This window comes from Perca fluviatilis, chromosome 15 (assembly GCF_010015445.1).
Source record: "Perca fluviatilis chromosome 15, GENO_Pfluv_1.0, whole genome shotgun sequence".
In the NCBI taxonomy this organism is placed as follows: domain Eukaryota; kingdom Metazoa; phylum Chordata; class Actinopteri; order Perciformes; family Percidae; genus Perca; species Perca fluviatilis.
The window spans coordinates 12,922,546-13,210,903 of NC_053126.1; the positions used below are offsets into that span (position 1 = coordinate 12,922,546).

Sequence of the window (288,358 nt, forward strand, 5' to 3'; positions counted from 1 at the left end):
GTTGCACAAACATTTCATCTCACATTTCACCTTCATTTGTACTTTGGACAGTGGTGGAAGAAGTACTCAGATCCTTTACTTAAATAAACTTAACAATACCACAATGTAAAAATACTCCATTACTGCATAAGTAACAGTCATGCATTTAAAGTCTTAAGCAACATGTACGGCTATATCGGTTTAAATGACATTATAAAAACTGATGCGTCAATGTGTAAGCAGCATTTTGCTGTTGTAGCTGGTTGAGGTGGAGCTAGTTTTACTACTTATATTATATATATATATATATATATATATATATATATATATATATATATATATATATATATATATATATATATATATATATATATATACTGTAAGGTAGTTTAGTCCTGTGGTTCTCAGCATGGGGGCCGGAACACTCCAAAGGACAATAATAAAATAAAATAAGACAAATCTGAGTGAGGGAGGAAAACGAGAGAGGAAAGAAATTTGAAATTTGTCAAATAAATATAGTGGAGTAAAAACGTAAAATGTTGCCCTATTTGTAGAAGTTTAAAGTAGCATAAAATGGAAATACTCAAGTAAAGTACCTCACAATTGTACTTAAGTACAGTGCATTAACAAGAGTTGTCTTGTCTAATCTGTTCCTTGTGAATTTTTTTTTTTGCTGTCTATGAGCTTGAGGTTTTTACCTATTATCTTTACTGTAATGCTCTTTAAACTCATCTTTATCCGTCCTGCAGGCTCACGTGGAGGAGTCACCCACAATGTGGGTCTGATCCTGCAGGGCAACGAACTGTACCGCACTGTGACAGTCTTACAGCGCCCTCTGGTGGCCCCTCTTTGTCATTACACTCACCACAAGCAGTAAGCAGCAGTGAGCAGCCTCGGATGTTGTCATCATCTGTTATTTTAGATCAATAGGCCCGATCCGTGCAGCAGGCTGTGGAGTGTTTCAGGACCAGCTGGCCAGGACCTTGATTCAGTCCGGAGCGGTAGGTACCGAGCTTCACTGTTGTTGTTGTTGTTGTTGTTGATGATTCGTACCGTTACTCAGACACATGTTGGACCCGCCCTGAAAACAGAGACGGATATGTAAATATTTAAATGTTTGTGTACGTGAAACATTCTAGCAGCTTGTAGGAAAACGGATCATTACTGCAGCACAGAAGATGCGTTACAATTGTTCTGGCTCCTCTTTGTTTCGTAACACCACATGAGCTAAATGCAGACTGGCTGGTGGATAAAACGCTACGCAGACAGAAAACGTAAGCTCTCTAACGTAAAAAATAAACACATTGTCCTCTGCAGAGCTGACTCTCAGTACTAAAAACGTAAATTATATTCTTTAAGAGGCCTTCAGTGTTTGTTTACAAGGTGTAAACAGATAGTCTATAAGGCCCATTTATATGACAGCAGTGCAGCGAAGACATGCAGGAAAACTGCACAATCACTGAAAACAGTATGAGGTCATAGGTACTCATACATTATTAAACAAATAAAAACACAATAACAATACATTTACAACATGGTATTACATTTCCTTGTGACTGGGAGGTTTGAATTGACTTGGAATTATTATTATTTTTCTATTTCACTGTGTTTTAATCCTCCTGTATCTGTATTTATGTCTTTTTTATGTTAGTTGCCTTATTTCTTTCTAAATTCTGCTCCTAAAAGGTGCTATATAAATACATTATTTACTTAAATTTTACTTACAAAAATAAGGCAAATTTGTTTTATTTATAGATTATCATATTATTATCTTCTATGATATAAATTATATTATTCATTACTTTGTTACTTTAACTCAATCATGAACCACAATACAGGCAAAAGCCATGTTAAGAAAACAAATACATTTGTAAGACACTGTGAGACAAAGCTCAGAATTTTAAGGTGCGTTTCAATCATGTCTGTAATCTGCTCGTCTTATTTGTAGGAGAACACATTTATCCCTGCTGTACCGACAACTCGACTCAGATCACACTTCAGTGTCACCATGCGCTCCTCCATCACATCTGCCTCTCTGCTGTGTCTGCTGGCGGGGGCTGTGGCAGCCATTCAGACCCCCCACACAGGTGAGTGGGCCAGCGTGGAGCCAGATGGGTCTGCAGAGCTCGACCATGGTGTAGTCTGAGCTCTAGAGAGAGGAAAGAGAAGTGAGGAATTAAAAGGAGGTCAAGATGGCAGCGGGCTGAGTATATGACATGTCAGACTCTCTCTGCTGTGTTTTTAAGACATTCGGGGTGGGGGCTTTATCAAATAACAGCTTTAGCCTCAGTGCAGATTTGGGTTAGTTTACTTCTATGTTATCAGATAAAAAAGTTAATGTTTTTTTAAATGTTCTTGATATTTTCATGATGATTACCGTCTTGACAGTTTAAGCGATTTATTGTTAGGTTTATAACATGTCACAACAGTCCAAAACCCAAAGATATTAAGAGAATTTTGGGCACTTTTACTTAAAAAATGACTTGTGATAAATCCTGTTTATCAGAATAGTTAGTGATTATTTTTCTGTCAGCTGCAAACCAAGACAATTCAATCTGAGACTCTGGGGGGAGAAGAACCATTACAAAGAGTTAATTTTCTAATGCTATAAAATAGAAATCTTAGTATTTTTCAATTGGCAAAATAGTAGGACAGTCTATTCAATCAACGGAAACATTTCAGTCAAACTAGTTGTTAATCACACAAAATATGTGCAGCTTCAAGCCTCTTTATGGGTAAACAGCTTCAAACTGTAGGTCAGTCTGTTGTGGAAGAACCAGCTGAGACATTACCTGTTCCTCCAGTGTTCTTGGATAAGCAGCAGGCGAGCTCTGTGATCTCTCGCCAGAAGAGGAATGTGGACGGCAGTAACCCGGCTCCGGCTTCCAGCTTGGAGCAGGTTTGCATGGAGAAGGTGTGCTCCTACGAGGAGGCCAGAAAGGTCTTTCAGGACTCGTATCGCACGGTGAGTTCTAGGACTTCACTGTTAACTCCCTCCTCATTTCCTTCTCTCTTCAAACCTCCTCAGTGCCTCCTCTTTTCTTTGCCTATATTTCAGTCTGCCCCTATTTCATGAGTGCACTGTGTAAATGCGATTGTGCCGCTTCAACTGTGCACTTACGCATATTTTCTCCTGCAGGATATCTTCTGGTCTGTCTACATTGGTAAGTGCTACCTTAAAATAATTTCCCATCACCACACGGTCATTCAATCAATCAATCAATCAATTTATTTATATATAGCACGCTTAAAAACAACCATGGTTGACCAAGGTGCTTCACAGGTTAAAACAACAACAACAAATTACTGCTCATACATTTTATACAACAATAAAACATGTGTAATATACAGTATACGAGGTATAGTGAAATTAAAATAAAATTAAAATTACCAGGAAATAACAAACCTAACTCGAAGGAAAAGCCAAAGAAAAGTAATGAGTTTTTAACAATGATTTAAAGCATTCCAGAGTTTGGCAGGTTCTGATATGGACTGGCAAGTTGTTCCACAAGTTAGGGGCAGCTACACTGAAGGCTCGATCACCTCTGGTTTTTAGTCTGCTTCTCGGTACATCCAAGAGGAGGAGATTAGCGGATCTTAGCACTCTAGCCGGGATATGAGCGTGCAGAAGCTCTGTTAAATATAATGGAGCCAGGCCATTTAAGCATTTAAAAGTCAGTAGTAAAATTTTAAAATCGATCCTATAATGAACAGGGAGCCAGTGGAGGTGACGCAACACAGGTGTGATATGGTCCCTCTTCCTCTTTCCTGTCAAGAGACGTGCAGCCGCATTTTGGACTAACTGCAAACGCTGAAGCGATGACTTATCTAAGCCCACGTACAACGAGTTACAGTAGTCAAGGCGAGAGGTTATAAGGGCATTTATCGCCCTTTCCAGATCTTTAGGATGGAGATATGCCTTTACCTTGGCTATAGTTCTCAACTGGAAAAAACATGATCTGACAGTGGCGGATATTTGTTTATCAAGCTTAAATGCACTATCTAACACAACACCAAGACTCCTCACAGTTGAACGACTGTTCGAAGCCAAGGGGCCAAGATAATTTAAATCAAGAGGTTTAGGGTTTCCAAATACTATGAGCTATGAGGTCATTATCAGTAGCCTACATTGCATCTTCTCATAGACTTCCTGTCTGTGTTTAGACGGAGACCAGTGTGCAGAGAACCCCTGCAAGAATGGAGCAATGTGTTCGGACAGTGTGGGAGGCTACGACTGCGTCTGCAAGTCGGGATTCTCAGGGGTCCACTGTGAACAAGGTGAGGAGGAGGTTTGGCAAGTTGTCTGTGAACATCACTGTTAATTCACTTCTCATTTTGTGTGTGTGTGCGTGCGTGCAACCTTTTCCTTCTGTTTCCACGATGCAGACCAGACTCTGTGCATCCTGGAAAAGAACAAAGGCTGCTCCCAGTTCTGTAAACCAGGTTACACGTCCTACGAGTGCTCCTGCGCCCGCGGATGGAAGCTCAGCAACACGGACAGGAATAAGTGTGAGCCTGCAGGTACGTCTGTTTACAGTGTTTATGTCAAACTGAAATTCATAATGTATTTTATGCTACAGCATACATATATGCTATACATAGACTGAGAGCTTTTTGCCATACAGCCAAGCCACATCTTTTTATAAAGCGGTAACGTTAGCGTTCCATCGTAGGCAGAGCAGACGGTCACACTGACTAACAGCCAGACAACAGCCTGCTACACAACATGAGAGCCACAGACTTTGGACAACAACCCACATTAGCTTTCCTGCTGAAGTCTCCTTCTTATCTGACTTACAAACATGAAATCTTGTCCTGCACCATTGCTTGTTGAACGAGCCTTGCCCCAGTTTGTGCTATCCAGGGGTCCATTCCAGAAAGCAGGTTTAGTGAAAACTCTGAGTTTGTTAACCCTGAGATGAGGGAAACTCTGGGTTTTCTGTTTCAGAAAGAGAGGTAACTTCACCTCAGAGTCAGTTACTATGGTAACTGAGTCTGTGAACCTAACCTGGTCGGGAACAGGTTTTTCTCTCAGTCTCAGTCAGAGGAGACTGAGAGAAACTCGAGGTTTCTTCTCTCTCATTTTCTCATTCATTCAGTCTGTATCAGGCGCATTTTAATGCAGTTTGTTATCTGCATGAATAAAAAAACATATTGTTAGGCAGATTATAAAAAATAATTCTCAAACATGTCATGTCCTTTTGTCGACGATCCCGTTGATGAAAAAGCTGTATTACTTCACAGAGAGTTTACGTCGGGGGATGATATTGAGTCCCGACTAAATGTATTTTCATTTCCACATTTTTTCACAGTCCATTAGATATGTAGATATACCTTATCCGTCCTCATATCACTAACATCCACCATCGTGTACAGGCTTTAACATCCCAGCAGATTCTTTGTGTCGCATTACGTTTTTTGCAAACGGCAGTTTTCTTTATAACAGTGTAGAGGATCACCGTGTTATAGTAAAGCCACTGCATGTAGAGCCGTCAGAAAAGTGTGACTCGGTCTGAAACATTTTTTTAAATGTTTTTGTAGTGTTCCCTGGACACAAACCAGTGAGAGCCATTAAAAAGAAATAAATGATTATACATTATAGTTCTGTTAATGATCATGGTGCTGCAGCCTCAGAATGGGATTAGTATAGCTTACTTTTTCGCCCACAGGATTGCACCTAAATGAAATTATAGGTGTAATACAATTCCAGTTCCAAGTTAACTGTGATTAAATATGAAATTAATACACTGTTAATGCGTACGCTTTGACTCGAGCAGCAATTTTCTCCCACACCAATTCTCTCTTTGCAGCAGCAACCGCTGTCTTGCTTTTTTAACAAAATACATGTTCAAACTCGCTGTATGTGCGCATGAGTATTTCCGCCGACCCGTTTGTTTGTGGTTGTTACCATGGTGAATCTTAGTATCAAGGCTCCATTCATGCTGCCTTTTTATAGTGGTGGTGCACGCGCGTAACCCTGAGTGAACCTACTCTGAGTTGATTGAAACAACTCAAATCAGCTGTTCTGGAACCAAAAACTCAGATTTTCCCATCTCAGGGTAAATCAACTCAGACATCAGGGTTACACTCAGAGTTTGTTAAACCTCCTACCTGGAACGGACCCCAGGTAGCCAGCGGGCTGACATCTTTGTTTTGATTGGTAAACAGAGGAAACAGGTTAAAAATAAAAATGATGGTGCAGTGGACAGGATATTTTTTCATCCAGATGGTTAGAAGAGTCTTTGAAGACTCTGATAATACCATCAGAACAGCAGTAAGTGTTTTTAAACAACTTTTGTGACCTAAATGTATGCTGATACATGAGAGGCACAAACTGGGGCTAGAACAAGCCACCAAATTAACATTCACTGGGAAAAAAGTGCTCTGCTAACATGAGTTTGCAGGCAATTTAGCTAATTAGCTGGTCAACTGCAGCACATTAAACAACATGTAAACTTAGCTACAAATGTTACTTGCCTATGACTTGTAAGATATAGTGTAAGTTGGTTTACGTTTTCTCTTGTGTCAAAATCTGTTCCTCTCGCCGTGGTTGGGGTTAGGGCTTAGGTTGGGTTATGGTTAGGCGTAACAGAGACAGCTGGTTAGGGTTAGGGATTAGTTCAGATTTAAGGGGAAACATATCGACAGGGAAACTGTGTCTCTGACAACACTGGAGCTCAGTCAGCGCGCTGCTGTCAATCAAACATAGACACGCCCTCCAGCCGGCTGAAACGAAAAGGATCATTTGTGATATTTCCTCTGAGAGCTTTTTTTCTTCCTTTTAATAATAAATAACCTAATAATAAACTCTATTAACAATACATTTAGAAAACATGTTGACATTATTTTTCAACTGCAAAAAGGGATGACTAAATGTGATTTCAGTCAGAGAAATATAACAATAAAATAAAGTAATTATATCATCTCACATTCTTCTCTCAGTCAAATTCCCCTGTGGTAAGGTGAACAGTCTGAGTCGGTGGGATGACAGACTGGCCAGCAATGTTCGCAGCAACTTTGAAGGACTTAGCTGTAGTTCTACAGAGTGTCCCTGGCAGGTAGGAGCCCACACATTCACACTGTGACACATTACACATCTCAACAAAGCAGGGTCTTATTGCTGCATGTCATTATGTTGTTTGCAGGCTCTTCTGAAAAGTTCAGAGTCTGCAGGTTTCTGTAGCGGCGTCATTCTGAAGGAGAACCTGGTATTGACTTCAGCTCAGTGTGCCAACAAATACAGCTCCTTCCAGGTGGCTGTCGGTGAGTAGACAAAACACATATTCATTACTTTACCACTGTAACTGCTACTACTAATGACAAAGACAAAACAAATAACAACAAAAGCTACAACAATGACATCCCCTGATACAAAATAACACCCATTACCCCCCAAAGAAAATCCACATAAGCTTAAGGACATTTTTTTAACTAAGAAGAACTGTGTACAATGTTGAGCTTTTACTTGATACAGAGTCTGCCTCCTCTACTGAGCTGCACGAAAATCCAATTACATTATACATTTTTATTATTATTAATTGGCTTATTTACAAATTATAATCATCAGTTCAAAATCCATACATATTCAATTTCCTAGCACATAGTCAGAGCTTTAAATCTTCACATTTGAGAAGCTGCAACCAGAAAATATTTGGCATTTTTGCTTAACACAAAATCGAAATCGTTGCTGACGATCAACTAACATGATTGATGGACTAATCTTTGCAGCTCTACCTGTCAGTATGTGTGCATGAGCTTGAGAAACACTATCATCCTGAATGTCTTGTCTTTCCTGCATGTCCTCAGGCAAGCGCAGCACCAACTTCGATGATAAAGAGCAGACGCTGTATGTAAAAATAGTTCACGTCCACCCGCGCTATGTGGAAGGTCGCCCGGAAAATGACCTGGCTGTGATTGAGCTCCGTGACCGCATCATCTTTAAAAAGGAAGTGACTGCTGCCTGTGTGCCAGAAAAAGACTTTGCCGACAGCGTCCTGATGATGGGAGAATTCCCGGCCATAGTCACTGGCTGGAAAGAACCCAGTCAGGTATCTGCTTTCCAGGGCCCGCTCGCCTTTAACCTACTGGCGTACAACCGCCTGCCTCAGTGTCTGGAGACTCACCCCAACCTGATGACCAATAAAATGGGCTGCACCACTCCCCGGACCAATGCTGACTGCACCATGAGCTCTGGCAGCCCCCTGCTCACCCTGTACAAGGAGGTGTTCTACCTCACTGGGGTGGTCAGCCAGCCGCCAGGGGCCGACTGCAACAAAGGCTACATCTTCCAGAAAGTGTCGCGCCACCTCGGCTGGCTGCGGCCTCTCATGGGTTCACGTTAGGTGGGGAAGTCAGGGAAAACATGGAGGGTATGGAAAATATATTATAATGCAGGTGAATAAATACTAAAGCAGGGAATCAGATCATTTAATTTCATTGAGCCCTTCTAGCTAAACCTTCGTTTTGTCTTTGAGTCTTAATACCCATCTCCTAATGGAAAAAACTATGACAACCATATAGTCTCAATATAGGTTATTGCTTCCCATCTATCTCTGTGGACTTCCTAATTTATCCACAAAGTGGCGCTCTGTTAACATAAACAGAGAAGCACTTTCTGTATGCATCTGCCAACCAGAGGCTCAGAAGCAGCAAGAAATGCATTGAATTATTCAGCATGTTTTGTGACGTGGACGTACCTTAATAACCTTTATGTGATGTTATTTTTAGCGACTACTGTACTGGTTGACCAGGTAATCACTGTTCTATGAATGTAATAAACTCTAACAACACACCTGATGTCAGTTCTGTCATTGTTTCAGGATGAAGTATACATATACATATTTTGGAATGATGTTGAGGAAAATTTTCAAGTAGATGTAAATTTTAAAGTTGCGGGTTATCCCCATGAGATGCACCATTGTCTTTTTGAGGTGGGTTATGGTAAAAAGAAACATAGATATTAGCAGACAACAAGAATAATATAATATATGGTAAATAAATAACAACAGAACAATCTAAATATATCAACCAAAACAACACCCACTACATCCCTATCCCCAACAAGCTTCCTCTGCATGAAACTAAAATATACAATGAGTGAACAACTGTCAGAATAAAATAATGGCGCTAGTGATGTGCAATGAAACCTATAAGCTTCACAAGGTAGAAAAAGCACATTTGAAACAAGCCATGAAGTCTTAAAGTCATGTAAAGATTGAGAAAGTTATTTAATTCTGATGGTGATTTAAATGTAAAGGCTCTTCTATTTCTGTTATCTGCCGTGTTAAAACATGGACATTTTCAAGCATGCGCAAAGCATCAAATCTGCAGTTCTCATAGTTTCAAATGTAGCTCTGACAATCTATCTCATCTAGTCTTATTTCCCCTTTTTGTCCCTTTATTTGCTTGCACTCACTGTCACATACCCCTGTGTTGTCTGGCAACATTTTCCCACAGACAGTTCCCTCTGCAGTCTTCTCACAGCCTTCCTGTATAAGAACAAGGCCAGGACCGTGTCATGCAGGAAGAGAAAAGGAGAAGCAGAATAATGGGCAAGAGAGAGAGAGAGAGAGAGAGAGAGAGAGAGAGAGAGAGAGTAAGAGACGCCACATAACAAAAAACCTGGCCTGCCACTTCTGATCGGAAGCTTGAAAAGGACAGCTCTGAGAGCTGGGGCCCACGTTGGCTGTTGCCATGGCACTCACCTAGGAGATGGCTCCTTGCTCCCAAAAATGGCTCTGCTCCTTTACTGGGCTGTCCAGTGGAGATTAATTTGAGTGGAGCTCCTTCCTTTCTGAGTCTGGTCCTGCTCTGTGGTCCTGCCAGCTCCATTTATATGCTCAATCTTACATATACACAGAGGCGCACAGTAAACACACTGAGCAAGGTAGAAGCTCAACTTCATGTGCTCTGAGCTGCTGATTCAGAATATCACTTAAATATCAAAGAGCAACTGCATCAGTTTGATTCTATTCCCTTAATCAAACCTAAACTCTGACCAAATGGGGAGACAAGGATGTGATGTGAATGCTAAAAGGGGAAAGAAAATAGCAGGAGAGGGGAAAAAGGGGCAGAGTGAGAGGTGTTTGACAGGCTGAGAAAGTAACGAGATGAAGAGATGGAAAATGGCTTGTAGATGAAGAGCAGGGACAGAGCAAGAGACCTGGGATTTTTTATGTTGACACAGAAAAGAAGTCAGTCATTGTATGGACAGATTGATGGACTTACAGTATATTAGACGTGAATGAAAAGGCCCTGGAGAAAAACATTAGCAAGGCCATTACTGATAGTGGGAAGTGAAAGCACTCATTGTAAAACCTTTCAGTCTACACAAATCAAATGATGCCATTGCTGGACAAGATTGCTGCAAATAGTTGAATTTTACTGCACTGTGTCAGGCATATGGGTACATCTGGCCAGTGTCCTAAATCAATAATCCTTTACTCTCCCCAAACCCAAAAAAGTAGTTGCATGCTGTGATCGCAAATCCTCCCCACCCTTTGTGTGTGAGTGTGCGTCAATGCTTGTATGTATGCATAACACATACATGCTAATGTGTCTTGTTCATCTGGGGGAGCAACATCAAATTGCAGACTTTAGGAGGGATTATCTGTCTGTGTGGTGTCTGAATCCACGCAGGGGGTTAGCAGTATGTCTGACCGTGGAAGGCAGATTGAAGGAGTCTCGTGCTATGTATAATGAGAGCTCTGCTATCAGTGGAGGCACGCCTATGATCCTGTAAATCCTGTAAAAATCCATGTCCCCAATCTTTTCTCTCTTCAGGACTTCACGGACACAGGGCTCTGCAGTCACCCCACCCGTCTCAAACTCTGCCCCACCCCAGAAAGCAGCTTCCACTTGGTTGGGTGATTGTGCATGAGGGTGGAGGTAACACAAGACCTCGAGAGGTTAGGGCCTGGAATGGGATGAAGTGGCTGCAAGAGAAAGAGAGAGACAGGCTGTGGACTTTTATATAACGCAGCTCTAGTAAAATCCCCCCCGCTTATTAGTTGTTTAACAAGACTAAGAGTCTACAGCCATGCTAGCTCCTCTGTGAGGTGTTGCTTAGCTTAGGCTATCAGCATGCTAATATTCTCACAATGACAATGCTAACATGCTGATGTTTAGCAGGTATAATGTTCACCACATGGATGTATCATAGTTTAGTGTGTTAGCAGGCTAACATTTGCTAATTAGCACTAATGCCTCGTTCTTGCTTACCATAAAACGACTTGTAACAATATCTCCCACTTTGTGGAAAAAAACTGCAGGTGTGTCAATAAACAAACAAGCAGTAACACTGCTGCAAAGCCATTGGCAATTATATTGAAATAAAATCCAAACTAACACTAATTGAATACATTCAGCTAAAAGAGATGTGTGTTCGTATAGTTCAAGTATCTGGTTTGACTGCAAGGTAGCGAGGGTAACCATATTGGAATGAATGCCGCCACGTTGGAAGATTTACCCGTTCTTTCCAATCTGACAGCAGAGGCTGATGGGAATGTCATTAGTTTTGCTGATGTTTGGTCATATACCAAAGTATTAGACAAATTACATTTTCACCAAAGTGATCACAAATTATCCTGAGAGGGACATGAATGTCTGTACCAAATGTCATGGCAATCCATCTCAATAGCTGTTGAGATATTTCACTCAAAACCACAAATTTTAACCTCATGGTGGCACTAAAAGGAAAGTCAGAGGATCACCAAAGTCAGTTAGATTCATCCTTTGGGGACCATGAATGAATAATAGTTGTTAATGTAAGATTTTTCACATTAGACTTAAGTGGTGAACCAACCGGTGGACCGCTTATCTTGCTTGACAGCTGGATTCTTGTTATATCACAAGATGAGGCGAGAATTGTGGGATCACATATCACACAAAAATCCATCTTGTCAGGCTTTAGGAATGCGTTTGTGTCTGAACTATCAGCTTACTGAACCAATGGCAGCTAAGGCTTGGTTTAGGTGTGTGTGTGTGTGTGTGTGTGTGTGTGTGTGTGTGTGTGTGTGTGTGTGTGTGTGTGTGTGTGTGAGAGAGAGACGGCCATGACCGTTCAATACAATGGAAGTGATAGATATATGGTCACCTGCCAGGTATTTTTTTAAAAGTGCTTGCCCTTTTCCAAACAGTTTCTTTCCAATGACAGCTTCTCAGATGGTTCTGTGTTAACAAACCATCTGGTATGTGACGCACGTCAGGTTACTGCACTGCTGCCATAGCTAAAAATCACCCAACCTCATGTTATAGTCTTATGATCACTAAGCTTTACTCTCTCTCCTCTCTCTCTCTATATATATATCTACTATAAAAGTATCATCATCATCTGATCTTTAATGACTTTCCATCTTCAATGACACTTACACTATTTTAAAAATAGAAAAATTTGACTTCTCTGACCGCTGATTAAAAATAAGAATATCCTCTATCCACCTCGGTCCTTGAGACAGGCTTTAAAAACAATATGTCACTTTCAGCATGCGGACACAAACTAGATGATAGAGGAGGAAGGTAAATCCTGGAGCTGCCTTTATTCCACTGACCCAACCCTGACCTTCCAAGGGTTAAATCCTGATTGGAGCCATTGAGAGAACCTGAGGAGCTGACAGAAAGCTCTGCAAGGCTCACTGAATGAAAACAATTGCACTATGGTCCATGTGGCGGTCTTTGAAGTGGTCATGTGTGTATGTGTGAGTGTTTCTGTCCTGTCCGCCGGATACAGAACATGCAAATCTGTATATAGGTTGTTTTAAATTGACCCGACAAGGTCACATTCAGATGACCTTTAATATCTACCCTCCCAGGTTTTCAGTATTCTGGGCAGCCAGTGACAGGCGGCCAGTTTAAGTCAGCGCGATGAACAAATGAGGTCAGGATTATCCCACTAAACACTCTACCTTCAATACCACAGTTACTAAGTCAGCGTATTTCACTAGTACTTGTCAGTATTTGTAGTATTTATACAAGAAATACTTGTTCAACTGACTTTTCTTTCTTCACTCTTCACATCCTCCGCCTCTGTAAGATGCGTTGCAGTTTAAAATGGGTGTCTGGAAACAAAATGCTCTTTAAAATTAGACTCTCTTTCCTGCTAATTTTGGACACCTGCATCCTGTCATAGTTAATACATCCTGTGAGGTCATAGGCTGTCATCCTGATGCATGTCACTGGAAACAGATGCAGCATGTCGGCCACCCTGCCGTCGTTTTTGTGGTTCATTGTGTTTGAGCCGAGCAGGGTCTTAATGAGGTGAGGCAACCTCCGGGCAGCACAGGGGGCACGTAACGAAGGGACGGATGAGAGAGCAGGTGGGGGAAGAGACAGTGACACAAAAAACTGAGTCTTTACATACAGCACAACATATATAGCTGCTTACACCAAAGGAAACATGGAAGACAGTGGTTGTGACACTGTTGTTCCTGTAGACACATGACACCTTAACAGCATGTGCTCTCCTCATTAAAGGACAATAACTCACCAGGCAGGGCCAAGGTTAGCCTGCTGCCTGTCAGGGAAGCTATATCAGTCAGCGACTGAGCCCTACACATGATCATCATACTGATAGAGAGGTAATTTGTCACCCTCTATAAATATTGAAGCAGGAGTTCTCCACTGGTGAAGAGTATCTACAAAAAAGGGGAACCAAAACACGTTTCAGCTCGCAGACTTTGTCAGAGAAGTCAAGACAGAGACCAAATTACACATACACAACATCACAACAGGACAATTCATTCAGTCATCAGACACAGTCAAATTAATTAAAAAATCAAAAATATTATTAAAGATATTAAAGTTACTCAGAGGAGCTAACAAAAAGGCTGTGTTCTGCAGTTCATTCCAGTATAATGGTGCAAATAACAGAGAAACCAATCTTCCCAGTTCAGAGATGGTATATACATGTTATATCTGGTTTGTTTAATTTTACAGAGTTCTACAGACGCTTATGTGCCAGACTATTTCTTGACTGGAGTCTCCACTGATTGCCTGGCAACCCCACAGTGACAACACGTTACTGTGCCTGGCCAATAAAGACTGTAGTTAGCTACATAAACCCGTTAAACAGCAAATTGTTGTTTTTACACTTCGGTTTTTGTATGGATGAACAACATGTTAATTAGTGAGGTTTAGAGGTGCTAGTAGGCAGATTTTGTTACCTTTGGACGGAGCCAGGCTAGCTGTGTCCATACTGTCTATGGCTGTGTCCCCCTGCTTCCAGTCTTTGTGCTAAATTAAGCTAACCAACTTCTGGCTCCAGCTACATACAAACATGAGATTGGTATCAATCTACTAATCTAACTCTCAGCAAGAAAGCGAGAAAAAAAAGCGTATTCCACAAAATCCCAAATTATTTCTTAAAATCACATTGTCAAATTTATATTCAAAGCTCCACATTCAGTCACTACATGTTAATACGCTTCTTAAATACACTATAATCCTACACTGGCGAGATGATGTTCTTCCAGATCCAAATATTGTGATTACTTATGTGTAATAGTGTTATGATCGCCTTTTCTGTACGCAATCTCTCCCTGCTGATAACACAGATGATGAGAATAAGGAAGGTATTGATGATGTACTGCCTGAGCCTGTCTGCTGATAAAGTGGGGGAGCCATTAATCTTATTAGTCGTCCTGTTTCAAGTAGTGGCCGCTCCTCCTCCTCGTCCTTTTACTCCACCCCCTCTTCCCATGCTGTCACTCTCTCAGCCTGCACCTGTCAGATTAGTCTCACATCCTCAGCTGCCATTCCATATGATACGCCTCCTTACGCATGTCATTTAACTTTGCATGTATTTATGTGTGTGAAAGGGAAAGAGGCAATAAGAGGGCAATTTCATGCAGAATGTGTGTGTGACTGGTTGTTGGTTCCCAGTGTCCCCCTCATATTGCAGCAGGATTTGTCTTTACCATTAACATGTAGATGATAAAGCGTAGATTAACCCCCCCAAACCACTGGATTATTGCAATCCCATAAAATAAGATCTAACTCTGTGAGTGGATGGAGAGGCGAGGTTTGCATCTCTCCTTGGCTGATAATATTTGAGACCAGCAGCAGCATTATGTGTACCTGGTCAGAGGTGTCATGGCTGCCAGGCTCTGCTTCTGCTTGTCCAAGACTGCAGTGGTAACAATTTTGGGACCCAGTGCACATTCTAACAACATTGCCACAGATAACTTCCACTGGTTCAAATCATGCACCAGCATAAAGGCAGGATGGTAGCCAGGGTGGGGGTTGGGGTAGTGGGGGCCTCTACCATTGAAAGCCTCCCTGGTAGATGGACGGGAGCAGCTGAGGCGACAACAAGCATGTGACTAGAGGGAGAAATAATAAGCACCACAGCAGTCTGTGGCTGTGTCAAGGAGCCAGAGATAACCAGAGTTAACCCGGAAAAGAGGCTGGGTTACTTTCAAAATAAGAGTCTCACCTCATACAATGAATTCGATTCCTTGCAGAAGAAGGGAGGTGGGGATTTGTGAGTTGACATTATTTAAACAAATAGTAGCCTAAGTAAGAACAACATAGCAACTGGTCAACTCACTCATTGGTTCTGTTGCTGCTGCTGTGGCTCAGCAGACCCTCCATTGATAGCAGGGTATGTGGTTCAATCCATGGCTTCTTCTGACTTCTGTCCACATGTTGAAGGGATCAAACATTGAACTTGCCCCTGTTGGTTAGACCAGTGCCTGTAAATGTGTGAATGAGAAGCAAATTGTAAAGTGTTTTGGATAAAAAGGTTATCCTACATGCAGTCCATTTACTATTCTTTTGTTATTTTGTGAAAAACAGATTTGTATTATTAACAATATAGTCACATTAAGATGGTGTGAATTTAGCCTAAGAACTCAATTTTGAAAGATACCACCGGAAATTGAGTTTTAATAGTTTAACTTGAGACCGAATAGAACATTTTCTTTGAGTTAGCGCAGTGAAAATGGGAAAATAGTACCGCAAACTGGAACTAGTAGGATCTGGAGAAGCACGAGTCCAAAATGTGCGTAGTCTCCAGCCTGTGACAGTGATATTAAGAAAATACCCTATATTTAGGAGGTGTGTGTGTGTGTGTGTGTGTGTGTGTGTGTGTGTGTGTGTGTGTGTGTGTGTGTGTGTGTGTGTGTGTGTGTGTGTGTGTGTGTGTGTGTGTGTGTGCATGCGCGCATGTGTGTGAGACCGCTGTGCGTCTAGAAAGGATGTATTAAGGTGGTCCCCCTGTCAGGCACCAATTCATTTATCGGAGAGTAAAACCAGTTAAAGGGAGGGAGGACAGAGAGCAGTCAGTGGCGGCTCTGAAGAGCTGTCACCTTCTCTGTTTGTATAGGCTATAGCCTATGTGAGCGTGTGTGCGTGTGCAGAGAGGGATTATCAGGCTACGCGCGTTATGCGGAGCGCAGTTTTGGTGATGCATTCAGTCGGGAGAAGTGCAGCGGGGAGCAGTGAGTGTCACCCCGGACATTCAGCGGCATATTCAGCGAACTAGCAGGAGAAGGGGATCCGGCAGGCTTTGGGGCACCGTGTCTGTGCATCACAGGATTTCGACTTATTGTGTGTTTTATTTATTTTTGATGAATGCTCGTTTCGTGGTGCAGTGAAAGTCAAAGATGAGCACCGCTGAACAAAGGATTTAAGGGGGAAACCATAAAAAATCTCTTCCACATTTGAATCCTGACACCCCCAGTGTGTTTCGTCCATGCCCATTCTGCCTCTGTGGACAACAGACACGGGCTGAATAATCGGGTGCCTCTGGTTTAAAAGCTGGAGCAGGAGGAATCATCTGGGCTGATCGCGTACGAGCCCATGTGGATGGAGAGAGAATACGCAAACACAGAGAGCGGAGCTCGTTCCGAAATGTGACATTTTTACTCCCCCAGTCTCGCATCAAACCTGAAACCGGTGCTTCTGCCTTCGTCCTCGATCGGATTTGTTTACATCAATTGAGGTACGTGCTGCTTACCACGTAGCCCATATGGTTATTGATTAATAAGAATGGGGGTAGGGGAGTGGGATATCCTTGTGGAGATGCTTGTGCGTGATATATATTCAGTGGGTAGGCGTATTTTATCTGTACCCACAGGGGATCTCGGTTTATTTGAATGCATCTCTCGGGTTGTGTTGTAATAAGGCTGTTTCGGGGCTTATTACCACTGAGGTGGAAGTTGAATCACTGACAGCCCGGGGAGAAATGCGATGTCGATGCACCAAATGCATAGGTGTGTGAAGCAGAAAGGGCATGCGGTATTGTAGACATACATGTAAATTTATACACAGGGCATGCTGCAGAAATGTACATTTACACACAGGGATTGGCACATATGGCCTTGACCTCAAAGGGCATTTGCTAAAACCATTGTAAGCTTAACTAAAGACATGAAGGGCTTTGACCTGTGTGATATTTAAGGACTGATTAGCTGTGGCACATTTTTTTCTCATAAGGATAAAAACGTTGGTTTCTTTAGCTGCATCTCCATTTTCACCCCACAATACATGGGGATATTTTAGGATCACTCCTCCATTCTTTAGTTAAAAGGTTAGATGTCATTTTGAACACGCATAAACACAAACACAAACACACACACCTCAGTAACAAAGGTCTTACTGCTGCTCCCTCAAACAAACACACTCTTCTGGAACCCCCAGGGACCCTCCCCATGTGACCGATATTGTTAAGAGATGGGGGGTGCTGAAAAAAGAAAGAAAAAAGAGCATTCTCCAAATGTGTGTTTGCATTAAGCTGCTCCTTAGGTCAGCTAAAACCAAGAGTGTCCCCTTTAGGAGACGTGTCACTCCCACCATGGGCGATTTTTGGCTCAAGCCCCCCTAAAAAGGGTTTAGTTAGTTAGGTTAAGGTAAAAATGTTAGCTGACGTTGTTGTTCCGTAGCTAGCTCAGAGATTATTGGCTAATGAAATTACTGATTTAGCATATTTAACACTTTTGCAAGGCACTGTACCTGTGTCACATTCTCATTAGGGGCTGAGCCCCCCTAAAGGTATGATCCTAGAATCTCCCCTGACTCCCACGCTGGCTTCATAAACAAAAGGCTTGTTGTCTAACTTTGGCAAGAAATTGCACTTAAATGGCCACTTGAGTCGCATTAGACTAAGGGAGTTATATGGAAATTGAAGTCAATGCATGTATTGACTTTCTGTTGGTCAATAGATGGATGATACATGAGCCTCGAGCCTCTGTCAGTGCAGTATTTGTGTTCTCAGAAAGCTCCGGGGCCTATTTTGAATTATTCTGTTTTCCATCATTAATCAATATTCAGCAGAGTGGAGCTGTTTATTCTCAGGCTGCGCTTCCATGAGTTAGTTAGCTTCCTCATGGGAAAAGAGGATGCTACAGTATCTCCTCGGGGCTGATGCCATATGTACCTTGTTTGGATGATTGTGTGTGTGTGTGTGTGTGTGTGTGTGTGTGTGTGTGTGTGTGTGTGTGTGTGTGTGTGTGTGTGTGTGTGTGTGTGTGGCCTCTTTATGTACACATGACACAGCTGAGTGTATGAGCTGGATTTCTGTTCACGCACCAACCCCTCCTCCCCTTACACACACACACACACACAAACACTCCAGGAACGAGGCTCGCTCCAATTCTTCCTTTGCACATCCGCCTGTTCCTGGTTTCTCCTGCTCCTCTGATCACTATCACACTCTCTAGCCAAATCTGACCTCTCTGGGCTCCTGTGATCAACCCCCCCATCCCCTCAACCACACACCCCATTCATCTATCTATATTTATTATATCACATAGAAGCAGAACATATGACACCGGAGGTCTGCAGCTCAGTTTCAGGTTTCATTTTTAGGTTTGGGATGCCTTCACATCATGACACCGCATCGGTTGTTGATGTAGGAAGAGGAGCAGGAAGAAGAAAAGGGAGCAGAGGGAGGGGTGTAAGGCGCTGGCGCTGTTAATTGTTAAGTCAATTAGCATATGGTCTCGCTGTGAGCACAGTCACATAGTAATGAGGGCTAATTAGGATGGCCTTGGAGGTCTGAAGAGGCTGGGGGAAAATACTTCCACTGTCAGTTTCCTCATGGTGACACCTAGGAGGCTGGTGCAGTGAATGGACTACCACTTTTTCAGTCTCACCATTCAATATGCCTTTCCTCTTAGCCCTGCTTCTCCTGTCATCTGCAAGTCTATTTTTTGTTCAAACTTGTCCTTGCTAACTCCTTTTTTAATATTTTAGCACACCAATACGTCATACCTTGATGTCTACCGCATCGCTCCCCCTCCTTCTTCTTCTGCGTCCCCCTTTTCATCCCATTTTTATCTGCCACACAAGGGATTGATGACGTCGCTCTGGAGGGTTACAGATGTGGAGAGATTGGAGACAAAGTCAGACGGATCAGATCGTGCAAAGTAATTCATGGTTATTGTGCATTTTATTTGAAGTAGGACATTGGATGAGTTTTCAGTGGGGAGCTAAATGCATTCGTCTCTATCTATGCACAGGAAACTTGAATTCAAGGTTCACAGTACGTGCTGCTGTGTAGCTGTGATGTCAGGTCTGTTTACTTCAGCAAACTTGCAACAGATATGTTTCTCAAAACGCCGACTTGGAAATCGCTTGTAATTTGGCCGTGCTTTTGCAATTTTCTGAGTAGGAGGCCTCTGACTGAGTGCACAATTGGTAAGGAAGGCCATCTCTGCAAAGTCAAAAGTTCAGGGATTACATCAACCATGCGTCCTGTCAAAGTATCCTTGAGTGAGAAAGAGAGAACTCCTATCTATTGTGGATGAGCATTCTAGCTAAGAGTATGTCCACATTAAGCGCTTTTTCAAATGGAGCTTCTCCAAAACTGCAGTGAGGATAAATATTAAAATGCCAGCTTGGTGACTTCAGAAATGCATGTATAGGAAGCAAGAAAGAGATTTGCCAGCTAACCAGCTGGTCAAAAGAAAAGACGAATCAAAGAAGAAGAAAGATATATATGTGTGTGTATAATATCTAGGACCTTCGGTATGACAGGTCCTTATTGGTACTCATTTCCTCCATTCTTTCTCCATTCTGGACAATGTTTCAGGCCAGACTCCAACTCTAGGAACAACTTCAAGTCAATTATTGTCACTCAAGACACAAGAGAAGGTCAAGAGATTTTAAGAGAGAAGCAACAACTGATAAAAGACCAGTATGAGATGCCTCCAATGACAAACCTATCTTACAGAGCATACAATCTTATTTTGAAGCGCAGATGTGTTTTTAATCCAAAGTAAATCTCATACAGTGAGACAGAACATCCAGACAGCCTGGGTTAATATAACATGACTGATATCTAAGGCCTTATGTAATCCCAGCCACTGATGTAAGATGTAAATGTATGCGCTGTCAGAAAAGGAAAGGTCTGTTAGTGCTAGAGAAGACGGTGGATAAGGCTGCGGCGTTACCAGAAAGCAGATGCCAGCACAATGACCTGCTCACCTCAACAGCTGGATCAGTGTGTTACCAGCCAATACACCTACACACTCATAAAGACTCGCATACATTTTCTCCGTCAGAAGGCTGAACAAAACAAAAGTAGTAGAAAAAAAAAAAGAGATTTGAAGCGAGTCGTCAAAATGCAATAATCATCCCAATTATCACCACGGTAATTAGACAGCATCTGCTTGTGTGCTATGTCTGATAATTATAGGAGGAGGTAATTGTACAGGACGGCTCGCTAGATTCCCCCATCTCTGCCTATCCAGCCTGGAGCAGATTTGAAGGACTGCAGTTCTGCACATTTGCACTCTCACGCCTGTATTCCTGTTGTGTGTATAAGGAATGCATGATGCATACTTGTCACATTCAGGTTTGTGTGAGAATGTGGTGCCTTCATACACAGATGCATAATACATGCCACCAAGCAGCAAGTTATATTTACATGCAAATAGAGCCAGCACACATGGGCATTATGTCAGCCTGTGTGTGTGTGTGTGTGTGTGTGTGTGTGTGTGTGTGTGTGTGTGTGTGTGTGTGTGTGTGTGTGTGTGTGTGTGTGTGTGTGTGTGTGAGTGAGACACGTGCAGCATTAATGCATGTGACCCCGCTGCAGAATAGAAAACTAAGATGGACTTCTGAGTACCAGCAGGCTGCTTGGCACTGAGGAAGATGATGCCTGAGAAACAGCAGCCATGCAGCAGAACTGGCAGGAGCTGGATCCTTTCCCAGTTACATAAGATACACAGCAAGAATAAAGGCATGGGGAAGGGAGGGGAGGAAGGAGGAGGAAGGGGCACAAGGAGGGAAGAAGGAGAAGCCAAAATGGTAGGAAGAGGGGTGTGTTTGGGATTAGATGGTGGGGTTTGAAAAGAAGGGGAAAATGTGGGGAGAGGATGTGTGTGAGGCAAATCTTTCACAGCACATCTTCAAATGTAGCAGAGAGATGAGAGCGGTCTGGCTGCTCTTGAGGAGAGGTGGCATTGAAATCTAACAGAATAGAGGATTTTAAATGGAGGGAAGGACAAAAATGGCTGCACGGAGCGGGAGTGACAGAGAGATACACGTCTAGAAAGATGGCAGGGAGGGGAGGACAGAGGAGGATAAGACAGCGGCAGCCTCTTCTGTGCTGCACAAAGCAGAAGGTCTCTCTTTCTCTCTCTGCACATGACTCATATTAGTGAGAAGCAGGGAAGAGGACTCAAGTGTGTGGCACGTGTGCAGTAGGTGTGTGTTATGTACTGTGTGTTGTGCATGTCTGCAGGAGCATTGGTTATTTTGCGTGTGTGTGTGTGTGTGTGTGTGTGTGTGTGTGTGTGTGTGTGTGTGTGTGTGTTTGTGCGTGTGTATGTGGCCCTCTGTGTGCATCCTTCAGCTCACTAGTCTGCCAAGTCCCATTAAAAAAGCAGCCAGGGCAACCATCTGTGCAAGAGGTAGTGACTGGGTGAGTGAATGAAAAAGTGGTCACTAACTAGTGTGCACAAGCTCCAGTCTCTGTGTCTCTTGTCTGGACTGTGTGGCTTCACAGGCTCTGTCATTAGGAAGTGTGACAAAGAAGACAGAGAAGAAAAGTACCACAAAAAAAAAGACAGAGGAGGAGCAGTCTGCTCGGCTGGTTGAGGTTGAGTGAGCCTCTCTCTTTGTCTTCTGTCCCTTTTGTTTTATTTAGAGTTGGGGGGCGTAACCATGGTTATCGCTACAAAAACAACATGATGTTGAAAAGAAAGCATAAGGAGTGTGTCTGTTTTTCTGCCACTTGTGCAGGAGGGTGTTTGTGTGTGTAAAAAGCTCCAGCACTGTGTTTGTGTCTGTCTGTGTGTTTTGGTGACTCATCCCTTTATAAGCACTGATTGATGTTAATGTAGACCAATAATAAACAGCGGCAGTGAGCTTCTGCAACAGGGCGGGAAGGAGACAACAGCCCGGAAACAACAGGCTGAAATAACGGCAGGAAACGGGGCAGGGAAGAATTTTGGTAATGAGGAGGTGCAAAGAGGAATTTGGAGGGTGTAAATCTCTGAAGGATACATGAAAAGGCTCTAAGCAAATGAATATGCACAAACACACATATGCACACATGCATCTTTCACTGTAATGCCCTCTGGGGTCTCAGAAATAAATAATGATATTTCACAAGTTGTAAACAATCACTGCCTTAAAAATATCCTTTTTTATATGGATATTAGGACAGACATCAAAAGCTTGTAAATAAATGGATGGAGCAGCGATGGAGGCAATATCTGTGTGTACATGTTTGTGTCTTGTGTGTATGTGGGAATTTGTGGAAGGATGGAAAAATTGTAAAAAATACTCCATTAGATATAAGTCCTGCATTCAAAATGTTACCTAAGTAACCTATGTAAGCATAATTAGGAACATGTCCTTAAAGTATTAAATGTACTCAATGCAGAAGAATGGCTGTGACAGTTATATCTTTAGATTATTACTCATACATGTGCACGCAGCATTTTGCTGTTGTAGTTGGTTGAGCTATTTTGAAAAAATTGTATATAGGGCAACAACTAATTATTATTTTCATTATGGATTAATACGCTGATTATTTTCTCAATTGATTGATTGTTTGGTTTGTAATAATTCACCATAAGAGCACCAAGTGACATCTTCAAAATGCTTGGTTTGTCTGTAATGACTAAACTTATTCAGTTTAATGTAACTTCAGACAGCGGTAAAATCTCAATTTTGTGAAGCTGGGATCATGAAATGTTAGGCTTTTTTGCTTGAACAATGACTTAATCTACAATGACTTATAAAAACAGTTTCAACTTTCTGTCTATTGACTAATACATTGATTAAACTAACCATTTCAGCTCTAAATTCTTACTCCTCAAGTAAAGTACAAGTACCTCAGATGTGTGCTCAAGTACAGTACTTAATACGCTACATGCTGGAAGGACTGTGTGTGACCTGTAACCCTGGCTGGTGTGTATTTAAATCCACCACTCTCCCCATGACGGCCCAACCATGTAACTCTCCCCGACTTACTGGCATGGAGAGAGAACATGAAGCTGGGGATATCCAGTGTCCTTTATGGGGTATGTAAATATTGTGGCACAGTCTATTTGTAGATCCCGGGAGATTTTTTGTTATGTCAAAACTACAGTTGAAATAAACAATCCAAAGTATAGCTTCAAGCATGGAGCGGCTAGAAAAGTGTGCGTGTTCTTTGTAAGAGCAGACTGTTTGACACATTAATGTATGAGCCAACTTGGAAAGAATTTCTGAAAGCTTAGCGTTGTAGTGGAGAGACGGTTGACAGTAACCTGGCAGATCGACGTGCTGTGTCTGTGTCTTCGTGGTGGCTTTTAAAATACAGATTCACCTCTCAAAAAACACACAGCTCGTCAGGTGAAACGACAGCACTCATCATCCCCGCAAAGACCTCAATGAAACGAAATAATGTGTGTGTTTGTGTGCGTGCGTGAGTGCATGTATGCGGCTGTTTGACAGTTGTGATGAATAAAAGAATAAGTAGACTGAGACAGCATTGATTTCGCTCACCGAGAGCTGTTTCTTTTTCACCGGGTAACTAAAGCACTTGAGTGTTTGTACTTGTGCTCGAGGCGCTGTGTGTTTGTGCGCAGTGTATTATGCATTGTCTCACGTCTTGCTAGATGCCCTCAGATGCCTGATAGTGAGTAGAACTGCTTGTGCGCTACTACTTCCCTTCTATGTATCTCGTTTTTTTTCTTCTTCATAAAAATATGCATGATGATGTCAGTGCTCCAGCAGTTGGTTCACTGGACAAGACTGGACAAATACACTAATACACCTAAAACTATGCTCAGAAGCACTGTAGATGCTGTGACTCTGACCTCACTTCCCTGTGAATAAACTGAAGGCAGCTTTTCTGGGATTTTCTGGGTATGCAGGTATTTTTCTGCAATGTTTACGGCAAAAATTAAACCTTAAAGCTTTTAAAAGAGGTATATAAAGAGGCTATATGCTACAATTGGTAAAACAGAATGTGTGTGTTTTTGTGCGTTTGGAAAGGCTTCAGTCATTCACCCTGCATTATCTACTGTCCTTTGTTTCCTCTCTAAAACACAGCAGTGGTTGATTGTTTGTATTGTCACTCACAGGCAGATGATTACTGTGGGAATGACTGAATGCTCAGCTCTGTTGCATTTATGATAAGAATGACTCACTCTCTTTCTCTCTCCAATCCTTTGACTATCTCTATTCTCTGTCTTTCCTCCTTCATCTCTCTCTATCTTCTGGTCTGTTGATCTCTCAGGGATGGCGTTCCTCCCGGTCCTCCTGCTGCTGCTGACTGTCGCTCATCGTGCCACCGGACTCTCTGAGGCCTCTGAGCCTCTCCCACGAGGCTGCGGCTGGGGCCTCGTCCGTCCCTACACCCTCCTCTGTGACCTGGACTCCATATGGGGTGTGGCTGTCGAGTCGGTGGCTGCCGGTGGGGTGCTGACTGCCATCTTGCTAGCCTTAGTCCTGCTGTGCCGCTTACACCACATCAGTGAAGCTGAGAAGCGCAGCGGCGTGGGACCCATCCTCCTGCTGCTCCTCGGCATCCTCGGCTTGTTCAGCCTGAGCTTTGCTTACCTGATCGAGCAGGATGAATCTTTATGTTTGCTCCGCAGGGCCCTGTGGGGTCTCCTGTTTGCCATCTGCTTCTCCTGTTTGCTAGTGCAGGGTGTGCGCCTGCGCAGGATTGGCCGTGAGCGCCGGAGCCCTGGTGGCTGTGCCCTTACAGGCCTCGCGCTGGGTTTGAGTGCCGTGCAGGGCATCATCGCCGCCGAGTGGCTACTTCTCACCGTGCTGAGGGAGGGACGTGCTGCCTGTCAGTACCTGCCACTGGACTTCTCACTAGCCTGCAGCTACGTGCTAGCCCTCCTACTAGCCGCGCTGACTGCCGCCTCTCTGGCCCTGTGCGGGAAGACACATCAGTGGCGCTGCAATGCCATCTGGCTGCTGGTGACCTGCCTGCTGTCGCTGCTGCTGTGGGTGGCCTGGGTGGGCTTCTATCTGTACGGCAACGCCTGGCTGGGGAGGTCCCCGGACTGGAATGACCCGGCACTGGCCATTGCTTTAGTGGCTCAGGGCTGGCTGCTACTGATCTTCCATGCCATTCCTGAATCCCACATCTGCCTGAGACCCCCTCCACAGCCCACTGCCCCAGATTACTTTGACACCTCCCAGAACTCGACACGGATGAGGGAGACCAGCTTCGACGAAGACATCCCTCTCTCACACAGGCAGTTTGTGGAGAACCAGGGCTACGGATACAACGATGAGAACACAGCAGGTGCAGTACAATCCAATATTCTTCAGCAGACAGGCGTAATATGTGCGGACAGGCTGTAGGTAGAATGTAGGCCAAAGTGAGTAATAGAACACAAGTATTTGCATGCGTGGCTAGAAATAAGCACAGGAGGAAATTTCTGTTTTCTCTGGGTCTCTTTCTTCATGAGAGACAGTGAAATGGTGAGTCACAGTAAGTTATCTCTGTTCGCCTCTCTGTCTATTTCATGCCAGGATTGAGGACCGGTGGTGGTGCTGGGCAACACAACACCAACACCGCCGCCAGACCCAGCGCTCCTTTCCGCAGCAACGTCTACCAACCCACCGAGATGACCATGATCCTGAACGGGGGAGCGGTGAGTACAGCCTCCCAGTCACAGGTACACGCCGCTTACACGCCGCTTTCTCATTCGACCACGCCGGCAAGACTGCATGCACATTTGTGCGTTCCAGACCGTACGTCATTGCACAGGAATGAGGGAGAGGTGTGAGTATGTGTGTGTGTGTGTGCATTATCAGTTTGTTGGATGCATGGTCATGTGACTGTGCGTGTTGTATTTTGTGGACACAAGCATGGATGGTTTTGTCACAAATGGTCACTCATCTGACATTGATTTGTGTGTGGGTGAGTGCGAGAGAGCTTCCATGTGCTCCTGTGTGTGTGAATAAGCCGCGATGCTATCTGCTCACTGAGTGATGCGACTGTGTCAGGCCTGTCACACCCTTCGTTATGCAGGATGAATGGGCACTCTGGCTGGCACAGGTGCACTTATTTCCGGCCACTGTGTTATAAATTAAGCCCGCCACGCAACAGCACAACACACCACTGGAGGCGAAAATGCTGAAACAACACTCTCTACTGACTAAATTTGTATCCACTATTCCTAGAGATTTTTGGCGTGCTAATTTAACCGACAATGGGAACACAGAGGCTTCTCCTTGAGAAGCTGCTCTGCATGAAATATAATCAGTGTTTTAGTGCATTCATTTTACAGACATTTTATTTATATTGCATGCTTCGTAACCTGCTCAAAGGGAAATGATTTGCATAGGGCATACAATATATTAAATGAGAAATTCAGCTTTTAACATAGCATTTTAAAAGGAAAAGACATTTAGAAGATGAAAGCACAGAATTAAATAGAAGAAAGTGTAGGATCCAGGTGCAAGATGGATAATGGTCTAAATGTGTAAGATTGAGTTAACTGAATAGTTTGACATTTCAGGAAATACATTTATTTGCTTTATTGCAGTTGCAGAGTTGCAGAGTTAGATGAGAAGATTGATACCACTTTCTTGCCTCTATGGTAAATATTAAGCAGAAGTTCACTTAACTAAGCATAAAGGAGAGTGGTATCGATCTTCTAAGCTAATGAACATGCTTAGTTCCCAAAATTAAAAGGAATGGAGAGCATAAAATAATGATTTAAAGATAATCAGAGGTGAGCCAGATCTCACACCTTCTGGAGGTTTGTTCTAGCTTTGTAGAGCACAATTAAGTAAATGCTGCTTCTCTGTGATTTGCCATAAAATCAGTTAGACAGCTACCAGATGACATTAGAGGGCTTATGTTAAAGTAGACAGTCAGAGATGTATTTTGGCCTAAAGCACAGGTGGGTTCGTTGACATGCTTGAGTAAAATGTGTAAATGGGACATACAGTATGCAGCTGTATGCATGTGTGTAAAGATGCATGAGTGAATATACAGTATTATGGTATCTAAATTGTTTATCATTTACAAACCAAGTGTTTCTTTCTACAGGTGCCCTCTGCCCCTCCAACCTACACGGGGAGGCAGCTGTGGTGAGTGAGAGGATTGGAAAGAAGATGTGTGGTAGAAAATGAAGAAGAGGATGGAGAGGGTGAGGAGGGAGGGATCCGGGACGAGGGGCCTGCCTTGTTGAATTGGACTTAAAACATGGATGCCAACAGGGCCCTTCAACTCTGTGTACAGACTTAAATACTGACTGTGTGCCAATCAACTATTGTATGAGTGTGTGTGAGACTGAGAGAGAGAGTAGGGTGTGGAGGACAGAGCTAAAGCTCTTCTAGCTCACAAATCTCTATAGAAGGGTTCAAAAACTCAATATGTGACCAGCAAGTAGCAATACAAAACGCACGCTGACTCAGATCCGAAAATGTCAACATTCAGTATTATTTTCCCTTTGATTTGCTCCCCTGAGACTATACAGCACTGTTAGCATCCTTGAAAAACTGTGAAATCTATCGCCTTTTCCTGCTCTATCTCTCTTCCTGTCAGTCAGGATGTCTTTTCTGCTGCTCCTCACAATGCTGGCGCTCACGTGGGAACATTTGGCTCTGTCCTCCATCCATCCACAGTGTAGGTGAAGACAGAGCACATGGGCAACTGTACAGCTCGAGCACCGCCCACTTAAAAAAATCCAGCCTCTGTGGGTGTGTATGTAGAGTATATGAGAGAAAAAAAAAAAAAAAAGTGTGTGTGTATTCCCTACATCTCAACTTCACCGCTTCGATAAACCTCATCCCTCCAGACTGTTACCCCTCCATGAACGCTTCTTCCTCCCTGTCTATCTCGGTTTCCGGTATTACTGCACCGTCTGTGAATATAACACATAACTCTTCTCACCTTGCCTCATCCTCCCACCTGCATGGACACTTGTGTGAAACAAACTGTGAAGCCTGAACTGCGGTCGGTAAAGACGTTCCCAGTGACCACGAAACGCAGCAAAAGCAGCCTGGAGCACCTGGACAGAGGGATCACAAGCTGCTAATGACCTGCTGTTAGATACAATGGAGAAAAGTGGATTCTGATTGGACATGGAGGGCGTCAATCATTGGTGGGGCGGCACCGCTCCATGAATCTAGGTCAGACTGCTGTGTGCTGCTCTCACACATCTCCGGTGGCCACTGGCGTTTTAAACAAGCCAGGAGAAACTGTCACTTTATATCAGCAGGAAACGGAGCGAGGAAATGAAACGTTCTCCTTTACTCAGCTCCTCTATCTGTGTTCATGTGTGCGTACTTGTGATTTTATGAGTGTCTGAGGTTGACGGGGGATTCAAAAGTCAAGGTTGCTTTCTGGTGCTAAATATTCCTCCACACAACTTCCCAGTGCATCGCAGACCCACAGGAACAAACACGGATACAGATACAGTGGTCAAACCTGTGAGTGACAGGCTATAGATAGAGCTGTGGCTGGTGTGTGGAGATATCCTAGAGCCTTAGAAAGATCAGATTTACAGTGCAAGGTAGAGAGAGGGAGATCAAATATAAGTGGAGGAATAAGGGGGATAGGAGCGAGCGAGGAGGAAGGAGATAGCGAGTGACGGTCCCGAGGTAAGTCTAATATGTTACAGTGCGCGATCTGTGTGAGAAAATGGCTCCCTGGTCAGTCTGTGTGTTTGTGCGTGATGTGCAGGCGGCCATGCTGCTCTGTCTGCTGTCTTCTTTATCTGGTGAAGCGTCTCTCCCTCCTCCTCCTCCTGCCTCCCAGTGGTCGGCTATACCTCAAGTGTAGCCCTGTGCCAAGAAGGACTCTCGTTTCACTGGAGTCCCTGTTCCACGCCCTTTCCCTTCATCACAACACCAGCTCTCTCTCACTTCACCCGAGAAGCTGTGTACATAGTAGTGCTGTAAAGCTTTGCTTGCTTGTTTACTTTTTTTTTTTTTTTATTAAACTGTAGCCTAAGTTTAGAGATCATGTGTCATATGACCCACTGGAGAACTGACTACTGCAAACTGTTTTTATCTGGGGATTTTCTTTTTTTTTTTACTGGTTTGCTTTGTTGTTCATATGTTTGCTTGTTGTTACATTATGCTTTTATTTCTCCCTTGCTGGTGTCTTTTATTTTCAAACTAGTATTTTGGAAATGATTTTGCCAACGCTTTTATTTTTGTTTGTTTAATTAATGTTCAAGTAAATGATATACATTGTCATTCAAAGGGATTTACGTCGATTGTACCTCCCACGCAGTATTTCTCAGTCAAGAAAGTGGTCCTCTCTTTGCTGTAAAAGTTACAGGGATACAAACATACTTATTTTTTCAGAAAAAAATGACAATGGCTGTGAATAATTTTGGCACTTCATGCAGTAAACTATGACGTATACGGAGATACTTTAGGGTTAATTTAAAAAATAAAAAAAATAGTGAATCTCCCCCCCCCCAAGAGACGTCACTTTGGTGACCCCTGGTCTTAAATCAACCCTCAACTGAGAAAAGCCAAAGCGTCAACCCAATGACTGCTGCTGTATGTTTATGTCACTGGCTATTTTAAAATAGGACTGGTACCAGCAGGCCAGCTCAGTGCCCAAAGAGAGCGTGTCCTGCTACGTCAGGCTCTGTTTGGGCCAACCCTGGTCAGAAACAGGCTACGGGCCCCCAGATGCGTGCGTTGTAGCCCATGAAGAAGAACTGTCCTCGGGGTTTTGGATGGTCAGCGGTAATGAGACAAACTCTCAACACTCAGAGCGGAGGGGGGACGTTTCAGTTCTTGCGAAGTTTTAACTTAATGTGGAGTACAAAAAAAACAAAAAAAAACAATAATAACATGACTTTGTAGATTTTGCACTTGTCGACTACCTATCTGTGCATGCTTATCACCATTTCTACATGTAAGACCTTTCTCAGACGTACTTTTGAATACTAACTATTTATGTAAAGGTCGTGTGACAGCAATCATAATTTCAGTGTATATCAGATGACACACTAAATGTCTGTGCTTTCTTAAACACAAAAAGAGAGCTGGCTCTTGAGAAGCAAAGAGATTAAAGTTGGGAGAGCATGGTCCAAAATAGAATGATTCCCCAAAAAGGAACAAAATGCCATCATCACTGGACCTAATAATAACTTCCTTTGTTAGTTTGAAGACTCAAGAAAAGAAAAAAAAAAGAGAATCTTCTGACTGATATCGTCTCTGTGTTTGAAATCAAATAGACTGTGGTGAAATTTGCACAAAACTTCTATATGTTAAGTTTGTCATCCCTGGGCAGCCCACTGAACACCCATCCTCCCCAGGTTTGACATTTCCTTGCCTGTCCTCTCCTGATTTGTCTTGCCTTCAGACTGTTCCATTGGGGCAGCTGACAGGGGTGATATTGGTTTTCACAGCTGTGACTGTGCAGTGACGCAGCATGCCTATGTATAGAACTTGATTCCCCTGATTAGAAAAATAAAATAAAAAAAACAGGTAACTCTCGTTTCTGTAACTGAATCAGGAAAAAAATAAGGTAAATAAAAGTGTAATGTTTGTAGTTAACTTTTAATTGGATGTGGTGTTTTTTTCATTCCAGGTAGTAAGGTAGTGATTATTCTGACGAGTGTTGAAATAAGAGTTATTTGACAGTTTAAAAACCAGATGAAATATCGTAGCATTTTCTTTTCTTCACAGAAACGCACAATTTATAAAAATTTTATAAGGATCCCGTTAATTAGGTTATTTAGGACTAATATATGTACAAAGTGGGACATGTTACATTTGAACAATAAACTTGTCACTGCTCTTTGTTGGATAAACAGCCGTCCTCACCACAAAAAACGACCGCGTGCATCGATTATGTAAGCAGCTCATAGTGACCGACAATTGCATTTCTTGTTGCCAAGACGAGAGAGAGAAATGATCGCGAGAAAGTGCGGTGGTGCCAAATTCCGCATAATGAAGCAGGTTGGGGTAGTGGAATGATTATACAAACACAGTACTTTCACTCAGGAGACTGGGCTCCATGTCCCATGTGAAACCAAAAGACAAATGTCATTTTGAAATTAGCCAAGTTTTACAGACCTTAGTCCATGACCCATTGACGTCATGTTAAATCCTCATTTTAGTAAGCTCTGAAAAATCATTGTACATGACCTGTTCACCATATAGACATGGTTAGCGACTACAGCTGAACATAGTGGAGCATTTAGTAGCGAAAGAGCCAGATATCTCCCTCAGGAGTTAGAGACCACAAATCTGAGCTGAAAGAGAGTGAATATTGGACGAACATTCACCAAATAAAAGATAATGTTGCTCCGTAACTCCTGGATGTGTAAATAAGCTTGCAAACAAGTTAACAAGCTTAACGAGTGTTTTTTTCTGAAAGAAGTTGTATGATTTATGTAGGATTCTAGCTGTATGTTTTCCCTTCAAGCTTATAGGCCATGTAGCAATTCTACTGGGTTTTATTTTTTAGACCAAAGTCTGTAGTTCATATATACTTTGAACACCCTAGAAATATGATCAACTGCCTTTAATTTAGGCCTATTACATTCTACATGTTTTAGGGGTTTGAACCATGTTTGTGGCATAGTGTTTACATCTAAGAACATTTCATTGTCACTTAGTTAATACTAGTGTATTCCTAGCCCACACAGGAATACACTCTACGTAAACACAGTCGTATTCTACACTTCCACCTTGAGCCTGGAATCGCAGCCCAGAACCAGTTGTTTTGAGGCTTTGCTCTGACAGCCTGGTGCTGCTGTGATCCAGTTTCAGTCGGGGCCAGTGCTGCAAGACTCTGCGGAGCTGGCTGCACTATCAGATGTCCCCAGAAAGAAATGTGCCGTTTTATCACCTCGCCCAATGGCAGCTGTCTGCCAGGCATCCACATACCTGCAATGGGAGATACATGACCCTCTGCATGCCTCACTGTGCGGTTGTGTGCATCAGTGACTGGGATGGTCAGGAAAGCCGTCCATCACAAGGCCACCGCCTCGTTGCTCTGCAGAGACACTGGAGGGGAAACCAGAAGTATCCTCTCAGGTACGTAATGGAAATATACCAGGAGTGCACTTTATTCACTCAGTTTAATTGACACATAGACAGGAGAAGACAGTAATAACCTGCAGGAGAAAATAGTATTGCAGTTGAGCAGCATGCAGTCTTTTTATCCTGAATATTTATATGTTTGCTAATCAAATTTCATGAACTTTCCATGGCTGATACGTAACATTCAAGATAGCGTTTGAATGCTACCAGGCAAAAAAAAAAAGACAGCTGAAGGCGATGGATTCATCAGGCACGACACAAAATGTCTCACCTTTAGCAGTATCAATTTAGTAGCTTGTAAAACACCCAAAAAATATATACATATTCCAACTCTGCTGTCATGTAAGAATACACAAAAATATAATACAGCATGTACAAAATACACAAACAACACTGAAGGAAACCATCATAGTGTAAAATGTGTATGATAGTGAGAATGTAAATGTATTTATTGTGATGTTGGTATTTAATGGCGTGTTAATGAGTGGACTTTTTTTTTATATTAGGCCGAGCCTATATACTATTCATTTATTTGTAACAAGTTTGTTTTTTTCCCTCTATGATATTAAGCTGCTTTTCCAAAATATATAGGCTATATAAATATGCTATAATGTTCAACTTGCATTACTGAAGCCAACATTCAATCCACATAGTGTCAGGACATATACAACAGGGTTATGATCATTTGTAAAACAGTAAGCTCCAAGGAGATTATAATATATTAGGAGGATATCTGAGGAGAAATATTATATTCCTGTTTGCTGCTCTGTCAGATAGCTGTCAATCACCCACCAGTGATCTCAGTGATGTTTTTTAAAACTCTTTTTTTAATTCCGTTTCTCTGACAGTGTACTTTCCTTTTCCTGATAAACAGGATAGAAAGTGCTGCTCTGCACACTGACTCGCCTTTCACTCTGGCCTCACTTCCTGGCCTGAATGGAAATGCTATAACCTTTTTTGTAGAGTGATATGTATTGATAAGTAAAAAGGAAATAACAAGTCAAGGAAATACTATTTGGTTATCTTCCAGTGAGCTATTAGGTAGAGGTGCTGCAAGGAAATATAAAGTCGGTCACAGGAGGCTTCACTCCTGACTACTAATAATATGTGAACCGTACTATTGTATATGCCGTTCATTTGTCGGGTGAGACTCATGAAGGGAAGTGATCCATCAAAGGCAATGAAAGCAATCAACTAATTAGACACAAATCTCAGACCATAAATCCCTGCCTGGCCATATCCAATTGGTTACAGGCGTTTTTAATGGCTTGTTTGACTGATCACTTTGGTCAGTTTGACATCAACCTAACGGAGTTTGAACACCAAAAGAAACATAGTTCACGGAGCCAATGATCTCAGTTGCCACTAGACTAGCTCAGGCTTTGAGTTCCTAGTAAAGAAGGAGACGCTGCAGTCAGGGATTTGTCACCATGCACAGATACAGGCAGGAAATCAGTTGGTGATGGTGTGGAGGCCATTTTCTCCACACTTCACAGGCTGGAGGTCAGCCACTCACTGCCCTCAGGGGTCATCTGGGGGCTGTGGACCACGGTGCTCTGGGGGGTGGGGGGAACCACCTGGATGGACACATCCACGTCGGTGGGCTGGGGGCTTTCTGGAAGATCTGTCATGGCAGAGCCCACTGGAGACAAACAAGAACTGCATCCTTAATATGAACAAGTTAGTTGTCATTGTTGCAAGCAGACCATATTACATTATTATTTTTGTACTGTGAGTCTCCTGTTTTTGGTAAGTACATTATGCTTGTGTTTGAAGACATAAAACGATTAGTTGCTGAAAAATTTAAGTTCTGCTATTACCAATCAAAATTGATAGAAAACAATATTTTAATAAGAATGTCTGGGTTGAAACCTGTTTAACGATCAGCCGGTTACTGGCACGTTCTCACTGACAGCTGCAAGGCTATTGTGGTGGCCTTCTGTTATCTGCCACTAAAAGGCAATGGCTTTGACATTATGGAAGTGAAGCTATGATGAATAGACTGCTATATTTATAGCTCAACAAGAACCACATAAAGATTGTAAATGACGGTAGTGAACGTTGTTTTGCTTTATTTAGAAGCTAATGACTGCAACTGTGGTTTTGAAAACTCTTTGAGGTGCATCGATACCATCTGTAGCATCTGAACTGATCCAGCTCCTTAGTACCCTTTTTTATCTCCTATATCTTTTCATCTAAAATACATTTCTCTGTTGCAGATGCCAGGACTCATACTTTTAAAAATGTGTCATTTATAAATATAGTGTGGAGGCCCTTTGTAATAGAAGGTAATACAAATGCACAATGTAATTTGTGCCAGACATGGGTACAATTAACTGCAATTGACACATTCACAGTATTTAACTGTTAAATTCCATACTATTGACAACAACATGAATGCCATTTTAATTACTTATTACTATTATCACCGTTGGAAGGATAGGTGTTCCACTCTGTTTTAACAGCAGTTGGAGTGACGGTACACATGTCAGGCTACAGTCAAGGACAGTCATGCAGTGATTCATGAGCTGCTGAGAGCTGCACCTGCCCAATGTGCTGTGACTTCTTGACCTTAAAGTATCATAGTGTGTCTGCTCTCTGGGTTACTTTGATCTTCCCCTTTTGTTTCTTTCTCTGCCTCCGACTAATTCTGATTTCAGGCTGCGAAACATGAAATGGCAGAATAGGTATCGCTTGCTGGTCTCCTCGGGTCAAATGAGACGAGTGCAGCTGTTGCTGGATCGACTAAAAGAGCATGTATACAGTAGGGAGGGGGCTTCCCTGAATAATTTCTCTCCCTCACTCACCCTCTCTCTACCACAGCCTCAGTCCCAAACATGGGTCATTTGTCTGTCAGTGCTGGGGGGCAGTGCTTGCTTCCTTACATCCCAAACAACAGTCAAAAGCAGCAACTTCAGCACCAATCTCTTCTCCTCCCTGCCTGCCTTTATCTCATCCTTCTCCCTCCATCTCATCCATTTCAGATTCTGTTAAAGAGGTCAGAAAATGGCTTCCATTCAGGACAGTCTGGGAACTCTTGTTCACACACACACACATAAACACACACACACACACACACACACACACACACACACACACACACACACACACACACACACACACACACACACACACACACACACACACACACACACACACACACACACACACACACACACACACACACACAGGCCCCCTGTTAAAATGTCAGGTCAGCAGTAGTGGTGCAGTAGCAGCAGCAGCACAGCGTGGCTGTGGCACCCCGGCGGAAGAATGTTCGTCGGCCTGCCGCGGCTGCAGTGAGCGCCTTTGTTGTGTGGAATGTGTCAGTGTGGAAGAAACCTGTGTTTATGGTGGTGTCATTGTTTGTGCGAGACAAAAACAGAGATGCTACGAAGCCCAGCTTTTAGTGTGCAGTTGGTGTAGGTGGTTGTCATCATATATACGCACATTCATTTAAAGCAGCTATATGTATAGTCAATATTTTTGGATGGTTGGATCACATTATTACTTGAATGTGAAAGGGGTCATTCGTAGCAAACTATCATCACCCGACTTTGTAGCTCTTCAAGAGATTCTGGTGGGAAACTGAGGTGTGTCCGGTGCAGTCAGCCTGTTGTGGAAAGTTATTAGCTATTGAGACATGATAAAATAAATATAGCGTACTAAACAATACTTGTGTCTACAGTCATGCAAACAGCTCTGTGGGGCTGTACTTTGTGCTAAATGCTAACGCATGCATGCTAACATGCTCATATGCTAATATGCTGATGTTTAGCAGGTGTTTTGTTGACCATGTTCATCGTTTTAGTTTAGCATGTTAGCATGCCAACATTTGGTAGTTGGCACAAAACACAAAGTACAGCTGAAGCTGACGGGAATGTCTGCAGGTATTTCGAAGATTTGATCTTCGTTGTTGATGTAAGAGGAGAAACATGGGACTGCATTCTTACCTGCTCTAGCCTTCATGTGTGCATACAGTACACGTGCGTGCGCGCACACACACACACAATGCAAAGAGCTGTAGAATCAACAGCAGAACTAGGTCTGTGAACTTTTCTTTCTTCATCTCCCTCCCTCTTGCTACGTAAATCATGTGTATATAAGTATTCCCAGTCTCCATCTTCTGGTCTATCTCTCTGTCACTCAAAAACACCCTGAGCCCTCCAGACATTTTCTTTCTCTCCTTCACTTTCAATCTTCTCTCACTTTCTCCGAGTGACTCTCCCAGTCTCTTTCTCTGTCCTCATTCTTTCTCTGTGTCACTGCACTCCTCATCTCTCTGCTTTAACTTCAATGCCTCATTGGGATGAATACTATATCTCTGCAATTGTGTGTGTGTGTGTGTGTGTGTGTGTGTGTGTGTGTATCTGTACTGTGCACAGTATATTGGTGTGCACAGTACTGTATGGGTTGATTTATATGCACTGTAGCCTGCTGTGTGAATGCTAACATGTGTTGGCATTATGCCTTCCTATTGGCCACATGAGAAAATTCAAAATCAATGGTATTGTGTTGTCAGCGAGCCTGAGGCCTGGCATTCAGTGATACCATGGGAGTATATAATTGTGTGTGTGTGTGTGTGTGTGTGTGTGTGTGTGTGTGTGTGTGTGTGCTCGCACCTCTGCTCTCTCGTTGGGCCCAGAACTGCTCGACAGTTTTGGCAATGTCACTGTTCTCTCTCAGTTCTTTCTGCCACTGGCGCAGCTCCTGCACATCTGGGCGTGCCCTGATCTATAACACACACACACACACACACACACACACACACACACACACACACACACACACACACACACACACACACACACACACACACACACACACACACACACACACAACAAAGCACACGTGCAAACGCAGCTCATGCATGAATTCACATCAGCAAATATCATCAATAGCTTAATTAAGCTGTAAGCTAATCAGTGCTAGTTAGCTGCTAGTCTTGTCCATTTAGAGTGTCCAATATGTTATTTAGTTAATAAATCATTTTGTTATACTGTCTGGTGGTTAAACACTAAAAGTGGCTCATTTACTGTGTTTGGAGGCACCACAACCTCTTCATACTCTGCTATTGCCAGGTCATCTGTCACGGTCTGTCCAGCTGACAACGCTTATGCTCTCACCTTCTGTATATAATATAATTTGTGCTCATATTACGTGGTAAATTGTAAATATCTTTACTGTGTGTTCTAACAACAACAACAGGGTGAAACAACTTAACAAACATGCCATTACATGCTCCGTTGTCTCTGCACATGCCTGCATGAGAATCTCAGGCTTATACAGAATCAGTAACATCTTTGAAAAGAAGCATTTTATTAATTAATGTTTTACTTTTCCTTCATATGTATAATCAGTTTTATTGTTGTTTACTTTACTCTTTTTAATCTTATTATTGGCACAGGAAGAACCCATTAAATTTTGGATCAGATCAGAATCATGGGGAAGATACACAAATTGTTTTTCACTTTTGTTAACGTTGCGAGATTGAGAGCATATGTGCTGTATTGATGTGGTGTCAGAATAATCAAAAAAATGTGTTCCTGACTGAAAATTCACTCTGCATTAACATTCTGAAATAGGGCATGCCTTGGCGGAGGACTGTGCTCTCAGAGTGCCCTTCTAGTTCGCTCGATGGTGTTTTAAGCCCCCAACGTTGACTTCAAGGCAGCGCTGCAACCGCGGACTTCAAGGCACCTAACCCTAACCTTAACCCTAACCATTGCTTAATCCTAGTGCCATCCTGGCAGCGCTGCCTGGAAGACGACGTTGGGGGCTTAAAACACCAAACACCTTCTAGTTCTCTTTATATATTTTTATTATATAATTAAAGTGCTGAAATGTTGATATATGGATTGTCCCATGTTTTCAAAGGTGCTGTAAAAATAAGCTTTATTATTATTATTGTTACAGTTTTAACATAAGCCAAGTTATGAATTTCATCTTTAACTTTGATGCAACACATTTGCATAACATAGTGAAGAACATATATTAAGGCATGTGTGTGTTGTGTGTGTGTCTCAGTGTGTTATTTAAACGTTTAAGTTAATGATATAGCACACTGCAGTATTGAGCTATATTGTGGAAACGATGTCTGAAAGGACCCTGCAGAGAACAAATGTCACTGTTGAAAGTAATGAAGTGTTAAGACGTATAGCTGAGTGTGTTTGTGCATCGGTGTCCACATTGATGGGTAAATGGGTCAGATTCTGCTGCAGATTCATGTTAATAAGCTGTCTCGGATTCTACTCTCTGTCTCTGTAGCCAGCATGAGTTATGAATTTGTTCTCGGAGGAAACCCCTTTCAGTTGTTGTTTGTTTGTGTCCGTGTGCTGCTGGCTTTCCTAAGAGATTATTAAACAGACTTGCTGTTTTAGATGAACAGAAAATGTCCCTGAAGAGCTAACGCTCCCTTCCTTTCTTTATCTCCTCCTCCTCATCTCCCACTAACTTGGCCTCCTTCTCCTTCCTTTTACTCCTCCCTTGTCTTCCCTATCTTCTCCTTCAGTAGCCAGTTGTGCCTCTCCCTCTCCTCACACTTAACTTTAGACAAAAAGTAATCTCTCATACCAACCCCTTATTCTCCCCTCATTCTCCAGCACATCGATGTTTCATCTCTCCTCTCTACTCTGTATTCTCTCCCACCTCTCCCCAATCTTGTTTTCCTCTTACTCCTCCCTCTCCATTTGACCGCTTGAATGGCGACTATAGTGTTGCTATTAGCAGTGGGTACGAAAGTGGGCCTGTTATATAAGCCTGGCGATGGGTTGAGGAATGGGTAAGACTAGCGGGCTCCAATAGTTAATTCACCGGGTGTCACAGTGTTGCAACAGCCTCTCTGCTGATGGGAGCAAACCATAGAAATGGAAATGAGGGGTGAGAGGAGTGGGGGGTTGGAGTCTGTCGTGTATGCTCACCATCGCTCGTGTTGTGTGTCTATTTGTGTCTGTGTGGCCATTTCTACTCTGTCACTTTCCATTGGTGTCCTGCAGAAACCTTTTACCTCCAGTTCTTTTTCTTCTTTTGCTGCCAGCTACTGCTAACAACGGAAATATTACACCGATGTGGGACCCCTGAGAGAATGCCTTGCAATGTGTCACACACAAAGACAAAATCTATAGTCTCAGTTCTTAGAAAGCTGACTCTTTGAAACCAGGAGACAAAGTACTGAAATTGTGTATGTGTGTGTGTGTGTGTGTGTTTGTGTGTGTGTGTGTGTGTGTGTGTGTTTTTGAAGCCTGTCTGTGTGCATCATTACAGCTGATTAGCAGGGCTGAGGTATTGTTTTGACTTGAGTGCATCAAGGACTCTGTGTTGTTGTTGTGTGTGTGTGTGTGTGTCTACTTTTCCTGGTTTGAATCATTAATGAGCTTTTGATAACATAGTATCGCGTTGCTGTGATCGCATTGAAGATTGGGATTAAAGGGACCAGAGGGTCAGAGTTACATTGCAAGGCTGCATACTATATATTTGACATGCAAAAGGACAACCACAAGAAAACACACACACACACACACACATATATAGAAAATAACATATAAGCACAAACACTAAAGAGGGACTTCATCCTCTTCCATCTCTCAAAGACAGCAGCACAAGCAGAACCCCCCCCCTACTCACCACGTACCCACTGAAATGCATGTACCACACAAACTGTGCACACTACGCCTTCTTGCACACACACACACACACACACACACACACACACACACACACACACACACACACACACACACACACACACACACACACACACACACACACACACACACACACACACACACACACACACACACACACACACACACACACACACACACACACACACACGTCAATCCTGCTGCACAGCCTTTCAAGCTGCCTGTGAGACCAAGCTCCTCTCCTCAGTCTCACACTCTGCAGCAGCACAATGGCTTCTGTTTGGAGGAACTGGCTGCAGTCACATCATCAGCCGCACTGACAGGCTGCTCACCAAACTTCACAACTCAACCCATCAATCATCTTTTTGTTGGCCTTCCATCGAGGCTTAGCCAGCTGGGCAACCTGTGATCTGACTCATGCCTTTGTACACTCAGACCCTGTAAGTGGTTGCAGTGTGAACCTACTGTCCTTTGTAAGAACACTTAGACCTAAATACTCTCTATATTACAGATTATAGTGGATATTACAGATATAATGACTACCAGATTAGGCCTTTCATGCTATGACCAGTCTTCTAGTTCTATTCTATTCGGGGACAGCGTGCCCCTACAGCCCTTTTCCAGGAAGGGGGAAGTGAGGACGAAGCAGAGCCACCGGCTCTGGACGTCCTGAGTGGCTGTGACATATTTTCTGCATGAGTGTCACCGCACGTGACCCTGTGACTGACTTAACACTGGAGCTCAATTCAAACCATTCATCTATCACTGACCACAGATCATTCAGCTGGAATCACAGACCTAGTTCTGCTGTTGATTCTACAGCTCGTTGCATTGGGTTTGTGTGTGTGTGTGTGTGTGTGTGTGTGTGTGTGTGTGTGTGTGTGTGTGTGTGTGTGTGCAGTGTTTCCTTTAGGATTTGTTTTAGCAGTGGGGGCAGGTCCGAACCCCCCCATGAAATGGAACTGACGCTTTGCTGCAACACAAACAAATATATTTATTCACCTCTATTCTCACACACATTGAGGCATATTTTCTGTTGTGATTGAACAGTATTTTTTTAGTTACTATATAGGCCAACTTTGATCTTGACATATAGGCTAAGCATTCTGTAGCAAATAACAATAAACCCACTATTAATTACATTATCTTAATGCAGTGTAACTACCTCAGCATGTAAATAATGCACCTAAAATACAAACGTGAGGAAGGGCGTTCAGCAATCACTATCGAATCAACAGCCACGTGCAATTTATCTAGCAGGTGAAGAATACAAACAATGAAAATCACCAGTTAACTAAATTTAAATTTACAAGACCAGGTTTAAATGAACTGACAACATAAGTTATACAACTAAGGCCGGTTACACACTGCAGGCGTGGCGTGAGCGTGGCGTTTCTGTTGCGTGGATTTTGTCTGTCTTTACACACCAGAAACGTGTCTACCGCTGCGCTGCTGCTGCTAGCCTTGTCTGGACACATGGATGTTTCCCATTGATAACATTAAATACCATGTTAAACATAAATATATACTGATTTGATTACAGCAAAGGCAACGTCAGTAGTATTGACGGCAAAATAGGCTACAGAATATTTCTGTATTGACTGGTGCAATATTAGAAAATCGATTTATAAAAAAATGACATTCATATATCTGCATTTATATCAAAACCTAGAGGCTTTCAAACATCAACATGTCATTTGTTAATATGTATTCGTGTCTAAATGACATATAAACATATTTACCTATTCTATTTTGCCTGGAAACGCTTCCAACACGCTCGCGTCTCGCGTGAAAAATAGGCATCGGTTCTATTTCTAGCAGGCACGCGTCTCACGCCGGCAGTGTGTAAGCTCTAACCTGTTAACATGGGAGCCGAAATATAAACGGACACGCCACGCGGCTGACACGCCACGCGGCTGACACGCGCGGCTGACACGCCACGCGCAACGCGTCCACTGTGTAACCGGCCTTACAGTTCTCAAAGACGTACACACACGATCTCAACTGGCTTATCATCCGGTCAGCGTCTCTTTATTTCCTTTCTCCCTTTTTCTGCCGAGTAAAGTATCCACGCTATTCTCCGACATGCACTCTAACAATGCAGCCCTATTTCTGATACCGCGGGGGGTAGAAATGTTGCCGTGGGGGGCCGCCACGGTCAAATCAACATAGAGGAAACACTGGTGTGTGTGTGTGTGTATATATGTGAGAAAGAGTCTTTCAAACAGCTCTATTAGTTTACAGCATGTTGAATACACTCAGAATTCAGTGTCCTACTTTTTGACAATAACCGGGCCTGCTAGCCCAAGAAGACTTTCCTCAGACATGTTGGGACTGTAACAATATTTTTATTCAAAATTACTAACCAAAGGATAAAAACTATGACTTATTATTTTTATTATATTATTTTTTGTGCATTGTTACCCTCAGAAACAAGACGTTATACAATTCAAATACCAATCCAAATTATAATGTACGTATGCGTAGTTTTGTCACAGAAATGACCATGCAAAATTACTTTTCTGTGGAGAGTTACAGTAGATGAGATGATCGATACCACTCTTGTGTCTGTTCGGTAAAGTGAATTGTCATTTTTACACTTTTTCTAGAGAGCCAGGCTACAGTAGCTGATTCCCTCTGTTTTCAGTCTTGTAGGAAAAGATGCGACCGATTCTACAGAGTCTTTTTGACTTCACCGGTCACTTCTCACGTTTTCCCCTTTAATTTTGTGTTCGTTGAAAGGCAGACCAGGAAATGAATACTCAGGATTCGTTCAGTTAAACTATAACAATCTTTAGTAAAATGATATTGCAAACAGACATTTCATTTGCATATGGATCAGCCGCTCCTTCAAGACTTATGCTAAGTTTAGGTAACCACCCGTTAGTTGTAGCTTTGTATTTACTAGACAAATATGACAGTGGTATTGATCCTTCATCTAACTCTCTGCCAGAAGATAAATAAGTGTATTTCCCAAAATGTTAAACTAATTCCTTTACGTTTTTATAAACAAATAAATAAACCATAGAATAAAATCTGATAACAGATCATAAGCTTTAACAAGAAAAACAATCCCAAACATCTTGTCTCACCTGAGTTAGACTTTATACAGAATACTATGCTGGGTGAGGTTAGACAGGGCTATGCTGCACAGGACAGTGCGCTGCTGTGGCCAGGAAAAGGCCAACCACAGTGTGTGCCTATTTATTACAAAGCAGCCACATTACTCGACTCAGCTGACCAGGCCTGAGAGAGCCTTAGTTATTAGTAGCGTGTGTGTGTGTGTGCATGTACATACGTGTGCATTACATAGATGAATGGATTAGTGTTAGGCTAAGGCACACAGTGTAAAGAAGATTATGTAATATGTTTAGACCTAGCAGCTCTTCATAGTTGTATGTGAGAGAAACAAGAGCACTCAATCGCATTGTCTGGGTCATAGATGTGAGTTTGTGTGTGTGTGTGTGTGTGTGTGTGTGTGTGTGTGTGTGCGTGTGTGTCCTTCTTCATTCCTCAATATGTTTGATGAAAAAGGTTAAAAGAGGAAAAAAATTCCAAGCTACAAAAATAGTCACCCTCAGTCTGTCTTTCTACAAACTTACACACACACACACACACACACACACACACACACACACACACACACACACACACACACACACACACACACACACACACACACACACACACACACACACACACACACACACACACACACACACACACACACACACACTCAAATCAGTCAGCGCTGCATTAGGCAGGTTATATAACAGCAGAGAGTGTAAGAGTGAGGGGGGAAGAGAGGGTGTGTTGAGTGAGTATATTGATGAAAGTAGAGGTGTGCAATTTGGATAAAGTTACAATATTTAGTTAAGTATTAAAAAAAACTGAAAACTGAATCAAATGATTTTTTTTGATTTTCTATAGCAAAATCCCATAATCCTATTAAACCCTCATCTCAAGCACTTAAAAATAAGAACAGATGATGGTGAAATGTAGCCTGATATTGATTCCTTGATGGGAGAGTTTTGTTAGAATACTTCTTTTTTTCCTAAGATAATTTTTTGGCCATTTTCAGCCTTTACTTTGACAGGACAGCTGAAGACATGAAAGGGGAGGGAGAGAGGGGAATGACATGCAACAAAGGGCCGCAGGTCGGAGTCCAACCCGGGGCCGCTGCGTCGAGGAGTAAACCTCTATATATAGGCGCCCGCTCTACCAACTGTGCTAACTGGGCGCCCAAGAATACATTCTTAAATGGGAGATAATAAATGATAATATTGAATTATCACATGCTATTTGAGTATGTACACATTCTCGCGTACACAGACACAAATGGTGACAAAGAAACTAATAAAGTTTTACAGTGCGTCAGTGCTTCACAGATGACTTGTGCTGATGTCCTTGTCTCTGCTCTGCTGCCCACTGAGCTGTTAACTGCGGTTTTTCTCGAGCCAAGGTAACAGCAGGCGTGACACCATACAATGCCTGTCAGGACTTAGTGCCTACCCAAAATATCTCCACCCTGTGTACCTTGAATAAGTCATGATCTTAAGACGCAGACCCTCAACTTCAAACCCTAATTGTGCTGTGTTCACAGCCTCCCTGTGCTTCTCTGAGGCTCCATCTCTCTACCTATTCTTAGCTGCTACAAAGCTGCATTTCCCTCCACCATGCCCCATTCCTAATCCAAAGCCACTCTGCAACATCATCTTGCCTCTCTCCTCCCTTTTTTCATCCATCTGAAAATGTTCCTAACATAGCTTGAGCTTCATCCTCCCATATATATCCTCTGACTCTCTCACTACTGTCTCTTTCTGGCAATGTCTCTTCCTCTAAATCCCTTGGGGTTGCTGGGCTGCAGTGCTATCAGCAGCCCTACTGAACCTCTCTTAGTTCAGGGTAAACAAAGTGAGGGAGTGACAAGCAGCCAGCTCACTGCTGCCACCTCATGTGAGCAGAGCAGAGTCCAGTAAGACTTTTTGTTGTTGCAGAAATAGAAGAGGAAGTGTTGCCCCCTGCTGGTGCACAAGTAGCCCAAACATGGATGCATGCAGACACATTCAGTACATCTTTTCTTGCACACAACCATAAATTCAACTACATACAAAAAATGTTCAGATCATTCAAACATAATCTAATTCTACATGACAGCACAGCTGGCATATTTCCCTCTCAATGGTTTGTGCAGCAACACTGAAGCTGAATCCTCCCACAAGCACGGATAAGAGGAGGATGAGAAATGAAAAAGTAAGCGCTTCTGTCGAAACAAACAAAAACATGACCCTTGCTTACATCCCTACAGCATACAAGACTGGGTTTATTTGTGTGCGAGTGTGGAGAAACTGTTGCCGTTTGCCTCTGGTAGTGTCTATTTATATCAAAGCACACAGTACTTCAGACCACAACGCCCACACAGGAAGGAATTAAGTCCTGGCATCACTGATGACATAATCAAGCTGCTGAATGGAACTGCAGTCCCTGTGGAAGAGGGGCTTTTCAGCGGGATGGGATTATACAACAAGATCTCACTGTGGGCCAATGCACACGCAGGAGGGCGCCTACAGTATTGTTTGTTCGGATAACAGACCCACACACACACACACACACACACACACAGACAGGCAGGCTCACTGTGGTGTGTGGGGTAATTGCAGGGTTCCTTCAAGCCTTCTACTTCAATATCCCAATTTTTTTCCACTCTGTAACTTCTTAAATCAATCTGCAAAGTCTGGGAGGTGGTAATTAGTGTTGGCCAGCTTGACAAGCCCATCCAGGCATAGCTAAAGTTATGTGTAAATATGTCAAGTAATAGGTTTTTCTTCCAGGCTTTTAATTTGAAATGTACCTGATTTTCTTAGACTTTATATGTTTAATTTTATTTTCCATATTTTAAGACTTTTAGGACCTCTGCTGAGCCAATGAAGGACATTTTCTTCCACCTTTGTCTGTCTGCAATCCTAGACCCAGTCCTTTAATATACTTTTGGACAGAACGCCTGCAAACACCATTTTTCTTCGAGTCATTTCCAGTGTTCCAGTGTACCTTGTATCCCCTCCAGAAAGCCTGGATGAGCAGAGCAGCCTGATGCTTGCTCAGCAGTAGAAACAGAGGGATGGGAGGCCTGGGACTGAAGACAGAGAGAGAAAGAAAGAGAGAATATATATGTCAAGAGACAAAACAGGAGGGTGTATAAAAAGATGCAGCTTGTATCTGTGAATGAGCATGTTAGTGTGTTAAATGTTAGTATTTGCTTGAAATTAATGTTTGTTTAATACTTTAGATACAGCAATATGGTGACCATGGATCTTCAAAAGGCCAAAGACAAATGTGTCTCATTTCTTGACAAACAATGAATTTGCACGTAACAGCTAGACAGGTAACAGGTCCGGGAGACACTCACTGCATGCTGAGCCAATGTTGGACAAAAGGGATGTCATGAAAGTTCACTGGAACCTGTTCTCGCCTGCGGGGGTTGTGGCTAAGGAAAGAGAGAGAGAGAGAGAGAGAGAGAGAGAGAGAGAGAGAGAGAGAGAGAGAGAGAGAGAGAGAGAAAGAAAAAAAAAAAAAAAAAAAAAAAAAAAAAAAAAAAAAAAAAGAGAAAAGAAGAGAGAGAGAGAGAGAGAGAGAGAACGAAAAAAAAACATGACACAAACCCAATTGTTTTGCATGCAGCACTTAAAATATAACATTTGAGGGAATTGATGGGGTGAGATGAGTAATATACAGTGGAGAGAGAGCGCTGTGTGTGTGTGTGTGTGTGTGTGTGTTCTTACTTGTAGAGCCACTCAGTCAGGAAGTCGCATGGGTTAAATGTGGTTTTTTTCTTCTGCAACACAAAAGATCAATGCCATGCATCACGCAGAAGTAGTATTCAGCCCTACTTATACTTATTACATTAGTAAAAGTAACAATATAACAATGTAGAAATACTCCATTACATGTAAAAGTCCTGCATTCAAAATCTTACTTGAGTAAAAGCACAGACTTTTTTTTTAAGATAATTTTTGGGGTTTTTCCGCCTTTAATGGACGAGGTGAGAAAGGGGAGAGAGAGGGGGAAGACATGCAGGAAATTGTCACAGGTCAGAGTCGAACCCTGGACCTCTGCGTTGAGGCATAAACCTCTAAATATACGTGCGCCTGCTCTACCCGCTGACCAACCCGGCCACAAGAACAGACATCTTATCAGCAAAATGTACTCAAATGTCCTCATTTTGGCTCCTGTCAATTTTATATTTTTGTGGATTATATTATTGGATTAATGTTACTGATGCAGTGATGTGTAAGCATTTTACTGCTGTATTTGGTCAAGGTGAAATGAGTTTATATTGCTACACATACTACTGGGTAATTTAAAGGACAATTCCGGGGCAAAATGAACCTAGGGGTTAATAACACGTGTACCAAGTCGACCGTTCTCTGGGATATGTTTTCATGCTAAACGAACGTGTCTCTAGCTTGAAACAAGAAAGCACAAACCGCTGATTAGCTTATAAAGCTAGTCGTCGGGGCACGGGTAAAGTAAAAAGAAATGAAAACAGATCCCAGAGAACGGTCGACTCGGTACACGTGTTATTAACCCCTAGGTTCATTTTGCGCAGGAATTGTCCTTTAATATATTATAGCAATGTATTGCATTGTATGATTTGTGTTTAGAATCTTAATTAGGGAAGTAACTAATAACTGCTATGTGAAATAAATGTGGTGAAGTAAAAATGTCATCTAAGTTGTAGTGGATAGTTTAAAGAATAAAGTAGAAGAAAACAGAAACAGTGAAGTACAAGTACCTATAACATTTACGTAATCACAGTACTTGAGTAAATGATGTACACGTTATCCCATTTATCTAAACGGATAATGCAACCAAACATCTGTGGTCATTTTAACAACATTGGCCGCCTGTAGTTTCTTTATTAGTTAGATGTTTATTAGAAGAAATTCAGACCTCGAAACAGCCATGTTTCTGGGCTTCTGTCAGCAAAGCCTCCAGTCCAGGCAACAACACTGGAAACACTTTCCTCTCCAAAAAACGTTTGACAGGACCTGACAGACCACAAACAAACAAACGATAATAAAGATATACAAACAATATAAATAAGCACCTAGGCCTGTTACTACGAAGCAAGATTTGGCGTTAATGAGGTAACTTCAGGCTCAACCCAGGGTTTTCTGTACCACGACGGTTATGTTGGAGATTAGAGATCAATCGGTGTTAAAGCACCGCCTACTGACCGATCAATACTCGATTGATAAGCGCGTCACCGTTCTAGAAGATCCGGAGCTCAGTGCGCGGAGAGAGAGGTGTGCGCTCATAAAAGTTAAATAAAATGTAGAGACCCACAACCCCGTTAACATTCCCCGATGGGTATTTTTATTTAAGATATAGATTTTCAACGGAGGGAATTACATATAGGCTATTTGTCGGCTTCTTGAGCCGTGTGTTGCCAATGCGTACATCGGCTTGAATTATGTTTTTATATTTTTAATTGCTCTCACGATCGCTTCCACTGCCGGGGTTGCAACTGAAATAAAAGGCTAAAGCAAAAAGAGCTTATGGAAAGCACAAGTGTAATTATGGTCAGATCTTGTGCCTGACTGATGGGAAGTGATATTGATAAAGCGTTGTGATTTACAGCGTTGGCTATTTTTTCGCCAGCTTTCCTTCCGGTTTTAGGAAGCAGCGACTGTATTGCGTTTTGCCTGTGAAACCGTGTCTGTTCATCATATTTATGTAGAATTATAGTTTGCTCTTCTTATTTAAAATGTGCGGCTCTGGTAGATGTTTGCGATTGGTCATGCTGTGACCAAACACCGCCTCTTTTATGTGAACGCGTGCGCCGCTGGATTGGTTGAAGTACACTGGGTGGTGATTGCGCAGTGGATATGACACATGTCTTTGGTGTGGGAGACCTGGGTTCGATTCCCACTACGATACAGCAACCAATCTGGCCCTGAACAAGACACTTAACCCCTAGTTGCTTCAGGGGAGTCTTACCTCTGACATACATAGCAATTGTAAGTCGCTTTGGATAAAAGCGTCAGCTAAATAATACTAGTTAATGTAACTAGTTTTTAACTACCGTCGTGACACAGTTTATGCCGCGGTTGATAGGTTAGGTGAAGCCGGTTAACTGAAATCTATCCAGGGCATATTGATCTTCATTCGTAGTACAGACAGGATGACATGTTGTTGCCCCCTGCAGGCCAAAGCCCATTCATCTTACCCTCATGTAGTTGTGGAGGTGATCTAGTTGCAGCTGTTGACGGGCACTTCTGGCTTGGAGGACGAGGTTTTCCTAACCCACAGTGGCCAGGGAGAGCAGGGTGCCAAAGAGGGTCAAAGTCTCTGAGAGGATCATCGTCCACAAACACCTAATGAAACCAATGATGATCAGATTCCAGAGGTTCCCAGAGTAACCGGATCCAAACTAACAAGACACAGGGATGAATGAGCTGAATGATAAGCTGACCTCGGCTGTGGTGAGTCCGAATAAGACTGGGGAGTGTGTACTGGCGCTGTACTGGGAGAGCTGGGTGCTGACTGAGCTGCTGTCTGTCCACACAGCAGTGGGAGGACTGGGCTGCTCAGCTTCATACTCTCCAAATAAACAAACAAAAAAAAGCATTATTTTACGCCGTTTCCACAAAAGCTTACGCAAATAACATCATCATCATCTTACCTTCACACACTTGTTGCCAAAGTGATTTTTTGGCTCCGATTATCTTCGCCATTATTCCGCCTGTTCGCTCCAGTAGTTGCCAGGGACTCGCTAGGTTGCCAAGGAAGTATTGCTTATGACTTCCGGTGTACTAAAAATGCATCAAGTAGGCTAGCATTGGGAGATAATACAATACATAACATAGCTATATAAATAATACAATAAGGTCCAGCTGCGGCCTGTAGCCACTCACGCCACGCAGCTTGTTTTCTTCTCAGATAATAAGGGACAATTTAGCTAACACAACAGGAACAATTTAGCACTAGCACTTAGCTAGCTAGCTAGCTAGCTAAGGTGTTCAAAAAAGTAGAGGAAAAACCAAAAAAATGACTCAACAGATTTTCTAAACAGTTTCTGGAATACTCGCCGAACATATTTTTAAATAAGCGTTACAAAGAGTCCGACTTTACATACTTTCCAACGTTACTATACGTACGTGATACCGACACTTCTGATAATTATAGTGTAACACATTAGGATAACGTTGCTAGTGGCATAAGATAGGCTAAACGTATTATTTTTCAAATCATGCCAAATAACAGCGCTACGAGTTTAATTCCGTGGTTCCGGTATTCGCCGCTAGAGGGCTATAAATACCCGTATACATACTCTTAATCGACCCAATTGTAGTCTATGCCTATAAGAAGCCCCTAGCTATATATCTTAATAACCATGTTAATAACACCTTAAATTGATATGGACTAACTAAGGAAATGTGTTTATTTTTTAATTCGGGCCTTTTAACATTTTTTGGCTATCATAGCACTACACCAAAACAATTTGAATCTAAGAAAATACGTAAGGTATGGTAAGAAGTAAAAATAGAAAAAAAAAAGAAAAGATTTGAATTGTTATTTAAAAAATAAAGCATTTTTAATCTACAATAAAGAGCATAATAATCTCTCTAGTCATGGTCATATTATTTAAAGTCAGTGAAGTTCTTCAAAATTAAAGTCTTTATTGGAATATATTCCAAAGCAGTTAAGTCATCTCATGACTGAACAAAAATAGCCATTTATCTTAAAAAAAAAGAAGTCCCAAGATAGTTCCAAAATGCACTGAACAGTTTGACAAAATATACATTGCAGTAACTCATAATTTGCCGTCACTAATTGACTTGTTAATAAATAAGATTGTGAACAAAACATTCTTTATACATAACATTTTAGACTTCCCCATATTTGCAACCAAAATTAATGACTACACACACCCACCATTTTTGAAAAACAAACTATGAAGACCTGTGCCACAAACATTTCTCTAACAAGTCATTGCAGTGCATCCTCTGACATCAACAACCCCCCAAAACAAAGAAAAAAAAAGCAAAACACAATGAGTAACCGTAGAAATAATGGTTGTAATACATTAATAAGTATGATAATGACAGGATGATTTCTTTCTTTTTTTATAAAGGAACACTGATAAAAGCAGATATTATAAAATGACCAACTATCAACAATGAAATATACAGATTACATTCCTTCTGGGTTTCAGAATAGAGGGAGCCCATGTGAGTAGGACGTTTAGAACTGAGCTAGAGGGAGACAGACAGAGGCCCCGCTTTATAAAACAGAAAAGAAAAACAAATCACTCATCAATAGGTGTAGTTATATTATTTAGCGTCCTACACTAAGATGGTGAAAGCTAAATAATTATTATTTAGCTTTCAACGTCAGTCATTAGTAATATGAGATCCAGGCACAGGACCCAAACCTTCAGAGAGGACACTCAAATCCATGATGCATGTAAAAAGTTAATGGTTCGGGAAGAGTTACATGCTAGAATTAATTCTGAAGTCCATCCGTAACCATACACATATTTCATCTAATGTACAAAGTTAGGAGCCTGACATAGAGCTCAGGTCAGCAGTTATATAGTGTTGCTGTGAAGTTAAAGGATCATTTGCATCAAGCCTCCACTTGAGGAAACATTCAGCCTGTCCGTAGGCAGCATGTTCAGTTCCAAAAGAAAAACGTTATGGCTATGTGGATGCATGATGCCGAGCCTTGAATGTAGTGAACCTTACATGTCCAGTGGTATACACCCACTGTGAGTGTTGTGTTGTCCAGTCCTGCACTCTGGCCAAACAGCTCAGTAAAAGTCATTGCAGAGACTTGACAGCAACAAATGGGAGTGACATACCTGGACAGTATCACAGGCAAAAGGTGCAGTGGCATTGACCCTGGAGAAAAAGTAGACTAACAGGAAATCAAAGTTAATTACAGATCATTAAGAACAGACACTAAAAGAAGACCGAGGCGGTGTGAGGAAATGGTAATCGACTGTAATCCCCCATTTCAAGCGGCCACCTCCCTGCAGGAGTGGAAGTTGCTCCCACGGGCTGATTCAGTGCAAGAGGCCTTGTGAAGAAAAGGGGAATGGGAGTTTTAGCTTCTTCTGTGATTCTATTCTTCTTCTGTGATCATTTTCAGTCCCCATAAGGACTTTCCTTTCAATATGCAAAACACATGTTCATGATTCAGCCTGGGCACATTCCTTTAACAATCCACAACTTCAGTGTCTTCACGTATTTTGTACAAAAATGTCCACAGAGTACTGTTAAGTTCCCTCAGTTTTAAAGAAGTTGGCTAGAACTATGTACAGATAGGGCGATATGTCATATATGAGCGTGTATGGTAGGGCTTGGTTCACTGAGGCCGAGGTTCTCCATGGACTCTGAAGCGGTACATGCAGGTGTATTCTGGATGACCCCAGTTAGACAGCACCCGCACCTCGATGATCTGGAAGGCCTGGTCATTCTTTTCCTGAATGAGAAGAGGGGGGAATATTAAGAACATGCTGGCAGACAATTAACAGAATTTTATTTGTAATAGGTTAGGAGTAGAGTTGTTCCGATACAAGTACCGGATATGCCTCCGATACTGCCTAAAATGCTGGTATCTTCAGGGTACCCCCAGGGTTCTCCAAGTTGAATTTAAGACATTTTAAATGCTAATATAATAACTAAGTGTGTTGTACTCTAATAACATAAAATGAGAAAAATAGTTTAGAGCTCTTACGCCATGAAACTAAAAATACAAAATAAAGTAAATGTAAATGTTACCCACACAAAATACTTATTTATGACGTTATGGCATTTTTAGAATATTAAATTTAAGACTTAATACTTTTAAGATCCTGCGAGTATGCGAGTCTATGCACAATCCGATATCCTGTAATTTAGCCCTAAAAAAATATATACTTTTAAGTAGTTTATGTTCTTTTTCAGTTATGACCGACTGTCGAACTAGACAATAAAAGAAAGTTCTATGGCATTCGTTCTCTGTATGTATTTGTTTCATGTTCTACAAAGGGTTTAACCTGAGCCAGGCCATACAACAATGACCTCAATCATATCACATCCATACAGGGTTAGTAGTATACAGCTGTTAAAAAAAAAAATTATATATCGGTATCGGCCAATACCCAAGTTCAGGTATTGAAATTTGTATCGGGAAGGATAAAATAGTATCAAACATCTCTAGTTAAGAGGTGCGTCTTAAGTTACCATAACAGCAAAGGTTTGCAGGGACTCCCCATCTTCCTCATATATGTAGTGCCCCAGCAGCTTCCCTTCTTCCTGGTACTCGTCATCTAGGCCCTGTACGCAAACAAACATCAGTGAAAATAGGCATTCATCACTGTGTCCAGGTGTAAGGCTTTATGTTAATAGCTTTCTTACAAAAACAGTGAAGTTGCGTGGGGCGCTGGTGATGTTTCCGGTCGGGGACAGGGCCCTGGGGATATGCTCCATGCAGAAGGATGTGGGCAGGATCCTCAGGGACAACCGGATCACCAGATAACCCTGAGAGCCTTTAAACGCCCAGCAGTTACCGGGGTACACATCGGGCTGAGGAGGGGAAGTGAGAGGAGAAATGCCAAAATTAGTTTCATAATAGCAGCCAAGACTTGCAACTGAGTGTTCCTACTAACCAGTTTTTATTTCCCAACAACAGTTAATTACTCAAATAGTTCATCAAATAAAGAAGGACCATGCTTGGATCTTAAATATATCATAATAAGCTTAAAGGATAGGTTCACAAGTGTTTCCAGTCTGTCTTAAAACAATAGTCATGAACATTTAAACAGGTTTTGCTAGCTGTAATCATTCCTCCTCCATTCCCCCATTAGAGGATTCCTTCTTAATGTGCTTTTCCTGTAAATGATGGGGTGGGAAAGGTAAAATAAGGCTTCAGCAGTGTGAGTTAGTCAAATCAAGTAAGTGTCTTCCAAAAACCAAAATTTCCTCTTTGTATTTCCCTGCTGAAAAGAGGAGTGATTTCAGAAATCAGAAAGGGTCGTTTCAAAGTTGACTATTACGACTATTGTTTTAAGAGATTTGAAAAATTGTTAACCTGTGCCTTAACTAACCAACTAACATCATGAATATCTCCTGGTGAGACTCACCTGGATGACGACACGTGGAGACTGGGAGAAGTACCAGAGTGGCAGGCCGAACAGACTCATGAGGGCCGTCTTGGTCTCATATGTCTCGGAGCAGCGAGTGCTGAGGATGCTGCCACCTGAACACACACAGACGTTAAGAGGAAGCAGTAAACATTAATACACTTAACAAGGATTGTGGAGTTCAAAATGGTGGAAGTTGAGGGTCAGCCATACTGCACAGCTTGTGTGTACTGTTCCAACTTCAACAGCATTCTTATCATTAAAGCCATCTGTCAACAGTTAAGATGGGCATCATGTCCTTACATAGATTAGTGTTGACGAACTGACCGAAGAGCCGGTTAATTAAACCGACTTGTGTCACTGAACCGGGAGAATTGAGTGCCATACGCCAATGAACCTACTCTCTCATGTTTTTTTTCCTTTTACTTCATTCGTGCTGTTGTGTGTAGCTGGCATTCCTCTGCTACTGTGTGTCGTAATCTAGCTCATTAGCGCCTCCACTGGAGTGGTGGTGGTTGAATCAATCAGGAAATTAGCTATCTAGATCGCGCACCAGGCTACTAAACGAGACCGAATGTAACCGTGCAACCGGCCGGCCCGCTCGAGTCTAATGTAATCAAGCGGTGTCTTGGTTCTCGGCAAGTTTGAGTTATTAACCAAGCCTTGTTTCTGGTGCATCTTAGAGGATTGTGTTCATGGCAATTCACACATTATCGATGGGCAAGTACAGTACATCACATACAAATACACGTCATGTTATTTTGGTAGTTATGTTAAGTTAAATGTTAGAGAAGTGAATGTTGCTACGTGGTAGGTAGGCTGTCACGAGGAGACTGCACACCAGGCTACTGAACGAGACCGTAAGGACCGTAACCGAGGGTGCATGAGTCTATGTATTCAAACGGGTGTCTAGGTTCTCGGCAAGTTTGAGTTATCAACCGATCCCAGAAGCCTTTATTTCTCGTGCATTTTAGATAATTGTGTACATACAAATTCATAGACTACATTATCGATGGATATCACATACAAATGCACGTCATGTTATCTTAGTAGTTATGTTAAGTTAAAGGTTTGTTACATGATAGGTAGGCTGTCACCAGGAGACCGTGCACCAGGCTACTGAACGAGACCGTAACCGTGCCTAATGCATGAGTCTATGTAATCACGGGTGTCTAGGTTGTCGGCAAGTTTGAGTTACCGATAGCAGAAGCCTTTATGCCTCGTGCATTTTAGAATTGTTTTCATGGAAATTCATTGGCTACATTACCAAGGGGAAAGTATTATATCACATACAAATACACGTAATGTTATCTTGGTAGTTATGTTAAGTTAAATGTTAGAAGTGAATGTTGCTACATGGTAGTGACTGTCATGAGGAGACCGCCCACCATGCTACCGAATGTAACCGTGGCCAGTGCGTGAGTCTAGTGTCGGTCAGTATGAGTGTGTAAATAGTATGTCGAGACCGAATGTAACTGCAACCGCTCGAGTCTTCCGCGGTGTCTCGGTTCCTGGCGGGGGAATGCGATCACCCCCGCCCCCGCCGAGGGCACGCGAACCGGTGACCGAATCTATTAACTCGGTAGGCCAACCAACGACCGTCCGGTTGAACCGACTCACGTAAAAGAGTCGGTTGTCCCATCACTAACATAGATGCACAGCCAGTCATTGTGTATTATGTTCTTGGACCTCTGGTTTCTCTTATAAGGAGAGAGACTGAGGCAACAACGTCTGCATTGACATTTGTCTTTATACACCCTGACCTAAGATAAATATTCCTCGTGTTTGCTGATGTTTCCTCCTTATTTGGTCCTAGAGGACACCAGAAGTTAGTCTGATAATCACCAGTTGGACCGCTGCTTAACAATTTCCTGGGGGAAGCCCTTCGCCCACTAATAAACATGCAGTGAGCTGTGTTGATTAGGGCTGTGTATTCTGGCGATACGATACATATCACGATACATGGGTCACGATTCAATATATTTACATATAAATATATATATTTAGATATAAGGAGATATATTGGGATTTTTTTATAGTATAATTTTAGAAAAAATATTAAAAAAAAGACATGATGTGCATAAAAGTCTAATAAGTTTACTTTAGGTAAACAGAAAATCAAACTGCCATTTTGGGATTGTGGTTCACAGGTTCTTAGTGAGCAAATTTGTATATGCTAAAGCAGGCCAAAGTTCAGCCATAGCTACGTTGTTAGCTTCTAGCAAAAAGTCAGGCACTGGTAGGCACTGTTAGGCAAGGACACTAGTGGTGCATCTCAGCATAGCCATCTAGCGGTAGGGGGTTTAAACACAACATAAACGTGAATCACTGTCTTACATGAATATTTTTTTATGTAAAAAATAATAAAAAAAATAAAAAATCTATAGTGTTTTTGAAAATCGATTTTTTATTATGGTGCACTTAAATTATATAACAATTGATTAAAAACATTATTATCATGGACCATTTCTGTTAACACAAATTAGTTAAAATGCCCAAGCCTACTATCTTTAAGATTTTTTTGGCATCTCAGCCTGTATGACAGACAGGAACCTCTCAGTACCCACGCCCACTGGGAAGTGACTCTCTCATGTATGTCAACGGAGTGTTCAGTAACACGCCTGACAATGGAGCCTGAGCTTTTGCTGTTAATACCCTGTTGTCCTCGAGCCTGACTAATGCCTGCACCCTTATTACGTAAGAGACATACATTAGAGCAAAGCTCTTTATTTTTTAGGTTATGGAGCAGCTGGCTTGCTTATTGACTTTTATGTAGGCACTGACATTTATGTGACGCTTTCTTCTTACCTCCAGACTCCAGGGCGTAGTCCACCTGACCTGTTCGATCCTGGGAGTAGAGTCTCAAAGCGTTTTGGACAATCAGCTTCACTTGCTGGAGTAGAGACCCAAGACAAGAGTTAAAGCTTAAATCAGAGCCTCAAACACATGGCAAACACACATTTTTAAAGAGATTAGTTTAGAGGATATGATTTAGATGGAAATCCACAGCCATGATGATGTCAACAGTTGAAGTGTACGTTCATTACCTCTTCTGTCAGTCCTTCAGCAGCAGCAGTGTGCTGGACAGTCCCGGTTACCGTTTGAACAACGGTCTTGGTTTGGGACTCGACCTCACCCAGGGTTTGGGCCCGGTTGAGCTCCAGCTGCAGGGACACGTTTTTCAGGATGCTCAGCTCCAGGGAGGACAGGGAAGCCTGCAGGTCGGGGGTGCTTACATAGCGCTTGGACAGCCAGAGGATCAGAGACTCAGGCACCTCTCCCTGCTCCTCTCCTGACCCACCACTGCTGAAGAACAGGGCCTGCAACTCCTTACGCACCTGGGAGGACACCTGGGAGGACACCTGAGAGGACACCTGAGAGGATATCTGGGAAAAGGATACACAGAAATCGAATGAATAAAGAAATGTAGTAGAAACTAGATGTCAGGAAAAACTATGTACGTAACTGCCTCACAGAAAGGGCAGATTAAAGCCAAAACAGGAGTCAATATTTGTGTTACTTACTGTCTCCTGCAGTGTGTCCAGCTGCTCACACTTGCCCTTGCATCCCACAACACCCTGCAGGTCCTGTCGGATTTTGCCCAGCTCCACCTCAAGTCTCTGCACCTCCACTAGCAGAGCATCATGGTCCTCCTGCTTCACACCCACACTGAGTGAAAGACAGAATCTACATGTGAGCTGCCGTAATCTCTGACAATTTGCGCACAAAATGTGAATAGCACATAATAAAAAAGAAAGAAATAGAATCAGTCAACATATGGACTTGGAAGGTTTACTTATTCTTCCTGGTTTTTGTACCTGACGGGAACTGTGTCTGCTGACGAAGTGACAACCTCCTTCTCTCTTTCCTGCTTCTCGAGTTCATACTGCTGCTGCTTCAGTTGCACCGACTACAACAAATACCATGTATAAGGATTACTGAAAGTTGCAGAGAAGACACAAACTACAATAACACCCTTTCATAAGACATTTGACCACTGTTCCTTTGTATACAGACTTATCTCCTGCTATTATAATAGATTTTGGTAGTTAATAATTTGACTCCGGGCTTTGTATGACTGCCTCCTCCCGGATTCCTTTTTAATGTTTAACCTCTACGCTTACATTCTGCACTTATTATGGATTATAATCTTGTACTTGTTTGCTTTTATGATTTATCTACTTAATTTTTGCTTCCATTTATGATTAACTGTTATGACTTATTCAACATTGGGACCAAGGTGAGTCATTGACAATTAGACATTTATACATAACACTGGCACAAGTGTGGCGGGACTGTGCGCCTGTAAAATAACAAATACAAAATGTAAAATAAATAGATGTTTCTCAGTAGAGAAGCAGTGAATCTGCTGAACGTACCTCAGTCTTGGAAGCCAGAGTGTTGAGCAGCAATTCTAAATCAGCCAGCCTTGTTGCCTGACCCTCTTGGTGCCGTTTCTGCTGCTCTGCACTCTTCATGGAGAAAGGGTAAAAAGAAAAATGTGAGATAAATGTAAACCTTTTGATCAAAACATCACTGTTGTGTGTTGTAACTGAACATTTATCCTACCTGTGCTCTCTGTGTGCTCTCCTGCGTCAGCTCTCCCCGTAACACGCCAAGTCTCTGCTCCAGCAGGGAGGACACCCACAGTCCCAGGCTCTCCCTGTCCGTCTGAGTGTGGAGCTGCTCCCTCAGGGTGCTGTACAGACCCAAAACTTCCCCGTGACGCTGCTCCTGCTCCTGGTCACCCTGCTGGACTCGTTCCCAAAGCAGAGTTAGTCGTTGTTCAATGCGCTCCAGTCGCGCCAAGTCCACACTAGAGACCGCCACAGGGGGGAGGGACGGCTGAGGAAGAGAAGGTTTGGAATAGATACAGAAAGAAAGTTGCAAATTGAGGTGACTTCAAGACAGTGCTGCATTGCACCAGGCACACAATAGCATTATATATTTCAACAATCACACAGTGCTTTCTAATTATTATTTAGAGCTATTCACTGTTTCATCTGTGTATCTTACTAGTGCCTGTGAGATCGGGGTGGCTGGGGTCTGCTTCACTGGAGTCTCTGGTGCAGGGACGGGGACAGAGGCAGGAACTGGAGGAGAAGCTGGCACCAAGTTAGCCAGGAGGGTGAAGGGAGACGCAGGACGCCACTCGGTTAGGTTTATGGCTGGGAGGTAGGCGAGAAGGGCAGCAGTGGACGGACCCCACAACCATAAAGCTGCATATAGACAATACATTGTGAAGGTTAAACCACACCTCACCTGCTGGTTGGTCATTAATAACAAACTTACGATATTGCGGATAAACTTTGTTCAAACCCTTCAGAAATGCATTTTAAATTCTGGTCAATATCACAGATGCTAAATATGCTGAATTGTGGGTAAATGTGTATAAAGTAATTCACTTTTATACACACACACATATTAATATTTACATTTAATGTGAAGCTGCAGCTGCATGGTGTCTTGTGTTTCACTATTTCCTTTAATTTAAACATCATACACAGTAGCTGCAATAAAGTGTTGGAACAAGCACATCATCATCATTATTATTATTATCATTATTATTATTATTATTATTATTATTATTATTATTATTTTATTATTATTATACACAAACACACACACACACACACACACACAACAAAATTGGCTTAAAATAAAAATCAGGATTCAAGGGACAAGCTTGTAAATGATGGAGTAGTTCACCAGGTTACCAGAAAAAAAAAAAAAAGACATGAATGTGTTTATGTTTTGCTGATATGTAAGTATGTGTGAGCAGTGCTGAACCACAGAGTGGAGTAACTCACTAAAAGCCCAGAAAGGCTGACCTGAATCTGGTTATGGATTTGCAGCATACTCTGGGGATGCGTGCTGGTTAGGACAGCTCCTGCCTCACTACAGAGTGATGTTTCTCTGTATGTGCTCACTAAATGGGTTACACCTGTTATAATGGTACTTCTTATAAACTTACCAAGGAGGAGCAAAAGGGGTAGAAGGAGCAACAGGAGCCTCCAGAGTTTGGGAAGACATCTGAAACACAAAGTCACACACTGGTCAGCTAAACGCACAACTGACAAGAGTATGTTTTATTTTACAAAAAGACAAGAACCTTTGTGAATAAAATCTGTCAAAATTCATCAAAGGAAAGCAGGCACTGTTCATCATGACAAGACATGTTGAATTATCAATCAAACTGCAGTATTTCAAGACACAAGGTTGATCATTCTATCACGACTGCTTTCACAGCTCTGAAAATGTGGCCACTTGGGGGCAGCAGAAAAAACAACAATAACATAATATCAAGTTATTAAACTCATATGGGGAATGTGTTAGCAAACAGTTGATTTATTTACACATCCAGCAGTTATGGAGCAATATTATGGTTCATGTGGAGCTGTGTTTCTGGCCACCTGGTGAATATAAGTACAATATTCACTCGCTTTGCTTGTTTACCAACACTGCGGAGGGAAATATCTGGCTCTTTAGCTGCTAAATGCTTCACTATGTTCACCAGCTACTCGCTAACTGTGTGTCTGCTGTTTGGTACAGAGCAGGTAGTGTAAAGTGGGTTTTTAGAGCTTTTTGCTGAAACAACACTTGTGAGCAGTGAGGGTGAACCAAAACTAGTACAGTGTGGGCTGGACAGCAAAACAATGAGCTGAAATTCACTATAAAGCTCTGTAAAGCTGAGAGGAGCTTCAGATTTAGGCCTGAACTCTCTGTTGATTCATCACTGCGAATGACCCCATTGTCATTTGATACATTGTTATTACAAACAAAAGCCGAATTAATATTAACAATTTAACTGTTAAAAATGTCAGATTCTCACTTCTGTGCATTGCAACACCTGAAGAAAAATAAGGGGGAAAGGGCTCTTACTGTGTCAGGAAGAAGACGTTGAAGAGAGACATGAGAGACACCAGCTGGTACCATCCTGTTGCAAGTAACCACAGAAGTCCACTGCCTGCCTTCACTGGGCAGATTGAATAAATATAAAAAAAATGAAGAAAAAAAAAACACATATAGACCAAGAATGAGAACACAATCACAATGAGTTGCCAAAGAAAGAAGTAGAGAAGACGCATATTTCTAAAAAAGATGAGAAAAAGGTGCCACGAACCTGGAGCTGCCAGGAGCATCCAGAACAGTGAGAGCAGCCTGTGCACCACTGTCCCAACCCCTGATCCCAACGCTTTGCCTGCACTCACCACACAGTAACCTAGCTGAAGGACAAAGTAACCTGGAAGACAGAAAGTGAAAGAGGGACACATTTAAATGTATTAATGGCAGCACACGTGGTCTACAACTACAAAGAGGCTGAGTTCTAGACTTATCGGTACTAAACATATCCTTGTAACAGTATATTTACAGGCTGTCATCAACACAAGTGAAGTTCTGGTTAACCTGTGTAAGCTAGGACGCTCCACAGTGCCCCCGCCAGGCGTTGAGGCCTGGAGGACTGTGTGAGGAGGACGGTGTGTGTCTCTGAATGCTGCTTCCCTTTACAGTCATCGCCTGTGTGCGCCGGAATGATGGATGACAGGCAAACAGAAAACAAAAAACAAAGGGCGTGTGAATGATTGACATTAAGATGGCTTTCAAGCAAATAAAAAACTAATACAATTCTGCAAATAAGCAAAGCAACAGAAATTTAAATAGAAAAAGAATCAGTAACACTAAATTATAGGTTTATAATAAAAAGACAATACAAGTGGTCAACTTGCATTTCGCACAATATGCAATATATTGTACGTGATGACAACATGAACAACTAAACGTATGACAACATGCCTGTGGTTATTCCTCAGCTGCGTCTCCGGAATGAAAAATGTGTTAATTAACTTTACTTCAATGTACCCATGTAGTTATCAGCCTAATTTTACATGGTGCTAGATATGTGGACTTCACCATAAAAAACGATTTCTAATGATCTAAAATGCTGATTATTGTCATCAGAGCGAAGCTGCATTGCTTTGTTTGTGTCTCTTATTTTTCTGTATTCTTTATATTTTTTTATAATTTTTCCACTACTTAACCTATTTTGTCACATATATTTAACCTCTGTTATCTATTTTATACTATTTGTATAAGTGCAAAAAAAAAAAAAACCTAGACAAAAACAGCCTGTTATGTCAGGAATGATCATCATTTATGTCAAGCTTTGGTGTCAAATTGATCTTTTGAAACAGGTTTGAAGGACTAAAGAGAAGTATCTGCAGGTCACAACGGTCAACAGGCTGCTAACTGGTTAAAGCAGTTCACACAACCTCTGCTCACTGGTCCTAACACAGGTCACGCATATAATTAACTCCGTCAATCATGGCTACCACAGGAAAATGTTCCAAGTATAGAGAGAAAGAGAAACCGTGTGTGTGTGTGTGTGTGTGTGTGTGTGTGTGTGTGTGTGTGTGTGTGTGTGTGTGTGTCTTACACAGGGAACCATTGAGATTAAGATGTGATGCATCTTCAGTCACCAGATCCTTCACATTCATGCTTCCACAGAAACTTGAGTGAGCTGCAACATACATTATACATACAACACATTTATTTACATAACAAAAACCACATCGTGTGAGAAGACAAAGTGAACGATGGATGAAGAAGAGTAAATGCATGTCAACAATGTGACTGCAGAGGAAATCAATGCCTTCATGAAGAAAATGAGAATAGAGGTGCATGAAAACAGTTAAGAGGATACACTGTGACAACTGCTAGAAACAATAAAGAGATGTGAGTTGTTGAAATTCTTCTGCAGCTGTAAAAGAACCAGCTTGAATCAGCAGTATACTGGGGAAAAAAATGACCTTGTACAAAATGAAACTTGAAAATTGCAGAGTTATCAACGAGGTGCCTTTTTAGTTCTGCTCAAGTGTTTAAGTGCAAATATTTTCACAACCTCGTGTGATAGCTTTGTCCCAATTTAGGCAATGGTATTTTGGAGGGTATGTACAGTTTTGATTTTGTTTCTAGTATACTTCCTCCTTCAGAAATAGAAAGTAACAGCGTGAGAGTGAAGGCTGCAAGGGCAAAGAAAGAAACAGCGATTATAAGGAGATCCTTCAAAGTCAATTCAACTACACATGTATCCTAATAGGAGGCTTCTTACCCCTTAAACAAAAAAGTAAGAGTTTAGGAAAGTAGAGAAATGCCGAAGAAAGTTTATTAATAGAAGAGCAGCAGGAGCAGGACCTTTGCCCAGTGTTGTTACGGCTGGTACCTTGTCCTTCATAGCCATTAGCCCTGTAGCCCATCATCCTGTGGAGAGTTGTCTGCTTTAACAGCCACAGTTGGGACAAACTGGAGGACACAGCTTGTCTCATCGAGTCCGAAAACGACCCAAATATACCTGGTGACACATCCGACCCGTACAATCACTGTTAGTCAAAACACACAGTGGAGGCATGGCTAGAGACACAAAGTAATAAAAATGGGTGATGCGATGATGGAAAAATTAACTTAAAGGTCCCATGGCATGAAAATTTCATTTTATGAGGTTTTTTAACATTAGCCTGTCTATGGTCCCCCAGTGGCTAGAAATGGTGATAGGTGTAAACCGAGCCCTGGGTATCCTGCTCTGCCTTTGAGAAAATGAAAGCTCAGATGAGCCGTTTTGGAATCTGCTTGTTATGAGGTCATAAGGAGCAAGGTGACCTCCCCTTTCTCTGCTTTGCCCACCCAGAGAATTTGGCCAACCCATGAGAGAGAGACATCATGGCTTTCAAAAGAGAAAAGTGGCAGTTGGTCAAGGCCACACCCCCACCATCCACCTTGCCACTCCCACTCTCCTCCTCAATAGCTTCAGACACAGAAATGGCACATACTAAGTAAAGCTCATTGTAGGACTGGCTCTAGTGGCTGTAGTTCTGTACCAAAGCTAAATTTCGGGAAAGAGACTTCAGATACAGTATTAGGGGACCACTAAGGTCTATATAAAAGCATCCAAAGAGCACCATGTCATGGAACCTTTAAAGATACCCTATGAGAAAAACGACAGGAAGCTATGGAAATCCCAAGAAGAGGAAAGGTAATAAGGTTACATGTGGCAGAAATAAGCCTCTTTCCGACCGGAGGGATTTTTGCAGTTCCTAGAACATAACGTTCCTAGAACTCTTTTTTTTCTCGTGTTCAGACTGGACCAATTTGGGGATTATTAAGTTCCTCTGGCCAGAGTTTCTGTAACTCTTTCAGCTCCTACTTCAGGGCAGGTTCTTTCCCTTTTCCGCATAGTGGTGGTTAGATGGCTGTGTTATAATAACAAAAAGGTCAGTTCCTATGGCCACTGGCCAGTGTGAATGCAAATGGCAAAACTGGTTTTGGGGGAGAGTAGTTAGTAAAACTGTTTAGAAGTGGACTGTTCCTATAACTACATTCCTATAACTACTTGGTCGGAAAGAGGCTATTGACCGTGACTCAGGGAGAAACATTAAGAGTGATGATGAAAAGCCTGCTCAAGCAGAAAGTGGAGATTTAAAATTAGCCTAAAATCTGTCAGATTCTCAGTTTCCTCAAGGTCACTGAGAATCTCATTCTGAGCTGAGTGACTCTGGAAAAAAGATAGAAGAAGAAAAACAGAGAATGATGGGTAACTGATGAAGAGAAAAGAACATCTCTTGTTGTATACCTTTTCCTGGAGGGCTCTTTGCCCTTGAACCCAGCCAGAGCACATTGTTGAAGAGCACGGTGACTAAGGACACTACGGGGGCCAGGGCTCGTTTGCTGTAGCGCATACACGTGTTAGACATAGACACCAGGACACCTGGAGAGAGATCCCACTACCAATTACATTCTCATTATGACAACATACTGGCGATTTCACGTTCCAGCTTTAGAAGGACAAATGTGAGGAGAAACAGCAGTCTGCATTTCAAATATGACATGTCAGTTTCTCACCGGTCTTGTTCCTTCGACTCCGGTCTCTGGAGTATATGCTTGTGAAAGGTGACGAGGAGGAGGAGGAGGAGGAAAAGAGGGCACCCGAGGAAGCTTCAGCCGCCTGAGATGATGATGTTGATGACGATAATGATGATGAAGACCGTGCGATAGGGGAGTCCATCTTCGCAGAGTGAAAAGAGCAGTCTCTGCAGATGTAACCGTTGGAGAGTGAGCTATGGGACTTTGATGCACTGGCATCGCCATTGACACTTGATGAACTGTGGTTGTTGCCAGAGCTCCTCCCTGAGGAAGAGAACAGCATGTAGACAGAAAAATACGTCTCATTAACTGAAAAACACCATTAATGTCATAAAGACATTACTAAGCAAGTATGCCATTGCTTAATTTAGAGATCTTCAGCAGGGGGATCCTGAGTTATTGCAACTTATTGTTTGATAATTTTTCAAACGTTTTTCTTTTCTCTTCAACAATTCAAATATGTCTGAAAATATACATTTCCAATATATTATTAGCAAAGACAAAACTTCTGATTCATAATAAATAAATAATAATTTACCAATTGATGATAAGCTTACTGGCCTAAAGGTAAGGTAGCCACTAATGTAGCCATCCACAGATACAATTAAGCTTAAGGATTCACTGTGCCACATGTATGTTCAACATTAAAACATGATGTATTAAATGAATTAATTTGTCAACATTGATTTTAAAATAGCTTAGTATTGAATGCACCATGAAAAAGGTATGTTTCAAGGCCTTAGGCCACCCTACATGTTTTTGTATAACAATGCATTGTATTTTATATGTTCATTATAGGTTAAAAGAAGTGCAATAGTTCCCTCTTAAAAACTAAAATGCAGTACTTGAGTAAATATACCTAGTAACTTTCTTGAATACCTAAAAAGTATCAGGTATAAGAGTCTAGCTTTTACATAACACATACTGTATTTCTAAGCAGCAAAAACTATCTCAGTGTTAAGTGTTATAATGGTCCATATTATGTATACTGCCCTGCAAAGGCAAAAGACCTTAACTCGCTAGAGTGAGAAAAATGACTTTAAAGTTTCTGTTTTGTCCAGACAAAAGTATTATAGGTACAACTCCCAAAATTCAAAATTGACCTTTGACCCTTGTTTGGCAGTTACTGTACTCTGCCTTTGTATCATGTGCCAAAAACAAGGAGTCATGCAAAGGCAAAAGGCAGTAACTGACATATAATCAATATTTGCTTGCTGTTCACCATACTTACATCCATTATAAGAACACCTAACCAAGGTCTAGTCATCATGGTATTTGTTTTAAATTATATAGAAGACATTTGGTTGTTCCTATTTACTGCTATAATGATCAGGATAGTGTGGCAACACTAACACAGTTGAACAGTATGACAGATAAGTTACTTTGCAGTACAGTATACAGTATGAATAAATAAAAAATATTTTCTCAATAAAGATAATTTAATTATAATTGAATACAAAGGTATATTCATTGTTTAACAATAAATATATAATGTTTAACACTTTTGCAAGGCACTGTATCCGTGTCATATTCTCATTAGGGGCTGAGCCCCCCTAAAGGTCTGATCCTAGAACCGCCCCTGGTTAAGTGTTAAGGGCCACCAAACTGCTCAAGATGCAGAGTCAACAAACTCGACTTGGATTACTACTTTTTAATTCTGGGTTAACATTTACGTTAGCATACTTTGTATGGACGTTAGCAATAACTAGCTTAGTGCTTTTATGGATTTGTGTAAGATTTGACATGAACACCTGCAAGAAGGAAATATGGCTCAAACATGTAAGGTAAGGTGTATTTAATGATTTGTTTTCGGCGTCTGATGTGAGGCTCCGCAAAGTGAGGAGGTGTGTCAGCATCACCTTTAGCGCTATGTGATAAAGTTAGCTAGCTACGGGCTGTCACTGACACTGACAGAATAGGAATCATCACCACTTTATTTGAAAGATATGTCGTGTGTATGTTACGTGGTTTGGTGACAATTAAAAGCGGCAAACTTTGACAGTATGATGAGGCCAGAGTACAGTAACATCACGGCAGCACAGTAACATCTCTCTTGATGCCTGGCTAAACAAAGTCAGAACACCTTAACTCAACTTCAGCGTGCCGGAATAAAGGCAAAGAGCCGTAACAGCTGTTACGGCGTTCTGCTGTGGTTTCTCGTATGGTTTTGGATGTTACGGTTGTCATAGCCCTTTATTTTCTCGTTAAAACAATCAAATTGATTCACAATATTTATTCACATGATAAAGGAGGTCTCAAATACCCCAACAGTGACATTCACCCATTTTTGCCCAAACATGATGTTACGGCGTTTTCGCCTTTGTAGGGCAGTATATATGTATTCATTATAATAGTTTCTGAGACATAATAGCACAGTAATTTAATTATCCCTCACACTAATAATAAATAAAACAGTGACCATATAATAGGTTATATAACCTGTAACTAATATTTACCACTGTATATCTTTTTCCCTTTCTATTGCTGCTTATACTATTCTAGCTTTGTTTTAATAACATTTGTTATTGATCACTTTTTGCATTCTACAGCGTCTCATTTTGCTATGCAGATCCAGAGTTTAATGTTATCTCATGATATACTTCACCCTTGATTAATTACTTTCTTGCTACTAATTAAGAACTAGTTGGTCAACAAAGCTACAGTACAGAGCCCAAAGAGAACCTGAATGAGTGCAACTTGCTTTGTGATAAAAGGCCAAATGAGTCACTAAAACACTGTAGGGAAACTCTTTACAGCAGACAGAAGACACTTAAGATAATGTAAAAGACAACCAAGAATAAAAACAACTTTAAAATTAAATTAATTTACTCGTTTTCAAAAGGAAAACTTATACCATGCATGGTGGAATTGAATTAAAAGATTCTCAATTAACATTTTGCAATCCACATTTTCAACAACTGACCCCAGTGTCCATCCACAGAAGTCGAGGTGGTGGTTGTGGTGATGGCGCGTTGTCTCAGATGGGACTGGTCCACGATGGAGGTGAGCAAAGAGGCATCAGATGCTGTGTTAGTTTCCTGAATGACGCTGCTGCTGCTGTTGTTGTTAATTGGAGTATTAGCGGCTGAGAACGAGAGGGTTTTCCTCGGTGTGTTGACTTGGCTCAAGGATAAAGACAGGGAGCTGGAACTGGACTGCTGCTTTTTGCTCCGCAGTGTCCTGGGAGAGCAGAGATAGTAAACAGGAAGAGGTGTGAGTTTTGTTGCATGCATACAAGTATGACAGGCATGTTGGGACTACTACAAATGTACAGTAGGGTCTGTCCACACACTATCAGCCTTGAGCATTTATTTTTTTAACGCTTCATAAGTATTATTCAAAAAAGGCTTAAGTGCTTGATCATGGTTCTACTCTACAACATCTGTCCAGCTGTTGCCGGCAATACGTCTATAGGCAATTTTGTAATTATCACTTAATATTAACAAAAATCTATTCTTCTTATTGACACTGATAGAATGATATTGCATACATGGCATTGTCAACAAAAATACTAAACACCATATCCTATATTCAATTATTTTGAAAAACATGTTGCTTTCTTAAAAAAAAATTTAGAAGTGAAGAAAACTTCAAATAACTTCAAATAATGCATGTTTTGTCTCTTTTCTATACAGTAGAGCTAGGTGCTTCTCACTTAATTGAATTGCTTTATTAGCTGTGTGTATCCATTACTAGTCTCACCGTGTCTCTCTCCTGGTGCTGGTGCTGGTGTAGCTGCTGCTGCTGCGGTTCTGGGAGTAATCAGCCAGGCTCTCGTTGCCATAGTGACTGGCACCGGTCTGCAGGCGCAGGCTCCGCCGTGACATCCTGGGCGACTCATACACGGCAGCAATCTGGTGCTCCTTCTCAAAATCTAATGCTGCGGTGGAGTAGCTGGAGCTGAGAGACAGGAGGGAAGAGAGGAGCAGAAAGAGCGGGAAAGTAAGAAAGTGGGGGAGAAAAACGGAAGAAAAAAAAAAAGTTTAATAAAAGGAGGTAGTGCACGACAGATAATCACAGGGAGGGAAGTTTTTAATGTCTGCTGCACGGAAATTAATTTGGAGACAACAGGCTTTGAACGACTCCAACCTCAAATCAATACTCAACAGGGATATCCTGCATATTTCCTGATGTGTGTGCGATCTTCAGCGAGGCTTTTTAAAAACAAAAACAAAACACAGGAACAGACCGTCCATTTAGAAAGCTGTGATGCGGTTGTTTCCCTGCAACTGGCAGTGGGCCTAACAGGAAGTGACTCACTCACAAGGGAGGGAGAAAACAGGACAAAAGAATAGGCAGTGTGTTTCCGAATGTCAAATTAGAAGAAAAAAAATTGCCATATAAACATCCCAACATATGGAAGTAGGCTGAAGAAAGAAAGAAAGAAAGAAAGAAAAAAAAAAGATTCTACTCCACTCACTGCAATCCAAAGCCAACCGTAAGTGGAAACACACCATGAATGTTGTAAATTTGGACTTTGCCATGCGTTGTGCAGCTGTGACTCACAGGGCCACACCCATCTGGCAGGCAGAGTCAAGGCCAACATTCACACATGACTAACAGGCAACAGGGCACCAGTTGCGAAATTCAGTGGAACCATACTACAAACAATTTTTATAATTTCTCTTAGCTGCAAACAAACAAACAATGCTTACAAATACCACAACTATGCCCTCTTTCTCTACAGTAGTAAAGCAGGTACAGTTTTAGAGGCAACATAACATCAATCTCTTATATAATATCGGTTTGTGTTTAATAATAGCTTACACTATTGGTATTGCGTGATCAATTGTAACAAACTGAAACGACCAGACCACACTGCGCTTTGCACACTGTGTACACTCCTCAGAATGTGGCTCAACTAGGTCAGACAGAATTACTCCTCAGACATGTATGGGGAGGGTGGATGAAAAGGAGGGGCAAAGCACTTTATCTGTCACTAGAGGACAGAGAATAAACTTCCTGTTAAGATACTTGAAAAGGAGGGACCTTCCCTGTATAGAGCGGTTTGGTTTAAGGCACAAGCAGTCTGTCAGTGGCGCTTGAAGAGCAGTGATTATCAATGCAGTCTTGCTCACAGGAAAAACTACACTGAGCGATATCACCAACGTGTACGTGCATGGTTACTGTACAGTGCATCCCTCCGGCTTTAAACCTATTTATTTTTTTTATTTTTTTTACAGATTACACACAGAGAGCCAATTATGTGCTTTCGTCCTCGCTCTGCCTCCTGCTCCAACTGGCTTTTCTCTGAACACATGACCAGGGCAGCCCCTCTCCCTCTGTATCCCGTTGGTCTGAAATTGACCAGAGCTAGTGTCTCCTGTTAAGCATTAAGTCGAGGGGAATTACTGTAAGTACGTTTTGGACCAGAGCTCTTGTTTACATGTGTTTATATTTATTGGATTTTATTATTTTTTTTACTAGATCCACACTACTAGATTGTACCAAAAGTAGCAAACTATTATCATCTTTTGAGTTTAACACACTTTCCTGATATCTTTCTGTCTGGACATCTTGGACAGGAAAGATTAATCAACGCACGTGGAGCGTCAGTGAAAAGCAAAAGTCACAGATATGGCTACATCGACTGTGTGTCTTAATGTGTTTAACACACCCCTCTCCTGGGTTTTCCCAGTCACAGAACTACCAAACATATCTCACCCAGAAGGTAGTGTTTATTGATGGCACTAACAAGCTCACTACATCATTTAAAATAGGCAGTATGGTATGAAAACAAAAAAAGGACATTCGTGCTACCTGCAGGAGCAAGTCAAGCTAGCAATACCAGCTCATGACATGGTAATTCATAATTCCTGGAGTAGACACTCTCAGGGTGTACCTGAACACAGGAGGGCTGGATATCCAGAGAACAATCAACTTTCCATCACGATCTACGTCACTGCTTGTCAGATTCAAATTTGAAATTCAAATGTTGGAAAATAGCAGAGGGGCAGTTTGTTTTTGCATTGAATGCAGAGTTTATAGTCATTCGAGTGGGCCAAATGACCGAACGAGCACTTCATAACAATATTTTATTAACAAACCTCACAGTTGCAATGTACAGCTGCAGAGTTCCTAAGTTATTAAAGCTCGCTTCCACCTTACATCCTGCACCAACAAACCACTTAACTGTGGTATGTCTTCATGTGTATACAAAAAAAAACACATGACACAATATAGTTTATTATACCAGAGCATAATGGTTCAGGTGGATTCATTGATAATGTCACTAACTGAGCGCCTGGGGCATTGAAGCCCTGTGCAGGGCATGACAGGGTGTGTGTGAGAAATAAAACACTTGTCTATCTGTGTAGCCTACAGCCAGACACAATCCTTAAATATAACCTTCAGCTCTACCTGGCAACTCATGAACAGAGTTCCATAGATCTTTATTTGAACAACACAACCACTAATATAAACCTATGCGGATTGCACTGAATTGGAGGGTGCCTCTCCCTGTGGTGCTGGAGATCACACCCTCCTTAAACAATGTTTAACACTAGTCAGATTTCAGCCTTTCCTATAGGGCTGAGCGATATGGAGACAATATTGATAAATATTGATAATAACAATATTGATAATGCAACGATATTGTAGTGTTGCCTATTAGTGCTTTCAAAAAAATATTTACACAATGAGATTTTTGATAAATAATCATCAGTAATGTGAATGTAATGACTAAGTGGGTAAAGGCAAATAGAACAGTTACAGCAGTCTGGTAAGGTCAGAAAATGACATCACTTTACTGTAATGCAGCCTTTAAAACCAGGAAAAGACAACACTTATCCCATATTACGATATTACGAGATCCAAAATCTAAGACGATATCTACTCTCATATAGGGCTGGGTATCATTCAAAATCTTTCGATCCGGTGCCAATTTCGATACCTCATTTTCGATGCCGGTTCCTAACGATACTTTTTTCGATACCATATGTTTTAAAATCCATTTCAACATCAACAAAAATACATTAAACACAAAGCTTTTATTTTCCACCTTAATTGTGAATCAAAACAGTTATCAAAATTAAAAAATTCTGGTAAAACTCAGAGTAACATTAATAAAAGGGCCTTGCTTTGCAAGCTCAGCCTGTCAGTCAGTCATCAGGACAGAGAAACCACCGTTGTGGCTGCTTGTCTAGTAAGAGGAAGTGTAACGTCAACCGCACAGCGGCCGCTTTTGGCTCGCCATTAATATCATATCGCAGCAAACGGTGTCTGTGTGAAGTTTTAAAAAACTGTAACTACACTTGAAACCAAACATGACTCTCTGTGACTTCAAAACTGCAGACAGTTTACTCCGTCCGCACCTCTCCGTGTGTGTGTGTGTGTGTGTGTGTGTGTGTGTTGTGTGTGTGTGTGTGTGTGTGTGTGTGTGTGTGTGTCGGTTGGAGCTCCGCTCTGTGTCAATATGCAGAGAGGACGGATAAGCTTGCGCTTACGCGCTCAGACGCTTTTGGAACCGAAAGATAAATAATTTTTCGATACTCATAGGATTGGAGTATTTTTTTCGATACCATAAAAAGTATCGATGTTCGGTACCCAGCCCTACTCTCATATCATGATATCGATATAATATCGATATATTGCCCAGCTCTACTTTCCTGTCAGAAGCTGTGAAAAATGTTTGATTAGTTTGCAAACTCTTTTCAGTTGTTCCGGGAATCCAAATTACTCTGTGTGCCGCTCTCTCTCTCTCCCAGGCGGCTCCCACGGCCCACGTCAGTGATAAAAATAGAGACGGACACTGTACTTTCAGAACAGAGGGAAGAAGACGCAGATGAAGAGACAGATGAGAGCTGCCAGAGAGCTGCCATCCATGGGGGACCTCTACACCCAGCGGTGCAGGAAGAAAGCCAAAAGCAAACCACCACAAACTGCTCTGCCTGCTGCCATCCGTGATTAACACACATGATCAATAAAGAACTTTGAAGCTTAAGGCTGATTTATACTTCTGCGTAAAATCTATGCCTTTGCTACGCACTTAGGTACGTGAAGACACAAACCTACGCCCGACCCTACGCCGTAGCCTGACGTGCACCTCTCGAAAAATGTAACTACATGTCGCTCGGCCGTGGCTTGGTAGCATTACATTTCCCCCTGACTAATTTCCTGGTTCTCCTTCTCCATAAACAACATGAAATCAAGGAGAGGGTTAACTTTTCCTGCTAAAGATTTCCACCGTGGTCAGAAAGCACAGGAGAGACTAGGGGTGGAACGGTACATGTATTTGTATTGAACCGAAACAGTACGGGCGTCTCAGTTCGGTACATGAATTTATACGGAGAATACATGGTATAAAAGTACATAAAACTTGCGTGCAAATCAATTAATGTAATGCGGAACTACTGTTAGATACTTGCGTTTGCTAAAAGGACAGCTAATTGTCCCGCCTCCAATTTTTTTAGCTAGAGAGTTAGGCGTATATAGCTGAATAGTTTTTTTTGTGAAAAGTTACACTAGTATATAGGTTATTGTACTCGTCAAACCGATGGATTGGAAAGTTTAGTAAGTACACCAAAAGTTTATGTAAATAACACTTGCCTGCTGGCTTCTGCTCTCTGCTGTTGTTGTTGGCGCTAAGACGAAGTGCTTAGGGACATCTACAAATTACAACCCCCCACAAAGAGATGCAACAAAAATATTTTTAATAAAACTTTTTTTTTAAAGTAAGTGCTGTAGTATAACTAGCAGGAGACAAGTAATAATTGAGGTAAGTTTGGAGACATTACCTTATTTAATCATTAAATTAATAAATATTTTTGTTGTATCTCTTTTCGGTGTAGTAATTTGTAGACGGCCCTAAGCACTCGTCTAACTGCAGGTAGCAGCAGCAGCAGCAACAGAGAGCAGAAGAGAGCAGGCAAGTGTCCATAAACTTCTGGTGTACTTACAAACTTTCCAATCCATCGTTTTATGAGTACATAACCTATTTGTACTAGTGTAGACGTTTGGTATCATTTCGGGCATTATTAGTGGGGTCATTTACGAGATACAAACGTGGGTCCATTAGCCTCTGCGCTAAGCTATTCAGCTGATAACGCTACTCTACGCTAACTCTCCCAATGTTAGACCCAGGTGAAAAAAGCTTCTGGGGGGTGTTTGGCTCGAGGTCATGGTGCAAAGGACCATAGGGTGAAATTACTCCGAACCATCACTTTAAGATCGCAAGTTTGGGAAAACTTTGGTTTCCCAGTCAGTCACAGTAGTACAGGCGAGAGAGAGGTGGATAAGACGAGGACTGCGTGTCGGCGTTGTTCAGCAGTTGTTGGATACGTGAGTGGAAATACATCTAATATGCGAACACATATCAGACGCCATCACCCAGATGTGCCAATCACTGGAACGAGACAAAAAAATAAATAAAAAACTGTCCTCCCTTTGCGTGCTACGGAAAGCTATCTCACGGTGACTGCTCATTTTATTGACCGAGTGGGAAATGAAAGGGTCAGCTCTACAGACTGTATGAGCAGCACACAAGCACTCACCTAGCTGAGAAGCTACAGGAGGTCGTGGCCAGTTGGTAAAGGTATGCCTGTCGCACTTAATAGCAAGAATACTTTTGTGGGGGAAGGTCTCGCCTAAGTAGAATTATTTTTATTTATTATTCTACGTAATTAGCACTTTCATAAATAAGAGATGCTGTATTTTCAGTTTTATAGCTGATTGTCTTATTTTGTTTACAAGTTACAGATGAGAGTCTGGAGATGACGTGGGGTACTTATTGTTTACATCTTACTTTACATACTTCAGGCTGTTGCAGCTAGCTCAGGGGAGAGACTGTATGACACTAGGTGGTACAGCCTGAGACATGCACAATTATTTATTTTATATATATATATATATATATATATATATATATATATTTTACCTTCTGCATTTTAGTTTTTCCCCTCCATGGTACCGAACCGTGACTTCTGTGTACCGTTCCACCCCTAGGGGAGACTTTGTTTCTCTCACTATGACTCTAGAATCGGTACTCGCTCCGAAGCTAATCACCGTCACTGTCTCTCTCCAACTTGCTCTACCACACACACACACACACACACACACACGTATAAACATCAGGCCACTTACGTAGGCTACGGCGAAAGCTCTGCGTGGAGCCTCCGCAGAACCATAAAACTAAAGGCTTTAGACATACAGTATGGAGGAAGAAGACACTTCCATCCTGATTCCTGACATTCAGCTTCCTGGAATCTCTCCTTACATAACACTTTAGTATTGATAGTCTTCCCACACTCAGTGGGCACAGCTGGCTTTCTTACAACACACAACTACACAGAGCATCAGGTCAGACAGGATTCTACATTTTACCAGCTTTGGTTTTGCCTTAATTGCCATTTAGCATCATATCACATCCTTAGGCACAGCGACATTCAGTGAGCTTCAAGGTAATAATCAGAATAAATAGATAGTACAAGTACGGAGATCCAGGTGCAATTCATAAACTACATACCACATAAAAAACTGTAAAGTGTTTAGTCAGCTGATTAATCAAACATATTTGTTTCCTGTCTTGGTCTTTTATGACAGTAACCTGAATAACTAATTTCTGACATTTTATAAACCAATTTCAAGAATCCAAAATCAGTCAACAAAAATTGGCTGATTGATCAAACATGAAAATAAGTTGAGTTTACTGAATCAGGTTAGCTTTACAAACAAGAATTTGATACCATTTATGCTAAGTATTACAAGAATATGATCTATGTCCTTCTTAAGAAAAATGTATTACTTCAAGGTGCACACACACACATAATGGTATCAGATCTTCCAGACAGCCTCAGGATTGGGTGATTGGATCTTAACCATTCATCCAGGTGTAAACGCAACATGATTAATGTGTTTGCATCATTGGGAAAGTATCTGCCCGTGGGGAAGCACCATTACTTTAAGCGCCTGCCTTTACCAGCTCATCAGGATAGCGTGCCCTCGAGACAACAAGAGCCTAGTATGGGGTTCACCGCAACAAACAAAACGGCAAAACCGGCGTGTCATTATTTCTTTCAGACTTAGCCCGAGAGCCACAGAAGACAAATTCCATGACAAAGACAAAAAGTAACTCTAGTAACTTCACTTCTGGTGAGGCTACACCTCCCGTTTGGTTTGCTGTGCCACCCACCCACCTTCTGCCTGCTTTGCATGGTGTATGCAAAAAAGTGAGCTCCCATCACAAAGCATGTGGACACAATGAGACACCAAGTTTACATGCAAGGACAAGGATCTGGTACTATACACAGTGTTTCCTCTATGTTGATTTGACCGTGGCGGCCCCCAACGGCAACATTTCTGCCCCCCACGGTATCAGAAATAGGGCTGCATTGTTAGAGTGCATGTCGGAGAACGTTTGTATTTTAGGTGCATTATTTACATGCTGAAGTAGTTACACTGCATTAAGATAATGTAATTAAAAGTGGGTTTATTGTTATTTGCTACATAATGCTTAGTCTATATGTCAAGATCAAAGTTGGCCTATATAGTAACTCAAAAAATACTGTTCAATCACAACTGAAAATATTCCTCATTGTGTGTGTGAAATAGAGGCGAATAAATATAGGGGTGGGGGGGGGGGTGTTCAGACCTGCCCCCACTGCTAAAAAAAAAATCCTAAAGGAAACACTGTATATATTATTATTTACTTTTAGGGCTGCAACTAATGAACATTTTCTTTATCTATTCATCTGCAGATCAGTTTCTAGATTAATCAATGAATTGCTTTGTAAATAAAATGTCAGAAAACTATCCCATACAAATTTCTAAAGACCAAAGGGGATGCCTTCAAATCACCGTATTTTTTCTAAAGCCAAAGCTTTAAACCTATTCAGTTTATTATCATATATGACAGCAGAAGATTCTCACAATTTAGAATCTGAAACAAGGGAATAGTTATTTTTGCTTTAAAAGAATATGCCAGACTTCCAAAAAGGTACAAAACAGTTAAAAATGAAAAACAGTAATAAGATTGCGTTGCTAAATCTGCTAGAACTTATATATTATAAACGGATTTTTAATAAATAACACAATGCTCCGCAATGAAAGTCTACTGTAATAGTAACACACTTGCACCACAATACTTGCGCCACACACACACACACACGGGTTGTAAATCTAATCTTCAAAACCGCAAGTGTGGTTACAAAAGCTGTGTCAAATGCTTGCCAGAAAGTCTATATCTTCACACACACACTCACAAAAAAACAGAAAACAGTTTTTACAAGACAAGGGGGCGTGTTGTTCCCAATGAGCAAAAACTGCCACTCACAGTTACTGTCTGAAAACCATTTGTTATTTAGCCGTGAGTGTGTACTGCATGTCTCGGGTGAGACTACTCAGACATTCTTGTCCTACCGTGTGACGGATGAAAAGACAACAAAATTGTATGCTTGCAAATGTAAACAGCCAGGAGCCTGAACTGCCATCTCAAAAAATGGAATTTGTTTGTTTGGTTCCACAATCACATCTTAACTACATCAATTAGTTGTTTTCCCTCCTCTCTGATACACAGCACAGAATGGGATATGGGAATAGTGTAAGCACAAGCAAATGTGCTCTAAATCTTCATCATGGGTTAGAACACTGCCAACAACAAATACTTTTAGAGACTTGGGATGCTGTAATTTGGCAACAATTCATTTTAATCTCCTCCCTACTACACTGTGGGACCATGCTGTGTTTACTGAAATGAAACTGCACTCATTTTCCCTGCTGAAATTCAGCAGTGAGAGAAATGCCAAATCAGGGGACAAACTCTGCCTTTCCGTTTCCTCAAACCGTTACAGAAAGTCTTTTCCCCTGTGGTGCTATGGCCTATATTTACCAGAGGCAAGGAACTGGGAGTCTGGGAGCCAGCGAAGAGCCTTCGAATTTCCATCCAACTATCTCTGGGTGGGTAGGATTTAGCACTGTGATGACGATAGTTTCAGCCCACCCTCACTTTCCCTCCCACAGAAACCACTTCTTTTTTTTTTTTTTTTTTTTTTTTTTTTTTTTTTTTTTTTTTTTTTTTTTTTTTTTTTTTCCTTCGCCCGCCACGTTATAGCACTATACTGCGCTGTTTCATGTTGCTGCAGTTGCCATGGAGAACACTTTAAACAGCTCCCTGGCTCAAGAGAGAGTGATCAGTAGCAGAGGCTGGACATAAAGCATTTCCGACTGATGCTGTAACACAAATGAACACAAGCCTGGCTGATGCGGAAACAGAAACGCTTCCAACGCCTGAAATAACTTCACATATGCTTTATGCAGGCAGGAGACATTTAAAAATGCGCCAGGGAGCTTTTCATCGTAGTAGTGACAGTTTAAATGGAAAGGAACAGTTATAGAAATGTCACAATGTGTTGTTGGGATCTAGCTAACCCTCAAAAAGGAGCAACTATGGCACAGGTTGACTCCAGCTGCTGTCATTTGCTCACTTGGCACTTGACTGGTGGCACATGTACTGAAGTACACTCCAGATGTCAGAACAACTGTGACAGCAGCGCCTGTCCAACTGCCATCCCTCAACCTCGTCTTGCAGAACGTGACTCATGTGAAAGCACCAACTGTATTGTGCTCTCTATTAGATTAATGTTTAAAAACATATTTGGATATTTGGATTTATACAGATTTTGGGTGGTAGCAGTGTTTCCTCTGTTGATTTTGTAGTGGCAGCCCACCATGGCAAAATTTCTCCCACCACGGTATCAGAAATAGGGCTGTACAGAAAATGTAGTCGCAGTTGCCTTTTAAATTATCCTGCCGACATAATGGCTGCCGCTCACATTGCAATTTAACAACAAGTAGAACTATTCTTAGATTATTTGGCCAGTCCAGTTTAACTCCACATACTGTTGTTGATGTAGTTTATTGTCAAAACATTCACTTTCTTCCAAGTCGACTATTAAATGAACAGTTCCACCAAAAACGTCACCGCGGCAGGTCCGTTCTAAGTGTTTACCTGTTTTAGATGTTAAGTGCCCTATATTTCCTCAAACAATACAGTTCAATCACAACTGAAAATATGACTCATCTGGTGTGAATAGAGGTGAATAAATATATTTGTTTGTGTTGCAGCGAAGTGTCACTTCCGTTTCATATGTAAAACATTTGGCTGGGGAGGGGGGGTTGTTATTATTATTATATTTCTTCATCTTTTACGCGCTATATCTGCTGCTGTTCCCAGACAGCCACATACAGAATCAGATGACTCGATCAGTGCTGCTGCTGCTTCTACAGTCATAGTTCAGCTATCACATGTGGGGATAAAACACTCCAGGCAGAGGCCCCAGCCCCACTGACCCACTTCCACCATTATAAAATATGAAGGGTCTGTGTGAGTCCATACACAGTCACACACTCCTGCTTTCTGTGAGGAGATGGGCGCAGTCCATCCGTCTTTCAAGAGGTGGAACAGCTCAATGCTTGACCATAGAGTGTAAAGAACCACTGTACCACTTTCCAACTGGGATACAGATCACAAAGCTTTATCAATACTTCAATTCAGACCATGATTTGCCAATGACTGTGTTATCAGAGAGCTTGTGTTTCTGTGTGTAAATGTATGGATATTGCAAAGAGAACTGAAGGAGAAATTAAGAAATGATGACGTTACACATCTCTCTTTCAGTTAACATTTTTTTTGTCCAAAAGCTTCACTAAGAATTGTATTTCTGTCTCTAACAGGCTGTATGTTATTTCTAAGGAAATATGACCTGTTTTCAAAAGGAAGGGTTAACATTTTAAAATGTTAGATCATGAATAGAGTAGATTTTACATTGCATTTAAATGCAAGAATTAATGTGAAACCTATGATTAGGACTGAAAAAAAGAACCTCTAAAATGAAAGGTTTGCTAAATTTATTAGGGATGCACCGATCTGACTTTTTCAGTCCCGATACCTGGGCTTTGCGTATCTGTCGATACCCGATACCGATCCGATACAGTTGTTGAAACACTGTATACCTTCCACCTCATACCTTCCTTCCACCATGTGGAAGAGACTAAAGACACCAGGCTTTCCTAACTAAACATTACTGTCCTAACTAAGACAAAATGACATAGATGTAATGTATTGAATTCTTATTTATTTGTATACTCAACTCTGCCAGCATGCGACACACGTGCGACAGAGGGAAAAAACTAACAAAACTGGCCCATGGATCCGTTAATTTTTCCGAACCCCGATCCAGCTATTTTGTCAATACCGGGACCGATATCCGATCTTAATATTTTGATTGGTGCACCCCTAAAATGTATCTGTATTATTTTATTATGACCTGTGAATGGAAAGTTGACTTAAGACATCATAGTTTTTTTTCCAAATCCCTCATTGTACAATACAACCTTTTCATATCTTTAATATGACACAGATATTGGTGAAACAACAAGATTATACTCTCTCTGAAAACTGAAATCACTGAATCAGTCCAGTAAAGAGGAGAGTAAGAGTAACCGTGAGGAAGTGAAAGCATTGAAACCTCCCAATTGACTAATAAAAACCTTGTTGGGTTATACTGTAAATCTAATCCTAAAAGTGTTTCCCTCACTGTATTTATAATATTAATTAAATCAACTCGAGGTAGGTGGTCCAAGTTGTAAGGGTCCTTCCCTGGTATGTGGACGGAAACAGAACGTGATTGACTGGCCTCCTCTCCCTCTTGGACCATTCAATGGGACACCACTTGTCGCTGCCCTTTTGAGTTTTGACAACAGATGGGCCAACGGTTTCTGTCACCTGACTCTGTCCGTCTCTTCACTTCTCTCTTGTAGGCCACAGACACGCTCAGAGGTCTGAACATAATCAGCAGTCAGACTCTCTAATGGGTCATATTTGTAAACTTTGATCAAGCAGCAAATATAACATTAACTGTCTGGCTGTTCTGCTACTTAGTATAAAAGCTAAGACAAAGACATGTAACTGCCTTCAGTAAGCTGATTTAAATAAAAAAAAAATAATGTTTTTCAGGAGACCTGAGAATCACTCAGCTGTAGTACACAGAGGCTAATAAAAAGCACAGATCTCTCAACCAGCTAGTCGAGAAACATAAACTATTAGCCTAATCCTGGGATCAGGGCCAAGGTTGTGACTGGGAGGTTCATTAATAGCTTCTCAGCTGACTGCATTCAAAAGGAACACGATTAGCTTGTTCCAGCCTTTAGTCTACCTAGTACCTGGCAGATTCAAGCGGGGTGTCAAACACGCTTTTGTACTCTTGCTTTGCCTCAGTCCACTGTGACTCATAAAACAAGTTTTCACATTACTGGAATGCACTTTGTAAGCTACAAAGCTGACCTGAAATCATGAGGATGTTGAGGTTTTGTTTGCCATTTGCTTTACCATTTATGTCACGATACAACATCAGCGTAGAGCTATTCCACATGAAAACACCCTACAGGCAAATTCCCACTGTGCATCAATGCCATTCCTACAACCTGTAAAAATATAAAAGCTGCTGACCTATAAAATATAGGGCCCTATTTTAACGATCTAAGCGCACGACGTGAAGCGTAGGTGCATTTGGGGCGTTTCTAAATCCACTTTTGCTAGTTTGTTCAAAAGGGTTGTACTTCGTTTCTTCATAGGTGCGTTTTGGGCGTTAACATGCAATAAACCAACCAGACTGTCATCTCCCGTTCCCGATAAAGCCAGGCGCGTTTGTACCTTGGCACATTGCCATTATGATGGCAGATATGCACTGTAATGTTTTTATTTATAATTTTTCGCATGTTTGGGTGCTGCTGCACTTCCTGTGTGTGTGTGTGTGTAACAAGCATAGTGGGCAGGCGCTGTGCAAGAGCTTAGGCGCATTTTACTAATTTGCTGTTAAAATAACAATGAAATGCTGCGTTATTGACTTTAGACCAGGTTTTTGTTGGTCAATGGCGTGATCAATTCCCGCTGCCTCAAGATAGCAATACACCAAGAATTCACCTGAACACACCTCCCTGTAAGACAAGCACGCCCATGGGCGCAAAGATGAGCGCAGGTGCATTTGCTATTTAAACGATGTGGGCGCTGGACGAGAAATTGACAACTGCTTCAGTCTTAAACTAGCAAAGACACTTGCGTAAAGGCGTTGTGCTGCGCCGGGTGCAAGATAGGGCCCAGCTGGAAGGGAGAGCACTGTCTCTTAAAATACTTTATTTTTTTTATTTATTTTTTTTACACGCTCACTCAAATGATGCCAAAAGTCATGCAATAACTCTTAATTTCCCAAAAGTCAGAAAGTGACCTGACCTACACACCCTTTCCCTGTTCTGAGAGCTGCCGACATCTACGGTGACAGCACTGAAGACAACAGCATTCCTCCACATGCACAGACCTTTCTGGTGAGGCGTCGACCACACCTACAGTATGAGCTAGAGCCCGACCGATAAAGAATTTTTAAGGCCGATATTGATTGTCACAACAGAACAGAGGAACATCAAAATATATTAAAGTTCTGATTAATAAAATGTATAAAATACAAACTTAAGATATGAAACTTAAAGGGTAAAACACGTGTTGCCAACAGGGACGTTGTAGAGTGCCCTTTGGGGGACAAACTATGCAACGCCAACACTGAAGGGTGTTTCATCCGTTTTTATTAAATTTTTTAAATATTCATTTATCGGCCATTGTAAATGCCGATACTGATAGTTTGGAAAATGCCTAATATCGGCCCGACGATATATCGGTCGGGCTCTAGTATGAGGAGCCCAAGAAAGAATGCACGGATGAGGAGCACGATGGGAGAGGTTGGTGTTACAGGTGTGGTGTGTACTGTAAATCCAAAACGGACTGTGCTGCCTTTAACTTCTCAAAAGCTGAAAAAAAATAAATATCTAAAGTTAAAGCACCGGGAATTTAGAATATATAGTAAAAGAATGTAGAGAAACATAGGGTGCATGCTGTTTTTACTCTTTGCAAAGCTCCCCACTAAGCATACAAACACACACACACTAACTGAATCATGAGGCTGAGTCATCAAAACCACAGGATTTTTTGGGGGTTTTAGAAAAAAAAGTAACTGACTTACAAAACCTCTGCAAGTTAAAAACAAACAAACAATGCAATGAAAAGTAAATACATTTCAAACATGTCATGCTGTAATTTCCAATTTAACTGGGAAACTATCAAAGCAAGCTGCTTCCTAAAAACTACATACAGTCGGCTCATTGCTCTTAAAGGTTTTGTCTTTTAGCAGAAAACCAGCAGTGAACGTAAAACAACCTCTGGCATAATTTGGCAGCCTAGAAACCTTTCATTATTTTATACTGACAAAGACATGAGTTAACTGACAACAGTTATTATAATAGCATTAAGGTTGACAGAGCTCAATAGCATACTCTGTTTAGAGGGAAACAAGACCAAAGCAAATGGAATACGGAGTAGCTGGTTGACACTACGTACACTTGCAAAGCCTCGATTAAAATGCAACAGCAGGGTCTTGAAGACCATTTCGCTTCGTTCGCTGACATGCCCGGAATCACAGATGACAAGCAGGGTGTAACTGATACGCCATGGGCCTGACTGTTTGATGCTGCAGCCAGTGTGCCGCAGCACAGCATTGAAGTCTCACCTGAGAGAGTAGGTATAGCCGGTGTTCTCTGGAGCACACTGTGGCGGCGTGTATGTGTGCAGTTGCGAAAAATCCATGGTCATTCTTCTTTGTTTAGACTGCAAGAATCAGGATGCAAGGGATAGGACTCTTTAAGCCAAAGCTGACATGGTGGAGGGGAATAACAAACACAAACTAACTACCATACACACTCACAAAAACGCATGCATCCCTTTTTCAGCCTGTCTCTTGCTGACAAATTAGTACTGCTAATGAGCTTAAGATCTGCCACGGTGTAACTGTATTTTTAAAAGCAGATTCAGAACTGCATCTACACATTAAAACGGGTAAATTCCCTGCCTCTTCCCAAATCAGTTCTAGCGCTATTCACTGGGCTGCCCTCCAAGAATACACAACCACTGGTTACTGCTACACACTACAAATAATGTCAGAAAGCCCAGCAGGCCCTAATGAGAGCTGCTGGGCATTCCTTTTCCAACAGGAACACAACAACGCTACTGTGGTTCTGACAGTGGACAAGAGTTGGCCGACCTCTTCCTGCATGTTGGCTCTGGCTGGTTGTGGACGGACGAAACAGACGCCAGTGAAGCTGTAATAAATGACTCGTCTCTTCTCCTCCGCTCAGAAAGTGACGAGAATGGCTGGTAGAGACAGGACAGAGAGAATGACGATCCTCGCTCCTGTTACATTAAGTAGACTCCTCACCAGGACAGCTACTCCTACAGTGACTGCCTGGGTAAGCTCCACACACAGACAGAACAGTATTATGAAACCAAGTAAAACAGCAAGGGGTGGGGCTGAGTTTTAGGCAATGGGCGGGAAACAACTGCTCCGAGGGTTGAGCTGCTTCTCACAGGGAAACTTGCATTATGTCAACATGCTGTGACATACAGACAATCATACACTCAGTAGCTGCCAGTTTATTGGGTACAATTAGCTCAAACTAATGCAGTCTGCAGTCAGTCCCGCTATAAATCCTACAATCACTAAGGATATGATAGGTTTTGTTGAAACTGTTTTAAAGAGGTGTGTTTCATGGTCATTCTGAAGCTGGAGTTTGGGCTGCTGTTGAACTTTATTGCAGAGGAGTTTCTATTATTTTGTTCACCCCATTTATAATCAGTCACCATAGGCTAAATTAGTGATTCCCAATGTAGGGGTCAGGCCCCTTTAAAAAGGGTCACAAGATAAATCTGGGAGTGGAAAGAACAAAGTTCTGATACACAAATGTGGGTTAACTTTTCGCTACTCTTTGTACAACATGTGAGAAGCTTAGTGGGGAAATATCTGTTTGGTGGAAATGCAACGCACTCATCTGAGACATTGAAAATGTGACAAGGAGCCCCAAGACACGGATTAATACATAGGGGTCGCCAGCCAAAAAATATGGAAACCATTGGGCTAAAAAAAGCACCTCTCTGTATAACGTAATACAATTCAACAGCACTACAAACGTCATCCTCCAAAATGATTAGAAAGCTAAATTAACTCCTCTCTAAAACTGAACATTATAATATTTATGAAGGTAGGATTTTATTGCATTAGTTTTAGCCAGGTGCACCTCATAAACTGGCAGCTGGATGTATATTGCCAGCCAAAACTGCATAGCAAACTTTTAGGTAGTCAGTTATGAAAAGGTAAAACTTACATGAGTCTTGCCAGTTTATATAAGGGTTTAACCCTTGCTCTATCAAACATAAAGAATACAATAACTCTCTGACTGCTCGATTCGGCATTTCTGGTCATAACAAGCTCAACCATGCTGCATACCACTATATCTATGTGGCCAAAAGTTCCTCATATATCCTGGGCAAGGTCACTCTACTCCAACTTCTGAGTGTATGCAACAACTGAGCGGAAAATAAACAGATGGCTTTCCTAAAATCTGCCTCCAAAGTCTCGACCCATAATCCAAGTCTCCAAGCCGAAAAGACGGATTAACAGAAACAAATATCCAAAAGCCAAAGGGACTACTTAATTCAGCCAGGATTAGTTTTATTTTGACTTGTCAACTGCTGCAATGGATCATGATGCCAGCACTGAATGTGGGCACTCCAAAATTAAATACCAGCCTCCTACAGTACATTAACTGTGCTACAACTACTGCAGAACTGAGAATAAGGAGTGTGGTGTAATGCTGGAGTTCTTAATAAAGAGCAATTGATTTTAATTTTAGCACTAGACTGAATCTTTTCTGAAATATTATAGCATTTAATCCTTGAGCTAATAATTCAAGAGACAGGTTCAACAAAAACAGAGCATGCGTTCATCAACATACACCAACAGTCACAAACATGCTACATAGTGACACCTTTCCCACAGTGCTGTTTGTCTCCTGACACGTTTGTTTTGCTGGCTCCTTTACGCAAACCACCTGCGACGAAGAGTGCAAACTACAGTCCTGTGACTAGCCCAGCTACTGTCAAAACATTGTTTCACATCGGCGCCGTTAAAAACACATATTTAGTTTAATAATAACTGCACGTAGTGTCCGGTCAAATGACATATAAGCCCCTTTGCATTCTCACATTGCCCAGTGCTAAATTTAGACGCCATGTATTTAGACAACCGTCACTCGCGAAAGCACACAGGCTTGATCAACGACGCACTATTCCCATTTCTAATCATACAGATTAATTTAACAATTCTCAGTCAAAACTCGCACTCGTAAAGACGGATTACACATTTAATGTCTGATAATGTCGCAAATATGTAAACATCACCCAAGAAAATAAGGCCTGAGATCGCGTTAGTTACGGGTAAAGGAGCTCAGCAAGAACAAAATAAACCTGGATAAAACGAAATGACACATTCACAACAGAAAATTGGAGCTACACTAACGTAAATTATGTTATTATACTAGCATGTCAACTTGCCCGGGTGGTTAGAGTCCATGTATGTTATTATTCTTTAAGAGCGTAATCCGAAGGAAAAAGATCCGCACATTACTATCACGAAAGATGCGCAAACTTCTGCCAGCATCCCGACGGACGGAGACGCACAGATGATTTATTACTGCGGACCCACAGATCCTAAACGTTATTTTTCTGGTAGAAAAACACAAAAGTTTGCAAGCAGCTTGAGTGTTATGCTAGTGCACAACAAGCAGACTTCCAAAATGGCTTCCCGGCGTAACAAAGCCAGAAGGATCGCAGCCGAGCTGATCCTCCCACTCCCGGACCCTCCATTGTCGGCCAGGGCGCACAGTTTAAATCTATTGGAGGACCAGGGCGCACACTTTAAATATATTGGAGGACAGCAGCACTGCTGCAACGGCGTGCACCGGACTGCAGCTGGAGCTCCGTGCATTTAGAGGGATCACACTGTTGTTTAGTCATTGAACCCTCCTGCTGAAGGCCCCTGTATCATATCTGCCACCAAAACAACCTTGAACCCATTTCTGACATCATGATAATCTGTGATAATATACTACTAGTAATGATGTATTATTATAAATAAGTATTATTATCATCATCTGGTATAGGCCTATGTCCTACTTAATTAGTTGATGTACATCTCACCAAAGTTCATCCAATGAACACAAGGAGGAACATTTGTCTTAAATGACCCCAATAACATCGTTATTATTATTATTATTATTATTAAAAGAGAATGAATTTCTAGCAACCAATTTTGGTTATTGTTCTCAATTAATGTAAACAAGTGTGAAATCGAAGATGGAAAGTCCATGCTATATTCTGCCACATTTAACTGCAGTAACCCTAGTCAGGAATTTAAGTTCAACCCCCACCCTCCCCCCAAAAAAGCAAACCTAGCCCAAATAATGATTTTGTCATTTCAATTTTTCACATTTGAACAACTTAAATTATATTTTAAATAATAATAAAAACCTACATGAAGGTATCTCAAAACCTGTAAACACACCACATTTCAATAAACGGCCCCCTAGTTCCCTAAAACCTCCTAAATTCTAAGAACAATATAGAGGACATGGCCTCTGTGTTAGCTAAGGCTCTCTCTGGTTTCTACCCTATTTAATACTGAAACAAACTTGCTACAACTAATCTTAGACTGCAGTGAAAGGAAAGGTTGGCATCAGCATTATTACAACATTGTTGCACTATGTAACTAGTTACTATAAAGCAAACGTTTTAAAGTGGGATTTGACCAATGAACCATTGCACTAATGCAATAGAAAAAAAGTAATTACAATGTTCTCTCTATACATTCAGTCATGATGAAACAACACAATAAAAGATGTATGAACACTGCTGACAAAAATGTTAATTAGCATACAATGTAAAACTCAAAAGAAGTCTGCAAGTGGACCTGTAATCCAGGGTGCTTGAGAAAGAGAAGACCACTGCATGTGTCAGCGCAATTAATATAAGAAGTCTTGAGAATGTGTTATAAAGTACTCAGATAACCAATAACCAGACAGGTGTATTAAGTTGTTTCTGATTAGACCTTCTCAGGTAGGAGTTGTGCAAAACTATGCTGGTAATGTGCTTGAAGTCATCATTGTGTACTAATAAGAATAAGAGTTATAACTTGTCCTGCAACAAACAAACAGCAGAGCTCCTAAAGTCCCTATATATATATATATATATATATATATATATATATATATATATATATATATATATATATATATATATATATATATATATATATATATTATCTTGCTGCATGCAACAATAACTTGTATGTAAAAACTATCATCGTGTGCTGATAAGATAAAAAAATACCTTTAAGGACCTTCGAGGCTCTGTTATGTAACACTCTTAAAAGCGTTGATTTAGCATAATGAGTACTAATTTAGCTGGTATTTTTACTCAAATGTAACTTTGAATGCAGGACTTTTACTGACCTCTCCGCAGTTGATGCAGGACATTTTCCACAGAGATATATAAAATATTATTGATACCTATAGCTAAATCCTATAATTGAACTGATGAAAGCAAACAAGGTCTTGGGCGAGGCGCCATCTGCTGGACAGCAGTCTATGTCATTTAGATGAACTTTGGACCAATCTGACAGAGACCTTGCTATCTCTCTCCCTGTTTCAGCCTAGATAAAACAATACTCTATTACAAGTAATAATACACTGCATTTAAAATCCTCCTACTAAAAAGTACAAAAGTATCATCAGCTAAATGGCCCTTGACTGGCGTATTATATATTACATTCGTAATATGGATTCATCAATAACAAGCAGCATGTTACTGCTCTAACTGAAAACATTGAAGTCAATTTTACTTATATAGTTTGGTAGTTAAGTCCAGTGGTTATGGGTTGGGTGGGTCCCTCCAATAGGCCTTTTTCATAGCAGACATTTTGACTTCGTCATAAAAAGCAAAAGGTGTTACTTATTAACAATGGCTTTGTTCTATTCAAGTGTCCCAGAGAGAGTGAAGGTGAGCCAGCATGCACAGGACCTGGAAATCAATCATTTATTGAATTTACACCAGTGCTTTTCCTACTGTGACATGTCAAAATGTTTTCTGTGAAAAACTCCTATAGGTCAAAAGATAGATCTAAGGGGTCATGAGATGATCAATTAAAGAGGGAAGAAGAAAAAGTTCTGATACAAAAACCTGTAGCATTTAGTGGACTTCTCTCTAATTTCTTCATATTCTGTGAAATACTTAAAATATGTACCTCTTGGGTCCTCAAACCTGTCGAACTCAACAGACATCTGAAACGTGACAAGGGGCCTTAAGACACTGCTTTCTTAAAAGGAGGTCTCACAAGTGGTTGGAAACCACTAAAAATGTAGTTTAGTTACTTTCCTCTAATATCCCCTCTATTTCAAGACAAGACTCCAGTCCTGTGTCTGGAACAGCCTAAAGCCAGGGAGAACATCTTGCACATGCTTATTCCGGACTAACAAAACCCGTTTTGTTTAGCAAGACAATCCAGTAGTCTTTTTCTCGCGGATTTAAACGAAGACGGAAGTGTACAGAAGTTAAGCCCCTTCCCTTCGCAAGGATACTTTGCTAATGTAAAGTTCAAAGAAATAGCTACAGCAGGCAGGAGGTGCAAGTTAAAATGTGATTTATTGCAAAGCAATTGTATAAGCCTTCTCATTTTTGCATTTCGAGAAATGTATATGTTCAATGAATCAGTGAATGACACACTGTCCAGTGACATTGTCTAACATTAGCCTAACTTAGCCTTCTGCTACTGCACTGGTCAGGAAAAACAAAAGCTGAAGTCACTATCCTGGCTTCTTTATGGGCTTCTCCTCTATGTTTAAGTGCATCGTATTATCAGTAAAACCTCTGCAGATTCAAACAGTCCACGAAGATACAACACGTGTTCCCAAAAACATTGCACCACAGAGCAACACGGGAAGAGTGCTATCACCAAATGTAAGATTGGAGATAAGCAGCTAGCTTCTCCTGACAGTTCAGGATAGCACATGTGAAACGTAGCTGTAGGCTACATAATTATCAGTACAGAAGTTAGACTACTCACATGTTGACTCTGACGCTGGTGACTGTCAATTGTGTTTATCTTGAGGTTAGTTGTATCCAGTTTATTAAAGATTCACAAGCAGTTGCACATTTGACTCCCCAGAAGAGTGGACCTTTTCTAACGTTCGCCTTTCCCGCACACTGTCATACTTTCCGTTGAGACACGAGCGTCACATGCGTCAATCCTAATATGGTAAACATGACTATATATGGGATCTGTCAAAACGCCTTAGTATCTGGCTTTCGATATTAAACAGCATCACTTAGTGGCCGCTGACGTAAACAACAACTAACAGTGAATTAATAAAAAAACTAAATACTCCTGCTGCTAGCTACTATACATATATATATATATATATATATATATATATATATATATATATATATATATATATATATATATATTTATTTCAGACCCAGGGGGATCCATACCACAATAAAAAAACACACACAAAGTATAACATAAAATACAAAATGCAAACTATTATTACTATTGCTACCAATAATGATGATGATGATTGTTATGGAAGTTTCTGTGTAGCAGGAGTGGATTTAGAAAGTTAAAGAGTGAAATAAAATAAAGACAATTGCAAACTAAACCAAGTTAGGTTTTTGTATTTCATTAAAAATATATTTGCAAATATAGGAAGAACATAAATTTCACAAAAGACAGCAGCCCAGTGTGGAAAAGTTTCTTCAATGAGTAAACAGGAACACTGAGCTTAAATACATCTTCAGAGTGACAGCACACACGCACTTGGCTTATCATGATTCTGCATTTCTCACAGGCAATCTGATACACATGAAGACAATCTTATAAACACAGGAGACATCTTGGAGCCATTTCGCCTCCTTCTCTCGTACAACTTTCACCCCTTGGTTACATTTCAACTGGCATGAGAAAACTGAATGTATCAGGAGAGTTTTAGAGTGACCTTGTAGCCCCTATCTGTTCAGACAAACAGTGCTCACATTATGTTCCAGACTTTGTGATTCTCACTTAGTTAGAATCAGAATCTACATTGGGAATGAGATAATCTCCCTTTCAGCATTGTGAGCGAAACTTAAACAGAAATAAGACAAAAATATAAAGAATCATGCTTAAATGTAAATTTGCCATTACATGACGATGATGATGATGATGATGAGGATGATGAAAAATAATACATACCAAACAAACATAATGCAAAAAATATATGAAACTGTTTCCTAATGTGTCTCTCATCTGAAGCCTAGCAGAGAAAATGTTTTAGGAAAATTAACTAAGATATGAATAACATTGATTCTGAAGTTATCACAGTTGAGTCAAAGTAGCCTGACATTTATAGTGAAGGGAGTCTAGGCTAATGTTGCTTGATTAAACTAGCAAGCTCAAACAAATAGAGCACTAACGAAAACTGATATCCTGACTTGTTTGTAATTCTGTTAATTTAGTTCATATGGTAGCTTAGACTATCTCCATGCTAGAATAAATGCTCTAAAAATATAGTCATGGCAACAATATTCCATTGTTTACTTCAATTGTCAGTGCTTACTTCCTTTTCTCACTGTGACCTTATTGCACAATAGTATTTCACCTGTTCTACATATTTCTTCCTTATGCTTGTTCTTTTTCCCCTCCTATTGTTTAAAATACTGTATCTCTTAAGTCTTCCTGTATTGTGAATCATAAAGTGGCAAAATGTGTACTTTGTGTTTACAGTACTTTGAAACCCCTGTTCAAAGAACAGAAACAACTCAGTCTGAGCAGTCAAAGAAAACCTGAAAAACTGGACACTTTGTGGAATGACGGTGATGTCATCCCATTGTCCTTGAGATCACATGACCACATGTGAAAGGGAAGATGGTTAAGCCTGAGCGCAGTTCTCTGCTCTGACTTTACATCTATAGGCTGTTTGTTTACCACCACTAACGATGAAAATCTTAATTTTTCTAATGTGTATGTGCTACCTTCTTCCTGTGCAGCCTGAAGACATGGACCGCTGTACGTAAATGAAACGCTACACTTCTGCTGCTTTCCTCAGTCATGATAGAATTTGTAGTTTGGCTAATAGTCTTGGTTTCTGTTGACTGTTTTCTTTTTAACAGATGCCTATTGTGAGAGTTGTCTAACAACAGCACAAGGTATGGTTGATAACTATTGAGCTTGCTTAAAAAACAATGATTTAAATAATATGCAATGAATGATCAACCAAGTGCCTCTTGTTTTGACTATTTTCTGTAAGAATTAAATAAAATCATATGCATACTGCTGCCCCGTCAGAGATTGAGAAAGCCATGAAGGAAGCCCCAGATGAGAGCAGACAGACAGTAGTTGAGAACCTCATCACTGGGGGTGTATGTGAGAAACTGCTGTCCTACAAACATGACCACGACTCTAAGGACAAAACAACATCCTCCTGCATGCACTTGTTAGGTAAGATCAGGAGGAATTAACAATGAATTTGCATATTATTTTTTACACTCTAATGAATCAATCGCTTTTTTTTTACTCTCCATCTAGAGTCTCATTATGACCAGCTCCACGTAGCTTTGGTGAATAAAGAACCAAAGCATCTGGATATAGTCCTGTGTTATGAGCAGTCCAGGGCATGTATAGGGGTGAAACGCCAGTCTTCTGAGGTAGGCTATAGGTATAATCTTGAAACACATATACATTATTATCATTAGGCTAAATTGCTCATATGATAACTAACATTTTTTATCTTTTGTGATAGAGTTCCAAAACCCCCTTTACAGAAAGTGACATTGAAGCTCTACTTCGAGACAACAAGGAGCATGTGCGCATTGCTCAACCTGTACATTCAGGTTCACCTGTGCACTCAAAAGATGAGTTGTAAAAACAGCAATGTGAATGTGTGATGGCTTGTTGTATTGTGTTTTTCAGTGTCAGTATAATAAAGACATCATTGGAAATCATTGTCCTGGACATGTTTTCCCTTTGTTGAATATGTGTCAGGGCAGTGGTGTACTACCAACAGTCAAAGTTCTTTGGTCCAATTGACAAACCATCTCAAATTCAAATCAGCATAACATGGTAACAGAGCCACAGGCTGATGGTCAGATTAATCTGATAGAATGATCTGGGTTGAACATTTTCTGTGAGGCCCTACTGACCCATCTACTGCTCTCTGTGCATTCCTGCCTGCACCAAGTTCACTACAGAAACTAAGTACTCTGTGCAGGAAAATACTATATGGTTTTCTGTGTGATGGTTTGTGGTAACTTGGTTAAACACACCTTATTTTAGGAATATGTTTAATGTTACAATATAATAATAAAATAGTAACAAATCCCTCGTTGTGATCCAGACACTTCAATACCATACAGACATAATCACCTCACGAGTGAGAAAAAGTCACTATAATTAGCCGAAACACAGACATTATCATATAGTGCATTCTTCATATTGGAGTTGCAAAGGAGAAAATATGGATATATCATAGACTAGATGAAAGTTATGTTGTTTTAGAAAATATATAAATATGGCTGGTATTGTTACCTAACTTCCCCAGGACTCCAGATCTCCAGGGGCCAACAAGAGCCAGTCTGGGGCTTTATGTGACAAATATTGTAGTAATATCATTTCAGTCAGGAGAGACTTTGCTGCAAAAATACGAAAGGTTTATTGATCACATGCACAAGGTTAAACTGTATTGGCTATGTATGTATGCTTATACATACAGACATATATACATACAGTATACATACATAGCCTACATACATACATACATACATAGGCCTACATATGTATGTAGGCTGTGTATGTATGTATGTATGTATGTATGTATGTATGTATGTATGTATGTATGTATGTATGTATGTATGTATGTATGTATGTAGGCTATGTATGTCAAAATTGTAAATGTAAATTTGAGACCTCTATTAGGCTATATCTTGGGAAAATTCAAAACATTTATTTGTGTATTAAGATTGCTCAGCAAAACTGTGTCCATGTAAAATTCCAGAATAGGACTACTGTACACAAAAGAACAATGTAATGTGTGATGAACAATAGGATCTATCCTTTTTTTTTATCCGTCACAAATGAGGTGATTTAAAATGTAGATGTGAGGTAATTGTTTGACAAAAATCTCGTTCCATTTTTCCTTACAGTTTCACCCTTTACTTTCCTCTAGTTACTTTACCACTGCTTTCCCGCCATATTTGAACAATCATTTCCATACCACCACATTCTAGCATCATTCTTTCATCCGTGCATAAGTTGAATTCTTGACATTAGAATGAAATGGTTGATAATAGCAAAGTAAACAGGTCGCGTGGACCATATTGGAACGTGGCCCGGCGCGCTGTTGCTAGGAGGCGCTGTTGGAGCCCGGAAGAGTTGAAACTGATGATGATGATGGCCAACCCGAGATTGAAGGAGAAACACAAGGTTCATATTATAGCCGCACTTTTTTGTTCCCCTGCGACATTTGTGCGTGTCTAACCCGTCGAGAGAAAGGAAAGGAGATATCACTTCCCCCCATTTGAAGGTAAGAAAGGGGTAACGAGAAATAGACACGGACACGGGTGGAACGTTATCAACTGTCATTCTGCCAGGGCACATCTGGACTAAAACGTCTTTATGGTATCAAAATATGCCGTCAAATCGAGTATCTTATAGACTTTACGTTCAAAACTGCCGGTATCAAGCTTGCTCTATAATAGCTGGGTACAAAAAGAAATTGATTCCCACCTCTACTGTGCTGTCCCTAGGCTGTAATGAATCAGTGCATGTGCAGTAACATTTGACTGAAGACCACTAACGTTAGGTCACTGGCAGTAAGGACCCAGGTTGAATTAAAACCTAAGCGAGGGAAGGCAATTTTGATAAATGATCTCTAAAAGTAGCCTATCATCCCTAATTACAAATCCGTTTTAACTGAATTTACGTTTTAATTTCATCTATATAGCCATAACAGCTGTGCACTTGGACTAACGCCCTGTTACACTACCTGTCTGTGAACGATAAGTACTATACATTCTGTACTATCCATTTGCTGACAGGCATTTCAGAAATAGAAAACTGTATTGATTAGACACACGATTCCATATGCATTTCCATGAGACACGGAAATGGAAGTCAGTCACCAGCGGAGGAATGGCAGGAATGTGATGAGTGTGATAAAACCATTTAGGGCAGACAGAGCCTCTTTTGTTGTAGGGTATTTGCCCTGCTCTTCCACATATGATCCCAAGTGTTTTCCTGTAGTGATCCACACCCAGTGCAGTCGAAGCTAACATGTCCACTGACTTGTTGACATCCATCTAATTCCACACTCTCCATTTAATTTAACAGCTGGGTGACGAGGCTACATGGTGTGTGTTTCCTATTCAGAGTGTGGATGTGTGGGTGTCCAGAGATGGAGAGCTATGAGGACTTCTGTCTGCGGAGTTTGGCCATACTGCAGGAGGAGGGGAAATTCAAGAAGACGACATTTGAGCCACTGTGGTCCCTGAAGGCTCTCTCCGTTATCCGCTTCCATGGAAGAGCTGTGCTTTCGCCTCTGGTAAGGGAGAAATAAACAGACATGAGAACTTATCCTAATGGGACAAAACAAGATGTAGCTAAACCAATTACAGTTTCTAAAGTTAATTAATGGAAAGAAGACAGAAACCATAGCTAATGGATGTTTTTAAGAGGAAGAGTAAATGCCACAAAGGTGGCTCTGCTTTTTGGTTTCTCTAGAGAGTCTGTATATCTGCCACTGTCCTGCTGTGGCTGTGTTAATGCTGCATAGTAACAGAAAACATTGCTTACACTGTTCAGTTAGAGTTACAGTGAGAAAGATGTTTTGATACATATTTTAGGTATAACACACAGATGTGCATAGACATAATAACACTGACAGATAATCACACGGTTTGAATTAAATTCAAGTTAACATTTCATTGATATCCACTTAATATATCTGAAGCATGTGTGCTGACTAGTCCCAATTAGATCAGCAGTTGGCAGGGGTAAGAGAGAGGAGATAATTGATGACGGGGAACACCAAGGCTGTCTGATGTTAGTCAGGAGAATCCATCTGCTAGTGGCTGCTGACAAAACAACTTTTCAGAAATAGCCACGATTGAAAGCCAATGTGAGGCTGAGGATCATTGCAGATTTCTCTTCCACTCAAACAAAGGAGACACAAACATATAGTGGAAGACGATTGATTGTGTTATCAGTAATAACTGAAAATAGATAGAAACAAACCTTGAAATACATTTTGTGTATTGGGAATTTATTATAACTAGTATTTGACTAATCTTTCCTCACGTGATAGTGCTTTAGTCTTTTTGAGCTAAAATGTAGCTCAAGAGGTTTTTAAATATAGTAAACATAGTGTGTATTTTCTTCATCCAGTTGAGTGCAGAGCAGCGCATTGAGATGTGTGACTACAGGCGGAGAGCGGTCCAGCTGGAGGTGGACAGACAGAACCAGCAGAATAACAACCTTTTGGCTCGGGTTCAGGACATGCTGGACCAAGCTCAGGTCAGTTGCATAGTATGGTAAACACTAAGCCACTTCGTTGTAATAATGTCATAAACACACTTCATCTAAAATTCTCAAATATGCCCATATGCAAAATAGGTCTGTGTGCCAGTCCAACGATGTAGCACCAAAACTAAATTACAGTCTGTCCCAGAATCTCTCGTGACACTTTGCAGACTTAAATACACTGAACACTGTCTCTGGTAGGCTGTGCTATTTTTACCTGATGATGGCCTTTTTTTTGGTCACCTCAACATCCAAAGCAATATTTTCCAAATCAGCTCTTCTCATGAAATTTCTGATCTTTCAATAAACGTGATGAGCCAGTTATTGTCTGTAGTTACTGTTGCCCCTGTGATATGTTTCTATCACAACCAAAGGATGTAGCTATATGTATTTTTACTGGAACACCAACATCAACAATCCAGACTGAGCTATTTATTGAGATATCTGGATACATATTTATTGTGTCACTAAAGAGTTTTAGGTGATGATAGGTGTGGAAATAGCATGTAAGCATTCGGTGTCTTCAGGTTAAAGTGCTCATATTATGCTGTTTGGCTTTTTCCTTTTCCTTTATTGTGGTATATATCTTTTTGGTCCAAGTTATAGGTGTAGAAAGTGAAAAATCCCAAAGTCCACCCCAAAGGGACTTACCATCTCCAACAGAAAACACTGTTCACAAACTGCTCCAAACAGCTCTATTGTAGTCGTTCATCACTTTGTAACACACGGTATAATGCTCACCTAGCTGCTAGCATGGCATGCCATCATACTCTGCTTCTTAATGGCTAGTTGTCCTTAGCTAGCTACTGCGCATGCGCGACTCCCAACAAAGATGGAACAGAAGTGCGATAACTCACTCTGTTGCTTAAACAGAGCTCAACACACAGAGTGAAAAAATGAGCTGCAGCAGTGTGCAGTACGACAAAAATATGGTGTTTTTTGAAAATTAAACCATGTAAACCTTTTCTGGTACAACCTCTAAATACAATTATGAACCTGAAAATAAGCATAATATGAGCACTTTAAGATTAACTTTAGGTTTCTTAGATTTTTCATGATGGAAGGCTAGGGCCAGGTTAGGATTGGGTTTATACTATATTGGTATAGTATTCAGACTTTATAATAGTTATTCTGAATTTGGTTACCTGACAAGTGACTTTTTTTAGTTTAGGCACCTGATAATTTGTTGAGAACCAACACTGGGTTTCCTGTTTTTTCCTTTTAATTGTTAATATGTCATTGATGAATGAACTACTCCATCAGCTTGTCATTCTTTATAGTCCCTTTTTATTAAAGCAATCACTTATTTGATGATTGGTCATCATTACTTATTGTCTCTGTACAGGCACATACAGTACCAAGGGAAGATGTTGAAAAGATGCCAGTTTCTAAATCTGCAACAGTCAGTGGCTACACCCTGGTAATTGACTCTCCTGGACTTCCCAGAATCCCTGGATTTGGGATTCAGACAAATGATGAGCCTGCCACTACGTGCTCTGAGACCCCCATCCTCAATGGCTGCAAGGCAGTGGAGGATGTGGTGGTGGAGAGGGAAGAGAAGAGTGAGGAGGAAGAGGAGGAGGAGGAGGAGGAGGAGGAGGAGGAGGAGGAGGACATTAGTTTGGACAGTCTTCTTAAGAGATCAAGGGAATATGTGAAGAGAGAGCAGATTCAGCAGGGGTCAAAAATGATCCACACAGCCACCAGGAATCCACCGCCGGAGACGGTCTCTGACAAGGAGAATAAGAGCTGCAGTCCCATGGGGGACACGGGCGTTGAGTTTGGGTTCAGTCTGCACCATAGCCCTATTGGCCAACCTCAGACCCAAATCCAGCATCAGACTCTCTACGACCACAGTCCCCAACAGTCTGGATGCCTCTCACCTAGTCTACCTGACCGGTTTGCTCGTCTCCCCAGTCCAGAGTCCAGCATTAGTCCCCGTGCACAGAGACGCAGACCCCGCCCATTTTCTACAGGAAATATCCATATTTCATTTCCCATCGGCCCAGCAGACCTTATTCCCCGAAGCCCAAGAAGGTCAGGGGAAGGTTCTGGCATGGGAGATTGGGGAGAGGCTCTCTCAGGGGCTGTAAAGTCCCCCGATCACTGGGGCTCAGCGGGAAGTGACAGTGGTGGTGGTGCTAGCAGGAGCGGCGATCGGCGATCCAGCCACTGTGGTACCAGTCCAGTGCAGGAGACCTGTAGCCCCGGTAGTGCCTCAGGGCTTAGCCCGAAGGGACACCATGACCATCTGGCTGCAGGATTTCGCCGGCGCTGCCACACCCTGGACAGCCAGCTGCATAGCTACCACTCTGGAGTTGAGCACATAGACCGCAGCCAGGAAAGGGTTCCTCGCTTCATGGCAGGAGTCACATGGAAGGCTCCAAGTTGGCGCACCCCTGCAGCCCCCTTAAACCAGTCGTATGAGGTAGATATTCCCTCACCATCTCTGCTGAGGCCCCGCATGTCTCCTGACACGGCTCAGGTCACACTCAAGATGGAGCCTGACGACACTCAAGGGACAAACAATGGACGGATCACACCAACTGTCCTGTCCAGAAATGCAGCTGAGGCACAGGCCAGCAAGACGGGTGAGTCTCACCTATATTTACTAAAATCTACAGAGTTAAATTGTGTAATTTCCACTGTTTCTCCCACTACAGCTTTTAGGTTAGATATTGTATGATGGAGAAAGGAAAAGTGAAGGGGAATGATACAAACTTTAAAAGATAAATGATTTTACGTATATTTATTTGTGCACGTCAACAGAGGAGACCCAGAGGCGAGCACAGGCTCTGGAGGACATGCAGAGGCGTCTGGAGGAGGAGCATGTCTTGCAGATGTCTCTGCTCCTGGCTGAGCAGGAGAAAGAGCAACATCGCCTCCGTCTGGTCAGCACATGGAACTACACAATATCTAGTCTAATAGAAGTAGATACCAATTTATTTATTTTTTGTGCAGTATTTTATCAGTTATTTTACAAATTGCCAAGAAAAGCAACAACAAAATTTACTAAATGTATTTTGTTGTTTAGTTGCAACAGAAGTGTGAATTGATTCTGTTTTGCTTACGGTTAATGTACTGAGGAGTGTTTGTGTGTGTGTACTGTAATGTTAAGGAGCTGGAGGAGACAGAGAGAAGACTGAGGGAGCAGGAGGGTGTGCGGCCTTTGAGTGGGGATGTGTGTGGGTGGAATTGTAGGTCTGTGAGTGACAGCCGTCCTGTTGTGAGCCCCTCCTGCCCGGGACTAAGCCCTGCCCACACGCCATCTGAGCGATCACCTGGACACAGTAAAGGTACCGCTTCAACACGCACACTTATTACTGTGTTAAAGTTTGTAAAACAGTTGTGATAAAAGGCTGCATACTTAGAGACAGAAGGGTATGGACCTTTTTCACAGCAGACATGTTGACATGTCATAGTAGGGAAAGCACAGGTGTATTCCAAACCATTAATGATGGCTGCATTCCACTTAGGAGAGGCCCTGGTATTGTGCATGCTGACTCATTGATATAGCTTACTGGGACACATGATGGAATTGAGCCATCGTAAAGGTTATCAATTTAAGCTGTGCTTTTCCTACTATGACAAGTCAAAATGTCTGCTGTGAAAAAGGTCCATTGTGGAGAAATTGTGCCCAAGTTTTTTTTTGTGCCCTTTTTGAAAACCTAAAACATAATACTGGAGCTTTCTGTCTACATTCTAAGCTACATTTTGTATGGACAACTTCTCATTTAACATTTACAATTAACAATCATTTAACAATTTAAAAAAGATAAATTGGTGCCATCACTTGTGGCTTCCTCTCACACAGACTGAACAAAATAGAGATGTCACCTAAAACAACTTAAACGAAAGTTTTTTTTGTTTCCTTCTCAAGGTTTCCCCAGTCCTGAAAGTTCCAGTGTATCTTCTCCCTCTGTCCAGCCTCCCGTCTATCTGTGGGGGCCCACATGGGCAGTTAGCAAACCTCGAGCAAGGCTAAGTCTGGTGGGTATGCTCAAGTAGACAAGAGGTTGTGTGACTGCATGTGTTTATACAGTAGATGGACCTTTGTTTCTCAAACCCTCTCTGTGCTTCTCTCTTCACATTCCCATCTTCTTGTGTCCTTGTCGTGTTCTCCAGGTTCTGACATCAGAGCAGCAGAGAGCGTTCTGTCGAATCGGCGCAATCATTCGAGGTTTCCTTACTCGCAGACTGCTCAAAACAGAGAAGGTCAGACACCTGCGCCAGACCATCACGGTGAGATAACACTCTCGCATACACGCAAAAAGCACATGCTAATAAATGTGCACAACTAATTGAAAACACTAATGTGAGTGTAATAAGAGTTGTTATATTATTATTATACTTGTAAACTAATCGTTGTGTTAGTAACTGGGGAAAAATGTATGTGTATGTGTGTATATATGTGTTCTTAGGATATATATGTGTTCTTAGGATACACAGGAATTCATCCGTTCATTCCAGACTGAAGCTCCACAGAAGAGAGGCCTCTGCTCAGCAGAAGATCGCTCCCTGCAGGGCAGAGTTAGAGCCCAGGTATGAATGTGTAGTTACTGTCTATAGACAGCAGAGGTCCATCTTTCTTTGTGTTTATGCGTGGATCTTTTGTCCCTCAGTTACGTGCAGCCCTTTATGACATCCATGACATCTTCTTTGAAATGCCTCTGGGGGGTCGATTAGCATTGCTGCAGCAGGAAAGGGAGCTCCGAGCAGAGAGGAAGCTACGAGAAATGGTAACCTGAAAATACAGGCTTGCAATCAACCCCATAATGATATTTAATCAGAAGAAGGTGACATTAAAAAGAAAATACAGACTTCCTTTTACTCTCAGTATGAACTTAAAAACTAACTTGAGTTTGATCTTGCACTGAAGCATGTTTTTGGACAATTTCTGTAATGTATACCAAATATCAAGACAGTCATGACTCAGCAACTCCATTTAAGATTAATTACAATTGGTGTACCTTAAAATAAAAATAATGATGAGCTGTATTTATATAGCACCTTGATTACCAAATTTAAAAAGTGACTTACAGTAGAGAAACACTGTTTTGTGGCAACCTAATCATGCCTTGTCTGTCAATGCTGTCAATGTCAGTTACTTCTATTCTAAACTATGTTCTTTACTGACTGTGTCGAACCTGCAGGAGAAAGCCAAGTGCCCCAAGGAGAGAGTGGTTCTGTCTGCCGCCACACAAAGGTCTCTGGACAGGAAAAAGAGGTGAGATGGGAAAGAGGAACACATCCTTACATAGCAGATGGGATCTGGTTTTAAATGTGAATGCTTTCAATGATAATATCCAGTGATCAGCAGTGTTTTTTATTGCATGTATTTGCTAATCCTTCAGGGTTGGTCAATCCCCAGCACAGGGTAGGAAGATGCAGCAGAAGCCAAAGAGCCCCACTACCAACAGGTGCCAAACACAGCTGTGGGCGTTTTGTAACCTCTTGTTTTTATTTTTGGGTTTTATACTGTATCTTCCTGTGTTCATTGTCCCAGAAAATTAACTCTCTATCATTTTTTTCCTTTCCCAGAGTCCTGAAGCCAAGCCAAGGCCAACATTCTCCTGTCCCAGGCCAGCTGAACCGCCAGGGGTCAGTTTATACTTGTTTCACCATAATTGTTGTTTGTTTTTATTTTTTGTGTGGTGCAAGGGTGGCTCTGTGAGAGCACCCTAAATTTCGTTGTACCTTCACAGTGCAATGACAATAAAGGCTATTCTATTCTATTCTATTGCAAAGTGCCTTATCTTGCTATCATAAATCACATAAACTGTACATTATTCAAGATACATTCTTCGCTCCACTACTGAGGAAATGTTGATTGGCTTGTTGGTTTGCTCCTGTCCTGATTGACCAGGCCAATGCATTACACTTTTTACATTTCATATATTGTTTATAATGAAAATACCCAGTAGTGGATGTCAGACTTTGCTAATTTGCATATCATATCAGTAACATTTTGTCAATTTAAATAATTAACTGTAATTCCAACACCATTTTAATCACCTCTCCCTAAAGGCAACAGTGTACATAGATGTATGAATTTCAGCTTTTACAGATGCCTATGAAGTCAGAAAAGCATGACAGTGTCTGTTTCCTCTCAGGAGCTGGTACAGAAAGACGCCAGAGGAGAGAGTGAGGCGCTCAGACAGCCTGAAGAAGCAGCACTCCCTGGGTTAACAGGTGACTCAACATCCCCTGACCTGTGAACTTGATTTTTTTAGTCTTTGAATACAAACGTCACACCACTGAAACTCCAGTCAGCGCTGCTATTATGATTGTCTGAAATTCAAATGATTGTATTCACTACCACACTTTAGCTCATTGATATACACCATCACAATGCCATTGCTTTTGACTGTTGTAGCTTGCTGAAATGTTTAAGTGGCTACAACTGATTGTTATCCGCAAAACTCTCATGTAGCTTGATACTGTGTGTGGAGTATTGGATGATAAGATAGGCACATTTTACATTTTAAAGAAAAAAACAAGCTTCTGTACTTAAATGAAAGCTAGAAGGTTAGAGTTGAAAGGAAATAAAAACATGTTTATCCGTGCCTAAGAATTATGCCTTTGCTATCTGTAACATTTAAGCATGCATACATTTACCAATTGTGTTCATAAACATTTAGTGCTTATAGCTGTAAGAGAATTTACAAACATCCGTTTCATGGTCACATTCACATAATGTAGTTTCCATATTTAAGTATTTAAGTGAAAATAGTTCATTAATTATATTTTTTTGATTACCTTTGCTTTGTTTCTTTATTAAATGGTGCTGAGTTTACAATATTCTGAGACATTTCAGTGTGTTTCAACAATTGGCTTAAATCAATGCCAAATCAATTTTTTTTTTTTAAATGTCCTTGTTTACACACGCTGTTATAATGTAGCTTTACATAACAGGAGATGTATAGCAGACACTCAGTGTGGAGTTTCCTCTGGAAAACTACTGAGAACATTTTTATTATTAAGACCATGTTACAGTAAATGCTTGCCAAATTCTCTAAGGTTTTCTCTTATTGTCCACTGGCCATGTCAAAGAATAAAGGGACAGACTGAATTAAAGAATATTAATGTGAACATATTCTCACCTCATGTAAAGGAATTGGTACATCCACTTGTTCACTGCGATACCACATTGACTTTATACTTCTGTGCAGTAGTATTCAGTGTCTGGATGTTGTTTGCTAACATTGTTGTACGGTCTCTTAAATTTTTTTTTTATTTATTTAAAATGCCAAATTGTCATGTTTTCTATGACCAGAATAAATTCTGAAATTATCAGCATTTTCTGGACTCTTTTTTAATTTTTTTAAGATTATGTTTTTTTTGCATTTTAGGCCTTTATTTGATAGGACACATTAGGCATGAAAGGGGAGAAAAAGGGGGAACTACATGCAGCAAAGGGCTGCAGGTCAGAACCGAACCCGCGGCTGCCACGGTGAGGACTGAGCCTCCGCACATGGGGCGCTCACTCCACCAGGTGAGCTACCCAGGCCCCAGAGTCTGGACTCTGATTTGCTTTCATTTTCATGCATATACTGTATATAACGGTACGTTTCCTTAGTTTCGTGATTTTAGAAACACATTTCTGGTCGTGTGGTTTCAGATAGTGATTATGTTTAAGATATTTTTCATTTGGTCCAACATTAAGGTCATAAGCCACATAAACACAGAGGAGTAGACTATGCTGCAGATCTTTCAGAGGTTTATATGGACATTTTTATACTATTTTGTTTTTGCTGAGAAACTGTACACTAAATGAAATCTATTGTTACCATCACAAAACCAAGTTGACGAACACCAGCTGCTGCCCATGTGAGGAAGAAACCTAAAAGTTTTTACATCCACACTTTAATTAGTGAGACTCATTCACAATGTTGTATGTGCAACAGGATTCATACTGCAATTACAAAAAGAGCTCTCACAGTAGGCAATTTGTTACTGACGCATATTTCTGTATTATAGCCATTCACAGTGTATTCTAAATCCACAAGACTGACAAGCATCTTAAGATCAGCACATATCATATATGAAGCAATATGAGGCACTATACCAAATGATAGTAAACATATCAGTATTTCTTTCTTTAAAAGTGGCTTTTATCATGATATTGCTGAACCATGTAAAATGTAATGTATACTAATTGTTCACAAAGTCAATAACAGCAATGTATGCCAAGTGGAGATACAATCAAGATGCATTATATTACCTCAGTGAACCTAATAGAGCAGAAGTCACCTTAAATGAATGTAAGACTGTGTTTGACAAAAGGAACTAAATATTGCAGCTTTAAACGGAGAAGATGGGAGTCCATTTCTTAAATCTGTTAACCATATGTGTAAGAAAGCGTGTTGAGATTGAGAACTGAGTTTTTTTTTTTAGCAGTGCCCATAACAGAGGTTCAGAGTTATATTTGTCAATCAGAGCTTATTACGGAAATGTGCAAGCCCTATCAGGAAACCTATGTTTTTTTGTCTTTTTTTCAGTAAAGCCATAATTGTGGTAAAATTGCTACTATCGTGTACTCATCATTTATAACTTCTTGGTACCAACAGCTGCTAACCATTGCACACACCCAAAACAGACAAAAGTATGCAACAAAAATGCATGTTCCATTTTCTTTCATCAGTCAGCATGAATACCTGCAATTACCATTTTTCCTAAATAAAAACACACCTTACTGAACCTGTTAGGACACAAAGAGCAGTTATTATTATTATTACTCACCTGAAGGCAAGTGAATGTTCTGGATAAACAAGCACACAGCAAACCTTGCATACACTGTTTCATAGAGAGATCATTTTTTTCAGCACTCTCAGAGTGCACTGACTGATGATGGCAAAGAAAAATGAATTGCAGCGTAAACAAAATACAGATCTGGCCAAGATGTACAGTATATAATCTGTGGGAATCCAAGTCTAAATTAGAGCGTGTACAAAGCTGCAAATTAAACAATCTTTACACTGATGTTCTGTTTTGCAAAAGCCTACTAACATGCCTAACCTTCTAAAAAATACTTGGGTACTGTAATGTTAATTTGTATCAGGAAACTAAGGTAAGTACTTTCAGGACTTTTAAGTAAGAAGAACACGGTTGGAAAAATATTTTCCCCGATACATGAAACATATTACATGTGAAACTTTGTAATATGTGAACTTTATTTATTTAGAGTCAGTGTACTTTAAAACATAACAATTGTTCAGTAAATGACAAGAAGCCAGATAAGCTGTTTACTATCATAGAGCTCATTATTTTTCATATATGAATGGAGACACAAATACACAAACTTGTATTTGCAGTAAGTAACGTTTATGTCCTTGAACATAAAAGAAAAAGGATCAAGATCATTCTTTAAAAAGTCAATGCCAAATCCAGTCTAGAGTATGTACTGTAATTGCATTTAAAGGGGCTGTACTCAATATTCAGAGGCGAGAATCATCACACCATCTACATGTTTGCTTGAGGCTCACCTTTCCTGTCTTCTTCATAGAAATGTTCAAACTTTCAAGCAGCGACGGCTTCCTGTCAGCTACATGCTAAACCACAATTTCCCGTTTCCTGTTCACTGATTTGGCTTCATGGCAATCATTTTAACACAATGTTTAGAACCATGGTAAGCTTTTTAGTATATGACCCAGTAGGGTCGAAACGTTGCATTTTATATTAAATATGGGAGTTTAAAGCAGTGTTGCGGACATTACATTCTTTTCGTTTTAAGTACTTTCATTTGTCCTGCACCTGCCAGAAGGTGGGATGTGCACACAATTACTTTTATAAAGCTTTTTAGTATGCCATGCATATATCCACACATTAAGAATATAAAAGCTAAAGAAATAAAAAAGGAAAGAAATATATAATACATCATCCTAACAATCAGAGATTAAGTCCAAATCACACTTTACGAATGCATTCTGCCAAAGTAATCATGTATTAATAAATGCAAAAGGCCTACAAAATATATGAGAAAAAACTGTTAAGTTATAAAAAAAATGTCACTGGGACATCACAGTGGAATGATGGCTAAGGCTTGTACAATGAAACTCACAACGTCCCTGGTTCGAATCCAACTGGGGAGCCTTGGCTGCATGTCATCATGGATTTGGCTCTTCAATATGAGTATTTGATTATTCATTCTGTGGCGTAAGCCTGTTTTATTTGACAGTTTACATGTGCACGGCTTGTTAGGTGGCTTTACAGCATGTAAATAAAGGCAACAGAAATATGCACAGACCATCATCTTCTCTCTAAACTGACTTGGTGTTAGTATGAACACATCACATGCACAACATTTATTGCCGAAACTAGATATCAAACAAAAGCCAGGTTGGAAGGCAAACCACGGTAACCCCTGCCAACCTCCGCTCTAGGCGCTCGCCAAATAATGCTTAAATTACTTAAAAAGGTAATCAACTATTCCAGCAGTCACATGTGACAAAAAAAATTATATGTAGAAATGTAAATTGAAGCGGTTTTGACATTACAGAGCTGCCTTGGTTGCTGTCCGTGTGTCTGTTATGAAGGTTATGTTTTTACTGCATTGCATTGTGGGATACCTATGCCAGTGTAGTGTGTGCACAACTATCAGCACAACCACTAATGTAAAAATCTGAGGTCATTTTTACTAAGCTTCAAATGAAGTTTAACCTTTTGTTTTTAAGTTTTAATGGGATTTGAAAGTTGAATACTACCCGGAATGTATGAAAGATGTGGAAAATTTTAAGGTTTAAATGGAGTTTCCAGCTGAAAATATGAATAACATGGAATATTTCTGAAAATATCAAAGGAACGAATGATAAAAGTACTACCCTGGCATGTCCAAATTCGCTGACTGTTTTGATGTTTGAATGAAGTAGAAATAATTAATTTAGACCGGCACAGCGTCAGCGTGGGAATAATGGTTCCATAATAATGGGAATAACGGTTTGCAAAAGCCTACTAACATGCCTAACCTTCTAAAAAATACTTGGGTACTGTAATGTTAATTTGTATCAGGAAACTAAGGTAAGTACTTTCAGGACTTTTAAGTAAGAAGAACACGGTTGGAAAAATATTTTCCCCGATACATGAAACATATTACATGTGAAACTTTGTAATATGTGAACTTTATTTATTTAGAGTCAGTGTACTTTAAAACATAACAATTGTTCAGTAAATGACAAGAAGCCAGATAAGCTGTTTACTATCATAGAGCTCATTATTTTTCATATATGAATGGAGACACAAATACACAAACCCGTTTTTTCAGTAAGCAACAGTTATGTCCTTGAACATAAATGAAAAAGGATCAAGATCATTCTTTAAAAAGTCAATGCCAAATCCAGTCTAGAGTATGTACTGTAATTGTAATATGTGAACTTTATTAAGGTATACCATATCAAATACATTTAGAGTCAGTGTACATTAAAACATAACAATTGTTCAGTAAATGACAAGAAGCCAGGTAAGCTGGTTTATTATCATAGAGCTCATTATTTTTCATATATAAATAAAGACACAAATACACAAACTTGTATTTGCAGTAAGTAACGTTTATGTCCTTGAACATAAAAGAAAAAGGATCAAGATCATTCTTTAAAAAGTCAATGCCAAATCCAGTCTAGAGTATGTACTGTAATTGCATTTAAAGGGGCTGTACTCAATATTCAGAGGCGAGAATCATCACACCATCTACATGTTTGCTTGAGGCTCACCTTTCCTGTCTTCTTCATAGAAATGTTCAAACTTTCAAGCAGCGACGGCTTCCTGTCAGCTACATGCTAAACCACAATTTCCCGTTTCCTGTTCACTGATTTGGCTTCATGGCAATCATTTTAACACAATGTTTAGAACCATGGTAAGCTTTTTAGTATATGACCCAGTAGGGTCGAAACGTTGCATTTTATATTAAATATGGGAGTTTAAAGCAGTGTTGCGGACATTACATTCTTTTCGTTTTAAGTACTTTCATTTGTCCTGCACCTGCCAGAAGGTGGGATGTGCACACAATTACTTTTATAAAGCTTTTTAGTATGCCATGCATATATCCACACATTAAGAATATAAAAGCTAAAGAAATAAAAAAGGAAAGAAATATATAATACATCATCCTAACAATCAGAGATTAAGTCCAAATCACACTTTACGAATGCATTCTGCCAAAGTAATCATGTATTAATAAATGCAAAAGGCCTACAAAATATATGAGAAAAAACTGTTAAGTTATAAAAAAAATGTCACTGGGACATCACAGTGGAATGATGGCTAAGGCTTGTACAATGAAACTCACAACGTCCCTGGTTCGAATCCAACTGGGGAGCCTTGGCTGCATGTCATCATGGATTTGGCTCTTCAATATGAGTATTTGATTATTCATTCTGTGGCGTAAGCCTGTTTTATTTGACAGTTTACATGTGCACGGCTTGTTAGGTGGCTTTACAGCATGTAAATAAAGGCAACAGAAATATGCACAGACCATCATCTTCTCTCTAAACTGACTTGGTGTTAGTATGAACACATCACATGCACAACATTTATTGCCGAAACTAGATATCAAACAAAAGCCAGGTTGGAGACGCAAACCACGGTAACCCCTGCCAACCTCCGCTCTAGCGGCATCGCCAAATAATGCTTAAATTACTTAAAAAGGTAATCAACTATTCCAGCAGTCACATGTGACAAAAAAAATTATATGTAGAAATGTAAATTGAAGCGGTTTTGACATTACAGAGCTGCCTTGGTTGCTGTCCGTGTGTCTGTTATGAAGGTTATGTTTTTACTGCATTGCATTGTGGGATACCTATGCCAGTGTAGTGTGTGCACAACTATCAGCACAACCACTAATGTAAAAATCTGAGGTCATTTTTACTAAGCTTCAAATGAAGTTTAACCTTTTGTTTTTAAGTTTTAATGGGATTTGAAAGTTGAATACTACCCGGAATGTATGAAAGATGTGGAAAATTTTAAGGTTTAAATGGAGTTTCCAGCTGAAAATATGAATAACATGGAATATTTCTGAAAATATCAAAGGAACGAATGATAAAAGTACTACCCTGGCATGTCCAAATTCGCTGACTGTTTTGATGTTTGAATGAAGTAGAAATAATTAATTTAGACCGGCACAGCGTCAGCGTGGGAATAATGGTTCCAGTATTTACACCAAACAACACTCAAAAAGAACAGAGATAACTTGATTAAAATGGTTGAGACTAAATCCAGAGGCCTGACGTCAGTAATCAAGTGTGTCTGAAGGACCTTCAGTGGGTAATCTGGCCTCGGCTGTTTCTCTCCAAGGAGCAAACCTGAAACGTCCACCAGAGAGACAAACAGAGAGGTTGTGACATTGAACAGTAATGACAAACACTAGGGCTGTCTAATTATCCAATCATCTGTTTCGCTTAAACGTACCTGTTCATGTCATTGAATCACAATCACTCTGGGCCGAGTGGTTTAGCACTAGAGTGTTTAAAAGCATTAGTTAGTATCATTGGCGATTTTAGACCCTTTAAATTTCATCTCAGCCCCCATAACAATTATAATAATAATAAAAAAACAAAACAAAGCAAAACAATTTTAGTATTTCAAGTTAGAGTTTGCGAACTTGTCTGTTAGTGACGGAGGGCAAACAATTACAGGTTCAAAGGACTTGAAACAGGTTTAATATCCTGTGGTGCTGTCGCCAATGCTATGCACCTGTAACTCCGTCAAGGAAAGGGTTAACAGAAAGGTAGTTTGGGCCAATCGGAGGTGGTTGTGCCAGACTCCCACCTTTGGCTAATCTGTCAGAGGGAGAGCAGGAGTGCGGATGTGAAGTTTAACGTTGGTAGTCCCCAGAGAAGAATTTGGTAATTTCATGGCGCAGATTAGAACCCAAATTGAAACGTATGCAACTAAAATTGCTGAATGTTGGTCAAATTGGTCGTTATTACTGTGACTTATAAAGTGTCGGAGAATCTACCTTCAACACGAGGAGAACAAGGCAGACGGGTGGTGAGACAAAGAACTGCTTCACACCTGTGACAAAGTTGCATTTTTCCCATTGGCCGTCGGGCCTTTGAATGCACCACCCCGCCACTAGGAGGCGGTGGAACGATAAAAGGTGTCGGCAATTGTGTTTCTTGGCTCTTCACGGTAATTCAGTTTACTGACAGGAGACGCAGCTGTTCGGACTAGCTAGCCAACGTCACCTCGCTGGTCGAGATTGAGCTGGGACATTTAATATCTTTCGGATATAAAAGGGATCCGAGGGGATTGACCCAGTATCTCCTCACATCTGCAGCGGGTTTAATCATCCCGGATTCAAGGAAACAGGACAACATTCCCGTTTTCTTGCTGTCGACTTGGACCGCGTATCGTCCACTGCTCTGGACGAAACCGGCCGTTAACCTCTGGCGAGAGATTAACTGACAAACGACCACAGTAAGGAGGCTTTTACACAGTTCTGGGCAGACTATAGAATTGGTGTGTTTGGTTTGTTTAATGAGCAAAGGGTTCGCTACAACTTGTTGCCATTAATGTGATCTGTGATTCTATTCATGTACTGGTCCATATGTGATTATTAATCTGTTTCTGTGAATGTATCATTGATCACGATACTGTTGATATGTTGTGTTGAGTAGCTTGGTAAAACTGTAATTATACCATGGTCTGGTTGAATACTCGATTCTGATTGGCTGCAGGGTGTCCATTAAAAAGTGATATAGGACACCTACTAAAGGAGTTCGGTGAAACTGACTGTTAACTGTACTATATGAATGCGCTACATTGAATCAAAAAGGAAATTTGGATTTATTATTTCCAAATCGTCCTCTGAACACCACAGGATGGTGCTAAAACACACAGGCTGCAAGAAGTAAGTTCTACTGGCCCTCTGGACTGACTCAGTTTCACAGAGAATAACGTTATCTCACATCTCGTTCACTGTTCAGGTCGCTGCTTCAGGCTGCGCCGCTGCAGCCGACAGTAACGTTACACATCGCGGATCAAATTCTTCGTAAAAGTCGTTATATTGTTTTGGGGACGATGACATGGCTGGATAGCTAGCTTGTCTTGTTGTTCAACATACTGTCAAATTATTTTTACTGATTGCCAACTGTACACAAATTTTATTGACTTTGGATCTTGCTAGCATAGCGTTAGCTTTCTGGCTCGTAGCTAAACTGAAGGCTTCTATCAGCTGAGCGGACTATATAAATATCTCCGGTTGCTAAGGGAGGCAAGTCGTACCTAAGGTTCTTCCTAATTCCTGGTGGAGAGAACAACGTTTGCATTGCATAAGAACCTGATGGATGGGAATGATTGTTCCAGGTATTAGTCAAACCGTCAGGCGTAACCAGGGAAACAGAGTTATTGTTTGGATAAACTTTAGATTTCGATTGTAAAACTAATTAAAATATGAACTAATGTTTTAAAAATATGTTATTTGGCAAGTGACCATGGTATAAGCGGGTTAATGCCCTTCGAGGTGTCCATTGTCAGGTATTAATGGACGACGGCGAGGCGTGAACCGTCGACTTCCGCCGAAGTCCATAACCTCGTCGGGCATTAACCCTTACTTGCTACCTGCTAATTCACTCCTTTCACGGAGTCTAGTTACTGCAAAATCAGCTGTTAGCCACTGGAGTGGTTATAGTGACCGTTTCCCTCAGTACGATAAAAGTCTCAGTCTGTCCTAACTGCACGTGTGGTCCAGACATGAGTGGCTGAGGGGGGCTGGTCATGATTGATAACTAAAATCAGAGTGTCTCTTTCTTTACCCTTTCTTCTTTTACTAACACACACACACACACACACACACATGCTAGCCACGTAGCTCCCGAGCTAACACTGCTAGCGTAACCACGTGGAGTTGGTATAACGTTTGGGCAGAGCTAACACATGAACTAGCATACAGGCTAAGCGTGCGCGTTGCCAAGCAACCCCCTCAGCCTCTTCAACCCCTTCTCGTGAACCCAGCACCACTACTGCCCTCTTGAGGCTAAATAGTTATGTGCAGCTCACAGGAGTAGCCATTTTGGTAGTTCTTTGTGTTAGCCTACATTTCGACACCGCCCCCTCCTCTTTCACTCTCACACACACACATACACACACAGACGTGTCCATGACACATGCTGCTTGTTTTTTGCTTTGTTTTGGTTGTGAAATTGTAAAAGGTATATAAGTTTATTATTGAAGGATTATTGATTAGCTACTGATAATTGTGACGTTAATAAACCTTATTATACTTAAATAGCAGTTGCTTGTGATTATTTGTGTACTTATTGTAATAATTGCTGGCTGAACCGGTCCGTGCTCGGATTCACCCCTTCCTTTATTTCCTTTGAAGGATTACCACAGAAATGAGACTGTTCCACAGTTTGATTATTGGCCCCTGACTTGCAGGGTGGTGCCCAGTTTTGATTGTTTGTCGATTTGATAAAGTTATTAATAACCATATTCATAACTTTATTAATATTGATAAAACATCTTTGATAATTTGCCAATGATCAAATCTGTACCCTACGACTACCCAACACACTTTTGCAAGACACTGTATCTGTGTCACATTCTCATTAGGGGCTGAGCCCCCCTATAGGTCGGATCTTAGAATCGCCCCTGGTTAGCATTATTCAGAACAGCTCATTATCAGGGTATTATGAACATGACATTTTAACAAATGGTTTACCAAGCTTGTGATGTTTCTTCATTTAGGTTTCTCATCAGTTCATTGTAGTGGCTCTTCACCATCTGAAGCTCCGCTGTAACATCTAAAAGAAAAAACATACTGTTTAGATCAAGTGCAAAATTTGTAGACTTTCAACAAAATATTACTATTAATATTTTAGTGATTATCATATTTTTTATTAATGATGAGACGTTTCCTTTACCTGGGATTGAGTCACCATATGTGCTGAGTGACAGCTCGATTGATTCCTGCATTGTTTTCTCCAGGTCCTCCAGGATCTCTTCCTGAATTTGCATCAAAATCTTTATCACTTATCACTCACACTGACAAATATTGTGTTCACGATCAACTGAATCCTACATGGATGAACTGTTATAATGTGTGTTCGAAGGGCTGCTAAGACAGGTCAGGATAGTTAATAGCTACATTATCTTTTTTATGTTTCTGTTTTAGATCAATAACAATAGTTGAATGTTTGTGAAAGTGTCTGTGTGCTGTGTTTTTAGTGTAGTATGTGTTACTATATCATTGTATGACGTATTCTAAAATGTGACTAACCATCAAGTCTCTCAGCTGGTTCATCATTTCATCTTTAGCCCGCTCAAACATGATGTTCTTTGCATCACGTACATGCTTCTCAATCGTGTCCCTCATGTTTTTCAGAGAGCCCTCACCACGAAACTCTGCTGCTTCTACAATAAAACAAAAAATTGTTGTCAATAAAATATTTCTGCACAATCATGATGAATGTGAATATATATTATTTTGGTGTCAGGTTGTATGGTCTTCTATCTTACTATCATAGCATTCTTGCATGAATTCCTCGATTGTCGTCGTCAGACTGCTGTAGATCGTTTTCTTACGCTCCCGGATGAGTTTGTTGAGTTTTGTCTTCACTTTTTCTACCTTAGAGAGATTATACAAAGCATAGATCAACACATTTCTTTTAATTAAAATCAGGGTGATACAAATAAGGCTCATCTTTTCAGATGTTACGTGATAAAGCAGTACATTATTTAAACAGATTTTTGGGGTATGACCTGCTTCCCCCAGGTGGTGGTGCATATTTTTTGCCCACTTAGGTCAGGCTATCTCAATATCTTCTGTATTTTGACATGAATATGGGCAGGGTTTTTCAAAGGGCTGCTTGTTAACAATATTTACTGTATTACTGTTGTAAATGAATAAGTTAACAGCTAAAATGTACTAAATTTTTTTCAATATTAAGTCTTAATTCCAAACATAAGTTAATTAGCAAATAAAATAAATACAGAAATAAGGACACAAAATTACTTTGGGGTTGAGTTGGGGTTTCCCTAACCTGGACAAACAGCTTGATAATGGACTAATGGATGGGATGGTGTTATTCTCATCTCTTACCTCTGTCAGTGAACTCCACTGATCAGAGATGTCACTGATATGCTTAAGATTTTGGGTAGTGTAGTACCTCTCCATGACATTATAAATAAAACATGTTTTTCTTAAAACAAGGTTGATTTCATAGAGACTTGTGGCTTCTACAAGAACATAAACCATGTCATAGCTCGTGGTAACTCTACCTTGGATGATTAATCTTTATGCAGAATATAATTATTCCCTTCCTCAAAACGGACTACATTTACATGCATGTTATTATTTCACGATCATTCCAAATATGACAATATTCTGAACTTGATATAGGTCATGTACTGTAAACAGCATTTTCTCTTTGGATATTTCAAATAAAATAAATACAGAAATAAGGACACAAAATTCCTTTGGGGTTGAGTTTGGGTTTCCCTAACCTGGACAAACAACTTGATAATGGACTAATGGATAGGATGGTGTTATTCTCATATCTTACCTCTGTCTGGAGAAATATCAGCTGCAGTTCGACATCTTTGTACTTTTCAATCAGACTCTTAGTGTCAAGTGAAAACTTATTGAGGGCACCGTTGAATGGTCCACATTTTCCTTCATTTCTGAAACATATTAACAGGTCTTAAATAAAGTTAGCATTGAGAAGTTTGTATTTCAATAATGTAATTTGTAAAATATGTATTATATTACACTATTTGTATAACTGAATAATGTAGAATTAGTTTATTTGAGACATTCCCCATGTAGCTTGAAAAATGGGCCAACACAAGCTTTTATATTCATCAGGTCATTTCTTACGGGAAGGTCTTCTTGAATTCCTCGTCAATGCTGTCAGTCAGGCATGAAGCTAACTTCCCATTGAGATTGATGGGTTTCCCTTTTTTTGGTTTGTGGGTGCCACCGTTCTCAACTACACACTTCAATATCTTGTAAAAACCTTTTGCCTTTCTCTGAAACAAAACAGAAACATTTCAAAGACATATTCATAAGAAGTTCAAAACGAGTTATGATGTAATTATAACTGAATACGTACAGGATGTAAGAACGACTTCAAGACTTTTTCACATGAACCTTTTGACTTTTCAACCCCCTCACTGAGGCATTTTTGAAAAGCCTCCAAAGTCTCTTCCATGGGTTTTCTGACTTCGTCAAGTTCATGGTCCATCTTTTTTACAAGGTCTGTGCACACATCTGTTCTTTTGTCAGCCTGAAATATCAAACACAACACATTCAGTTTTACCCCAACGAAACTTTACAGCTACCTGGTTGGCTTTTCTTTTTTTTCTGTTATTGAGTACCTTCCCTTTAAATGAATACTTCACTCTCAAAATGACCATTTGTTGACCAAGTGTTGTCTTGAATTCATGAAGAAAACATTTTGCTGCATGACTCCATGGTAAATGGAGAATCAAAAAACTGTGAAAAAACCTAAACAACGCTGTGTTTGGCAATATTGTAAAAAAAATTAAAAATAAAATACACTGCAACAATCTTTTTCGCAAGTGGACTATTAAATTAACCAAAAAATCCACCGTTGTCTCCACATTCTTGATCGGCAGAAAAACGTTTTTTGCTTGTTTAGGATCCGACTGGCCAGCATATTTGAAAAAATTAAGCAAACTTTGTTGTCTTTTTGACATTTTCCCCCTGAGTGAAATAAGGCTATAACAGCAATCTCAAGCACCACAAGCACTTGTGTCACTTGAAGTGCAGCGCTGCGCTGTTGAAGTGCCTCCCCTCCCTCCGTCCCTCTCCCCCCTCCGTCTTACCCTGAAAATTCACCTCAAAACGCATTGAAAATGCAAACACAAGATTTTTGTGGAACTTCAATGGGGAATAAAGACTAACAAGACAGATAACAACATTGAACACTACACAAACAGTAATTTATTTTTGTTCATTTAGGCGATGAATTTTTCGTGGTGGCACAGGAGGTGTCGGAACATGTTCCAGCGTGTTCCGGCTCAAATTAATCCCTGCTCGGTACACATGTTATTAACCCCTATGTTCATTTTGTGCCGGAATTGTCCTTTAAATCACTGTAGTTATGCAGCCTCTCTGATGCAATAAGTATTAATAAATCAAAAACCTTGATGGCTAAAATGACTGCATAGGTGACATTTACATGTAAGAAGTCTTTGAAAAGTTTTTGACATTGACTGTTTTAACTGAATTTCAACTTTAACTTAAGCTGACTTGTTTGCTATGAATATTATTTTCTGTCTATATTAATAAGTATATTAATTACAGACAATGAGAGAAGTTGTATAACTTGATCGTACCCCATCTTGACATCTGGCACCTTGAATCAGAGAGAGAATCCCAAAAGCTCCAGAGACATAGTTCAATATTTCTGAGTGACAGTCATTGAGATCTTTCAGAAATGCTCGAAGTTTGGGTATTTCTGTAAGAAATCACAGATTACATCTTACATATTTACACCACATACTTAAATGTAAATGTCAAGATCCAATGAGTTCTTATTATTGTTTGAATTAAAGTGGCTAAAGTAAACTAAACTAAAACAAAAGAAAATCTATATATATTCCTCTTTTCATATATGGAGACTTCACCTACCAGTGTCATCTGAGTCCAGACGTTTCTTTCTTAGAAACTCTTTGGAGCTCACTGTGAACACTTTGAAACATTCTTCATTGAAATGTTTCTGAAAAAAGGTTTGATTTTAAGTCATGCTTGCAGTTGTAGAAACTCTGTTATATTTTCTGTCAGTATTAAATACTCACTTTAACCTCGGGGAGTTTGCTGAATTCTTTGTACACTTGTTCCTTGGCTTGCATGTTTTTTTTAAATATGAGAGCACGTACAGCAGCTGCTGAACTGTAAGAAAATGTTTTTATCAAGTGGCTCATATCACAAGGTATTTGGAAAACTAAAACCTAAAATTCCAACATTTTTTGCACACTTTTGTTGCTAATGACCATTCAAACTGTGACAATATGTACATTGTATCTTCTTGTGTTTACTCCTGCTCTTTGGCCCTATATGCCTCAGTTTCTGATTTGGATGTTATACTTAACTATCTACTTATAGCATCTTAAATCACTTACTGATCATCAGATTCCAAATCTTCAATAACATCTGACTTGGTGCAGATAAAGTGAATGTGCTGACACTCGCCACCATTTCCCATGAGGCTGCTGGCACTTTTCAGGATTTCCCAGGGTTCTTTCTCTGCTGCTGCTCGATTTATGTCAGTCACAATCCACACAGTAGAACAACTTCCAACAACCTAAAGGGGCATAATAGCAAGTTAATTATGACAAATCTCCAGTGATTTGTAACAACATGATGATTTTGTTATCCAAATAACTCAACAAAGAGCATCTCATGTATATGAATTACCCGTTTCCACATCTTGTCTCTGCTCTTGTTACGGTCCCCATTTCCAGGAAGATCCACAAGTGTGACATGCCGGAGAAGATCATTATTGGGCACCCTGATAGTTACACACTTCACTAGTGGCCAGTACCACCTCTTTCCTTCTCCATCTTCTGAGTCACTTCTTGTGTATTTGACAAATTTTGCAGATAGCTCTTTAGCCTGCAATAAACATCAAAGTCAGATTAGGGCTAATCAAGGCGATTTCATTTATATGAACAAACTCAAATAATTATAAAGTGCTTTACAAATTTCATAAAACAATTATAATAGGATTACATAAAAAAAGAAGAGCAACTAGAATCTATCTAACTATCAACGAAAGGCACAACAAAATCAAAATGTTAAAGTTATATTCATAAAAAGTAAATAACAAACCAGAAGATGAGACACAATTTCAGGTTAAGTTTTTAAGTTTAAATTTAAACATGATCAGATTTTGACAGTGCCTAGTATTATCCTTGAGGTTATTACAGGTCTGTGTATCATAGAAGAATAATGCAGCTTTCCCATGCCTCGAAAGTTTGATGACCTACTGTAAGTGTTTTCGAAGGTTTAATAATAAAGCATGTATGAAACATAATTAGGTCCTAACCCTGTAAGTGGTAGTATTTTGAAATCAATTATCAGGCTAACTAGTAATAAGAGCAGGATAAAGGCATAATGTCTTATAATCTTTTGTTTTGGGATGGACTGTCTGGGGCCAGGCCTATAACCATAAAATGCAGTCCCTCTGTCACTGAGTGATGAAGTTCCACCATTGGTCAGAGTAAGTGCGTTTTGTGGTGCAGCATGTGCTGTATGAGAAGCACACAGAAGAAATAAACAGTAAAGCTGTCAGGTGGTTGTAAATGTACAGTGTAGGTATTAATTTGTCCATGAATAAATGATGCAGCTCTTCAAGACCAACATTGGAGGCTGTGGTTCATTTGTCATGGGGTGCAACCCAGGTCTTGTCTGTTTAATAAAGTAACATTAATAACACAATAACACTTTACTTTTTAATTACATAAAAAATAGTGCTCAAGTACCATGTTGTGATATGCTACTTCAGTACAACAGAAAAATATTACTGGGAACACTCCGGATGAACATGTAATATCTATATTCACATTATAGAACCATGGCTGACTATCCTTGTAACAATTTAGCCACAATTAAGCACATTGACCATATACAGCAGTCTGGCCATATAGGTTTTGACCTAGTCATATTCATAAAACTCTGTTAGCTGCATTCTGAACAAGTTTTACAGCATATAAAACGCATGAAAATATAAATGAATGCTCTTTAAAAAAAACATTGGCAACTGACCACGGTATAATAGTCAGTTGGTTATGCCCTTCAAGGTGTCCATTATTTGGTAATTAAAGGACTTTGAGGCAGCGGACTTTGAGGCGGTAGACGATTCTGGCTTCCCCGTCGTAAATTACTGTTATTTCTAATAATGGTCATTTCGTCTAGCATTAACCCTTACATGGAACACGGCATAACTACAACCAAAGAAAATGATTAATAAATCAAATATCTGACTGACGTGCACCTGAACGTTCAATGACATCATCCTGCATAATAAGACATGTTCTTTTGTTTACTGAGAAACCACGCAAGATTGTGTGGAGAATAAATTAAATTAAATTAAACAAATATGCCTCAGAGTAGATTTATTAACGGTCTAATTGACGGCAAACACACCTTGCCCAAAAACAGCAGAATCTCACCATGTCTCAACCCAAGCATGAATAACTTAATCATCAGTGTTGGGAAAGTTCACTTTCTACATGAACTACTTCAAAGTTCAGTTCACAAATTTCAGTTCAGTTCATACTTCAAAATTTTTAACTAAGTTCACAGTTCAAAATATCAACTAGTTCATAGTTCTTTTTTTCCATATGTTGCTGCAAGATTCAAATTAATTAATTATTATTCAAAATTATTGCCACAGCCCATATAGAACCACAGACAGCAATTATTTTATCAGTTTTAACACTAAAACTATGCGTCAGATTTCATCTTCATATCCAATCAGTTCAATGTTCCGTTTCAGGTTTGCTGTGGATGTGACTGAAGTGCGGATTTTGTTTTGAAAGCTGGCGGGCAAAGTTTGCACAGAAATGTAAGATTTTTCGCAACCTCACTGACCTTAGGACCGGTTCTTCTTTAGAACCGGTTCCCAGTGAATCAATTCCTTGGAACCGTTAGTGTACCTGCTTAACGATTCCGCTTAACGGTTCCGCTCGTTGCAAATGTGTCATGACCGTTACACACGCGCTGCGTTCTTTTGGTTACGCAGCAAACATGTCATCGAGGCAGAAGCAATCTAAAGTGTGGTTATATTTCACTCGAAAAAACGCCAATGCAGTAATTTGCCACAGTTGTAAAAGTTTAATTTCGGCAAAGGGGGGAACTACTTCCAATATGCAGAAGCATTTGGCCACACAGCACGCAATCCGTTTGCAGGACTGTCGCGTGTTTGATTCTCTACTACTCAGCCACACAGCAACAACAAGTGAGTCAATCAGCAGCGGAGCTAACGAGACGCCATCTGCTATTAATGCCAAAGGTAACTTGTCTATTTAGTTAATGTGAGCACCATTTCATTGTGTAAACTTTTACTATACAGATAATAATCTCTATTGTCATTGTCCATCAAATTTAGATGATGATGACGGCCAGAGTCTGGCTGGCTCAGAGGCTGCAGCAAGTATCTCTCGTCGTGCACCTCTAGCTACTCCGTTTACAGAGGCAGGGAAGAATAAAATGACTGAGGCGAGGATAAACGAATGTCACAGAGCAGTGACTAGGTTTGTGGTAAAGGGTTTGCACCCGTTTGCCACAGTAGATGCCTCTGAATTTCAGTAGGTTAACTTGCTTTAAATTGTACAGCATCTTGTCTTTTCAAATGAAAATAAATGCATGACCAAAAGTTGCATGTTTTTATGTCAGTATAGTTCTGTTTTATTAATTCCTAGTCCTACCATATATGTTCTGCAGTGAGATGATAAAGACTCTCAACCCAAAATACAATGGGCCCTATTTTAACGATCTGAAACGCAAGTATGAAACGCCAAACGCAAGTAGCTTTGTGGGCGGATCTCTGGAGCTGTTGCTATTACACCGGCGGGATAAATGACTCTTGCTCTTAAATGGGTTGGTCTGAAGTAGCTAGGTGTGGTTTGGGCGTAACGTGAAAATAACCAATCACAGCGTCATCTCACATTCCCTTTAAGAGCAGGCGCGCTTGTTCCATGGCGGACTGCTATTACGACGGTGGATTTGCCTGGCGCACGCCAGCGGGAGCTGTCCGGGATGCGGCAAAGTAATAAATGCCCGTCTTGGCCAGGTGGCGATGTTGCTGCGGCCTTTCGGGCGTATCACCTCAAGTCTGGAGAGGATTGCTGCAGCCATGGAGCGTGGGCCTCTAAACGCACCACCTGCACCTGTTGTGCCCCTTCCTCCTCCCCCCCACTCCATCTCCGTCCACCCGCTCCACCAGGACCGCATCGCGCATTACTCCAGATTCACCAGATTCCGCCGGAGTGTCCAATCCCACCGTAGTTCAACATCACGTCTCCTTAATTCCTCTAATATTTCCTCATTTATGTCATCAACACATCCATGATTCATGGAAATGTTGTGTAAAACACAACAAGCCACAAAGAATGCTGCGACTTTTTGAGGACTTTTTGTAAAATGCCTCCTGACCCATCCAAACACCTGAAGCGCATTTTCAGTAATATTTTTCTTTGTAATTATGTATGGTTGCAAAAATGGGAACTGCTGTAGATGAGAGAAGTGTATGCGCGTTGTGCACAGCTACATTATGGCCAAGCATTCGTCCCTAAAATAGCATCTGAATAACGCGCTACTGACTTTAGACCAGGTTTTTCCTGGTCAGTGGCGGAATTGTTTTCTTAAACTGCAAAATAGGACCACGTGCGTCTGTGGAGGGAAAAGTCCGCTGTGCGTCGGGTGCAAAATAGGAATGATACATGCGTCGGTGTACAAAGGCAATTGCGCTGAGTGCAAGATAGGGCCCATAAACTGTTTAGTTCCATCATAGTATTAATTGTGTCAAAAAACATTAGCTGACGTTATTGTTCAGTAGCTAGCTCAGTAAATCAGTTATTTCATTAGCCAATGCCCCAAACAGACAGTTTAACAAATCATCTGATTCCTGCTTGGTATGGGGTTGAAAAGAGCAATCTGATCACAGACCTGAAACATGTCACACATGCAGCCATCACAGCAGATGGATGGACTAGTTTCAGTCAAGACCACTACCTCACCGTAACATTGCACTATGTCAGGGAAGGTCAGAGTAAAGAAAAAGTCCTCCAAACCAGAGCAGTGTACAAAGCTCAAACAGGGATAGCTGTGGCCGAGGAGATTGATTGGATCCTGGATTAGTTCGGAGTGAAAGAGAAGGTGGTGGCAGCAACGGTGGATAACGCAGCAAACATGGATGTAGCTGTGAAAACGCTAAATTTCATCAAGTTTCCATGTTTTGCGCACACACTTAACCTTGGAGCTCAGAAGCTGTACAACTGCAATACAGTTTCCAACTGGGCAGCAAGGATTCGTTCTGTGATTGTATGGATGAAGAGATCCCACATGGCTAAAGTAGTCCTGAAGGAAAAGCAACAACTCCTCAGTAAGTAGTAATAGGCCTACTGTTTAAATACTGTACTTTAATTGCAAGCTAACGACATACAAATTGTAACATATAAATTAACAGATTAGGATCAATAAAAAAATTAATAATGGCAATATTACATTGTTTAATGTAATCTCAATTGTGTGTGTGTGTGTGTGTGTGTGTGTGTCTGCAGAGCTGCCCCAGCACATGCTCATTTTAGATGTGAGGACGAGATGGAACTCCCTGTATTTGATGATGGAGAGATTTTGTGAACAGTTTCCTGCTATAGACCAACGGCTTAGAAAGCCCATGGAGGAGAAGTAAATAATGTTTAAAAAAATTAAAATTACTTTAAAAGCCATTAAAAGGATTATGTTGTTGTTGTTTAGCCAATATATATTTTTTGTTTTGTTTATGTTGCAGACTGGCCAGAATGGGCAATGAGGACCTGAGGAAAGCAGAGGAGTTTGTGCTGCTGATGAGGATGCATTACACATCCACACTTGCTGTCTCTAGCGAAAAACTTCCAACCTGTGGCCAGATATTGCCGATCCTCCAGAAACTGCGCAAACATTACACCGTGCAGGCAGACGACTGCATTCGTCAGGAGCGTCAAGGAGAAAATCTGGAACAATCTTTCCAAATGTTACCAGGTACAGTCACTGTCTGACATGTAATGATTAATTACTATATGACAATTAATCATATACACTAATGGTTATTTATTGTCATTCACATTTTCCTCTAAATTTGTGTTATTTGTCCTCCATTTTAAACTTAAGGATGATGATATCCAGGCATTCCTGGAGGAATCCACTATGTTTTATTTGATTTGAATCTAACATGGACAGGGATGAAATCTGGGACAGGGTCAGGGCATCAGCAGTGGCAGCAATTGAGAAGGTATTTGAATTTGACAATGCCTTTAGTATATACAGTACAGGCCAAAAGTTTGGACACACCTTCTCATTCAATGTGTTTCTTTATTTTCATGACTATTTACATTGTAGATTCTCACTGAAGGCATCAAAACTATGAATGAACACATATGGAATTATGTACTTAACAAAAAAGTGTGAAATAACTGAAAACATGTCTTATATTTTAGATTCTTCAAAGTAGCCACCCTTTATTGATAACTCTGCAAACCCTTGGTGTTCTCTCAATGAGCTTCATGAGGTAGTCACCTGGAATGGTTTTCACTTCACAGGTGTGCTTTGTCAGGGTTAATTAGTGGAATTATTTCCCTTATTAATAAAAAAGCAAAGGGTGGCTACTTTGAATAATCTAAAATATAAGACATGTTTTCAGTTATTTCACACTTTTTTGTTAAGTAAATAATTCCACATGTGTTCATTCATAGTTTTGATGCCTTCAGTGAGAATCTACAATGTAAATAGTCATGAAAATAAAAGGAAACTCATTGAATGAGAAGATGTGTCCAAACTTTTGGCCTGTACTGTATCTGTTGTGAGACCCTTTCTTCTTGCTCTGTGGTTCTTACACTGTAAATTTATTCTCAAGCTGTCAGAGCCAAGAGAGACACAGGTGCATGCAGAAGAAGAGGATAGAGAAGAAGAAGAAGATGAAGATGAGAACTACGTAAGTTTATTGTAGCTAATTGTGATGAATGATAGATGGCAGGGATTATTACACTAATTCATTTAAAACTAAAGCTTGTGGTTATGTCATTATTTCAGATGCCACCTGTAAAGCAGAAAAAGAGGACAGCCCTAGAGGAACTTTTTAAAGAAGAGGACAGCAAGCTGCTTTCCATGCAGCAGCAGCAGCCCCCTGTCGCCACAGCCCAGAGAGTGGAGCAAGAAATCCAGCTTTATAGAAGCCTTCCGCCCATTCCAACCAAAGACAGCGCCAGTTTCTGGTGGTGGAAGAAGAGTGATGCGTTGCCAGTGTTGTTAGCTCTAGCTTCCTCCACCCCTTCTGAAAGGGTGTTCTCCACTGCTGGAGACACCCTAAGTCCAGAGAGATCTCGTATCCTTCCTGAGAGGGCAAACATGACCATTTTTCTGCACGAAAATTGTTAATTTGCCCAAGTTGATAGTTGTGGTCTTTACAGAAGACTTCTTTCTATTTTGTATGTCAGTTGAGTTGAATTTAGTTTCCGGTTGAATATTCCCAATAGCACAAGCTCTTCCTTGACTGTTTACAGTCTGTGTTTTTTGTTTTTATGGCACTTAAATGGCAGTTTATTTATTTTTTTTGGCTGGTGTAATGGGAAAATTACATTTAAGCACAATTCCTTATATTTTTATGTTTAATTCGTACTTTACTTCTCTCACAAATACTGAAAGAGTTTATCTCATTTCCCACATGCAGATTTTGATTTTAACTCTGTGAGACACCCAGTCTGGAACATTATGTGAGCACTGTTTGCCTGAGCCGATAAAGGTACAAGGTCACCCTAAAACTCTCTAGTTTTCCCATGCCAGTTAAGATGTAACTGGGGGGATGACAGTCGTACAGGGAGGAGGAGGTGAGATGTCTCCAAGATGTCTCTTGTATTTCTCTGATTGTCTTCACGTGTATCAGATTGCCTGTCAAAATTGTAGCGTCATACCAAGCCAAGTGCGTGTGTGTTGTCACTCTGAAGATGCATATAAGCCTAGTGTTCTTGTTCACTCATTTGAGAAACTGACTCCACACTGGGCTTTTGTGAAATCATGTTGATCCTATTTGCAAATATATCTTTTTTTAATAAAATACAAAAACCCAATTTGGTTTTAGTCTCCGACTGTCTTATTTGTTTCAATTTACTAAACTCTGAAAACTCTCCCCCTGCTGCAAAGGAAACTTCCACTACACTGGACCAATGAATGTGAAAAAATCTATAGGTCCCTGGACTTTACTTTGTAGCTCACCTACTTTTAGGTTTGTTCTGAGGTTGCTACACATAATTTGTGTATACTCTGAGTATGTGAGGTGTTCTTATCAGATATTAAAGCGAGTTAATACAAACAAATAAATTTGTACTTATTTCCTCACCCAATGAGAATCGATAAGAGAATCGATAAGGAATCGGATCGATAAGCAATATCGATAATGGAATTGTAATCGTCACATTCTTATCAATTCCCATCCCTAACTGACCTTGTCATAAAACTCGTTTAAATTATCATACAAAGCCTCCTTGCTGCTTCCATTATTGTTCAATGAACGTGTTCAGGCACAACACTGTTAATCAAATGGTGTAAATTAGCCAATCTCTCTGTTCTCACTTTTTCAAAAATGAGTTTCACGTTTTAACGTGAAATGTTTCAAAAATGTTTGTTATAACCATAACAATCACATTTGAACATGAAACGGTTCATGTTATAACAAGACAAATAGCCTAGTATATTGTTAGAGTGTGATACATTTGTACGCTGACCAATTTCTTCCTGTTGTACAAGAGGTTAAACATGAAACATATTAGAAAATGTAAAACCTATTGTTAGAACTATAAACTTTTTACGTTATAACATGATCAGTGCGTGGCAGCAATACCCTGTCATAAGCCAGTTTATAAATTACATCAATAACTGAAAATGTATTACATTTTACTCTGTCAGAGAGGCAAGAATGCTTTCTATGAAGTGATCAATATGAGATTTCTTTTCTTACTTACTGATTCACACGTCAACCTCTTCTTCTTGGAAAATAGAAATTCTGGAATTTCTTTGAAATGTTTGTTATCCATGAGGTTTTCAGGAGATTTGTTCTTCCATTCTTCTCCATACAGCGCTGACAGCTTTTCCTCAGTGTCATGAAAATCTTCGTCCTCTTCCTGACTATTTTCCTGATCTGCATTATCCCGGAGAAAATTTAACAAGGACCATAGCTCATCTTTCCACTCCTAAAAAAATAAAATAATTAAATTTAATTTAATGACATGGGACGCATCAGCAACTGGATTGTTGCAGTGACTTTACAACACAAGCTTCAATTAAACACACAGTCCGCTCATTTTACCTCTTTTGTAATAAACTCAATGTCTGCCTCATAGGTTTGCTTCCCCTTGTTAGCCTCGACTTTAATCATGACTGATGTACATGCACTGACACTTCCAGAGGGCAAGAGATTCTTCACTCCAATGACGGCATTTATCAGAGAACTCTTTCCAGCCCCGGTTTTACCAAAGACACCGACCAACTCCCTCTTGTCTGTCTCCAAAGCACTTATTTTCTTCCTGTTGTAAAAGAGTTTACACACGGATAAAATTATTAGATTAGAAACTTAATTTCTGCCAAACAGCAACGTTGGTGGTAATTGTTTTGACATGACAGCATGGTGGCACAGTTCCAGTACAGAAAAAGAAACAAGCAAATACACACAAAATAATAAGTCAAAATCTACATCTGTCTATGAATAGCCTACACAAGCAGCTAAAATCAATATTTTTATATTAAAAATGGTTGATGAAACCACACAGAATTATCACAATACTTTGCAGTTCCCTTCAGCTTGACATGGCTTTATACCATCTTTTGCTCATTGCGTCGGTTTTACAACCTGCAACTTCATTTTTTGGCCCACACTCATCTGACTTGATTTAAGCCAAAAAGCTCTGATAAATCACTGTGGTACTTGTCCAGCATTTAATGGCAGACTCACAAAAATAGCATCTAGCTTGTGAGCATTAAGGCATTTATCAGCTAAAGAGTATGATGTTTCTGTGGCTTTGTAATGTGGCAGGGCTCAGTACTTCTGTTTATGCCAGAGATATACTTGCTTATTACCTATGCATTTGCGTAGACATCGAGCTGCGTTGTGAATGGAATTGTTCTCAAACTTGCATACATGTGTTACTGGAGGATTCAACTAGAGGGCACTCCAAAGAACTCAGACTGAACTTCTGGATTTGCATATTGTAAACACACATGGCGACACTCAAGGAGGTTATTATATTATTAATTCACTGCACAAAAAGCGACACAAGCAACAACATGTAGCCACTGAATTAGGCATGTTGTGACAATGGCGAGTATGTTTCTTTCTGCACTACCGCTACCGTTCATGTTAAGGGGGTTGAAAGTATCCATTTCTATGATGCATCACGATGCCGACGTAGACAATTCTACATCCATGCAGTGACCAACCATAATCGATTATAGCCTACTGATATTGCTTGTTGATTTTCCGGTTACTACTTTTTTTTGTCTTTTGTTGTCTGTGTTCAGACTCTGCTACATTCAGAAGTGCACTTCTGAATGCAGCAGAAGAGAGGATAAAATAAAAAAGGGTCATTATTATATTTCTGACTGCATGAATTTTTTGACTTTTTGTAGTAACATAATAATATTGAAGAGAGGAAAATCGTTGGTATTATACATCGAACTGTGAGACCAGTGAAGATTCACCCCCTAGTTCATGTGCGTATTGCATCTTGCAGACGCGTAGCCTTAATTTCTGAGGAGGTGCACAACCAACGCTCCCAATGGATGCAGGACACATGAGGCAGCCATTATGCGAACGCTAAATTAAGAGCTAGTATATCTCCAGCTTAACTCGTCAGTCAGGCTTTGAATAGTTTCCAGATGAAAATGATGTCCTCACTGCTGTTTGTTTCAACAGGTAACTACGGTGATTATTATTAGCATTACTTGCTCCACAAGACTGTTAACAAACCACAAATTATGAGCCATACTTTTCTCTTTTTGTGCTAAGTTATGCTAACAAGATTCAAAGTCAATAACATTGCTTATGGTTGAAAAACAAATACAATTTGATTATGTTTAACAACATAAGCTAGTTATCCAGCTATGCCATTGTCACCAAATTATCAAGATTTTAATGAACAAATAATAATCTATGTATACTGTCACCTGCAACCTGAAGTAGTAAGTTGAACAGCGAATGGGATGTGAGATAACTGCTATAGTGAAACAAAGTAAGGTCAGTGTAACTTACTTCTTGCAGCTTGCTATACTTACTATAACTATAACTATACACCATCCTGTGGTGTTCAGAGGAGGAGGCACTGAAGGAGTATTTAGTGAGATGTTAGCTTGTTATGTTGCTAATAAGTTGTAAACGAGACACATTCATTTAGAACAGTGAACAGACAGCTTCACTGGAATTACTTTAATTGTCCTACATCGATTTTAAATGGATACCCCGCTGAAGTTTTCACACCAGACCATGGTATAACAAAGAATATGGATTAAACTGAATACTTACTTCAGGAATTTATTGAGCTTGTTGTCTTGGTTAGGTATTTTCTGTTGGACAAACTTCATGATGTCTTTCACATCACAGAGTATGGCTTCTTCTGTCAGAATAAAAGGAAAGAAATATTCAGCAGGAACCAGTGTATCAGGTAAGCAGTAATGCATAATAATTTGTTTTGTTCTATAAAAAAAGAGCGTAGAGAGTAAAAGAATGTAAAGTGCAAGAGGCACGGCATCCGCTTTAGGATGCTTTACAGTGTAACATTAGGCTTACTGTTGCTATGGATACCTGCAGTTTGATTTACATTTAAGGCATGTGTAACATGTATGCTGTTGACAGTTTGAGGTGTCCTGATCATATTTTAACAGCCAATGGGCAAGTATTTATTTTCTGTAGCCATGATATAGAAACAGACATTTGCTAGTAAAAATTACATCAAATAAACATTTTAACCTTATAGAAAGTTGCTATTGTTTAAAACGGAATATAAATACCTGAGTAAGTGTCACATCGTCGTTTTCTTGTCGGTGATTGCCAATTGCTGGACTCGGCCAGAAGATCCAACTTTCTCTTCCCTTATTGACATTATTTTGAATTGAAAAAAAACAAAGTTTGTTGCATGTGATCTCACAAAATTAAAAGATGTACTCAATATAGTTGCTTAGTCAAAGCAAGATATTACTGCCTTGAAAAGATTAATGAACTCCACATATAATCAATACCTTTATCACTGGTGTCACTGGTGGACGGAAAAACCTGGGGATGAACAGGGATAGTTGTCACACATTATTCACACAGGCTTAAACACTAGGGATGGACCAATTATTGGGCTGGCCGATTATCAGGCCTGATATTTAGCAACTTGCAAATGATCTGTATTGGTGTTTAATTTTACTGATAACCAATAATGTTAATTAATTAAAAAGTGCGCCACTTTGGCTCCTCTACAGCTTTTTTTTAAAACAGAACCTTTGACCTCTGTGACATTATGAACCATCCAGACCTCTCAGGTCATCTGGGGACTAAACATGGAGTTGCAATTAAGTTGTGAATAAAGTTGGTTTGCCTTGCCTTACCTTTAATGCTGCAATAGGACAAAGTCTGATATCTTCTGCAACTGCCTTTACTGTATAACTAACTTCATATTGATCTGAAGAGGATAGTTCCATCATGAAGAGCACAAAAAGAGCTTTAAAATGATATTATATTAAATAGGGCTGGGCAATGATTAAAAGTTTTAATCACAATTAATTGCATAATTTCTCTGATTAATCACGATTAATCGCATTGTTATACGCAAAATCCAATAACAAATTCAAAAGTAGTGTATAGCGCAATTTTATTTTAAATGTTCTGCCATATGAACGAAAGTGCCATAACATTTGTTCTGCAAACACTTAACATCTGCATTTTGTTGATAACAGTAGCAGTTAAATAAAATTTTTAGTTTAAATCTCAACTTAAACGGTAAACTTTACAATAAGGTACCCAAAAAATAGGTAGTTAATGATTAGTTACTGTTTTTGAAATAGTAACGAATGATTAGTTACTGTTTTTCAGAAGGGTAGTTACTCTTTCAAAAAACAGTAACTACCCTTCTGAAAAACGGTAACTAATCATTCATTACCCTTCTGAAAAACAGTAACTAACCATTCGTTATAGGGCTTTAGCGATACACTAATCTCACGATACAATACGATACACGATATTCAGCTCACGATACGATATATATCACAATATTCAGCCAACGATACGATTCGATATAATTCGATACACTTACATCATTTTCTGAAAGATTTAAAGGGGACAGAGTGATTTTGGTGACATCTTGTGAGTCTACAGCAGGGATCATCAACTACATTTTTTTCAGAATTCTTCTAAGCACTCTGGCGGCCGGACTTTCAAATAAAGAAAATAAAATGAATTTATACCTAATACATCTATTCTTGTTCGAAATTTTCAATTTCTTACTGAATTAAAATTTAAAATTAAAAAAAAATTAAATTTACATGTATTAGTGTGAGCAAACTTCTAAAAAACATGGAAACTCCATAATGATAACGGTCTCTTTAACTAGAAAAAGATCTCAGACTAGGAGGCAGTTCACTGAGGAGTGATGGTTAGTCTGTGATTATGGAAAAATTGTTGTAGTATGCAGCATCCTGATTGGTGGAAAATGCTTTGCAGAAAGAAAGGCTGTTGTCAGGTAAACATGTCACTGTCAAAGAGGCTGAAGGGAAAAGTTGACGTGGAAAAGCCAAAAGCCCAGCTTTAATGATGAATGGACTGATAAGCAGGCTATGCACTCGTCATGTACGCCTCATTTGCAATGAAACGATGTTGTTGCAAAATAATACAACCATCATCATCATCATCATCATCATCATCATCATCATCATCATCATCATCATCACTCAAACATAACGATCGTGTCATTCACGTGCATATTAAGTAGCTCCAGATTGCCCGCTCTAGCGGAGAGTTTGGTTTGTTCAGCCAACAGTGAGGTTTACAAGAATTTGTCCAAATTTCCAGATTCCCGGCAACCTAAGATAAACAGTTAGACTACAAACTGACAGCTTTTGTTTTAGCTTGTTTGTAAAAATTCGCTATTTGCAGAGTAGAGCTGTGTTTGCGTAAAACAGCGCGGTGGACTGAGCAGATTGAAATATCGCTTTCTACATGTTTATGCCGGTCTACACACGAAGGTTTAATTGTAGCCTATTTACAGAAAAGAGACCAGCGTGAGTTCATCCGCCCCAGCGGCGGTTAACTCTGTATTGTTCCCAGTCAGGTGCTGCGTGTTTTAACCTTTAACACACACACATCTCGGCTCAGCTGTGTGTGTGTTTTAACGCACACACATCTCGGCTCAGCAGTGTGTGTGGAGCTCGGGCATCGCTGTACAGAATCCCGGCATGTGAATAGAGATGTAAATACAGGGAGCTGGGTTTTTGCTCTAAATGCTTGAAATGATAAATAACAGAACTACGGTGGCCGGGAAGTGCAATGCAACATTACAAAGAATGAAACACTTTTACAAAGCTCGAGACAAATTTACATTTTGGAAAACAAATTTACATTTTGGAAAACAAAATAACATTTTAGAAAACAAATTTACATTTTGGAAAACAAAATAACATTTTAGAAAACAAATTTACATTTTGGAAAACAGGAAAAAAATATTTTAGAAAACAAAAAACATAAAATAAATTTACATTTTGGAAAACAAATTAACATTTTGGAAAAAAAATAACAATTTAGGAAAACAAATTAACATTTTGGAAAACAAAATAACATTTTAGAAAAAAAATTTACATTTTAGAAAACAAATTTACATTTTGGAAAACAAAATAACATTTTAGAAAACAATTTAATTTTAGAAAACAAATTTACATTTTAGAAAACAAATTAACAAGATGCAAAACACTTTTACCAGTCCCGAAACAAATTTACAAATGACAGATTCTTCACGGAAAGGGAATGTACCACATACCGGAAGTGATGAGGTGTTGTTGGTGAGCGCAGTCTATTATATATATCTATGAGCGCAGTCAATTTGTGTTGTTGTGAGTGAGTATATGGCGTGAATGAAGTTTATGGTGACTTTACGTGTGGTCGGTGTTTGGAGTTTTTATATGACGCGGACCTGACGGAAACATTGGAAAAACAGGGAACGTATCGACAGCCGCGGCCGATCGCCGGAGGTACAGCGGGAGGCGGCTAGTCCGTCTGCAGCTGCAGGACTTGGAGCTCACTGCCCATTCCTGGGAGCCAAAACCGACACCACGTGCTGGAGACCCAGGCCGTATTGCTGGGCCCGCCGGAAGGAAGGAGAACCAGAACCAGGACTGAGGCGAAGACTGTCACAGCCTGCTGAAGTTTAAATCACATGTTTCCTAAAGGGAGTCTGGCGGGACTCGGACTGTGGATCTACTTAAACACATCTTGTTAAATTAATAAATACATGACAAAGAAATAAATGAATCATTTGTGGGAGTGAGCCTGAATTTCATTTCGTTTGTTAAACTTCACTTTGAAGCAGAACCTCTAAGTTCAGAAGGGTGAAGTTTCCGTTTGTACTCATATCTGTGAACTGATTATAATAAATATTCTTTGTATTAACACATTAATTAGTCTCTTTGTCTTTTGTTTAAAAAACTAGAACATCACATGAGATTTTGACGATTTATAGTGATTTTATTTCCGTTAGACCTTTGCCTACATTGGCGCGCATGCATTAAAGACGGCCCATAGACAGTATATAAGGGAGTGTGTCACTACCCAAAAAGACTAAGAGTGCAGCTTTGCGTTTGCATTGCCTACTTTGGCGACGAAAGTGCAGATGTGAGTTGCGCATGCGTGTCACTTTGCTACAAGTAGCTAAAGATACGGCAAAAACGCAGTTTGAGCTAACGTTAGCAATCAAGTAGCCTACTAGATGCTAACGGCTTGTTGCGGCTAACGTTAGCAATCAAGTAGCTAGCCTACTTTTTAGCTAACGTTAGCAGTCAAACAATCATAAATAGCTAAAACGTTTTTGAAATGACTGCTAGCTACAAGTTTGCAATCAAACACAACATCGGCTGTCACTTGAATGGCGTTTTGAGCTAACGTTAGCAATCTAACAATCATAGAGAGCTAAAACGTTTTTGAAATAACTGCTAGCTACAAGTTTGCAATCAAACACAACATCGGCTGTCACTTGAATGGCGTTTTGAGCTAACGTTAGCAATCTAACAATCATAGAGAGCTAAAACGTTTTTGAAATGACTGCTAGCTACAAGTTAGCAATCAGACACAAAGACTGTCACTTTAATGGCGTTTTGAGCTAACGTTAGCAACCAAACAATCATAGATAGCTAAAACGTTTTAGAAATGATTTCCATCTTCTGTTATTGTATGTAAAGAGAAAAGTTTATTTTACAGATTTCACAAATTTCAGTAAGACACGCGATGCGTTGTGCGTAAACAGTTTAAATCTGACCATGCGCAACTCACATTTGCACTTCGACCAAAGCCGGTCTGACTTCGGCTAACATCGGGTATGACACGCGTTATGCGGAAAAACGGCTTAAATCTGAGCATGCGAACTCAAAGCTGCACTCTGCTCATTTTGGGGTGACAGTCGTGCCTCCCCTGTTCCAAGATGGCGGCTCTATTGACGCATTCGATCCATAACTGCCGTAGTCAAGGCGACATGTATACAACACCTCATCACTTCCGGTATGTGGTACATTCCCTTTCCGTGAAGAATCTGTCATTTGTAAATTTGTTTCGGGACTGGTAAAAGTGTTTTGCATCTTGTTAATTTGTTTTCTAAAATGTAAATTTGTTTTCTAAAATGTAAATTTGTTTTCCAAAATGTTAATTTGTTTTCTAAAATGTTAATTTGTTTTCCAAAATGTTAATTTGTTTTCTAAAATGTAAATTTGTTTTCCAAAATGTAAATTTGTTTTCTAAAATGTAAATTTGTTTTCTAAAATGTTATTTTGTTTTCCAAAATGTAAATTTGTTTTCCAAAATGTAAAAGTGTTTCATTCTTTGTAATGTTGCATTGCACTTCCCGGCCACCGTACAGAACGCATTTTTTCCTCTTTACATTTTGTGAATTCATGATTATTCTGCGGGCCAGCGGCTAAATAAAAGCTTTACGGCGACGCGGACATAGCGTTGGCTGTCTTAGCGATTCTAGCGGGCGGCGACCAAATCGCTCTTCCTGCAACGTGAACGGGGGTAAACACGGGGGTTTTGAATGGGACTTATGTATCGATACTCGAGGCTTAAAAATCAATACTTTCTTGAGGGAAAAAATATCGATTTATATCGCAGAATCGATAAAATTGCTCAGCCTTAATTCATTAGGCCTACCCTTCTGAAAAACAGTAACTAATCATTCGTTACCCTTCTGAAAAACAGTGACTAATCATTCGTTACCCTTCTGAAAAACAGCAACTAATCATTTGTAACTCTTTTAAAAAACAGTAACTACTCATTCGTTACCCTTCTGAAAAACAGTGACTAATCATTCATTACCCTTCTGAAAAACAGTAGCCTAACTAATCATTAACTACCTATTTTTGGAATGGCTAACGCTAAGCTGCTAGTTAGCATCGTTTTACTGTTGGTGAGTAAAGTTAACATTGTGTTAGTGTTTAGTTATTGAAAATGTCTGTCTGACATGCCGTTAGTTCTGTCAAACTCCCTTGTGTGGGAGGGGCTTAGGAGACGGTTTGGGCTGCAGCAGAAAGGGGGGAGGGACTGAGAAGTTGTCGATGTTCAAATTTGTTGGCAAAGTCCTGGATCTTCACAATCACATCTACAGCAGCTTTAATGCGCGATAAAATAATTGTTGGCGTTAATTAATTAATGAGTTAATGCGATAATAATGCGTTAACTTGCCCAGCAACAACAAAAACAACATTTCTTATCAGAATACTTTTTTTTTTTCTTGTTTCTGATAGAATGTTCAGAATTTTGTATTGGAGTATGTGTGTGTGTGTGTGTAAATAATAGTATGTTTGGTTTGGGATTTATTTTGTTTCAAGAGAGCTTTTTTTCTGTGTAGCCCTTGGCCTGACATAATTTGTCCCTTTGGGAAAACTAATTTGGGAACATGCCTTAGAATAGATGATACCTATTTGTATAAAATTATATTCAACTTACCTGAGCAGGAGAATTAACTGGTACCAGATTTGTTGAGTTTTGTTCCTAGTGACAAAAAAGAAAATAGTTGCAAATGCATTATAGTTAAGAAATGTTCTAGTAAAGGCTCTTGTTTACTTTTCAATGAGTTGCTTTGCCTTGTCTCACCTTTAATGCTGCAATAGGACAAAGTCTGAAAGCCTCTGCAAATGCCTTTACTGTATAATTATGACCTGTCTGTCTTAGTTACGCTGTTATAGTTCTAGACTGCCGGGGGACTTCCTTCCTTTGACACACTGAGCTGCTCTCTCCTCTCCCTTTCTATTACCATTTGTGTGCATCCCGTCCCAGAAATGCTTGTTACTAATCCTAGCCTTTGGGGAGTTTACTCCCCGGAGTCCTTATGCTTTTTCCCCCCAGCGTATTTCCTTGGAGAACGTGGCACCAAGATCCTGGTTGCAGGGTCTGCCCGTGGTCCTGCTGCACTCCCTGCTGAGCTCAGCGGTGCCCTGCAATGTCATGCTGCGTCCTGCTGAACCCTGCTGCTTCCTGCTACGTCCATCCATGCTCTGCTGGGCCATGCTACATCCTGTAACGCCCTGCAGCGCCCTGATATGACATGAACTACTACGACTACCATTTGAAGTCACTGTTCCATTATTAATGTGACTATTATCGCCACTGTTCATCACATCCCCAACCCGGCCCGATAGACACCGCCACCAAGAGCGGTGTGTTTCCGAGGTTTCTTTCCAAGAGGGAGTTTTTCCTCGCCACTGTCACACTGCTTGCTCTTGAGGGAATTACTGTAATTGCTGTAATTGTTGGGGCTTTGTAAATTATAGAGTGTGGTCTAGACCTACTCTATCTGTAAAGTGTCTCGAGATAACTCTTGTTATGATTTGATACTATAAATAAAGTTGAATTGAATTGAATATAACTAACTTCATATTGATCTGAAGAGCCTATGGATAGTTCCATCATGAAGAGCACAAAAAGAGCTTTAAAATTATAGTGTATTAAATGAATTACAATAACAACATTTCTTATCAGAATACATTTTACTTTGTGCAGCTTGTTTCTGATAGAACGTTCAGAATTTTGTATTGGAGTATGTGTATGTGTGTGTGTGTATGTGTGTGTGTGTGTGTGTGGCTGATAAAAACCATATCGCCCTGAGCATCTGGAGACACTCATTCATGCACTTGCACACACTAAATACTATAGAGACAACCAGCATCTAGTGTGTGTGTGTGTGTGTGTGTTTGTGTGTGTGTATGTGTGTGTGTGTGTGTGTAAATAATAATATGGCATGGTTTTGGGTTTTATTTTGTTTCAAGAGAGATTTTATTCTGTGCGGCCCTTGGCTAGGCATGCTTGACATATTTGGCCCTTGGGGAAAACTGGATACCTATTTGTATGAAACTGTATTAAACTTACCTGAGCAGGAGAATTAACTGGTACCAGATTTGTTGAGTTTTGTTCCTAGTGACAAAAGAAAGTAGTTGCAAAAGCATTATAGTTAAGAAACGTTCTAGTAAAGGCTCTTGTTTACTTTTCAATGAGATTTGTGTATTATTTGTGTAAATAGTCTTCACAGTTGTTGGGGATTTCCTCCTCTGTGTCCCCCCTTTTGGGACAATGTGTCTGACTCCAATAAAAGACTTATATATGCGCGTACATTCGTTAAATTTGTATTACATTGATTCTAAGCAAGAGCCAAATAAGACGATAAGATAATATAAAATAAATTTGTTTAATCAGTCAAGCATCGGAGTTACAATACACAGATGTGGGATCACAAAGCACGCAGAGACTAAGTTTCTCTAGCAACAGACCAAAAGCTGGACATAACATTTTAGCATATAATAATCTACACAGTGCAGAATCTTACCTTTAACAAGTTGAGTTTGTTCTTGAATTTTGCCCTTGGTCCCACTTTTAGGATCAAGTCAGCGATTTCTTGATCCCCAAGAATGTAAAGACTTTCAGTGTCAATGCCTTCATCTGTATTTAAAAAATGTTGAGTTAAATATTAGTTTATAGCCTGAATGTATGAGCTGAATGCATATTGACTGTGTTTTAACCATCCAGTGCTGCTTGTGCTGAGATCCTTATCTCAATAGCCTACAAGATGCTACAGAACAGCAGTTACTAGCTGTAACAATTCCAAATTTTGCTGTACAATTCATTGTCTCAGAAATAATTGTGATTAACAATATAATTGTCCGTGTCTGGCAAATTTAAAAATATTTATTTATTCATCACTTTAAAACAATAAATAAAGTGTTGAATAAATCCCAGCATACATATTTTGTCTATATCCCTGTTATGTGACCCAGATAATGTAATAACACAAATACACAGCCTATGAAGTAAACAAAGCCTCTTTATTATCATAAAACATTTTCTCTAACTATCCCCCCCTATGAGCGTGTATAGGGTCAAGTGCCAACAACTAACAATTGAAATAATAATAAAAACGTATAGTCTGACCAATAATCACTTATATAATTTCAAGTTGGCATAACTAAACAAAATCAACAATTACCAGTCACATGCCTCAAGACCTTAGCTAATCTAAGCAATTCATTGCAGTTGAACAAAGAAACCGTGATTATGTAAAAAATAAATAAAAATAAAAGACAATTACAGGCCTAGCTGTCTCTTCTTAGTGAAAAAGGGTCTTTATCATTAATTCTTTTGTTATCTTTTAAAGTGCTCATATTATACTCATTTTCAGGTTCATAACTGTATTTAGAGGTTGTACCAGAATAGGTTTACATGGTTTAATTTTCAAAAAACACTATATTTTTGTTGTACTGCACATTGGTGTTGAGCTCTCTGTTTTAGCTACAGAGTGAGACGTCTGACTTCTGTTCCTATCTTTGTTGGGAGTCGCAGATGTGCAGTAGCTAGGTAAGCACTGCTAGTTAGTCAGTTGCAGAGTATGAGGGCGTGCCATGCTAGCAGCTAGGTGAACATTATACCGTGTGTTACAAAGTGATGAACGTTCGCCACGGAAGTAAAGGCTGGACTACAATAGAGCTGTTTGGAGCAGTTTGTGAACAGTGTTTTCTGTTGGAGATGGTAAGTCCCTTTGGGGTGGACTTTGGGCTTTTTCACTTTGTAAACCTATAACGGGCACAAAAAGACATATAACAGAAGAAAGGAAAGGGAAAAAGCCAAAAAGCATAATATGAGCACTTTAACACAGACAACAATTGCCTGGATTTGTCAACACTGATTTCTGCCATTTGAAAAAAAAAAGCGTCTGTCAAGGCCACATCAGCATTATACTGCAGAACAATGTTGCAGCACATATTTATGTCATTATTAGTAGATGCTTAGATGTTTCAGTATTAGTAGGTCATATTATATCATCATATTAACATTGTAGGCCTACATTATACAGTATGTGCCCAACAAAGAAGCATGGTAATTCTTTACCTTCAAATTTTTCTATCAACTCGCTGAAACCCCATTCTCTTAGTTTGTTACGGACAAAATCATCCATGACCAAGAACAGCAACTGGAAGGTAAACACATAATTATGTTTTAATCAACCATTACTACTCGGTATTGTTGAGACAATTTGAGGAAAAGAAGTGTTGTGAAACTGATAATGGCAGACTCAAGAAAGTATCCATAACCAAGATGGTTCAAGCTGACTGCAAGAAAATTAATTGCCAACTATTTTGATAAAATAAAATAATCAAAAGCATACTTCATAATACAAAATAATCCTTAGTTATCATACTATGGGCTATATGAATCCACTTCACCTAGTTGACTGTATTTTGTTCTGCTATTTGTTCCTGTGAATTTCAGTGAGTTTGCCAGTGCTAAGCTCCAGTCCTGGCTGTTTGCATGTCATCCTGCGCGCAATGATTATGTCACAGCAGTGTTATTCATTAAAGAATCAGTAGCCTACAGTTAATGATAATTACACCAATTGAGTACTTTAATATTTTAAATTTCCGTTATGCGCTCTGTACGGAACACCATAACATATTATAATGTAGGGAGCATCGCCATCACAATAAAAAAAGTTACGCCTGTAGACACATTCGCCCACTGCAGCGGTAGGGGACATCTGGCAACATAGGCGCCGAAATACTGAGCACCCATGTGTGCCAGACTGCCTGCTCGGATGAAAACGCCTAGTGACCCCCCTCCATCCCCATACAGTGCGTGCAATAATGTGCATTCGGTAATCAGAGTGAGACTAAAATGGAAAGATTTGTCATTAAAAAACAAAACCTAATGATGCAAGTGCATCGACGACAAAGAGTTCCACCAGTGTCAGAAGCATTGATTCTGACCGCGGTTACAGTTACACTTTTTATCTCCAATCCTATCTGTAGGCCTATAGGCCTATTTGTGAGAAGCGGCGCTGTCCTTGAAAGATAGACTACTTTACGGCTTTATTATCGAGTTAATAGCATGGATGTATTAAGAGAACGTTAATAGCCGTGTGTGTTCGTCGGCTGCGGTTGTGAAATGCAAATATTTTGTGACTACTTTTTTTTTAAAGGGCGTGCGCCCGTGGGCAACCACAGAGGAAAACATAAATCGGCGCCTATAGGCGCCAGATCTTACGCTTATTCTAGCGAGTATTTAGGCTATAACTGTACAGCCTCTCTGTTTTCTTTTCCACAGTGACGGTCTTTCGGCTTTCAAAAGGACACGGTTAGGAGAGTTACTCTCAATTAATGATTCAACGCTTACCTGTAACGTGTATTCAGCCTAGGTTATCAGATCAAGACAGGGGTCCGACCGGTCCTCTGGCATTCAGGCGGGCGATATGAGTCCCGCTTTCTCCTAATCGTTGTTGAACCCAAACCAAGAAACGAAACCGAAAGTCTTTCTGGTTTTATTACTTCTCTGTCAAAGGGGCGCGAAATAATACACTTCTCCTGTCTGCCATGTAGGCCTATAGCCTACTCACCCACATAGGGAACAGCAAATTATGTTTTTTCTGTACTAATTGTGTGTGTGTGTGTGTGTGTGTGTGTGTGTGTGTGTGTGTGTGTGTGTGTGTGTGTGTGTGTGTGTGTGTGAATATATGTATTTATGTGTGTGGAAATAATAATATGGTTGGTTTGGGATTTATTTTGTTTCAAGAGAGCATGGCATGCTTGACATAATTTGGCCCTTGGGGAAAATTAATTTGGGAACATGCCTTAGAATAGATGATACCTATTTATCCCTAGTGTTTTTGTTATGCATTTAGGCTACGTTACCTAGGTTTTAGTCTTGATAATGTGTTCATGTTTATTTACATTGGTTGGGTTACCATGACTGAGAAACTGTGTAGGTTGATCACCTCTGTGTATTGCGTGTGTGTAGGGGTTGAATAAACTTCCGTTGATAGATATCTCTGGCTCTCTGACTTCTTCCACGTAGCTCGCTACAATATATAATGTAATATAAGATCTTAATCTGAAACGTAACTAGTAGGCTTGCTGCAGCAACAATATTCCACTCTGAAATATAGTGTTGAAGTATACAGTCACATTAACAGGAAATAGTAAATACCTTCAAACTGCACTCTACCTGAGCAAAAATACTTTCCAGGGTAGGAGGGGCCCAGAACTGGGCCCTGATTAAATATATTTTTTTAAATAGGCCTATTTGTGGAAAGAATATGTAATATTTGAGTTACATAAAAGCTTTTTATTTGTTTTCTTCCTAATTGTCCTTGAAATAGTGGTCAAGAACCCCCCACCAACACAAAAATTTGACCACTGATCAAACTTTGAGGTTGTCATTTGATTTGAAGTTCAGTAGGCTAGCTTATGCTCAAAATGTTCGGTCAGCACAAGTGCGGTGCTCAGAAGTGCAGTGAAAAATACAGTCACGTTTGCCAGCTATAGTCACTAACTGTGTCTGTCTGTTTGTTGCTAAGCAGTTAGTGCACAGTGGGTTTAGCTGAAACTGACTTTAAATCTCAAAGAACAAGCTGCAAAACACAATGTTTCAGTTTGACTGTGACATGAGGATGCGCTCACATTGGCTACACTTAGTTGTTTATATATTGAGCTGCAGAGTTTTTGAATAAACCCATTGATTGTATCTGATACTGAAGCTTGTAAGCAAGCAAATAAGCATATTTAAATTAATTGGTGCTGTGTCAATCAGCATGCTCAATAAAAAAAGATTTTTTTAATCAGTAATTTTTCTTGTGCTTGGATGTGGATACAGTCATAACATAATACTAATAATTATAATGTATGTGCAAAAGCATATTGAAATAACAAGAAGAGCATTCACGGTAGGCACTTTTTTACTGACACATTTCTGTTTTATAGCCATTCTCAGTGTATCTAAAAAAAAAAAGACTAGCACGCATCTTAAGATCATATGGAGTTAGCATCATCACACAATATATTAAGCAAAGTAAACAGAGTTTATCTGTAGCTGCTCTTTCAGTAATGACTTGTATCATGATACAACAAAATAATAAGTATTTTTGTATTTTTGCATTGTTTTTCACATTAACCTTTACAAAATGTACCAACTGTTGATGTTATTTAGAGAAAGTTATGCCATGCCAGCCTTGTAGTTAGCAGTAGAAATAAAACCAACATGTATTATATGACAAGTCTATAAGAAGTCTCCTCAGATGAAGGAATGTAAGATTGTGTTTGACCAAAATTACTAAATATCTTTCTGATACATATACAATGTCTGCTTCTTTACAATTTGCCCCCCTGGACTTTTAATTGTCAAAGTGGCACAGTAAATTATTATTTATTTATATATTTACATACAGTCATTCAAAGAAAATATCCTAATAAGCACAGATGATCACATAACACATGAGTCAGTTATGGAGACATTTGGCGTCCACTGTTAAGAACTATTCCAGTCATTGCATGCTCAACACTTCAACTCCTCCATTGCCATACTCACTAAATAAAAATGTATTTTCACATCAAAGACAATGCCCAGGGGCCAGTAGTCCATCGTTTTAGATCTTCCTGAAATACATACATATACTTACATAGCAACTCACCTGTTGGCACCAGAAAAAGAGATGAAAAACTTGGTAAAGGAACAGGGAAACACTGAAGGGTTGCTGATTATAATTTTAAGTAATACGTTGATGGCAAGGCAAGTTCAATCTACTGTATGTGGTTACTGATCACGATTTCTCTGCTGCAAATGCTTTAGCCCCGCAGTGACTCTAATATCTCTCAAATGTGTTTGGTACAGGCACAAGCCAACCATCCACATACTTACATTTACACCTGATATCCTCTAAGAAGAAAGCTTTAGGTTGATCTGTCCTTTCAACTCTTACAAAGACAGTCTCAGACGGATGGGTTTTGCTGAACAATGTACCAGGTTTGATGTCATACAGATTGACCACAATGACTGGAACAGCCTGGCACAAACAGGCGGATGTGCAAACACAGTTCTCTTTAAAAAGTAGAATCAACTGTATTTCTCCACAGCAGCCATTCTTAAGTTTAATAACACAGGCTGTCTTGTCTATCTCTTTGCAGTTTGTAGAGTGATAAACAGTGTGTCCATTAGTGAAGCTGTCATAAGCCTCTACTGATTTGACAAGAACTGGTCGATTTAGGAGCTCTTCTATTGCTAGTTTTGTGGATCCTGTGAGATCCAGATGGCGTGATTTTCCAAGGGCTTTGTCAGAGCCACTGCCTTCTTGTACTGGTGTGAGCTTGTCTAATAACTCACCAAAATCTGATTGTTTGTTGAAAACTAAAGAACTAAGGTGTCTGGGTATGTGCTGCCAAACGAGAAACATCTGGTGAATTTGTCGAGGGTAATCATTTACACCTTTAAGCAGAGCTCTTAAATTTCCATTGTTTCTCTCAAAACTAAATGCTGATGTTGCCCAGAGAGGCCCCCAGTTCAGTACACTTTCAGTTAAGTGGATTAACTGATGGCAGTTGAAAGACACATTTTCTTCACCATAGAGTACTTTCATGTATTTTACAAAGTGCACCAAGGACTCATGGGCCAGCTTAAGTTCATGTTGGGATATTGATTCTTGTAGCAGAATGTGAATACTAAATGAGAGGTGAAAATAATGTTCCAGAAATGTAAGCGGCAGGATGCCAGGAAGGACACTAATAGCATAAAATAAAAGGAATGCTCGCCACTCTGATGCTTTCCAAGAATTCCTACACTTCAGTGATCGCACAGATGTGTTTTCTTTTTTTTCTAATGGAGACCTTAGACAGAGAAGACGGGAATCCATTTTTGAAATGTGTTGACCTACATACCAAGGTTTCTCAGAGTTGACTCTGTCCAACCACAGAGACATAAGTTGTTTGGACACACCTAGTAGAACAGAGTGCAAATACTCTGGTACAAATCCAAAAACTACATCGAAAAAGGGAAGTTCGCAAAGCAAGGACAATCCTTTTACCCCTTTTTTAGCCTGTGTTGCATTATTCTTAAACGTATCATTTGACCTTGCTACTTGTTTCTCTTCATCATATGGGTAGGACCTCATATTTCCATTGCCTTTTTTGACCATCATGCCAGGGTGTAAACACCAGTCACAACCATATTCACCATTGAATTGTTTGCAATTCCGGAGGAGTGGCCTTGCTATGGCGTCAGAGGAGAAAATCAAGGAGAAGACTTTTGAGTGGTGAACTGTGCCATTGCTGTCACTCCACTGAAAGGGATTGTGTGCTAAATCACGACATTCATCTATGAAAGGCTTTAGAAATGTGTTCATCTTAGGTGGTTTTGGGCCAAACCAAAGTCCTGCAACTATCACATTTTCCTGTCTTTGTGTGTAAGGAAGTTCATTTATAATAAATTGAAGGGGCCAAATCGAGTATGAATGAATGGGTGAGTTATAAATTGGTACGCCATCACTATTCCATGACAGTGTGAGGTCATCTGCACCTAATCTTCCTTGTTTCAAAAGATTCTGGTACATCCTCCCATCCATTACATCTTTTATGATATTCCCTTGGGCGACTGTTTTAGGTAACAACTCGGTGCCATGGATCTTAAGGATATCTTTCAGAAGGTCTTTCAGCGATGCAGACAAAAAGAAGTGTCCATTTTTAGTACTGCTTTCTTTGTTGAACACGGTACCACATTGCGAACAAGGAGCATCATGAGGATTTGTTCCCATGTAGTTTTGACAGCGATGACAATAAAATACAGTACACAAGGCAATAATCTTATCAGAGAGATACTTTGATGCAACAACCAGGTTAGGGCTCAGAAAATTCAGTAGAGCCATTAAGTCACCCACAGCCACAGTTAGATGGTGACGCAAAATGAAGAGTATCACCGCAAGTAGGCCAGTACTCGAGTTCCTGTTGGACATTGGCTCCTCACTCTGCGAAGACATAATATTTTCATAATACAGTGATTTGAAGAAATGTGTGTTAAAACAAACATAAGCCTCATTTGGACAGGATTAATGTCAGAGGGGGAGACATTTTGACTCAAAAATCATAACTGTCATAACTGAACACACAGACATGAAACACATATTGATATCATTTATCGTGATTTACACTCCCCAAGGATATAATTATCTCAGATGTTCATTGCAAATAAAGTGCCATGAATTTGCTGAAAAAAAAACTCATAGAAAAAAAAAAAATACACTTCCGAATTTACTCATCACATTTTTAAGTTTGTTTCAGTGTGAAAGTAATCCTGTGATACTATAGGTGTCTGTGCATCATGGGTAGGTCTACATTGCAAACAGGAAGTGCTTCAAGCTACAGGCACATTTGTACTGGTGCTAATTTGACAAAGAAGCTAATTTGAATAGAGATACTGTAGATGCTGAGTCAAATGATATGCAAAGCTTATAAGAAATAAAGTAGAACCTCTTCCTGTGGAAAACTCAATAGGTCTGCTTTAAATACAAGGAAGTCACTCCAGGAAGGGATTTAAATTAGAGGAGGACCAGCGAATTCCCAGAAAACCTGTTAGTAATTCATACTTTAGTACTGGGGTGAAAACAGGATTCAAATCTCTGACCATTACAGGTGATGTTACAACCACCCCAAGGGAAATGTATCCAGTCCTACTGAGGCTTTACAGTATATCGTCTTACCATCTCATTGTCTCGATCTTTGTCAGATGTTGAAGGGGACTCAAAGTGCCATGGAAAAATAGTTGGTTCCTGCATATAAGAACATCTAATTAGAACCAGCACCCTACAGTATACTAAGGTGAGTTATTAAAACCATCACAGAATGATGATGTGCAAAGACAATTCAATAACATCTGACAGGATAAGTATACAGCGGACGGCAGTCACAGCGTAAAAACACACACGTAGCCTCGCGATAACAGGCCACGTGGCTTTAGAAAGTGCCACGTGGCGTGTTATCGCGGGGCTACGGTTGGGTTTAGGTAAAGAAGGCAAGGTAATGTAAGTCAATGGAGCCCAAACAGCGTTGATAAACACGCTAAAAAGAGAGTATGCGTCTTGATAACATGACAATAATGGCATACGAATTGGCGTGTCATACATACGCCACTTCATGAGATCAGTCTGTTAAAAGAGCATTAAGTTAAAGGCAGGATTGGTAAAATCTTTCAATATACACTTTTTTATATATATTTTTCAAAATTGTGTTTACACCCTGGCAGCAATAAATAACACAGCAGTAATAGCAACAATAACATCACCGAACTAACCAGTTCAGGGATGTCGTCTTGGTCTGAATTTGTGTCAGTTTCAGTGTCCATAATTTCAGGAGTATCAGCGTGCTTTCTTTTCAGGGCCTGCAGTGGGGACACATGTTTATATTTACGGCTTACATCACGAGCACATACTGAAACAAGTGTGATCTGCTGCCTTAATACCGTTGTTAACTTATGACTCCAATTATGAGTTTTCCATTCAAAAAGAAAAACATTTCAGCACACACACCAGTCAACTCGGCATTGGTCCACCTCGTCGGTGTCTGGGTGAATTTTTGTGAAATGTATATAAAATTATGCATATGGCATTTTAAAGGTATTGTGTAGGATTTTCTTTTTCCGGGTGGATCATCAAAATAATTGGTCATCCTAGTTGTCAATCAGTCTGGTGATATGTATACGTAAGGCCGTCGTACGTGCACGTCCCTAGGTAGTTTTCGCTTTCTGCGCATGAGCACTTTCAGGTGTATATGTGTGGTGAGCTACGGTTTCAGCCGTTCATGGAAGCTCGCCGTTCTCAAGACAAGAGTGTTTTTCACACGCTGGCGTGCGCTAAAAGCACAGGTTGGGCTTCCCACTGATGCCTCAGTCGCGAAGTTTCTACTCGACAGGTAAAGTTTGGCATGCTATTTGGAGAAATCCTTTTAAAATCACTGCTACTAAAAGTTGATGTAGCTAAGCTATGATTAGCGATGCTAGCCCTGGCACAAGTCACGCACCGCGCACACACAGTAAACATCTCAATTTGTGAAAAAGTGCAAATCTTCTTTTGGAAAGTAGGCTTGTATGAGCCATGCCGACAGCAACTTGTAAACAGTGCACTCTCGTGCACACGTTTAATAGGCGTTCCCTCTCGGGAGCAGGCAGAGTGTTGCGCATGTGCATTTTTTCAAAAAGTACAGAGGGCGGTTCTTTTCTAAAATTCGGGAAAATCCTCCACAATACCTTTAAAGAATATTTCCATTTGATACAAAGGTGCAGCCATAGAATGGGGTTAGACTGAGCCCCGAGGAGATGCTACTTTCAAGTCTTGCTAGCTTTTCAACCTTACCAACTATTCCTTTAAGTGTCGTTCCGTTAAGTTTGCATGTGTGATCACAGAACTAACCAGTTCAGGGATGTCCTCCTGGTCTGAGTTTGTGTCAGTTTCAGGGTCGATCGTTTCAGGAGTATCAGCGTGCTTTCTTTTCAGGGCCTGCAGTGGGGACACATGTTTACATTTATGGCTTAGATCACGAGCACATACTGAAACAAGTGTGATCTGCTGCCTTAATGCCTTTGTTAACTTATGACTCCAATTAAGAGTTTTCCCTTCAAAGAGAAATACAATTTCAGCACACACACAAGGACCCCTCTGTGACTGACACGTCCTCCGACCGGGTGGACCAACGCCGAGGTGACGGGTGTGTACCGGAAGTTTCTTTCTTTTTAAGGTGGATCTTCTGAGCAATTGGCATTGTACTCATTCATTTAAGAGTTCAACATGAAAACGTTCTTTACCAATACTTTGATTTGTAAATAATTTTATATAAACCTTTTTATGTATTTATGTGTTTACGTATCTGTAATTTATTTCCAGGATGTTTTGCTGAATAGTTGTTCTTTTTTAAGTTTAAGTTTTCCATCTCTGTAATGTAGCCTATACCTGCTTGTACTAAAGTGCCATCAGTGTGATGAGTGGCTGACCAAAGTATCAGTGTTTGTTTTATAGTGGCAGTTGTCATTCCATTTAAAAAAGTAAGAAAGACAGAGTTGGATTTGCTGCAAATGTATCGGCATGCATGAAGGATGTAAGATCATTATTTTCATGAAAATTCATGCTCCTGTAACAAATTAAGTGCTGAGTACTACTAGTAGAATGTCAGTGTAAAGTGTCTGTAACATACAGTAGCACATCACCTGTAAGTATTCTCTGAGTTTCTTTCTGAATTTTACTCTTGGTCCAATTTTAGGAATCAAGATATTTAAGTTGCCTGACTCCTCAAGAATTAAGAATGTCTCCTTGTCAATGCCTTCGTCTGAAATGAAAAAGAAATATCAAAATGAAACCTAATGTGGTTTTCTATAACTAATCAAATATAGAACATATCAAGAATATGTATTATTGTGCTGCAATTGTGTATCATTAAACAGTAGTAAAAACTAATAAAAACTGTAGCACAGCATTTTACCTTCAAATCTGTGAATCAACTCACTGAGATTCCACTCAGTTAATTTATCCTGGACAAAATGACATGTCTCCATTGATTTCCACTGCAAAAAAGGAAATATTAAATTATTAACCAATTCTAATGTAGTGTATTATAAATATGTAATAAATCATTATTTGGAAGTGTATTACATCAATTAAAATACACAACAAATGAGCAGTAGCGGTTTTTGTGCAAATGCCAAGGGTTTGTTGATTATTAATATTATATCTTCACTGGCTATGTAAAACAATGTTTACCAAACACTCAGCACTTTATTCTCATAGTGCAGGTTTTTTTGTTTGTTTTTTTGGCTGAAAACAGAGATAGTTCGCAGAGCTGATACAAGGATGTTCATTGTTTTTGTTATTTTGTACAAAAGTAGACAACGATATTTAAGTTGAGTAGCCTGGTAAGATAACACATTCCTGTAGTGATCCTGCAATCTATGTGCTGCATGCCCTTCTTTTGTACATTTCTTTGTAAGAATATTCTATTCAAGATCAAGACAGAAGTTCAAGCTCAAGAGAGCGTTTCAAATGACAGTATATAAGTAGAGAACCTTACCTGTAAGTATTCTTTGAGTCTCCGTTTGAATTTGACTCTTGGTCCAATTTTAGGAATCAAGACATTGATGTTGGTATCTTCAAGATTTAGAAAGATCTCCTTGTCAATACCTTCATCTGAAATGGATAAAAGAAACGGATTAATCTTGATGATAACACATTGGGACAAACAACTGTCTTTTTCCAGATTCCTAAGTCTTTCATTGTGAGCAAAGTGTGATGAGTAACACGTCATTGTGACACGCTGATTGACTGAATACACACATTTAAAGTTAATTTCAAGTTCATACAGATATGAAGGTGCCGAGATCACTGGCTGAACTCTACAAGAGTTATGTTAGAGACCTCATATGGAAGTAAATCTGTCTCATCAGATTTTGAAATTAAAAAGACATTGAATTTTTAGCACGGATTATATATATATTTACTCTTCAACAATTTAATTTCACATTCAAGTTCACAAATTCAGAATCAAAAAGTCAACATTAAACAATTCAATATACCAAATTCAGATGAAAAACACAATGTATAAAATTCCACTAATATATTTTAAACTCCCTCATAGCTTAGCTCCACTAGATACAATGTGAGCATCATTCATTCACGATTCACCTGAGATCAACTGTGAACAAAGTTTTGCTGAGAATATAGTATGTAACTGTTTTATAACAGTAACCTACACATAAAAAAACAAAAGAGATGTTATCATTGTGCTGCAATTTCAGTGTCACAAATTGCAGACTTGGCTGTGCTTACCACAGAAGAATGGTAATACAGTACCTTCAAATCTCTGGACTAAATCATTGAAGCCCCATTCGGTTAATTTTTCCCGGACAAAATCAGGTGTCTCCATGGCAATTCACTGGAAAAATGGTCAGAGTTTTGATTGGTTAATATTACAATTATTATTGATCATAAGCACTTACTTTAACCTTCTAATTTAATTCTGAGGTGTCAGCTTCTTAATAGCTACTCTAAAACTATGGAATCCTCCTGCCATACTTTTTTTTTTGCCATGCTAGCTGTAGGGATGGCAATGTCGGTCTGTCCATCACTTTGGTTCAGACTCAAATATCTCAACAACTATTCAAGGAAGTGTCATGATATATCATTAAGACATTCATGGTCTCCTGAGGATGACTACTAATAAAGATGGAGATCCTCTGACTTTTCCTCTTGCACCACCAGACCCAACAACTGTTGGATTGCCAGGTAAATTGGTACAAATACACAATTCAATTCACTTTTTTTACAACCTGTATGTGACTTCCTGTCTCTCTGTGGGCTTTTTACTTTTTCCCCAAAGGTACCAAATATGTCTGGGTGAATTTATGTGAACTGTGTATACAATTATGCATATGACATCTGACAGAATATTTTCATTTGATAGAATGATGCGGCCATGAATAAAAAAAAGTCAGGAGAGTGAACATTTCACACAGTGTAAATATACAGCTCCAACAAACAGTAAGATACACAAAGATGTGATACTGTAGGAGGATTTTTCCAAACTTAAAGCTACTTGAGATGAAAAAACTGGGGGAAACTAGCAGTTAAGGGTTTAAATATTTGCAGTAGGGTGCTTTAATAACCACTTCATAGGCTAGAACAAGGATTTTTAAATTTTTATTTAGATCTTTTTGATTAATTGGTAGAGCTGATGGCATACATATAGCTATGTGTGCTGGGATGTTTTATATGTTTTATGTTTGATTAAAAGGTTGAAAGGGTTGTGCAGTTAGTTTAATAGTTCTCAGTCAGTTGATTTGTAGATGTCAGAAATAGCTATCCAGTATTTATGACAACTTGTTTGATCACTCCAGCTGACTCTACTGCTGTTGAACGCCTGCAGTATGTCAAAAAAGCAGCAAGACTTCCCTTTGTACTAAACCCACAGAGATTATAAACCATCATTTGTTTTCAGTGCACTTGTGCCTTGTATAAAAAAGGCAACACAATTGTATTATTATAAATAGCCCTGCCATTATTAACCATAATCAAATTAGTCACCATTTCTGTTTTGTGCAGCACAATATTTAACTAAATCAATATGAAAGGCAACAATATAGTATTTTGCTAAGTAAAATGTACTTAAGTTTCGTTTTTCTCTTTTGAAATCCAGTCCTCTGATCCAGATCCAGATCACGTGTTCTGGAGTTTAATGAGAGACAGTTGCTGTGTGTGTGTGTGTGTGTGTGTGTGTGTGTGTGTGTGTGTGTGTGTGTGTGTGTGTGTGTGTGTCAAAACAAATACAACATCGTTAGACTATTGAACATCGATTAAGCATGCGCATTCAAAATCATAAACTTTGGTAACCAAGTCACAGGGGCACTTAACTATTCAAATGCTTAATTCTAGTATTTGCGTATTAGCGTTACAGCCATGCCGTTAAAAAAATAATCGTTCCAACACTACCTGTATAGTGTGTAGCGTAGATGAGCTATCTACATATGCATCAGTGCCGATCCTCTCGCTGTGAAGCAGGCGATAGGAGTCTCTGCTACTCTCAGTAGTTGTCCAACCCAAAACGAAACCTAAGTCTTTTCGCTCTGGGTCTTATAGCTGCCTGTGTGTGTGTGTGTGTGTGTGTTCTTGTTTAACTATATTCGTGGGGTCCAACAACCGGGAGTCCAGTATACTTGTGGGGTCCCGACAGCTTTGTGGGGCCAAAATACTGGACCCCACAACTTTAAAGGGCCGATTGAGGGTTAAGACTTGGTTTTAGGATTAGGGTTAGAATTAGGTTATGGTTAGGGTGAGGGTAAGGGTTAAGGTTAGGCATTTAGTTGTGATGGTTAAGGTTAGGGTAAGGGGCTAGGGAATGCATTATGTCAATGACGGGTCCCCACAAAGATAGTGCCACAAACCTGTGTGTGTGTGTGTGTGTGTTGAGATAGATTGAGTTTAGAAGGGAAATATATATGGTTGAATTAACAACTCATAGACATCTAAAACGTGACAAGGGGACACAAGCCAAAAAGGCTTGGAACCACTGGTTTAATCTTGAACATCACAATTTATGAGCTCATGTTTTAATATAAAATCTTACAAGTAGCCTAACTGCAGCTGTCAGACAAATGTTCTGTAGAATACTTGTACTGTAGCTACCTGAGATAAGGTACTTAGTTACTTTCCACTAGTGTTAAAAGGATAAGAGGATAGGTGTTCTCATCATTGTTGGCGCACTGGTGACTCCTACTGGTTGTTTGGGATGTCTGCACCCTGGGGAGTGTGTCCATTAGTGAAGCTGTCATAAGCTTCTACCGGTTTAACAAGAACTGGTCAATTTAGGAGCTCTTTATTGTTTTGGGGATCCTGTGAGATCCAGATGGCGTGATTTTCAAAGGGCTTTGTCAGAGCCTCTGCTTTATTTTATATATACTGCTGAACAATGTACCATGTTTGATGTCATACAGATTGACCACAATGACTGGAATAGCCTGACACAGTTCTCTTTAAAAAGTAATATCAACTGTATTTCTCCACAGCAGCCATTCTATGGCATATGTTTTACATTGTGGTATTGGTACTCTTACTTAAAGTAATATTATCAAAGACTTTTTTAAAATAAGTGTCTATTAAGTCACTATAATCAAATGAGATAACACAGTGGTGATTGAGCTATAGCCCATAAATGAAAGCCCTTGCATTTACAGTATTACGAAGTCTGTGTCGACATTACTGGGGGAAATAATATAAGGCGACACTGTCTCTGGGAAGTGAGGTCCAAAAACACACCTGTAAGTACTGCTTATAGCCATACACGCCGCCAATGAGAACAAAACTGAGATCTTAGAGGTTATACATTTAAGTAAAGGGTCTCAGTAATTCTTCCACCACTGACTCCCCTAAAGTAACGGGTAGGCAGCTAATATATCATCCAGGGAAATGATCACTTCTGGACAAAACATCTGATCAGACCAGTAAAATACAATAGAAAAGGGCTGTGTTTCCACATTGACCAGGAGGTGGATAAGCTGACACTTGCAACTTGTGAGTTTTGTTTTGAGCACAAAACTACTAAACCTGTTTAGTAACTGCGTGTAGAACTAACCTTAAGGCATATAAGAAGTTTGGAGTTAAACTGAGAGCATGCACAGGCACATTTTCATAAAAACACAAAGATCAGAGAAGCCGTTTTACGTGCAGCCCTTTATGACATCCATGACATCTTCTTTGAAATGCCTCTGGGGGGTCGATTAGCATTGCTGCAGCAGGAAAGGGAGCTCCGAGCAGAGAGGAAGCTACGAGAAATGGTAACCTGAAAATACAGGCTTGCAATCAACCCCATAATGATATTTAATCAGAAGAAGGTGACATTAAAAAGAAAACTCAGACTTCTTTTTACTCTCAGTATGAACTTAAAAACTAACTTGAGTTTGATCTTGCACTGAAGCATTTGTTTGGACAATTTCTGTAATGTATACCAAAGTTAAATCAAGCCAGTCATGACTCAGCAACTCCATTTAAGATTAATTATAATTGGTCTACCTCAAAATAAAAATAATGATGAGTTGTATTTATATAGCACCTTGATTACCAAATTTAAAAAGTGACTTACAGTAGAGAAACACTGTTTTGTGGCAACCTAATCATGCCTTGTCTGTCAATGTCAGTTACTTCTATTCTAAACTATGTTCTTTACTGACTGTGTCGATCCTGCAGGAGAAAGCCAAGTGCCCCAAGGAGAGAGTGGTTCTGTCTGCCGCCACACAAAGGTCTCTGGACAGGAAAAAGAGGTGAGATGGGAAAGAGGAACACATCCTTACATAGCAGATGGGATCTGGTTTTTAAAGGTGCTGTAGGTAGGATTGGGAAGATCCAGGAAATTGAACATCAATAACTTATCAGTCCCTCCCCCCTTTCTGCTAAAGCCCAAAATGGTCTCCTGAGTCCCTCCCCCACAAGGGAGAATGAATGCGTGTGCATGAGCAGTGATTGACATGCAGTCAATCACTGCAGACTTTGTTAACTTGCATATCATATCATAACCACCAGGTGAGCTACCCAGGCCCCCAAATTTTCTGGACTCTGATTTGCTTTCATTTTCATGCATATACTGTATATAACGGTACGTTTCCTTAGTTTCGTGATTTTAGAAACACATTTCTGGTCATGTGGTTTCAAATAGTGATTATGTTTAAGATATTTTTCATTTGGTCCTACATTAAGGTCATAAGCCACATAAACACAGAGGAGTAGACTATGCTGCAGATCTTTCAGAGGTTTCTATGGACATTTTTATACTATTTTGTTTTTGCTGAGAAACTGGACAATAAATGAAATGTATTGTTACCATCACAAAACCAAGTTGACGAACACCAGCTGCTGCCCATGTGAGGAAGAAACCTAAAAGCTTTTTACATCCACACTTAAATTAATGAGACTCATTCACAATGTTGTATGTGCAACAGGATTCATAAAGTAGGCAATTTGTTACTGATGCATATTTCTGTATTATAGCCATTCACAGTATATTCTAAATCCACAAGACTGGCAAGCATTTTAAGATCAGCACATATTATATATGAAGCAATATGAGGCACTTCACCAAATGATAGTAAACATATCAGTATTTCTTTCAGTAAAAGTGGCTTTTATCATGATACTGTTGAACCATGTAAAATGTAATGTATACTTATTGTTCACAAAGTCGATAACAGCAATGTATGCCAAGTGGAGATACAATCAAGATGCATTATATTACCTCAGTGAACCTAATAGAGCAGAAGTCACCTTAAATGAATGTAAGATTGTGTTTGACAAAAGGAACTAAATATTGCAGCTTTAAACGGAGAAGATGGGAGTCCATTTGTTAAATCTGTTAACCATATGTGTAGGAAAGCATGTTGAGATTGAGAACTGAGTTTTTTTTTTAGCAGTGCCCATAACAGAGGTTCAGAGTTATATTTCTCAATCAGCGCTTATTATGGAAATATGCAAGCCCTATCAGGAAACCCATTATTTATAACTTCAATGCAACAATGCACATTCCATTTTCTTGCATCAGTCAGCAGCAATTTGCTTACATGAATACCTGCAATTAACATTTTTCCTAAATAAAAACACACCTTACTGAACCTGTTAGGACACGAAGAGCAGTTATTATTATTATTACTCACCTGAAGGCAATTGAATGTTCTGGATAAACAAGCACACAGCAAACCTTGCATACACTGTTTCATAGAGAAATAATTTTTTCAGCACTCTCAGAGTGCACTGACTGATGATTGGAAAGAAAAATGAATTGTGATAACAAAATGCAACGTAAACAAAATACAGATCTGGCCAAGATGTACAGTATATCATCTGTGGGAATCCAAGTCTAAATTAGAGTGTGTACAAAGCTGCAAATTAAACTTTCCACTGATGTTCTGTTTCGCACAAGCCTACTAACATGCCTAACCTATATAAAAATACTTGGGTACTGTAATGTTAATTTGTATCAGGAAACTTAGGTAAGTACTTTTAGGACTTTTAAGTAAGAAGATTAAGCTAAGAATACGGTTGGAAAAATATTTTCTCCGATACATGAAACATATTACATGTGAAACTTTGTAATATGTGAACTTTATTAAGGTATACCATATCAAATACATTTAGAGTCAGTGTACATTAAAACATAACAATTGTTCAGTAAATGACAAGAAGCCAGATAAGCTGGTTTATTATCATAGAGCTCATTATTTTTCATATATGAACGGAGACACAAATACACAAACCCGTTTTTTCAGTAAGCAACAGTTATGTCCTTGAACATAAATGAAAAAGGATCAAGATCATTCTTTAAAAAGTCAATGCCAAATCCAGTCTAGAGTATGTACTGTAATTGTAATATGTGAACTTTATTAAGGTATACCATATCAAATACATTTAGAGTCAGTGTACATTAAAACATAACAATTGTTCAGTAAATGACAAGAAGCCAGGTAAGCTGGTTTATTATCATAGAGCTCATTATTTTTCATATATAAATGAAGACACAAATACACAAACTTGTATTTGCAGTAAGCAACGGTTATGTCCTTGAACATAAAAGAAAAAGGATCAAGATCATTCTTTAAAAAGTCAATGCCAAATCCAGCCTAGAGTATGTACTGTAATTGCATTTAAAGGGGCTGTACTCAATATTCAGAGGCGAGAAGCATCACACCATCTACATGTTTGCATGAGGCTCACCTTTCCTGTCTTCTTCATAGAAATGTTCAAACTTTGAAGCAGCGACGGCTTCCTGTCAGCTACATGCTAAAGCACAATTTCCGATTCCCTGTTTACTTGCTATGTTCAACTGTTTTGTCTTCATGACAATCGTTTTAACACAATATTTAGAACCATGGTAAGTTTTTTAGTATATCATGCATATATCCACACATTAAGAACATAAAAGCTAAAGAAATAAAAAGGAAAAAAGTACAATACATCATCCTAATAATCAGAGATTAAGTTCAAACCACACTTTACAAATGCATTCTGCCAAAGCAATCATGTATTAATAAATGCAAAAGGTCTACAAAATATATGAGAAAAAACTGTTAAATCATTAAAAAAATGTCACTGGGACATTACAGTGGAATGATGGCTAAGACCCGTACAATGAAACTCACAACGTCCTTGATTTGAATCCAATTAGAGAGCCTTGGCTGCATGTCATCACTCTTTTTTTTTTTTTTTGTCTCTATCTCTCTCTCTCTCTCTCGCTCTCTCCCTCCACATTTTCTACACATATAATCAAACATTTCCTACCAAAAAGAAAATCTAAAACCCCTGAATGTAATTCACAACAAGCAAACTCAGACTACAGGTAATTTCTGAAGCGATTTATACCATACAAGCTGTCACTTGTTGTGTGTTTGTGGTGTGATGCGTGCTAATGGTTCCATGCCAAAGCAGTCTGTTGTAATCACATTTTTACTGAGCCACCATGCACTCAAGTATACTGTAAGATATTAAAATAGTAAAATAATAGAAATAGTGGTGTAATGAATGCTGGATGTTGAAAAGTGTTTTTGTTGCCGGCTTTTAAAGTTGAATATTGCCCATAATGTATGAAAGATGTGGAATATTTTAAGGTTTGTTGAAAAGCTGATGCTAGACTGCATTGCTGGCTTTAAAATTTGAATGTGAGAATTGGCACTGTCTACTCTCCTTCCGAAATGGCTGGCCTCAGTTTGCATGGGAGTCAACGTGGCCCTTCCTGGTTACTCCTGTCACTTTCAGGCTCACAGTGCCGAATATCTAAATCTGTTTTTCTTCCATAGATACACTGTATGAAAGAGCAAACATTTTCCTAGGTTTAAATGGTAAATTATCTATGAATAATAGGGCTGTACCCAACTCAGACTTTTGTCAGTCAAATTGGATTTGGCTCTTCAATATGAGTATTTGACTATTCATTCTGCGGCATAAGCCTGTTTTATTTGAGTTTGCGGCTTACAACAGAAAGATGTACAGACCATCATCTTCTCTCCTCTATAAACTGACTTGGTGTTAGTATGAACACATCACATGCACAACATTTATTGCCGAAACTAGATATCAAACAAAAGCCAGGTTGGAGACGCAAACCATGGTAACCCCTGCCAACCTCCGCTCTAGTGGCATTGCCAAATAATTCTTAAATTACTTAAAAAGGTAAGCATCTATTCCAGCAGTCGCATGTGACAAAAAATGTTATACGTAGAAATGTAAATTGAAGCGTTTTTGACGTTATACAGCTGCCTTGGTTGCTGTCCGTGTGTCTGTTATGAATGTTACGATTATACCGCATTGCATTATGGGATACCTATGCCAGTGTAGTGTGTGCACAACTGTCAGCACAACCACTAATGTAAAAATTTGAGGTAATTTTACTAAGCTTCAAATGTAGTTTAACCTTTTGTTTTGTAAGTTTTAATTGGATTTGAAAGTTGAATACTACCCGGAATGTATGAAAGATGTGGAAAATTTTAAGGTTTAAATGGAGTTTCCAACTGAAAATATGAATGACATGGAATATTTCTGAAAATATCAAAGGAACAAATGATAAAAGTACTAGCCAGCATGTCCAAATTCGCTGACTGTTTTGATGTTTGAATGAAGTAGAAATAATTAATTTAGACCTGGCACAGCATCAGCGTGGGAATAATTGTTCCAGTATTTACACCAAACAACACTCAAAGAGAACAGAGATAACTTGATTAAAATGGTTGAGACCAAATCCAGAGGCCTGACGTCAGTAATCAGTGGGTCTGCAGGACCTTCAGTGGGTAATCTGGCCTTGGCTGTTTCTCTCCACGGAGCAAAGCTGAAACGTCCACCAGAGAGATAAACAGAGAGGTTGTGACATTGAACAGTAATGACAAACACTAGGCCTGTCCAATTATCCTATCATCTGTTTGGATCATCAGTTTCACTTCAACGTACCTGTTCATGTCATTGAATCACAATCACTGCAGATGCTGGGCCGAGTGGTTCAGCACTAGAGTGTTTAAAAGCATTAGTTAGCATCATTTGGCGATTTTAGACCCTTTATAGGGGCTCAAGCCCCTAAATTTCATCTCAGCCCCCCTAAAAATTATAATAATAATAATTAAAAAAACAAAGAAAGCAAAACAATTTTAGTACTTCAAGTTAGAGTTTGCGAACTTGTCAGTGACAAGTGACAGTGTTAGTGACAGGGGGCAAACAATTACAGGTTAAAAGGGCTTGAAACAGGTTTAATCATACACACACACACACACACACACACACACACACACACACACACACACACACACACACACACACATATATATATATATATTCAATTGTATTTGTCTGTTCTGTATGTTCAAAAATATAAAACAAAAAGTTGATCTAAAAAAAAAAGGAGCACAAAACGACAGTCGGCGACATTAAAGAATGGCTTGTTTATTGCTAAGGCCACAGGGTCAAAATGAAATTATTTATTAAAAATGTAATATCAATAACTTATAACAATAACTTATTTCACCAGTAAATTCCTGTTAAACGACAAAAACAACCACTGGATGGGAAAAGGGTATTTTACTTTACTACACCAGTGCCGTATTAGCACCGGGTCTCGGACCCCCCCCAAAATATAAACTCTTCGGATCTACATGATTCACATGGATGACATTTCCCCATTCAAAATGGCGATTTTCGCCGAAAAGCGACTAGTTGCAGGTATGTTTAATATCCTGTGGTGCTGTCGCCAATGCTTTGCACCTGTAACCCCGTCAACAAAAGGGTTAACAGAAAGGTAGTTTTGGCCAATCGGAGGTGGTTGTGCCAGACTCCCGCCTTTGACTGAGTCTCTATCTGATCTGTCAGAGGGAGAGCAGGAGTGCGGTTGTGAAGTTTAATGTTGGTAGCTAGTCCCCAGAGAAGAAGTTGGTAATTTCATGGCGCAGATTAGAACCCAAATTGAAACGTAAGCAACAAAAATTGCTGAATGTTTGAACATTGTGTCAAATTGGTCGTTATTACTGTGACTTATAAAGTGTCAGGTTTAGTTCCATCATAGTGTTAATAGTGTCAAAAAACGTAAGCTGACGTTCTTGTTCAGTAGCTAGCTCAGACATTATTGGCTAATGAAATAACTGATTTAGCATGGGGGGGGGGTTAACACTTTTGCAAGACACTGTATCCGTGTCACATTCTCATTAGGGGCTGAGCCCCCCTAAAGGTCGGATCTTAGAATCACCCCTGGTTAGCATTATTCAGAACAGCTCATTATCAGGGTATTATGAACATGACATTTTAACAAATGGTTTACAAAGCTTGTGATGGTTCTTCATTTGGGTTTCCCATCAGTTCATTGTAGTGGCTCTTCACCATCTGAAGCTCCTCTGTAACATCTAAAAAAAAAAAACATACTGTTTACATCAAGTGTGAAATTTGTTGACTTTCAATAAAATATTTACAGTATTTTAGTGATTATCATATTTTTATTAATGATGATACGTTCCCTTTACCTGGGATTGAGTCACCATCTGTGCTGAGTGACAGCACGATTGATTCCTGCATTGTTTTCTCCAGGTCTTCCAGGATCTCTTCCTGAATTTGCATCAAAATCTGTATCACTTATCACTCACACTGACAAATATTGTGTTCACGATCAACTTAATCCTACATGGATGAACTGTTATAATGTGTGTTTGAAGGGCTGCTCAGACAGGTCAGGATAGTTAATAGCTACATTATCTTTTTATGTTTCTGTTTTAGATCAATAACAATAGTTGAATGTTTGTGAAAGTGTATGTGTGCTGTTGTTTTTAGTGTAGTATGTGTTACTATATCATCATTGTATGACGTATTCTAAAATGTGACTAACCATCAAGTCTCTCAGCTGGTTCATCATTTCATCTTTAGCCCGCTCAAACATGATGTTCTTTGCATCACGTACATGCTTCTCAATCATGTCCCTCATGTTTTTCAGAGAGCCCTCACCACGAAACTCTGCTGCTTCTACAATAAAACAAAAAATTGTTGTCAATAAAAAATGTCTGCACAATCATGATGAACGTGAATATATATTATTTTGGTGTCAGGTTGTATGGTCTTCTATCTTACTATCATAGCATTCTTGCATGAATTCCTCGATTGTCGTCGTCAGACTGCTGTAGATCGTTTTCTTACGCTCCCGGATGACTTTGTTGAGTTTTGTCTTCACTTTTTCTACCTTAGCGAGATTATACAAAGCATATATCAACACATTATTTTTAATTAAAAACAAAGTATTACAAATAGGGATCATCTTTTCAGATGTTACCTGATAAAGCAGTATATTATTTAAACTGATTTTCGGGGTCGGACCTGCTTCCCCCGAGGTGGTGGTGCATATTTTTGGCCCACTTAGGTCAGACTATCTCAAAATCTTTTGTATTTTGACATGAATTTGGGCAGGGTTTTTTAAAAGGGCATCTCCAGTTTTAACTGACAAAAATCTGCTTGCTAACAATATTTACTGTATTGATAGAATTCTTAATATACAGTGTAAATGAATAAGTTAATGGCTAAAATTTACTATTTTCTTTTTCAATATTAAGTCTTAATTCCAAACATAAGTCAATTAGCAAATAAAATAAATACAGAAATAAGGACACAAAATTCCTTTGGGGTTGAGTTTGGGTTTCCCTAACCTGGACAAACAGCTTGATAATGGACTATGGGGTAGGACGGTGTTATTCTCATCTCTTACCTCTGTCTGGAGAAATATCAGCTGCAGTTCGACATCTTTGTACTTTTCAATCAGACTCTTAGTGACAAGTGAAAACTTATTGAGGGCCCCGTTGAATGGTCCACATGTTCCGTCATTTCTGAAACATATTAACAGGTCTTAAATAAAGTTAGCATTGAGAAGTTTGTATTTCAATAATGTAATTTGTATATATATATATATGTATTACATTACATTATTTATATTTGTATTTGTAATTTGTAACTGAATAATGTAGAATTAGTTTATTTCAGACATTCCTCATATAGCTTGAAAAATGGGCCAACACAAGGCTTTATGTCTTCATCAGGTCATTTCTTACGGGAAGGTCTTCTTGAATTCCTCGTCAATGCTGTCAGTCAGGCATGAAGCTAACTTCCCATTGAGATTTATTTGTTTCCCTTTTTTTGGTTTGTGGGTGCCACCGTTCTCAACTACACACTTCAATATCTTGTGGAAAGCTCCACCTTTCATAGTTCCCTGAAACAAAACAGAAACATTTTAAAGACATATTGATAATAAGTTCAAAATGAGTTGTTGTGATGTAATTATAACTGAATACGTACAGGATGTAAGACCGACTTCAAGACTTTTTCATATGAACCTTTTGACTTTTCAACCCCCTCACTGAGGCATTTTTCAAAAGCCTCCAAAGTCTCTTGCATGGGTTTTCTGACTTCATCAAGATCACGTTTCATCTTTTCTACAAGGACTGTGCACACATTTGTTCTTTTGTCAGCCTGAAATATCAAACACAACACATTCAGTTTTATCCCAATGAAACTTTACAGTTACCTGGTTGGCTTTTCTTTTATTTCTGTTATTGAGTACCTTCTCTTTAAATGAATACTTCACTCTCAAAATGACCATTTGTTGACCTAGTGTTGCCTTGAATTCACGAACAAAACGTTTTGCTGCATGGCTCCATGGTAAATGGAGAATCAAAAACTGTGAGAGAAGTTGTGATGCATTGAAGCAATAGAGCTCAACAGTGACCGGCCAACCAAGCCAACCAGCTACGAAATGAATCGTGACCGTTATGGTCACGATTTATTTCGTGCCTTTTTTCTGCACAGAATAAAATATGTTATATATTTTATTCTGTGCAGAAAAAAGGCAAAGGGGCAACACTGTTTACATAAACAATCATTGACTTTAGTGGTAGCAGCTCAGTTTTTTTCTTCCTTTTTCTCTATCAAGTTGCTATTGCTATTGCTTTAATGCATAATTTTTTAAATCTCCACTCACTGTGGAGCGATGCGACAAAAACAAAGTTTTCTTTACAAAGTCAATGTAGCATTCTGTGAGTAATTGAAATATAAATGGTTATTTTGAGGGTAAAGTATTCCTTAAATCACTGTAGTTATGCAGCCTCTCTGATGCAACAAGTATTTTATTAAATCAAAAACCTTGATGATAAAATGACTGTATAGGTGACATTTACATGTAAGAAGTCTTAGTGTAAAGTTTGTAACGTTGACTGTTTTTACTGAATTTCAACTTTAACTTAAGCTGACTTGTTTGCTATGATTATTATTTTCTTAGCCTGGGAAAACCCTGACAAACTTCTGGCAAATTTGAGATTTGCTCTGCAATTCAGTCTGGCCAAGAGCCCATTCAAGCCCATTTCCAAATGTTCCAAATCGAGGCACCAATCACAACCGTTGAGGCGGGCTTTACACAATGGCTATAGCGCAGCGACGGCAAGCAGCTCTTTGTTTACGTTCAACATGACGGCCACCGAAGCGCAGCAACCCATTGATGCCGCTGTCGCTACTACGTCACCTGGATCATTGATCTGATTGGTTGAAGGACTATCCAATAACCCAGAGGCATTTGAGCAGCGTCCTTTGGTGATGCCCCTTTGGAAATGAGTTGTGAATGAACCTTTCCCAGACCCACTCTCAGTTACAACTGAGAAGGGTCTGGTGTCAACCAGGCTATTATTTTCTGTCTATATTAATAACAATTAGGGCCCTATTTTAACGATCTGAAATGCAAGTATGAAACGCAAAACGCAAGTAGCTTTGTGGGCGGATCTCGGCGCTGTTGCTATTATACCGGTGGGATAAATGACTCTTGCGCCCGACGCAAATCTAAAATGGGTTGGTCTGAAGTAGCTAGGTGTGGTTTGGGCGTAACGTGAAAATAACCAATCAGAGCGTCATCTCACATTCCTTTTAAGAGCAGGCGCGCTTGTTCCATGGCGGATTGCTATTATGACGGCGGATATGCCAGGCGCACGCCAGCGGGAGCTGTCCAGGATGCGGCAAAGTAATAAATGCCCGTCTTGGCCGGGTGGCGATGTTGCTGCGGCCTCTCGGGCGCATCTCCTCAAGTCTGGAGAGGATTGGTGCAGCCATGGAGCGTGGGCCTCCAAATGCACCACCTGCTCCTGTTGTGCCCCTTCCTCCACTCCATCTCCGCCCACCCGCTCCACCAGGAGCGCATCGTGCATTTCCACTCCCGGACCCTCAAATGTCAAATCCCACCGTAGTTCAACATCACGTCTCCTTAAGTCCTCTAATATTTCCTCATTTATGTCATCAACACATCCATGATTCATGGAAATGTTTCTGTAAAACACAACAAGCCACAAAGAATGCTGCGGCTTTTTGAGGACTGTACTGTAACGTGCCTCCTGACTGAGCCAAACACCTGAAGTGCATTTCCAGTAATATTTTTCCTTGTAATTATGTATGGTTTGCAAAAATGGGAACTGCGTCCGTGTAGATGAGGGAAGCAAAGTGTATGCGCACGCTACATTATGGCCAAGCATGCGCCCCTAAAATAGCATCTGAATAACGAGCTACTGACTTTAGACTAGTGCCGCTGACTTTAGACCAGGTTTTTCCTGGTCAGTGGCGGAATTGTTTTCTGAAACTGCAAAATAGCACCAGGTAACGTTTGCGCCTGAACACACCTCCTCTTTTAGCTGAACCGCAAATACATTCCCTAATTTACCGATGTGCGTCTGTGGAGGGAAAAGTCCGCTGTGCGTCGGGTGCAAAATAGGAATGATACATGCGTCGGTGTACAAAGGCAATTGCGCTGAGTGCAAGATAGGGCCCTTAGAAGATTAAGTCTATTAAGACAATGAGAGAAGTTGTACCCCTTCCTGACATCTGGCGCCTTGAATCAGAGAGAGAACCCCAAAAGCTCCAGAGACATAGTTGAATGTCTCTGAGTGACAGTCATTGAGATCTTTCAGAAATGCTCGAAGTTTGGGTATTTCTGTAATAAATCACAGATTACATCTTAAATATTTACACCACATACTTACATTTAAACGTCAAAATCCAATGAGTTCTTATTGTTTGAATTAAAGTGGCTAAAGTAAACTAAAACAAAACATGTATTGTAGCTATTAGGGGTGCATGATATATCGACTTAATATCGTTATCGCAATATATCGAAAATGTTGCAATAAGTATGCAATATTTTATTTATATTGTGGAGCGCTGCATCCTGTCCGTTGGCTGTGTAGCTTAGTTGTGTTTGATTTAGAGCCCGCTTGAAACACTATAATGATCATGTTTCATTGGCCAGTTACCATGCCACTTGCACATACACGCGCTGACGTTAGTACACGTCAGCGCAATTGATAGAGACAACAAAACGGAACTAATCTGAAAAGCTAAAGTTGTGTCCTGTTCTCTTTATTTATATATTTCATACTGTACAACCAGTAAAACATGTCATGTTCTGTAGACATGGTCGTTATTTATTTATTCATGTTGTACCAGTCCAATATGACTCGAAATATCACATTTTGTCAATATTGTGCAACCCTAGTAGCTACACATATTCCTCTTCTCATATAGGGAGACTTCACCTACCAGTGTCATCTGACTCCAGACGTTTCTTTTTTTGAAACTCTTTGGAGCTCACTGTGAACACTTTGAAACATTCTTCATTGAAATGTTTCTGAAAAAAGGTTTGATTTTAGGTCAGGGTTGCAGTTGTAGAAACTCTTTATATTTTCTGTCAGTATTAAATACTCACTTTAACCTCGGGGAGTTTGCTGAAATGTTTTCTCACTAGTTTCTTGGCTTGCATGTTTTTTTCAAGTATGACAGCACGAACTGCTGAACTGTAAGAAAAAAATTGTATCAAGTGGCTCATATCATAAATTATTTGGAATACTAAAAACTAAAATTCAAAAATTTTGTGCACATTTTTGTTACTAATGACCATTCAAACTGTGACAATATGTACATTGTATCTTCTTCTGTTTACTCCTGCTCTTTGGCCCTATATACCTCAGTGTCTGATTTAGATGTTATATGTAACTATCTACTTCTAGCATCTTAAATCACTTACTGATCATCAGATTCCAAATCTTCAATATCATCTGACTTGGTGCAGATAAAGTGAATGTACTGACACTCGCCACCATGTCCCATGAGGCTGCTGGCACTTTTCAGGATTTCCCAGGCTTCTTTCTCTGCTGCTGCTCGATTTATTTCAGTCACAATCCACACAGTAGAACAACTTCCAACAACCTAAAGGGGCATAATAGCAAGTTAATTATGACAAATTGTCAGTGCTTTGTAACAACATGGTGATGTTGTTATCCAAATAACTCAACAAAGAGCATCTCATGTAAATTAATTACCTGTCTCCACATTTTATCTCTGCTCTTGTTACGGTCCCCATTTCCAGGAAGATCCACAATTGTGATATGCCGGAGAAGATCCTTATTGGGCACCTTGATAGTTACACACTTCACTAGTGGCCAGTACCACCTATTTCCTTCTCCATCTTCTGAGTCACTTCTTGTGTATTTGACAAATTTTGCAGATAGCTCTTTAGCCTGCAATACAAAGTCAGATTAGGGCTAAGCAAGGCAATTTCATTTATATGAACAAACTCAAATAATTAAGTGCTTTACAAATTGCATACAACAATTATAACATAAAAGTACATAAAAAAGTACATAAAAAAAGAAGAGCAACTATAATCTACCTAACTATCAACGAAAGGCACAACAAAAGCAAAATGTTAAAGTTATATTCATAAAAAGTAAATAACAAACCAGAAGTTGAGACAAAATTTCAGGTTAAGTTTTTAAGTTTAAATTTAAACATGATCAGATTTTGACAGTGCCTAGTATTATCCGGCAGGTTATTACAGGTCTGTGTATCATAGAAGAATAATGCAGTTTTCCTGTGCCTCGAAAGATCGATGACTTACTGTAAGTGTTTTTGAAGGTTTAATAATAATGCATGTATGAAACACAATTAGGTCCTAATCCCATAAGTGGTAGTATTTTGAAATCAATTATCAGGCTAACTAGTAATAAGAGCAGGATAAAGGCATAATGGTAATTAAAGGACTTTGAGGCTGCGGACTTTGCTGCTCATGAAGAACTTAATCAAAAGGTGTAAATTAGCCACTTTCTCTGTTCTCACTTATTCAAAACTGAGTTACACGTTTTAATGTGAACCATTCAAAAAAGTTTAATGTTATAACCATAACAATGGTTCATGTTATAACAAGACAAATAGCCTAGTATATTGTTAGAGTGTGATACATTTGTATGCTGACCAATTTTTTCCTGTTGTACAAGAGGTTAAACATGAAACATATTAGAAAATTTAAAACCTATTGTTAGAACTATAAACCTTTTAAGTTATAACATGATCAGTGCGTGGCAGCAATACCAGTCATTTATATATCATATGTCATGTTTATAAATTAAATAAACCTCAATAACTGAAAATGTATCACATTTTACTCTGTCAGAGAGGCAAGAATGCTTTCTATGAAGTGATCAATATGAGATTTCTTTTCTTACTTACTGATTCACACGTCAACCTCTTCTTCTTGGAAATGAGAAATTCTTGAATTTCTTTGAAATGTTTGTTATCCATGAGGTTTTCAACAGATTTGTTCTTCCATTCTTCTCCATACAGCGCTGACAGCTTTTCCTCAGTGTCATGACAATCCTCTTCCTCTTCCTGACTATTTTCCTGATCTGCATTATCCCGGAGAAAATTTAACAAGGACCATAGCTCATCTCTCCACTCCTAAAAAAATAAAATAATTCACTTTAATTTGATGACATGGGATGCATCAGCAACTGGATTGTTGCAGTGACTTTACAACACAAGCTTCAAGTAAACACACAGTCCGCTCATTTTACCTCTTTTGTAATAAACTCAATGTCTGCCACATATTTTTGGTTCTCCTTGTTAGCCTCGACTTTAATCATGACTGATGTACATGCACTGACACTTCCAGAGGGCAAGAGATTCTTCACTCCAATGACGGCATTTATCAGAGAACTCTTTCCAGCCCCGGTTTTACCAAAGACACCGATCAACTCCCTCTTGTCTGTCTCCAAATCAAGTATTTTCTTCCTGTAAAAGAGTTTAAACACGGATAAAATAATTAGATTAGAAACTTAATTTCTGCCAAACAACAATGTTGTTGGTAATTGTTTTGACATGACAGCATGGTAGCACAGTTCCAGTACAGAAAAAGAAACAAGCAAACACAAACAAAATAATAAGTCAGAATATACATCTGTCTATGAACAGCCTACACAAGCAGCTATAGTCAATATTCTTATATTAACAATGGTTGATGAAACCACACAGAATTATCACAATACTTTGCAGTTCCCTTCAGCTCGACATGGCTTTATACCATCTTTTGCTCATTGCGTCGGTTTTTCAGCCTTCAACTTAATTTTGGCCCACACTCATCTGACTTGATTTAAGCCAAAAAGCTCTGATAAATCACTGTGGTACTTGTCCAGCATTTAATGGCAGACTCACAAAAATAGAATATAGCTTGTGAGCATTAAGGCATTTAGCAGCTAAAGAGCCTGATGTTGCTGTGGCTTTGTAATGTGGCAGGGCTCAGTACTTCTGTTTATGCCAGAGATATACTTGCTTATTACCTATGCATTTGCGTAGACATCGAGCTGCGTCGTGAATGGAATTGTTCTCATACTTGCATACATGTGTTACTGGAGGATTCAACTAGAGGGCACTCCAAAGAATTCAGACTGTATAGAACTTCTGGATTTGCATATTGTAAACATACATGGCGACACTCAAGGAGGTTATTATATTAATTTACTGCACAAAAAGTGACACCAGCAACAACATTGACAATGGCGAGTATGTTTTTTTTCGGCACTACCGCAACCGTTCACGTTAAGGGTGTTGAAAGTATCTATTTCTATGATGCATCACGATGCTGACGTAGACAATTCTGCATCCATGCAGTGACCAACCATAATCGATTATAGCCTACTGATATTGCTTGTTGATTTTTTTTGTTTTTGTCTTATGAAGCTCAGCGCAAATTCTTTCAGGAAGACGTCATTAACCCAATCACTATTCATTCTTAAATCAAATCAGCTGTTTAGAAGTGACGCTTTCAGTTAAACCAATTAGAGTGGCCACGAAATTCAAGGGCCAATCACAGCCTACAACTCTGCTTTAAATCTGTTCTCTCCCTGTGCTGTCAGCTGTCGTTGCAGGCAAAGTGCTCGACCCTCCTCCTCCCCTGCCACCTCCAGTCTTCGTGTTTCTCCCAGCTGACCGCTCTGTTGCCTCTTCGGTCCGGTCTCTGGTCTCTTTCTCCGCCACCGCCAGTGTCTAGGCTCCATCCGGGGATTATGTTCCTATTCTCTACCCCATTATAAATATATTAATTCGATGGAGTCTAATCTCTAAAAGACTTTGTACATTTCATATTATACAGTTGTACAATAAATACTTTTGCATATCTGCAAACGAAGTCTCTCCTGATTGAATTGTCTACTGTTTTCAGACTCTGCTACATTCAGAAGTGTCTTTTTTAAAAGAGGATACAATAAAAAGGGGTCATTATTATATATCTGACTGCATGAATTTGTTGACTTTTTGTAGTAACAATAATATTGAAGAGGGGAAATCGTTGGTAATCACATCAAACTGTGAGACCAGTGAAGATTCTGAGGAGGTGCACAACCAACGCTCCCAATGGATGCAGAACATGAGGCAGCCATTATGCGAACGCTAAATTAAAAGCAAGTATATCTCCAGCTTAACTCGTCAGTCAGACTTTGAATAGTTTCCGGATGAAAATGATGTCCTCACTGCTGTTTGTTTCAACAGGTAACAACTCTGTCATGTCTCGTCCCTGTGTCAAGTTTCTGTGTTTTGTGTTAGTTGTTTCCATTTCCTGTTTTATTTTGTAGTTTCTCTGTTCTTCCATCTGTTGTCTTGTTTTACTTCCTGTCTTCTACTTTCCTGCCTGATTACCTGTCCCTGCCCCTATTTGTGTTGCACCTGTGTCTCGTTGTCTCCCCTGTCTTGTGTATTTAAGTTCAGGCTTTCCTTTTCTCCTGGGCGAGATTGTCTGTTTACCATGTGTACAGCTTTTGAGTGTTTTCCCTGTGTTCCAGTGTTCTTATTTCCTAGTAAGTTTTTGACCCATTGCCTGTTTTGACTCTGCCTTAGCCTAGCGATTTTGTACCTCTGCCTTCCCTGACTTCTGCTTGTTTATGGATCTCGCCCCTTGGATTCTGTTTTGGACACTGTTACCTGGTTTTGGAATAAACCCATTTGTGAACTTTACTCTCCTGAGACATGCATTCTGGGTCCATTCCCTGTTGAGCGTGACAAACGCTCTCTTAGCATTACTTGCTCCACAAGACTGTTAACAAACCACAAATTATGAGCCATGCTTTTCCATGCTTTTTCTCTTTTTATGATAAGTTATGCTAGCAAGATTCAAAGTCAATAACATTGCTTACGGTTGAAAAACAAATACAATTTGACAGTATGTTTAACAACATAAGCTAGTTATCCAGCCATGCCATTGTCACCAAATTATCAAGATTTTAACGAACAAATAATCTACGTATACTGTCGGCCGCAACCTGAAGTAGTAAGTTGAACAGCGAATGGGATGTGAGATAACTGTTATAGTGAAACAAAGTAAGGTCAGTGTAATTTACTTCTTGCAGCTTGCTATACTTACTATAACTATAACTTGCTATACGCCATCCTGTGGTGTTCAGAGGAGGAGACACTGAAGGACTACACTTAGTGTTTTAAATAAAATGTTAGCTTGTTATGTTGCTAATAAGTTGTAAACGAGACACATTCATTTGGAACAGTGAACAGACAGCTTCACTGCAACTACTTTAAGTGTCCTACATTGATTTTAAATGGATACCCCACCAAAGTATTCACACCAGACCATGGTATAACAAAGAATATGGATTAAACTGAATACTTACTTCAGGAATTTATTGAGCTTGTTGTCTTGGTTAGGTATTTTCTGTTGGACAAACTTCATGATCTCTTTCACATCACAGAGTATGGTTTCTTCTGTCAGAATAAAAGGAAAGAAATATTCAGCAGGAACCAGTGTATCAAGTAAGCAGTAATGCATAATAATTTGTTTTGTTCTATAAAAAAAAGAGTGTAGAGAGTAAAAGAATTTAAAGTGCAAGAGGCATGGCATCCACTTTAGGATGCTTTACAGTGTAACATTAGGCTTACTGTTGCTATAAATACCTGCAGTTTGATTTACATGTATGGCATGTGTAACATGTATGCTATTGACGGTTTGAAGTGTCCTGATAAGATTTTAACTGACATTCAATGGGCAAGTATTTATTTTCTGTAGCCATGATATAGAAACAGACATTTGCTAGTAAAAATTACATCACAAAAATGCGCTACTGTTTAAAACGTAATATAAATACCTGGGTAAGTCACATGTCGTCGTTTTCTTGTCGGTGATTGCCAATTGCTGGACTCGCCCAGAAGATCCAACTTTCTCTTCCCTTATTGACATTATTTTGAATTGAAAAAAAAACAAACAAAGTTTGTTGCATGTGATCTCACAAAATTAAAAGATGTACTCAATATAGTTGCTTAGTCAAAGCAAGATATTAGTGCCTTGAAAAGACTAATGAACTCCACATATAATCAATACCTTTATCACTGGTGTCACTGGTGGATGGAAAAACCTGGGGATGAACAGGGACATTTGTCTCTTAAAACAGTATTTGATCAAGACATTATATTCACACAGGCTTAAACACTAGGGATGGACCATATATCGGCCTGCCCGATTATCGGGCCCGATTTATTTAGCTACTTGCAAATTATCTGTATTGGTGTTTAATTTTATAACCAATGAAGTTATTTAATTAAAAAGTGCACCACTTTGGCTCCTCTACAGCTCTGTAAGCTGTCTGCAACACTTGCAAACAAACTGTTAACATGTTAAAACTTCAGGAAGTTTTTTTTTATTTTTACCTTGTATTAAGTTTAAAGTTTCAGTTTTATTAATAATTGCTTGAAGCATTTAAACAAACTTTTGTGTTGGAGTTTGTAACATTCCAAAAGAAATTTGATTTTACTGTAAATGCATATCAGTTCCAAATATCGGTTATTGGTTTCATTAACTACTAATAATAGGTATCATATCGGCCTTGAAAAACCAATATCTTTAAAGATCTATTTGGCCCTTGGGGAAAACTAATTTGGGAACATGCCTTAGAATAGATGATACCTATGTGTATGAAACTGTATTCAACTTACCTGAGCAGGAGAATTAACTGGTACCAGATTTGTTGAGTTTGGTTCCTATAGTGACAAAATAAAATAGTTGCAAATGCATTATAGTTAAGAAATGTTCTAGTAAAAGCTCTTGTTAACTTTTCAATGAGATTTGTGTATTATTTGTGTAAATTGTCTTCACAGTTGTTGGGGATTTCCTCCTCTGTGTCCCCCCTTTTGGGACAATGTGTCTGACTCCAATAAAAGACCTACAGTATATATGCTCACACATTCGTTAAACTGGTATTACAGTGATCCTAAGCAAGAGCCAAATAAGACGATAAGATAAAGTCAAATACATTAATTTAATCAGTGTTTAAAAATGCATGATAGCATTGCGTCAATGGTAGGTTTCTATGTGCTGTGACTCCTTTTTTCATCCCGCCATGATTATAGTTTTTTTCATGTTTTTTGTTGTTGCCATTTTAACAAACAAAGTTTTGACTATAATCTACCAGTCACATTTTTTTGGCACTGAGGACAACAGAACCTTTGACCTCTGTGACATTATGAACCAAACATGGAGAAGCAATTAAGTTGTAAATAAAGTTGCCTTGCCTTGCCTCACCTTTAATGCTGCAATAGGACAAAGTCTGATATCTTCTGCAAATGCCTTTACTGTATAACTAACTTCATATTGATCTGAAGAGCCTATGGATAGTTCCATCATGAAGAGCACAAAAAGAGCTTTAAAATTATAGTATATTAAATTAATAACAACAATAACAACAACATTTCTTATCAGAATAAATTTTACTAGTTTACTTGCTTGTTTGAGTGTGTGTGTGTGTGTGTGTGTGTGTGTGTGCGTGTGGCTGATAAAAAACATATTACCCTGAGCATCTGGAGATACTCATTCATGCACTTGTACACTAAATACTACAGAGACAACCAGCATCTTGTGTGTGTGTGTGTGTGTAAATAATAATAGGGTGAGGCTATTTCCACCGCTGCTACAATTAGCAGTGTATGCTATTCGTACCCTGGTGCAATTAGAAATTAGTGCTATTCGTACCCCGCCGATGCAGACAGCAATGTGTTCTATTAATACCCCGTCTGGTATAAATATCAATGTATGCTATTTGCACCCTTGTGCATTTACAGTACCTTGGCATATATTTACACACTTTTATCCATACTACTCATGTATTACACCTTTTTGGAATATTATCGCCCTGACATTCTTACCCTAACCATAACCAATCCCACTCTTGCCTAAACCTAACCAACCCAACCAGAGGAGGCATATTCATGAGTCTTCCTCTACCACCCTGCAAATTGTTTTTGCGTTTGCAGGCCCTGACTTGCACAATTGCATGCAAATTATCCAATCCAAAATAAAAAAAAAAAGATCACCTCACTGGGGAATCAGACTCCAGACTCCCAGACCAAAGCTCAATGTTCTAACCACTCACATAGCAGCTCTTACAGAATGTTGTACAACTGTTTACTACTTGGTGTCTTCAAGCCTCGGTTGCTAGGTAACGATACCTAGCAACCGAGGCTTACAAAAAATAGGTACTAACCATAGATATATACACTATGGGTACTAACAAACTAATGGTTTAATGGTCTAATTTATTTTGTTTCAAGAGAGCTTTTTTTCTGTGGCCCTTGGCTTGGCATGCTTGACATAATTTGGCCCTTGGGGAAAACTAATTTGGGAAAACTAATTTGGGAACATGCCTTAGAATAGATGATACCTATGTGTATGAAACTGAATTCAACTTACCTGAGCAGTCAAATTAGCTGGTACCAGATTTGTTGAGTTTTGTTCCTCCTAGTGACAAAAGAAAATAGTTGCAAATGTGCCTCGCCCGGAGAACTTTTAACCTACACCTTTATGACTGCACGCAACTCTGTTGCAATGAGCACAAAACACTATCAATCATAATCTCTTATGGAGATTTTGGTCTTTTTATTTCTGTATCACACCTATGACTTTTTAACATAAAATAATCTACAGTGCAGAATCTTACCTTTAACAAGTTGAGTCTCTTCTTGAATCTTGCCCTTGGTCCCACTTTTGGGATCAAGTCAGCGATTTCTTGATCCCCAAGAGCGTAAAGACTTTCGGTGTCAATGCCTTCATCTGTATTTAAAAAATGTTGAGTTAAATCTTAGTTTATAGCCTGATTGTATGAGCTGAATGCATATTGACTGTGTTTTAACCATTCAGTGCTGCTTGTGCTGAGATCCTTATCTCAATAGCCTACAAGAAGCTACAGAACAGCAATTACAAGCTGTAAAAATTCCAAATTTTGCTGTACAATTCATTGTCTCAGAAATTATTGTAATTAACAATATAATTGTCCATGTCAGGCAAATTTAAAAATATTTATTTATTCATCACTTTAAAACAATAAATAAAGTGTTGAATAAATCCCAGCATACATATTTTGTCTATATCCCTGTTATGTGACCCAGATAATGTAATAACACAAATACACAGTCTATGAAGTAAACAAAGTCTCTTTATTATCATAAAACATTTTCTCTAACTATCCCCCCCTATGAGTGTGTATAGGGTCAAGTGCCAACAACTAACAATTGAAATAATAATAAAAATATATAGTCTGACCAAAAATCACTTATATAATTACAAGTTGGCATAACTAAACAAAATCAACAATTACCAGTCACATGCCTCAAGACCTTAGCTAATCTAAGCAATTCATCGCAGTTAAACCAAGAAAAGGCAATTACAGGCCTAGCAGTTACTCTTTTCACTTAATGTGTCCCTTCTTATGAAAAAGGGTCTTTACCATGAATGATTTTGCTATCCTTTAACACAGACAACAATTGCCTGGATTTGTCAACACTGATTTCAGCCATTTGAAAAAAAAAGCGTCTGTCAAGGCCACATCAGCATTATACTGCAGAACAATGTTGCAGCACATACAGTGCCTTGCGAAAGTATTCGGCCCCCTTGAACGTTTCGACCTTTTGCCACATTTCAGGCCTCAAACATAAAGATATAAAACTGTAATTTTTTGTGAAGAATCAACAACAAGTGGGTCCCAATTATGAAGTGGAACGAAATTCATTGGCTATTTCAAACTTTTTTAACAAATAAAAAACTGAAAAAGTGGGCGTGCAAAATTATTCAGCCCCTTTACTTTCAGTGCAGCAAACTCTCTCCAGAAGTTCAGTGAGGATCTCTGAATGATCCAATGTTGACCTAAATGACTAATGATGATAAATAGAATCCAGCTGTGTGTAATCAAGTCTCCGTATAAATGCACCTGCTCTGTGATAGTCTCAGAGGTCCGTGTAAAGCGCAGAGAGCATCATGAAAAACAAGGAACACACCAGGCAGGTCCGAGATACTGTTGTGGAGAAGTTTAAAGCCGGATTTGGATACAAAAGATTTTCCCAAGCTTTAAACATCCCAAGGAGCACTGTGCAAGCAATAATATTGAAATGGAAGGAGTTATCAGACCACTACAAATCTACGAAGACCCGCCCGTCCCTCTAAACTTTCAGCTCATACAATGAGAAGACTGATCAGAGATGCAGCCAAGAGGCCCATGATCACTCTGGATGAACTGCAGAGATCTACAGCTGAGGTGGGAGACTCTGTCCATAGGACAACAATCAGTCGTATACTGCACAAATCTGGCCTTTATGGAAGAGTGGCAAGAAGAAAGCCATTTCTTAAAGATATCCATAAAAGTGTCGTTTAAAGTTTGCCAAAAGCCACCTGGGAGACACACCAAACATGTGGAAGAAGGTGCTGTGGTCAGATGAAACCAAAATCGAACTTTTTGGCAACAATGCAAAACGTTATGTTTGGCGTAAAAAGCAACACAGCTCATCACCCTGAACACACCATCCCCACTGTCAAACATGGTGGTGGCAGCATCATGGTTTGGGCCTGCTTTTCTTCAGCAGGGACAGGGAAGATGGTTAACATTGATGGGAAGATGGATGGAGCCAAATACAGGACCATTCTGGAAAACCGAAAACCTGATGGAGTCTGCAAAAGACCTGAGACTGGGACGGAGATTTGTCTTCCAACAAGACAATGATCCAAAACATAAAGCAAAATCTACAATGGAATGGTTCACAAATAAACATATCCAGGTGTTAGAATGGCCAAGTCAAAGTCCAGACCTGAATCCAATCGAGAATCTGTGGAAAGAACTGAAAACTGCTGTTCACAAACGCGCTCTCCATCCAACCTCACTGAGCTCGAGCTGTTTTGCAAGGAGGAATGGGCAAAAATGTCAGTCTCGATGTGCAAAACTGATAGAGACATACCCCAAGCCACTTACAGCTGTAATGCGCAGCAAAAGGTGGCGCTACACGAAGTATTAACTTAAGGGGGCTGAATAATTTTGCACGCCCAATATTTCAGTTTTTTATTTGTTTAAAAGGTTTGAAATATCCAATAAATTTCGTTCCACTTCATGATTGTGTCCCACTTGTTGTTGATTCTTCACAAAAAAATTACAGTTTTATATCTTTATGTTTGAGGCCTGAAATGTGGCAAAAGGTCGAAAAGTTCAAGGGGGCCGAATACTTTCGCAAGGCACTGTATTTATGTCAGTATTAGTAGATGCTTAGATGTTTCAGTATTAGTAGGTCATATTATATCATCATATCAACATTATAGGCCTACATTATACAGTATGTGCCCAACAAAGAAGCATGGTAATTCTTTACCTTTAAATTTTTCTTTTAACTCGCTGAAACCCCATTCTCTTAGTTTGTTACGGACAAAATCATCCATGACCAAGAACAGCAACTGGAAGGTAAACACATAATTATGTTTTAATCAACCATTACTACTCGGTATTGTTGAGACAATTTGAGGAAAAGAAGTGATAATGGCACACTCAAGAAAGTATCCATAACCAAGATGGGCACAAGTTATGGCACAAATAACTGACCATCTGTAATTTCGATTCATCCAAAAGCTGACTGCAAGAAAATGAATTGCCAACTATTTTGATAAAATAAAATAATCAAAAGCGTACTTCATAATACAAAATAATCCTTAGTTACCATAGGCTAACCACTTCACCTAGTTGACTGTATTTTGTTCTGCTATTTGTTCCTGTGAATTTCAGTGAGTTTGCCAGTGCTAAGCTCCAGTCCTGACTGCAGCTTCAGAGTGGAGATGACTAGAAAAGGGAAAATGTAGTCTGATATGAAATGATAATTATGTTTTGACAAATTGTTAAATATGACATTTTGTTTTAATAAATGCTATCCACCAATCACAGCGTCTCTCGGATGAACACGCCTCTATCCCCCACTATAAAGTAAAGTGCGTGCATGTGCAACAGGTATTCAGAGTGAGACTAAAATTGACATATGTGTTATTAAAAAAGCAAAACCTAATGATTCAAGTGCATCGACTATCCACCACCAGTGCAGAGAGTTCCACCAATGCCCTGTCAGAAGCATTGATTCTGATCGCGGTTATGCAGTTAAACTTTTCATCTCCGATGAGATAGCTATCTGTAGGCCTATTGTGAGAAGCGGCGCTGTCCTGAGTTGAAATATAGTCTACTTTATGGCTCTATTATCGAGTTAATAGGCGTGTGTTCGTGTCGGCCGCTGTCCATTTCCTAAGGTTCTGAAATGCAAACATTTTTTGACTACTTTTTGGGAACCCACGGAGGAAAACATAAATCGGCGCCTATGTCTGACAAAAAATATTTTTGGTCAGATGAACAATGGCCCGAGTCTTAGCTAGTTATATTGACATCCAAAACACGGTTGCACACCGCTCAAGCATGCGCATTCAAAAACCATAACTTAGTCAGGACAAATGCGCAATTAAGCCTATCTATTCTTACGCTTATTCTATTTTAGCCTATAACTGTACAGACTCCCGGTTTTCTTTTCCACAGTGACGGTCTTTCAGCTTTCAAAAGGACAGGGTTAGGAGAGTTACTCTCGATTAATGATTCAACGCTTACCTGTAACGTGTATAGGTCACAGCTAGGTCAGATCAAGACAGATGTCCGGCCGGTCCTCCAGCTTTCAGGCGGGGGATGTGAGTCCCGCTTTCTCCTAATCGTTGTCAAACCCAAACCAAGAAACGAAACCGAAAGTCTTTCTGGTTCTATTATTTCTCTGTCAAAGGAGCGCGACACGCCTCCTACCATACTAGGCTACATTTCTCCTGTCTGCCCTGTAGACCTATACTCACACACGTAGTGAACAGCAAATGTGTGTGTAATATCGATAATTTTTGGGCCTCAATCTGATGTTAAAATGAGATAATCTGAGAAGTTAGGAAGGGAAGTGTCTCTTTGTACTTTTGAGTTTATCATAATATATTGTAATATTATATAACATCTTAATCTGAAAAGTAGTAGGCTTACTGCAGCAACAATATTCCACTCTGAAATATAGTGTTGAAGTATACAGTCACATTAAAAGGAAATAGTAAATACCTCCAAACTGCAGGCACTCTACCCGAGCAAAAATACTTTCCACCTGCAGTGTTAAAGTATAGGAAGACACTGGTGGTGACTCCCACTGGTGGTTTGGGGTGTCTGGACTCTGGGATTGGAACTGGAGACAGCATGACCTTCCCGCTCTTACACCCTCCCTGTTTATTGCAGATGAAAATAAGTGGCTGGCACCATATATATAGTAAAAATCTGTTACAGCGTGCTACAATGATATGTCAGACCAATACCAGAAATCTGCACTAAATCTTATAAACCATGCCCAGTTTGGTGAAATACACTTGTACTGTAAACATTATTTTTTCCTTATCTTGAATATGTTGCGGTGAAAAATACAGTCACGTTTGACAGCTATAGTCACTAACTGTGTGAGGCACTCACATAGGCTACACTGATTGTATCTGATACTGCTGTGAATATTATTTTATTAGGCATATTTAAATGGTAATGTTCAGAAAGATTAAAAAGTAATTGATTGATTGAAAGGATGCTAATAATACTAATAATTATAATGTATGTGCAACAGCATATAGAAATGACAAGATTTTGATTTGATTTATTAGACAGTAACAGAAATATATGCATAACAAGATGCCATCACAGTGACATTGTACATTTAAAGAAGAGCACTCACGGTAGGCACTTTTCTACTGACACATATTTCAGTTTTATAGCCATTCTCAGTGTATCGAAAAACCAAAAGACTAGCACGCATCTTAAGATCATATATGGAGTTAGCCTCATCAAACAATATATGAAGCAAAGTGAACAGAGTTTATCTTATCTGTAGCTTTTAGTAAATGTATACAACAAAATCATTTTATATACAAGTATTTTTGCATTGTTTTTCACATTAACCTTTACAAAATGTACCAACTGTTAATGTTATTTAGAGAAAGTTATGCCATGCCAGCCTTGTAGTTAGCAGTAGAAATAAAACCAACATGTATTATATGACACATCTATCAGAAGTCTCCTCAGATGAAGGAATGTAAGATTGTGTTTGACCAAAATTACTAAATATCTTTCTGATACATATACAATGTCTGCTTCTTTCCAATTTGCCCCCCTGGACTTTGAATCGTCAAAGTGGCACAGTAAATTATTATTTATTTATATATTTACATACAGTCATTCAAAGAAAATATCCTAATAAGCACAGATGATCACATAACATATGAGTCAGTTTTGGAGAGATATGTTATTTGGCATCCACTGTTATGAACTATTCCAGTCATTGCATGCTCAACACTTCAACTCCTCCATTGCCATACTCACTAAATAAAAATGTATTTACACATCAAAGACAATGCCCAGGGGCCAGTAGTCCATAGTTTTAGATCTTCCTGACATACATACATACATACATAGCAACTCACCTGCTGGCACCAGAAAAAGAGATACAAAACTTGATAAAGGAACAGGGAAACACTGAAGGGTTGCTGATTATAATTTTAAGTAATAAGTTGATGGCAAGGCAAGTTCAATCTACTGTATGTGGTTACTGATCATGAGTTCTCTGCTGCAAATGCTTTAGCCCTGCAGTGACTCTAATATCTCTCAAATGTGTTTGGTACAGGCACAAGCCAACCATCCACATACTTACATTTACACCTGATATCCTCTAAGAAGAAAGCTTTAGGTTGATCTGTCCTTTCAACTCTTACAAAGATAGTCTCAGACGGATGGGTTTTGATGAACAATGTACCAGGTTTGATGTCATACAGATTGACCACAATGACTGGAACAGCCTGGCACAAACAGGCGGATGTGCAAACACAGTTCTCTTTAAAAAGTAGAATCAACTGTATTTCTCCACAGCAGTCATTCTTAAGTTTAATAACACAGGCTGTCTTGTCTATCTCTTTGCAGTTTGTAGAGTGATAAACAGTGTGTCCATTAGTGAAGCTGTCATAAGCCTCTACTGATTTGACAAGAACTGGTCGATTTAAGAGCTCTTCTATTGCTAGTTTTGTGGATCCTGTGAGATCCAGATGGTGTGATTTTCCAAGGGCTTTGTCAGAGCCACTGCCTTCTTGTACTGGTGTGAGCTTGTCTAATAACTCACCAAAATCTGATTGTTTGTTGAAAACTAAAGAACTAAGGTGTCTGGGTATGTGCTGCCAAACGAGAAACATCTGGTGAATTTGTCGAGGGTAATCATTTACACCTTTAAGCAGAGCTCTTAAATTTCCATTGTTTCTCTCAAAACAAAATGCTGATGTTGCCCAGAGAGGCCCCCAGTTCAGTACACTTTCAGTTAAGTGGATTAACTGATGGCAGGTGAAAGACACATTTTCTTCACCATAGAGTACTTTCATGTATTTTACAAAGTGCACCAAGGACTCATGGGCCAGCTTAAGTTCATGTTGGGATATTGATTCTTGTAGCAGAATGTGAATACTAAATGACAGGTGAAAATAATGTTCCAGAAATGTAAGCGGCAGGATGCCAGGAAGGACACTAATAGCATAAAATAAAAGGAATGCTCGCCACTCTGATGCTTTCCAAGAATCCCTACACTTCAGTGATCGCACAGATGTGTTTTCTTTTTTTTCTAATGGAGACCTTAGACAGAGAAGACGGGAATCCATTTTTGAAATGTGTTGACCTACATACCAAGGTTTCTCAGAGTTGACTCTGTCCAACCACAGAGACATAAGTTGTTTGGACACACCTAGTAGAACAGAGTGCAAATACTCTGGTACAAATCCAAAAACTACATCGAAAAAGGGAAGTTCGCAAAGCAAGGACAATCCTTTTACCCCTTTTTTAGCCTGTGTTGCATTATTCTTAAACGTTTCATTTGACCTTGCTACTTGTTTCTCTTCATCATATGGGTAGGACCTCATAAATCCATTGCCTTTTTTGACCATCATGCCAGGGTGTAAACACCAGTCACAACCATATTCACCATTGAATTGTTTGCAATTCCGGAGGAGTGGCCTTGCTATGGCGTCAGAGGAGAAAATCAAGGAGAAGACTTTTGAGTGGTGAACTGTGCCATTGCTGTCACTCCACTGAAAGGGATTGTGTGCTAAATCACGACATTCATCTATGAAAGGCTTTAGAAATGTGTTCATCTTAGGTGGTTTTGGGCCAAACCAAAGTCCTGCAACTATCACATTTTCCTGTCTTTGTGTGTAAGGAAGTTCATTTATAATAAATTGAAGGGGCCAAATCGAATGAAAAATTCCTAAATGTTTATCTTCCTTTTCTTTTTTTTTAAATAATTTTAATCTTCTCCTCCCCTCCCTCATTTTTTTAAAATTCCCTTTGGCTTTTTTTTTGGGTTTTTTGGTTTTTTTTTTTTTTTTTTGGGGGGGGTTTTTTAGGTAACAACTCGGTGCCATGGATCTTAAGGATATCTTTCAGAAGGTCTTTCAGCGATGCAGACAAAAAGAAGTGTCCATATTTAGTACTGCTTTCTTTGTTGAACATGGTACCACATTGCGAACAAGGAGCATCATGAGGATTTGTTCCCATGTAGTTTTGACCGCGATGACAATAAAATACAGTACACAAGGCAATAATCTTATCAGAGAGATACTTTGATGCAACAACCAGGTTAGGGCTCAGAAAATTCAGTAGAGCCATTAAGTCACCCACAGCCACAGTTAGATGGTGACGCAAAATGAAGAGTATCACCGCAAGTAGGCCAGTACTCGAGTTACTGTTGGACATTGGCTCCTCACTCTGCGAAGACATAATATTTTCATAATACAGTGATTTGAAGAAATGTGTGTTAAAACAAACATAAGCCTCATTCGGAAAGGATTAACGTCAGAAGGGGAGACATTTTGACTCAAAAATCATAACTGAACACACAGACATGAAACACATATTGATGTAATTTATCGTGAATTACACTCCCCAAGGATATAATTATCTCAGATGTTCATTGCAAATGAACTGCCATGAATCTGCTGAAAAAAAAATCATAGAAAAAAAATACACTTCCGAATTTAATCACATTTTTAAGTTTTCTTCAGTGTCAAAGTAATCCTGTGATACTGTAGGTGTCTGTGCATCATGGGTAGGTCTACATTGAAAACAGGAAGTGCTTCAAGCTACAGGCACATTTGTACTGGTGCTAATTTGACAAAGAAGCTAATTTGAATAGAGCTACTGTAGATGCTGAGTCAAATGACATGCAAAGCTTATAAGAAATAAAGTAGAACCTCTTCCTGTGGAAAAACTCAATAGGTCTGCTTTAAATACAAGGAAGTCACTCCAGGAAGGGATTTAAATTAGAGGAGGACCAGCGAATTCCCAGAAAAACTGTTAGTAATTCATACTTTAATTAGTACTGGGGTGAAAACAGGATTCAATCTCTGACCATTACAGGCTTTATAGTATATTGTCTTACCATCTCATTGTCTCGATCTGTGTCAGATGTTGAAGGGGACTCAAAGTGCCATGGAAAAATAGTTGGTTCCTGCATATAAGAACATCTAATAAGAACCAGCACCCTACAGAATACTAAGGTGAGTTGTCAAAACCATCACAGAATGATGATGTGCAAAGACATTTCGATAACATCTGACAGGATAAGTATACAGCGGACGGCAGTCTGCAACGTCACAGCGTAAAAACACACACGTAGCCTCGCGATAACACGCCACGTGGCTTTAGAAAGTGTCAAATGGCATGTTATCGCGAGGCTACGTGTTATTGTGAGGCTACGTTTGGGTTTAGGAAACGTGACACGTGGATTGGGTTAAGGAAAAGAACAACTGGTTGGGTTTAGGAAAACAACAAACTTGGAAAGGAAACATCACACGCAGGAGACAAATTAAACGTCACACGCAGGACAGGATCTCCTGGGTGAAAGTCCTGTGTTTTACCCATCCTCCATCCCAACACCCTCCCTACGCGGATTATCGCCCTTTCATACTACTCGCTATGGCGTCAATTCACACGCAATCGCAAGGTAATGTAAGTCAACGGAGCCCAAACGGCGTTGATAAACGCGCAAAAAAGCGAGTATAGGTCTTGATAACATGACAATAATGGCATACAAATTGGCGTGTCATACATACGCCACTTCATGAGATCAGTCTGTTAAAAGAGCATTAAGTTAAAGGCAGGATTGGTAAAATCTTTCAATGTACACTTTTTTATATATATTTTTCGAAATTGTGTTTACACCCTGGCAGCAATAAATAACACAGCAGTAATAGCAACAATAACATCACCGAACTAACCAGTTCAGGGATGTCGTCTTGGTCTGAATTTGTGTCAGTTTCAGTGTCCATAATTTCAGGAGTATCAGCGTGCTTTCTTTTCAGGGCCTGCAGTGGGGACACACGTTAAATTTACGGCTTACATCACGAGCACATACTGAAACAAGTGTGATCTGCTGCCTTAATACCGTTGTTAACTTATGACTCCAATTATGAGTTTTCCCTTCAAAAAGAAAAACATTTCAGCACACACACCAGTCAACTCGGCATTGGTCCACCTCGTCGGTGTCTAGGTGAATTTTTGTGAAATGTATATAAAATTATGCATATGGCATCTTAAAGAATATTTCCATTTGATAGAAAGGTGCAGCCATAGAATGGGGTTAGACTGAGCCCCGAGGAGATCTTGCTTGAAGTCTTGCTAGCTTTTCAGCCTTACCAACTGTGCCTTTAAGTGTCGTTCCGTTAAGTTTGCATGTGTGATCACAGAACTAACCAGTTCAGGGATGTCCTCCTGGTCTGAGTTTGTGTCAGTTTCAGGGTCGATCGTTTCAGGAGTATCAGCGTGCTTTCTTTTCAGGGCCTGCAGTGGGGACACATGTTTACATTTATGGCTTAGATCACGAGCACATACTGAAACAAGTGTGATCTGCTGCCTTAATGCCTTTGTTAACTTATGACTCCAATTAAGAGTTTTCCCTTCAAAGAGAAATACAATTTCAGCACACACACAAGGACCCCTCTGTGACTGACACGTCCTCCGACCGGGTGGACCAACGCCGAGGTGACGGGTGTGTACCGGAATTTTCTTTCTTTTTAAGGTGGATCTTCTGAGCAATTGGCATTGTACTCATTCATTTAAGAGTTCAACATGAAAACGTTCTTTACCAATACTTTGATTTGTAAATAATTTTATATAAACCTTTTTATGTATTTATGTGTTTACGTATCTGTAATTTATTTCCAGGATGTTTTGCTGAATAGTTGTTCTTTTTTAAGTTTATGTTTTCCATCTCTGTAATGTAGCCTATACTTGCTTGTACTAAAGTGCCATCAGTGTGATGAGTGGCTGACCAAAGTATCAGTGTTTGTTTTACAGTGGCAGTTGTCATTCCATTTAAAAAAGTAAGAAAGACAGAGTTGGATTTGCTGCAAATGTATCGGCATGCATGAGGGATGTAAGATTATTATTTTCATGAAAACTCATGCTCCTGTAACAACTTAAGTGCTGAGTACTACTAGTAGAATGTCAGTGTAAAGTGTCTGTAACATACAGTAGCACATCACCTGTAAGTATTCTCTGAGTTTCTTTCTGAATTTTACTCTTAGTCCAATTTTAGGAATCAAGACCTTGAAGTTGCCTGACTCCTCGAGAATTAAGAACGTCTCCTTGTCAATGCCTTCGTCTGAAATGAAAAAGAAATATCAAAATGAAACTTGCTGTGGTTTTCTATAACTAATCAAATCAGAACATATCAAGAATATGTATTATTGTGCTGCAATTGTTTATCATTAAACAAACAGGTTTAGCTAATTAAAGTAAAAACTAATAAAAACTGTAGCACAGCATTTTACCTTCAAATCTGTAAATCAACTCACTGAGATTCCATTCAGTTAATTTATCCTGGACAAAATGACATGTCTCCATTGATTTCCACTGCAAAAAAAAAGGAAATATTAAATTCTTCACCAATTCTAATGTAGTGTTTTATAAATATTTAATAAATCATTATTTTAAAGTGTATTACATCTATTAAAATACACAACAAATTAGCAGTAGCGTTTTTTGTGCAAATGGCAAGGGTTTGTTGATTATTAGTATTATATCTTCGCTAGCTATGTAAACCAATGTTTACAAAACACCCAGCAGTCTATTCAGAAAGTGCAGTTTTTTTTTGGGCTGAAAAAAATAGTTCGCAGAGCTGATTCAAGGATGTTCATTGTTTTTGATATTTTGTACAAAAGTAGACAACGATATTTAAGTTGAGTAGCCTGGAAAGATAATACATTCCTGTAGTGATCCTGTCATCTATGTGCTGCATGCCCTTCTTTTGTACATTTCTTTGTAAGAATACTCTATTCAAGATCAAGATAGAAGTTCAAGCTCAAGAGAGCGTTTCAAATGACAGTATATAAGTAGAGAACCTTACCTGTAAGTATTCTTTGAGTCTCTGTTTGAATTTGACTCTTGGTCCAATTTTAGGAATCAAGACATAGATGTTGGTATCTTCAAGATTTAGAAAGATCTCCTTGTCAATACCTTCATCTGAAATGGATAAAAGAAATGGATTAATCTTGATGATAACACATTGGGACAAACAACTGTCTTTTTCCAGATTTCTAAGTCTTTCATTGTGAGCAAAGTGTGATGAGTAACACGTCATTGTGACACACTGATTGACTGAATACACACATTTAAAGTTAATTTCAAGTTCATACAGATATGAAGGTGCCGAGATCACTGGCTGAACTCTACAAGAGTTATGTTAGAGACCTCATATGGAAGTAAATCTGTCTCATCAGATTTTGAAATTAAAAAGCCATTGAATTTTTAGCACGGAATATATATATATTTTTTTGCCTCTGAATTTTACTCTTTAACAATTTAATTTCACATTCAAGTTCACAAATTCAGAATCAAAAAGTCAACATTAAAAAATTCAATATACCAAATTCTGATGAAAAACACAATGTATAAAATTCCACTAATATATTTTAAACTCCCTCATAGCTTAGCTCCACTAGCACTAGAGTTACAATGTGAGCATCATTCAGTCACGATTCACCTGAGATCAACTGTGAACAAAGATAAAAAACAAGGTATTTTTTGTAAGTTTTGCTGAGAACATAGTATGTAACTGTTTTATAACAGTAACCTACACATAAAAAAACAAAAGAGATGTTATCATTGTGCTGCAATTTCAGTGTCACTAATTGCAGACTTGGCTGTGCTTACCACAGAAGAATGGTAATACAGTACCTTCAAATCTCTGGACTAAATCATTGAAGCCCCATTCGGTTAATTTTTCGTGGACAAAATCAGGTGTCTCCATGGCAATTCACTGGAAAAATGGTCAGAGTTTTGATTGGTTAATATTACAATTATTATTGATCATAAGCACTTACTTTAACCTTCTAATTTAATTCTGAGGTGTCAGCTTCTTAATAGCTACTCTAAAACTATGGAATCCTCCTGCCATACTTTTTTTTTTGCCATGCTAGCTGTAGGGATGGCAATGTTGGTCTGTCCATCACTTTGGTTCAGACTCAAATATCTCAACAACTATTCAAGGAAGTGTCATGATATATCATTAAGACATTCATGGTCTCCTGAGGATGACTACTAATAAAGATGGAGATCCTCTGAATTTTCCTCTTGCACCACCAGACCCAACAACTGTTGGATTGCCAGGTAGTTTGGTACAAATACACAATTCAATTCCCTTTTTTTACAACCTGTATGTGACTTCCTGTCTCTCTGTGGGCTTTTTACTTTTTTCCCCAAAGGTACCAAGTATGTCTGGGTGAATTTTTGTGAAATGTGTATACAATTATGCATATGCCATCTGACAGAATATTTTCATTTGATAGAATGATGCAGCCATGAATAAAAAAAAGAAGTCAGGAGAGTGAACATTTCACACAATGTAAATATACAGCTCCAACAACAACAAAAAAATATTACACAAAGATGTGATACTGTAGGAGGATTTTTCCAAACTTAAAGCTACTTGAGATGAAATAACTGGGGGAAACTAGCAGTTAAGGGTTTAAATATTTGCAGTAGGGTGCTTTAATAACCACTTTATAGGCTAGAATAAGGATTTTTAAATTTTTATTTAGATCTTTTTGATTAATTGATAGAGCTGATGGCATACATATAGCTAAGTGTGCTGGGATGTTATGTATTATGTTTGATTAAAAGGTTGAAAGGGTTGAGCAGTGAGTTTAACAGTTGTCCTCAGTCAGTTGATTTGTAGATGTCAGAAATAGCTATACAGTATTTATGACAACTTGTTTGATCACTCCAGCTGACTCTACTGCTGTTGATCTGAAGAACCATTCCTGCAGTATAGTATTTTGCTATTTAAAATGTACTTACGTTTCGTTTTTCTCTTTTGAAATCCAGTCCTCTGGTGTTCTGGATGTTTTCGACTCCTTTGTAATTAAAGTCCCCTCCCTGCCCTGACAGAGATCACGTGTTCTGGAGTTTAATGAGAGAGAGTTGTTGAAACGGAAAAACCACAACATTGTGACAAAGGCGTAGAAGATAAACAGGTTAGATCTGGTTTGTGTGCGTGTGTGTGTGTGTGTGTGTGTGTGTGTGTGTGTGTGTGTGTGTGTGTGTGTGTGTGTGTGTGTGTGTGTGTGTGTTTGTGTGTGTGTGTGTGTGCGTGTGTGTGTGTGTGTGTGTGTGTGTATGTGTGTGTAAAGTGTGTTAAATAAAAAAATAAATTGACAGGAAAGGGCACTTAACTATTCAAACGCTTAATTCTAGCTTGTATTAGGGTTACAGCCATGCCGTTAAAAAAAAGTATCGTTCCAACACTACCTGTATAGTGTGTAGCGTAGATGAGCTATCTACATATGCATCAGTGCCGATCCTCTGGCTGTGAAGCAGGCGATAGGAGTCTCTGCTACTCTCAGTAGTTGTCCAACCCAAAACAAAACTAAAGTCTTTTCGCTCTGGGTCTTAAAGCTGCCTGTAACCTGAAACCCAGCGTTATACTTCTCTTTCACTTTCCACTAGAGTTACAGTTTTTTTCGATTGCTAAACGACAGTGGGCACAACTGGAGTCACATGTGCAAAACTCAAACTACAGTCTGCACTACCTACAGTCACCTGAGCTAAACAGTTCACATCACCTGCAAAACTCATTCAAAGCAACACAACTCTTAACACACGTCTCAAACAGTATGCACAGGCCTCACTGAGATAACACACACTGTCACTCAGAACACACTGAGGGTAAAAACACTAGCCTCAAACACCAATACAGAAATTACAAACGTTCTCATCTTTACAGTTTGAACAATTTGAGTGACTTGACACTACTCAACAGTTTATTTAAGGAAAAAATATAGATTGTATAGCATACCAATTTTTACATAAGGTAAACAAGAAGGAATGAAAATCAGCAGTTTTCTTCAATAAAGTATTTTGTCTCTAGTAATTTATGGAATTACTGGGGAAAAAAACTAAAGGTACATAACAGTACCAACAAATAGTGTGACTAATCCTGCCTCTCTCCAGCATCATGTGGCAGGTTCTCTTCATCACATTGGATGTCTGCATCATCTCTAAATACAAATGAATGTGGTGTTTCTATTGCTTTCACTTCCATTACTTTCTGAAAAACAGTAAGAACGCAGTTTTACTATTGTAAAGATATAGTGTTTTTCACTTTTTTTATAGCTGTGTACATAACCTCAGACATCTTACCTGGACATATTGGTATCTTTGCTCTTTTACCCGTTTCTCTCAAACAGTACAGTGTATGATTGTTTCATTCTTATTTGGTGTTTGTTTACAAAAAAAGGCTTTCTGAGCTTTCTCTGTATAAATACCATATATGTTCACTAACTAGTCTAAAACCAGACACCTGCTTAGGCTTTCAGCTACAATTGCAATCAGCAGTGTTTGATAGGCACCAGACTGAAATCTATTCTGTTTTGAATGTGTGGTTTACAGTTTTGACAGCAGTGTGTTAGCATTTGAGAAAAGTGCTGTAAATCTACAGTGTTGTGCAGGTTGTGGTTAAAGTCATGGGATAAGTGTGTAGAGTTTTGAAAACTGTGTTCAAGCAATGAAAAAGGAACTAGAGTTTGGTCCACATGAACTGCTGCTGTGCAGACTGTAGTTAGAGTTTTGCACATGTGACTCCAGTTGTGCCCACTGTTGTTTAGCAATCGAAAAAAACTGTAATGGACACACTCCCCAGGTTGCAGACACTCCAAACAACCAGTAGGAGTCACCAGTGCGCCAACAATGATGAGAACACCTATCCTCCTATCCTTTTACAGTTTTTTTCGATTGCTAAACGACAGTGGGCACAACTGGAGTCACATGTGCAAAACTCTAACTACAGTCTGCACAGCAGCAGTTCATGTGGACCAAACTCTAGTTCATTTTTCATTGCTTGAACACAGTTTTCAAAACTCTACACACTTATCCCATGACTTTAACCACAACCTGCACAACACTGTAGATTTACAGCACTTTGTTCAAATGCTAACACACTGCTGTCAAAACTGTAAACCACACATTCAAAACAGAATAGATTTCAGTCTGGTGCCTATCAAACACTGCTGATTGCAACTTTAGCTGAAAGCCTAAGCAGGTGTCTTGTTTTAGACTAGTTAGTGAACATATATGGTATTTATACAGAGAAAGCTCAGAAAGTCTTTTTTGTATACAAACACCAAATAAGAATGAAACAATCATACACTGTACTGTTTGAGAGAAACGGGTAAAAGAGCAAAGATACCAATATGTCCAGGTAAGATGTCTGAGGTTATGTACACAGCTATAAAAAAAGTGAAAAACACTATATCTTTACAATAGTAAAACTGCATTCTTACTGTTTTTCAGAAAGTAATGGAGGTGAAAGCAAAGAAGCACACCACATTCATTTGTATTTAGAGATGATGCAGACATCCAATGTGATGAAGAGAACCTGCCACATGATGCTGGAGAGAGGCAGGATTAGTCACACTATTCGTTGGTACTGTTATGTACCTTTAGTTTTTTCCCCCCAGTAATTCCATAAATTACTAGAGACAAAATACTTTATTGAAGAAAACTGCTGATTTTCATTCCTTCTTGTTTACCTTATGTAAAAATTGGTATGCTATACAATCTATATTTTTTCCTTAAATAAACTGTTGAGTAGTGTCAAGTCACTCAAATTGTTCAAACTGTAAAGATGAGAACGTTTGTAATTTCTGTATTGGTGTTTGAGGCTAGTGTTTTTACCCTCAGTGTGTTCTGAGTGACAGTGTGTGTTATCTCAGTGAGGCCTGTGCATACTGTTTGAGACGTGTGTTAAGAGTTGTGTTGCTTTGAATGAGTTTTGCAGGTGATGTGAACTGTTTAGCTCAGGTGACTGTAGGTAGTGCAGACTGTAGTTTGAGTTTTGCACATGTGACTCCAGTTGTGCCCACTGTCGTTTAGCAATCGAAAAAAACTGTAATACCCAACCCGAGCCCGACGGGTCCCTCTGCTCTGAAAAAACAACACGGGTAATGTTGAATAATATATTGTGATACAGATTGTGAGATACACACACACACATACACACACTCACAGATAAGATAACAGACAGGAGTGTACATGTGGAGTTAGAACTCAGCAATGATTTTTATATACTTAAGGTACATTTTTGTCATAAATTAGCCTATATAATATGATATTTTCCAATATCAGGTAACAAATTGGATTGGACTTCAAACTAGAAGTACTTAGGTTTGCTCTACTAGACCTAAAAAAAATAAAAAATAAACTTTAATTTATAATGATTTTTAGAAAATACCAGACAACAAGCCATTGTGTTTTTCCCGTCGGCAACTTTTTGTTTTTCTGGGTCAAAATGTAAAAGACTCAACGTTTTGGTTGTCTTCTTCGACACGTTGGTCATTTTTTCCCTGAAATTTCTGTCCAGCGCTTTCTTGATGCTTTAAGCTTTTCCCATGGTTTTGTCACTTTTCCGGACATTTTTGTCGTTTTACCCTGACGTTTTTGTAAATTTGTTTCTGTGCTTTTAGACATTTATTTCCTACGTTTTTCAGCGTTTTTCTATCAACTTTTCTGCATGTTTTACATTCAATTTATTCCTCTTTTAACAGCATCAATTTATATTGATGGGAGGAAGGAAGAGGATATATATATGCTCTATCGGGGGAGCGAGAGGCCCTGATCTGGCACATCTGACGCAGGTGAAGAGAAGTTGGGCACCAGGAGACTCACATTCTGAACATACACTATTAAGGCCCCATTCAAATTGAACAACCAAAATGATGCCACAGGTTTGCAATGTGTTCTTAGTCTGTTTAGCTGTGCCTTCTCTACACCTTACACCTAAAATGGAAAAATACAAGTCATTAAGTTTACTGTTTCCTTCAGTAAAATTCTGTCTCACCACCTGTTGCTTCAACCTCTTCCAGGTAATTACACCTGTTTCTTGAGAGCAGGACGGGGAAAAAGTGTGCACCGACTGAACTCGTTTTGGGGTTGACATCGCTACTGACACAGGTAACTATTTAGCCTCATGGTTTGTTAATCAAAAGCGCCAGTAGAGTTTATATGTGGTGGCTGTGACAGTTTGTTCCACAAGCAACACGAACATGTCCCATACCGAGCAAGAAGGGGCACTCCTGGTACCACTTTTTGATAACAGAGTGTGCATGTGTGATAAACTCGATGCACCCTGAGGCGTAGCTACCAGACGAGTTCAAAGCACACAATCAGAGTTTGACTCATTCTTTTCTGGAGGACAACAGTAAACAAAATTCTAATTGTATTACAAACAGCGTTTTGCCAATTACACGTGGTGTGGAGAAGGGCATAGCTGAGCCAGCTGGGTCCGACTTCTCGGATGGCTTGAAAAGAATTAGCAGAAACATTAAAAATGTTTATGACCCTGTAACCGACTGGATGCATTGAATGTTTGGAAGGTGGAAAGACATAATTATGTTAATTATATCCTAGTCTGCTGCAGGTGCTGTGCCAATCCATAGACTAATAACTACGGCCTTATCAGAAGAGGGTGTTCCCCCAGCCTATCAGGTGTTAGAAGTCAGTATAGCCTTAAGCAAGACATAGGGTTGAAATGTGATTTTAGAATTTTAATAAAAATAGATGTTTGCTTTGAAGTTTTTGCTGTTCCGCAATGTTTAGAGATTTCCACAAAAAATAATGTAACCATCAAGGATTGTCATAGAGAGCAATGTACAATGCTACTTACACTAGCGGCTAAAATCTACACATAAGACACACACACCACACAGCTCTGTCATTTTTTACCAGTATCATAGTTTATTATTTACTAATGTTGCTAATTGTTTTTGAGCTGTAGCTTGCATTTTCTGGTTTTAGGTTAGAAATGAGGTCTTCTTAAATTCCACAGCGTTTTGCTGTGGAAAGAAAGGGGTATGAAAATGTTCCCCTTTTTTGACTGTTTTCCACTTACTATTGATTGGTATAGAATAATATGTTGTGTAAGAATAGAATGTCCTGTAGCCTGGGATGACCTCGCTCTCTCCTCTTGTGTGGCATGTGTAAGATAAAACAGTTGCAGGAGGAGCAACATTTGATAAACATTTGGAACAGAATGCACCTAATGGAGCTCGGCGTAAGTTCTTTCAGGAAGACTTCTGTAACCTTTTACATCACTCCTAGTTGATCAGCTGTTTCTAAGCATTCACTTGTCAGTAACCAATCAGATTCAGCTATTCACTTTTCAATTACGTTTTTTTTAGATTGCTAAACAACAGTGGGCACAACTGGAGTCACATGTGCAAAACTCAAACCACAGTCTGCATAACCAACAGTCACCTGAGCTAAACAGTTCACATCACCTGCAAAACTCATCCCAAGCAACACAACTCTTAACACACGTCTCAAAACAGGTTCAGTGCAGCCAAACACTATGCACAAGCCTCACTGAGATAACACACACCGTCACACTCAGAACACACGCAGAGTAAAAACACTAGCATCAAACACCAATACACAAATTACAAACTTTTAATCTTTACAGTTTGAACAATTTGAGTGACTTGACACTACTCAATAGTTTATTTAAGGAAAAGATATAGATTGTATAATATACCAATTTTTACGTAAGGTAAACAAAAAGGAATGAAAATCAGCACTTTTCTTCAATATAGTATTTTGTCTCTAGTAATTTATGGAATTACTGGGTAAAAAAACTAAAGGTACATACGTAAAAGTAACAAAGAATACTGACTACTACTGCCTCTCTCCAGCATCATGTGGCAAGTTGTCTTCATCACATTGGATGTCTGCATCATCTCTAAATACAAATGAATGTCGTGTTTCCATTACTTTCACCTCCATTACTTTCTGAAAAACAGTAATAATAATTTTACTATTGTATTTTACTATAGTTTTACTATTGTAAAGATAGTGTTTTTCACTTTTTTTATAGCTGTGTACATAACCTCAGACATCTTACCTGGACATATTGGTATCTTTGCTCTTTTACCTGTTTCTCTCAAACGGTATAGTGTATAATTGTTTCATTCTTATTTGGTGTTTGTTTACAAAAAAAGGCTTTCTGAGCTCTCTCTGTATAAATACCGTATATGTTCACTAACTAGTCTAAAACAAGACACCTGCTTAGGCTTTCAGCTAAAATTCCAATCAGCAGTGTTTGATAGGAGCCAGACTGAAATCTATTCTGTTTTGAATGTGTGGTTAACAGTTTTGTATGAAGGTAAATATGGTGCAAAATGTGAGAGCTTGTAGAATACAATGTGAGAACTTGCAGAACAAAAAAATTGAACTTGTATGTTAAAATTTGCACTTGTAAAATAAAAATGTGCACTTGTAAAATAAAAATGTGCACTTGTAAAATAAAAATTTGCACTTGTAAAATAAAAATGTGCACTTGTAAAATAAAAATTTGCACTTGTAAAATAAAAATTTGCACTTGTAAAAATTATTCACATTTGAAGTCACAAAAAGAAAAAACATGAGAGCTTGTAAAAAAATCTGAACTTGTAAATTGAAATTTGCACTTGTAGAAAAATATTCACAAATGTGTAGATTGATATTTGCATGAACACAATGACAGCCCACAAACTTGTAATGCAACATTTACTCATGTACTTTTTTTACTCAGGTTGATTTTCCATCACAACCACAACTCAGTGATTACAACCTCTCGAATCTGTCACTGTATGCGCTCTCCGCATCACAAAGACGGAATCTGCGCCTCGACTTTTGCAACACTTCTTGCGATACATTTGGTGCAAAACTAATTTGTACCTGTGGACTTAGGCTGTGGAGCTCTGATCCAACAGACGGGGAAAGCAGGGTTTCTATCGCCAGATGAGGGACAACTCTGTCCGGCTTATTTAGCTATGTCGCATGGAAGCCTGGTTGAATAGCAAGCTAAGCGTTAGCTAACTAACCAACCAGCCTGATTCTAAATAAATACCTTTTAATTATCTTAACACTTTTTAACAGTCAAACTGAAACACTGGCGGTGAGCTCCAGGTCCTGCAGACGGACCGTCACCAGGGGATACGGCCAGCGGAACAACATCGCTATTATTGCCAGAAGCAAGCGCTGCCGACCACGACCTGCAGTCGGAGCTCCAGCGGGACACAGAGAGCCCCGCGCCCGGTAGCAGCTCACCGCTAGTGTTGTTGGAATAGCAAGCTAGCGTTAGCTAACTAACCAGCTTCTAAATAAATACCTTTTAGTTATCTAAACACTTTAACAGTCAAACTGAAACACTGGCGGTGAGCTCCAGGTCCTGCAGCCGCCAGACGGACCGTCATCAGCGGGTAACACGTGCCAAGTTCTGCATCCCTGCCAAGACTTCCATCCATAAAGGGAAATAATGATTTTATAAGGCAAAGTAGCTACTGTTTAATTAAAATGTAGGCTATATACATTCCTTTGTCATGTTCATCAATGATGATTATAATTTTACAACGTTTAGAGACATCAATGTTTTATCAGACTATCATTTCCTTGCTACCTGGGTGCAAATCTCGCAGCAACGAGGGTTAAGAGATGACTGGCATTATTCGGCAAAAATGATTGCTGCTGCCCGCGAGGTGGATGTAATTCTGCAGAAGCTATTGTTGCTGCCGCCGGGTGCAATGATTGGCAGTGAGGCACAACATCAGCAAAGCAAGCTGTGGTCATGGCCGGGGGATGTGCCGATGCTACCGGGTGCGGGGCTCTCCGTGTCCCGCTGGAGCTCCGACTGCAGGTCGAGGTCGGCAGCGAAGCTTTCTGGCAATAATAGCGATGTTGCTCCGCTGGCCGATACCCGCTGGTGACGGTCCGTCTGCGGCTGCAGGACCTGGAGCTCACCGCCAGTGTTTCAGTTTGACTGTTAAAAAGTGTTAAGATAATTAAAAGGTATTTATTTAGAATCTGGCTGGTTGGTTAGTTAGCTAACGCTAGCTTGCTATTCAACCAGACTTCCATGTGACATAGCTAAATAAGCCGGACAGAGTTGTCCCTCATCTGGCGATAGAAACCCTGCTTTCCCCGTTCTGTTGGATCAGAGCTCCACAGCCTAAGTCCACAGGTACAAATTAGTTTTGCACCAAATGTATCGCAACAAGTGTTGCAAAAGTCGAGGCGCAAGATTCGCCTCTTTGTGATGCCGAGAGGCGCGCCACAGTGACAGATTCGAGAGGTTGTAATCACTGAGTTGTGTTTGTGATGGAAAATCAACCTGAGTAAAAAAAAAGTACATGAGTAAATGTTGCATTACAAGTTTGCAGCTGTCATTGTGTTCATGCAAATATCAATCTACACATTTGTGAATATTTTTCTACAAGTGCAAATTTCAATTTACAAGTTCAGATTTTTTTACAAGCTCTCATGTTTTTTTCTTTTTGTGACTTCAAATGTGAATAATTTTTACAAGTGCAAATTTTTATTTTACAAGTGCAAATTTTTATTTTACAAGTGCAAATTTTTATTTTACAAGTGCAAATTTTAACATACAAGTTCAATTTTTTTTGTTCTGCAAGTTCTCACATTGTATTCTACAAGCTCTCACGTTTTGCACCATATTTACCTTCATAGTTTTGACAGCAGTGTGTTAGCATTTGAACAAAGTGCTGTAAATCCACAGTGTTGTGCAGGTTGTGGTTAAAGTCATGGGATAAGTGTGTAGAGTTTTGAAAACTGTGTTCAAGCAATGAAAAACGAACTAGAGTTTGGTCCACATGAACTGCTGCTGTGCAGACTGTCGTTAGAGTTTTGCACATGTGACTCCAGTTGTGCCCACTGTCGTTTAGCAATCGAAAAAAAACTGTAAACCAATCAGAGTCAGCCATGTAATTTCACAAGCCAATTACAGCATGACATCCTGTTTTAAATCTGGTCTCCCCTCTGCGGTTGTCAGTTGTCGTTTCAGGAATAGAGTGCGTCCCGCCTCCTCCCTTTCAACCACTGGTCGTCTCACACGTTTACCCTGGGTATTCGTCAGCTAACTACCGCCTTCGCACTCTCGATTGGTTCCTGTGTTCCTTCATCGCCACCACCAGTGTCTGGACTCCATCGGGGGATATGTCTGGGTTTCCCTACCCCTTTAAAACATATGGATACGATGGAGTCTAATCTCCAAAGACTTATTTTATATATATAAAATATTTTGTCTTGTAACAATAAATCTTTTCATATTTGCAAGGAAGTCTCTCCTGATTGAAATTAAATATGTTAAGTAACAGACAAATCTTTGGGTCAAGAGAGGGGGAGGAAGTGAGAGCGATTCCAGGGCTTGCGCGTATTTCTGTTGGCGTTAGGATGAGAAAGAACATGTCTTAAAGGGGGTCTGGTCCTTATGCATGGGTACCTGTTTGTCATGATGCATAAGTTGTATTCTGTTTGCAATATCATTTACTAAAGCTTTGTTAAATTTGACTGTGTATTATATTCTGGTCTACCAGTCAACGAACACAGAGATAGCTTGAGAAGTGACCAAGTGGAGTCGGAAAACGCTGGCCTTTTGAGCCTGAGCAGAATCGGTTATATTTATTCCTTCAGTAACTAGATCAGCCACAAGGGGTGAATGTAGTCTTCCACAACGCAAAACTGTATTTGGGAGGACATCATTCTCCTATGTGGTTATAAATCAGTGGAATACTCTTCCTACAGAGCTAATTTCATGCACTTACTTGCACTCATTTTCACGCTTAACAAAGCATTGGTTGTTAACTAAGCAGACTTGCTCCCACCAGTAAATTGATGTGCTACATTACTGTGTGTTTTTGGGGTGGGATAGAGGGTGCCCAGGGACTACGGGCGGAAATTAGTAATTTGCTACAACCTGGCACAAGACATCTATTAATGTTTTTTGTGCACTGTCCCTGTTCAAATAAATAAATTACAATTACAATAGGCAGCTAATATATAATCAAAGGAAATTATCACTTTTGGACAAAACATCTGATCAGACCAGTAAAATACACCTGGAGAAAAGGGCTGTGTTTCCACGTTGACCAGGAGGTGGATAAGCTGACATTTGCAACTTGCGAGTTTAGTTTTGAGCAAAAAAATACTAAACTTGTTTGATAACACTGTGGCTCCACACAAACTCACCTGCTCAAATATGATTTGAGGGTTTTATAAATAAATGAAACAGATTGGGTAGGGCTGATTGCTCCAGTCATTGTGGGGAGGTTGTCTCTAATAATGTGACAAAGGCGTGAGTGAACAGGTTAGCCATGGTTCATATGAGGTTAGAGATGATCTGGAACATGTTGAGACCAAAACACCGTCTGAGAGTGCTGCTGGAGAAGACAACTTCATCTATCTACCAGACCATTAGGTTTCTGTCAGAAAGCTTGTTGAGTTTGAGGATTGAGTTTTTTGACTAGTGCTCATAACAGTGTTCTGACTTGCACATTTTCCTATTGTGTGTACACATCATGTATAACATCCTGCTATCAACAGCAGCTTACTCACCAATGCACACACTCACAAAAGACAAATACAAAAATAATGCACACCATTGATCCAGAAGAGGAACTAACCTTAAGACATATGAGAAGTTCGGAGAAAAAAAATATTAGAGAAATTGTTCCTGTCGTGTGACACGTGTATGACTTCCTGGTATCAAATCAGCTTAGTCGGCAATGTAATAATAGTAACCGTTGTCTTTCTCTGAGGAGAAACTAACCCTAAGGCATACAAGGCACTTGCTAAACATCAGGTATTTTACTGCACCATCAATTTTAGGTCAGAACCTTTAGGATTAAGTTAGAAAAATTAGATGAGGAAAAGATTGGAAAATTGGTCCTTTTAAAACTACATAAACAATAAAGAAGCCAAATTACATGTGACTCATAAGTGAACTTTATTGAGGTTTATTGGGCAGTATACCATATAAAGTTATTTAAACATTTAGAAATAGTGTAGATTAAAAAAATACAGTAAATCACGAGAAGCCAGCAAGTTTATTGCTATCATCTAGTTCTCTCTATTTCTCATATATGAAGACATAAAAAACATTATTTTGCAGTAAGCTATACTATAGTCTTTGAACATTAAGGAAAAAAGATCATCATCATTCTTTGAGAAGCCTATTTCAAATCCAACCTACAGTATGTACCGAAATCAAGGTTACGATTTAAATTACACACCCATAAAATCATTAAAATTTCACCATGCTCATCCCAATTGACCAATACTAATAAAATAAAACATGAAAATATATTGTATTCAAAGAGAACAAAAAATCAAATCATTAAAAACAAAAATACACCATATTGGCCTAGTGGCTAAGACGTCAGAGTGGGAACATTTGCTGCATGTCATATCTCTCTCTCTCTCTCTCTCTCTCTCTCTCTCTCTCTACATTTTCTTTCTGTCTCTGATCTATAATCAAAAATATCCTACCAAAAATAGAAAATCTAAAATCTCTCACCATGTAATTCACCATAAACAAACTCAAAGTACATATCAAAACAACATTTAAAGAGGACAGGGATAGCAACTTGACAAAAATGGTTGAGACCAAATCCAGAGGCCTGACGTCAGTAACCAGTGGGTCTGCAGGACCTTCAGTGGGGAATCTGGCCTCGGCTGTTTCTCTCCACGGAGCAAACCTGAAACGTCCACCAGAGAGATAAACAGAGAGGTTGTGACATTGAACAGTAATGACAAACTGTAAAGCTGTCATATCATCTATCATATCATCCGTTTGAATCATCAGTTTCACTATAACGTACCTGTGCACGTCATGGCCTCTGCTGCTGGGCCTTCAGGTTATTGTAGTAGTCGTTCACCTCCTTAAGCTGCTGTGCAACATCTAAAAGAAAAGCATTGTTTAAAACAAGTGTATTATTTATTATTGGAAATTTGTTGAGTATGTTAAGTGATAATCATTTTTATTTTGTTATGTTCCCTTTACCTGGGATTGAGTCACCATCTGTCTTGAGTGAGAGCTCGATTGATTTCTGCATTGTTTTCTTCAGCTTCTCCAGGATCTCTTTCTAAATTAGCATCAAAATCTTTATCACTCACACTGTCAAATATTGCATTCAAGGTTACTTAACGGAATCCTACATTAATTATCTGTTGAGATGTGTGTTTAGATGGCTTCTCAAACAGGGTATAACTGGTAATAGTTATTTTGTATGTTTCTGTTTTAAATTAATAACAATAGTTGAATGTTTGTGAAAGTCTGTGTGCAGTGCTTTCAGTAGCAAAAGCAGCTTTCAGAATGAAGCATATTCTGCTTGGATTTAGAAAATCCATGGATAAAAATAAAGATGTGCAGCACATGTTTTACTTTATCATCATCGTATGATGTATTATAAAATGTTACAAACCATCAAGTCTCTCAGCTGGTTCATCATTTCATCTTTTGCCCGCTCAAACATGATGTTCTTTGCAGCACGTACGTGCTCCTCAATTGTGTCCCTCATGCTGTTCAGCGAGCCCTCACCACGAAACCCTGCTGCTTCTACAATAAAACAGAAAATTGTTGTAATTTTTTTATGCACAATCATAATGAGTGTAAATGTGTATTATTACAGTGTCAAGTTGCTTATGTCATGATCTTCTATCTTACTGCTATAGCCTTTTTGCATGTTTTTCCCAATTGTCTCGGTCAAACTTTTGTAGATCTTTTTCTTACGCTCCCGGATGGTTTTGTTGAGTTCTGTCTTAATTTTGTCTTCCTTAAAAACAAAACATAGAATAGTATATATATATACAGTATATATTTTTTTTCTTAAATAAAATCAAGGTGATACAAATACATGAAATGCTTATCTTTCCAGATGTTACCAGTAAAGCAGTGAATTATTTTTAACTGAGTAGGACCTGCTTTCTATCAGGTGGAGGTACACAATCTTTTGACCACTTAGGTCAGACTATCACAATTCTTCAGTATGTGGACATGAATTGGGGCAGGGTCAGCTTTGCAACAACAGTCAAAGATCCTATCCAGACAAAAATGGCTTGCTAACAACATTAACTGTAATAATATAATTCTCTATTTACAGTGTAGGCTATATGTTCACAGTTAAAAATAAGATTATTTGTGTTCAATGTTTAGTCTTTATTCCAGACATTAGTCACAAACTTGATGTCCGGGTTGATTTGCTCACCCTTCAGCCTTCGGCTTCAGTCTCCCTAACCTGGACAAACAGCTTAATAATGGACTAATGGATAGGACGGTGTTATTCTCATCTCTTACCTCTGTCTTGAGAAATATCAGCTGCAGTTCAACATCTTTGTACTTTTCAATCAGACTCTTTGTGTCAAGCGAAAACGTGTTGATGACATTGTTAAATGGTCCACACTTTCTTTCATTTCTGAAACATGTTAACAAGTTGAAATAATTCATAAAGGTAGCATTGACAAGTTTGATAATGTAATTTGTATATATGTATTATATTACATAATTTGTATAACCATATAATTTATATAATTTGTAAAAACTTTTATGTCTTCATCGGGTTATTTCTTACGGGAAGGTCTTCTTGAATTCCTCGTCAATGCTGTCAATCAGGCATGAAGCTAACTGCCCATTGAGATTCATTTCTTTCCCGTTTTTTGGTTTGTGGATGCCACCGTTCTCAACTACACACTTCAATGGCTTGTGAAAAGCTCCACCTTTCTTTTTTTTCTAAAAACAAAAAAGAAACATTTCAAAGACATATTCATATTAAGTCCAAAATCAGCTGTTGTGATGTAATTATAACTAAATACGTACAGGATGTAAGAACGACTTCAAGACACTTTCACATGAACTTGTTGATCTTTCAACCCCCTCACTGAGGCATTTTTCAAAGGCCTTGTAGGCCTCCTCCATGGGTTTTCTGACTTTATCAAGTTCATCCTTCATCTTTTTGTCAAGGTCTGTGCACACATCTGTGTTTCTGCCAGCCTGAAATCAAACACGACACATACATTAAAAACTATATTGCAACCTGAGTGGATTTTCATTCATGACAGTATTGATTCTTTCTTTCTTTCTTTCTTAATGAAATTCTGTTAGTCTTGAGTATGATCACCCTTTCTGTGTCCAGCCTCTCTGAAGCAACTGGAAAACAACTACCTTGATGGCTAAATATTCTCTATGGGTGAGATTACCCTTTCAGTGTTTTCAGTGACATTAAAACATAGTTACTCCACAAAGATTTGAGAAGTCTGTCACTTCTTGTCACTCATCTTTTGACTGAATTTGAACATACTTTACTTCAGCTTAATTGCCTTGAATATTATATAGAAAGAAGTTGTATTACTTGATCTTACCCCGTCTCTACGGCTGGCCCCTTGCATCAGAGAGAGAATCCCACGAGCTCCAGACACATAGTTTACTGTCTCTGAGTGACAGTCATTGAGTTTTTGCAGAAATTCCTTAAGTTTGGGTATTTCTGCAATTACACATATAGAATACATTCTTACATTTAAATGTCATAATCCATTTCTTGTTTAAAAGTAAAGTAAAACAAAATATGTATTCGAGCTATTCATTTTCTTTCACCCACAAAGTGTTTATATATCTACCAGTGTGTGTATGTATCTACCAGACACCTACCAGTTTCATCTGGGTTTAGATGGTTTTTCACTAGAAACTCGTCGGAGGACACTGTGAAAACTTTCAAACATTCATCACTGAATTGTTTCTGAAAAAAAGGTTTTGATTTTAAGGCAGGCTTGCAGTTGTAGACAATGTTAATCTGTCAGTCAATGAAACTCACCTTGATCGTCTCTTGTTGGCTGAATTCTTCGCTCACTACTTTCTTCGCTTTCATGTTTCTTTTAAGTATGGCTTCACGGTTACTATAAGAGAAGATTTACATCAAGTGGCATTTTATACAGTCTTTGGAGAACTGAAACCTGAAATTATAACATATTTTTGCATCACCTCTCAGAATAAAGTTAAAATGACCTGTTGTTAAACCTGTCCCTCTTACTAATGACTCTACCATTCATATGTTAACACTTTTTTTTAACAATGAATTGCTAGGAAGTCTTCTAGAAAGAAATATTTAATTTGGTAATCATTATAGGAATTTTGAAAATTGAGACACTGTTAAAGACTGCTATTTTAGTTTATTTAGTTAATTTATAAGCATTTGTTGATTTCTAATGGAATTTCCTTGAAATAGTTCCTCCATTTAAAGCCAAATTACTATTCATTATTTATTTATTTATCAATTTTTGCGAACTTTAAGTCCAGTAATAGTTGTCTGTAAATCCATGGCTACATTTCTAACATGAATTGCTAACTTAGTTGACATACTTTGATGGCGCCAATTTGCCAAAAGGTAAACAAATACAGAGGTAGGGCTGTGCATCGTTCAAAATCTTTCGATCCAGTGCCAATTTTGATATCTCAGTTTCGATTCAGGTTCCTTAACGATATTTTTTCGATACCATATGTTTTAAAATCCATTTCAACATCAACAAAAATACATTAAACACAAAACTTTTATTTTCCACCTTAATTGTGAATCAAAACAGTTATCAAAATTAAAATAACTCTGGTAACACTGCTCACTCAGAGTAACATTAATAAAACTGATTGTGCTTTTGGATAGGGGTGCACCAGTCAGATACTCAGGATTGGTATCAATCCGAACTTTAAAAATTAACAAAAAAAGAGAAACCTTTTTGCCACAACATGAACATTATATAAATAATAAATAAATAAACAAATGACATTGTGTACAGGCTAATAGTGAACCAACTAAAATGCAAAGAAATGTAAACAACAAAGACTTTTTAGTGCAAGCTGCATAAAGACACAAACCTTTAACACTAAACTTGGTGACTTCCCTGTTGTCAACATTGAACTAATGGAGAACTAACTTAAGTGCAAAGGAATGGAATTGAATTGCCTTGTTGCTGAAAGGTGCTGTAGAAGTAAAGTTGCCTTGCCTTACAACATCAGCCTGTCAGTCACCAGGGCCCAGTTTTTCAAAATTTTTTATCTGGATCAAATTGATACGGATTTGGAAATCTCGGGCAAGTTGTTCAAAACATTTAATCTGGATCAAAATGATCTGGATTTGGAAATCCCATTTTTTGCTATTCAGGATCAGGTAATCTGTTTTACTTTTATGCCGGTTTTTCAAAGCAACAATGGACTTGATCACCCTTATCCAGATACACAGTTTTCAAGATTACCAAATCCGGATTACCAGTGCTCTAAATGGGACAACATATCACAATGCGCCAGTTGTTCAAAGGTAATCTGATCGGATTGGATTAAATCTTGAAAATGGTTTGTTCAAAAGGGAAAGAAGGATTCTGAAATCAGATTAGATCACGGAATCCAATCCTAGTTTTAATCAGGATCAAACCTTCAGTTTGTGTTGTTCAAAACTTGTCAGTAGGATTTGGATAACTTTGATCCATAAATACAGGTTTATCCTGATCCCAACAGGGGGTAGGATTTCAAGGTGGATTCCAGGAAGAAAATGTAGTAAAACTTTAAAATTAGTCAAATAATACATTTGTATCATTTAGTGTATACTTTTATTTATATTTTGCACTTGACTTCTGTAACCATTGTAACAGTGATAAAGTAAAGTAGACATAGGCTACCAATTAAGCTATTCAGTATAGTAAAGTTAAAATAAAATAAAAATGATCTTGTCCCCATTTCTAAATGAGAAACTGAAAGAGCAGAATACTCCTGCCAGAGGAACAAATCAAGCTGACCAAACTACAGCAAACCAAAGCCAAACTTCAGATCGGCCTCCTAAAAGCAGGGTTTGGAAATGCTGGTCTTTCCTCCTCATATGAAGAACCCTGAACATTCTTTATTTTGTTAACTATTGGACATTTAGCCTTTTTTCTTCTTTAAGACGTTTTCAAAATATCCACAATGTATTTGTTAATGTACTGTATATTTGTTTTTATTTGTTGTGGCTAGGGATGCATCCAACCCAGAGTTCGGTTCGGAATTCGGCAGAACTTTGGGCTTTTTGACGGAGTTCAGGTACTGCCAAACGTTAGAATTTTTTTCGACTGAACCGAACGGTACCAAAGAGAAGTAACGAGAGGCGAAACTCGAGAAAAAGAGGCCAACGTTGTGTTGAGTTTCTGCTCTTGCCAAAGAGTATAGAAGTAACAAGGGGCGAAACTCAATAGAACGTTGCATTGCAAACAAACGCACCCATGACAGAGCTGCAGCTCCGCCATCTTGGACTGAACTATGTTGTTACTTCACTACTCTTTGTAGAGTTACGTGGTCGACGTAATGACGTAGTTGGAGCTAGATGGAATGCAGTAGCAACCTAGCAACGGCAGTAAGCTGTGAGAAAGTGAAAATGGAACTTGTGAGCAGAAAAAGTGTTGTTTGGCAGTACTTTCAGTCAAAAGAAGGCGATTCAAGTCCAGCTACATGTTCAGTTTGCAATGCCGATATCTCTCGTGGTGGCAAGGACCCTAGACAATACACAACATCGCCGCTGTTAAGACATTTGTGTAAGAAAAATCCAAAAGAATACGAGTTGTGCATGAAGGAATCTACAGACAGCAACTTCAGGTACGGCAAAGGAAGGACAGTCACAGCTAAAAACTTGTGTTAACCAGACAGTGCCTCTCCTGGGCTGTCAGCTGTTCTCTCTGGAAATGAGTCTCCCTACAGGCTGCTGCTCGTTAGCTAACGGTAGCTTTCACCCAACATGCCTTCATCATACACTGGTTAGCGAAAATTTGCAAAACAAAATTGTCACTCATCTGGCGATAGTGATGTACTTTCCTATGATGTGAATAGAGTGTGGGGGTAGCCTACTTTATGGGATTATAAATCTAAAAGGCTAATATTTTGGATATTGGTTGGATCTTGAGATAGGGTAAACATAGGCCTTGTCAAAAATAGTTTTTCCCACTTGTGTGCCAGGCATAATGTTGCCTATTCTTTTTTATTTTTTACAGTTAAAATAAAATGAAAAATGCACTGCTGTGGACGATGTTTACTTCATTAATGTGTTTACTGTGTTAAGAATGGGAGTAGGGTTCGGTTCGGGGTTCGGCAGAATCTTAACCAGTGGGTTCGGTATTCAGCAGAACCCCAAAAATCTGGGTTCGGTGCATCATTAGTTGTGGCTCAGATAAAAGAAAAAACAATTATGAATGGAAGTGGATGGTTATGTTATTTTTGTGTTTTGTCTCAAAATAAGAAACACTTACAGTGACCCCATGTTGGCTCTTATAACTGTTCTTTACATAGCTGGTAGCCCACATTGTGATATGTTGTCCCGTTTAGAGCACTGGTAATCTGGATTTGGTAATCTTTAAAACTGTGTATCTGGATCAGGGTGATCCAGTCCAATGTTGCTTTGAAAAACCGGCATAAAAGTAAGACAGATTACCTGATCCTGAATAGCAAAAAATGGGATTTCCAAATCTGGATCATTTTGATCCAGATTAAATGTTTTGAACAACTGGCCCAATGTGGGCTACCAGCTATGTAAAGAACAGGTAGAAGAGCCAACATGTGGTCACTGTAAGTGTTTCTTATTTTGAGACAAAACACAAAAATAACAAACATCCACTTCCATTCATAATTTATTTTATGACCCCTCATCTGAGCCACAACAAATAAAAACAACAACAACACAAACAAATACATTGTAGATATTTTGAAAACGTCTTTTCAAAAAAAGAAAAAAAGGCTAAATGTCCAATTGTTAACAAAATAAAGAATGTTCATGGTTCTTCTTCATCTGAGAAGGAGTGACCAGCATTTCCAAGCCCTGCTTTTAGGAGGCGGATCTGAAGTTTGGCTTTGGTTTGCTGCAGTTTGGTCAGCTTGATTTGTTCCTCTGCCAGGACTCTCTGTGCTTCTGCTCTTTCAGTTTCTCGTTTAAGAAGTGAGTCATAGGCATCATCATTATTCTTCGGCAAAGGACGCTTTAAGCCTCTTTTCTGAGCTCCTGTGACTGCTGGCTCTACCAGTGATGATCCAGGTTGTTCTTCAATAATAGAGCTGAGATCCAGAATGAATGTTTCCTCTGCATTAGGAGGGACTGGCTCATTTTCCTCTACAATCGTAGGCTCACCATCCCCTACAACACCTTGAATCCCGTGCAGAGCTTTAGAGTTCTCACCTCCAATAATGTCCAGAACCACATCTGTGTATTCACCTTTCTTAAAGGGTTTGTTGCCTGTTTGGGTGTTTTTTGCTTCAGCAAGGTCCTTTGTTGCTCTGGCCCTCAGATTCTTCCATCTAAATTTCATATACATACCGTCAAAGGGTGTGTGTTGAGCGTGCACAACCACTGGAGCAATACACCACTGAAGAACTGTATGCTCGCTTTCGCTTTGGGAATGCTGATATTGAGTACATTGCAGACCTTGTCAGGCCAAAACTTAAACGGAGAACCCAAAGGAGTCACAGTCTGTCTGTGGAAGAACAGGTCCTCATTGGTCTGCGCTTCTATGCGTCTGGGACTTTCTACCAAGTTGTTGGTGACAATATAGGAGTGGACAAATCAACTGTGAGTGATGTAGTGAAAGCTGTGGCAATTGCATTGGCCAGCCTGGTCAATCAGTTTGTTTCACTTCCAAAGGATGTCCAGATTTCCCAGACAAAGCACAATTTTTTTCTTTTGGGGAACATGCCCAATACTATTGGGGTTATTGACTGCACTCATGTGCATATCCAAGCACCTCATGAGAGGGATTGAGAGTACATCAACCGAAAGGGGAGGCGCAGCATCAACATCCAACTTGTCTGCGATGCTGACCTCATCATCACAAACTGTGTCGTGAAGGGGCCTGGGTCTGTTCATGATGCACGTATCCTGAGAGAGAGTGCTTCATACAGAGAGCTCCAAACCAACCAACTGGATGGCATAATATTAGGAGACATGCCTATCCACTCCCACCATGGCTGATGACTCCTTTTCTTGCAGCAACCACACCTGCGCAGGCATGCTTCAACACTGCTCATTGCAAAACAATGAGCAGTGCATGTCTTAACTACTTGCAAGTGGGACCACAGTGAGCATGCAACATTATACTTGCGTGTATCGTCCTGCACAACATCGCTACCAAGCGCAATGTCCCTCTCTGTGATGATGTTTATGATGCACCTGAGCCTGTTGAAGAACCAGACCAACCTCTGGCGTTCTGTCAGAATGAGGGACTGACTGGACGTATAGTAAGGGATGCAATTGTTAGAATTTATTTTTGACAGGCTCATCTCTGATGATTGTTTCTTTGAAATTAATATACGGTCATGAATGACAGAAAAATGGAATATATTATTTTTGTTTGTTATTGAAATCTGTTTGGGGGATTATTTCATGGGGACAAGATCATTTTTATTTTTATTTTCATTTTATTTTTACTTTACTATACTGAATAGCTTAATTGGTAGCCTATGTCTACTTTATCTACTTTATCACTGTTACAACAGTTACACAAGTCAAGTGCAAAATATAAATAAAAGTATATACACTACATGATACAAATGTATTATTTGACCAATTTCAAAGTTTTACTACATTTTCTTCCTGGAATCCACCTTGAAATCCTACCCCCTGTTGGGATCAGGATAATCCTGTTTTTTTGGATCAAAGTATATCAAATCCTACTGACAAGTTTTGAACAACACAAACTGAAGGTTTGATCCTGATTAAAACTAGGATTGGATTCCGTGATCCAATCTGATTTCAGAATCCTTCTTTCTCTTTTGAACAACCCATTTTCAAGATTTGATCCAATCCAATAACCAAAATCTGATCAGTTTACCTTTGAACAACTGGCCCCTCATATTTTTCTATCCAGGATCACCTGATCCATCTTACTTTTCTGTCAGTTTTTTAAAGGAACATTGGATTGGATCACTGTGATCCAAATATCAAATTTCAGGATTACCAAATTCTGTTTAACAGAGCCTTAAATGTAGTATCCTTTATTTAGAGAGTGTGGCCAACTAGGGAATCGAATGTTCTGAGCATACCGTTCTGCAATTGGTTCCGAGGTGGTCACGTGTTTCATGGACTCCATGTTTGCTACCAACATTCATCTGATTCCCATTAATATAGTGCAGGGAATAGTGGAAAAATTTAATAAATTATTTAAAAAAGGACATAAATCACTGAAAAAATGCCCAAATGTTACACGTTTGGCTGCAATGAAAGACAGGGAAGCAGCAAACAATTTCACAAGTCCCCCTGTGAACCAAAAATGTAAAAAATATGGGAGCTGTTCATTATTGTGTGAGGTAAATGTCAATTTCTCTCTTCGATATGATAACAAATTACAAATTACATATGACAAATATAGTAATACCATCGTTAATGTGTACATTGCTAAAAAAAGTTCTAACACTGCTTTAGAAATGAATGAAGTTTGAAGTTAGCCTTATGCTAGTGTAGGCTTTTTCGCTAGCACTCCATGTACCTAAATGCTTGTGATCTTGCCATAGTCATATGGCTTTTGGTCTCGACCGAGTTCAGGTGTTTTTATTATGTTCATAATAATATTGGAGGGAAAGTGTAACATAGCTTGGAAGGGGATGTTGTTCGGCTTTTCACAAGTTTAGACTGCGCCGATGTTTGCTAACGTTAGCGCAACAGCGTTAGCCTAGTCTGCTAGGTAGCTAAATATTACGACTCCCTTCGGAGTTTCCTATAACTGCGTCCACGTTGTCAACATAAGACCTGTGGCGTTAGTGCTCCTTTTGTACCATAATTTTATTGAATGAAATATTGGGCTTCGCTGTTACGTTACACACAAAGCTAGCTATAGTTAGCCTGTATGCTAGCGGACATTAAAAAGGTAAACACTGCTATTAGACTTATTAGGCGACGTGGTCACTCACTACATGGGCATTTTTTAGAGGCCCATTTACAATATAGAAGGTAAATATACACTGGGCTTTTTACATATTGACAAACGTTGATAATAACATATATATGCCTGTTTATGGTGAAAATAAGCGATTTATTTCAAGATAGCATATTCGCCCCATAGGGTTACATTGTAGAGTCATCTGACGTTGGTAGCAAATATGGCGCCCATGATTTGAGTTTGCCACACTCTCTAAATACAGGGCACTACTTAAATAGAACCAACAGAGTAGCCTACTGGCTTAGCAAAGAACAACAGGTAGGCAAAATACCGGTGGCCACAAATAGCCATTGTTTGTTTTAATTTTAAGAAACAGAAAAACTGTAATAAACAGAGGCATTTTACATTCTTTATTTTTTTTTATTTTTTGTTTTTACCATATCTCTTTAGATGTGATATGCTTCACATATGCTTCAAATATGAAGGAATGTATGTATCATCAGTAAACATTGATTTGGTTTGAAAATAACCGAATCCACCCTTCTGATGGGATCAGGATAACCCTGTTTTTTTGGATCAAATAAGTCCCAAACTGAGTTCAATGTTTTGAAAAACCCAAAGGGCAGGTTTGATCCAGATAAAATGTAAAATTGGATTATGTGATCTGATTTTAGTTCGGAATCCCTCTTTTGCTTTTGAAAAACCCATTTCCAAGATTTGATCCAATCCGTTATCCGAAATCCCACTGGATTACTTTTGAAAAACTGGGCCCTGGTCATAGAAACCACTGTTGTGCCTGCTTGTCTCAGATGTAAAACAACAACACCGTGACCACTTTTGGCTTGCCATTAATATCATATCGCAGCAAACGCTGTCTGTGGGAAGTTTTGAAAAACTGTAACCACACCAAACCACGTTATCGGCATTGCCGTGACTCACTGTGACTACAACAAAACTGCAAAGCCGACGTAGTTTACTCCGTCCACAACTTGTGCTTACGCGCTCAGATGCTTTTGGAACCGAAATTTGGCACCTAAAGATAAATAATTTTTCGTTACTTCAGTGTGATAAAAGTATCAACGTTTGGTGCCCAGCCCTATATAGAGGTGTTTTGGGAGTGCAGTTGTCTCAATTTTGTTTGAGAGGGGTCCACTGCGTCAGGCTGCACCTCTGCACCTCAACTAACAACAAAGCATTTTAACAGCATTTTCTACCTGTGGCATGAAAATATTATCTGTACATTTGCTTGTGTAAACTCCGCTTGGCCACCACACTCATTTTGGATGTTTAATTTAACTACTCTTAAATCACTTACTTAAGATTCTCATCAGACCTGGCGCAGATAAAGTGAATGTGCTGACACTCGCCCCCATTTCCCATGAGGCTGCTGGCACTTTCCAGGATCTCCCAGGGTTCTGTCTCTGCTGCTGGTCGTCCAATGCCAGTCACAATCCACACAGTAGAACAATTTTCAACTACCTGAAGGAGCATAATAGCAAATTTCGTTTTGAATAATTCCTTATCAGAGCTTCATAATAACAACGTCACAGCTTCCAGATAACACATACACTACAAACAGCATTGTATGTGACTACCTGTTTCCACATCTTGTCCCTGCTCTTGTTACGGTCCCCATTTCCAGGAAGATCCACAAGTGTGACATGCTGGAGAAGATCATTATTGGGCACCTTCACAGTCACACACTTCACCAGTGGCCAGAACAAACTCTTTACTTTACTTTCTTCGTCTTCTAAGTCACATCTTGTGAATCTGACAAGTGTTGTAGATAGCTTTTCAGCCTGCATATATTAAAAAATAAAATGTTATTTGTATGCACAAACTCCAACTAAAAAATGTTTTACAAATTGCATAAAATAATAAATGAATTAGACAACAAAAGAGCAATTAAAGCATGCTTCAGGTTAAAATCATATTAAAAATAGTAAAGAGTAAACCAGAAGTGGAGACAAAAGTAAAACTTTCTGCAATAGCGAACAATTAAGTTTTAAATTTAAATTTAAACATGATCAGATTTCGACAGTGGCCAGGAATATGGGACGTAATTACCAGGTTTATCATAAAATAGAACACTCTTGACATTCAGACATTCATTCAGACATTCAGCAGACTTTCAGCGTTCTTTATAGTTCATATGGATAAAGAAGAATGTAAGAAACGTAATTAGGTCCTCCGTAAGTGGTAGTATAATTATCAGACAAACTGGTAACAAGTGCAGCTAATAGGTGTAATGACTTATTATTTTGTTTTTCATACAACGCTTGTAACTTACTGATTCACATGTCAAAATCTTCTTCTCGTTTTCAAGAAATTCCGGAATTTCTTTGAAATATTTTTTCTCCATGAGCATTTCAGAGGTTTTGTTTTCCTTTTCTTCTCCATACAGCGCTGACAGTTTTTCCTTAAAGTCAGGATAATAGTCATCTTCCTGATCTGCTTTATCCCCAAGAAAGTGAAACAACTCATCCTTCCACTCCTAAGAAATAAAATAATTTAGTTAAATTAAGTTTAATTGAATAATAATCAGCAACTGTATTTCTGCGGCTGCATAATAGCTTCTAGTGCTAGTAAACAAAAACATTCAGTTAATTTTACCTCTTTTGTGATGAACTCAATGTCCGCCTGATAGGTTTTGTTCTGTGGGTTAGCCTCGACTTTGATCATGACTGATGTACATGCACGGACATCTCCAGTGGGTATAAGATTCTTTACTCCAATGACAGCATTTATCAAAGAGCTCTTTCCAGACCCAGTTTTACCAAAGACACCAACAACCTCCCTCTTGTCTGTCTCCAAATTTTTAATTTTTTCCCTGTTGAAAAAGGGTTTAAATATGGGTTAATTTGGAATACATATAAATAATAAAGATTTTGTCAAAATAAGGAAGATCTGTCTATTAACAGCCTACTCAGCATAATTTAAAGTGGCTAGAATCAATATTTTGATGTTCTACTATTATTATCTATGACTGTGTAAGGTTTTATAACACCACATTATGTAATAACACTGCATTATGTAATAACTTGACAAAATGTAATACATTTTCACTTCAGTACACCTGCATTTTGTAATCAACAGCCTGAACACAATACTGTCTGTAATAATTTTCTCTGCATTAGCCGTATGACCTGTGGAGCCCCCCTTGGTATTGGTATCATCTTAGTCTAAATAATAGCAGTAACAAGATCAGCTTTTTATCAACTTACAAATATTGCCAAAATCAGAGACTTTGCATCAAAAGCCAATATGGAAAAAGAAATTCACGCTTTTATTTCTAGCAGAGTTGATAACAGCAAGGGGCTCCCAATAAAAGTCCACCAAAAAGCTTTTCAAAATTCATTCAAAAGGTCTGCTGTGGCCTGTCAACCACATCATTAAATATAAGTCAATACCACATATTTTTAAATCAATACATGGAGTGGGACCAAAATACATTACAGACATGTTTAAGGAGTACACCTCTGCCAGGCCTCTCTGGTCAAGTGGGAGTGGGCTGCTGCAGTAAGTAGTCAGATTGTAACCCTGCTACATGGGGCACACACTCTTACTGGGTGAGCTTGAGGTCGCCTCAAGAGTGTTGATATTTTTAAAGGCAAACTTAAAACCTACCGTTTTTTGTCAGGAATTTTAATAAACAACTGATTTATTCATTTTCTTTATCTATCTACTTGTGGTCTATTTATTTATTTGTATGCTTGTTTGAATTAGTTTTTTAAATGTATTTTATTACTAGTAGTTGTTTTTAATTCTAATTATTTATGAATCTGTATTTTATGGATTTTCTTAACAATCTATTTGTTTATGTACGTATAAGCAACTTTTTAGAGCTTAGATTTATTTATTTATATATTTAAGTATCTTTTGGTTTTAAGTGTCATGCCTCTGTTGTTTCCGCACTTCCTGTTTTTAATGAAGTAATTTTTGTCGATTTAGGGGTGAATGGGGCTGGGGGTGAGGGATATTGTGTGTGTGTGTGTGTGTGTGTGTGTGTGTGTGTGTGTGTGTGTGTGTGTGTGTGTGTGTGGAGGGGTAGTGTATGAAGCAAGATTTAAATTACATGTATGAAAAGTGCTATAAAAGTCTGATTGATAAACGATGTGTACAGACAAAAACGACGTGTACGGCTTTTCCCATAAACTGTTATTTATAAAAAGAGAATGTGGGAACCTCACGCAAACTTCAGACCAGACGTAGACACAGTTTTATCTGGGCCTATACAACAAAGAATTTGGAAAACTTGATTAACTTAATACTTACTTCAGGAAGTTGCTGAGTTTGTTGTCTTGGGCCGGTAGTCTTTTCTTAACAAAGCTCATGATGTTTTTCACTTTAGTCAGTATTTCTTCTGTCAGAATACAAGAAAAGATCTGTTAAGCAGGAACCTTGAACCAGTGTATCCACTAAGCAGTAATGCATAATGAAGCACTTAATCTACTGAATGAATATAGGATGCTTTAGAGTATTTAATCACGTATACTATGGCAACTTAGCACAGAAGAAAACATGGTCTGAGTTTTAAACATCATCAAGGTAAAGGCCAAGGTTAAGTTCATTTACTTAGAAGCATACATATTACTACATACATTTACATCGTATGTGACATGTAAGCTGTTGACTGTTTGAGGTGTCCTGATTTTGACAGACAGCAAATAAGCAAGTATTTTATGTGGCCAAAATATAGAAACAGACATTTGCTATACAAGTACAAATTTCATTACATAAAATGTTTAACCCTGTAGTAGGTTGCCATTGTTTGAAAGTATTATAAATACCTGAGTCTGGTCGTGGTTTAGTGCCACAGTGTCGTTTACTAGCTGGTGATTGAGATTTACTGGATTCTCCCTGAAGATCCAACTTTCTCTTTTCTTATTAGATTTTTTTTAAATGACAAAAAGAAAAGTCTGTTGCCTCTCAAAATATTCAAAAGTGTTCTCAATGTAGTTGCTTAGTCAAAGGAAGATATTGCCTTGAAAACATCAATGAACACTTAATGTAATTTATTAAGATACTGTGTATCTCACCTTTATTACTGGTGCCACTGGTGGACGGACACACCTGTGGATGAGCAGGAATGTTTGACTATAAAAGTAAATACATCGTATTTACACACACACGTATATATATATATATATATATATATATATATATATATATATATATATATATATATATATATATATACATACACAGTTGGAACCAGATATTTACATACACTTCAGAAAAAAACACAAAAACCTTTTATTTCTTTACTGTCATACATTAAATCAGAGTAAACTTTTTCTGTTTTAGATCAATAAATATTAACATATTTTTTGCATTTGTTAAATGTCAGAATCGAGCGAGGGAGAATTTTTACGTATTTTTTTTTATCACTTTCATCAAAGTCAGAAGTATACATACACTAAGTTTATTGTGTCTTTAAACAAAAAGAAAACTCCAGATGATTCCATTCTGAGCTTTAGAAGCTTCTGATTCTGATTCCATTTGAGTTAATTGGTGGCACACCTGTGGATGCATATAAAGGCACACCTCAAACCCCGAGCCTCTTTCTTTGACATCATGGGAAAATCAAGAGAAATCAACCAAGACATCAGGAAAAGAATTGTGGACCTCCACAAGTGTGGCTCATCCTTAGGTGCAATTTCCAGATGCCTGAAGGTCCCACGTTCATCTGTTCAGACAATAATACGCAAGTATAAAAAACATGGGAATGTACAACCATCATACCGCTCAGGAAGGAGACGGATTCTGAGTCCCATTGAGGAACGTTTTTTGGTGCGAAATGTGTGAATCAATCCCAGGACAACAGCAAAAGACCTTGTGAAGATGCTAGCTGAAACTGGTAAGACAGTGTCATTATCCACAGTAAACGAGTCCTGTACCACCATGAGCTAAAAGGTTACTCTGGGAGAATAAAGCCATTACTTCAAAACCACCATAAAAAAGCCAGACTACAGTTCGCAACTGCACATGGGGACAAAAATCTTAATTTCTGGAGACATGTCCTGTGGTCTGACGAAACAAAAATTGAACTGTTCGGCCATAATGATAAACGGTATATTTGGAGGAAAAAGGGCGAAGCTTTGAAGCCTCAGAACACCATCCCAACTGTGAAGTATGCGGTAGGTAGTATAATGTTGTGGGGCTGCTTTGCTGCAGAAGGGACTGGTGCACTTCACAAAATAGATGGCATCATGAGAAAAGAAAATTTTGTGGATATATTGAAGCAACATCTGAAGACATCAGCCAGGAAGTTAAAGCTTGGGTGCAAATGGGTCTTCCAAATGGACAATGACCCCAAGCATACCTCCAAATTAGTTACGAAGTGACTTAAGGACAACAAAGTCAAGGTATTGGAGTGGCCATCACAAAGCCCTGATCTCAATCCCATAGAACATTTGTGGGGCACTGAAAAGGCAAAGCCAAGCAAGAAGGCCTACAAACCTGACCCAGTTACACCAGTTCTGTCAAGAGGAGTGGGGCCAAAATTCCAGCAAACTATTGTATAAAGCTTGTGGAAGGATACCCAAAATGTTTGGCCGAAGTGAAACAGTTTCGGGGCAATTCTACCAAATACTAAGGAAGTGTATGTATACTTCTGACTTTGATGAAAGTGATAAAAAAAATACATAAAAATTCTCCCTCGCTCGATTCTGACATTTAACAAATGCAAAAAATATGTTAATATGTAATGATCTAAAACAGAAAAAAGTTTACTCTGATTTAATGTATTTAGTTTTTTTCTGAAGTGTATGTAAATATCTGGTTCCAACTCTCTCTCTCTCTCTCTCTCTCTCTTTTTTTTTTTTCTCTCTATATATATATATATATATATATATATATATATATATATATATATATATATATATATATATACAGGTTTGAACACACATCTTTACAATTCCAACATTTAATTTGTATTTATGTTCTCCTTCAATCTGGGATGACACCGAGTGAAGTGGAGTCCAGAAAAGGGCCAACAGGTGATCCCATTCAGAATATTTTTTCCCTCAGTCCACAACACTGGGATCCAATGAGACAATTCAAAGATGATTTTGTCTCAGGACAATGGAGAATAGAGGCACGTTCACTGAATATATGCCTGGGAAATTCAATGTGATCCTTACCTGAGCAAAAACCGCTTCTTCATGCTCCTTTTGATATTACAGATAAAAGGTAGCACTAACTAATAATGACAATTAATGAATGCAATATATATCCTGATTGTAATAGCCATAGTAATTGTAAGTTCTTTACAGGTGAAATACATGGGGCACAGTTTTATCACCAAGGCGGGGCAGAGTGTGTTACCTGCTACACAGACTCCGTCTTTGTAGCGTGTGGTTGCATGCCAGCTTCACGGTGTGCATATTGAGTTTTTCCAAGTTGGTTATGCAGGGTTTGGAAGCGTTTGGTATATAAACTGATACTGAATGAATAATTGGATCGTTTTAACTACAGGATAATTTATACACATTCATTTAATTGATTTATTTTAATGTGAAATGTAAAAATGCCCAAAAGGTTTCTCTGCGTCACATTGCCTCAGATACAATGAGGTATTTTAATCATTTGTTAACAGATGTAACAGATTAGGCAGCGAACTCTCGTGGCTAGGGATGGCCGATCTGATTTTTAAAATATTGAATATCTACCGATACCAAGTCCCGATCCAATTCTTGCATTTGCTCAGATAATAGAGCTGCATACCGTTTTTTGTTTACAAAAATAACAAAGTAAACAAAGTAACTAAAATGTCTTAAGCTTAAAACATTTAACTTAGAGCAGCAAATTAGTTTTTTCTCTTGAAACCAAAACAGTTCTCTTTAGGATCCCAGCTAACCCCCAACCGAAACATAAACAGTTCCCCACTGGACAACAAAAACAAACTTTGTGATGCCTCTTGCACTTAATAGTCAAGTGTTTAACTCCGATGTCTGTAGGAAATAACAGCCTGTAAACTGTAGAGATATTTCTATTATTTAGACATGTATTTTATCTAGATGTGTCATTATTCAAGTTATAGTATGTGAAGTTTACCATGATGCTGTTCCTATTGCATGTTGTGTGATACTAAGAGACAATTTTAGGCGCCCGGTGGAGAGGTCACGAAGAGGAGAGGAGGAAGACAAGACAAAGAAGTGGTCTGTCTTATCTCTAGCTGGAGTGAAAACCAGACATCTGGCCTGATTGGGGGGCATGGAGACAGCAACCCCCACACACCCACACTCACATCCTGCTTGATGGAGGAAGAGGACAGCCCGGAGAGGAGAATTGTGACTTTTGGATAAGCGCTCATTAACTTGGGAGACATCGGAAGTCTCAGTTGTGGGTCCGCATGTGTATTGTAATCTTATAATACTGTTACTAAAAGAAGTGTTATTCTATCGTCTCAGTGATTTATTTTAGTCCATCGGTTGAGAGATCATTCAAAGAATACACTGAAGAGGGAAAGTTCATAATATAAGGCAAATTGGAGTCAGAATCAGAGGGCCTGAGAGCCTGAGGTTCCACAAACTTTTATCCTTCTTCAAAGCATGGTTTCAAGGAAGAAGGCTGGAGAATTGGAGTAATCCACTTCTGTAAAAAACTAGACGACTAAGAAAGACAGACTTTTTTACAAGCTACGAGACACTCTCTGGACAGACACTGGTGAGTGGCTGAACGCCATCTTGGTTTGAAAGAGCCGGCATCCAGGCAGTCTGGCAGTACGTCTGTGTCGCAGGGCATGTGTAATTAAAGGCAGCGATCACTACAAGCTGATGTAAATGATCGGAGTAAGGTAATCGGGGTAAATGCTGATCCCTGATCAGTTAAAAAATCACAATATCGGCTCTGATCCGATACAGCCATCGGGATCGAGACATCTCTACACGTGGCAATAGTAATTATCACGGGAGCAAATCAGGAAGTAATGGGACAAAGTATAAGAGTGCCAAAATCGGCATAAACGAATAAAAAGTATGCTAAAATAACCAGGCTCCTCTCCTTAACCTGCCTCTCTTAGTTATGCTGTTCTAGACTGCCAGGGAACTTCCTTCCTTCCTATGTCACACTGAGCTGCTCTCTCCTCTCTCTTTTTATTTGTTTCCATTTGTGTGCATCCTTCCCAGAAATGCTTGTTACTAACCTAGCTCTGGGGAGTCCTTATGTTTCTTTTTCGCCCAGAATATTTCCTTGGATTAGGGTGGCACCAAGATCTGGGTCTTGGGTGCAGCTGTCGCTGTGGTCCTGCTACACCCTGCTACGCTCTGCGATGCCCTGCTGCGTCCTGCTGCGTCGTGCTACATCCACCCATGCTCTGCTGTGCCACGCTACATCCTGTAACGCCCTGCTGTGCCCTGCTATGACATGAACTACTACAACTACCATAGTCACTGTTCCATTATCTATATTGTGACTATTACGCCACTGTTCATCACACCCCCAACCGGCCCCGTCAGACACCGCCTACCAAGAGTCTGGGTCTGCTGAGGTTTCTTCCTAAAAGGGAGTTTTTCCTTGCCACTGTCGCAATAGCCACTGCTAATGCTTGCTCTTGGGGGAATTACTGGAATTGTTGGGGCTTTGTAAATTATAGTGTGGTCTAGACCTACTCTGTAAAGTGTCTCGAGATAACTCTTGTTATGATTTGATACTATAAATAAAATTGAATTGAATTGAATTTGTAAAATAAGGAGGAGGTTGGTGCGTGGGCGCCATTAAATAAAATGCTTTTATATATATCTCGTTTTGGGAGTCATTAGCAATCAACTTATTCTGTTGTTAAAGCAACACTATATAACTTTTCCCGCTTCGGTCCCCCTACAGGTTGGAAGCGTAATTGTCCATTACATTACATTGTACATTGTCTGTAGTTCGAATGAACTGGACAATGTAATGTCACGCTGTGTCTGTGCCCCCTGTATTTCATTATAATCAATGATTAAAAACACTAGGCCTACCTCATTGTACCAGAGGCAATCTGATACAGCAGGGCAACCTTTTTACTTTTCACATTAAAATGAATCAATAAAATCAATGTGTATCAATTAAGTTAGTTCATTCAGTACCAGTTAATATAGCCTTTGCTTTCAAACCCTGCATAACCAACTTGGAAAAACTCAATATGCACACAGTAAAGCTGGCATGTGACCACACGCACCAAAGATGGAGTCTGTATAGCAGGTAAAAAAAAACGCTCTCACCCCGTGTCACGTCCCTGTCCCATGTATTTAGGCCGTTAGATGATGAATATTAAATTGTGTTCAACTTACTTGGGCAGAAGAATCAACTGTTTCCCGATCTGTTGTGTTTTGTTCTTTCTAGTGACAAAAGAGTTGCAAATCTTATAATAAAAAAAATCCATAATATAGTGCTGTCAATGAGATTTACTACTGTAAATCTATCTACATAAGTGAAATTTATTATACTAATCAGTGTCTGTGTAAATTGTCTTCACAGAGCAGAACATTACCTTAAACAACTTGAATTGTCTCTTGAATTTTATCCTTGGTCCCGCCTTTGTGATGAGTTTATCAATTTCTTTATCATCAAGATCGTGAAAACTTTCCTCGTCAATTTCTTGATCTGTAATTACAAAATATACAGTTGAATCGTATGTGTTCACATCTGAAGCAAAACTTTGTGTGGCATGATTACCAACAAAGTCAATACCAAGATGCAAATAGAAATTTTTGCGTAATGCTGCAAAAGCCTATCAGCATTTACATTCTCCCGACGTCTTGACGTTGTTGATTGTTGAAATAGAGGAACAAATTATTGTAGACGTCTTTGCGTAAGAATCAACACACTTTTGATCTGTTTAATTTATTGCAATTAAATCACTTCAAAATCTGTTTACATACAGCATCTCTGCTGCGTCTTGCGTGAGTAATGTAAATAAACTATAAATGATCCTGCAGTCAAAAATTCAAAATTCACTTTGCATTTGGTGAACACAGCAGGCATCATGCAAAAATTGAGAATTGATATCAAATTGCTTTAGACATGTATTTCATAAGGAGTGAAATAGGTGTGGGTTCAGTCGTTATTTTTTTGAGGGCATCTAAGCCTCACACACGCCTCACACACCTTCAATGCTGCCTAAGCTGAGATCCTCATCATAAATAACATTGCAATAACCCACAAGCTTATACAAAACAGCAGTTATCTTCTCAATTAATGTTTTGTTTCCAAATGTATAATAATTACACAGTCAGATCTTCATCATTAATACTTTTGTACTCTTTAACAGCAACAAGAATTGCCTGGATATGTAAACATGGATCTCTCCCATTTTCTCAAAAATATGTCTGTTAAGGACACATTAGCATTGTACAGCAGAACAATGTTACATTTGTTTGTATTGTCTGTATTAATAAATGCTTAGACATTTCAGTATTATTAACATTGTATTTTATCTGTGCCTAAAGATGCGTGGTAGTACTTTACCTTTAAATATCTTAATGAGATTGCTGAGATGCCATTCAGTTAATTTGTTACAGACGAAGTCATCCATGGCCAAGAACTGCAACTGGAAGGTAAACACATAATTATGTTTTAATCAACCAGTACTTGGTTATTGTTGAGACAGTTACAAATTATATGTAATTGAAGGAAAAGAAGGGGTTACAAAACTGATAATGGCAAGGGTTTAGGTAATATCAGGTCACAAGTTATTGTGAAGAAATAAAAAAGTTAAACATGCTAAATTCCTAGTTTCAATAAAATGAGGCTACTAAGGCCCTGATTAAAAGACAATAATTTATAATGTCTGCCTATATCATGTATAATAATCAAATAATCAATCAGTTGTAATGCCCCTTTAAATATAATAGGGATGTATCAGATGGACTTAATACATAAAGATATATACACGCACACATAAGTAATGCATGTCTTCACACACAGAGCACTGATCTTAGAAGGGGAGAGGGGCAGGTAGATTGGTTGGAGACAGTTGTAGTTCCTCTTGAAGTAAACTGACACCCTCTGCTAAACATGTGAACAGGAGAGCGGGAAATCTCATTCTTTAGGGTGTCGTCCTCCACCATTGGATGGATCAAGTGCTAAGAGGCTGGGACCAGCCTATGCACCAACAAGGAAGCGCCAAAGTCTAAACCAGGCTGCCTCCCACCTTAGTATTAACCAATCACAATAGACTGCACATTTTTCATACTGGATATTGTCTGTAACTGTTGAATCTGCATTATTTTTGGAGCGAGAGGAGACAAGAACCTTGTATACAAGGATCTTTTCACATTATGGCAAAAATAACTGGCCATCCATACTTTATTTCTAGTAGAGTCTGCTCTGCTGTTTTCTTAACTATGACATTTACAGCAACGTTAGCTTGTTCTAAATGTTAATATGTGAAAACAAATCCAGAGGAATGTACATTATCCAAAATATCCAATGTTATCCTAGCATTTACAGTCTATGATATTGTCTCTAAATCAGTAAGTGATGCTGTAGTGGAAGTTTCTTTTGCAGCAGGAGTAGAGTTTTCAAAGTTTAGTAAAGTGAAACAAATAAGAAGACAGTCGAAGACTAAAACCAAGTTGGGTTTTTTTTTATTTTATTAGGTGATATAAAGATTACAGACAAAAAGCACAACAGCTGAGTGTGGACAGATTCTTCAAATGAGTAGGGAGAAACACTGAGCTTAAAAGCACAATAGGTAAAAGGGGAGTGACTATCACACATGTTCTGTTCTAAACATGACTTTACCTTTTATCACAGGGCAAATAAAGATAAAGATCCTGCCAGATACTTCTAAATCTACAGAAAGCGATATAAAACCACCACAATCTAATCTCCTGTTCCCTACTTTCACAGCTGGGGTCACATCCCCCGTACATCTTCACTGACAAGGGAGGAACGGATCTGGGAAGGAAGATGGTTTACAGTGGCCTTGTGCCTTTATCAGTTTAAACAAAGGCCATACGCATTCGTCTCTCAGACTCGCTGTCTCCACAGTTAAGCAGAATCAAAATCAACGTGAGAATGAGATAAACTGTCTTTCAATAATGTGAGAAAATGCAATGTGCTAATAAAAACATAAGAATATAAGGAATCATGCTTAAATGTAATTTTGCCATTACAATGCATACATATCTTAAATCATATTCACTTCTAAACTTCAGTCAGAATTGTGACTTAGGTTTGTGGATTTAGCTTGTGAGGAGATGGGTGAGAATCCACAAACACAATCTACAGTAGCAAACTGATAACAGCTAATTTATCGATATATTATAGCTGGCCTCTTTTCTGTTTTATATTATTGTTGGCTGCTGTAAACCTATAAAAGTGGTTTACAAATGAAGGGCTGTTCTTTGATGCCTCCGACAAAAACCTCCATGCTACATGTGTACGTACTACATGGCTGTGAAGTTGTATACGAACAGTTAATTTGGGAAACTAAGAGAAGTGCCTAATCTCTCTAAATCAATATCACAAGAAACCTGCTCTTCCTCTCTTGCCTTCTGTACTTGTGTGAGCATAAATTATAAAGAGCAGAGCAGCTTTTAATTTCCATGTAAAAGGTAGGAATACACATTGATAGGATATCTGGGCAAGCTGCATATATGGCTTAACTGGCAACTTAAACAACAGATTTCTGCTTTTTCAGTCTCTTTAAAACAACTGTTGAAAGCAGTCAATGTTGGTTGAAATCCCACCATTTTAACTGGATTATCTTGATCAAACATCACTCTGATAATATGTGGTTGATAGGCCATCATTTCATCGCAGCTAATATGCCTTGCTTAACTGAAAGCAATAGCATATTAAACATTATCTTCGTTTTACTATCCACTAATTCTTACCGCTCTAAAACCTTTTAGTTCTTTTTCAAAGGGAAAGGGAAAGAAATAGGTTAAGCTTTAAAGACATTATGGATAACAATAAAAACTACAAGTTAAGAAGTAGCAGAATTTCTCTTCAGCATGCAGAAGTGCTCTCTGGAAGTATATGCAGATTTCGAGTTTATCTACAGTATAGATTTGATACTGTATACATCTATAATACATCTATAGCATATACATGACTGGGAATGTAATGCAGTGCCGTTAGGTACTTACGTCTTGTGTGTTGCTCTTTAACACAGGACTCCTCTGGTGCTTGATCTAACTTGAGTTCTTTGTTTTGTGTTGTCTCCACCCCCCACCAGTGGACACGCCTCTCAGTCTCTGCCCACAGGGCAGATTCAGCACGGTCAAGGCCGTTTTCATACATAGGGCCTACCTTATTTGGTTCAGACTTTCTGACTTTTTAGTTTGATCCGAACCAAAATTACAGGTGTGAAACCTCCCCCGGACCACGGTCCGGATCAAAAGACCAAATTTTGGTCCGATAAAAAGAGGTGTCTCGGTCCGGTCCAAACTGAACCATGGTCCGGTTCGTTTATAGTGTGAAAGCATTTTTTGGATGGTTCGGACTTTCGGACCAAATACAAGAAGCTCTGGCAGGCTCTCCTTGGGTTACAAGACCGGGGAAGCTCCTTTGAGGAATAGCTCGGTGCTTAGTGAGAGAGAGTGAGTTACGGTGAATGCGCTCAGAGAAGACAGCTGTCGGCTATCAGAGCTGAGAATAGCCTACATCATATTTGTTAAGTGGTAGCCTAGTAAATGTATAGTGTAGGTTCCGTTTGTCTCTGAATAAATGCTCCAGAAAGAAAGTTCCCGTGTCTTGCTTCTCAACATCACAACAAAACAAAAAGAGCCGCGGCAGTAGGGAGAGAGCAGCAGTCAGTTCAAAATACTCAAACTCAATTCTAAGTATCTGGAGATGCAAATCATGTAGCCTACAGTACAGGCCAAAAGTTTGGACACACCTTCTCATTCAATGTGTTTCTTTATTTTTATGACTATTTACATTGTAGATTCTCACTGAAGGCATCGAAACTATGAATGAACACATATGGAATTATGTACTTAACAAAAAAGAGTGAAATAACTGAAAACATGTCTTATATTTTAAATTCTTCAAAGTAGCCACCCTTTGCTTTTTTTGATAGTGCTGCAAACCCTTGGTGTTCTCTCAATGAGCTTCATGAGGTAGTCACCTGAAATGGTTTTCACTTCACAGGTGTGCTTTGTCAGGGTTAATTAGTGGAATATTTTCCCTTATTAATAAAATTTATTAATTAATTAATATTTTGGCCTGTACTGTATGTGATGACGGTCGGCAGGACGTAGTTTTGTCACGTAGGTCTATAGATCTTTAGCGCACTTGCGTAACAATAGGTTCAATAGGTTTGATACTGCGGCCACAAGTGGTTGCTGGCTGCCCAACAAAAACTGCCACTTTACCTCCCCCTACTCCTTCTCCTTACAGACCTTTTGTCTGCACCTCATCACCTCAACTCACACCCTCCTACTCCACCCCTCCCCCCTGCTCTACACCATGTCCTCTAAAACCTGAGGACCTCCCCCCTCCCCCCACGGTCACCTCTACAATGTCCTTCACACCTGACCTGGTGAGAAGACAGCTGACAAGACTCCACTCCGGAAAAGCTGCTGGCCCAGACGGTGTATTTCCCAAGGTGCTTAAAGTGATGGTTCGGAGTAATTTACCCTAGGGTCCTTTGCACCATGACCTCGAGCCAAACACCCCCCCAGAAGCTTTTTTCACCTGGGTCTAACATTGGGCGAGTTAGCGTAGAGTGCAGGGGCTAATGGACCCACGTTTGTATCTCGTAAATGACCCCACTAATAATGCCCAAAATGATACCAAAGGTCTACACTAGTACAAATAGGTTATGCACTCATAAAACGATGGATTGGAAAGTTTGTAAGTACACCAGAAGTTTATGAACACTTGCCTGCTCTCTTCTGCTCTCTGTTGCTGCTGCTGCTACTACCTGCAGTTAGACGAGTGCTTAGGGCTGTCTACAAATTACTACACCGAAAAGAGATACAACAAAAATATGTATTAATTTAATGATTAAATAAGGTAATGTCTCAAAACTTACCTCAATTATTACTTGTCTCCTGCTAGTTATATTACAGCACTTACTTTAAAAAATAAGTTAAATTAAAAAATATTTTTGTTGCATCTCTTTTCGGTGTTGTAATTTGTAGACGTCCCTAAGCACTCGTCTCACAGCAGCAACAACAACAGCAGAGAGCAGAAGCCAGCAGGCAAGTGTTATTTACATAAACTTCTGGTGTACTTACAAACTTTCCAATCCATCGTTTTATGAGTGCATAACATATATATACTAGTGTAGACCTTTGGTATCATTTCGGGCATTATTAGTGGGGTCATTTAAGAGATACATTAGCCCCGCGCTAAGCTTTTCAGCTGATAACGCTACTCTACGCTAACTCGCCCAATGTTAGACCCAGGTGAAAAAAGCTTCTGGGGGGGTGTTTGGCTCGAGGTCATGGTGCAAAGGACCCTAGGGTAAATTACTCCGAACCATCACTTTAAAGCCTGTGCCCCCCAGCTGTGTGGAGTACTAAGTCTAGTCTTCAGCCTGAGCCTGCACCTAAAGAGGGTCCCCGTGCTGAAGATGTCCTGCTTCGTTCCTGTGCCAAAAACGCTGCGTCCCAGCGGCCCTCAGGACTACAGGCCGGTGGCTCTGACGTCTCACATCATGAAGACCTTCAAGAGACTAAGGCTAAGGCCTATGCTGTCCTACAAAGGCAAAAGACCTTAACTCGCCGACTGTGAAACTGAGAAAAATGACTTTAAAGTTATCTTAATGTCCTGACAATTGAGTTATAGGTATAATATTGTAATTTTCACATTTTGTAGTGGATACCTGTATTAATCTATCTACAAAAAAATGTTTAACTCAAATTTGACCTTTGACCCTTTTTCGGAAGTTACTGTATTCTGCCTTAGCATTGCCCACAAAATGATCATACTTGGTCATACCAAGGCAAAAGAACTTAGCTTTTCAAAAGACAGCTTTTGTTTTAGCTTGTCAAAATTTGCTATTTAGAGTAGAGTAGAGCTGTGTTTGTGTAAACAGCGCGGTGGACGAGAGAGGACTGCGCCCAGACAGTGATTGAAATACATAGCTTCCTACATGTTTTTGCCTGTAGACAGGTGAGTGGGTATTGATACATATTTACTTTTAGGTTTTATTGTAGCCTACTTACAGTAACGAGCGTAGCGCTATCTTTCCCAGTCAGGAACATGTGCTGCGCGTCAGCGTCGTCCTCTGGTGTGTGTGTGTGTGTGTGTGTGTGTGTGTGGGGGCATCGCATTTGCAGAGTACCTTAACTCAATTTGAACATTCTGGAGCGCCATGAAACAACTGATGTTACGGTATTCTGTCTTGGCTTCTCTACGGCTTTTGAAGTTAGGGCAAAGACAACACACAATTATCTCCCCAAGACAATAAAATTGACTGAAGATATTTGTCCACATGATAAAGCAGATCTTTAATATTCCAAAAATGACAATAACAAATTTTCGACCAAAATGGAGTTATGGCCTTTTCGCTTTGCCTAGCAGTATGGTCAGGCCCTTCACTGATCCACTACAGTTCGCCTACCAGCCCAGCCTGGGAGTTGAGGACAGCATCATCTACCTGCTGAACAGAGTCTACACTCATCTGGACAAGCCTGCGAGCACCGTGAGAGTCATGTTCTTTGACTTCTCCAGTGCTTTCAACACCATCCGTCCAGCTCTACTAGGTGAGAAGATGACTGCGATGCAGGTGGAGGCCCCCATCGTGTCCTGGATTGTTAATTACCTGACGGGCAGACCACAGTACGTACGCCTAAAGAACTGTGTGTCTGACATGGTGGTCAGCAACACTAGGGCTCCACAGGGGACTGTCCTCTCTCCCTTCCTCTTCACCCTCTTCACCTCGGACTTCAACTATTGCACTGAGTCCTGCCACCTTCAGAAGTTTTCTGATGACTCAGCAATAGTTGGCTGCATAGAAAAGAGTGATGAGAATGAATACAGGACTGTGGACAACTTTGTCACTTGGAGTGAGCTGAACCATCTGCAGCTCAACGTGACAAAAACTAAGGAGCTCGTAGTGGATCTGAGGAGGGCGAAATCATCTGGGACCCCTGTTTCCATCCTGGGGGTCCCTGTGGACACTGTTGAGGAGTACAAAAGCTGGACTGGACTAGAAACGCCGAGGCTGTCTACAAAAAGGGCCAAAGTCGACTCTTTTTCCTCAGGAGGCTGAGGTCCTTTTTTTTGTCGGACGATGCTGAGGATGTTCTATCAGTCTGTTGTGGCCAGTGCTATCTTCTTCGCTGTCACATGCTGGGGCAGTGGGATGAAGGTCGCAGACACCAACAGACTAAACAAACTGATCAGGAGGGCTGGTGATGTCGTGGGGGAGGAGCTGGACACACTGACAATCGTGGCTGAGAGGAGGATGCTGTCCAGGCTTTAGTCCATCTTGGATAATGTGTCACACCCTCTCTACGACACACTGGCCCAGCAGAGGAGCACCTTCAGCAGTAGACTCCTCTTACCCAGATGCACCACAGAGCGCCACAGGAAATCGTTCCTGCCTGTGGTCATTAAACTCTACAACGCCTCCCTCGGAGAGTCGAACACTCCCTCTCTGTAATCTCTCAAACATAGACAATCATTTCTCTTTTTATTGCACTTTTTGCACATTAACACTGTACATTTGATCTTTTATATATTATTACTGTGTATTTGTTTTTAATATATATGTTAAAGTCTGGATAATATATGTTGTTTGTATATCTCGAGTTGTAACAAAAATAATTTCCCTCTGGGATTATTAAAGTATTTCTGATTCTGATTCTGATAACTGCTGTGTGAAACCAAAACTTACCGGATCAAATGTAGGCCTATACAATGTAACAAAAACATGAACCTTGGTCCGGACCTTGGTTCGGACTTTCATGTGTGAAAACGCAACACAGTCCCAAAAATGACACCAACTTAACTGGCTAGAATTCTCTCAGTCAGTCAGAGTATCTGAGGATTTGTGATTTATCAAAAGAACAGGTATGAAGTGAGCAAACAGGAAGAAGTATTGATGCCAGGACCAGAAAGCCCAGTACAGACTGTCCAGCATGCATCATTTATTAGTATTTTTCTATCACAGCTTGGTAATAATAAAGCCATGATGGGATGATATAATTTAATAACGAAATAATAGCTACAGCATGTTATTTATTCATTGTGTCATGCACATACAAGTGCCCAGCCCAGACATCCCGTCACAGTGCTGGAACATTTTTCATACATGAACATAACTTTGTTCAACACAATGCCTACAAATACCTGTCTTCTGTCCCAAGCTGGACAAATCAAATCTGCCAAAACTTCCTTTCTTAAAACACAGCTCAAGTTTTTTTTCTTAACATCCAACCAGAAGAACTCATCAGAAATTAAAGATCCCATGACATGGTGCTCTTTGGATGCTTTTATATAGGCCTTAGTGGTCCCCTAATACTTTATCTGAAGTCTCTTTCCCGAAATTCAGCCTTGTGCAGAATTACAGCCACTAGAGCCAGTCCCACAATGAGCTTTACTTAGTATGTGCCATTTCTGTGTCTGTAGCTATTGAGGAGGAGAGAGGGGGGGCAAGGTGGAGGGTGGGGGTGTGGCCTTGACCAACTGCCACTTTGCTCGTTTGAAAGCTATGATGTCTCTCTCATAGGTTGGCCAAATTCTCTGGGCGGGCAAAGCAGAGAAAGGGGAGGTTGCTCCTTATGAGGTCATAAGGAGCAGGTTGCCTCCCCGCATCCACAGCTATTCATTCTAGCATCTTTTTGGGCCCTCCTCATGTGAGGGCCCTGGGTACTCAGTCCCCTTTTTCCCCCCAGTCTGACGCCCCTGTAGGCAGGTAAAATGAGAAATGACTTTCAGTCTGCTGCATTACAGTTGAACAGAATGCCACATAATAAAGCCCCAAATATAGCATACAATCAAATCCAACACCTCCCTGACACAGGTTAAATAATATAAGAATCATAAAAGGTAGGATGTATTTCCAAGCTGCTGTGATGGATTGCAGTGAATGTAACTAATATTATGGCAACTCTGGGTTACTCAGCAAATGAGCCTCCCTTTTCACCTGCCTACAGTGCCAAGCCCAGCTGACCAGACCTTTCCATGACCCTGCTCAGTGGTGACAGCTGCACCCAGTCCCTATGGAACAACACACCATCCCAGAACTGGCCAAACAACGGCTCCTTCAAGACAGACAGGCAGTCAGACCAGGTCTAAAGCAGGACCTGACTCAGCCCAAGCCACCCAGGTGTGCATTGCTTGCCCCAGCACAACAACTCTTCTATTTACCCCTAGTTCACCTCACTTTACCTCATTATTCTTCATTTCCCTGGTCTATATAGTCATACTAAGCAGTAGGCTGATTTTTCTGCTGACATTTCTCAAACATCAGAAAAACCAAGAAAAAATTATCACCTCGACTGTGGATGTGTGAATTAAAGTAAAAATAGACAATAAAACTAAGTTCTGACAAGAGAGTAGAAGGAGGGAAAGCAACAAAGGTGAGAGGTGCAAATAATCATACACGTTGGTGCACCTGTGAACTTCAACCAAAATTAAGAAAATGTTCAATCTGCAGGATTGTTGACTCGTTTCTTAGTACAGAGGTTGTGTGTGTATTTGTGGCATGTACAGTCACTTCCTCTGCCCAGAATGGGTCATTTTTAGGTCATGGTCATTAAGAGGTGGTGTAAGCAATAAGAAACTAAACCTGGCTTTAATGTTGATTCTTATCTAGTTAAAACATTTAGTTCTAATCATCTTGTACACCCCTAGACTTGCACTAAGAATCACCACACCATACCTAATGCTACTGCATTTATCATCACATAAAGTTTACTAATTAATGTCTCTCAAACAGTACTCACAGATATTACAGTTTTTCTTGATTGTTTACACACATTTTCTGAAAGCATGCCTCATAGTCTCAGAACTCTACACAAAAATCTAAAAACACACACACAATGGGCAAAACCCGTCAATTCTCCTGCAAAATGAAACTTTACATTCAAAACAATGTTATTTCTTCACAAAATGGTATTTTGTTTTCAAATGACACACACAAACCATCATATGAATAGACATTTATAAGAACCAGTTGAAAACTGATGTGCTCAATGTAAAACACGATGATGAATGGAAAACACCATTCATCATAATGTTTTAGGCCTTTTTTTTTGTTCTGTGTTACACTTACTACAGACAGTACATACATAAGTGTGTTGTAAAATATTTGAGAATATTGTTTTTATACTCAGAATACACAAATACACAGTAGCAAATATATTTTATTTTCCCACAAAAACAATGTACACAGTGTACATCCCAACCAACACAAAGTTGCACATATAGTGGTCTACATGCAAAACAACAGAAGAATTTACTCTATACAGTTACAGTAAACAAAAAATAAGCTGCATCCTCTCTTCTGTTTTGGTCTGGCCACAGCACCTCATCCACATAACAAGCAATGTTTTCCCTGGCCAAGCAGCGGGGGAAATATCGCCTAGCATGGTGATTTCAGCCATGAAAAGCATCAACTGCTATATCGGCAAATGCGTCATAGCTTGGCGAAAGGGTATACGCGTTTGTGGATTTTGGTCATACACTTGAGAAAAAATTATCCAAAACAGAAGAGCTGACTTGTTGCCCTTTTATGCTAAAGCTCTGATTGCTAATTGTAAAACTGTGTGACAGGTGTTGCCCATGTGATGAGTCAGTGTGCATATTTGAATGGCAGCGTGTTCCTTGTGATTTTCCTCATGAAAATTGTGCCAAATGCAGAGAATTGTGTGTAGTGTTTTGAAAAAAGTGTGTTTTAGAACTGCAATTTGAGTGTAAAGAAGGAATTGTTCTTGTAGTTTAGCAGAATTGGTTCAGGGGGTTGGTGCATGTGTTACATGTTGTGGTCATTGTGTCTCAAGTACCAGTATTTGTGTGTAAACAATTGAGAAAAACTGTAACACATAGACTAGTTTACTGAAGCATGTGAATTACAGTATTGTTCATGGAGCCCAAAAAAGTTAAATATCTATCTGCCTTCCTTTCATATTATTCTGCTTTGTTATCATCACTCTTTTCTTCCATGAAACCCCAGAACCCTCTCTACCACCATTGTTGTCAATAATATCTCCCCAGTATGTGTGTGTGTGTGTGTGTGTGTGTGTGTGTGTGTGTGTGAGATAGCTTGAGTTTAGAAGGGAAATATATATGGTTGAATAAACAACTCATATATATCTAAAACATGACAAAGGGACACAAGCCAAAAAGGCTGGGAACTACTGGTTTAATCTTGAACATCACAATTTATGAGTTCATGTTTTAATATAAAATCTTACAAGTAGCCTAACTGCAGCTGTCAGACAAATGTTCTGTAGAATACTTGTACTGTAGCTACCTGAGATAAGGTACTGTACTTACTTTCCACTACTGTTACAGTTTTTTTGGATTGCTTACACACTAAAATTAAAAGTAGTACACTATTAGCAAAACCTTACACTCAAGAAGCAAAACATCAGCCCATATTTGCACAACTATAAGCACATTGTCAACCTCACACTTGTTGCAAAACTCTACACACAGTGATTTGCAAAATACTAAACACACTTAACATACATTACACACAAAAATCTATCATGAAGTCACTTCCTTGCAATACCAAAGCACTGACTGTCAAATTACCGCACCGTCCAACCAATTGGTTCAACACAGTCATCAGGTGTGTAAACACTTGTTTGCTTACAGTTTTTTCCAACTGCTTACACACAAAATCTTTTCATGTCACACGATTTTTGAAACCTCTCACTCAAAGTGCAAAACTACACAGCAAATCTCCAAAACCATAAGCTATTTCTCAGCCTTTCACTCAGTTTTCAATTGCATAAAACACTTTTTTTAAAACATTAAACACAATTCTCTACCTAAGACACAAAAATCTAACAAGAAGTGACTTGCTATCCATTTCTAAACACAACCAATCAAAATGCTACACTTATTTACCAGGGCACACACACACACTCCTCACATGTGCAAACACATTATGTCATAACTGAACACTAACCAATCATTGCTTTAGTATAGGCCTATACAGAGGTCAAAGGTCAGAATACCTGTTTGGAACAATGGATGCCAACAATAGACAGAGAGCAAGAGGAGGAGGAGGGAGAGACAGGGGATAACAACGAGGAGGAGGAGGGAAGAAGAGGAAGGAGAGCCATTTCTGATGAGATCAGGGAGAGAAGCCCATCTTGAGTAGCTTTACAGTGGCGTCCATACTGCATGCAACTATCTAATGACTATTTCAGCATTACAAATCAATCAAAGTGCATACAATTCTGTCCCCCCCCCACACACACACGCAGCGCACAAACACCCACACACACACACACACACACACACACACACACACACACACACACACACACACACACACACACACACACACACATATTCTTTATTCTAAAAATGATACCTTTGGTTTACATATGTTTATACTTTTTTTTCTTGTTTCATGCTACTGTATACAACACTGGGCTACTCTTACAGACGATATTTTTGCCCAATACATATTTTCTGTTTTACTGTAACATTACATTGTTTTTTACAGTGCACTTTTCAACCACTTTCAGCAGACTACTTTCTCTCTAGAACATTGTAGATATAAGCCTATGAAAGACAAAAGAGCTTTAGATTTAGAACAACAGTGTGTACATGGTATATCCAAAAATTTACTATTATGAAAAAAGTGTTTGCCATTTGATGCAAATGCTTCATTTTGAGATGAGTTTATGGTATTTTGAATGCAGTGTTTCATTTTGAAGGAGATATGAGGCATTTTGCATTTTGTGTGAGCAGTTTTAGGAATTGTGTGTAGAGTTTTGAAAAAAGGAGACATAGTTTTGAAAACGTGTGTAAGCAGTTGGAAAAAACTGTAATTGTAGACACACCAATCAGGTGTATAAGCAGTATAAAAAGCAGCAGGTGAGTTCATCGGTCTTCAAGCACAATGGAAAGAGTCAGAGAAAGAGTAAGACGAGGAGGAGAACGAGGAGAACGAGGAGGACAAGGAGGAGGAAGAAGGGGAGGAAGAGGAATCAACAGAGGAGGAATCAGAACAGAGGAAGAGGAAGAGATGGAGGTAGAGGTAGAGGTAGAGGTAGAGGAAGAGGAAGAGGAAGACAAGAAGGTGCTCAAAGAGGACCGAATCTGACAAATGAGATCCGCGCAACACTGGTTGACCACGTTGTCAACCACGGCCTGACGCTGATGAGGGAGGCTGGACTGCGAGTTCAGCCAAATCTAAGCCGATACACAGTGGCAAGTGTGATAAGAACCTTTCGACTGGAAAATACGAATTGTAAAAATATCATCATATCAAAAACATCTGCACGGTTTCAGTAACTGCTTACAGTACTGTATTCTATGCACTATCAGCACTTCTGTTACCTTTTCCTGTGAAATTACTGTACTGTTGTGTACTGGTTTTTTTTCTACATAGGATTGAGGGTCAGGAACGACAAGGGGGAAGACCTCCTATGTTCACAGAACAGCAAGAGAGGGAGATAGTAAACATGGTTTCAGCCAACAATGCTATAACACTCAATCAGCTCCAAACTAACATTGTCAATAACCACGCCAGTTTCAACGATATCCATCAGGTCTCAACATCAACACTGGCACGCATCCTAAAAAAAAAACAGATTCAAATGAAGCAAATTTATCGAGTGCCTTTTGAGCGCAATTCCGAAAGGGTGAAACGACTGCGGCATGATTATGCAGAGGTATGTATTCACTTTAGCAGTGTGATCTTGCATACTGTCTCATAATCTTTTACTGTACTGTAATATGTATACTACATCTACACTGAACTACACAATTTTGCCTGACACTGTTCTTCAGAGAGTTTGACGAATGGATGGAGAGGAGATCCAGCATGAGTTCATTTACGTAGATGAGGCTGGGGTCAACCTGACGAGAACACGAAGGAGGGGAAGAAACATCATTGGCCACAGGGCTATAGTCGATGTCCCAGGACAACGTGGGGGTAATATAACACTCTGTGCAGCCATTACACAGAATGGGGTCCTCCACCGCCATGCCCATATGGGCCCTTACAACACAACACTCATACTTACATTCTTGGACCAATTGCACAACATAACAGCAGCAAATCAAATCGATCATATGCAATACATTGTTGTCTGGGACAATGTGTCTTTCCACCGCTCTGCTCTGGTTCAGAACTGGTTTCAGCAACATCCACATTTCACCGTCCTTTATCTTCCACCATACTCTCCATTCCTCAATCCTATAGAAGAGTTTTTCTCGGCATGGCGGTGGAAGGTATATGATCTCCGTCTCCAGGCTGAGGTACCCGTCATCCAAGCCATGGAGGAGGCCTGTGACCAGATGGAGGTAGCAGCAATGCAAGGATGGATTCTTCATTCAAGACGTTTCTTTCCAAAGTGTCTTGCTAATGACAACATGGCCTGCGATGTTGATGAAATTCTCTGGCCAGATCCAGCTAGGCGAAGAGACAATGTCTAGTTTGTTGTTTTTTTTGTTTTTTACAGTAAACTTACAGTACAATACGTAAAGTGACATTTTGTTACAGTATTATGAATCTCCATGTCAACATTTTGGGCGTGTTGAGAAATAAATGTGTTTCTTCAGTCTGCAACATTGGTCTTGTGTAGTGTTTGGTGAATTTACATTATATTTGTACTTTGTTGATGGTAGCCTACTCTAATCATAGGGAAGTAGAAGTGCTAAAAGTGTTTTAGGTTTATCACAGCAGAGTGTAACTCGTGCAAACAGGGTATAGTAATGTGAAACGTGTGTGTTTCATATGGTAACAAAGTGTGGTTTTTAAACAGAAGTGGATAGTTTTTACAAGAGTGTTTAATTATGCAAAGGATCTGTAGTGTTTTGCTAATTGGGTGTGTGGTTGTGCGAATTGTGTGTAGTGTTTAGAAAACACGGGCCCTGTTTTGAAAATCGTGCTTAAGCAATCCAAAAAAACTGTAAAAGGATAGGAGGATAGGCGTTCTCATCATTGTTGGTGCACTGGTGCCTCCTACTGGTTGTTTGGGGTGTCTGCACCCTGGGGAGTGTGTCCATTAGTGAAGCTGTCATAAGGTTCTACTGTTTTGACAAGAACTGGTCGATTTAAGAGCTCTTTATTGTTTTGGGGATCCTGTGAGATCCAGATGGCGTGATTTTCAAAGGGCTCTGTCAAAGCCTCTGCTTTATTTTATATATAATGCTGAACAATGTACCAGGTTTGATGTCATACAGATTGACCACAATGACTGGAATAGCCTGACACAAACAGGTGGATGTGCAAACATAGTTCTCTTTAAAAAGTAATATCAACTGTGTTTCTCCACAGCAGCCATTCTATGGCATATGTTTTACATTGTGGTATTGGTACTCTTACTTAAAGTAATAATCTTTTCTTTTTTTTTTTATAAATGTCTATTAAGTCACTATAATCAAATGAGATAACACAGTGGTGATTGAGCTATGGCCCATAAATGAAAGGCCTTACATTTACAGTATTACAAAGTTTGTGTCGACATTACTGGGGGAAATAATATAAGACGACACTGTTTGGATCTCTGGGAAGTGAGGTCCAAAAAACACACCTGCAAGTTGCTTATAGCCATACACGCCACCAATGAGAACGAAACTGAGATCTTAGAGGTTATAAATTTAAGTAAAGGGTCTCAGTAATTCTTCCACCACTGGCTTCCCTAAAGTGATGGGTAGGCAGCTAATATATAATCCAGGGAAATTATCACTTCTGGACAAAACATCTGATCAGATCAGTAAAATACACCTGGAGAAAAGGGCTGTGTTTCCACATTGACCAGGAGGTGGATAAGCTGCCATTTGCAACTTGTGAGTTTTGTTTTGAGCACAAAACTACTAAACCTGTTTAGTAACACCGTGGCTCCACACAAACTAACCTGCTCAAATATGATTTGTGTGAACAATGTGACAAAGGCGTGAGTAAACAGGTTAGCCATGGTTCATATGAGGTTAAAGATGATCTGGAACATGTTGAGACATGTAAACGTAACGTAAAAATTTGTAACACACTCCTGCTGACTAAAAAATAAACATGAAAAAGACAAAAAAAAAGCACACACCAAACCTGCTACAGTACACTGTTCTATAGAGGGATCCTCTTATCAGCACTCTGAGTGCACTGATCTATGAGTGGGAAAAATAACAACGCTGACAATAAAATGCAGCATACAGTAAATAAAATACAGATCCGGCCAAGATGTACAGTAAACTGTGTGAATCCAAGAGTAAATGTGAGTAAATGTGAGTAAAGTGTACAAAGACGCAAACACGCAGAAAGACACAATCTTTACACATTGAAATCTTCTGTTTCACAAACATCAGGCTACAGTTTGAACAAGCCTACTAACATGCCTAACCTACTAAAATGTATTACATTTTTTTTTATATATTTACAACAGCTAATTGGGCACCAAATAGTATTTTTGGTGTATTTTACCAAAACTTCTCAAACTTGTTTGGTAACACTGTTGGGCCACACACACTCACCTGCTCAAATATGATTTGAGGGTTTTATAAATAAATGAAACAGATTGGGTAGGGCTGATTGCTCCAGTCATTGTGGGGAGGTTGTCTCTAATAATGTGACAAAGGCGTGAGTGAACAGGTTAGCCATGGTTCATATGAGGTTAGAGATGATCTGGAACATGTTGAGACCAAAACACCGTCTGAGAGTGCTGCTAGAGAAGACAACTTCATCTATCTACCAGACCATTAGGTTTCTGTCAGAAAGCTTGTTGAGTTTGAGGATTGAGTTTTTTGACTAGTGTACATAACAGTGTTCTGAATTGCACATTTTTCTATTGTGTGTACACATCATGTATAACATCCTGGTATCAACAGCAGCTTACTCACCAATGCACACACTCACAAATGACTAATACAAATATACTGTACATCATTGATCCAGAAGAGGAACTAACCTTAAGACATATGAGAAGTTCAGAGTTAAACTGAGTGCATGTACAGGCACATTTTCATAAAAACACAAAGAATAGAGAAGCTGTTTGTGTGTTGAAATTGTTCCTGTCATGTGTATACATGTATGACTTCCTGGTATCAACCTCAGCTTACTCAGCAATGAGACCAAAACACACTCATGCAAAAATAATGCAAAGCGTTTATCCTGAGGAGAAAGTAACCCTAAGGCATACAAGGTACTTGCTAAACAACGGGTATTTTGCTGCACCATCAATGTTAGGTCAGAACCTTTAGGATTAAGTTAGAAAAATTAGTTGAGGAAAAGGTTGGAAAATAATTTGTTTATCTTACAAGGTCCTTTTAAAACAACATAAACAATAAAGAAGCCAAACTACATGTGACACTTTGACTCATAAGTGAGCTTTATTGAGGTTTATTGGGCAGTATAGCATATTTGATTATTTAAGCATTTAGAAATAGTGTAGATTAAAAAAAGTACAGTAAATCGCGAGAAGACAGCAGGTTTATTGCTATCATCTAGTTCTCTCTATTTCTCATATATGAAGACATAAAAACCATTATTCTGCAGTAAGCTATACTATAGTCTTTGAACATTAAGGGAAAAAGATAATCATCATTCTTTGAGAAGCCTATGTCAAATCCAACCTACAGTATGGGTAGGTTGGATTTAAATTACACACCCATAAAATCATTAAAATTTCACCAAGCTCATCCCAATTAACCAATAATAATAAGTAAAAGTAAGGAAAGAAACATGAAAATATATTCAAAGAGAACAAAAAATGAAATCATGTTAAATCATAAAAAATTTAAATACACCAATATTGGCCTAGTGGCTAAGACGTGTACCATTAAAACCACAACATCCATGGTTTAAATCAGACTGGGAACCTTTGCTGCATGTTTTCTCTCTCTCTCTCTCTCTCTCTCTCTTTTTTTTTTTTTTTTTTTTTTTTTTTTTTTTTTTTTTTTTTTTTTTTTTTTTTTTTTTTTTTTTTTTTTTTTTTTTTTTTTTTTTTTTCTCTCCATTTTCGGTCTTCCTCTGATCTATAATCAAAAATGTATTACCAAAAATAGAAAATCTAAAATCTCTCACCATGTAATTCACCATAAGCAAACTCAAAGTACATATCAAAACAACACTTAAAGAGGACAGTGATAGCAACTTGACAAAAATGGTTGAGACCAAATCCAGAGGCCTGACGTCAGTAATCAGTGGGTCTGCAGGACCTTCAGTGGGGCATCTGGCCTCGGCTGTTTCTCTCCACGGAGCAAACCTGAATCGTCCACCACAGATATAAACAGAGAGGTTGTGACATTGAACAGTAATGACAAACAGTAAAGATGTCATATCATCTATCATATCATCCGTTTGAATCATCAGTTTCACTATAAGATACTTGTGCACGTCATGGCCTCTGCTGCTGGGCCTTCAGGTCATTGTAGTAGTCGTTCACCTCCTTAAGCTGCTGTGTAACATCTAAAAATAAAGCATTGTTTAAAACAAGTGTATTATTAATTACACTATTGGAAATTTCTTGAATATTTTAAGCGATAATCATTTTTATTTTGTTACGTTCCCTATACCTGGGATTGAGTCACCATCTGTCTTGAGTGAGAGCTCGATTGATTTCTGCATTGTTTTCTCCAGCTTCTCCAGGATCTCTTTCTAAATTAGCATCAAAATCTATCACTCACACTGTCAAATATTGCATTCAAGGTTACTTAACTGAATCCTACATTAATTAACTGTTGAGATGTGTGTTTAGATCGCTGCTCAAACAGGGTATAACTGTTAATAGTTATTTTGTATGTTTCTGTTTTAAATTAATAACAATAGTTGAATGTTTGTGAAAGTCTGTGTGCAGTGCTTTCAGTAGCAAAAGCAGCTTTCAGAATGAAGCATATTCTGCTTGGATTTAGAAAAATCCTTCATTTAAATGATGAGAATCATGGATAAAAATAAAGATGTGCAGCACGTTTTAGTTTATCATCGTATGATGTATTATAAAATGTCACAAACCATCAAGTCTCTCAGCTGGTTCATCATTTCATCTTTTGCCCGCTCAAACATGATGTTCTTTGCAGCACGTACGTGCTTCTCAAGAGTGTCCCTCATGTTTTTCAGCAAGCCCTCACCACGAAACCCTGCTGCTTCTACAATAAAACAGAAAATGGTTGTAATTTTTTTATGCACAATCATAATGAGTGTAAATGTGTATTAATACAGTGTCAAGTTGCTTATGTCATGTTCTTCTATCTTACCATCGTAGCCTTCTTGCATGTTTTCCCCAATTGTCTCGTTCAAACTGTTGTAGATCGTTTTCTTACGCTCCCGGATCATTTTGTTGAGTTCTGTCTTAATTTTGTCCTCCTTAAAAACAGAACATAAATCAATGTGTGTGTGTGTGTGTGTGTATATATATATATATATATATATTTTTTTTTTTTTTTTTTTCTTAAATAAAATCAAGGTGATACAGATGTTCATCTTTCCAGATTTTACCAGTAAAGCAGTAAATTATTTTTAACTGAGTAGGACGTGCTTTCTATCAGGTGGAGGTACACAATCTTTTGCCCACTTTTGCCCACAATTATTCAGTATGTTGACATGAATTGGGGCAGGGTCAGCTTTGCAACAACAGTCAAAGAGCCTATCCAGTTTTAACTGACAAAAAATGGCTTGCTAACAACATTAACTGTAATAATAGAATTCTCCACTTACAGTGTATATGTTCACTGTAAAAAATAAGATTATTTGTGTTCAATGTTTAGTCTTTATTTCAGACATTAATCACAAACTTGATGACCGGGTTGATTTGCTCACCCTTCAGCCTTTGGCTTCAGTCTCTCTAACCTGGACAAACAGCTTAATAATGGACTAATGGATAGGACGGTGTTATTCTCATCTCTTACCTCTGTCTTGAGAAAGATCAGCTGCAGTTTCACATCTTTGTACTTTTCAATCAGACTCTTTGTGTCAAGTGAAAACTTATTGATGGCATTGTTAAATGGTCCACATTTTCTTTCATTTCTGAAACATGTTAACACGTTGAAATGATTCATAATGGTAGCATTGACAAGTTTAATAATAGAATTTGTATACACTACCGGTCAAAAGTTTTAGAACACCCCAATTTATTTAGTTTTTTATTGAAATTTTAGCAGCTCAAGTCCAATGAATAGCTTGAAATGGTACAAACAAACTGCCTGAGGTTAAAAAAAAAGTAAGGTTACCCAAAACTGAAAAATAATGTACATTTCAGTATTTTACAAACTTTTCAGGGAACAAGAAATGGGTAAACAATGTAAAGCTGTTCTGCCTCAATGGAGGTTGATAAGCTTTGAAAGTTGGTGCTACCAATTCCCACAGGTGTTCTTGTCTGGATTACTTACAACCCCCTCTGTTTGTATAAAAGTATTGTTGGAACACACTGTGGGGTACCATACCCTCGGGAGCATTATTTGAACAGTATTGTACTGCAGAAAGTAGTGTGTTGCTATAAAAATGGCGGAAAAAAGGCAATTAAAAATGGAAGAGAGACAGACCATCATAACAGTTAAGAATGTTGGTCTTTCCTGCAGAGAAATTGCGAAGAAAGTCAAGGTGTCAGTGAGTACAGTATTCTTCACCATCAAAAGGCACTTAGAAACTGGGGGAAACTGACAGGAAGAGGTCTGGCAGACCCAAAGCCACAACAGAATCAGAAGACAAGTTTCTGAGAGTCAACAGCTTGCGTGATAGGCGGCTCACAGGACAACAGCTTCAAGCACAGCTTAATAGTGGTCGTAATAAGCAAGTCTCAGTTTCAACTGTAAAGAGAAGACTTCGAGCTACAGATTTGATAGGTCAAGTTGCAGCAAGAAAGCCATTGCTAAGACGTCAGAATAAGAAAAAGAGGCTTGCCTGGGCAAAGAAACATCATCAATGGACTACTGAAGACTGGAAGAAGGTGTTATGGCCGGATTAATCAAAATTTTAAATATTAGGTTCATCACGCAGGATGTTTGTACGCCGTTGAGTAGGCGAAAGGATGGTTCCTCAGTGTGTGACATCAACTGTCAAACATGGAGGAGGAAGCGTGATGGTCTGGGGCTGTTTTGCTGGAGCCAGGGTCGGTGATTTGTACAGAGTGAAAGGCACCCTGATAGGTACCCTCTGGTACGCGCCTAGTTGGCAACAGTCACCAGACTTATACCCCATTGAGCTGGTTTGGGATGAACTGGACAGAAAAGTGAAAGCAAACTAACCTACAAGTGCCACACATTTATGGGAACATCTGCAACAGAGTTGGGAAGAACTTTCTGAAGAATATTTGCTTTCCATTGTAGAAAGAATGCCTCGAGTGTGTTCAGCTGTTATATCTGCCAAAAACTTTGATGAGTCAAAAATTTAGAATACATTTTGGTTTATAAATTGATTCCATGATTTTTTTTAACTTAAATTGTTCATTTGTTCTATTCTTTCATTTCAGTGTACAATAAGACATTGAACTGCATGAATTTTAATAAAAAGCTGGAAAAATTGGGGTGTTCTAAAACTTTTGACCGGTAGTGTATATGTATTAAATTACATAATTTGTACAACCATATAATTTAGAATGGATTTAACAGACCAACACAAGGTTTTATGTCATCAGGTCATTTCTTACGGGAAGGTCTTCTTGAATTCCTCATCAATGCTGTCAGTCAGGCATGAAGCTAACCTCCCATTGAGATTTATTTGTTCCCCATTTTTGGGTTTGTGGGTGCCACCTTTATTAACTACACTCTTCAATGTCTGGTGAAAACCTCCACCTGTTGCATCTTCACCTTCTACATCTCTCTGAAACAAATAATAAACGTTTCAAAGACATATTCAGATTAAGTTCAAAATTAGCTGTTGTGATGTAATTATAACTAGATACGTACAGGATGTATGACCGACATCAAGTCACTTTCACATGAACCTTTTGATCTTTCAACCCCCTCACTGAGGCATTTTTCAAAAACCTTGTAGGCTTCTTCCATGGGTTTTCTGACTTTATCAAGTTCATCCTTCATCTTTTTGTCAAGGTCTGTGCACACATCTGTGTTTTTGCTAGCCTGAAATCAAACATGATACATTCAATATTTAAAAACTATATTGCAACCTAAGTGGATTTTCTTTCATGACAGTATTGATTCTTTCTTTCTTAATGAAATTCTGTTAGTCTTGAGTATGATCACCCTTTCTGTGTCCAGCCTCTCTGAAGCAACTGGAAAACAACTACCTTAATGGCTAAATATTCTCTACGGGTGAGATTACCCTTTCAGTGTTTCAGTGGCATTAAAACATACACAGTTACTCCACAAAGATTTGAGAAGTCTGTCACTTGCCTTTAACACCTTTTCACTGAATTTGAGCATACTTTACTTCACCTTACTTGCCGTGAATATTATTTTCGGTCAATAATAATGACAATGAAAGCAGTTGTATTACTTGATCTTACCCCATCTCTATGGCTGGCCCCTTGAATCAGAGAGAGAATCCCATGAGCTCCAGACACATAGTTTACTGTCTCTGAGTGACAGTCATTGAGTTTTTGCAGAAATTCCTTAAGTTTGGGTATTTCTGCAATTACACATATATAATACATTTACATACATTTAAATTTCATAATCCAATTCTTGTTTAAAAGTAAAGTAAAACAAAATATGTATTGGAGCTATTCATTTTCTTTCACCCACAAATTGTTTATATATCTACCAGTGTGTGTCTACCAGACACCTACCAGTTTCATCTGGGTTTAGATGTTTTTTCTCTAGAAACTCGTTGGAGGACACTGTGAAAACTTTCAAACATTCATCATTGAAATGTTTCTGAAAAAAAGGTTTTAATTTTAAGACAGGTTTACAGTTGTTTACAATGTTAAACTTTCAGTCAATGAAACTCACCTTGATCGTCTTTTCTTCGCTGAATTGTTCGCTCACTTCTGTCTTGGCTCGCATGTTTCTGTTAAGTATGGCTTCACGGTCACTATAAGAGAAGATTTACATCAAGTGGCATTTTATACGGTCTTTGGAGAACTGAAACCTGAAATTATAAAAATTTTGCATCACCTCTCAAATAAAGTTGAAATGATCTGTTGTTAAAGGGGTGATAGAATGATTAAATAGGGTATTTCACACTGTTCCTTAAGGTCTCCTAATAGGTATGTAACATTGGTTGGGCTGAAAATTACCCGAATGCTATTTCTAGCATAACTAGGCCTACCCTGTGAATATGGCCCTATTTGTAACAAGAGCTTTTCTTCCAAATATGGTATGAACATGAATATTTAGATGAGCTGCGCGCTGACTGGTTTGAGCGAACCACATAGAAACACATTGGAAACTCGACAGCAGGTCTCATATTTCAGACACTGCAATGTTTTGTTACTAAATTCACTTCGGAGACTTTTTTATGTGAGAAATCAACTATATAAAGCTCAAATATGAGCCGTTTATGTATGGCTAATTGCAAATTTGGTAAGATGTGTCGGATTTCAGGAGGTCCACACAGTCTGACGAGACAGCGGCAGTCCCGCTGCGCTCAATACCCAGGAGAAAGTCACCGTTTCTGCGTTAGCTACTGGACAACCGGGGCTTGGGGCTCCGCGGAACTGTCCGGCTGCCAGCATAACTGTAGTATATTTACGGTTTGAATTTAGTCAAGCAACTTATATAACAGGTACCCTACACTTTAAAGGTCCAATAGGTAATATTTGTACTGTAATAAATCCAAAAATGACACCAATGCCTCATCACATATTAAGGAAACATGTTAAGCTGAAAATCTTTTCTGACAACAATGCTAATGTCAGTATTTTTTCTTTTTGAAATTTACATTCCGTGACGGAATTTCTGTTTATGTTTTGATCTGTGTGTTGTTATCAACGGCCCAGTTTGACAGCCAGGCCGGGTTGCCAGATATACCTGTAAAAACGTAAACCCAGCATGCTACAGCTGTAACGGTAGTACAGCCATGAAAGCAGCACAAAAACGAACAGGATCAACGGAGATAGATTCTACCCGACCTAAAAAAACAGTTGCATGACCAGAGACGTAACAACCCCCTGGTAAATATTGGAGATGTATTTGAAAGATGGAGACAGCTTAGATCCCAAAAGGACGCAGAATTGGCTTATTTCCTCCTGAACAGGTAAGCATAGCTTCAGGCTAATTTATCACAGCCACTAGGGACGGGCATTTTATGTCATTTCAATATTTGTGTACTCACATTGAATTATATAGCTAGAGTACCCGAGTTGGTTACTTGCAAAAACAAGTGAGACATAGCCAGTAAAGTGATCCCGACTGGTCCTGGCTAACGCCGCCATGCTAACCCTGCTAACGTTACCGGGAGGACCAGGCAAGCGGGCCATGGCTGTTTACAACGTGTAGTTCCAACCCGGTCTCACGGCAGTTCGTGTAAATATCAACGTTATTCTTAATCTATTGATACGTGTTCACGGAGACGCGTTCGTTTTTTTACGTGTAAATGTCACGTTATTTTCCGGGGAAAGGACGCCGCGGCGGCAAAAGGAAGCTCCATAAGCCGGAGAGCCGCAGGCGGCCCTCTGGGGAAGCGCTGGATGAGGCGGCCGATTCGTGTTGTCCGCCACGTAAAAACCGACAAAAACGTCTCTGTGAACACGTATCAATAGATTAAAATAACGTCACATTTACACGAACTGCCATGAGACCGGGCTGTTCAGTCGGCATGGTGGTGGTATTTTTAGCGGTTCCTATTGTAATTCTAAGCCGAGGAAGTGTGCCTGACTGGCGTGTGGAGAGGACGGCTGTTGTGTTTTTAGCGGTTCATACTGTAATTTTAAGCCGAAAAAGTGTGTGTGTCAGTTGCTTACAGAGCTCCGCGTGAGCACGGGCTTTTATGACTGTCAATATAGCCAGCATCTAACGTTAGCTACTCCGCTGTGGAGTAATGTCTGGCTATGTGAGACTAGCATCTAACGTTAGCTACTCTGCTGTGCTGTGAAGTAATGTCTGGCTATGTGAGACTGGCATCTAACGTTAGCTACTCTGCTGTGCTGTGGAGTAATGTCTGGCTATGTGAGAAAAGCGTCTAGCAACATTGTTGTGAATGCTGCGGTCTCAGCCTGGCAACCTCCGTGAACTTCGAGTCTGGGCAGGAGGGGGCGGGGGAAACGACTCTCCAGTATTTTGAATTGGTAGTGCAGTAACTATTTTAACCGCTAGCTGCCAGTATTACATACAATATTACATATTGCACCTTTAAAAACTCCTGGGTTATTTCTTCAACCCAGTTTCTGGGTTATTTGTGTTGGGTTAAAATCATGGGTTATTTTTTCAGAGAGTAACCATTTTCTGGGTCATAGGGCTAATATTTTCACCCAGTTCCTGGGTTGCTGGGTTATTTTTCAAAGAGTAACCCATGCTCTGGGTTACAGGTCTCTCTCTCTCTCTCTCTCATGTATTTTTTGTTGGAGGGGTATATTTTATAGAGTTATTATATTATCATGTCAACATAGTTTATAATATGAACAATCACACTTGTGTGTTGTGTACATTATGATAAAACAGTATCACCAGTATTTGTAGGAGGAATAAAGTGAAACACCCTCTAAACATGGATCTATTAACTAAGAAATAGAAGAAATAAGTTAATATATTAAACCCTTGCCCCTATAACATACACATCAGTCTGCCAGAAATTCAGAAAAAGAGAAAGAAGAAACACCTCCTTCCCTCTCTACCCCTGTAGAAGAAGAACGCCCCCTGCCTGGGTCTCTCAGAGGAGGGGCGGGTGTCAGTACCCGATCCGTTCCACCTGCACAATCCGTTCTGCGCATGTGCAAGATGACACGTATGCCATGACGTAGGCGCAGATGATAATGCTGCGTTCATTCCACCACCACCTTGGAATAACGGCACCGCTTCCACCTGCACGATCCGTTCTGCGCATGCGCAAGATGTTCACACGCTAGCCTCCAGCTAACGTTAGTTAGCTAATAGCTAATTCGGCGGACCGCTAGGTGATTATAGCGGTCTGCCGTTAGCCTCCACCGGGAAGCTAACGTTAGTTTAGCTAACGGTTAATTTGGCTAACCGCTAGCTGATTGCAGCGGTCTGCCGTTAGCCTCCACAGTTAAGCTAACGTTAGTTTAGCTAACAGCTAGCTGAGACAGCATGTAAACTTTAAAAGACCCTCAAAATAAAACTTGAAAATAAACGTTAACATATATAACAGCTGTTACGTCAGTTCTACTTTACTTGTGCTCATTTAAAATACAATCACTCAATACTTGTCTTTATTGTTATTACTGTAATGTCTTAATTTAGCTGTAGCCTGCTTTTCCCATTAAGTTTGACTTAACGTTATTTTAGACTGAATCTAGCTGCAGAAACAACGTAACCAGTGGGGCGGTGCCTGTTATTTCGAGGTGGCCTGAACGCAGCATTATCATCTGCGCCTACGTCATGGCATACGTGTCATCTTGCACATGCGCAGAACGGATTGTGCAGGTGGAACGGATCGGGTACTGACAGCGGGACTGTTGAGCTAGAGCTCAACCCAACACACCATAACAGAGGAGTGTGATGCGTCAGATGAGAATGCAAAGGTTTAGTTGTGTGTTTCATGGCTGTAAAAAAAAAAAACACAACAACAACAATGTCCATCTGTATGTGTTGTCCAAATACAAACCAGTACAATACATTGTTGGGCAGGGTCATCCCTTTTTTTTCCATCCATTTTGGAAGGTCATCCAAAATGTATTGCTGGTGAAGGGAGGGTCGGGTCTATTTTGACTAAAGGTCCTGAAACTACTCTGTTGGACCCTTAAATATATAACGAGCAGTCCCTAAAACAAAGTTTTATTTTCTGAAATAAGGCATACTGGCATAGTAACTCAAGTTAGGTTATATGTGACTTTTGAACCAGAAGTTGGGTTATATTAACTACATTGTTGGGCTATTTTAACCAAACATTTGGGTCAGGTAATTAACCCAGAAGTTGGGTTATTTTAACCCAACATTTGGGTCAGTTATTTAACCCAGCAGTTGGGTCAAAAAGAATAACCCAATTTTCTGGGTTGAAATTACCCTGAAATTAGTTGGTCCCTTTTTAACCCAGGAGCTGTATATGTATAGTTTTTAGAGTGTAAGGTCTTACAAAGCTAAAGCTTGTGTCAGATTTAAATTTAATGCATTTTTGTGAATAGGAGGGGTTTCGTTAGCTGCTACTGTCCATTCAATCCTATGGGTAGCTAAAGATCGAGGCTAGCTAGCTAGCTAGCTAGCTACACTTTCGGCATAACTATAATATATTTACATTTTGAATTTCATCACGTCACTTATATAACAGCTACCATAAGGTCTTACAAAGCTAACGCTTGTGTCAGATTAAAATTAAATGCATTTATGTGAATAGGAGGGGTTTCATTAGCTGCTGGTGTCCCTTCAATCCTATGGGTAAAGATTGCGGCTAGCTGCAGGCCCTGGAGTGACTTTGCGCGGGTATGGTCGTGTCGGAGATCCATTTAGCTGACAGCGAGCCGGTGTCTATGAATGAGGACACGCCAGGAGGCGAGGCAGCACCGGCCGCTGTCACGTTAGCCTGCTGAGCTCCTGCTGAACTGCGACAAGCAGTCAGACAAAATTTGCAATTAACCATCAACTTTCGTAAAACGGCACATATTTGACCTCTACATAGTTGATTTCTCGCATAAAAAAAGTCTCAAAAGTGAATTTAGTAATAATTAAATAGCGGACCTCTGGAGATCTGCGTGACCTAGCTAGATTCAGAAGACTAAGCTGACCTCAGGTCAGTGGTGTAGCCTATGCAAATGTTGGGACGTGACAAAGACTAGGAGTTGGGAAGTTGATGTCAACTTTTAGCCTTGTTGAGATTCGCCCGTTTTCAGCAGCAGTTTCAAATGTGAGATTTGCAGAGGAAAGGGGTGTCAATGGGATTTTGAGGTTCTATGTATGTCCTATTTACTTCCCAAACTGTCATTTTTCAACTATGACAAGGTAAAATCGTTTTGCATTCTATCACCCCTTTAAAGTGAAAATGAGCACACCATATTTGGAAGAAAAGCTCGTTAAAAATAGAGAGCCAAAGTCACGCCCCTTCCGGTGGACCTCATGGGACTTTAACTCGGAAAAAATATGAACGGTAGTGAACGGGGAGAGGCAAATTATTTTTTTATCCCATTTGAATTGAGACATGGATTACAAATATGATGTTCGTCAATTTAAAACATTATTTTTCAACTGAAGAAAGTTAGCCGTAGGTTTGTCGTAGTACCACTTAGTTTTGTGTGAAACCGCTCAGTGAACCACATCTCTCGTCTCACACGATTTACGTCACCTAGCTTGATGCTCAACTTGCTCGCTAGCTAGCTAGCTTAGCTCTGTTAAACAACACATGTAACGTTATCTTAACTGCTGTGTTTTATCCAGTGAAGCGTTTTCAGCAGATAAGCAAAAGAACAAGCGAGATCCTCTGCTCATTACAGTAACGTTACACACAGACATCGTAGCTTCGGCGAGACGTCATCCATGAAGTGTGTAGTCTTTCTAATTACGTATTTTCACAGTCTTATACTTCAACAGTTTAACAATAAACTGAGACTTTCTTCGTTTGAAAAATTATGTTTTAAATTGACAAACATCATATTTGTAATCCATGGCTTAATTCAAACGGGATCAAAAAATAATTATTATCTCTCCAATGACTCATATTTGAGTGATCTGGAGTCCATCAATGAGCTAGCTAGCCTCCTCCTAACGAGACCTCTGAAATTCACAAAAATGCATTAAATTGTAAAAGTGTTAGCTAAGCTTTGTAAGACCTTTTGGAACCTGTAATATACATGTCGTGACGAAATTCAAACTGTAAATATACTATAGTTATGCCGAAAGTGTAGCTAGCTAGCCGCAACCTTGTCCCATTGTATTGAAGGGGACATATAGCTAGCTAGCTGCTCCTCCTAACAAGACCCCTCACGTTCATAAAAATGCCTTAAATTCAAATCGGACTGTTAGCTTTTGTTAGCTTTGTAAGACCTTGGGGTAGCTGTGATATAAGTGCCGTGACGAAATTCAAACTGTAAATATATTATAGTTATGCCGGCAGCCGGCCACGGAGCCCTGGTAGTGCAGTAATCCACAAAAGGTGACTTTGCCATGGGTATGGAGCCCAGCAGGCTGCCGCTTTCTCGTCAGACTGTGTGGAGCTCCTAAAGTCCGATACGTCTTACCAAATTTGCAATTAGCCATCAATTTTCGTAAAACGGCCCATATTTGAGGTTTATATAGTTGATTTCTCGCATAAAAAAAGTAAAAAAGTCTCATTATTTATTTATTTATCAATTATTGCCAACTTTAAGTCCAGTAATAGTGGTCTGTACATGCATGGTTACATTGCTAACAGGAACTGCTAACTTATTTGACATACTTTAATGGTGCCAATTTGCCAAAATGTCAACAAATACAGAGGTCTTTTGGAGTGCAGTTGTCTCAATTTAGTTTGAGAAGGGTCCACTGTGTCAGGCTGCACCTCTGCTCCTAAACTAACAACAAAGCATTTTAACAGCATTTGCTACCTGTGGCATGAAAATATTATCTGTACATTTGCTTGTGTAAACTCATCTTGGCCACCACACATCAGTGCCTCATTTTGGATGTTTAATTTAACTACTTTTAAATCACTTACTTAAGATTGAAATCAGACTTGGAGCAGATAAAGTGAATGTGCTGACACTCGCCCCCATTTCCAATGAGACTGCTGGCACTTTCCAGGATCTCCCAGGGTTCTTTCTCTCCTGCTGCTCGATTTATGTCAGTCACAATCCACACAGTAGAACAACTTCCAACCAACTGAAGGGGCATAATAGCAAATTTTATTATGAATAATTAATAATGTCACAGCTTCCAGATAACACATACACTACAAACAGCATTGTATGTGACTAGATTACCTGTTTCCACATCTTGTCTCTGCTCTTGTTACGGTCCCCATTTCCAGGAAGATCCACAAGTGTGACATGCTGGAGAAGATCATTGTTGGGCACCCTCACAGTCACACACTTCACCAGTGGCCAGAACCAGCTCTTTAGACTTTCTTCGTCTTTTGAGTCACGTCTTGGGACTCTTGTGAATCTGGCAAGTGTTGTAGATAGCTTTTCAGCCTACATATATTAAAAAAAGCTAAATTAAGGCAAGGCGGTTTTATTTGTATGCACAAACTCCAACTGAAAAATGTTTTACAAATTGCATAAAATAATTATAACAGGTTAGACAAAAAAGAAGAGCAATTAAAGCATGCTTCAGGTAAATAGTAAAGAATAAACCAGAAGTGGAGACATAAGTAAAACTTTCTTCAATAGCGAACAATTAGGTTTTAAATTTAGATGTAAACATGATCAGATTTCGATAGTGCCCAGAAATATGGGAGGTAATTACAACTATGTTTATCATAGAATAGAACACCCATATGGTTCATATGGATAAAGCATGTAAGAAACTTAATTAGGTCTTAACTCCGTAAGTGGTATCATTTTATCAAATCAATTATCAGACTAACTAGTAAAAAGTACAGAGAATATGTGTAATGGCTTATTATGCATGTAACGCTTGTAACTTACTGATTCACATGTCAAAATCTTCTTCTTGTTTTCGAGAAATTCCAGAATTTCTTTGAAATATTTTTTCTCCATGAGCATTTCAGAGGTTTTGTTTTCCTTTTCTTTTTTTCCATACAGCGCTGACAGCTTTTTATCAAAGTCAGGATAATCGTCATCTTCCTGACCTGCTTTATCCCCAAGAAAGTGAAACAACTCATCCTTCCACTCCTAAGAAGTAAAATAATTTAGTTAAATTAAGTTTAATTGAAAAATAATCAGCAACTGTATTTCTGCAGCTGCATAATAACTTCTAGTGCTAGTAAACAAAAACAATCAGTTCATTTTACCTCTTTTGTGATAAACTCAATGTCCGCCTGATAGGTTTTGTTCCGCTTGTTAGCATCTGTGTTAGCTTCAACTTTGATCATGACTGAGGTACATGCACTGACATCTCCAGTGGGTAAGATATTCTTCGCTCCAATGACAGCATTTATCAAAGAGCTTTTTCCAGCCCCAGTTCTACCAAAGACACCAACAACCTCCCTCTTGTCTGTCTCCAAATCATTGATTTTATCCCTGTTGAAAAATAGTTTAAATATTGTACTGTATATTGTACATAAATATAAAATTTGGAAAATATATAAACAATAAAAAAAATTGTCAAAATAAGGAAGAAATCCACCTATGAACAGCCTACTCAGCATAATTTAATGTGGCTAGAATCAATATTCTGATTTTAACAATAGTTCTACTATTATTATCTATGACTGTGTAAGGTTTTAAAACACCACATTATGTAATACGCATTATGTAATAACTTCACAAAATTTAATACATATTCACTTCAGTACAACTGCATTTTGTAATCAACAGCCTGAACACAATACTGTCTGTAATACTTGTCTCTGCATTAGCCATATGACCTGTGGAGCCCCCCTTGGTATTATAGTTGACTCATCTTAGTCTAAATAGTAGCAATAACAAGATCAGCTTTTTATCATCTTACAAATATTGCCAAACTCAGAGACAATATGGAAAAACAAAAAGATTTTCAAAATTCATTCAAAAGGTCTGCTGTGGCCTGTCAACCACATCATTGAATAGAAGTCAATGTCACTTCTTTTTAAATCAATACATGGAGTGGGACCAAAATGCATTAAGGAGTACACCTCTGCCAGGCCTCTCTGGTCAAGTGGGAGTGGGCTGCTGCAGTAAGTAGTCGGATTCAAACCCTGCTACATGGGGCACACACTCTCACTAGGTGAGCTTGAGGTCGCCCCAAGAGTGTTGATATTTCTAAAGGCAAACTTAAAACCTACCGTTTTTAGTCAGGACTTTTAATAAACAACTTATTTATTTATTTTCTTTATCTATCTACTTATGGTCATTTATTTATATGTATGTTTGTTTGAATTCTTTTTTTTTAATTTATTTTATTACTACTAGTTGTTTTAATTATACTTATTTATGTATCTGTATTTTATGGATTTTATTTTAACAATTTACAGTTTATGTAGTTATAAGCAACTTTTTAGAGCTTAGACTTAGTTTATTCATTTATTTATTTATATATTTAAGTATCTTTTGGTTTTAAGTGTCATGCCTCTGTTGTTTCCGTACTTCCTGTTTTTAATGAAGTAATTTTTGTCAATTTAGGGGTGGGTGGGTAGGTGGGTGAATGGGGCTGGTGAGGGATATTGTGTGTGTGTGTGTGTGTGTGTGTGTGTGTGTGTGTGTGTGTGTGTGTGTGTGTGTGTGTGTGTGTGTGTGTGTGTGTGTGTGTGTGTGTAGGGGTATTGTATGAAGCACATTTAAATTACATGTATGAAAAAAAAGACTGATTGATAAATGATGTGTACAGACAAAAACGATGTGTACGGCTTTTCCCATAAACTGTTATTTATAAAAAGAGAATGTGGGAACCTCACGCAAACTTCAGACCAGACGTAGATACAGTTTTATCTGGGCCTATACAACAAAGAATTTAGAAAACCTGATTAACTTAATACTTACTTCAGGAAGTTGTTGAGCTTGTTGTCTTGGGCTGGTAGTCTTTTCTTAACAAGGCTCATGATGCTTTTCACTTTAGTCAGTATTTCTTCAGTCAGAATACAAGAAAAGAACTATTAAGCAGGAACCTTGAACCAGTGTATCCACTAAGCAGTAATGCATAATGAAGCACTTAATCTACCGAGTGAATATAGGATGCTTTAGAGTATTTAATTACGTATATTATGGCAACTTAGCACAGAAGAAAACATGGTCTGAGTTTTAAACATCATCAAGGTAAAGGCCAAGGTTAAGTTCATTTACTTAGAAGCATACATATTACTACATACATTTACATCATATGTAACATGTAAACTGTTGACTGTTTGAGGTGTCCTGATTTTGACAGACAGCAAATAAGCAAGTATTTTATGTGGCCAAAATATAGAAACAGACATTTGCTATACAAGTAAAAATGTCATTACATAAAATGTTTAACCCTGTAGTAGGTTACCATTGTTTGAAAGTATTATAAATACCTGAGTCTGGTCGTGGTTTAGTGCCACAGTGTCGTTTACTAGCTGGTGATTGAGATTTGCTGGACTCGCCCTGAAGATCCAACTTCCTCTTTTCTTATTAGATTTTTTTTTTTAAATGAAAAAAAGAAGTCTGTTGCATGTGCCTTTCAAAATATTCAAAAGTGTTCTCAATATAGTTGCTTAGTCGAAGTAAGATATTGCCTTGAAAACATCAATGAACACTTAATGTAATTTATTAAGATACTGTGTATCTCACCTTTATTACTGGCGCCACTGGTGGACGGACACACCTGTGGATGAGCAGGAATGTTTGACTATAAAAGTTAATAAATTATATCTACAGAACCGTTGTCCTGTAGTTCTACAGGCATGAACACACATCTTTACAATTCAAACATCGAATTTGTATTTATGTTCTCCTTCAATCTGGGATGACACTGAGGGAAGTGGAGTCCAGAAAAGGGCCAACAGGTGAACCCATTCAGAATCTTTTTTCCTTCAGTCCACAACACTGGGATCCAGTGAGACAATTCTTCAGTCAAAGATGACTTTGTCTCAGGACAATGGAGAATAGAGGCACGTTCACTGAATACATGCCTGGGAAATTCAATGTGATCCTTACCTGAGCAGAAACAGCTTCTTCATGCTCCTGTTGATACTGCAGATAAAAGGTAGCACTATGTAATGAATAAGTAGTAAGTGCAAGGCCATTGAAAATGTTGAACAGTAAGTGAAAATATATAATATGAGTGTAATAGCAATAGTAATTGTAAGTTCTTTACAGGTGAAATACATGGGGCACAGTCACATCACAAAGGTTTGGAAGCGTTTGGTATATAAACTGATACTGAACAAATAATTGGATCGTTTTAACTACAGGATAATTGATACACATTAATTGAATTGATTTATTTTAATGTGAAATGTAAAACTGCCCAAAAGGTTTCTTTATCACATTGCCTCAGATACAATTAGGTATTTTAATCATTTGTTAACAGATGTAACAGATTAGGTAGCGACCTCTTGTGGGATGGCCGATCAGATTTTTAAAATATTGAATATCTGCCGATACCAAGTCCCGATCCAATACTTGCATTTGCTCAGATAATAGAGCTGCATACGTTTTTTGTTTACAAAAATAAAGTAAACAAAGTAACTAAAATATCTTAAGCTTAATACATTTAACTTAGTACAGCAAATTAGTTTTTTCTCTTGACACCAAAACAGTTCTCTTTAGGATCCCAGCTAACCATAAACATAAACAGTTCCCCACTGGACAACAAAAACAAACTTTGTGACGCCTCTTGCACTTAATAGTCAATCTTTGTTTTTCTTCTAGTGTTTAACTCCGATGTCTCTAGGAAATAACAGCCTGTAAGTGTGGTTTCACGGAAGAAGGCTGGAAAATTGGAGCAATCCACTTCTGTAAAAAACTAGACAACTAAGAAAGACAGACTTCTTTAGTTGTTGCCAAAGGCTGGCAAGCTACGAGACACTCTCTGGACAGACACTGGTTTGAAAGAGCCGGTATGCAGGCAGTCTGGCGGTGCGTCTGTGGCGCAGGGCATGTGTAATTAAAGGCAGCGATCACTACAAGCTGATGTAAATGATCGAAGTAAGGTAATCGGGGTAAATGCTGATCCCTGATCAGTTAAAAAATCCCAATATCGGCTCTGATCCGATACGGCCATCGGGATCGGGACATCCCTACACGTGGCAATAGTAGTTATCATGGGAGCAAATCAGGAAGTAAAGGGACAAAGTATAAGAGCACCAAAATCTACATAAATGGATAAAATGTATGCTAAAATAACATTATGATGACAATTTGTAAAATGCTTATATATATATATATATATATATATATATATATATACACATACATACATTGTCGTACATTGTCTGTAGTTCGAATGAACTGGACAATGTAATGTAATGGACAATTCCGCTTCCAACCTGTAGGGGGACCAAAGTGGGAAAAGTTACATAGAGAGCCGAAGTCCCGCCCCTTCCGGTGGACCTCATGGGACCTAAACTCAGAAAAAATATGAACGGTAGTGAACGGGGAGAAGCAAATTATTTTTTGATCCCGTTTGAATTGAGCCATGGATTACAAATATGATGTTCGTCAATTTAAAAGATAATTTTTCAACCGAAGAAAGTCTCAGTTAGCCGTAGGTTTGTCATATGACCACTTAGTTTTGTGTGAAACCGCTCAGTGAACTACATCTCCCGTCTCACACAATCTACCTCACCTAGCTTGATTCGGCTTGCTCGCTAGCTAGCTAGCTGAACTCTGTTAAACAATACATGTAAGGTTATCTTAACTGCTGTGTTTTATCCAGTGTAGTGTTTTCAGCAGATAAGCAAAAGAACAAGCGCGATCCTCTGCTCATTAGAGTAACGTTACAGCCCCGGTACGATACACACAGACATTGTAGCTTCAGCGAGACGTCATCCATGAAGTGTGTAGTCTTTCTAATTACGTATTTTCACATTCTTATACTTCAACAGTTTAACAATAAACTGAGACTTTCTTCGGTTGAAAAATAATGTTTTAAATTGACGAACATCATATTTGTAATCCATGGCTCAATTCAAACGGGATAAAAAAATAATCTCTCCATTGACCCTTGTTCATATTTTTTCGAAAGCTAGGTCCCATCGGCCGGAAGTAGAAGGGCGTGACTTCGGCTTTCTATAGTGTTGCTTTAAGGTATGAGGGTATGTTAGCGCGCACGTCACGCTGTGTCTGTGCCTCCTGTATTTCATTATAATCAATGATTAAAAACACTAGGCCTACCTCATTGTACCAGAGGCAATCTGATACAGCAGGGCAACCTTTTTATATTTCAAATTAAAATGAATCAATCAAATCAATGTGTATCAGTTAAGTTAGTTAATTCAGTACCAGTTAATATAGCCTTTGCTTTCAAACCCTGCATAACCAACTTGGAAAAACTCAATATTCACACAGTAAAGCTGGCATGTGACCATACGCAACAAAGATGGAGTCTGTATAGCAGGTAAAAAACAAAACTCTCACCCCGTGTCACATCCCTGTCCCATGTATCTAGGCCGTTAGATGATGAATATTAAATTGTGGTCAACTTACTTTGGCAGAAGTATCAACTGTTGTCCGATATGTTGTTTTTTTTTCTTTCTAGTGACAAAAGAGTTGCAAATCTTATGATAAAAAATCCATAATAAAGAAATTTTAAAACAATCTAGTAAATGATAGTGTTGTCAATGAACAATCCTCCATCAAAAATACTACTGTAAATGTATCTACATAAGTAAAATTTATAAAGCTAATCAGTGTCTGTGTAAATTGTCTTCAAAGAGCAGAACATTACCTTAAACAACGTGAATTTTTTCTTGAATTTCTTCCTTGGTCCTAACTTTGTGATGAGTTTATCAATTTCTTTATCATCAAGATCGTAAAAAACTTCCTCGTCTATTTCTTGATCTGTAATAAAAAGATATTCAGTTGAATCGTATGTGTTCGCATCTGAAGCAAAACTTTGTGTGGCATGATTACCAACAAAGTCAATGCCAAGATGCAAATAGACATTTTTGCGTAATGCTGTGTCGCAAAAGCCTATCAGCATTTACATTCTCCCGACGTCTTGACGTTGTTGATTGTTGAAATAGAGGGACAAATTATTGTAGACGTCTTTGCGTAAGACTCAACACACTTTTGAACCGTTTAATTTATTACAATTAAATCACTTCAAAATCAGTTTACTTTGGGTTCATACAGCATCTGCGCTGCATCTTGCGGGAGTATGTAAATAAACTATAAATGATCCTGCAGTCGAACTTGCGCGGGTATCGCAAGTTCAAAATTCACTTTGCGTTTGGTGAACACAGCGGGCGTCATGCAAAAAATGAGAATTGATATCAAATTGCTTTAGACATGTATTTCATAAAGAGTGAAATAGGTGTGGGTTCAGCCAGAGCCATAGAGATATTAAGAGTTTCAACACTCGTTGATCTCGCTAGCGGGGTGGTCACGTGGTTCATGTAAGCCTGTATAGTTCCAAACACACGCAGCGCTGTCATGTTCTCCTATGGGACTGACAGCAGCGATTGGGATATTGAATGGTAAATATGAATAAAAACACATACCCATGTATTTGTTTGATTGTTATTGCATATTTGTAAATGTCAGTTTTACATTTGGAGTGGTAGGGTGACAACTGAAAGCTATAGATATGTTTTTAAGTTTTGGAGGGAAAGCTTCACGTCTGTGTTGGCATGGGTAGCACTAGGCTACTGTCTTGTATTGTCCTTCGTGTCACGGGGACTTTAGTTTATTTACATTTTGTATTCGCCTGTCCAAATACGTTTATTCTGACATGTCTGGGACCCCCCCCGTGCCATTTCACGTTAAATAACATCACATACTATCTTTGATTTTTTTTTAAATCAAAGATGATACAAGATGGTATATTTGCACATCTGGACTATTGTATTTTCCTTGATTATGCTTGTAATTCCAATTCACTTACCCGTGGTCAGAGAGCGATTGAGGAAGCAGAGTAGCAACAGTCCATTCAGCATTTAGTGTCCAGCCCACTTCTTCTGATGAGGCAGGAGTTGACCACACAACCATGATCATTTTAAGACTAAGCCATACACCAAGTATCACATATATTAAAGAATAACAACTCATTACACTTGGATGAATAAATTTTTTTTATTACTGTAAACAATGAGTGACACAACAAGAACAAGTACAGAAAAAAGGAATACAGTGGGGAAAGGAGACAATAAAAAAAAAAGCAATACAAATAATATTTACCGCTGGCACCACTGGTTATAAAACCCTTCAGCAAATGCAGATTCTACTGCCTAACATCGGCACGCTGCAAAGGAGTTTTTTGGGTTAGTGTTTGAGATGCTGAGTGTTTAATAAAACAAATCCTCTCCACATATATCAGGCTGAGGTTTGTGGAACAAAAAACAAGTGGGAACAAGTATGAATAAGAGCAACGAAGTAGAGCCAGGAATAGTATAAGTGATTAATTAACAAAAACTATCCTCAACATATATCAGGCTGAGGTTAAGGATTCAATCATAGTAAATCAGGGCTGAGAGGAAGGTAAACAACCGTGATGGCAGCAAGAGTCAGACTAAGAAGGCAATTTCAACACAGCAGACTTCCTCACCTAAGGTCATAACATCTCACAACATCTAGTCCACTGCCAAACACCTTACTGGTTGCCATGGATGTATTTGGCCTCTCCATCCCCGGCACACCGTCCGCAGCCTCCAGTCGCCTCTTATTTCAGCAGCCAGCAGCCACCACCAGCAGCCGTCGCCAGCACCAGCTAGGGCTGCTGGAATATGGAAAGAAATATGATCATATTATTTCGGTCAATATTGAAATCACGATAATTTAACACGATTACTTGTTACTTCTGGATAGATGTTGCAATTATTGAACTTAAAAAACAGTGGAAAACATTAAATAAATCAACAGTAAAAAAAACACAACTGTGAAATTTGCCTTAATACTTTTTCATATTTAAACTTATGTCATTGTTATGTCACTTACTGATATTTTTTGTGTGGAATAATTTGTATTCATACATGTAATCCAACAGCCCTTTCAAGGGTATAATTAAACAAACAAACACAGTACTCAGCTGACTAGCTAACACCGTCAGATTCAGCAGATAAAACCTAAATAAAACCTGTCCTTAATCAACCTTAATGATCCTAGTAATCCAACATCAATAACTAACTAAACAAAAGTTGTCAGAGATTCACTACTGGACTTCATAATTGTTGGTGTAGTGATACCTTCACAGCTGGCGAGGTCAAGCTAACAAACGAGCTAACAAACTAGCAGGCAATCGGTCGACTAACAAGATACAAAATATATATAATTACGCTGTGCACACATACAAATAAAGATCAGTATATGCATCATAAAGGGCCTCTGATAAAATATAGACAGTTGACAATTCAAAAGACTTAGCTATTTAATCAACTTACCTCAGAAGTTACTTGACGGCCAGCAATGGAAATGAATGATGTCCGACGCCGTGAATGGATTGTTTGGAACTATGCGAGACTACTATGCGGAAGTAGGCGGCAAAAAGCGTACAACGGAGTCCAATGGGAGTGTCGCCACTCTGTCTTTCTCTATCACTCTGGGTTCAGCCATTAATTTTTTGAGGGCATCCAATGGCCGGGACACATCAGGCCGATTATCGGCCGTGGGACAGTCTGGCGAGGTCAGTGACTCAAATCTGTTTGGTGTGTCCCGTGCCGTCGTCCGTCTGAGGGGCTATCGGCGTTCATTTTGGCTGACCTGACATGTTCGGTCAGCGGCAGGGAAGTTGGGACTCACACGGAAATGACGAGCAGGATGAGGTGACTAGAGTCTCTCAAAATCTGATGAAAATCTTTTAAACTGACCTTTGTTGAGCTGAAATGAAGACAGATTCAGCAACTGCACGGCCTATTTCTCGCTTAAAATGTTTTCAGAAACACGTTTCAGTGAACTATTTTAATCATCCAATCAGCTGCCGGTTTTCATTTATTGGGCAACATTACAGATTAGCGCCACCTGCTGTTATAGAGATGTATTACGTCTCGTCTCCTCTCGTCTTTTTGGTGTGTTCTGTGGCAGTTTTTTGGACCTCGGGGACGTGACTGATCATAACGACAGGGTTTTCTGTCAACGGTCGCCCGTCGGCTATATGTGTCTACACCTTAAGCCTCACAGAGTTAATGGCCCCTTTAAGCGCCAAAGTCGCAAAATTGCGACAGTACGCGGTACTGAATGAAACAGCTGTTTTCTCTGAATAGAGTGTTATATGTCATTCATACTCCCCTCCACTAGTTGGCAGACATCCTGTACTTAGACCTTAGCTCATAAATACATCATGCTTCAATGCAAAATGTTCGAGGAAATCCCATCCAAACTTGACTTTTTTGGTCAAAAGCGACTGGCGACTTTTTCTGGTGTTATTGGAGACTTTTGAGGTGTTTGGAGACTCGTGAAAGCATGTATCACTCTACAATTACTATGCAGGTGCTGCCGTGAGCCCCACCCCCGTCCAAAGCCCGTAGGCGGTCTGTCTCTCAGTAGCGTCCCGCAGCACCCCAGCCTGCCGTTATATGGCGAGTGGATGGTGCCAAGGATAACCTACCGAGGGAGACTGTCGTGTGACTCTAACGTGTGGATTGACTACACAGTCGCCAGTGTACATCGTAGTTGATAAGTACACTGCCACACCTAGCGTCGTCGCCAGACGTGCCCCCCCCCCGCCCCCCAAAAAAAAATGTATTGAGTGAATTCAAGTTCAATATACAGTAAGACTATAGCCTATATGTTTAAATGTATTTCAATTTATTCAATATATGTTCCAGGCCCTTTAGCCATTATACAAGTTGCTCTAAAAGTAGCCTACTGACAGTATAAAAATAATACAATTAATTAAATTGTAGTATCTCATCAGCTTATGTGACCTGCGCACCGTTTGGAAGAATGCGTAACTCTAACATTGATTGAACATCGGCGCCATCTACTGGATCATTGGCACTAATTGCCTTACTGTTTATAAGCTTCATAGATCTATTTACATGTAACTTTATGTACGTATGTGTATATGTATGTATGTATACACTTTATTATATACAACTTATATATGTAGCCTACATAGTAGTGAAACGTTCATGTTTAACGTTACCTTGTTTATCTTTGTTTTTAGCCATAACGTTATGTCTGTTTCTGTGTTGAAAGCAACACCTAGCCAGACTCAAATTCCCTTGTGTTTACACTTACTTGGCACAACAAAATTTTTGATAAAACCATTTTTTTATTTAGTATCTTTGCAGAGACCCCCAATTAAAAAAAATTCGATTTGAGTCAAAGGCACCACGGTCTCGCTGTGTGGGCTGGCTCTCTGTTCTTTATCTAGCTAGTTGGCCTAGCTAAGACCAGCCAAATCACTGACTTATTTATTATGTAATGGGTAAATGTGAATATTTGTTTTAACGTTGAATACCCTTAATAGTTAATTTGTTTGTATTTTTTGAGTGAATTGACGTTCGTTTTGGGTAACAAGTGGACGCAACTACTAAGGCTGCAAGCTCCCCAGCTATATAAGCTGTTATTTTTATGATTTTGATCATATATCTTGTGACTATACCTTCGTTACGGTCCTAAGGCGTAAGACAGTTGATGATTGTTGTTGATTTTGGTTAAATATGCCAAATTGCTATTTTATTTATGATTGTTGTTCAAACGGCATCTGTCTCTTGTTGCCATGGAGTCATTTTGAGTGTTCAATCAGCAGTTTAATACTTTTTTTATAAGCATGATGATATTATTAGCCACACATGAGTAACACATAAGAACCAGAAAGTAAGCAAAAGAACACTAACAAAATGTGAATCTAAACAATGACAATATACTGTACTCTAGTTCAATATTAGGGGAAAAGTCACCCTGACGACGTACATAGTTCAGACGTCTTTAGATAGTGAAGGCGTGTGTTTCACACGTTTGTAAGGCGACGTACTTAGTTTAGACGTCTTTAGTAGGTGTAAATTTGATGGGAATTCTAAACATACGCCGTCGCCACGTCGCCGCCGTAAAATGTTTGTACATGCACTCGCCACCTAATCCCTATTACTGTAAATCAATTCAAAATTCCACACGGTTTGGCGACGACGGGGAGGGTAACCTGCTCCTTCTCCTGGTTATCCTTTGAATGACACAATCCACTCGCCATAGCCTGCAGTCAGAGCAGAGAGGAGACACACAGCACTCCACTACTTAGACCTAATTAGCTCAGAAATACGTCATCTTTCAATGCAAAATGTCCGACGAAATCCCATCCAAAGTTGACTTTTTTGTCAAAAGCGACTAGCGACTTTTTCTGGTGTTATTGGAAAATGTTGTGGTGTTTGTAGACTTGTGAAAGCACGTATCACTCTACAACTACTGTGCTCAACGTGCAGCAGGTGCTGCCGTGAGCCCCTCCCCCGTCCAAAAGCCCTTACAAAAAAAATAAAAATAAAAAACGCCTACTGTTTACATGAGTTTTGTGGTGTAGTAATAGTTCTAGTTAAGGACTGTTGGCTTACAATTTACTTTTTCTCTGTTCATGTGATATGTGGACAACATAACAAATGGATGGAGGGGGGTAAATATGATGAAATAAATTGAACTCTCTTTCAAAATATCAGGTATTTCATGGAATTTACCTAATCCAATATGCCGCCGCCATATATGTCATAATATGCAAATTAGATGGAAAAATTTACTCCCTAGATAAACGTTAGGTCATTCTGAATTTTTGTTTAATTTACACTTTGTCTATCTCAAACCACTTTCAAGGCAGAGCCTTCTGAAATTTAGGTGTCAAAACCTAGTATTTTTAAAAATAAAACCTGGCGCCTAAAGGGTTGGCCTTATTGTATAAGCTGAATATTTTAAATATTTTATTAATTTACTTTTTAGTCTTGATTTCAGTGCTACCTAAGCTGATATCCTCATCATAAATAACATTACAAAAACCCACAAGCTGCTACAAAACAGCAGTTATCTTCTTAATTAATGTTTCCTTTCCAAATGTGTAATAATGTGTAATAATAACAAGGTCTTTATCATTAATGCGTTTGTACTCTTTAAACAGCAACAAGAATTGCCTGGATTTGTCAACACTGATCTCTCCCATTTTCTTAAAACTATGTCCGTTAAGGACACATCAGCATTGTACTGCAAAACAATGTTACATTTATTTTATGCCTGTATTAGTAAATGCTTAGACATTTCAGTATTGGTAGGTCATGTTAACATTGTATTTTATCTGTGCCTAAAAAAGCATGGTAGTACTTTACCTTTAAATTCCTTAATGAGATTGCTGAGACGCCATTCAGTTAATTTGTTATGGACAAATTCATCCATGACCAAGAACTGCAACTGGAAGGTAAACACATAATTATGTTTTAATCAACCATTCCTTGGTATTGTTGAGACAGTTACAAATTACATTTAATTGAAGGAAAAGAAGGGGTTACGAAACTGATAATGGCAAGGGTTTAGGTAATATCACGTAATAAAGTTATGGCACAATAACTGACCATCCATACTTTATTTCTAGTAGAGTCTGCTCTGCTGTTTACTTAAAGGTGCACTATGCGTTCCTGCATGACGTTACGTCTGTTGACATTCCAAGTAAATTCAAAACAAAACAGAGGCAGGCAGCTAGCGGATCAAGGACAGATGCCTACGATTTGAGACAAAAATTAAGTGCTGAAAACATGCAGGAACGCATACTGCACCTTTAACTATGACATTTACAGCAACCTTAGCTTGTTCAAAATGTTAATATGTGAAAACAAATCCAGAGGATTGTACATTATCCAAAATATCTAATGTTATCCTTGCATTTACGGTGTATGATATTGTTTGTAAATCAGTAAGTAATGCATATTGTGGCGTAGGTTTGACGATTTAGCTTGTGAGCAGCTGGGTGAGAATCCACAAACACAATCTACAATAGCAAACTGATAACAGCTAATTTATCGATATATTATAGCTGCCCTCTTTTCTGTTTTATATTATTGTTGGCTGCTGTAAACCTAAACTTTGTAAAAGTGGTTTACAAATGAAGGGCTGTTCTTTGATGCCTCCAGCAAAAACTTCTATGCTACATGCGTACATACTACATGGCTGTGAAGTTGTATAAGAACAGTTAATTTGGGAAACTAAGAGCAGTGCCTAATCTCTCTAAATCAATATCACAACAAACCTGCTCTTCCTCTCTTGCCTTCTGTACTTGTGTGAGCGTGAATTGTAAAGAGCAGAGCAGCTTTTAATTTCCATGTAAAAGGTAGGAACACACAATGATAGGTTGTCTGGGCAAGCTGCGTATATGGCTTAACTGGCAACTTAAACAACAGATTTGTGCTGTTTCAGTGTCTCTTATAAACAACTGTTGAAAGCAGATAATTTTGGTTGAAACCACACCCTTTTAACTGGAGTACCTTGATCAAACATCGCTCTGATAATATGTGGTTGATAGGCCATCATTTCATTGCAGCTAATATGCCTTGCTTAACTGAAAGCAATAGCATATTAAACATTATCTTCGTTTTAATATCCACTAATTCTTACCACTCTAAAACCTTTTAGTTTTTTCAAAGGAAAAACGAAAGAAAGGGGTTAAGCTTTAAAGATATTATGGATAATAATAAAAACTACAAGTTAAGAAATAGCAGAATATCTCTTAAGCATGCAGAAGTGCTCTCTGGAAGTATATGCAGATTTCGAGTTTTATCTACAGTATAGATTTGATACTGTATAAATAATACATCTACAGCATATAAATGACTGGGTTATTAATACAAAATAGCAGAATAGGTGTATATATTGTATCTTACAGTCTTGTAATGTGATGTAATGTAATGCACTGCCGTTAGGTACTTACGTTTTGTCTGTTGCTCTTTAATACACGAACAGGACTCCTCTGGTGCTTGATCTAACTTGAGTTCTTTCTTTTATGTTGTCTCCACCTCTCACTCACCTCTCAGTCTCTGTCCACAGGGCAGATTTAGCACGATAAATTTATATATGGAAATACAATGAGGAAACTTGCCGTGAACGGGTTAAATTCTCATCCACCAATGCCAAGCCCTGAGGCCTGATTCAAATGTGTCCCTAGCAACAACCACACCTAGCAGTCTTCACTATGGTGATGACTGGGGATCCTTAATGAACAATAAACCTTGTTGGACCTTGAGGGAATTGTCTCTTTGGTTGAACTAACAACTCATAGACATTTGAAACATGACAAGGGATCCTAAAGGTAATGTTTTGTAAGGCAACAAAAGAAAAAAAAGAGTAACCGCAGCTGTCCTTTCTTTCCTGGAGTAAGAAATACAACATTCCCATCTAAAATGTAGTAGAGTTAAAGTATAAGTAACATTACAAGGAAATTGTAAGTACCTCAAAACAGTAATTAAGTTCTGTACTTGAGTAAATATACTTAGTTACTTTGCACTAGTGATAAAAGGATCGGACGAGAGGAAAGGGTTCTCGTCATTATTGGTGCACTGGTGACCCCCACTGGTTGTTTGGGGTGTTGGCACTGTGGGGGTGGGACTATATAGACAGCATGACACCCTGAAAAGAAGTGGCTGGTATATAGCAAGGAGGTGTACACAAACATCTTTCTGTTTGACTGTGACATGAGAGTGTGCTCACATACACTTACAGTTCTTAAATAAACCTTTGCTTGTGTATTATCATGTGGATTTTTTTGTAATGTGATATATAACATGCTGTCTATTGTACTGCTAATGCAACATCTCCAGTATGCATTTTACCATGGTATGACTGTATCTGATACTGCTGTGAATTGTGTGTTTCAATATTAAAAAATAATTTGTGCTGAATCATTCAGCATGCTCGATAAAATACGTAAAAAACTTGCACAATGTTTACTGGGGAACACCAGAGGGCGGCAGAAGTCAATGTTCTGGTGAACAGATGTTTCGATGTTTCCCCACAGTATGCATGTAACATTTGAACATGGAAGATTTAGTGATTAAAGACAATCGGGAATGTGCAGAAAAATCAAAGTGCCATTGTTTGACTGTAACTAAAATCTGTCTATTTTTCTCCCCTTTTGACTGATATAAAACACAGTCCCAAAAATGACACCAACTTAACTGGCTAGAATTCTCTCAGTCAGTCAGAGTCAAAAGAACAGGTGTGAAGTGAGCAAACAGGGAGAAGTCTTGATGTCAGGACCAGGAAGCTCAGTACAGGCTGTAATGTAAATCTGTAAATCAGTGTGTTTGTAGATGGTCCCTACGTCTTGCCGTCTCAACACCGGATCTAAACAGAGCAGAATTAGCAGAACTTTTATGCATTTCTTTCACATGTAGTGAAAAGTTAGATTCACTGTGTTCACTCGGAAGGAATCACTTCACATGGGTAGGCACTTGTAATGACATTTTGAACATGTTAAGAGGCTAAAAGCACGTTTAAAACTTTCCCGGTTTCAGCCTCCTGGGTGCTAACGCCAACAGGAGGATAACACGGTGTAGGCAACACCGATTGTTTTCGTTTTTCTCGCTACTGACAGCACTCCAAATTTACAAACAACAGAGCTACGTGTTGAAATGGGTCGGAATTCTCCTTTAAATCCAAAAAATGCCGTCCGCGTCTAAACGAAAGGCACATAAGATAAAATATTTTGTCGTTTTCACCCGCTAGCGTTGTCGTGTAAACAGGGCCTAAGTGTTCAGCTGAGGAATACAGTGGAGCATTTAGAATCTAATGAGCAAGCTATTTCCCTCAGGAGTTTTTGAAGACCAAAACAGAGCGAAAAAAGACTGAATATTGGATTTGTATCAAGTTCACTACAAATCATTTAGCCCAGCTTAGCCCAAAGACTGCAGCTCAAGGTGTATATAAAATTGTGTTCACCACCCTTTGAAGTAGGCAGGTAAATTGAGAAATGCCTTTCAGTCTGCTTCATTACAGTTCCACAGAATGCCACAGAATAAAGCCCCAATTATAGAATATAATCAAATCCAACACCTCCCTGACACAGGTTAAATAATATAAGAATCATAAAAGGTTAGGGTTTATTTCCAAGCTAGTGTGATGGATTGCAATGAATGTAGCTAATATTCTGGCTACTCTGGGTTACTCAGCAAATGAGCGTCCCTGTTCACCTGCCTACAGTGCCAAGCCCAGCTGACCAGACCTTTGACCCTGCAAAGTGGTGACAGCTGCACCCAGTCCCTATGGAACAACACACCATCCCAGAACTGGCCAAACAACGGCTCCTTCAAGACAGACAGGCAGTCAGACCAGGTCTAAAGCAGGACCTGACTCAGCCCGAGCCACCCAGGTGTGCATTGCTTGCCCCAGCACAACAACTCTTCTATTTACCCCTAGTTCACCTCACTTTACCTCATTATTCTTCATTTCCCTGGTCTATATAGTTATACTAAGCAGTAGGCTGATTTTTCTGCTGACATTTCTCAAACATCAGAAAAACCAAGAAAAACTGATCACCTCGGCTGCGGATGTGTGAATTACAGTAATAATAGACATTAACACTAAGTTCTGACAAGAGAGTAGAACGAGGGAAAACAACAAAGGTGAGAGGTGCAAATAATCATACATGTTGGTGCACCTGTGAACCAAAATTAGGAAAACGTTCAACCTGCAGGACACCCGTGTTGACTCTTTCCTGAGTACAGTGGTTGTGTGTGTATTTGTGGCATGTACAGCCACTTCCTCTGCCCAGAATGGGTCATTTTCAGGTCATGGTCATTAAGAGGTAGTGTAAGCAATAAGAAACTAAACCTGGCTTTAATGTTGATTCTTATCTAGTTAAAACATTTAGTTCTAATCATCTTGTACACCCCTAGACTTGCACTAAGAACAACCACACCATACCTAATGCTATTGCGTTTATCATCACATAAAGTTTACTAATCAATGTCTCTCAAACAGTACTCACAGATATTACAGTTTTTTTCGATTGTTTACACACATTTTCTGAAAGCATGCCTCACACTCTCAGAACTCTACACACAAATCTAAAAACACACACACAATGGGCAAAACCCGTCAATTCTCCTGCAAAATTAAACTTTACATTCAAAACAATGTTATTTCTTCACAAAATGGTATTTTGTTTTCAAATGACACACACAAACCATCATATGAATAGACCTTTATAAGAACCAGTTCAACACTGATGTGCTCAATGTAAAACACTATGATGAATGGAAAAAAACATTCATCACAATGATTTAGGCCTTTTTTTTTGTTCAGTGTTACACTTACTACAGACAGTACATACATAAATTTGTTGTAAAATATTTGAGAATATTGTTTTTATACTCAGAATACACAAATACACAGCAACAATATATTTTATTTTCCCACAAAAACAACGTACACAGTGTACATCCCAACCAACACAAAGTTGCACATACAGTGGTCTACATGCAAAACAACAGAAGAATTTACTGTATACAGTTACAGTAAAAAAAGTTTTTTTTAATTTTTTTTAAAAAACTATGCTGCATCCTTTCTTCTGTTTGGGTCTGGCCACAGCACCTCATCCACATCACAAGCAATGTTTTCCCTGGCCAAGCAGCGGGGGAAATATCACCTAGCATGGCAAATTCAGCCATGAAAAGCATCAACTGCTATATCTCCAAATGCGTCATAGCTTGGCGAAGGGGTATACACGTTTGTGGATTGGAGTGTGTTCCTTGTGATTTTCCTCATGAAAATTGTGCCAAATGCAGATAATTGTGTGTAGTGTTTTGAAAAAAGTGTGTTTTAGAACTGCAATTTGAGTGTAAAGCAGTCTCAAGTACCAGTATTTGTGTGTAAACAATTGAGAAAAACTGTAACACATAGACAGTGTTGGGAAGGATACTTTCAAAACGTATTTCGTTACAGAATACAGAATACATGCCCACAAATGTAATTTGTAACGTATTCCGTTACGTTACTCAATCTGAGTAAAGTCGCACGTCAATGTTAAAATAGCAAGGTGACCAGTAAAACTACAGCAGACGACTACCCTTGGCTAATTAAAAAAATAGCTTACTTTAAGATGCTTCTTCAGGTTGGAGGTGGAGTAATTTGGACGCTGAAAGGAGGTTGGTTGCTGGCAAGCACAGGTTGCACTGCACAGTTATATTTCATTCTCCCTGTTCGTTCTTTAATGTGAAATGCTGTTTGAATTTCCAAGATAGAAACTTATTCCTGCCCTGGCTCTGTCGTGCCGGTTCCGACTCCATTGTGACTGATCACGCAAATAGCTATTTTTTTCGATTTCATATCGGGGCTTCTGGAAAATGCATAGAGTTGCCTTAATTTAGTCAGAGTGAATAAACTCGTGAAACAGAGAAGTATCGTCATGTAATCCAATGATTTCAACAATGTAACTGTATTCTAAATACCAACGATTTAAATTGTAACTGTAACGGAATACAGTTACTCATAATTTGTATTCTGAATACGTAACGCCGTTACATGTATTCCGTTACTCCCCAACACTGCACATAGACTAGTTTACTGAAGCATGTGAATTACAGTATTGTTCATGGAGCCCAAAAAAGTTAAATATCTATCTGCCTTCCTTTCACATTATTCTGCTTTGTTATCATCACTCTCTTCCATGAAACCCCAGAACCCTCTCTACCACCATTGTTGTCAATAATATCTCCCCAGTATATGTGTGTGTGTGTGTGTGTGTGTGTGTGTGTGTGTGTGTGTGTGTGTGTGTGTGTGTGTGTGTGTGTGTGTGTGTGTGTGTGTGTGTGTGTGTGTGTGTGTTGAGATAGCTTGAGTTTAGAAGGGAAATATATATGGTTTAATAAACAACTCATATATATCTAAAACATGACAAAGGGACACATGCCAAAAAGGCTTGGAACTACTGGTTTAATCTTGAACATCACAATTTATGAGTCCATGTTTTAATATAAAATCTTACAAGTAGCCAAACTGCAGCTGTTGGACAAGTATTCTGTAGAATACTTGCACTGTAGCTACCTGAGATAAGGTACTTACTTTCCACTAGTGTTAAAAGGATAGGAGGATAGGTGTTCTCATCATTGTTGGTGCACTGGTGACTCCTACTGGTTGTTTGGGGTGTCTGCACCCTGGGGAGTGTGTCCATTAGTGAAGCTGTCATAAGCTTCTACTGATTTGACAAGAACTGGTCAATTTAGTAGCTCTTTATTGTTTTGGTGATACAGTGAGATCCAGATGGCGTGATTTTCAAAGGGCTCTGTCAAAGCCTCTGCTTTATTTTATATATAATGCTGAACAATGTACCAGGTTTGATGTCATACAGATTGACCACAATGACTGGAATAGCCTGACACAAACAGGTGGATGTGCAAACATAGTTCTCTTTAAAAAGTAATATCAACTGTATTTCTCCACAGCAGCCATTCTATGGCGTATGTTTACATTGTGGTATTGGTACTCTTACTTAAAGTAATAATCTCAAAGATTATGTTTTTTTAAATAAATGTCTATTAAGTCACTATAATCAAATGAGATAACACAGTGGTGATTGAGCTACGGCCCATAAATGAAAGCCCTTGCATTTACAGTATTACGAAGTCTGTGTCGACATTACTGGGGGAAATAATATAAGGCGACACTGTTTGGATCTCTGGGAAATGAGGTCCAAAAACACACCTGCAAGTTGCTTATAGCCATACATGCCACCAATGAGAACGAAACTGAGATCTTAGAGGTTATAAATTTAAGTAAAGGGTCTCAGTAATTCTTCCACCACTGGCTCCCCTAAAGTGATGGGTAGGCAGCTAATATATAATCCAGGGAAATGATCACTTCTGGACAAAACATCTGAGATGAAGAAGCCGTTTGTGTGTTTAAATTGTTCCTGTCATGTGTATACATGTATGACTTGGTATCAACGTCAGCTTACTCAGCAATTTGACCAAAACACACTCATGCAAAAATGATGCAAAGCGTTTATCCTGAGGAGAAACTAACCCTAAGGCATACAAGGCACTTGCTAAACAACGGGAGTTTTACTGCACCATCATTTGCGTGTGATTGCCTGATATCATGCCACTGCTGTTATTTTTCTTCCTTGATGTGATCCCACTTTTTTTCAAGTTAGAAGACAGTTTTTCAGTTAAAAAGACAAAGCTTGAAATTTAGTCCTGCAGCCCTTAATCACAACGTAGAAATTCCTAACACACTCCTGCTGACTAGTGAATGTTTACGAAAAATAAACACGAAAAAGACAAGCAAAAGCAAGCACGCACTAAACCTGCTACAGTACACTGTTTTATAGAGGGATCCTCTTATCAGCACTCTGAGTGCACTGACCAATGAGTGGGAAAAATAACAACGCTGACAATAAAATGCAGCATACAGTAAACAAAATACAGATCCGGCCAAGATGTACAGTAAACACTGCGTGAATCAAAGAGTAAATGTGAGTAAAAAATACACATTGACATGTTCTGTTTCACAAACATCAGCCTACTGTTTGAACAAGCCTACTAACATGCCTAACCTACTACAATGTATGACATTTTTTTTTATATATTTACAACAGCTACTTGGACATCAAATAATATACTTTTTACTAAAACTACTAAAACTTGTTTGGTAACACTGTGGCTCCACACAAACTCACCTGCTCAAATATGATTTGAGGGTTTTATAAATAAATTAAACAGATTGGCTAGGGCTGATTGCTCCAGTCATTGTGGGGAGGGTTGTCTCTAACAATGTGACAAAGGCGTGATTGAACAGGTTAGCCATGGTTCATATGAGGTTAGAGATGATCTGGAACATGTCTGAGAGTGCTGCTAGAGACAACTTCATCTATCTACCAGACCATTAGGTTTCTGTCAGAAAGCTTGTTGAGTTTGAGGATTGAGTTTTTTGACTAGTGCTCATAACAGTGTTCTGACTTGCACATTTTCCTATTGTGTGTACACATCATGTATAACATCCTGGTATCAACAGCAGCTTACTCACCAATGCACACACTCACAAAAGACAAATACAAAAATAATGCACACCATTAATCCAGAAGAGGAACTAACCTTAAGACATATGAGAAGTTTGGAGTTAAACTGAGTGCATGTACAGGCACATTTTCATAAAAACACAAAGATTAGAGAAGACGTATGTGTGTAGAAATTGTTCCTGTCGTGTACACATGTATGACTTCCTGGTATCAATCTCAGCTTACTCAGCAATGTGCCCAAAACACACTCATGCAAAAATAATGCTAACCATTTATCCTGAGGAGAAACTAACCCTAAGGCATACAAGGCACTTCCTAAACATCGGGTATTTTACTGCACCATCAATGTTAGGTCAGAACCTTTAGGATTAAGTTAGAAAAATTAGATGAGGAAAAGATTGGAAAATAATTTGTTTATTTTACAAGGTCCTTTTAAAACAACAAACAATAAAGAAGCCAAACTACATGTGACACTTTGACTCATAAGTGAACTTTATTGAGGTTTATCGGGCAGTATACCATATTCAATTATTTAAGCATTTAGAAATAGTGTAGATTAAAAAATAAAAGTACAGTAAATCGTGAGAAGCCAGCAGGTTTATTGCTATCATCTAGTTCTCTGTATTTCTCATATATGAAGACATAAAAAACATTATTTTGCAGTAAGCTATATTATAGTCTTTGAACATTAAGGATAAAAGATCATCATCATTCTTTGAGAAGCCTATGTCAAATCCAACATCCCTACAGTATGTACCGAAATCAAGGTTACAATTTAAATTACACACCCATAAAATCATTAAAATTTCACCACTCTCATCCCAATTGACCAATACTAATAAAATAAAATTATGGAAAAAAAACATGAAAATATACTGTATCCAAAGAGAAAAAAAAATCAAATGAAAAACATGACAATATGTTCAAAGAGAACAAAAAATCAAATCATTAAAAACAAAAATACACCATATTGGCCTAGTGGCTAAGACGTGTACCATTAGAACCACATCAATGGTTTAAATTAGACTAGGAACATTTGCTGCATGTCATCCCTCTCTCTCTCTCTCTCTCTCTCTCTCTCTCTCTCTCTCTCTCTCTCTCTCCACATTTTCTGTCTGCCTCTGATCTATAATCAAAAATAGAAAATCTAAAATCTCTCACCATGTAATTCACCATAAGCAAACTCAAAGTACATATCAAAACAACAATTAAAGAGGACAGGGATAGCAACTTGACAAAAATGGTTGAGACTAAATCCAGAGGCCTGACGTCAGTAACCGGTGGGTCTGCAGGACCTTCAGTGGGGCATCTGGCCTCGGCTGTTTCTCTCCACGGAGCAAACCTGAAACGTCCACCAGAGAGATAAACAGAGAGGTTGTGACATTGAACAGTAATGACAAACAGTAAAGCTGTCATATCATCTATCATATCATCCGTTTGAATCATCAGTTTCACTATAACGTACCTGTGCACGTCATGGACTCTGCTGCTGGGCCTTCAGGTCATTGTAGTAGTCGTTCACCTCCTTAAGCTGCTGTGCAACATCTAAAATAAAAGCATTGTTTAAAACAAGTGTATTATTAATTACACTATTGGAAATTTATTGAGTGTTTTAAGTGATAATCATTTTTATTTTGTTATGTTCCCTTTACCTGGGATTGAGTCACCATCTGTCTTGAGTGAGAGCTCAATTGATTTCTGCATTGTTTTCTTCAGCTTCTCCAGGATCTCTTTCTAAATTAGCATCAAAATCTTTATCACTCACACTGTCAAATATTGCATTCAAGGTTACTTAACTGAATCCTACATTAATTAACTGTTGAGATGTGTGTTCAGAGGGCTGCTCAAACAGGGTATAACTGTTAATCATATTTTGTTGTTTCTGTTCTAAATTAATAACAAAAGTTGAATGTTTGTGAAAGTCTGTGTGCAGTGCTTTCAGTAGCAAAAGCAGCTTTCAGAATGATACTTGGATTTAGAAAAATCCTTCATGTAAATGGATAAAAATAAAGATGTGTAGCACATGTTTTACTTTATCATCATCATATGATGTATTATAAAATGTCACAAACCATGAAGTCTCTCAGCTGTTTCAACAATTCTTTTTTAGCCTCCTTAAACATGATGTTCTTTGCAGCACGTACGTGCATCTCAAGAGTGTCTCTCATATTTTCCAGCGTGTCCTTTCCTTTAAATGTTGCTGCTTCTACAATACAACAGAAAATTGTTGTAATTTTTTTAATGCACAATCATAATGAGTATAAATGTGTATTATTACAGTGTCAAGTTGCTTATGTCATGTTCTTCTATCTTACGGTCATAGCCTTCTTGCATGTTTATCCCAATTGTCTCGGTCAAACTGTTGTAGATCGTTTTCTTACGCTCCCGGATGATTTTGTTGAGTTCTGTCTTAATCTTGTCTTCCTTAAAAACAGAACATAGAGCATAGATCAATATATATATATATATATATATATACTGTGTGTGTGTGTGTGTGTGTGTGTGTGTGTGTGTGTGTGTGTGTGTGTGTGTGTGTGTGTGTATATATATAGGTTCAAGGTTCAAGGTCACTTTATTATCCCCGAGGGGCAATTTGGATTACAGCCAGCAGTAACAAATATATATACCAAACAGCAACAAATAAACACAACCACAGTACAACATAATGTAAATTTGAATTCACAGGATAGTATTAACAATAGGGATAACAGCCGGGATGAATGACCTTTTAAATCTATTTGTTCTGCATCGCGGCAGACTGTATCTACGCCCGGAGGGTAGCAACATAAATTCACCCCACAAGGGGTGACTCGAATCAGCCAGGATGGCGCTCACCTTCTTCAAGGATCTGGCCTTATACAGGTCATGTAGGCCATCTAACGGTGTGCCCGCAATTTTGCTGCACACCTTCACGATACCTTGCATTCTATTTTTCTGTTTAATAGAAAGTGACCCGTGCCAGCAGATAAAAGTGAAAGTAAGAACTGATTCAATAAAACAAGAGTAAAACATTTTCATGAAAACAGTGTCGACATTGAAACTGCGAAGCTTACGAAGAAAATACATGCGCTGATGTGCTTTTTTACACACAGCATCAACATGGGACTCAAAGCACAGTTTACTGTCGATCACAGTCCCAAGATATTTGTACTGCTGCACTAGTTCAACTGGTGGATTGTCCATTACAACCGGGGAAATGACAGTGGGATTTCTTCTGAAGTCAATGCACATCTCTTTCGTTTTTGCCACATTAAAGTTTAAAAAGGAGGATTTTAACCAATCAATAAAATCATTGACTACTGGACCGTGTTCAGAGTCGTCACTGCTGAGGAGGGACACAATGACAGAATCATCCGCAAATTTAATAATGTGGCAAGATAATAATAATAATAATAATGTGTAGAAGATAAAAGGGCATCTGATAAAACACTGTTCACTCTGACCCGTTGTGAAACTCACTGTTAAAAAATCCATCAGCCAGCAGATCAGTCCATTATCAATGTTATGAGTGTTCTTCAATCTGTCTGCTAAGACATGGGGCTGAATACAGTTAAAAGCGGAGGAGAAGTCAATAAATAGAAGACGAACAAGGGACTTGGCCCCCTCAAGATGCTTAAAAACCATGTTTAGAAGTGTCCCTGTTGTGTCATCCACACCTCTGCCTGACCTGTAAGCGAACTGGAGAGGGTCTAACTCATCCTGTACAGTGTCCAAAAGTGCATCCTTCACTAGCCTTTCAAAAATGTTCATGACAAGAGATAACTGGTCTAAAGTCATTGAGGGTCTTAGGAGTTTGAATCTTAGACACAGGAACAATTATTGAGTCCTTCCAAAGAGACCTTATGCAGCTGTAAGGACAACTGGAAAATGAAACAGAAGATGTCTGCCAACTGGACAGCACAGTTCTTCAGAACCCGACCCCCGATCACATCGGGACAGACATCATAAAAACAGATATCTCCTCACTAAAATCATGAACATTAAAATGATTAGGCTATAAAAAACATTCAGTTCATTAGAAAAGTCCAGGTCGGTTTTCCCATTCTGAGAAATAGAACACTTTTTGGACTGCAAACCCATCATGGTTTTCACGCCTTCCCATGCAGGACGTGAATTTCCAGTGCGCAACAAATTTTCCACTTTGTCTTTATATACGCACTTGGCAAGCTTAAAGTGATGGTTTGGAGTAATTTCACCCTAGGGTCCTTTGCACCATGACTTCGAGCCAAACACCCCCCCAGAAGCTTTTTTCACCTGGGTTGAACATTGGGAGAGTTAGCGTAGAGTAGCGTTATCAGCTGAATAGCTTAGCGCAGGGGCTAATGGACCCACGTTTGTATCTTGTAAGTTACCCCACTAATAATGCCCGAAATAATACCAAACGTCTACAGTAGTACAAATAAGTTATGCACTCATAAAACGATGGATTGGAAAGTATGTAAGTACACCAGAAGTTTATGAACACTTGCCTGCTCTCTTCTGCTAGCTGCTGCTGCTGCTACCTGCAGTTAGACAAGTGCTTAGGGCTTAGTGCCAGTAAAATAGTCCTGGAGACACAGAATGGAGTCTTCTGTCCATACCGGAACAAATCTTTGTTCCGCCTTGTGCCTCTTCAGGACCGATTTGTACATCGGAACTAGATAAACAACATTATGGTCTGACGTTCCAAGAGGGGCTCTATGAAGGGATTTGTAAGCCCCCTTAACCGTCCCACAACAAAGGTCCAGACACTTTGAGTGACGGGTCGGACAACTGACATACTGGTAAAAGTTACAGAGAGACTTCCCCGGTTTACAGTGATTAAAATCACCCATTATTAGGATTGGCGCGTCCGACGTACTCGCCTGAAGCGAGTACGTCGGACGCTTCAGCATATCAACGTTAGCCTTCGGGTGAATATAAAAAAGAGTCACAAATAATTGGGGGAATTCCATCGGAAGGTAAAAGGGATGTAAGGATACAGAAAGGAGTTCAATGTCCGGTGTACACAGTCACTCTCTGACAACCACTGTGTTGCACTAACTATTGTTAACATACAGACACAGACCCCCGCCAAGTGAATTACCGGTCATATATTATATATTTTTCATCTTTATATAAATCAAGGTGATAAAAATACATGAAATGCTCATCTTTCCAGATTTTACCAGTAAAGCAGTAAATTATTTTTTAACTGAGTAGGACCTGCTTTCTATCAGGTGGAGGTACACTTTGCCCTCTTTGGTCAGACTATCACAATTCTTCAGTATGTTGACATGAATTGGGGCAGGGTCAGCTTTACAACAACAGTCAAAGAGCCTATCCTGTTTTAACTGACACAAAATGGCTTGTTAACAACATTAACTGTAATAATATAATTCTCTATTTACAGTGTAGACTATATGTTCACAGTTAAAAATAAGATTATTTGTTTTCAATGTTTAGTCTTTATTCCAGACATTAATCACAAACTTGATGTCCGGGTTGATTTGCTCACCCTTCAGCCTTCGGCTTAAGTCTCCCTAACCTGGACAAACAACTTAATAATGGACTAATGGAGAGGACGGTGTTATTCTCATCTCTTACCTCTGTCTTGAGAAATATCAGCTGCAGTTCAACATCTTTGTACTTTCCAATCAGCTTCTCAGTGTCAAGTGAAAACTTATTTATGACATCGTCAAATGGTCCACACTTTCTTTCATTTCTGAAACATATTAACAAGTTGAAATGACTTAAAGGTAGCATTGACAAGTTTGATAATGTAATTTGTATTTGTATATATTATATAATATGTATTATATTACATAATTTGTTTAACCATATCATTTAGAATGGGTTCATTCTACATTGTTTGTATGTCTACATAAGTTAATTTCTTACGGGAAGGTCTTCTTGAATTCTTCGTCAATGCTGTCAGTCAGGCATGAAGCTAACGTCCCATTGAGATTTATTGGTTTCCCTTTTTTTGGTTTGTGGGTGCCACCTTTATTAACTACACTCTTCAATGTCTGGTGAAAGGCTCCACCTGTTACTTTTCTCTGAAACAAAAAACTTTTCAAAGACATATTCATACTAAGTCCAAAATTAGCTGTTGTGATGTAATTATAACTAAATACGTACAGAATCTATGACCGACATCAAGTCACTTTCACATGAACTTTTTGATCTTTCAACCCCCTCACTGAGGCATTTTTCAAAAGCCTTGTAGGCCTCCTCCATTGGTTTTCTGACTTTATCAAGTTCATCCTTCATCTTTTTGTCAAGGTCTGTGCACACATCTGTGTTTTTGTCAGCCTGAAATCAAACACGACACATTCAGTATTTAAAAACTATATTGCAACCTGAGTGGATTTTCTTTCATGACAGTATTGATTCTTTCTTTCTTAATGAAATTCTGTTAGTCTTGAGTATGATCACCCTTTCTGTGTCCAGCCTCTCTGAAGCAACTGGAAAACAACTACCTTAATGGCTAAATATTCTCTATGGGTGAGATTACCCCTCACTGTTTCAGTGGCATTAAAACATACACAGTTACTCCACAAAGATTTGAGAAGTCTGTCACTTCTTGTCACTCATCTTTTGACTGAATTTAAGCATTTACTTTGAATAATAATTACAATGTTTTTTTTTTTTATAAAAAAATTATATTAGTTGTATTACTTGATCTTACCCCGTCTCTACGGCTGGCCCCTTGAATCAGAGAGAGAATCCCACGAGCTCCAGACACATAGTTTACTGTCTCTGAGTGACAGTCATTGAGTTTTTTCAGAAATTCCTTAAGTTTGGGTATTTCTGCAATTACACATATATAGTACATTCTTACATTTAAATGTCATAATCCAATTCTTGTTTAAAAGTAAAGTAAAACAAAATATGTATTGGAACTATTCATTTTCTTTTTATCTATGTGTCTACCAGACACCTACCAGTTTCATCTAGGTTTAGATGGTTTTTCACTAGAAACTCTGTGGAGGTCACTGTGAGAACTTTCAAACATTCATCACTGAATTGTTTCTGAAAAAAAAGTTTTGATTTTAAGGCAGGCTTGCAGTTGTAGACAATGTTAATATTTCAGTCAATGAATCTCACCTTGATCGTCTTTTCTTCGCTGAATCTTTTGCTCACTTCTGTCTTGGCTAGCATGTTTCTGTCAAGTATGGCTTCACGGTTACTATAAGAAAAGATTTACATCAAGTGGCATTTTATACAGTCTTTGGAGAACTGAAACCTGAAATTATAACATATTTTTGCATCACCTCTCAGAATAAAGTTAAAATGATCTGTTAAACCTGTCCCTCTTACTAATGACTACCATTTATATTGATAAAGGTTGTCACTATTGCTATATATACTATTTAACACTGAATTGCTAGGAAGTCTCCTAGAAAGAAATATTTAATTTGGTAATGACTATAGGAATTTAGAAAATTGAGACACTGTTAAAGACTGCTATTTTAGTTTATTTAGTTGTTTTGAGTTTATAAGCATTTGTTGATTTCTAATGGAATTTCATTGAAATAATTCCTCCATTTAAAGCCAAATTACTATTCATTATTTATTTATTCATCAATTATTGCGAATTTTAAGTCCAGTGATAGTTGTCTGTACATCCATTGCTACATTGCTAAAAGGAACGGCTAACTTATTTGACATGCTTTAATGGTGCCAATTTGCCAAAATGTAAACAAATACAGAGGTGTTATGGGAGTGCAGTTGTCTCATTTTAGTTTGAGAAGGGTCCACTGCGTCAGGCTGCACCTCTGCACCTTAACTAACAACAAAGCATTTTAACAGCATTTTCTACCTGTGGCATGAAAACGTTATCTGTACATTTGTTTGTGTAAACTCCTCTTGGCCACCACACATCAGTGTCTCATTTTGGATGTTTGATTTAACTACTTTAAAATCACTTACTTAAGACTCCCATCAGACTTGGAGCAGATAAAGAGAATGTGCTGACACTCGCCCCCATTTCCCATGAGACTGCTGGCACTTTCCAGGATCTGCCAGGCTTCTTTCTCTGCTGCTGCTCGATCAATGTCAGTCACAATCCACACAGTAGAACAACTTCCAACTACCTGAAGGGGCATAATAGCAAATTTCATTATGAATAATTCCTTATCAGAGCTTCATAATAACAATGTCACAGCTTCCAGATAACACATACACTACAAACAGCATTGTATGTGAATAGATTACCTGTTTCCACATGTTGTCCCTGCTCTTGTTACGGTCCCCATTTCCAGGAAGATCCACAAGTGTGACATGCCGGAGAAGATCATTATTGGGCACCTTGATAGTCACACACTTCACCAGTGGCCAGTACCACCTCTTTCCTTCTTCATCTTTTGAGTTACGTCTTGTGACTTTTGTGAATCCGACAAGTGTTGTAGATAGCTTTTCAGCCTGCATATATTAAAAAATAAAATTAAGGCAAGGCGATTTTATTTGAATGCACAAACTCCAACTAAAAAATGTTTTAGAAATTGCATAAAATAATTATAATAGGATTAGACAAAAAAGAAGAGCAATTAAAGAATGCTGTTAAAATCATAAAAAAATAGTAAAGAGTAAATCAGAAGTTGAGACAAAAGTAAAACTTTCTGCAATAGCGAACGGTTAGGTTTTAAATTTAGATTTAAACATGATCAGATTTCGACAGTGCCCAGGAATATGGGCGGTAATTACAACTATGTTTATCATAAAATAGAACACCCATGTTTCATATGGATAAAGCATGTAAGAAATGTAATTAGGTCCTAACTCCATATGTGGTAGCATTTGATTAAATCAATTATCAGACTAACTAGTAACAAGTGCAGCTAATAGGTGTAATGACTTATTATTTGTTTTTCATATAACGCTTGTAACTTACTGATTCACATGTCAAAATCTTCTTCTTGTTTTCGAGAAATTCCGGAATTTCTTTGAAATATTTTTTCTCCATGAGCATTTCAGAGGTTTTGTTTTCCTTTTCTTCTCCATACAGTGCTGACAGCTTTTCCTTAAACTCAGGATAATCTTCATCTTCCTGACCTGCTTTATCCCCAAGAAACTGAAACAACTCATCCTTCCACTCCTAAGAAGTAAAATAAGTTAGTAATTAAGTTTAATTGAATAATAATCAGCAACTGTATTTCTGCAGCTGCATGATAGCTTCTAGTGCTAGTAAAAAAAAACATTCAGTTAATTTTACCTCTTTTGTAATGAACTCAATGTCCGCCTGATAGGTCTTGTTCTGCGTGTTAGCCTTGACTTCGATCATGACTGAGGTACATGCACAGACACTTCCAGTGGGTAAGAGATTCATCTCTCCAATGACAGCATTTATCAAAAAGCTCTTTCCAGACCCAGTTTTACCAAAGACACCGACAACCTCCCTCTTGTCTGTCTCCAAATCATCAATTGTATCCCTGTTGAAAAAGAGTTTAAATATGGGTGAATTTGGAAAATATATAAACAATAATATATTTTGTCAAAACAAGGAAGACATCCATCTATGAACAGCCTACTCAGCATAATTTAAAGTGGCTAGAACCAATATTTTGATATTAACAATCGTTCTACTATTATTATCTATGGCTGTGTAAGGTTTTATAACACCACATTATGTAATAACACTGCACTATGTAATAACTTGACAAAATGTAATACATTTTCACTTCAGTACACCTGCATTTTGTAATCAACAGCCTGAACACAATACTGTCTGTAATAATTTTCTCTGCATTAGCTGCTATTGTAAAAGGTTTTTTTTTTTTTAAATAGTTTTTTCTTTTTTTTATTTTTATTTTCTCTTTTTTTATTCTAAAAAGTAGCAGTAACACGATCATGCTTTTGTAATTGACTCCCTTAGAGATTATGCATCAAAGATCATTTGAGATAGCGATGATACAGCAAAAGGGGACTCCCAAAAAAAGCTCACCAAAAAGCTTTTCAAATTTCATTCAAAAGTTCTGCTGTGGCCCGTCAACCACATCATTGAATAGAAGTCAATGGCACTTCTTTTTAAATCAATACATGCAGTGGGACCAAAATGCATAACAGACATGTTTAAGGAGTACACCTCTGCCAGGCCTCTCTGGTCAAGTGGGAGTGGGCTGCTGCAGTTAGTTGTTGGATTTGAACCCTGCTACATGGGGCACACACTCTCACTGGGTGAGCCTCAAGAGTGTTGATATTTTTAAAGGCAAACTTAAAACCTACCGTTTTTTGGTCTTATGGTCTATTTATTTATTTATATGTATGTATGTTTGTTTTATTTAGTTTTTTTTTATTACTACTAGTTGTTTTTAATTCTACTTATTTATGTATCTGTATTTTAAGGATTTTTTTTAACAATACAGTTTATGTACTTATAAGCAACTTTTTAGAGCTTAGATTTAGTTTATTCATTTATTTATTTATATATTTAAGTATCTTTTGGTTTTAAGTGTCATGCCTCTGTTGTTTCCGCACTTCCTGTTTTTAATGAAGTAATTTTTGTTGATTTAGGGGTGGGTGGGTAGGTGGGTGAATGGGGCTGAGGGTGAGGGATATTGTGTGTGTGTGTGTGTGTGTGTGTGTGTGTGTGTGTGTGTGTGTGTGTGTGTGTGTGTGTGTGTGTGTGTGTGTGTGTGTGTGTGGAGGGGTATTGTATGAAGCACTTTGTGCTACATTTAAATTACATGTATGAAAAGTGTTATATAAAGAAAGACTGATTGATAAACGATGTGTACAGACAAAAACGATGTGTAGGCCTACGGCTGTTTATAAAAAGAGAATGTGGGAACCTCACGCAAACTTCAGACCAGACGTAGACACAGTTTTATCTGGGCCTATACAACAAAGAATTTAGAAAACTTAATTCACTTCATACTTACTTCAGGAAGTTGCTGAGTTTGTTGTCTTGGGCCGGTAGTCTTTTCTTAACAAAGCTCATGATGCTTTTCACTTTAGTCAGTATTTCTTCAGTCAGAATACAAGAAAAGATCTGTTAAGCAGGAACCTTGAACCAGTGTATCCACTAAGCAGTAATGCATAATGAAGCACTTAATCTACTGAGTAAATATAGGATGCTTTAGAGTCTTTAATCACATATACTATGGCAACTTAGCACAGAAGAAAACATGGTCTGAGTTTTAAACATCATCAAGGTAAAGGCCAAGGTTCAGTTAATTTACTTAGAAGCATACATATTACTACATACATTTACATCGTATGTGACATGTAAGCTGTTGACTGTTTGAGGTGTCCTGATTTTGACAGACAGCAAATAAGCAAGTATTTTATGTGGCCAAAATATAGAAACAGACATTTGCTATACAAGTAAAAATGTCATTACATAAAATGTTTAACCCTGTAGTAGGTTACCATTGTTTGAAAGTATTATAAATACCTGAGTCTGGTCGTGGTTTAGTGCCACAGTGTCGTTTACTAGCTGGTGATTGAGATTTGCTGGACTCGCCCTGAAGATCCAACTTCCTCTTTTCTTATTAGATTTTTTTTTTTTAAATGAAAAAAAGAAGTCTGTTGCATGTGCCTTTCAAAATATTCAAAAGTGTTCTCAATATAGTTGCTTAGTCAAAGTAAGATATTGCCTTGAAAACATCAATGAACACTTAATGTAATTTATTAAGATACTGTGTATCTCACCTTTATTACTGGCGCCACTGGTGGACGGACACACCTGTGGATGAGAAGGAATGTTTGACTATAAAAGTTAATAAATTATATCTACAGAACCGTTGTCCTGTAGTTCTACAGGCATGAACACACATCTTTACAATTCAAACATCGAATTTGCATTTATGTTCTCCTTCAATCTGGGATGACACCGAGGAAAGTGGAGTCCAGAAAAGGGCCAACAGGTGAACCCATTCAGAATCTTTTTTCCCTCAGTCCACAACACTGGGATCCAATGAAACAATTCTTCAGTCAAAGATGACTTTGTCTCAGGACAATGGAGAATAGAGGCACGTTCACTGAATATATGCCTGGGAAATTCAATGTGATCCTTACCTGAGCAGAAACAGCTTCTTCATGCTCCTGTTGATATTGCAGATAAAGGTAGCACAAGTAATAATGACTAAATGACTAAGTAATAAGGGGGAGGGGGGGGGAAAGAATAAAAAAAAAAAAAAAAAAAAAAAAAAAAATTTTTTTTAAAAAAAAAAAAAAAAAAAATATTAAAGGGGGAAAAAAAAAGGGGGAAAAGGGGCACCCCCACGGGGCCCGAGTGTGTTACTTGCTACACAGACTCCGTCTTTTTAGCGTGTGGTTGCATGCCAGCTTCACGGTGTGCATATTGAGTTTTTACAAGTTGGTTATGCAGGGTTTGGAAGCGTTTGGTATATAAACTGATACTGAACGAATAATTGGATTGTTTTAACTACAGGATAATTGATACACATTTATTTAATTGATTTATTTTAATGTGAAATGTAAAAATGCCCAAAAGGTTTCTCTGCGTCACATTGCCTCAGATACAATGAGGTATTTTAATCATTTGTTAACAGATGTAACAGATAAGGCAGCGACCTCTCGTGTCTAGGGATGGCCGATCTGATTTTTAAAATATTGAATATCTACCGATACCAAGTCCCGATCCAATACTTACATTTGCTCAGATAATAGAGCTGCATACCGTTTTTTGTTTACAAAAATAACAAAGTAAACAAAGTAACTAAAATGTCTTAAGCTTAAAACATTTAACTTAGAGCAGCAAATTAGTTTTTTCTCTTGACACCAAAACAGTTCTCTTTAGGATCCCAGCTAACCCCCAACCGAAACATAAACAGTTCCCCACTGGACAACAAAAACAAACTTTGTGACGCCTCTTGCACTTAATAGTCAAGTGTTTAACTCCGATATCTGTAGGAAATAACAGCCTGTAAACTGTAGACATATTTCTATTATTTAGACATGTATTTTATCTAGATGTGTCATTATTCAAGTTATAGTATGTGAAGTTTACCATGATGCTGTTCCTATTGCATGTTGTGTGATACTAAGAGACAATTTTAGGCGCCCGGTGGAGAGGTCACGAAGAGGAGAGGAGGAAGGCAAGACAAAGAAATGGTCTGTCTTATCTCTAGCTGGAGTGAAAACCAGACATCTGGCCTGATTGGGGGGCATGTAACCCCCACACACCCACAGTGAGTGTGGGTGTACAACCCCCACACACCCACACTCACATCCTGCTTGATGGAGGAAGAGGACAGCCCGGAGAGGAGAATTGTGACTTTTGGATAAGCGCTCATTAACTTGGGAGACGTCGGAAGTCTCAGTTGTGGGTCCGCATGTGTATTGTAATCTTATAATACTGTTACTAAAAGAAGTGTTATTCTATCGTCTCAGTGATTTATTTTAGTCCATCGGTTGAGAGATCATTCAAAGAATACACTGAAGAGGGAAAGTTCATAATATAAGGCAAATTGGAGTCAGAATCAGAGGGCCTGAGAGCCTGAGGTTCCACAAACTTTTATCCTTCTTCAAAGCATGGTTTCAAGGAAGAAGGCTGGAGAATTGGAGAAATCCACTTCTGTAAAAAACTAGACGACTAATAAAGACGGACTTTTTTACTTGTTGCCAAAGGCTGGCAAGCTACTAGACACTCTCTGGACAGACACAGGTGAGCGGCTGAGCATCATCTTGGTTTGAAAGAGCCGGCATCCAGGCAGTCTGGCAGTACGTCTGTGGCGCAGGGCATGTGTAATTAAAGGCAGCGATCACTACAAGCTGATGTAAATGATCGGAGTAAGGTAATCGGGATAAATGCTGATCCCTGATCAGTTAAAATATCCCAATATCGGCTCTGATCCGATACAGCCATCGGGATCGAGAGATCTCTACACGTGGCAATAGTAATTATCACGGGAGCAAATCAGGAAGTAATGGGACAAAGTATAAGAGCGCCAAAATCTGCATAAATGGATAAAAAGTATGCTAAAATAACATTAGCATTAAATAAAATGCTTTTATATATATATATATATATATATATATATATATATATATATATATATATATATTTTTATTTTATTTATTTTTCTTGTTTTGGGAGTCATTAGCAATCAACATATTCTGTTGTTAAAGCAACACTATGCAACCTTTCCCACCTCGGTCCCCCTGCAGGTTGGAAGCAGAATTGTGGAACTACAGACAATGTACAATGTAATGTAATGGACAATTCCGCTTCCAACCTGTTAGGAAAAAAGCGGGAAAAGTTACATTGTGTTGCTTTGAGGGTGTGTTAGCACACATGTCACGCTGTGTCTGTGCCCCCTGTATGTCATTATAATCAATGATTAAAAACACTAGGCCTACCTCATTGTACCAGAGGCAATCTGACACAACAGGGCAAGCTTTTTACATTTCACATTAAAATTAATCAATCAAATAAATGTGTATCAATTAAGTTAGTTCATTCAGCACCAGTTAAAGGAACACTCCAACTTATTGGGAATTTAGCTTATTCACCGTAACCCCCAGAGTAAGACAAGTCGATACATACCCTTCTCATCTCCGTGTGTGCTGTAACGCTGTCTGACGGCTCCAGCATTAGCTTAGCCCAGCACAGATCCTGCAGGTAACTGGTTCCAACTAGCCTACTGCTCCGAATTGTGACAGAAGTGACAAAATAACGCCAACATGTTCCTATTTACATGTTGTGACTTGTAGAGTCACAGCGTGTACAAAAAACAACGTAACATGAGACACAGCCCTCTTCTAACCGTAAACAAACCGGGAACTATATGTCAGACAGGCTTGCTGCAAGCATATCACTCCGCCCAAGTACTATATTCTTCCGCCTGAGAATATAGTTCCCGGTTTGTTTACGGTTAGAAGACGGCTGTGTCTCATGTTACGTTGTTTTTTACGTTACGGTTACGGTGAATAAACTAAATTCCGGCTAAGTCGGCGTGTTCCTTTAATATAGCCTTTGCTTCCAAACCCTACATAACCAACTTGGCAAAACTCAATATGCACACAGTAAAGCTGGCATGTGACCACACCCAACAAAGATGGAGTCTGTATAGCAGGTATGTGTCACGTCCCTGTCCCATGTATTTAGGCCGTTAGATGATGAATATTAAATTGTATTCAACTTACTTGGGCAGAAGAATCAACTGTTTCCTGATATGCTGTGTTTTGTTCTTTCTGGTGACAAAAGAGTTGCAAATCTTATAATAAAAAAAATCCATAATATAGTGTTGTCAATGAGATTTACTACTGTAAATGTATCTACATAAGTGAAATTTATAAAAACTAATCAGTGTCTGTGTAAATTGTCTTCACAGAGCAGAACATTACCTTAAACAACTTGAATTGTCTCTTGAATTTTATCCTTGGTCCCGCCTTTGTGATGAGTTTATCAATTTCTTTATCATCAAGATCGTGAAAACTTTCCTCGTCAATTTCTTGATCTGTAATTAAAAAATTTACAGTTGAATCGTATGTGTTTGCATCTGAAGCAAAACTTTGTGTGGCATGATTACCAACAAAGTCAATGCCAAGACGCAAATAGAAATTTTTGCGTAATGCTGTGTTGCAAAAGCCTATCAGCATTTACATTCTCCCGACGTCTTGACGTTGTTGATTGTTGAAATAGAGGGACAAATTATTGTAGACGTCTTTGCGTAAGAATCACCACACTTTTGATCCATTTAATTTATTATTAAAAATGTATTTATTTGTTTACTTTGGGTTCATACAGCATCTCCGCTGCATCTTGCGCGAGTAATGTACATAAACTATAAATGATCCTGCAGTCGAACTTGCGCGTGTATCGCAAGTTCAAAATTCACTTTGCGTTTGGTGAACACAGCAGGCGTCATGCAAAAATTGAGAATTGATATCAAATTGCTTTAGACATGTAATTCATAAGGAGTGAAATAGGTGTGGGTTTAGTCGTTATTTTTTTGAGGGCATCTAAGCCTCACACACGCCTCACTCACCTTCAATGCTGCCTAAGCTGAGATCCTCATCATAAATAACATTGCAATAACCCACAAGCTTCTATAAAACAGCAGTCATTTTCTCAATTAATGTTTAGTTTCCAAATGTATAATAATTAAACAGTCAGATCTTCATCATTAATACTTTTGTACTCTTTAAACAGCAACAAGAATTGCCTGGATATGTCAACACTGATCTCTCCCATTTTCTCAAAACTATGTCTGTTAAGGACACATCAGCATTGTACAGTAGAACAATGTTACATTTGTTTGTATTGTCTGTATTAGTAAATGCTTAGACATTTCAGTATTATTAACATTGTATTTTATCTGTGCCTAAAGAAGCGTGGTAGTACTTTACCTTTAAATATTTTAATGAGATTGCTGAGACGCCATTCAGTTAATTTGTTACAGACAAAGTCATCCATGGCCAAGAACTGCAACTGGAAGGTAAACACATAATTATGTTTTAATCAACCATTACTTGGTATTGTTGAGACAGTTA

General features: G+C 39.2%; 11 protein-coding genes and 2 long non-coding RNA genes across 37 annotated transcripts in view; 4 read left to right on the forward strand and 9 right to left on the reverse strand.

Annotated features, from left to right (window-relative positions):
• Window positions 1-824: 824 nt before the first annotated feature.
• Window positions 825-8,775, forward strand: proza (protein Z, vitamin K-dependent plasma glycoprotein a). The gene is made up of 9 exons (XM_039825068.1): window positions 825-980; window positions 1,928-2,066; window positions 2,784-2,944; window positions 3,119-3,143; window positions 4,144-4,257; window positions 4,366-4,500; window positions 6,922-7,037; window positions 7,125-7,242; window positions 7,786-8,775. The coding sequence occupies exons 2-9, from the start codon at window positions 1,988-1,990 to the stop codon at window positions 8,319-8,321; spliced, it is 1,284 nt and encodes a 427-aa protein (XP_039681002.1). The 5' UTR covers window positions 825-980; window positions 1,928-1,987; the 3' UTR covers window positions 8,322-8,775.
• A 412-nt stretch (window positions 8,776-9,187) lies between these two features.
• LOC120574707 lies at window positions 9,188-16,119 on the reverse strand. The gene is made up of 3 exons (XR_005641887.1): window positions 15,932-16,119; window positions 15,524-15,668; window positions 9,188-10,913 (listed from the first exon to the last, which is right to left on the reverse strand). It is a non-coding gene; the product is annotated as an uncharacterized LOC120574707 (long non-coding RNA).
• A 19-nt stretch (window positions 16,120-16,138) lies between these two features.
• Window positions 16,139-29,693, forward strand: gprc5ba (G protein-coupled receptor, class C, group 5, member Ba). 2 transcript variants are annotated; one of them, XM_039825069.1, is made up of 4 exons: window positions 16,139-16,918; window positions 24,656-25,681; window positions 25,912-26,057; window positions 27,440-29,693. In XM_039825069.1, exons 2-4 carry the CDS (start codon window positions 24,658-24,660, stop codon window positions 27,482-27,484), a joined length of 1,215 nt encoding a protein of 404 aa, XP_039681003.1. In that variant the 5' UTR covers window positions 16,139-16,918; window positions 24,656-24,657; the 3' UTR covers window positions 27,485-29,693. The 2 variants fall into 2 exon arrangements, with proteins under 2 accessions (XP_039681003.1, XP_039681004.1); XM_039825070.1 differs by having other exon boundaries at window positions 16,140-16,918; window positions 25,912-26,033.
• Window positions 29,694-32,428: 2,735 nt separating this feature from the next.
• On the reverse strand, window positions 32,429-50,284 carry iqck (IQ motif containing K). Of its 6 annotated transcripts, none has more exons than XM_039825073.1 (10): window positions 50,213-50,284; window positions 49,738-49,887; window positions 49,528-49,655; window positions 49,282-49,429; window positions 48,003-48,100; window positions 46,832-46,884; window positions 46,459-46,536; window positions 46,101-46,185; window positions 37,032-37,143; window positions 32,429-34,051 (listed from the first exon to the last, which is right to left on the reverse strand). In XM_039825073.1, the coding sequence occupies exons 2-10, from the start codon at window positions 49,787-49,789 to the stop codon at window positions 33,900-33,902; spliced, it is 906 nt and encodes a 301-aa protein (XP_039681007.1). In that variant the 5' UTR covers window positions 49,790-49,887; window positions 50,213-50,284; the 3' UTR covers window positions 32,429-33,899. The 6 variants fall into 6 exon arrangements, 5 of the variants coding, with proteins under 5 accessions (XP_039681007.1, XP_039681009.1, XP_039681010.1 ...); XM_039825075.1 differs by having other exon boundaries at window positions 49,738-49,867; window positions 50,213-50,276; XM_039825076.1 differs by having other exon boundaries at window positions 49,738-49,827; window positions 50,213-50,272.
• Window positions 50,285-50,714: 430 nt separating this feature from the next.
• On the reverse strand, window positions 50,715-90,236 carry sun1 (Sad1 and UNC84 domain containing 1). 8 transcript variants are annotated; one of them, XM_039825080.1, is made up of 23 exons: window positions 86,519-86,761; window positions 83,643-83,740; window positions 68,800-68,997; window positions 68,021-68,277; window positions 65,077-65,361; window positions 64,808-64,942; window positions 63,404-63,532; window positions 62,618-62,701; window positions 61,591-61,701; window positions 61,307-61,426; window positions 61,066-61,159; window positions 60,158-60,216; window positions 59,200-59,402; window positions 58,753-59,028; window positions 58,563-58,655; window positions 58,002-58,093; window positions 57,708-57,852; window positions 57,231-57,569; window positions 56,992-57,076; window positions 54,184-54,299; window positions 53,459-53,626; window positions 53,285-53,377; window positions 50,715-52,541 (listed from the first exon to the last, which is right to left on the reverse strand). In XM_039825080.1, the coding sequence occupies exons 2-23, from the start codon at window positions 83,723-83,725 to the stop codon at window positions 52,425-52,427; spliced, it is 3,282 nt and encodes a 1,093-aa protein (XP_039681014.1). In that variant the 5' UTR covers window positions 83,726-83,740; window positions 86,519-86,761; the 3' UTR covers window positions 50,715-52,424. The 8 variants fall into 8 exon arrangements, with proteins under 8 accessions (XP_039681014.1, XP_039681013.1, XP_039681017.1 ...); XM_039825079.1 differs by lacking the exon at window positions 86,519-86,761 and adding an exon at window positions 84,174-84,278; XM_039825083.1 differs by lacking the exons at window positions 83,643-83,740; window positions 86,519-86,761 and adding an exon at window positions 90,084-90,236.
• LOC120574709 lies at window positions 69,358-73,015 on the forward strand. Its single transcript, XR_005641888.1, has 3 exons — window positions 69,358-69,535; window positions 70,281-70,450; window positions 72,804-73,015. It is a non-coding gene; the product is annotated as an uncharacterized LOC120574709 (long non-coding RNA).
• A 4,177-nt stretch (window positions 90,237-94,413) lies between the features above and the next one.
• On the forward strand, window positions 94,414-103,871 carry LOC120574968 (centriolar coiled-coil protein of 110 kDa-like). 3 transcript variants are annotated; one of them, XM_039825501.1, is made up of 14 exons: window positions 94,414-94,578; window positions 95,385-95,595; window positions 96,438-96,566; window positions 97,918-99,163; window positions 99,342-99,502; window positions 99,691-99,868; window positions 100,453-100,562; window positions 100,698-100,814; window positions 101,013-101,114; window positions 101,195-101,311; window positions 101,726-101,799; window positions 101,927-101,992; window positions 102,114-102,173; window positions 102,686-103,871. In XM_039825501.1, exons 2-14 carry the CDS (start codon window positions 95,431-95,433, stop codon window positions 102,759-102,761), a joined length of 2,601 nt encoding a protein of 866 aa, XP_039681435.1. In that variant the 5' UTR covers window positions 94,414-94,578; window positions 95,385-95,430; the 3' UTR covers window positions 102,762-103,871. The 3 variants fall into 3 exon arrangements, with proteins under 3 accessions (XP_039681435.1, XP_039681437.1, XP_039681436.1); XM_039825503.1 differs by having other exon boundaries at window positions 99,342-99,463; XM_039825502.1 differs by having other exon boundaries at window positions 95,424-95,595.
• Window positions 103,872-107,670: 3,799 nt separating this feature from the next.
• LOC120574970 (nuclear GTPase SLIP-GC-like) lies at window positions 107,671-140,295 on the reverse strand. Its single transcript, XM_039825506.1, has 23 exons — window positions 140,168-140,295; window positions 138,887-138,968; window positions 137,331-137,443; window positions 136,877-136,921; window positions 135,458-135,502; window positions 129,514-129,547; window positions 129,286-129,366; window positions 128,801-128,891; window positions 126,593-126,809; window positions 126,249-126,476; window positions 117,949-118,146; window positions 117,654-117,835; window positions 117,330-117,423; window positions 117,163-117,250; window positions 116,868-116,989; window positions 115,619-115,792; window positions 115,384-115,535; window positions 115,070-115,187; window positions 114,024-114,132; window positions 113,785-113,918; window positions 113,429-113,510; window positions 113,227-113,308; window positions 107,671-109,864 (listed from the first exon to the last, which is right to left on the reverse strand). Exons 2-23 carry the CDS (start codon window positions 138,951-138,953, stop codon window positions 109,792-109,794), a joined length of 2,529 nt encoding a protein of 842 aa, XP_039681440.1. The 5' UTR covers window positions 138,954-138,968; window positions 140,168-140,295; the 3' UTR covers window positions 107,671-109,791.
• A 1,412-nt stretch (window positions 140,296-141,707) lies between these two features.
• Window positions 141,708-151,381, reverse strand: LOC120574969. 2 transcript variants are annotated; one of them, XM_039825504.1, is made up of 9 exons: window positions 151,278-151,381; window positions 149,643-149,724; window positions 148,864-148,979; window positions 148,279-148,360; window positions 148,007-148,125; window positions 147,216-147,302; window positions 146,102-146,188; window positions 145,512-145,580; window positions 141,714-144,779 (listed from the first exon to the last, which is right to left on the reverse strand). In XM_039825504.1, exons 2-9 carry the CDS (start codon window positions 149,713-149,715, stop codon window positions 142,629-142,631), a joined length of 2,784 nt encoding a protein of 927 aa, XP_039681438.1. In that variant the 5' UTR covers window positions 149,716-149,724; window positions 151,278-151,381; the 3' UTR covers window positions 141,714-142,628. The 2 variants fall into 2 exon arrangements, with proteins under 2 accessions (XP_039681439.1, XP_039681438.1); XM_039825505.1 differs by lacking the exon at window positions 147,216-147,302 and having other exon boundaries at window positions 141,708-144,779.
• A 5,157-nt stretch (window positions 151,382-156,538) lies between these two features.
• LOC120574972 (nuclear GTPase SLIP-GC-like) lies at window positions 156,539-177,672 on the reverse strand. 2 transcript variants are annotated; one of them, XM_039825507.1, is made up of 24 exons: window positions 177,575-177,672; window positions 176,310-176,391; window positions 173,621-173,733; window positions 173,374-173,421; window positions 171,624-171,668; window positions 171,013-171,046; window positions 170,780-170,860; window positions 170,309-170,399; window positions 167,210-167,426; window positions 166,866-167,093; window positions 165,680-165,877; window positions 165,385-165,566; window positions 165,067-165,154; window positions 164,901-164,988; window positions 164,174-164,295; window positions 161,628-161,801; window positions 161,384-161,541; window positions 161,044-161,161; window positions 160,416-160,524; window positions 160,177-160,310; window positions 159,818-159,899; window positions 159,619-159,700; window positions 158,265-158,319; window positions 156,539-158,145 (listed from the first exon to the last, which is right to left on the reverse strand). In XM_039825507.1, the coding sequence occupies exons 2-23, from the start codon at window positions 176,374-176,376 to the stop codon at window positions 158,274-158,276; spliced, it is 2,505 nt and encodes an 834-aa protein (XP_039681441.1). In that variant the 5' UTR covers window positions 176,377-176,391; window positions 177,575-177,672; the 3' UTR covers window positions 156,539-158,145; window positions 158,265-158,273. The 2 variants fall into 2 exon arrangements, with proteins under 2 accessions (XP_039681441.1, XP_039681442.1); XM_039825508.1 differs by lacking the exons at window positions 164,174-164,295; window positions 164,901-164,988.
• A 20,643-nt stretch (window positions 177,673-198,315) lies between these two features.
• LOC120574975 (nuclear GTPase SLIP-GC-like) lies at window positions 198,316-223,384 on the reverse strand. Of its 2 annotated transcripts, none has more exons than XM_039825519.1 (22): window positions 223,330-223,384; window positions 220,700-220,781; window positions 219,723-219,835; window positions 219,523-219,570; window positions 214,288-214,321; window positions 214,039-214,131; window positions 213,524-213,608; window positions 211,862-212,078; window positions 211,539-211,742; window positions 210,844-211,047; window positions 210,564-210,727; window positions 202,192-202,273; window positions 202,029-202,116; window positions 201,743-201,864; window positions 201,201-201,374; window positions 200,956-201,113; window positions 200,682-200,799; window positions 200,052-200,160; window positions 199,810-199,943; window positions 199,389-199,470; window positions 199,207-199,286; window positions 198,316-199,083 (listed from the first exon to the last, which is right to left on the reverse strand). In XM_039825519.1, exons 2-21 carry the CDS (start codon window positions 220,764-220,766, stop codon window positions 199,216-199,218), a joined length of 2,367 nt encoding a protein of 788 aa, XP_039681453.1. In that variant the 5' UTR covers window positions 220,767-220,781; window positions 223,330-223,384; the 3' UTR covers window positions 198,316-199,083; window positions 199,207-199,215. The 2 variants fall into 2 exon arrangements, with proteins under 2 accessions (XP_039681453.1, XP_039681452.1); XM_039825518.1 differs by having other exon boundaries at window positions 213,524-213,611.
• Window positions 223,385-238,279: 14,895 nt separating this feature from the next.
• Window positions 238,280-265,008, reverse strand: LOC120574973 (nuclear GTPase SLIP-GC-like). 5 transcript variants are annotated; one of them, XM_039825510.1, is made up of 23 exons: window positions 264,854-265,008; window positions 263,262-263,343; window positions 256,751-256,863; window positions 256,510-256,557; window positions 254,017-254,052; window positions 253,651-253,684; window positions 253,395-253,487; window positions 252,880-252,964; window positions 251,214-251,442; window positions 250,888-251,094; window positions 250,222-250,431; window positions 249,957-250,120; window positions 243,170-243,251; window positions 243,007-243,094; window positions 242,725-242,846; window positions 242,165-242,338; window positions 241,906-242,078; window positions 240,170-240,287; window positions 239,519-239,627; window positions 239,277-239,410; window positions 238,841-238,922; window positions 238,654-238,733; window positions 238,280-238,530 (listed from the first exon to the last, which is right to left on the reverse strand). In XM_039825510.1, the coding sequence occupies exons 2-22, from the start codon at window positions 263,326-263,328 to the stop codon at window positions 238,663-238,665; spliced, it is 2,439 nt and encodes an 812-aa protein (XP_039681444.1). In that variant the 5' UTR covers window positions 263,329-263,343; window positions 264,854-265,008; the 3' UTR covers window positions 238,280-238,530; window positions 238,654-238,662. The 5 variants fall into 5 exon arrangements, with proteins under 5 accessions (XP_039681444.1, XP_039681447.1, XP_039681446.1 ...); XM_039825513.1 differs by lacking the exon at window positions 264,854-265,008 and adding an exon at window positions 257,909-257,981; XM_039825512.1 differs by lacking the exons at window positions 263,262-263,343; window positions 264,854-265,008 and adding an exon at window positions 257,909-258,145.
• Window positions 265,009-272,404: 7,396 nt separating this feature from the next.
• The window catches only part of LOC120574974 (nuclear GTPase SLIP-GC-like), an 18,771-nt gene continuing 2,817 nt past the window's right edge, over window positions 272,405-288,358 (reverse strand). The window contains exons 2-23 of one of the 3 annotated variants that reach the window (XM_039825515.1): window positions 288,215-288,296; window positions 287,210-287,322; window positions 287,009-287,056; window positions 283,916-283,942; window positions 283,550-283,583; window positions 283,293-283,385; window positions 282,778-282,862; window positions 281,112-281,328; window positions 280,791-280,994; window positions 280,115-280,321; window positions 279,830-279,993; window positions 279,005-279,086; window positions 278,842-278,929; window positions 278,586-278,707; window positions 278,036-278,209; window positions 277,796-277,953; window positions 277,502-277,619; window positions 274,252-274,360; window positions 274,009-274,142; window positions 273,589-273,670; window positions 273,402-273,481; window positions 272,405-273,278 (exon numbers count right to left, since the gene is read on the reverse strand). In XM_039825515.1, the coding sequence (XP_039681449.1) occupies window positions 273,411-273,481; window positions 273,589-273,670; window positions 274,009-274,142; window positions 274,252-274,360; window positions 277,502-277,619; window positions 277,796-277,953; window positions 278,036-278,209; window positions 278,586-278,707; window positions 278,842-278,929; window positions 279,005-279,086; window positions 279,830-279,993; window positions 280,115-280,321; window positions 280,791-280,994; window positions 281,112-281,328; window positions 282,778-282,862; window positions 283,293-283,385; window positions 283,550-283,583; window positions 283,916-283,942; window positions 287,009-287,056; window positions 287,210-287,322; window positions 288,215-288,281 (2,397 nt within the window). In that variant the 5' untranslated portion in view covers window positions 288,282-288,296 and the 3' untranslated portion in view covers window positions 272,405-273,278; window positions 273,402-273,410. Of the gene's footprint in view, window positions 273,279-273,401; window positions 273,482-273,588; window positions 273,671-274,008; window positions 274,143-274,251; window positions 274,361-277,501; window positions 277,620-277,795; window positions 277,954-278,035; window positions 278,210-278,585; window positions 278,708-278,841; window positions 278,930-279,004; window positions 279,087-279,829; window positions 279,994-280,114; window positions 280,322-280,790; window positions 280,995-281,111; window positions 281,329-282,777; window positions 282,863-283,292; window positions 283,386-283,549; window positions 283,584-283,915; window positions 283,952-287,008; window positions 287,057-287,209; window positions 287,323-288,214; window positions 288,297-288,358 lie in introns of those variants that run through there. The other 2 variants (XM_039825517.1, XM_039825516.1) reach the window with 2 other exon arrangements.

Bases quoted from the DNA above. Each gene is read 5' to 3' on its own strand.
- proza (XM_039825068.1), top strand. From the start codon at position 1,988: ATGCGCTCCTCCATCACATCTGCCTCTCTGCTGTGTCTGCTGGCGGGG. The intron at 4,258-4,365 runs GTGAGGAGGAGG...TCCACGATGCAG, and splicing joins AGGGGTCCACTGTGAACAAG to ACCAGACTCTGTGCATCCTG. The intron at 4,501-6,921 runs GTACGTCTGTTT...TTCTTCTCTCAG, and splicing joins GAATAAGTGTGAGCCTGCAG to TCAAATTCCCCTGTGGTAAG.
- gprc5ba (XM_039825069.1), top strand. From the start codon at position 24,658: ATGGCGTTCCTCCCGGTCCTCCTGCTGCTGCTGACTGTCGCTCATCGT. The intron at 25,682-25,911 runs GTGCAGTACAAT...ATTTCATGCCAG, and splicing joins CAACGATGAGAACACAGCAG to GATTGAGGACCGGTGGTGGT. The intron at 26,058-27,439 runs GTACACGCCGCT...TTCTTTCTACAG, and splicing joins GTACAGCCTCCCAGTCACAG to GTGCCCTCTGCCCCTCCAAC.
- iqck (XM_039825073.1), bottom strand. From the start codon at position 49,789: ATGGCGAAGATAATCGGAGCCAAAAAATCACTTTGGCAACAAGTGTGT. The intron at 49,656-49,737 runs GTAAGATGATGA...GTTTATTTGGAG, and splicing joins TTGGCAACAAGTGTGTGAAG to AGTATGAAGCTGAGCAGCCC. The intron at 46,537-46,831 runs GTAAGAACACAC...CTCTTTCCTTAG, and splicing joins CTGACTGAGTGGCTCTACAA to CCACAACCCCCGCAGGCGAG.
- sun1 (XM_039825079.1), bottom strand. The intron at 59,029-59,199 runs GTAAGATACACA...TCTCTTCCTCAG, and splicing joins CCCCGATCTCACAGGCACTA to CCGTCCCTCCCCCCTGTGGC. The intron at 57,853-58,001 runs GTACAAAAACCA...TCTTTCACTCAG, and splicing joins GCAGACACAGTTCCCGTCAG to TGTGGGTGTGAAGCAGGAGG.
- LOC120574968 (XM_039825501.1), top strand. From the start codon at position 95,431: ATGTGTGGGTGTCCAGAGATGGAGAGCTATGAGGACTTCTGTCTGCGG. The intron at 99,503-99,690 runs GTAGATACCAAT...TGTAATGTTAAG, and splicing joins CAATATCTAGTCTAATAGAA to GAGCTGGAGGAGACAGAGAG. The intron at 101,312-101,725 runs GTAACCTGAAAA...TCGAACCTGCAG, and splicing joins AGAGGAAGCTACGAGAAATG to GAGAAAGCCAAGTGCCCCAA.
- LOC120574970 (XM_039825506.1), bottom strand. From the start codon at position 138,953: ATGGATGATTTTGTCCGTAACAAACTAAGAGAATGGGGTTTCAGCGAG. The intron at 126,477-126,592 runs GTAAAATGAGCG...TTATTTTTTTAG, and splicing joins TTGAGTTTATTACAAAAGAG to GAGTGGAAAGATGAGCTATG. The intron at 109,865-113,226 runs GTAAACCATTTG...TGGACGTTTCAG, and splicing joins GAAGAAACATCACAAGCTTG to GTTTGCTCCTTGGAGAGAAA.
- LOC120574969 (XM_039825504.1), bottom strand. From the start codon at position 149,715: ATGGAGACACCTGATTTTGTCCGGGAAAAATTAACCGAATGGGGCTTC. The intron at 148,126-148,278 runs GTAAAATGCTGT...TTTTCATTTCAG, and splicing joins GTTGATTCACAGATTTGAAG to ACGAAGGCATTGACAAGGAG. The intron at 144,780-145,511 runs GTAAGACGATAT...ATGTCTTCGCAG, and splicing joins AAGATCGAGACAATGAGATG to AGTGAGGAGCCAATGTCCAA.
- LOC120574972 (XM_039825507.1), bottom strand. From the start codon at position 176,376: ATGGATGATTTTGTCCGTAACAAACTAAGAGAATGGGGTTTCAGCGAG. The intron at 161,802-164,173 runs GTACAACTTCTC...TTGATATTTCAG, and splicing joins GCGCCAGATGTCAGGAAGGG to GCTGACAAAAGAACAAATGT. The intron at 161,162-161,383 runs GTAAGAAATGAC...AATATGTTTCAG, and splicing joins GAATTCAAGAAGACCTTCCC to AAATGACGGAACATGTGGAC.
- LOC120574975 (XM_039825518.1), bottom strand. From the start codon at position 220,766: ATGGATGACTTCGTCTGTAACAAATTAACTGAATGGCATCTCAGCAAT. The intron at 214,322-219,522 runs GTAAGTTGAACA...GCTCATCCACAG, and splicing joins CAGTTGATTCTTCTGCCCAA to GTGTGTCCGTCCACCAGTGG. The intron at 212,079-213,523 runs GTAAGTATTAAG...CTTTTTCAACAG, and splicing joins AAACTCAGCAACTTCCTGAA to GGAAAAAATTAAAAATTTGG.
- LOC120574973 (XM_039825509.1), bottom strand. From the start codon at position 257,005: ATGCTGATAGGCTTTTGCGACACAGCATTACGCAAAAATGTCTATTTG. The intron at 256,558-256,750 runs GTAATGTTCTGC...TTTTGTCACTAG, and splicing joins AAAAATTCACGTTGTTTAAG to AAAGAAAAAAAAACAACATA. The intron at 251,095-251,213 runs GTAAAATGAACT...TTTACTTCTTAG, and splicing joins TTGAGTTTATCACAAAAGAG to GAGTGGAAGGATGAGTTGTT.